Consider the following 280,004-nt stretch of genomic DNA (forward strand, 5'->3'; position numbering starts at 1 on the left):
GCTGAGGCATGGACAGTGAAGGAGAGCAGGAGAAGACTAAATGATCCAGTCTTTGCGTTGAGACATCTTACAGAGAGGCATCAAGAACAACAGAAAGGTTTGCATGTGATGGTACGTGATGTGGAGAAGAGTTATGGTAAGAATCTTATGTCACGAGGTTTGAGTGAGAAGTAAAGAATATTAAGATTGTTCGGGATATGTCTAAGGGATTGAGGACCTGGGTTAGAAGCGGTGGTGGAGTAAGAGACAAGACCTCCAGTTAGGGTATTGGTCTGCACCAGGCACCTTCTGGAAATTCTTACCTCTTTGATCTGGTTATGGGTGTGTTGATTTGGGGCGTACAAGACCGATCCCCCCGGTGCAGGCTGAGTGCTGCTGCCCTTGCGTGGTGTAGCACCAGAAAGAAGGAAGTGGAGAGGAAGTTGGATGAATGGAGAAGACTCTTGGAAGATGGAGGATTGAAGATATATCAGGAGAAGAAGATTGAATATATGAGGTTTAATTATGAGAGGATTCAGAAGTTAACCAACTTGGAGAGCCACTGAAAAGAGGGGAGAAGTTTAAATATAAAGGGTTAGTGGTAGCACAAGGTGGGCAATGAGATGCAGAGAAAAAACCCACAGAGTGCAGCTTAGATGGGAAAACTGGAAGAAGATATCAGTAGTCCCATGTGATCAAGAGTCAAGGTGAAGTCGTTAACACCATCAATGATGTACGGAGTGGAGACACGGGCAGTAACAGAAATGGGACTGTGGAGCTACAAAGGAGCACAAATTAAGAAATGAGATAATCAGAGCTACAAGGAGTGTGGGAGAAGTTGGAAGCATGCACTGATAGCACGTTGCTGTACCCACCTGGATTGGGACCCGAGTGAATGTGGGTGAGAAACCTAAGAAAGTGCTAAAAAGTAAGTCGGATTGGTATGGACACGCGATGAGCAGAGACAGTGAAGATGTGGGCCAAAGAGTGATGGACATGGAAGTCCAGGGGAGCAGAAAGCAGAGGTGGACGAATGAAGTAAAAGAAGACACCTGAATGAAGAGGAGGAGGAGGACGGAGTTGTATGGAGAAGGCTGATCAGCATCGACCTCACATTGAAGTAGGACAAGATGAAGAGGAGGAATTAAATGAGCGCAAAATGAAATAATCAACCAAACATGTCATTCGATTATTCGACTTGCATTTCCCGTCGTCTTTATTTATTTACTAGCGGGGATGCCGGGCTGTCACTCGGAATGGAAAAAGTGAAAGAGTTTTCATTTATTATTTGGCAATTAATTTATTATTCGAATATTGTTTAAAAGTCCAACTGCCACTATTAACGGATTAAGAGCGCCTTAGGATACCCGACGTTGTTCGTTTCGCCATTAGGACGATGCCACTCTGGACCTGCGACGTCTGGCTGGCCGGTGACTTGACTTTATTTATGGACAACGCAAATGCAGAACGTACTGGACATTGAGGTCGTTTGAATTCCGCAGAGAGTTCAATGGAAGTTTTGTCCGAAATATGCCTCTCTAATTTTCTCTTAAAACTATCCTGCTTCTCGGTGAAGCGCCATTTCATATAGCGCCTTTCGTCAAGCGCACCTCCACAAAGTGTCTCACATCCCAGACGCTTCAGTGGGCTGCCAGCTTTTTGATATTTTTTTTTCGGAGCGGGTCGCTGTCGCCCGATTGATTACACGCAGGACTGAACAGAGGGGTTCAAGAATGTCTTCCTTAGTTTTGTGCCGACTAATCCCGAGCCTAAATTCAGCCCGCGGCTGTTTCCAGAAAGGCGACTCGACCCGTCTGTTGTTTTAGGTGTCGCAGTCCTCACAACTCGATGGATGGCAGATCAGACGTCCAAGGTCACGACGCGCCCCGTTAATTTGCCGCAGCGTCATAACACTAAAGTTTTATGTAACGGAATGAGGCGCGCGAGGAATGCACATCCCGGCGCGCACGCGCACGGATAGGCGTCAACGCGCTCGAAGTTGAACTCACGCACGCGCACCGTGGTTCCCGTGAGAGCGCATCGGCGCCATAAAGAGCAAAGCCGCAGACTTTCAATGAAAACAAAACGCATCTTTTGAAATGAGAAAAGCTCGCGATGGGAGCCTCTGAGTAATGAAAAGATAAAGGTGACGCTCCCTTGACGCGCTCCGCCGGAGTCCCGCTGATCCTTAAATATCTCCGACCAACAACGGCGACACAAAGCAGTCGATGAAATTATTGGCCAGCGTGCCGGAGGATTTTGTCAGATCGATATATTTTTTATTTTTCTCAGGTCTTTATTATCCAGAATGGACAAATCCGCTGTATAAAGGATAAGAGAAAATCCCCTGACCCTGCACTGCAGTGCCCCGCATCACCAATAATAAAAGAGGTCGCCTGATGGTTCATAGCCGGTGTGCCACAAACATTTCAGGCCGGCTTTAGATTTCAAATGAGCTGAAAAAAAGATGGAACCTCTAAATCCAGACCTGATGTTTCTGAATGTGCACCTGGCTAAGAGATGGAGGAGAGGAAAAAGACACAGGTGGGCACTGCCTTGGCATCATCTCCATCCATCTGTTACCCTGAGCCTGCTTTATACATTGCAGGGTCACAGGGGGGCCGAGCCGCTCCTGTCAGTGTTGGATGGAAAGCAGGAGCCGACCCTGGATGGGAAGCCAGCTTAGCAGCGGGCACGTCGAGCCAGGCTGGGCCAAATGAGAGTCTTCAGATAACCTGTGCATGTGGGGCTGCGAGAAGAAACCAAAGGTACTGAGGGGGGAAAAACACAGAAAGAGGGGACATGCGACTCCCACACTTGGACGGGGCCGGGAGTCGAAAACAGGAGCTGGGAGGCAGTGGCCAGGAATATTTTTATTAAATAAAGACACAATATCACTAAGTGGGCAGCACGGTGGCACAGTGGTAGTGTTCTGGGTTTGCTTCCCAGGTCCTCCCTGCGTGGAGTTTGCATGTTCTCCCCGTGTCTGCGTGGGTTTCCTCCCACAGTACAAAGACATGCAGGTGTGGTGGATTGGCGATTCTAAATTGTCCCTGGTGTGTGCTTGGTGTGTGGGTGTGTGTGTGTGTACGCGCGCACTGCAGTGGGCTGGCACCCTGCCCGGGATTGGTTCCTGCCTTGTGCCCGGTGTTGGCTGGGATTGGCTCCAGCAGACCCCCATGACCCTGTGTTCGGATTCAGCGGGTTGGAAAATGGATGGATGGATACCTGAGGCTCCTGACCGCAGGCAGTGCGGCCCTCTAGTGGCTCAAGTGCCAAACTGCAAAGAATAAGGTGACTGTTTCAGACCTTACCTTGGGGTCTCTGTGTGGTCCTTGTCACCTTCCATCTGTTACGGTGGTAATATATGGAAACTACTAGACTAGGTGCTGTCTTTAGGAATAAAGACATATGATAGATAGATAGGAAGGAAACAATCTGTCTAAGACACTATACAATAGATTGATGGAAAGGCACTATCTATTATATAGTGCCTTTCACATATCTATCTATTATATAGTGCTTTAGAAAGATAGACAGATATAGCCTTTCAGATTTATCTATCTATCTATCTAAAGCACTATATAATAGATATGTGAAAGGCACTATATAATAGATAGATAGATGTATAGTGCCTTTCCTATCTAATAGGTAGATTTATCTCAAAGGCTCTATAAGGCAGGTAAACACAGATGTGACGGTGTAGTAGTGGTGGGCTCTGAAAGACTTTATACAGTAGACCGAGAGTGTCACTACATGCCAGATACAAAGACAGACAGGCTAAAGGCACTCTCTTGTATTATATACAGTACATGTGAAAGGCGCTACATTGCTGTCAGACCAGCAGATTAAAAGGCCCTCATGAAATTAGCAGTTTGCCTCCAAACTCTGCCCTCCGCTAAACGCTCTTGATTTGGGCTTCACAGTTACTGAGAAGTGAAAACGCTGAAAGTGCAGCTGGCAGCGCCCTCTGAAATGCCCGCCACTGTCACCACCTCTTCTATTCTTAGCTTCGCTTTGCACTTGAGGTGTTAATTCTGCCCGTCTGACTAAACGCGGCCCACTTCTTCTGTAAATGACTTTACTTTCACGCTGCAGGTGACAGGCAGTGCTCAGCGATGTGGCACACTCTGCAGTGCATGGCACTATATAAAGGTGACAACTCTTAATATGCACGCTTGGTGAAAACCAAAAGCAAGAAGGGCAGCAGTTGTGACTCTCAGTTATAAAATCTTTTGCTATGCGCCCCCTTTCTGCTCATCCAGAGAATTGCATTCCATGACACGCCGCCCGTCATTTTCGATTTCCAAGCTGGTCCTCACCGGGGTCTCCAGTCCGCTGACAGTTCCATTCACGCCACACTTGACAGCGTCGACCATTTTGCACTTTCAACAAGAATGATGAGGGGATTTGCTTAATGACCTGCCATCCTGACGGTGTTTAACATTAGGCTCGGGGTTCCTCACATTCAGGCCTGGGGACAATTAAGGCAGCAAACTGAGTAGAAAAAAGAAATGAAATGAATACAAAAACAAGCAAAGAGTCTTAAATACTTATAATAAATGTCTTACAAAAGCCCAAATCACTCGGCTTCGTTTTGTTGAATGCAGAATAAGAAACGAGAACAAGTGAGCTGCATGCTGACTAATTAATCCAAAGGACGCTGCTGACGCCCGCGCCGCACTCCTCCTGAGGGGGTCCTCGCTGTGCGGTGGGCATGTCACAGGCAGGTGGGTTGGTCACAAGATGACATGTAATGGGGTTGGGCAGATGTGGGCAGAGGTGAAGGGCCAAGTGTTACCACATCAGACTGGGGGCCTCTCGTATAACGCAGTGCGTCGAAGTCACACTAAAAATCCAAACCTGTGGGCATTCCAACTTCCATGCAGCTCAGCTCCGTGAATCCTAATGAATGTGAAAGTTAACAAACGTGCAGGCGCCTACAGCACCACCCCGACTCCCCCCAGAATTTTGCATATCTGAACATACAAATCAATAAGCGCGGCCCCTTCCATTCAGTGTCTGTGAAGACGATGGCGAAATCAAGAGGAAAAAAGTGGAGGCAAGAAAAAATGAATTATTTGTTGGCTTAAGCAGTGGGATAAACAACCAAAGGAAATTATGGAGTGACACAGCGGGGCAGAGACACTCGACGATAAGGTCACACGGTGCCTGAAATTAAAGAGAAGTGCTCAGATATAAAAGTCGATGTGAGAAAGCGAGTCACAGCCCGCCGTCTGTTTGTTCCATGTCGAGGACGCGGCTCCAGGTGCTGCTGTGCCCAGCATATCAGCAGGCATTGGCGGCACACACACCTCTGCCTCGGAAACCGCCGGGCAACCATCTGGCTGTGTGTGCCGACCAACGCCATTCTGGAGGCTGTAGGAGACGTGGGCAGTGAACTACAGAAGATACAAGCTGTGGTGTGTGACGCTGGGCACAAGTTCAATGAGAAATACTGCATCTGATGACCCATTGTTACAATCTGCTCATGACATTCAAATGAAGTTGTAATGCTGTCTGATTTGGCTGATCATTTGCTGGGTCAGGGTCATCATAGTGCATGTAAGCCAGGATTGTGTACCCGCTACAAGCTGGCACATTGGGCCACACTGTCTGTGGTCTGTAGAGCAGCACATTAATAGTGGAAACGCATTCTGATTACATAAGCAGATTCGTTCTCTGCAGGTGCCTTGCTAACGTAATAATAATAACAATTCTTTGCATTTATATAGCGCTTTTCTCACTACTCAAAGCGCTCAGCAATTGCAGGTTAAGGGCCTTGCTGAAGGGCCCAACAGAGCAGAGTCCCTATTGGCATTTACGGGATTCGAACCAGAAACTTTCTGATTACCAGTGCAGATCCCTATTCTCAGAGCCATCACTCCATCCAACGTAGTGTCGAGGCCGAGCGCCACAACGGATCAGTTCTGTGCTCGCTGTCCTATTGGCACACTACTTGTAAAAAGCCCCTGCGCCTGTACAGAGCTGCCGTTTTTATCGGCTCTCCAGCTATAGATGATGTAATGCCAGCTCATTCTTTTGGCGATTCACCCCTGGCTGATGTGACTTGTCCAGCGCCGTTGCAATAGCAATGTGTGTGCGGCTGACCGCTCCGATTACATTTGGAAAACCGCACATTGCTGCAAATTGCGCTTTGATACAGCTGGCATGGTGCGACTTGGTGATGTTTGTGAAATACCCAATCGGTCAGCAAGTTCACGTTGAGAAGCTCCTGTGGTTGAAAACCCGAGAGTGGACAGAACTTGTAAAGGAGCAGGTAGAGCACAACTCCTCAAAGTCTGCCATTGTAAAGCCGGTGCCAGGAGGAGACATCTAGGAAATTGAAATCGACTAAGAACCCAGACATCATCATCATCATCATCATCTCTAACTATGAACTCTCTTCTATTTCTTCCATTTGCGACGCCTTCAAATGACGCTGAAGTAGCTGTGGTAATCAGAATAGTTTGGCCATTCCGTGGCCCATTACATTGTTACACAATGACTACAATCAAGTGAAATCATTTTGTTAATGATATGCAATCCTTCCATCCATCATGCAACCTGCTATATCCAAACTACAGGGTCACGGGGTCTGCTGGAGCCAATCCCAGCCAATACAGGGCACAAGGCAGGAACAAATCCCTGGGCAGGGTGCCAGCCCACCGCAGGGCACCCACACACACAGGACAATTTAGGATCGCCAATCCACCTAACCTGCATGTCTTTGGATTGCGGGAGGAAACCCACGCAGACACGGGGAGAACATGCAAACTCCACACAGGGAGGACCTGGGAAGCGAACCCAGGTCTCCTTACTGTGAGGCGCTACCCACTGCGCCACCGTGCCGCCCACAATATGCAATTCATTTTGGTATTTCAGAGAAATCCCATGTCATTGATGCAAATATGAAAAAGAAGGGAAACGACACAGAAATGGCAGCACTGCTTTGACGCTGGGTCCCACCTGTTGGCAAATCCAAGCAAAAACGTGCGTATGTAAGGAAGGGGGCTACCGTAAAAACATGCGCGGCTTTACGCCAAGTTTAGTATTGATACATCTCAAAGTGTTCTTTAAGCCTTACCTGTCACCAGCTTCTCCTCGAACTTTGACATTTTGGATAAATTCAACATCCAGCGAAAATCCAGCCAGTGGCAGCTGCACAAGAAGGTGCGTCTCCACATCTGATGCCACTTCTGTCACTCTGCCCTCATGCCCAGTGTGGACACGTCCAGTATTTCTAACCAGGCTTCACACAGTGCTCAAGTGAATATAGAAAACAAATGATGACAATTTGGGTCGTGTACAAGGAAAAGCTGCTGAAATTGGTGCATGAAGGTGGCATTGTGGGCAGATGTCTCCCCACCCCCTGCCAGATGTTTCATGTAGAAAGTAAGATGGGGGCCGAGGCAGACGTTTACGCAGTTCATGGAGACTTTGCCAAAATTCTCTGCTCTACTTACCTGGCCGCTGTAACTCTGCTGTATCAGAGACTAAGAAAAGAAGCAAGAATCCACCAAGGGAGGCCTTGGCAACAGCTGGGACGACACGCACAGCGCCCGCCGCTAATGACGGCCGATTACAAAGACTCCAGTTTTGACAGTTAGAACATTGCTTTGTCAGGAAGCTGCCGTGTAACGTCGGACGATGAGATTTCCGATTAACCCTCCGTGGAGGAAGAGGAGGCTGGATATTCAGTTAGGAGGAGATCTCGGTGGTGTCCTCGGCTCATAATTAGAGGCAGCATTGAGCTTCACGAGGGTTCAAGAGTCAAAGGTGGTGTCAGTCATTCAACACCAGAGAGGACACGCATGGCAATCCGGCCTTTCACGAGGGTCCTTGTAGAGTTTAAGTATATATCAGCATGAAATGACTCTTGGGACCTTTGTGAATTATTTTGGCCTCGATACATTTTTGCTTAAAGCCGATGTCATCGTGCCACAGAGTGTGTCAGGCTTGCCGTCTGCAGTTGCTGATCTCGATGCCAGGCAATGTCAGTTTAAACGACTTTACATCGCTGGGTACGTGACGTTCAGCAGGACAGTCGTGCTCATTCCTTCTGGTGTAGCCAGTGCTGTGGTACATAAAACACGAGACATCTGCCAGACAAGCTTCTCCTCTTCTGTTTGTGAGGTCCCAAAGCCCTCCATGTTCCTTATTCCTCATTGCTTCATTCAATGCTTTGAACATCTGGACGGTCATTCATTGGTTGTCAGCTCTCAAGCACACAGAGCCATCACTACGACTAAAGACAAAGTCAAACGCGACTGAGAGTCGGGGTCACTGGAGATGTCACCACAGGCTTCACATGAGCTACCCGCTGTCCTGTCAGTGAACCAGCAGGTACAACTCTCTGCGCACGACTGGCAGATGGACGTCACACAACAGAAAAAAATAATAAACGAGAGACAAAATTCAACGTTGAGAGAACAAGCAAGAAGTCAAAAGCGAGTAGAGTTTGCACAAGGCATGCTTGAGAGCTCTGGTGTCAGGAGATCGGATAACGTCATGAATTCCCAGCCGTCCTTTTATCCCGTCGATTAAGCCCAGGTCATGACCTCAGAGGCCACACCCCTAGAAACACATGAAAGCAGACCTAATGACGTGATTGGGGGCATAAAAATCACATCCAGGATGTTGCAAAACAAAACATAAAATTTAAACCAATAGAAATTTCAAGCAATTAATTAAAGGTACAGAATCCTTGATGTCATAAAACACCAATACAAGAAAACTAACATAAAACTAAATCATGACACCTGCTGGCTTCAGGAGCTGGCAAAACAACTATGAAGAGCGCAGAAATATAATAATAATAAAACATTATGTTAACCCCTTAACCGCCCTCTGCCAGATATATCCGGCATCGTAGCTTTATTGCTGACGCCTTACTACCGGATCATGATTGTAGCAGTTCTGAAGAAGATTTTAGCGACAATGATGATCAGCAACGTGCGCTGCATGATACTGTGAATGACGACGCATCGGATGATGGCGATGAGGGGGTGTATCCCCAGCATCTCAACTGGACTGCTGCCCGTTATCTGAGCCAGATATGAAAGATCCAAACCGTGACCGCTTGTTCAAGCTACGTCCTTTGACTGACCATTTATTTGAAACATTTCAGCAGGTAAATACTGCTTGAATAAATGTAAAGTAAAAAAAAAGAAAATTGTTCAGATTTCTCCTGGCATGGGGAATATTTAGGGAGTTGGCGGTTAAAGGGTGAACCTTATAGAGCCCTACAAAAGGAGGGATAACTGTAAACCCCCAGCTTAAAGAAAAAGGGCAAGTGAAGAGTCTTTCTACATGAAAGATGTAGTAACAAAAATTAATAAAATACAAAGAAAGGCCCAAAAGAGCAAAAAGAGGCACAAAGGAGCTGCCCGATGGCAAACAAGTCCCAAAACGATATCCAAAGACAGCGAGATAAGAGGACAAAATGCAGAAATTTCACTGAAACTCCTACAAATAAATGATTCCCAACTCCTGAGCCTTCTCAGCGAACTTAAACAGCCAGAGGTGGGGCTTGGGGATGGTGACATCAGGGTGGCCCCTCCTCCTGGGACTGCACTTGGAAAGGAGGAGGAGCATTTAAAGACAGCGTGCACATTTAAAAAAAACAAATAAACAGATATGAGAAAAGGGAGGAGTCAAAAATAACAAAAACATAAAATGCACATAAATTTGAATAAAGACATATAAAAAAAAACCAGAAAAAGACCTGGGGGAGAACCATCAAGCCTGGGCGAAATCTGCCTCATGCCAGTAGCCCTCCCGAGGCCTCGTTTTTGGTCTGGACTTAGAAATTTTTCGAACGTCCTTCAGGCCAGATGTCCCAAGGGGTCGAGGCTGGGCCTGGGGGAGAACCGTCGAGCCTGAGCGAAATCTGCCTCGGGAGGGCTACGAAAAAGAGTAAGAATTAATGAAAATGACAAAATATATGACAATGAACACAAGCCAGGCAGCATTTAGGACTTCCAGCTTGGGATCCATTAATAGGCGGACCACCTTACACAAAGCTCTTAACGAATGACCCCCCAACGACAACATTAAACAGACCCCCACTGTAATTAACACAGCAGGCAGGCAGCGACTTGAGTCAGATGTTAATTATATCACACACGCCATCGCCAGATGAAGACGATAAGGACACAGGGTGCCAGCGAAAGACCCCAGAGCCAAGATTCCGTTAAAAGCACAAAGAAAAATTTGGATGCAAACAGAGTGAAGTAACATTCTCAGCCAACGAGATAACCAAAGGAAAAGAAAATGTGAAGTTAAACTGGGAATGCGACTGTTGTGTTGAAGAAGAGGGAGACCCTCATGTTTAAGGTGATTTGATAAGAACATTTTTACAGAATTCAACTTCGTCATTTCCAATGCATGAACACCGTAGAATTCCAAAGAACTGCATCTGACATGAAGCGGCCCTTCACACCTCATCGACAAAAGCAGTGGACTCCACTGGCCCTCCACTTTCTGCACACTTTATCGTGTTGTCGATTTCATTCAAAATGGATACATTAAATGTCACTCACCAACTCAGAATGACGAAGTGCTGGGCGCAGGTCTTCAGAAAGGCTTGAAAATGTACTCAAAATCCACAACTGAATTCTCTCCTTCCTCGGCCCCCCATATCGTGCCCCTGGTTTGCTTTGTTTCCAGTACTTGATTGGAGTCCACGAGTGTCAAACTGGGCCATTGGACGTCACCCCACCCACAAAGTTAGCCTTGAAATGGAAAACAGGCAACTGCTGAGCAAAACCTGACAGCAAAGGCACCCGGGTGACAGTGACAAGAATACGCCACCTAAACTAACATACCGTTTATGTTTCTTACTCACCGTTTTTTTGTAGCGATGGCAGAAAAAAAAACAAAAATCAATTGTAATTTCACGTTAGACATAATTACTGACGAGATGGGTGTCTATCATGGTGGCCAACAGAAAACAATATAAAGAAAGGCATCCAAATACATTTTTGATGTTACTCACATAATCCACATGTCAAGTCATCCAGTTGTATGCTGTCACATATGTGCCCTTACCCACAGGGCTCCTCTAGGGTATGCAGTGCCATCTCAGGGTGTGAGGGGGCGCTCTCGCTAACCGCGTCTTCTCCTTTTCCTCCAGCAACACCGAAGACGCCCCCTGAGGTCACCTGACTCTGCCCCCATCCGGTATGTCCGTGGTAAATTACGAAGTGGCAGACAGAGACGACTCGCTGTGACCACATCACGGCACCGTCCCAGTGAGCCAAACGTCACCTTGCGTTCTGCAGATTTGCGGTTATTTCGGTTGCCTTTGTGCTGGGAGTGTCTGTGTTTTGTTATCATTTAAAGAAGTGAAAGGGGGCAACCGATTTGGTGCACCAACGTTATTTTGCTGGGGCCTTGCAGTTCCCCACAATGCTCACGATGTCCCAGACACATTAAAGGTGGAATCGAAAAGTAAAGGCAATTTGAAAATGATGCGATAATCACAACATACAGAAGCTGCCACAGTACAAGACGTGCCTGACGGCTCAGGTGTTGTCTGAACTCACACAGCGCAGCGCTCTGCCGTCACTCTCGTGGAAGCCAAGGTCACACAAACACGGACGGGATTGGACCATCGCTGAACAACGTGCCATAAAAAGACTGAGGGATTGAAACCTGCTAAAACTAATCCCATACCCTAAACTCTCATGTCTGACACAATCCACAGTCCAAAATAAAAAGGGAGGAAAATAAAGAAAAATGAAAGAACAGTAAATCTAAAAGGACCTCTGCGATAAACGACACACAATTCCCAACTCCTGAGCCTGCTCAGCTCACCTGTATGTCGCCAGAGGGCGGGGCCAGGAGTGGTGATGTCAAGGCAGCCCCACCCACAAAGATCACTTAAAGAGACGGTACACGATCACGAAAATAAATAACCTTCAAAATGAACACAAAATAAAATACACAGGCAGACACGGCCCGTGACACACAAAGCAGGTCCTTATTGGCAGAAGCAAGCTGTGCATGGGACCAGCGCCCATCACAAGGGGCACATCATCCAGCCATCCATTATCCTACCTGCTATATCCTAACTACAGGGTCTGCTGGAGCCAATCCCAGCCAACACAGGGCGCCAGCCCACCACAGGGCACACACACAAACACACCAAGCACACACGAGGGACAATTTAGGATCATAAAACCAAAAAATAAAAAAGCAAGACCCGGAATTCTGCGTTTATTAGTCACACACACGACGCCTTTGCTTTCATCGCCTTTCCTAGCGTCGTCTCCGCGGTTTAAATGGATTTTCACAGGTTTGTTGGCTGCCAGCACTGTCACCCCGCACACCTCATTTTAATGTCACTTTACTGTGAGTGCTTGAAGGGGGTCTCTAACAATGACCACAAAAATCAGCCTTTTGTTTCATGCCATTTAACAATTACTATTGTATCATCAGGTGCACTTGACATTTGTCACATACTGAAGTCACTTTTGCTGTTTTAATCACATCTGAAGCACCCTGCAAGGTCACAGTGACTCACACCCTGTTGTCTATGGCTGTGCTGCCTTACGTGACTTCATAAAGACGAACGCAGACAAGTGGCTTTAAAGATGGAGCAGAACCCCAAGTGCTTTACCGAGTCGTGTTTACTCACAACAGCAGTGGGAGTGACGGGGATAAAGAAAATCTTAACTGCGGTTCAACCTACGCAGACGTTCTTCAGACTTTAGTAATACATAAGAAATGTATTTATTTAACAAAGACCCCTTTGGAGCACTCTGTGCTCTTTGAATTGTAGTCCACTAGTGCTGCGTGTCTTTTCTTAGTGGCTAACAAAATGACGATGAGCTTATCTCATCGTATTATATCTGCAAACCAAGCTCTCCACTCCTTAGTGCTTCCCAGGGTTTTGTTTCGTTTTACCCTGAAGCTCTTAAATCATTGTGACCCTTACCGGAGTTTTGTAGTTTCTTAAAGGTTGTCGACCACGTGCACTTGGGAGAGGGTCTTCACGGCTCTCACGCCACATGTGGTGCTCCTCCAGAGAGAGCGGCCGTCAATAACCTCACCTTCCCTTTTCCCTGCACGGCTCTGGACAGGAAGATCTATGGAGTTGCGTCCATATCTGGACCAGATGTTCTACGTCTTCTGTCATATTTAAACATTAAGACCACGTGTCTGGTGGGAGAAATTGCAAACTTTCCAGAATGCACCTCGAGTCCTTTTTGTTAGGACTCAATTCCTTTGGTGTTTTATATCTGACCGTTTGCTGTTTTCTATTCTATTGTCCCAAGAGCAACAACAGCAGTTTGGTGACCAACATGATGGAGCACCGGGCCAGAAGGCAAACGTGAGAACTGAGTGGCTACAGGGGGGAAAAGCTTCAAAAATTGGGGTCCTTGGCCTGGAAACTCCCCAGACGTTAATCACATTGAGAACGTGTGGTCAACAGGTGGGAGAACAAACAAAAACCCACCGATTCTGACAAATGCCAAGCATTGATTCTGCAAGAATGAAGTTGATTGTCTACATGCCAGGGTGAATTGCTAAGGTCTTGACAAAGAAAGACGGACCAACACTGCAAATATGGACTGTGCATAAACTTCATGTCATTGTCAATGAAAGCCTTTGAAACTTCTGAACTGCTTGTAACTCTACTTCAGTCTACCAGAGAAACATCTGACACAAAGATCTAAAAACACCGATACAGCAAACTGTGAAAACCAACACTGGGGTCATTGTCCAAACCTTTGGCCACAACTGTAAACTTGGGTTAAAGACGGTAAACATCACTATAACAGAATAGAAAAACAAAGTCAAGTCGAAGGTGGAGAAAGAAGGTTCCATCTTTAAATGCTTCTTTCCCCAAAAACTGTAAATTTGTGAAGTTCCTTGTGCTTTATTTTTGGATTTGGGCGTAAGATAACACACGATTTGAAGTAGTCTTGGGTCACACAGCATCGCTGTCAGGCCAAGTGGCCAACAACAGACGCTGTAGCTGTGAACTACAGTGGTGTGAAAAACTATTTGCCCCCTTCCTGATTTCTTATTCTTTTGCATGTTTGTCACACAAAATGTTTCTGATCATCAAACACATTTAACCATTAGTCAAATATAACACAAGTAAACACAAAATGCAGTTTTTAAATGGTGGTTTTTATTATTTAGGGAGAAAAAAAATCCAAACCTACATGGCCCTGTGTGAAAAAGTAATTGCCCCCTTGTTAAAAAATAACCTAACTGTGGTGTATCACACCTGAGTTCAATTTCCGTAGCCACCCCCAGGCCTGATTACTGCCACACCTGTTTCAATCAAGAAATCACTTAAATAGGAGCTGCCTGACACAGAGAAGTAGACCAAAAGCACCTCAAAAGCTAGACATCATGCCAAGATCCAAAGAAATTCAGGAACAAATGAGAACAGAAGTAATTGAGATCTATCAGTCTGGTAAAGGTTATAAAGCCATTTCTAAAGCTTTGGGACTCCAGCGAACCACAGTGAGAGCCATTATCCACAAATGGCAAAAACATGGAACAGTGGTGAACCTTCCCAGGAGTGGCCGGCCGACCAAAATTACCCCAAGAGCGCAGAGACGACTCATCCGAGAGGTCACAAAAGACCCCAGGACAACGTCTAAAGAACTGCAGGCCTCACTTGCCTCAATTAAGGTCAGTGTTCACGACTCCACCATAAGAAAGAGACTGGGCAAAAACAGCCTGCATGGCAGATTTCCAAGACGCAAACCACTGTTAAGCAAAAAGAACATTAGGGCTCGTCTCAATTTTGCTAAGAAGCATCTCAATGATTGCCAAGACTTTTGGGAAAATACCTTGTGGACTGATGAGTCAAAAGTTGAACTTTTTGGAAGGCAAATGTCCCGTTACATCTGGCGTAAAAGGAACACAGCATTTCAGAAAAAGAACATCATACCAACAGTAAAATATGGTGGTGGTAGTGTGATGGTCTGGGGTTGTTTTGCTGCTTCAGGACCTGGAAGGCTTGCTGTGATAGATGGAACCATGAATTCTACTGTCTACCAAAAAATCCTGAAGGAGAATGTCCGGCCATCTGTTCGTCAACTCAAGCTGAAGCGATCTTGGGTGCTGCAACAGGACAATGACCCAAAACACACCAGCAAATCCACCTCTGAATGGCTGAAGAAAAACAAAATGAAGACTTTGGAGTGGCCTAGTCAAAGTCCTGACCTGAATCCAATTGAGATGCTATGGCATGACCTTAAAAAGGCGGTTCATGCTAGAAAACCCTCAAATAAAGCTGAATTACAACAATTTTGCAAAGATGAGTGGGCCAAAATTCCTCCAGAGCGCTATAAAAGACTCATTGCAAGTTATCGCAAACGCTTGATTGCAGTTATTGCTGCTAAGGGTGGCCCAACCAGTTATTAGGTTCAGGGGCAATTACTTTTTCACACAGGGACATATAGGTTTGGATTTTTTTTTCTCCCTAAATAATAAAAACCACCATTTACAAACTGCATTTTGTGTTTACTTGTGTTATATTTGACTAATGGTTAAATGTGTTTGATGATCAGAAACATTTTGTGTGACAAACATGCAAAAGAATAAGAAATCAGGAAGGGGGCAAATAGTTTTTCACACCACTGTACATGGAAGAGTTTGTTGCCAAAGGTACAGGGTGGGGAAGAAATAACTCCCACATTTAAATCACTGTGGGGTCCCCAAAGCAGGTAGAGGGGTGCGGTCCGTTCCGTCAGGTAGGGTACATAATAAAGTTTTCAGTCGTCACCATGCCGTGGTCGGGTGAGCATCGAGGCTTTTTTCAAAAATGGCGAATCTGTAACAGCGACACAGAGGGCGTTTCACACGCGGTTCGGTTTACGTGCTAATGAAAGTGTTCCAGAGCGGAAAACGATTTTGCTGTGGGTTCAAAGAGTAAGGGCAACAGGATCTGCACTGAAGGGGGTACCTCAAGGCCGAGGTTTTCAAACATCGTCCTCCGTCCTTGGACCAACTAAAGGAGGCCATTCAAGAAGAAACTGAAGGAATTTTGCACGACATGCTAGTGAGAGTGATAGAAAACTTCCAAGAACGGCTCCAAATGTGTATCAGCTGTCAAGGCCACCATTTGGACGATATCATTTTTAAAACTTAAAGTAAAAAAATTTTTTTATATCTACATTTGGGAAATAAAAAGTTTTTGGTGATACCTCGTACCATTTGTTTTCAATCCCCCTTTGAAATGTGCGAGTTATTTCTACCCCACCCTGTATAACAACAGCTGAGACAATGGAATCAAAGAAAGAAAGTAAAACAATAGTAGATGATAAAAATAACTTAAATCATAACCACATAATGGAAAATGTAAAGCACACAAAAATACTCCTGAACTTAAATTCATCAGCGGCCAACGGTATTACAAGGATATACGACTCTGCGGCGTCTCTCTGCACCATCTACTGTATACAGGATCCATCCATCCATCCGTTCTCCAACCTGCTATGTCCTAACTACAGGGTCACGGGGGTCTGCTGGAGCCAATCTCAGCCAACACAGGGCACAAGGCAGGAGACAAACCCCGGGCAGGGCGCCAGCCCACCTCATATACAGGATCCCGTCCCCCATTGTTTCATCTTTTAAACACCTACATTAGATTTATCAGTTAAGGGGCACAAACTGTACTTTGCTTTCAATGTTTATCTCAGGAAACCAAGAGAGTTGGTAAACACAGAGGGTAGAAATCAAATCCCTCCGACTACTGAAGGCCAGATTTAGTATTCCCTGGCCACTCAGCTCAAAAATTGTTAAAAAAGTTAAACTTCTTCATCTATAAAACTGTAATAATTTAGCAGGCTGCGGATACTAAAATATTCTATTTTAATTAGTTTTCCTGGACCAACAATTATATTCCTCTATGGCCTAAATTTTAGTAGCGTTAAAAAAGTAAAAAAAAAAAAATAAAAAAATCTTGCTGCAAGTTACTCTGCGCAGAGAAGTCCATTAATGACCCTTGGATTAAAGCGATGTCTTAGTTTAGATATGGGAATAAGAAATGTGAATTCAAATGAAATACAGTATGTGCCTCTCCTGCCTTTAACAATTAACACCAAAACCCATTCTATGATGGAGTCCGGCGCCTTCTCTGGCGTGTGGAGTATTCGAATACGCACGCTGCTGTCCCGTGTGGCGGAAGCTGCCTTCAGTAAATAAGAGGGAATTATTCATTGCACCTTAATAACTGTGGAGAATTCCTAATCCAAGATATCACGTCGAGTTTGAATTCAGCTTTGTGGTATGCAAAACTCTTGACAGGGGAATGAAAGCAGAACAGGCCAACAGAACTGAGCTGTGATTAAAATCAATTAGGCGCTGAGGCCCAGTAGCTAAGGAAATGGAGTGCTAGCCAAAAGGCTCCGCGCTTCACTCCACACCACAGATACAATGTGCAGTCACGAGCAAATCATTTGAACTGCTAGCATCTACATGTTGTTACTATTATAAAAAATGATTGTTTTTATAGGAATACTGTACCATATGTGTGTGTGTGTGTGTGTGTGAATATCACAAATCTTATGATATTGAGGATACGTTACAGACTGGCTGCCCATGGAGGATTCCACCTGGAACAGCCTGCCTCGGACTTGCGAGAAGCCTCCTTCACCTCTCCTGGTCTCCAGGGATCACAGCACAAAGGTGAGGCGCACTGCTAAAGCCAAAGCCGTAAGCCGTTGAGTGAGTGTTGTTTTTTTTCACCTTCTGTGTTGGATCTCCCCCCCCCATCTCTATTTGGCTTCCATTTCTGTTTGACTACAAATGGTAACGCAGCATAACTTTGCACTTCTCCCAGGCTCTGCATATCCAGGCAGGATAAGATTCCCAGAAACACCAAGAGAAGACAACTGTGGTTTATTTACTTTTCTCAAAGCCAGAAAGTCAATACCAAAGCCCCCAGGAGACCTTCCTGATTCCACCTACCCACTAAATTATGAAGCGGATTAGTCCAGTGGACCTCCGCTGTTACTTTACAATAAACTGTTCAATGACAACATGGGAACAGTCAGAAACTTAAGGGCAGATTTTGTACAAATGCATGAACTTTATTTCTTCATGCAAAGAACCTCAGACTCCTAGAATAAATGACAAGTAGTGCAGTGGACAGTAGGACTTTAGGGACCTTCATGTCTCGACTTGATGTTCTTTTGGACAAGCTGGAAGGATATGATGGATGAATTTGTTAGGCCAAATGATCAGTTTGTATCACAATTGTTTGAATTACTCCTTAGGGCTGGGCAATATGGCAAAAAAAAAAAAAAAAAAAAATTAACCTTGCTTTTTAAAATCTACTGTCAGATTTACAATTTATAAAATACTTCATTTTAGACATCACTTTTAACTATTCCTTCAGGGAAAAAACACAAATGAGGTTGACACATTTTGCAAACTGAAAATACAACTACAAACTTCTTACATATACAAAGAACACACACACATATATGTACAGTATGTGTATATATATATATATATATATATAAATATGCAGTATATATCAGTATATTTATTATTTTTATTATATTAGTTTCCATATATATTATATTATATTATTATTTCTTTTTGTGAATTTCCCCCTGGGATTAATAAAGTATCTATCTATCTATCTATCTATCTATTTATGGTTAATGAGGAAAGGTGCTAAATAAGAAAAGTTATTTCTAATGATTTTTCTGTATTTTTTGCTTTTGTGTGTAATTTGTTTTTACGTTTGCAGCCCACGTTTCCCGTCCCTGTGACTCCCACTCTCCTTTCATAACACCTAAAGGCAGCTTTACTTGCTGGTAAGTTTTCTTCACGTTTTTCTTTTCTTGCACCCCTCACCTTAGACATGCCTCCCATCATTAACACATCAGTTTTCTTTTCTTTTTTCCACAAACAAGCATTTTACCTGGCAGAGCACACCCACCAACATCTTCTTTCTACTACCAGTACAGTTCTCAGAGTGACCCACCTGCCGAGGAGTCCCTTCCTTCAAGTGTGCTCCGCTAGCCTGCCAACCACCCATTACAGAGACACCACTTGTTATTCTCCACACCGTAGCGTAGTCACTGCTGCAGGCTAAGAAGGCATGATGGACAGCTTTGCCGAATTCTTCTGTTGGTCCCTGGACTCCCTAACATAACCATGCTGTCTAATGGGATATTATAATAGGGAGTGTTGACAAGCAATCTTTCATATCTAAGCCCATTGCAGACCACTGAATTACAGTTGCAGCCTCTCTTAGCAACAAGCTCATTCATTAGAGAAAGCCACTCGTCTTCATCTTTGTAATATTTTGTGTTCACTGTATGCACATGTCCAGCTAATCAAACCTGGTAGTCTGACGATTGTTTTCCTCCATTGGCATATTTATTGCTTGCTTGACTGTTTATCTGTACCAATCAGGACTTTAGAAAGAAAAAACACAAAAACATGATTTTCATTTTTGAATATCACTTTGAGAACATTAATTCAAATTAAATGATAAGCTTGCCCAGTCCTAATGAATCCCACATTCTTACTGATTGAGGACTGCAAACTAACACAACAGCTCTCAGTGTGCTTGTAGTCTTGAACGTTGGCCGACATCTCCCTAAAACTACTACTGCACTTCAGTTCAGGCCTCAAAATGCCACAGCCAAATTTCTTTTGATCACAAACGAGGTGGAGTCACCTTATCCTTATTTTAAGATTAAAGTAAAATGAAAATCAATTCAGTTTAAATATATAAGAACAAACTCTGGAATTCTTATTTTCAAGAGGCATAAAAATAACGCAAATTGAAAATCTTCTGGCAAAATGTACTTCCAAATCAAATCAATATTCCTCAACTTACAACAATCTTTAAACTTTTATTAGCACAAACCAAAATATTACAGCAGGAAAAAAACGAAAGGAAGCTGTGCAGACCTTCTTGTTTGTAATATTGAGTCTCGCCAACCAACCACACAGTAACATTTGTTGAAACGATGATTATTGAAGAACACTGACACACATAAATAGGCCATAAAAGTACAGGCCTCTGCCTCAGCCAAAAACTAAATTTCTCTGGAGCATCATACAAACAGAACTTCAAAGATGAAGAATTGTTAAAAAAAAATAAAATAAAAAAAATAATAATAAAATAAAATAAAAAAAACCAAACAATGCCAGAGATCACCGTTTTAAGATTTGCATATGCTGCTGGTGGTGTTTCACAAGTCAAGTCAAATCAGACAGTGACATCAAGTCCAGTGCTCTCACATTACCATTTCTTCTGCCTTGCTACATTTGGGGCACTACGACGTAAGGCTGATGAGGAATTAATTTTTGCCGATCATTGCAAGCATAGATCCAGCGAGGTTTTACAAATGAGAGATTTGCATTCTCAATCAGTGCCTGCAAACAAAACATTAAAATTAAGGTCATAATTAGATCATACTGTTGAAATGATCAAAACAAGAATACAACAATTAGGCAAATGTGTTTCATTTAAATAAATTTTAAATGGATCACTACAAGCAGAAAAGGAAATTAAAAGCAAGTATCAAGATGAAAGACTGTGACAGAGAGGGTTAGAAACATTTTTTGAGACACTCCTGCATTTTTAAACTTACCAAAAACTATCGGCAGTTCTGCTGCTTACAGTGTTTTATACCGCTTTAAACCGAAGCAGTAAAGAGGAAAACATAATAAACTGAGGGCAGCTCTGATCATCAGGAGCCAAGCTGGGTCTTTTATTTAGATGGGGCAGAACATTATTGGCATTAGTGCTGGACAGCTTTAAAGAAATGACAGAGCTACTGCGAAGTGTGCAGTTTATTAAATATTGTGAGAGTTTTCTGGCTTGGAGTGCCTTGTGTTTGTTCTTCTGTTTTTTGATCATTTTTTATTACGATAAACAAGCCAGTTACCAACAAAGACACATTTCATCATTTATTTGTATAAATAAATTCCTTTACAAAGATTATTTCGAGTCTTGCTTCTTAAGACAAAGGGATTTTATGGTTACCTTTCCCTTGGAGGGTTCTGTGATATATTTTAGGACATCTGAACTTTAAAACTGTGTTTCCCCATTTGCTGGTGTCTTGTCAGGCCCGAAAGCTGCCTATGGAGTTGGGAAGTCAGGCTGCCTACACCCTTTTTCAATTTTGTGTGCTGCCACATTTGCACCCTTCCCTCTTTCACACCCACTTTAGTAATCTGACCCCGGTGGTCTCTGCTTGTGCACACCATTTTCCCACCGGCTTAACCTTTTAGTTCTGCTGCATTCCACAATAACTTTAAACCTGCAAATAATGATGTTAGGGAATGCACGACAGACGTGCCTCCTGTTCGGAATTATGCAACTGCTCTTCCACGGACTTTAGATTTCATCACCATTAGAAGTTAGAGTTTTGCGTGTTGATTTATTAAAAATATCAAAACACATGTATTAATAGTTGTATGCATGTATAAAGATGGACTGCGGATTATGAGGCTGGGTGGGCCTGCTTAACTTTGTGAGACAGTTCTACACAGACAACAATGTATGGAGAACACAAAGAATAAAAATTATATTAAAAAAAAATCTTCAGAACTATTCTCACAATTTTTAGGACTTTTAATGTTTTAGGACTTCATCCCGATCAGCATTTCTGTTAATAATTCTGTTTTTGCTGATTTCTATTATTTTATGTTTAACTGGTTTTCATTAGTGATGAGCATTCCATTCACTTTACTGATCTGATTCTTTCAAACAAATTGATTAAATCAATAGATTAATTTGATTCATCCATAATAAAAACAAAAACCTTGTCCTTCTCAAGAGAATAACAAATTATTTAATTATAGTTTATTATTTATATGCATCAAATTATATATAAAATACATGATGTTAATTCATATTGTATGATATTAACATCTTCGATAGCACAAAGCATGGACAAGTACTGCCTAATTAAAATACGACATAAAGTTCAAGAATCCTAAGTGACTTGTTCTCTGCTAATTCACAAATCAAAGGAATGAGAACTGGGTGACTCGGACTTGAAAGAATTAGTAAATGGTACATGCTTGGTGCATTCAATGAGCCATAAAAAGCGTGGGCTAAAGTCACGTCATTTTCTAACCTGCTTAATCCAGAACAGGGTCATGGGGGTGAAGCGTATCCCAGCTAGCATTGGGTGTAAGGCAGGAACAAACTGGGAAAAGGCGCCAGTCCATTGGAAAGCAAATAATTGCTAGAAAAGTTTAAGTTTTGTATGACTAATTTGTTGAATGTACAAAGAGACATAAATATATCATGCCTTACACCAATTTTGATATTTAATTTTATATATACAGTTTAAAACAATTGCAATAATGAATTGTACAAAACAAACAATTAAAATATTCCACTATAGATGTTACTGTATTGTACTTGTAAGATGAAGAAGAGAATAAGCAGTGAGAGCTCATGTTCACCGATAACGATTTAGTTCTAAATAGAACGAATCACAAGTGAAGTGACCGACAATCACATGTCAGATGGCCGGTACTTTCTCATCCGCTTTAAACATCACAAGGCACCTTAGCACTCCTGTTGAGATCTGCTCAATCAATTCAGTCATGCTTGCATATCGATTCCCAAGACTCACTGAAGAGACTGCATCGTTCGTGAATCATCCATCACTAGTTTTCATCATCTTTTTTTATTTTGTTAAATATTTTGTGAGGATGTTGCTGTCTCTTAATGATGTTAATTTACTCTGTTCTCTTTTTCTTTGGTATGTTGAGCTTGAGAGGCATCCTGGCACTGTAGCTGCACAGCTAACAGGTTATCATTAGAGACAATGAGTATTTATCATGCTAGCTCACTTTTGTTCTTTTTTTTATTTCTTCAATTTGGTTTACTTTTGAGTTTTTTTTTTGCCGTGTGTGTGTCCTTGCTATGCAGAATTTTACCATTTTGTAAATTTGGTATTTAGTACACTGCATTAATGCCCAAGGGGAAACAGTCTTTTCACAGGACATTGGCCTTTAATTTAGTCTGTTTTCAATAAATTATGCATTTTGCTTTTGAGCCTTTGTAAAGCTGCATCTAGAATATTCTGTACTCTTCTTAAATAAATTAATAAAAATAAATCAAACCTGTGCCTCATTGTTCTCCCTTCTTCAGATTGTCTAAAATACTAACAACTACTGTCTTCACCCACACTATTTCATGGTAAAATCTGCCATCTGGATCTCATTCCTAGTTAAGGCCTGTGTTGCCCATTTTACTTGATCACAATTACCCAAAAGATACAGCTTAGGACACAAAACATAAAGAAGAAACATCATGAGCTGACCTCTTTAAAGTCCAAATCTATACAAAAAAATGGCATATTACAACTTTTTGATGGCAAGTTTCTAATCGAGGCGCAATGTGAGTGGGCCTTTGGATGTATGGACATTTTTGAAGCTGAGCTCTAATCACTAAATTGCTACAGACAGCACTGCAAGTGAAAGGTCCTTTAATAATAGATATTCCCCTCCAGGTTTCGGTGTTGGTGAGATGTGATTATCTCTGCATAACATATTGCTGCACACCAGCAGACTGATGTTCTCTGTATTTGTCTAATCACAGCACTGTGTCAACCAAATAGGACCATGCAGTTAAAATATGAAGCTGTGAATTGAAGATCTGAGTCCTGATTAGCTAATGTGAAAAGTATTTTCAAGGACACAGCTGAGTGACAGTCCTATACTGGGCTTTTTTTCTTTTTCTTTAGATGAGACACTTAGAGGGAATAATGTAGGTGAGAGGATGGAAAAAGAACCAAGGAAAGTTAGTTTGAGACAGCACAGAAAAAATAAAATTGGATTTCTTTGAAGAGATAATGCCCAAAAATCAGCTGAACAAATTCAATGCCCTGCTTTGAGGAAGACAGGGAATTGCTTTTATCCCCTTTCACAACTGTCTGCAAATTTACTGTATGCCACATTTCTGTAAAACAGGAGAATGGCTCTTGTCATGTTTCACCTTCCACACCAATTCCTACAAATTAAATTGGCAAATAAAAAAAAAAAACTGAAAAAAATGAAGATGGCAAATACAGTTTGTAAAAGAGATGCGACAATTATGATGTTAGAAAAGTTCCATTTCTGAGTATGTACAATATCAGAAGAGTGATTAAGTACCTGCTTATAAAGTACCTGACCCAAAAAAGCCTCCTTTAGTGTTGAATGGTGGAAAGCACAGGAATCCAGATGTGTAAACGTTAATCAGCTCCTGCTGTCCTGTAAAGGAGGCTGAAACTTTTTAAATGGCAGTGCATGAATATCATAGCCATGTCCATTTTTCCAATGTAAACTGTTACTGTATGTGTGAGAGCAGCACACAAAGTAAGGCCTTCAGAATAAGCTACTAGAGCAGGCAAGGTTCTCTACTGGCCTGTCAAAAAAGACCTCACCCCTCACCAGCTAGCCCCTAACTACTGCCTGCAGGCCCAAAGTGGAGAAATTGACTTTTAAAGTTCAGAATGTACTGAGATGTCCTGACACTCAATTTAGGTGATAAACCAAAGTTAGAATGCTATATAAATGATGAGAATATTTATTTGAAAATAAAAAAATACAACAAAAAAAATGTTTAAAAAGAATAAAAAAGGAGTTGTCTGAAATGTAATAGAAAGTGAGTAAGTCCCAAGTCATAATCTGTGAAGACAAATCCAAAAAATAAAAGTCTGAATTATCGTAAACCACCCAAACACGGGCTGTTCATAAGAAACGTAATTATGTACTTTCATACATAATAAGGAAGAAGAGCTGCATCAAATATTTGAAATATTAAAACATGTGCTTCAAATTAAATGTTTCAAGTCTAAATATTCTGAACTGTAATAAAAATTTGTCATTTTTCACCCTCTGATAGGGCTTTTTTGAAGTTTTGTGAAAAGGAGAAACTTTGACCCCCTTGGAGTCAATTGACGTGGCCTGCGCAACTTCAAGTCCTTCTGATCATTTTTTGAAGAAGACACCAATTGATGTACTCTTTATCGTAAGAGTGTAACTTCCTGCATAAAATATGGTTCAGAAAATGGGCTAAAAAGAAGTGTTTTTCAGGTCTAGAGAGCCAAAAAGAGGTTGACATCTTCTGACATAAACTAGATAAACAAGACGAGCCGAATGGTACATCATGTGGCGGTTCCCTCGTACTGGTGACTCAGCTGAAGTGATTTCAAAGTGTTCATATGTTACACGTCAACATAATTTTTATGTGGAGTATTCATTTAAGTGAGAGCTTCTTAAACTTTTTTTTTTCTCGCTGTCCTATCTTTGTGTCTTTGAGACCTACGTCGAAAAATGAAATGCGTTTGTGTTCCAAATAGCGATCTATTATTTCCAATCTAAAACTCCAGAAGTTCAGTCACTTCCAGATAATCAAACAATGCATGAGCTGGGAAAACTTAGTGAGCGTTCTGCGGCGGTGGGGGATGGAATAACCAGCTGCTCGCTGCTCGTCTTAATCAGCACATTTAGAAGACAAAAGACGCTGGCGGAGAGGTGAGAACAGTTTTAAGGTGGGCCGGATCTATGAGTTTTTTCGTAGACTCTGGTAATTCTAGTGTTAAGCATAGAAATATTTGAAGTTTAACAAGAAGAAACATTTTTCCTTTTTTTTTTTTTTTTTTTGCCTTCAACTCTACGTGTTTAACAACTCATCTCTATTCTTGTGTGGCCTGTTTGCTTGAATTTTCACTAAACCTTTTTGGACTGAGAGATTTCTTATGGCATGCGTCTGACCCATGCTTGATCCTGCCTTACTTACCAGCAGCTACACAACTCATAGTTTGTAGAAACTCTGCTTGAGGAATCACTAAAATAAAGACATTTTTCTATTAGATGTGGAGCAAAAAGCAAAATATCACTTTAGATTCTCCATCACAAGCCCCTTTAAACTTGTAGTTCGATGGTTATACTTTTAATTCATTTTAGTTTAGGAGCCAATGCTTTCCTTAACAAAACTATATCAAGAGGCATATAAAAAGACTGCAACAGTCAAAAGAACAAAGGAAGCCAGCTAGTCAAAAAGAAAAGAGACCTGTTTCTGTGGCTGCCACACACTTGCTAGGCTGTGTTACTGAACTCAGCCTGCTGGGTGGTGGAATCAAACAAGTAAATCCCATCTGCACCACTCTAAACGTCTATGGTCTCCTTTATAGTTTTATTTGATTTCACTGATGTCAAGAACAATTCAGATCCAAGTTCCTCTTGCCTGATGGCTGCAGCCACTTGTTAAAAATGGGGCAGAATAGAGTCCTACACTTCCATATGATACTGCCAGGATAGGCTTCAAAATCTATTTATCACATTCATTAGGATGGATACAGTAGCTTATTGATCAAGTTATTTTGGTGAACAAAAGAGATACTAAGAAATCATTTTTGGGGCAGATCAGAGGAGTCGCTGAAGTAGCACGAGAGGATTGACACAATTGTCTTTTGCTAGAATCACTAGGGCTAATCCAATCAAAACAAAACAAAAAAAAAGTCAAAACAATTTGTTTAGCTGCTCGAGTGCCAAGTCTCATGGCAGTGTGTTTCTTTTAATTAAAGGTTAGGCACTGAGAGGGTATGCACCACTGCCTTTAAACTACAGCCACTACGACGACATCATGTGTCACAGAACACGTGTTTCACCTGCCTAGCAACCAGCAGCTCTAAAATGGTGTAACCCATAAAAATGAAATACACAAAATGATGGCAGCCATAAGTAACTACACACTGAAATAACAATAAAAATGGAAATAAAAATTAGTAACACATAGAAATACAAATGAAATGTAACAAATAAATTAATGATGTGTCAAAATTGAGTTAATGACGTGTTCCGTCAGTTAAATACAACTCCTGCCCTTTTCCCAATATTGTGAGGACTGGCTTTGGCCCCATGACCTTGAACTGGACAATGTTTGTACACACTAAAATGTGAAAGAATCCAAATTACAGAACTTTGTGGATCATGTCAGAAAACTCTGGAATGCTTGTCTGCTTCCTCAAATGTTTGTTTTCCTTTATGTCAATATTTAACCAAATTAAGACTGGCATTCAGAGTTCTGGGTTTGAATCCCACATGTGGATTTTTCTCTGGGTACTCATTTTTTTTTCGTCTCCCAAATTTATGCAAAATTGGCAAAGACCTTCCACGCTAGCGGTGTATGAGCATCAGTATGAACATGAGTGGACACCGAGACAGACTGGCACCTTGTTCAGGACAGGTTCCTACCTTCTACTTGATGCTGCCAGTCCTCTGTGATCCTGAACTGGATTGTGTTATACTATTGGCCATTACTGAATATTCAACTTTTACTTTATTGCATGATTTACGATTGTGTACACTGTGAAACAAGTTGTTTTCAGTTGTGTTTGGCGGATTGATAGAATGAATACTTTATTTTAAAAGAAATTTTAGTCTATTGTAAAAAAAAAAAATCAGCCTGCAATGCTTAATAGAATGTACAGTATGCCCAGAAACAGCAAGTTGGTGTTGTAAGCTTTGGTGCAAAAGCACGTCTTGATACGCATTAGACATACTCACATCTTCAAATTTGTCATCCCAGTCCTGAGCTGTTATTACAAATTGGACTTTTTCATTCATGTATTCTTCAATGGTTCTGAGAGAGACAAGGAAAATTACAGTCAGTTGAATGGAATGCTAAATCTAACATCTAATTAACCACCTGTAGGTCATATTGTTGCTTTATAATGCTAACGTAATTTCTTGCCTAAGAGGGAGGTTTTAATACCATATGACTTAAAATCACCATCACAAGCACTAACTGCTTAACACACTAACACACACTACATGGAGCACAAAGTGAAAAACCCCTAATTGACTAAAGCTGTAAAAATTGCTTCAAAACAGGGCCTTTTAAAAAAATTTCAGTGCAACTGAGGAAGTCCAAGGGGAACCATGGTATAAGCAGGACTTTGGAAGAAACACGCATCTCATGTCTTATCTTTCTTAAGATATTCAGTGCAAAATGGCTGCCTATTAAATCTTTTAAGCATTACCTTTCCTTTGTTTAATGATCACACTACTTAGGTCGTGTGTTTAGGAAACTTTAAATGCAAATGTTAAGGACCTTTAGACTATAAAGAATGCAGGCCTGTATCTTGTGCTGGGGGGATAAAATTGTAATTTTGGAACTGTTGGGGTTAAACTAAAAACAACAAGCTGCAATCCACCTTTACTGCAGGTTTTTTGATTTTGGTCAGACAAACTATGATAAACTATAAAGGTTTGGGACTCTTGAAGGCCATTTATGATCTAATCACATCTGTAGATTCTTTCTTTACCCACAATTTATGACTTAATTATATCTATATATTATTTCTTTCTTATCTACAAACATTTGTGCATCCTTTGAAATTGGGGAAAACACTAACAGGAACAAAAGTAGGTTAGTCTGGTGCTTTGGACTGCAAGACTAAGTTATAGCTAATGAGGATGGGTCACCGAATCACGAGAGTCACACTGCCTGACGCCGCCCCACTGCTCCATAAAGTGGGACAGGAAAATAAAGGACGGGCATAAGTTTGGTCCGTCTGTCTGTCTGTCTGTCTGTCTCTCCTTTATCCCATAATTCAGTGAACGTGATAAAGATGACTGACTACCGAATCTAAAAGGCACCCAGGACAACATCCTCTTTTGTAAGCTTTCCAAGACTAAATATACACATCCAGACTTTAATATCTGGTTATATTTCACATTTTCTTCTGATGTTATTCTATTTTAATAAATACCAAGTTGCTTTTAAATTTCTTTATCTTTATGTCTAGAGAGAATGAAGCAATAAAGTAAATACGAAGCACTTGGTGTAATGGTGACGGACACATTTTTTCCTACTGGATAAGCAGGCCAGAAAAACGTTTCCAATAGAGAGCAGCAAAACAGGAGTAAAGCTTCACTGGCTGGTAAGAGAAATTAGTCAACATGTACCAGCCATCATGTGTTGAGGTTATTCTATGGGACCAAGGTACATCAGCCCTAAGGTCTGGGTTATACCACGAGACACCTGTTTGTTGTTTACACCAAAGCTAGTGATGGCCTATGTGTGAGTGCTGAAGAGTGACAGGTGGCACAGACATCATTTGTAACTGGTGCTTAAGAGGGTCTGGGTGTGTGTGTGTTAAACTTAGGGTGCAAGAACAGATTAATCCAATTTGATGAAATTGGCAAGTTTCACTCATCATACGATAATACATATCTAGGTTAGGTTAGGTAGGCTTTTAATATCCCAGAAGGAAATTTGTTTGAAGCTGTAAAATACAAAACATTAGGCGCTATTATACACATACAAGAAAAATATATCAAGATACAACAACTGACAACCAAAGTCATCATGAATACAGACACTCAAGGTTAGTACAAAGAATAATGAATTACTTTAAACATGATAAACCTGGCAGCTAACTTCTTTTCTACAGGGAGAGTCACAAGTCTGCAACCACCCCAATATTTTAAGATGAGTAATGTTGGAATAACCTAAGGAATGACATTTAGCATTAGAGTAATGAGAATATCTCTGAGGTATTTGAGAACAGCCTTCTGCCATCTCAGCCTTCTTAATAAATTCAACTACAAAAGGGGGTTACGTATTTGTGTTTTGTCGTACAGGGTGCTTGATGACCCTATGTTATTCTTTATACATACTCTTTACAAAGTAGACATTACCAAAATATGTCAAATCCCACACACTCAACACTCTCTACTGTATTTCAGTAGTTCCTCGCCCTTTCCATTCTACATCTGTAATCTCAGGCAATTAAACAGAGTAAAGGAACAAGCAGTGACAGAGCTACACTTTTAACTATGAATTTTAGGTAATAAATTTTATTATAACTAGTGCCACACAAGGAAAAAGAATGTGGCTTTGCAAACCAAGACCATATAATGCTAGATGTGTAGTTTCAGGTGGCCCAATAACTTAATACATGCATTTGATTCTACTTGGTCATCTCATCATATGTGCAGACCCAGGCAGCCTGCCTGTCTCAACATGGCTGCTTAAACAGAGTTGGCAAGAAAGAAGGAGAGGTGGTCATCTCTTCATAACAAGACGGTAAAGAAAGAGAGAGCAAGATGGGGAAGTCTGGTCTAACTTCTTTGGGTATAACTCTGGACAAATTCCTTGGTTCATCCAATCTTATTTTAGCTACAATCCCATTCCAATCAACAATAGAAAGAGTCTCCTTATCCCTTCCTGGGCCGTTTGTCAATGAAACTGTTCATGCACAAGCCTCTTCCCAGTTCAGATACTTTACAGTGTGGGTGCAATAAACAAGACAAAAGTGAAATAATGAAGCCATAAAACTGGCCCAGATGGTGCTTTACTTATCAAGGAAACTCTGAGGTAGAAAACTGGCTCGTCCACTTTCTTGACTCTTTAATATTTATTTTATTAATATTAGAAATAAAGACATACAATATATGCTAGATATCACTCATTTTACATTCTACTACAAGTGACTATGTATACATATTTGAAATTTCAGTAGCAATTCAACAGGAAAAGTTTTTTTAACTTAATTGCAAAATATAAAATGGTATTGGTTAGATCATCTTAGCATTAGGCATTTTAAAAAATATTGGGGAGGTTGCAGACTTTTGACCAAATTTTTCAACTTAAAAAAAAAAAGACTATCAACCTGTTTGCCTGCTCTTAACATATTATTGGAATTTTTTTTTTAAATACACGCTTTAATTAAATTTATACTTTAAATAGCCTTGTATGTTCAAGAAAAAAGTGACATTTATACATTCAGCACTCATTAAATAAGCTTTATTAATATTGCAAGGGAAACACCTTTGGTTGTTCTATAAGTACATCTTCATGTTTTCACAAATTCTGAAAAATTATGGACATGGAAAATCAATGCAAAAGGTTCCTGGAGCAGATAAGCAGATTCCTTATATTAGGGGTAAAAAAAAGGCTGACCACAATGCTCAAGGACCTGTTCTGTTTCATGATGCTTTTAAGATCTCTACACCTGGCCTTTTGTGTCCAACCTTGAAGTAATGTTTGAAAATAACACAATATCACACATTTCAGCTCCAGTAAAATTTTTAATCATATCCTTATTTTGTGCACAGATGTTCTTTGCTAATCTATTCTTTATGGCGATCTTGTTATAACTTGTACAAAATGTTACATTTAGATACTGGAAAGCAAATACCAACAGTACCTAATCTCTAAGCTGGAAAAGTGGAATTAATTTCACAACTTGAATTACCTTCAGCTTTCTTATCTATAAACCTCGGAAAATGCAAAGCCTGGAGCCGCTGTCTAAATTTCATAGCTCTAGCAGTACAGTGATAGAGCTGAAATCCTTTGTATCAGTGCTTGTTTGCGCCATTCACAGTGAAAAAAGCATTTACAGACACTGGCACCCTTGCAATTTATTCAACTAAAAATATTGATGTATTGAAATTAAAAGATCTTTTTAGCCAAACATACATGCATTTTTTTTGGTTTGCAATCGACTAAAACAAAAATGAAAAGAATTCTTTGGTGGGGGGTTTGGACTGGAAGACTGAGTTATAGCTAAATAGCAAAAGCTTTCAAAGAAAACATGGAGATGGTTAAGTGATGTTTTGAAGTTGCTTTGCTGGCTCTTTCAATCTGCACAATTAAATCAGAAGGCTATTAGGGCACTATGGGTTGAAACATACAGCTTAGTGTCAGAAAGCTTGTCAGAGTTGCAAGTAATAGGTTCTTGAACTGGAAAATGAGCCAAAACCTAAATCAAAAAGCATCAGGATGGAATAGAAGAAAACACTGGATTGTTCTGAAGTGGTTTGAGTCCTAATCTGATTCCCACTGAACAACAACAACAGTTTACTGCTTGTATAGCCCAAGATCACACAAGGAATGTTGAAATGGGCTTTAACATGTTGTCTTTTTTGACAGAAACCCCCACCCCAGTCTTGAATTTCTAAGAGGCAATTGAACAACTGTAGAAAGAGCTGAAAGTCGCAGTTGGAAGAAGGTGCCCGTCAAACCTGAGAGAATTGACGATGACTAGGCCAAACGACCATTTGAGAAGTGAGGAAATCTCATTTAGGGCCACAGAAAGTGCTGGATGACAGTTATTGTCTCCAAAGGCCACGCTATGAAATATTAGGTTAAGGGTAGCGATACTTTTGTCCATGCTATTTTCATTTGTATTTTAAAATAATTTGATCAGTTGTATATCAAAAGCAACGTTTCTGTTTAATCAAGTCTAATATAAAGAACTGCCAGTTTCAGCTCAGTTCAAACAAAATGGTTTTTAAGTGATGGGTTAACAATATTTTCATCTATATCTGTACCATTGTGGTGGCAACGCTCTTGATTATTTTCCATATGTCTGTCTGAAGGTTTAATAGAGTTTCAACCTGAAGGAGTGACTTGCTTTCATTTTAATTTTTAATAGAACTAGGGGGCTGCACACCCTGCTCACTTTGCTCGACCACCCCTGGGTTTGGTTTACTGGAAATACAATTTAAAGAGATTGTTTCATGAGAATTGTTATGCATCATTTTCACTGAACGCATTCTACGGAGGAGCCGTCAGATCATCTGCTGTCAGTCTTCCATGCTGTGCTCCGCCCTCCCTCAATCAGACCTAACAGTCACTTAAAACAAAAAAGGCTTCAACCTGGCTGGGACGCTACAATACTTTCGAATTTTACTGCTTTCATATTCTTTACCTTTCTCTGCATGTGTATCGCACCATCATTTGTTTAAGCCTTTCGAATTCCATTGCCTTCATAATCTCTTATCTGCCTTTTTTTCCTCTCCTACGCTTTTGAATCTCTTTTCTCCAAGCTGCTCTTTCTTCTTTGCTTACAGTATTGTCCTTCTACGCTTTGTATGTGCTGAGAGCACAGGATCTGTGTGTGCTACGTGCCTTTACATGACTGAGTGTTCCGTGCTCTTATTTGATATTGTTTGCGTCTCGCGGGTCTTTTAAGTGTCTTCCGAGAACTTCCAAGAAGATCACGTCTCGTCGACCTGCTTTTCCTTTCCAGGATTTTTTTTTTTTTATAATAGAGAGATGTACAATTTACTTCATTAGTTTATAAAAATCAGCTTATTAGCTGGTACGTTTTTCCTAGACTAGTAGGTTACTTGGACACTTGGTGGGAATGTACGTACTGTAACACTTAACATTCGATTAACAGATCTCATACCACTAAGAGTTGAGGAACTGAGATGCATTCCTAGACATGCTTAAAGAATAATTAATACAAAAAACAATTGAAAATCCAGATTAAATATGTAGCAAGTCTGGCAATTGATTCTTTCAATGTTGGAAGATTTTTACTTTGTTATTTTGTGACATAAAAGGATTAGATTCATATTACAAAACCATCAGCTCACCCGTTAAAAGCTGTGATGTATCGGTTCAACATACGCCTCTCGCCATTTGGGAATTCACCATATAAAAGAAAATGCTTTCCTGTGAGAAAGTCTGTAATAAATAAATACAACAAGAAGTAAAAAACAAAGAAAGCAAAACTCGGGAGTTTCATTTACCTATCAATGTTCATTTATTGATTGTAATAGCATTTGCACTTCATTTTAACACCTTAAAAAGTGTATACTGCTGCAAAGAAAAAAGATTTAGAGAATTGTATAGCAAAGTTACAAATCATATTTCAATTGAGATCTTCGATAAACTCCAATTTGAGTATCAGTAAATTCATATTTAACATTTTTCAGTTTTGTTTCATTCCACTTGTATTCCAGTGTTTATTTGTCAAACTTATTTTCTCAGTCATAAAAGTTTTTCCTTGACATTGTTCCTTATATTTTTCACTTCCCTTGCAGGATCCCTAGCACTACTAGGATCACATACAAAGCCCTTGTCCTGGCCTGATTCTCACTACCACAGGCACTTGGGTCTTTGTACAGCTTGTTCCTCCATAACACTTACAGTTTGCCTTTTTACTGAGCCTCCTCCAGCATACTTACTAGATCTTCCTGCGAACTCTCAAGATGTGGAATAAGATTTCCACAATATCAGATCGGCTCCAGCTTTAGCATCCTTCCACCAGTGCTCAAAGACCCACCTCTTCATGAGACACTTTTCTCTAAGCTCTGTTTTGGTTATCTGAGAGATTTTTTTTTTTTTTTAATTTTCAAACGTGATCTTTCCTTGACTAGCTGTGCTTGTTTATAGCTAGTGCCCCACTTCACTTTCATTACCTGCTTCTTCTATTACAAGGATGCATGAAGTCAGTGATTTACCTGGCTCTATTAGGCCAAAGACAGGAATCAACCCGAAAAAGGGTTTGGCAGACCATTGCAGGGCAAAAGTAATAACAATGTGACCTTTGACCTTCACCAATTTACACTATGTTCTAATTTTATTATGTGTGGGCCCTAGTGGGTGCCACTGAGCCCCAAACTCCACACACAAATGCACAGACAAGTCCCAACTTGGCAATCAATGTTTGTATTTAACAAAGTACTTTTTCAGAGGCCCATTTTCCAATTTCATGGCACAACAAATCCTTCCATTTGTCCTCCTTCTACTATTTACTACTCCCAGATGAGTGTTGATCTTCTCCACTACTGACACGGTGAGGTCTCCTTTATACCAGACCCGGGAGTACTTTCTTGTGTCACCACATTGCATCACAAAACATTTCTGAGTTAGGTGAAAACTCCCTAAACTGGGGAGATCTTCTCCTGCCAGTGCCCAAACAACCCAGAAGGGTTGCCCATTGGAACTATGAGTCCCATGCAGTTCTGCAGGTGTGCACACATAAGACCTGCCAGACGGTTTCTGCCACCTACTGTGCTGGGGGAACATATGGCCACAGTAGACAATCTCATTCCACACTTCCATTATCAAGGCCTCCAGCAGGGTAAAAAACCATTAATCTGGCCAGGATGCCAGCCAACCTGTGTCTTATATGACATATGATACTGAAAAATTGTGTATTTAAATTTGATTGGAATTACTTCCATTTAGAAAAATTATACTGGAATAATTTCCTGTTTAGATACAATTATTTTAAAAAATGTGTAACAATTTATAGTGCTCACCTGGTAACTCGGGGATTGGTAGGTTCACATCTGGTGTGTCTGAAGACTCCTCCAGGTCGCTGTTTTCATCTGTTGATGCACCATATGGATCCTCATCTTGCATTTTCTTTCGGTTTTGCTCTTCCACTCTAACAATAAATTTGTCTTTCATTAGCATTATTAGAGCTTCAATATTAAAATCCAAGATACTCAGTAATTCGATTTGACTAAAGCATTGAAATGTGAACCAAATGACTGCCAGTTCAATTCACACCAGTTGTATGTTGTGCAGCCCTCAGTAATTCATATAACATGTCAATTTTCTAAGTAAAAGGAATAGTAAAAGGAAAGTACTGTTAGTTTCTTAGGATAAGATTTCATTTTAAATAAATAAAAACTAAAAGTGATACATATTGGTGATAAGAAAACATTTCTATAGACTGATATAAAGACACCATAGAAACACTTTTGTGAAGCCTTGATATTAATTAAATTATTTCGCCTCTGGCTGATGAATTTCAACATTAACGCTATTTACATTTACTCACATCATTCATGAAAAAGGGCACTTCATTTCAGATTTTTAAATACACAAGTGTTTCAAAAATTAAGGTAAAAGGTCCACTCACTTTAAACATTCAGTTTTCTGTGAGTCATGACAGGCTTAGTTGATAATAATAATGCAAAGCTATGTATGTCTTAGGCTACCACAGTAGGTGATTAAAAGTCCATTGCTGATTACATTACCTTGAAAACGATGAATGGCGTGATACAGGTGTGCTGTTGCTGCTACTGGTCCTTTGGAAGTGACAACAGTTAATCCACTTGCTTCACAATAACTTTGGGCCACACTCTGAATGCTGCACTCAGGAGCTGTTATAGCGCTTGCATGGGAGGTGCTGGACTATTCAACCTAGAGGCCCAGATTTCACACCAAGTAACTTCCATCACATGGTTCCCTTGAAAAAGCCAATGGGTGGTACATACGCAATGATGAATGCTCTAACACCCTGGAAGCATTGTTCATAATGGCACTCAGGTCTGCTTTAATTCTTTCCTGTACTTCCACCTCCAGGGGGGTTCAGAGTGTGTCTCATAACTGAGCGTCCTCTTTTAATTATCTTTTAATTAGTTCATATGGTGGGCCTCTTCAAGTAATGTTACGTGCCCAGCACACCACAGCAGATAACTTCATGTATGAGTGGACCATATTGTGCTACCATACTTTCTCAATGTGCTCATATCTTCTTAGTGTACAGTAAGGATACATTTTGCTTGATGTTGTGTTTCTGTATTTTTACATTTATTTATTTGGCTGACACCTTTATCCAAGGCGACTGACAACATTTATTATATAGTATGTATTTTAGGCAGTGTGGCATAATGATTACAGCTTTCATCTTTAAACCCTGAAGGTTCAAATCCCACTACTGACACCATTGTTTGGCCATGAGGAAGTCACTTCACCTGACTCTGCTCCAACTGGACATTTACTGTACATTTATTTATTTGGCCAACACCTTTTTCCAAAGCAACTTACAACACTTATGATAAAACTGGCTACATTTCTTTTTTTTTTTTTCCCCAATTGGAGCACAGACAAGTCAAGTGACTTTCTCATGGTCATACAGTGTCAGTAGCGGGATTTGAACCCACAGCCTCACGGTTTGAAGTTCAAAGTCTTAAACCACTTTGAACAGCCAGTCATTTCCAAAAGAGACTACAACAAATGAATACAACCATTTATTATCTTCAAGCCTGTAAGGAAACAGCCCAAATGACAAAAGGATGTGAACATTTTGTATATCACAACTGAAGTGCACTTTTCCCATGAACAATGAGCATGAAAAGTTATGTTAATAGTATTTAAATGAACTGAATATTAGGAAGACAATACAATTCTAACCTTCTAAGTTCATCTTCTGTGTCCATTCCAGAGTCACTTTCACTGCCTGCATGATTTCCTGAAGAAAACAATAAAGAAATAGGTTAAAAAATCTACATAGGAATACATAGGAAATAACAGAAAAGCTGAAAATCGACAATGTTTTAAATATATTACCATCCTACTAACTATATAATTAAAACAGCAACATGTCTGGTGTACATGATAGAATTTCATTGAATTTTATGCATGTGGAAATATTACTACTTCTGCCTCTATTAACATGACACAGAACGTTTATGATAGATCAATTTATTGATTGATAGATAGAATAGAATACAGTTAATTCACTAAATGCATGCTCAACAACCACAAAGACGTCACATCTGCATTCTGTTGATGGTTTGTGCCATGACTAAGGAAACTTTACAAAAACAGTAATCAATCTTTCCCTGTATAGAAGGAAACAAACTTTGGATACAACTGTCTACACGATTAGTTACAATATTAATATTTGTTTAAAGTATGTAAATGTAGCATGTAAAAAGTATTGAAATCAAGATTCATTTCAACTTTAAATGTTGCCTGCTTGACTATTGTGACAAAACAGGTGTCCACCCGTCCATCTATCCTCTCTCATCCTGCCTGCAGGTTAGACGTCTTCAGAGAGGCCAGTGGCATGTGCAACATATCGTGTATACAAAGTGTAACCTTGTAGGTCCATTTTATGGTGACATGCTGTATTAACAGATTTGCATTTAAACCCACTGGACTGATGTAAAGTTGTCATCAAATCCTGATATGTGATAAAAACACCCATGTAGACAGAGGCAGAATGTGTGAACGTTATACAGACAAAATCTGGAGCTGATATTTGAACCCAGGCCTCCATAGCTGTGAGGCAGTGACACATAAGAATGCACCTATGTGTTTTCAGAAGTAGATGTATTACCTTAAAATATTACTGTTATATTGATGTTCAAAAAAAAAAAAAGTTCACTTACACCTCTTGATTCCTTTATCTCTTTTTAAGTTCTTAGAATTTTAAGAGAATTCAGATTTCACAATCCTGGAAGATCATGTTCACCTGTAGCCTTTCCCTGCTGCCTATTAATCCAGTGTGAAATGCAGTTTTGTAACCTCTGATGCCAATGACGTCTGAATTAACCCTTTGCAGTCGTATTTAATTTTCATCGTCACGCTACATTAGTCGTAATTAATTATTGAAAAAACACCAATAATTACAGCAGTTATTTTTTTCAAGCACGTAGGAATAACACAGGCCACTTTTCTCGACCAGGCGACTGTGCAAATCGGTCAGAAACTTGCAGGGCCACCAGCGGTGGCCTGACGACCTATAGCGCACTTTTTACTAAGGCCAGTTTTCTGGCCTAACGACCGCAAAGGGTTAAGAACTAAACTTTGGTTTGGAATCACATCAAATACTTCAGAATAACTAAATGATGTTGAATGCCTTGCTTTCCTCTACTACTTTAATCTACTCTTCAGGAAACTGTAACAAATCGATCAAGTCATACGGTATCTTCAATATTCTTTTCAAACAAGTCTTCCTCTTTATTTTTCACTATTGTTTCCATAATCTTGCATGTGACAGAAGGAAGCTTATTTGGTCACAAGAACCCAGAAAAAAAATCATTTATGGATTATACATATAAGAACTTGCTGCAATGTTTCTTTAGATTTTTGAAAAGAGCTTTATGCGTTTTATTTTGGAACAGTGGGACACAGGCATGCTTGGGAGTCAGTTGCATATTCAGTGTGCAAACCATCAGGGCTCCAACATACTTCAGCTACACCACAATGTAATGTGGACAGTTGTCCTTTCAACTTAACTGACTACTGTACACTTGGCAATGAGTGAATTAGCTGTGCATTATAACAAACACCTGAGATATATTTTTTCCCTGCATCTCACCCTATCTACAAAGCTACAGGTAACATCTTGTCAGCTTATTGTTTGGCTGGAAAATGATGTGTGTTTAGTAGCACTGTAAAGGCATGGCATGCTGTGAATGCAGTTGAAAAGTCATCTGAGACTGCAAGCGTATAGACTGTGGTCATCGGGATATTAATCTCTCGGGTCTTCTTGGTAAAATGTTTTTCTATACAGCTTACGAGTGCTCCAGGGTGGCATGTGGTACCCTGGCTCAAAACCGTATCAGAAATCTGCACTGGTAACAACGCTGACTGGCAATGTGTCTGGCTGTATCACTGTGAACACCCACTGGCTGCTGGTCATTAAAAGGTTTTTGTTACTAGTGCTTCTCATAGGTATGTTGATAAAGGTCATTTTGTATGTAGTGATGTGTCCTCGTGTGCCTATTTACATGAACCACAAGTTTCAGAATGTGTCTATCTGGCGGTATAATGCAAGGCAATTCAATTTTTCAAAATAAATTTAATTATGTAATAAGGAAGATTATTCAGAAAAACATAAAAATGTCACCTGCGGAAGGCATTCAGATTGATGCCAATTTAATGGAAGCATGCAATAATGTGCTTAGAGGAGGAAACTGACCATTGGCTTGCAAACTGAAGTTCTTACACAAATTAAGCCCTCCTTCTAATGTTGTAAAAACCGTACAATGGAACATGACTTCAAAATGTGAACAAGATGACAATCTTAATGGGTCACAGCTAAGGGGAAATCTTTTAATCATTCCTCTTATTTTGTTTAACGTAATCTAATTACCCTTTCCAGTTTCCTCACTGTCAGCATCTGCTTTGCATTGACTATTAATAATGAATGGGGCAGACTCTGAGAATGGCCAAGGTCGACTTGTACTGCACTTGAGAGAGGGCATCTTGGTGAACTAAACGTAACCTAACATACTGAATATGCTCCAGAATTTAATTTGTTCACCGACTTTTTGTTAGTACCAAAAATAAAACCAATTCAGTGATAACGTGAAAATGATGCATTAGAAGGCAAGTCTGACTTAAGAAGAGCTCTTCAGGAATTTAAGTAAGAAAACCGCCTTCTCACCGATTCTTACTTTTCAGGCAGAAAGATTTCAAGTATAATAAAATATATGCTGAAAATCAGTAACCCAAGTGAATAAACTATGACAGTTAGAAATTTAGGAATTGGTAAAAGCTTGACAATATGGGAGAATAGTTCTTTCAGGACACACAGTGCTTTAAAATTCTAAGCACACACTGCTGAAAGGGCTGATTTATGCTGAAACATGCCCAACTGCTACAATACGGTGGTCCACAGCCTTGTTTATACACAGCAGGATTAAAAAGATAAGCCTTCTGTGACCAGGTTCAGGATTCAGAAACATTCCATATCAAGAGTACTTAATCTTACCCAAATTATTGCTGCTTGTGGGACATAGGTGTTGCTAAGTGGCTTATGAAAAGTAACAAATCGCTTCCATTATATGTGTGTGGATGTGCAGTAATTGAGAAATCAAGGGAATGCATTGGTTTAACTGAATCCACAGGCTGAACTGTTCGGTTTTCAAAAACAGTTTATCAAGACTTTTTGAAAGTTTTATAAACAATTATTTTTTGTTTACAAATGTCTTAATTCTGTAACCTTCAGCTATAAAAATAAGTTCTATACAATTACGTTCATGTCTACATAACCTTTTAAAACTCCACTGGATCAGCCAAACACGATGCATCACAAAAGGCAAAGTATTATTTTCTTCTGCTAGAGGATTACTTAATTAAAATTACTCTTGAAGTGCATAAATATTAATATGGTATGTACCACAAAAGAATCACAGAAATGATGAAATGCATGCTAATTTATGAAAAGTAAAAATAAGGCAAATCGGACTCACTACCACAAAACACTGAGTGCAATGAGAAGGGCGGTAGTAACACAGAAGTGGGATTCCTCAAGTCAGTAACCGTGGCTTTAGCTGCCAGGACTGAACAAACTGTGCTGCTTGAGTTCAACTGTATTTTTAGTTTTCTTGTGCACCCTCATCTAAGCTGAACTGTAAGCAACAGAGTCGGATATAAATCTCAATGGCTAACCTCTGCAAGCATAAAGGTTGAACCTGATCTCAGTTACAGTATTATGCACTGTGATAAAGGTAAATGCAAAGTCAAATTTTGATTATTTCTCATTTTTCAACCAAAGACATTAAAAGACCACCACTGAAATGTTTTAATTAGCCCACTCAAACAGCAAACTACTGGACTAGGCAAAGGAGAAAAGAACATTTGCCTACCAGTTAGTCATAAAAAAAAAAACGCCACATATATACACTGTTGCTCACCACCAAGGCCTTTCCCATACACTTCATGAAAATTATGTCCATAAATCTGGATACACACATTGAATTATTTACAGAATAGATTAGCGAAGCTGAAATCGGGTGTGTTTGTGGTGTGCATTGGACATCCTGACCGATTATCATGCAAGTCACTGATCTTCACAATAATGTACAAGAATACCTGCTGTTATTCAATAGTTTAGAATTTAATCAGATGCACATATAACAACATACACTTCTTTTTGCCACATACATTTCTGTCCACTACTCTCCCAGATATAAAAAACATTCAATCATGTCCTAGTTTGAGGTTGTCTAAACTAATATAGCGTGTCATGCAACACAATGAGCCCCAGACTGGTACAAAAATGTCTGTGAAGACTGACACAGGAATGGCACTGGGCCTCAATACTTAGTGCTGTCACATCCCAATTCCTGATTTTTGAATACGAGTCCTGGTAGAGGTGCTATTTGCACGATTGATTTGGTCTCACATTCCACAGATGTGTCTGTTTAGTTATTGGTGCATATCTTACCATGAACTGGTGCCATCTCCACATTTGTTACCTACCTTGTGCCTGATCCAATATAAAAATGGATGGGTGACTTAGATATTTTAAGTAACAATTATATAAACTATATAATAAGACAACAATACATTTTTATTAAATACTACAATTGACTGGTGCCTAGTCCATGGCTGGTTCCTGCCTTATATCCAATATTGATTGACTATGCCTTTGCTCTTCAGTCACAATGGATAAACAAACAGATTTTCAAAGTAATATTACACTATTTAATATTTTGGACAGGTTCTTTGGTTTATGGTACTGTATAATTACAGTTTCTGAAAATAGTTTGGTAGATGGTGAAAACACCATAACCCATATTATTCCTGAATTATGTGACCAAAACAGCTGCAGGACGAATGTACAAATTCAGGAACAGAGCCTCACTCACGGTAAGATTCTAAGCAAGGTTTCAAAATTATAGACTAACATTCTGACGCATTTAATTATTATTATAATATTGAGGGATAATGTTAAATAAATATGTTCAACAACAAAGTAATAACTTAATTGTTTGATTAATGTAAACAAACCAAGTCAAAATAACATTAAATACTAATATTAAATAATAATGTCATACTTAGAGTATAGCTATCATATCTACCTGCTTGATCTTCATCTGATGATCCTGCCATCTCATGATTGTCTTCTGGATTTCTGGAAGCATTGGATTCCATAGGCTTGGAGGGACCTGGTTTTTCTGAAATTGCTGGCTGTGAGACTTTATTATGTTTGGACTTTGCAGACCCAACACTAGGAGAAATAACCTTCTGCAAAGGGTAAAAATCAAGAGTGCAAGTGTCATAATTTGAGAACAGTATACAAAAATAAACAGCATAAAGATGTAATGAGCCGACTTGAAATTACAGTCAGTTTAAGTCAAGTAGTATTCAATTTTTATCAACTAAACTGAGCCAGGTGTGGCTTTATCTGACTGAAGGCCAAGGATTTCAAGAATTCTGTAAAACTGGAATTTAGTTTAGTAAAGACTAGAGACAGAGACAGGCAGAACTTTAGTTGAATTCACTAAATGACAAAGTTGCACTCAATCAGACTCATTCGAGCATTACTGATGAAGGTCAGATTTAGGTATTGATATCCAACAACTGTAATTAATTACAACTGGGACAGACTGTAACTGAACTAGCAAACTGTTCAATTTCAAATTTTTGTTGTAAAGCAAAACATGATTTTTAAGAATGGTGAAGGCCAGAGAAGTATCCTGTTAATATTTATCAGTTAGTTCTGTGAATAGAATGTTTTCTCTAAAAATAAAGTTCTGTTAAAAATGATTTAATACACACTTAGGTGTACAACTTTGACCAACCATTTCACCTTCTTAAATTTCAAAACAAGCAATTGGCTGGCAGATTACTGTATGAAACATAAGCATACAGATTTCTAATGTGTAGTTCACAATCCTCCTTGGAGAACTTTTAGCCACAGGATTATTCCATCACAGTTTGCTAAGAAGTGACTTTTGGGGGTCTTTTTTGCTTATGGCTATCAGGCAATTCAACGTTTCCTCCTGACATACTCTCAGTTCATTTTGAAATGTATTTATTTTTATTTTCTTACTGATTAAAATGTTTTTAAATTACTTTGTAAAAACGTTAACTATTCCAAAATACTTGATCCTTGTAATGCTATTAAACTGGCTTCATTTTCATTATGGACCTTGGTCCTTGGGAATAGTATTGTTTGGAGCAATAGTGTATCCTTGTTTTTTATGTTTCTGCTGCTGTATGCGTCTGAATTTCCCCATGGGATTAATAAAGTTGATCTAAACTAATCTAATTCGAATGAATGAGAAATTTAGGAGTGTTTTTTTTATTAATAATAGTTGACGGAGATAAAAACAGACATTTGTGGGTAAAATGAAAATTGTCATCAATCTAAGTAAGGGCTATCATCATATCTAAGTGTTTGTTTGTACATCATAGTAAAGTGATTTCAAACTTTTTGTTCCAAACAAGGAGATTGTGAGATTGATTGGTACAGCAAACACAGTTTTTTGATTTACAGGTCACTCCGTACTCCTGTCCACATGTATGGTCACAGGCACTGGGTAGTGACCAACTGAATGAGATTGCAAGAACAGGCAGCTGAAATGAGGTTTGTGGGCTCACTCTCTTTATAGGTGTTAGAGGAACTTACTGTAGTACTGCTGCTTCCCTGGATTGAGAGACAGTTTGGGCTTGTAGTTTAGTGTGCATACCCAGCATGGCCCAATGGGGGAAGACTAGGGTGCAGACACAAGGACATGGTGGCTGAGACATCCCTAACAAATGCCCTGTGAGTGTCTATAGATTTCCTGGACTAGCTATAAAAACTTGCTAAGAACAAGGTGGCCTGGAATGTCCACTTCAGCATGCTGCCATCAAAACTCTCTCCAGGGTATGAAGAGTAAAAAAACAAAGATTTTACAGCAGACACTGTCAATAAATCATCTATTCATGAAAAATCTGAACTTGACTATACATGTACTTAATGAGATTGTCTTCTACATTACAATAAGCAGATGACTACAATAAACGCTACTTTTAAAGGCCGCAAAACACAAAAAATTGAAGATTTACAACCAAGTGACGGGAAATGCACTGTGATCATAAATCCACAAAGTTATCAACTGGCTAAAGAGCAAAAATTTGCAATGATTCACCTGTTTGATAGGAGTTTTGTGCTTAGGTGGGTCATCATCCTCATCTGTAATTCCATCCTCATTTTCGGATTCCTCTGAGCTTGATTCTGCTCCATCCATAAGGTAACTATATAGAGGGAAATAATAAATTGTGGAGAATGTTTAGGCAGGTACTGCAATGAATACACCTACAGACAGGTGGTCTGTTTGAAATTCAACAGTACTTCAAAATGACTCCGACATTTAAAATGACACAGCCCCATTTATCTGGAGAAAACAACAGCTTTGGTTGCATGCAAAATCCTAATCGCCAAGTGTATCATTCTTTATAAAGTAGTACAAATAATAAGATTGCCCATAAACCACAGGTTATGAATTTCAATTTCATTTGCGTGTCCCAATGATCCTAGGAGCTCTGTTGTCCGGGGCTTTATGCCCCTGGTAGGGTCACCCAAGGCAAACTGGTCCTAGGTGAGGGATGAGACAAAGTGCGGGTCAAAAGACCTTCTATGATGAATAAAAAATTTGGACGGCGTTTTCCCTCACCCGGACGCGGGTCACCGGGGCCCCCCTCTGGAGCCAGGCCTGGAGGTGGGGCTCAATGGCGAGCACCTGGTGGCCGGGCTTGCACCCATGGGGCTCGGCTGGGCAGAGCCCGAAGAGGCAACGTGGGTCCCCCTTCCCATGGGCTCACCACCTATGGGAGTGGCCAAGGAGGTCGGGTGCAGTGTGAGTTGGGTGGTGGCCGAAGGCGGGGACCTTGGCGGTCCGATCCTCAGCTACAGAAGCTGGCTCTTGGGATGTGGAATGTCACCTCTCTGAAGAGGAAGGAGCCTGAGCTTGTGCGCGAGGTTGAGAGGTTCCGGCTAGATATAGTCGGACTCACCTTGACGCACAGCTTGGACTCTGGAACCAATCTCCTTGAGAGGGGCTGGACTCTCTACCACTCTGGAGTTGCCCCCAGTGAGAGGCGCCGAGCGGGTGTGGGTATACTTATTGCACCCCTCGACTTGGAGCCTGTACATTGGGGTTTACCCCGGTGGACGAGAGGGTAGCCTCCCTTTGCCTTCGGGTGGGGGGACGGGTCCTAACTGTTGTTTGTGCGTATGCGCCGAACAGCAGTTCGGAGTACCCACCCTTTTTGGAGTCACTGGAGGGGGTGCTAGAGGGCATACCTTCTGGGGACTCCCTCGTACTGCTGGGAGACTTCAGTGCTCACGTGGGCAATGACAGTGAGACCTGGAAGGGCGTGATTGGGAGGAATGGCCCCCCTGATCTGAACCCGAGCGGTGTTTTGTTATTGGACTTCTGTGCTCGTCACGGATTGTCCATAACGAACACCATGTTCAAGCATAGGGGTGTTCATATGTGCACTTGGCACCAGGACACCCTAGGTCTCAGTTCGATGATCGACTTTGTGGTCGTGTCTTCGGACTTGCGGTCACATGTCTTGGACACTCGGGTATAGAGAGGGGTGGAGCTGTCAACTGATCACCTGATCACCACCTGGTGGTGAGTTGGCTCTGATGGTGGGGGAGGATGCCGGTCAGGCCTGGTAGGCCCAAACGTGTTGCGAGGGTCTGCTGGGAACGTCTGGCAGAGCCCCCTGTCAGAAGTAGCTTCAACTCCCACCTCCGGCAGAACTTCGACCACGTCCCGAGGGAGGTGGGGGACATCGAGTTCCGAATGGGCCATGTTCCGTGCCTCTATTGTTGAGGCGGCTGACCGGAGCTGTGGCCGTAAGGTGGTCGGTGCCTGTCGTGGCGGCAATCCCCGAACCCGATGGTGGACACCGGCGGTGTGGGATGCTGTCAAGCTGAAGAAGGAGTCCTACCGGTCCCTTTTGCCCTGTGGGACTCTGGAGGCAGCTGATAGGTACCGGCAGACCAAGCGGAATGCGGCTTCAGTGGTTGCTGAGGCAAAAACTCGGGTGTGGGAGGAGTTTGGGGAGGCCATGGAGAACAACTTTCGGACGGCTTTGAGGAGATTCTGGTCCACCGTCCGGCGTCTCAGGAGGGGGAAGCAGTGCAGTGTCAACACTGTATATGGTGGGGATGGTGCGCTGCTGACCTCGACTCGGGACGTTGTGGGTCGGTGGGGGGAGTACTTCGAAGACCTCCTCAATCCCATTAACATGCCTTCCAATGAAGAAGCAGAGCCTGGGGACTCAGAGGTGGGCTCCCCCATCTCTGGGACTGAGGTCACCGAGGTGGTCAAAAAACTCCTTGGTGGCAGGGCCCCGGGGGTGGATGAGATACGCCCGGAGTTCCTCAAGGCTCTGGATGTTGTAGGGCTGTCTTGGTTGACACGTCTCTGCAACATCGCATGGACATCAGGGACATTGCCTCTGGATTGGCAGACCGGGGTGGTGGTCCCCCTCTTTAAGAAGGGGGACCGGAGGGTGTGTTCCAACTACAGAGGGATCACACTCCTCAGCCTCCCTGGAAAGGTCTATTTGGTGGTTCTGGAGAGGAGGGCCGATCGGATAGTCGAACCTCGGATTCAGGAGGAACAGTGTGGTTTTCATCCTAGTCGCAGAACAGTGGACCAGCTCTACACCCTTAGCAGAGTCCTGTAGGATGCATGGGAGTTTGCCCAACCAGTCTGCATGTGTTTTGTGGACTTGGAAAAGGCATTCGACCGTGTCCCTTGGGGAATCCTGTGGGGGGTGCTCCAGGAGTATGGGGTACTGGACCCCCTGATAAGGGCTGTTCGGTCCCTGTATAATCGGTGTCAGAGCTTGGTCCGCATTGCCAGCAGTCGAACCCGTTTTCAGTGAGAGTTGGACTCCGCCAGGGCTGCCCTTTGTCACCGATTCTGTTCATAACTTTTATGGACAGAATTTCTAGGCGCAGTCAGGATGTTGAGGGGGTCTGGTTTGGTGGACTCAGGATTGGGTCACTGCTTTTTGCAGATGATGTTGTCCTGTTTGCTTCATCAGGCCGTGATCTTCAGCTCTCTCTGGATCGGTTCGCAGCTGAGTGTGAACCGGCTGGTATGGGAATCAGCACCTCCAAATCCGAGACCATGGTCCTCAGCCGGAAAAGGGTGGACTGCCCTCTCAGGGTTGGGAGGTGAGATCCTGCCTCAAGTGGAGGAGTTCAAGTATCTCGGGGTCTTGTTCACGAGTGAGGGAAGAATGGAGCGTGAGATTGACAGGCGGATCGGTGCAGCGTCCGCAGTGATGCGGGCTCTGCATCGGTCTGTCGTGGTGAAAAAGGAGCTGAGCCGCAAGGCAAAGCTCTCAATTTACCAGTCGATCTATGTTCCTACCCTCACCTATGGTCATGAGCTATGGGTAGTGACCGAAAGAACGAGATCGAGAATACAAGCGGCTGAAATGAGTTTCCTCTGCAGGGTGTCTGGGCTCTCCCTTAAAGATAGGGTGAGAAGCTCAGAGTAGAGTCGCTGCTCCTCCGCATCGAGAGGAGTCAGATGAGGTGGCTCAGGCATCTGATCAGGATGCCTCCTTGACGCCTCCCTGGTGAGGTGTTCCGGGCATGTCCAACCGGAAGGAGGCCCCGGGGAAGACCCAGGACACGCTGGAGGGACTATGTCTCCTGGCTGGCCTGGGAACGCCTTGGGATTCCCTAGGAAGAGCTAGAAGAAGTGGCCGGGGAGAGGGAAGTCTGGGCATCTCTGCTCAAGCTGCTGCCCCTGTGACCCGACCTCGGATAAGCGGAAAAGGATGAATGGATGGAAGGATGGATTTCAGTACCCCAGGATTGTAAATATTCGCTACCTGAACTTGGCGAGTTATCATCACAATTTAAATTAAACATTTAAGACAAGCTTTGTAAATTATGGAAGAACAGAATAATGAATTTTAACTACAGCTGGCAACAGTTTAATTGCAGGGTTTCTGCAGATCTCTTAATAAATGCCAGTGCCGAATGTGAATTTGAAGCTGGAGAAAATAATCATGCAAACCAATTAGTGCAAAGAGAATTGATTTGCAGTGCTTATTTTCAACACAGAATAGACCTTCCTATTTATACCAGACATTGTGTGGTCTTTAATTTCAGATAGTAGAACAGAATATTACTGCAAGGGTACATAACACGTAGTTAATGAAAAATCATCTACACATAAATACTAATTTGTTTAAAAAAAGACCTCTAGTTATTATGTCATTCAATAAGTACCAATTTTATAGTGACCTACAGAAGATATGTAATCTAGTAAAACATACTGCACTACAATACAAGCAGAATTAAACCACTAGATGCGATGAATGTTTACAAGTACTTACACTTGACTCAACTGTTGCAGATTTAAATGCTTTACAAAGGCTGCATTTGCTCTGTGTATCTTAATGCACATTTGCACTGAAGAAGATCAATGGGTTTTATGTACACACTGTTGTACATTTATTTAAATACTTTGCTCTTTAGGAGAACTGAATTGAAACACAACATGTAACAAACCATGTGTACTACCCATCAAGGACCAGTTGAAATCTAAGTAATCACAGAAGACCCTAGTGTTAACGTTTGAAAGTGCACCATGCAGTGCATATGTTTCTGTTACATGCCATTTGGTTTGGGATTCGTAAAAGCAGAGTTAATGCTTGTCATGCACCACCTATTGTAATGACATATGCAATGAATTGTATTACTAAAAATGTTTGTGATGCACCATAGAGACATAGCAACCAGACAGACACACAAACACTTATGTTTTTTATTAAGGTGGACTGATTACAATCTAGTAATGCCACATAACACCTTGCTTAATATTAGGTTTTCAGCCTACAATGTGATTATGTACAAGAATGAGATGAACTGAGATTAAGTATGCTGCCTCACAGTAAGAAGACCAGGGTTTGTGTCCTGGGTCCTCCCTGCATGTTCTCCCACAGTTTCCTCCCACAGTTCAAAGACATGCAGGTTAGGTGAATTGCTGATCCTAAATTGGTCCTAGTTTGTGGTTGGGGTGTGTGAGTGTGTGTGTGTGCGTCTTGCCTGTGTTTGCCCTGTGATGGACTGCCATCCTGTCCAGAGTTTGTTCCTGCCAAGTGCCCTGTGCTAGCTGGGACCGGCTCCAAGAGACCCCTGCAGCCCTGTTCAGGACTAAGCAGGATAGAAAATGACTGCCTGTTATGACCTGAAAACAGCCAACCACCAATGGTCTCCATCCAACCTGACAGAGCTAGAGAGAGGAATGTCAGAAAATCCACAAATCCTGATGTACAAAGCTTAGTGTGTCAAACCTAAAAAGACAAAACCACCTGAATATCTCGGTCAATGTGATATTTCACTTTTAAATTTTTAATAAATTTGGAAAAATTTCTAAAAGCCTGTTAGTCACTTTGTCATTCTAAGGTACTGAGTGCTGTTTGATGAGGGAAACGAATGAAATGAAATAATTTTAGCACAAAGCATGTGAAAAAGTGAAGGGAACTGATTTTACAGTCCTTAACCTGGGGAGGGTAGTGGGCGAGGGGGAGGATAAGTTAAAACAAATTAAAGAGCTACTGATACGGGGATCAGAGGGGGTCACCAACACGGACCAAGTCTGGAGGGAAAGAGGGCTACACACACATGCACCTCTGCATTCGGACATTCACAGATAATTATTCTATACTGCTCAACTCTGAAAAGTGGGAGAAAAGCCAATACAAACACAGGGAGAATGTACAGTACAAAGTTCATAAAAACAAATCCTCTCTGCACACACACACACACACACACACTAAAGAATCTTTGTTTATTCGGTCATCATTTGACTTACCGTGTTCATTAAAACAGTCTCACTGGAAACACAAGCTGCATAAAGCCTTGTTATACTTCCCACGTGAAGCCTGCATGCAGACCACAATGCAAAGCACTCAAGCTGTCAGTGACCAAAGTGTATTTATGCTTGGAGCGGTCTGTTCATTCGGCATGTGAATATTACTTTAGTCAGTAGGAGGTGGTGTTTAGTCACTGTCACATACTTTACAATTTTACAGTAGAGGAAGTGAACAGTTTACAGGATTACTCAGAGAAAGATGTCAGCTGTGGCAGCCATGCAGATCAGGTAGTTGACAGCATTTGTTATTATTGGCTTTATTAAATTAAAAAAATGAAAAGGAGACGGTGGAGTGTCAGACCAAAAAGTGGCTAAGGGAGGCCGAGTATGACATTCTTGGGAGTTTCTGTGTTGGACCTGTTGCATCCTGTTCTGCTGTTCACTTGTCATTTTGGAGTCCACTAAAGGCAGGTAGGATCACATCTGCCACCAACTTCTCATCCAAATTTGCCATTTTGGATATATATTTACATTATCTTCATTTATATTTGCATTAATTTATTTATTTTATCCAAAGTAATTTACAACATTTCAGATGCAACTGGTTACATTTCATTACTTTTTCCAATTGGAGCACAGGACGGTGAAATGACTTGCTCAGGGTCACACAGTGTCAGTGGTGGGATTTGAACCCACAACCTCAGGTTTTGAAGTCCAAAGCCTTAACCACTATGCCACACTGCCAATATCCGGCACCACATCCGCATCACTGTGTGGTCAGGAAAATTCCATGAGCAGTGCACGCAAGTTGACGTATCTCCATGTCGGATATCATTTTCATCATGCAGACGCATCAAGTATACACCAAGATTAATGTACACAATGTGGCCTGGTGATTAAGGCTTTGGACTTCAAACCCAACAACTGACACAAACGGGGTGACCATAGGTGTCACTTCACCTGCCTGTGTTCCTGTAATAAAAAAGGTTTTCTCTGTAACAGGAGAAGGGATGAAATAAAGGAGTAAGAGGGGGGGGGGTTGGTCGCTTCAGTGCAAAACCAGCTACAAAGATTGGAATGTTTGGGATGATAGCGAAAGAATGTGCAAAAACTTGCTTCTCATAAAGAGTTTCAGAATGTTATGGGAATACAGTCAAGGCCATGTACTTGTTTTTCACTTCAAGGGGCTTCATTGCAAGCAACGCTTGTTATTGTGTGTCTTCTGATACTAGGCACCATCTCAGTGAGGGCCAAGTAGAAGAAAAACAATACTGCGTCCCGTGGAAGGGTGTGTGCTGAAACTGATCACTTCTGTATACACTGCTTACACGTAAGCCATTTTGGGTAAGGACACTCAATTAGTATATAAGGGAAGGTTCCGCCCTCAGTTTCTTCGGAAGCTCAACCGTGGGGAACGTGCACACCGCCCGGTATTGGACAGGCTCACGAGTTGATCCTCTGACGAGACTGACACGCGGGCTCCCTCAGTCTACTGGTCTAGGATGATGGCTCTGGGTCTTTGATATTACTGTAAGTCAATAGTATAATTCATATATCTGTATTACTGTAAGTCAATAGTATAATTCATATATATATATATATATATATATATATATATGTATATATATATATATTACTGTAAGTCAATAGTACAATTCCTATATCTGCATGTATATTGCTATTATATTGTATGTAACTGATATTATATTTGAACAAGTAAACAATTGAAGTATTGGACCTTTCCTCTCTGATTCTTGCCTGCTTATTTTCTGTTAAAACCTTTGAACCATTTTCCCAAACTAAAACATTTTGGCGTAGTCGGCAGGATTTTGGGGAATCTGGTGAAATATTGAACTATTAAGTGAGGCAAAGGAAATCAGAGATGTTTAAGAAAAAGGATAAAAACCCTGGCGCAGCTCCTTTACCTCTCCCTGGCTGGGAAGAAACAGTATGGGAAGACTGCGCCAGAGAATTGAGATGTGGGGGGGGATTAGCACAATATTGGCAGAGCTTGGATCCCCCAACACCAGTGAATGTGCTAGCCGCGCTTAAGAAATGTCAGGTGTCTGCACAGGAACCCATAATGGGCTTGCAGACGCGAGGGTGGGTTTTGCTAACTGCGGTTAGAAGTCTGGACAGTCTGATAGACGAAAAAGAAAGGGAGATTAAGAAAAATGCAAATGGACTTGGCGGATGCGTTAGGGTGGGCCTCAATGGCCGAATCCCAGGTAGCTGTATTATTGCCGCGGGTACAGAGAGCCGAGGGGATGTCGGAAAAGGCAGCCTTTTGCATAGCCAAGGTGAATGCGAAAAAGAAGCGCAGACCGGATGTTGCGAAGATCAAAGCGTTTGTAGCCGCAGTTAACGTCCATGAGTGGGATCCTGAAAAATGGGACGGTAACATTTGGGATGATGATTATGAGGATGATGACGGACCCGATGCAGGGTCAGTAATTAACCCTCTGCCTCTACAGGCTAAACCCGTGATGCGTCGCAGACTTTTTACTGATGCACAGGGTAATGTTAAGATAAGGAGAAAAACCGGCGCAAGAGTAAACACAAGAAAGGAGGAAAGAAAGCCAAGGGCAAAGAAAAAGGGAAAAATAAAGGAAGGACTTTATATCCCGTTGAAGAATTAGAACATGCAGCACGAAATTGTTAAGGGTAAAGCTAAAGTGTAAGTTAAATTTTTTTTTTTTTTTTTTTTAGAATTAACACAATGTAAATAGGTAGTATCGTAATCATAAATTCTGTTTCAGGAGGAGGAGAGGAGTGGGTGCAACATGCTGTGTTCTTGTTTTACAGAATTGGGGGTGTTCTGAATGAAGTAGGAGCCACCACATTAGGAGGCGAGGCAACGGAGACGACTCAGGTCCGATGGTGGTGGAACACTTCCACTAAATCTAGACGGCAGGAGAACACGACGTGGTCCGGAGAATCAGTCTTGCAATGTCCTCACCATTACGACTGGTGACGGGTGCACCATCTACTCCTCGAACTTGAAGGTGTCGGGGGTAAAACCACAGAAGTATCTGATTGAGTGCTCTGAAAACTTAAATATTACCTGGACGTCGAAAGTAACTTGGTGTACGGGGCCCTGGAACGGCTTCAAGGTACAGTGCGAGGTCAATGCAACATCAGGCGAATACACCTCTAATAAGACTGGGCCCATTGGCTGGATTAATGCAACCGATATTATTAACAGGACTATACCAATGCTTGCTATAGCCGTGTGGGCCAGAACCCCCCATAACGAGACAGTCACATGTAGAACCAATAATTGACACATGTAAACTTGTTTCTATGACAGCAAAAAAGGACTAAGGTTACATGGCAAGTGACGTTTCCACTGTTGCCACAGTGTAAGCGTGCTAAACGGGCATGGTATGACACTTTCTTAGGAGGGGTTGGCACCACCCTAGGAACTTTAAACACCGTAGATAATGAAATAACTGCAAACAAGCTTGAGAATGTGGGACGACATACTCACAAAGTGGCAGACCAAATGGCTAGGTGGTTACCTCAGTCCATGGTCTCTCATCAGCAAACAGTAAACTGGGAACAACACGCTTCAGATTGGATAATCATGGCTAGCAATGACACTCGATGGCTAAATGTCTCAACTTTCATGAACTGGACTGTATGCACTTTTAACATATTACAAGCACAGATACAGAAAAATAACATGCAAATGGCTTTAAGGACTAATAATATGCAAACATGGCAAGATATATGGAACATTAGCAGTAGCTTATGGTTAATGATTAAACCTGAATATACTAGGTGTAATGATACAATATGTAATGGGTATTGGTTTCAATATAATGTTACCACTATGATAACCTTGTGTAGATATCACATTTTACCTGTTGTTGCACACGGACACCCTTTGGTGCTGCTTATTATTATTATTGCTTTAATGACTATATCAATTGCTATGTGTTTTGTGTTTTAAAACGAATTAATAACAGAGCACGACAGACAAGGTTGCTGATTTTGCGCTGAGTGAGGGACCGATTGTAATAAAAAAGGTTTTCTCTGTAACAGGAGAAGGGATGAAATAAAGGAGTAAGAGGGGGGGTTGGTCGCTTCAGTGCAAAACCAGCTACAAAGATTGGAATGTTTGGGATGATAGCGAAAGAATGTGCAAAAATTTGCTTCTCATAAAGAGTTTCAGAATGTTATATGGGAATACAGTCAAGGCCATGTACTTGTTTTTCACTTCAAGGGGCTTCATTGCAAGCAACGCTTGTTATTGTGTGTCTTCTGATACTAGGCACCATCTCAGTGAGGGCCAAGTAGAAGAAAAACAATACTGCGTCCCGTGGAAGGGTGTGTGCTGAAACTGATCACTTCTGTATACACTGCTTACACGTAAGCCATTTTGGGTAAGGACACTCAATTAGTATATAAGGGAAGGTTCCGCCCTCAGTTTCTTCGGAAGCTCAACCGTGGGGAACGTGCACACCGCCCGGTATTGGACCAGGCTCACGAGTTGATCCTCTGACGAGACTGACACGCGGGCTCCCTCAGTCTACTGGTCTAGGATGATGGCTCTGGGTCTTTTGATATTACTGTAAGTCAATAGTATAATTCATATATCTGTATTACTGTAAGTCAATAGTATAATTCATATATATATATATATATATATATATATATATATATATATAGATATATATATATATATTACTGTAAGTCAATAGTACAATTCCTATATCTGCATGTATATTGCTATTATATTGTATGTAACTGATATTATATTTGAACAAGTAAACAATTGAAGTATTGGACCTTTCCTCTCTGATTCTTGCCTGCTTATTTTCTGTTAAAACCTTTGAACCATTTTCCCAAACTAAAACATTTTGGCGTAGTCGGCAGGATTTTGGGGAATCTGGTGAAATATTGAACTATTAAGTGAGGCAAAGGAAATCAGAGATGTTAAGAAAAAGGATAAAAACCCTGGCGCAGCTCCTTTACCTCTCCCTGGCTGGGAAGAAACAGTATGGGAAGACTGCGCCAGAGAATTGAGATGTGGGGGGGGATTAGCACAATATTGGCAGAGCTTGGATCCCCCAACACCAGTGAATGTGCTAGCCGCGCTTAAGAAATGTCAGGTGTCTGCACAGGAACCCATAATGGGCTTGCAGACGCGAGGGTGGGTTTTGCTAACTGCGGTTAGAAGTCTGGACAGTCTGATAGACGAAAAAGAAAGGGAGATTAAGAAAATGCAAATGGACTTGGCGGATGCGTTAGGGTGGGCCTCAATGGCCGAATCCCAGGTAGCTGTATTATTGCCGCGGGTACAGAGAGCCGAGGGGATGTCGGAAAAGGCAGCCTTTTGCATAGCCAAGGTGAATGCGAAAAAGAAGCGCAGACCGGATGTTGCGAAGATCAAAGCGTTTGTAGCCGCAGTTAACGTCCATGAGTGGGATCCTGAAAAATGGGACGGTAACATTTGGGATGATGATTATGAGGATGATGACGGACCCGATGCAGGGTCAGTAATTAACCCTCTGCCTCTACAGGCTAAACCCGTGATGCGTCGCAGACTTTTTACTGATGCACAGGGTAATGTTAAGATAAGGAGAAAAAACCGGCGCAAGAGTAAACACAAGAAAGGAGGAAAGAAAGCCAAGGGCAAAGAAAAAGGGAAAAATAAAGGAAGGACTTTATATCCCGTTGAAGAATTAGAACATGCAGCACGAAATTGTTAAGGGTAAAGCTAAAGTGTAAGTTAAATTTTTTTTTTTTTTTTTTTTTAGAATTAACACAATGTAAATAGGTAGTATCGTAATCATAAATTCTGTTTCAGGAGGAGGAGAGGAGTGGGTGCAACATGCTGTGTTCTTGTTTTACAGAATTGGGGGTGTTCTGAATGAAGTAGGAGCCACCACATTAGGAGGCGAGGCAACGGAGACGACTCAGGTCCGATGGTGGTGGAACACTTCCACTAAATCTAGACGGCAGGAGAACACGACGTGTCCGGAGAATCAGTCTTGCAATGTCCTCACCATTACGACTGGTGACGGGTGCACCATCTACTCCTCGAACTTGAAGGTGTCGGGGGTAAAACCACAGAAGTATCTGATTGAGTGCTCTGAAAACTTAAATATTACCTGGACGTCGAAAGTAACTTGGTGTACGGGGCCCTGGAACGGCTTCAAGGTACAGTGCGAGGTCAATGCAACATCAGGCGAATACACCTCTAATAAGACTGGGCCCATTGGCTGGATTAATGCAACCGATATTATTAACAGGACTATACCAATGCTTGCTATAGCCGTGTGGGCCAGAACCCCCATAACGAGACAGTCACATGTAGAACCAATAATTGACACATGTAAACTTGTTTCTATGACAGCAAAAAGGACTAAGGTTACATGGCAAGTGACGTTTCCACTGTTGCCACAGTGTAAGCGTGCTAAACGGGCATGGTATGACACTTTCTTAGGAGGGGTTGGCACCACCCTAGGAACTTTAAACACCGTAGATAATGAAATAACTGCAAACAAGCTTGAGAATGTGGGACGACATACTCACAAAGTGGCAGACCAAATGGCTAGGTGGTTACCTCAGTCCATGGTCTCTCATCAGCAAACAGTAAACTGGGAACAACACGCTTCAGATTGGATAATCATGGCTAGCAATGACACTCGATGGCTAAATGTCTCAACTTTCATGAACTGGACTGTATGCACTTTTAACATATTACAAGCACAGATACAGAAAAATAACATGCAAATGGCTTTAAGGACTAATAATATGCAAACATGGCAAGATATATGGAACATTAGCAGTAGCTTATGGTTAATGATTAAACCTGAATATACTAGGTGTAATGATACAATATGTAATGGGTATTGGTTTCAATATAATGTTACCACTATGATAACCTTGTGTAGATATCACATTTTACCTGTTGTTGCACACGGACACCCTTTGGTGCTGCTTATTATTATTATTGCTTTAATGACTATATTCAATTGCTATGTGTTTTGTGTTTTAAAACGAATTAATAACAGAGCACGACAGACAAGGTTGCTGATTTTGCGCTGAGTGAGGGACCGATTGTAATAAAAAAGGTTTTCTCTGTAACAGGAGAAGGGATGAAATAAAGGAGTAAGAGGGGGGGTTGGTCGCTTCAGTGCAAAACCAGCTACAAAGATTGGAATGTTTGGGATGATAGCGAAAGAATGTGCAAAAATTTGCTTCTCATAAAGAGTTTCAGAATGTTATGGGAATACAGTCAAGGCCATGTACTTGTTTTTCACTTCAAGGGGCTTCATTGCAAGCAACGCTTGTTATTGTGTGTCTTCTGATACTAGGCACCATCTCAGTGAGGGCCAAGTAGAAGAAAAACAATACTGCGTCCCGTGGAAGGGTGTGTGCTGAAACTGATCACTTCTGTATACACTGCTTACACGTAAGCCATTTTGGGTAAGGACACTCAATTAGTATATAAGGGAAGGTTCCGCCCTCAGTTTCTTCGGAAGCTCAACCGTGGGGAACGTGCACACCGCCCGGTATTGGACCAGGCTCACGAGTTGATCCTCTGACGAGACTGACACGCGGGCTCCCTCAGTCTACTGGTCTAGGATGATGGCTCTGGGTCTTTTGATATTACTGTAAGTCAATAGTATAATTCATATATCTGTATTACTGTAAGTCAATAGTATAATTCATATATATATATATATATATATATATATATATAGATATATATATATATATTACTGTAAGTCAATAGTACAATTCCTATATCTGCATGTATATTGCTATTATATTGTATGTAACTGATATTATATTTGAACAAGTAAACAATTGAAGTATTGGACCTTTCCTCTCTGATTCTTGCCTGCTTATTTTCTGTTAAAACCTTTGAACCATTTTCCCAAACTAAAACAGTTCCAAATGGAAAAACAAAATAAATGTAACCAATTTTGTCTCAAATTTTATAAGTCACCTTGGATAAGATTGTTAGCCAAATAATCCGTAATGCTAATAACCAGTATATATTTGCACCAACAGCAGTAATAATCTGTCACAAGAGAGTGGGAAGAGTAAACATAACACAACCAAAATAAAATAAGCCACAACCAACCTATTCTTCAAAAGTGATGTCTCTTTACAAACTCATTACCAGCCGAACTGTAAGTAATATTTAGTCTACAGGACAAAAATGAAAATCAGTTCTACCCTTGGGGCTTTTGCTGCAAACTTTAGTATAATTAATCTGGCATCCTCATGGGACAATATGGTAGCCTTGAGTCCTACACCTTCACCAAAAGACTGGAAAAATGAAATATAGAATGGTTAGCAAGTCTTTAATGTACAATTAATGTGGCTGCTTTTGTTACACTATGTAGCAGATGTATCATTAATAGTAAAAGGTCGGTTTAATTGCTTAACCAAAGTGGGGAAAACTGCTAACATGCTGAATATTGTATTTTTAATAAGCCCGAGGGCTTTGTACATTCACAATCCAATTAAATGGCCTGCATAATGATAACCCCATTTCTGTTACAATTTAGCCTGCAATATGATCAGAAGTACACAGATCTAAAATGTTTTAAAGGAAACCTGCAAGACTACTGAGAGAATGAATACTCACCAAGACGAATACGCATAACTCGCATTCTGGTAATATTAAAAACTCTTTCGAAAAAGCAAACGCAATATGCCATTTTCATTGTTATTCTCATTATGTATCAAACTAGTAAATTTTCTGCTGATGAGTCAACAGTAAACTAATGAGGGGTGTAGAGGACAGAAATTAATAAATATGTTAACTGCACTATAAAATCACTGATGCTTTTAACAACAGCATTTTCAATTCCAGGCCTTTCTGCATCCGTACTTTTGGTTACGGGGTATCAGTTTTCTATTTCATACATAAGGTGGTTTTCACAATAATAAAGCTTCGGCCACTTTATACCCTTCATCCTGAAGTAGCTTGGAAAGTCCTGTCTATCTGCAGTGTTGGATTTCCAAAGAGCACTCGCCTTGATTTTATTACATGCTCATGAAACTTGTATTTTTATTTTTTTTTGTGGAATTTATCCTGAGACGCTTTCAAATACACTAAGAAATAGGAAGGTAAATCGGATGCTTTGTTGAGATGAAAAAGTAGTTTTGTAATATATAACAAAGTATGTCACAGAAAGCGATTCTTGGCAATACATTACTACAGCATAAAACAGATTACACAGAGACTTGCAAACTTTGAAAGTTGAATTCTTATACATACTAACAAAAAATGAAACAGTGGGCACAGCAGGGGTCCAAGGGCATAGTGGTGCTCTTTCAAGATTATCTTAGAAAAAGGAATCTTATTAGTGACAAGTTGAACAAGCTTCCAAGGGAACACAACTGAAGACTCTTCAACCAAAATGAAATGCACTTTCTAAATCTGTGATGGAAGATTTTTAATTTATGATAAACCACAACTGTGCCATTTAGCTTCCTGTGGAGATTAGCCATGACAAGCAACTGTCTTTTACCTGCAGATTCTAATTAGTTTTCCTGTCCAGAAGTACTTTACTTATGCCAGGCATTCTATAAAAACTGAAGGAGCAGTTGACATCTTTTATGCAATATCAGATGAAACATAAAAAGTGAACCTGAAAACATGTTCCCTCATCATTATATAAAAAATACATAAGTAAAAATCAAAAGCATATCAAATCACATAATAATTAGAGGTGAAATCCCATTCGCATGTGTTAAGCATCCTTCAAGGCTTTCATTCATCCTGTCATTCTTATATACTTTTTCCTCATTTTCTTGAAAAAACTGTTACATAAATTCACCCGACTGTTCTCTCTTTTTCTATTTAACTTTTACCTTCTCCTGTACTCTGGTCCTCCGGTCCTTCTTCTACAGCCACAAGACATCTATGTTAGGGTAAATGGAAAATCAGAAATGGCTCCGTATGATTAAGTGCAGGCGTTTGCCAGGTAGCGCCCTGATTGGCACCTCAAACTGACTGCATCAGTTCCCACTCCATCACCAAGAACTAGATAACGTGTATCTACAGGATGGAGGGATTGTAATAACCTCGGTTTACACATACTTCATATGAACGGAAAATGATAACATTTAATAATTTGGTTTTGTATGAGAATATCAACAATTGAGGAGAAGCCTGAAGTACAACTACTGCACAGTTGGACAAAGTGGAGCCAGGTAAGGGGGTATGGGCATGTTGTTTGGATGCCCCTTGGGCCCCTCTTTCTATTGGTAGGTGTTAAATGTACGGCTCACTGGAAGATGATCTAGCACACATGGGAGGTTTCATATCTCAACTACCTAGGAGGAGTTGTAAGAGGCTGTTAAGGGCGCACTGGTCTCTGTGTCTTACCATAGCTCGAGTGCTAGAGGGGAACGTGGACAGAGCTAACTCCCCAAACCTTTTTAATAGATTTTCCCTTCTTCCAACAGCCAGTCCCCCAAGACCACGCATACTGCATTAACAACTCCTAGTGCCTCTACAAGTAAGGCCAGTGATGAGTCAACCCCAGTTAACCCAACCATGTGTAGTGATTGAGGTCATTTATGTTAGGTAGAATTCCTAGAGGGGGCTGGGTGGTCTCGTGGCCTCTGCAGATTTAATTTTTTTCTCCAGCCGTCCGGAGTTTTGTTTTTTTTTTCTGTCCTCCCTGGTCATCGGACCTTGCTTTTATTCTATGTTGATTAGTGTTCCCTAATTTTAATTCTTATTTATTTTTTCTCTTTCTTCATCAATGTGCTACATAAGTAAATGTTGTTGTTGCTGTACAGACTGTACATAACTAACGATCAAGTGAGGAGACAACTGAGGAGGCTGCACATAGGAAAACCCATGGGACTGGATGGATGTCACTAAGGCTCCAGAAAGTGTGGCTGCTTAGAAAACATCCTGGATAGGCTCCAGTTCCAAAGAAGGTACAGTAGGTGAATCTTCACCTAATGACTACAGACTAGTGGCCGGTATGTTTCACATCATGAAGAGATGATGAGAGGCAGGTTCTGGACTATGAGACCTCTTGAGAAAGGCTAGTTGCACCCATAGTTGTCTTCCTATCAGACAAAGACTAGAGTGGGAGATGCAATTACCTATCTGCTCCTCACATGTACAAAGCTGGCAGCACTGTGATCTTTTTTTTTTTTTCAATGTCTTCAGTACCATCCAGCCATCCCTGTTAGAGGGTTAAGAGTTGTGCAGGCGGATAAGCCCATGGTGTCCTAGATAACGGACTACCTGTCGGGCACACCACGTCAACACTTGTGCACCTCAAGGAGCAGTCCTGTGCACTTTTCTCTTCACCCTGTACACCTTGGACTATGACCAGGTCATGTCACTTGCAGAAATTTTCTGATGATTCTACAACGTTGTACATTAATGGGGTGGGGATTTATCGATAAGGGGGGTGAGACTGAAGACAGGAGATAGGTGGAGAACTTTGCTTCTTGGTGCAAAGAGAATTCTCTGCTTCTTATCAACAAAACAAATGAACTGCTTACTCACTTTCGCCACATCAAACAGCCTCTATGCCCTGTCACAATTCAAGATGTGAATGTACAGGCAGTGTACTGCTACTGCTACAAGTACTTGGGGGTCTATATGAATGACAGGCTGGACTGGTCCTGTTAACAGTGGAACTACAGAAGAAAGGACAGAGCACACTTTTCTTTTTCTTTAGGAGAATGCACTACTTTATTGTGGGAGGTGACAATGTCATTATCACTGCAATACTGGTCCAAGTCGTACTTCAGAGGGTGTAGTAACACAGTCTGTTCCAATCTGCTTAAAGACAGGCAGAGGGTTTTTAAGTAATCAACGGAAGTCGGGACACCTGTGCAAATTATTTGCATCAACTTGCAAGTCTTAATTAACTTAATTACTGCAGAACAGTAATTATGCCATATAGCAAAAACAGTAATGTTCCCTGGAGGTGGCCCATTCGCAATATTCTGATATTTCCTTTTTTTAGATTTTTGCTAACCTAAACTTTAAATTGAAACCTCTAACCTCAGACGAGATTAGACAGGAGTCCCCGTGGACTATGATGTTTGCTGATGACATTGTAATCTGTAGCGATAGTAGGGAGCAGGTTGAGGAAACCCTGGAGAGGTGGAGATATGCTCTAGAGAGGAGAGGGATGAAGGTCAGTAGGAACAAGACAGAATACATGTGTGTGAATGAGAGGGAGGTCAGTGGAATGGTGAGGATGAGGGGAGTAGAACTGGCAAAAGTGGATGAGTTTAAATACTTGGGATCAACAGTACAGAGTAATGGGGATTGTGGAAAAGAAGTGAAAAAGAGTGCAGGCAGGGTGGAATGGGTGGAGAAGAGTGACGGGAGTAATCTGTGACAGACAGGTATCAGCAAGAGTGAAAGGGAAGGTCTACAGGACGGTAGTGAGACCAGCTATGTAATATGGGTTGGAGACGGTGGCACAGTAGACAGAGGTAGCAGAGTTAAAGATGTTAAGATTTGCATTGGGTGTGATGAGGATGGACAGGATTAGAAATGAGATAGATAGATAGATAGATAGATAGATAGATAGATAGATAGATAGATAGATAGATAGATAGATAGATAGATAGATAGATAGATAGATAGATAGATAGATAGATAGATAGATAGATAGATAGATAGATAGATAGATAGATAGATAGATAGATAGATAGATAGATAGATAGATAGATAGATAGATAGATACTTTATTAATCCCGATGGGAAATTCACATTCTTCAGCAGCAGCATACTGATACACGGAGCTGCTGAAAAGGCTGCCACTCACGGCGGCGCCGGATGAGGGTAAGCTCAAGTTCAGAGAGGCGAGATTTCGTTGGTTTGGACATGTGCAGAGGAGAGATGCTGAGTATAATGAGAGAAGGGTGCTAAGGATAGAGCTGCCAGGGAAGAGAAAAAGAGGAAGACCTAAGCGAAGGTTTATGAATGTGGTGAGAGAGGACATGCAAGTGATGGGTGTAACAGAACAAGATGCTGAGGACAGAAAGATATGGAAAAAGATGATCCGCTGTGGAAAGCCCTAACGGGAGCAGCTGAAAGAAGAAGCTGAAACACTTTTTTTGCCCATACTTCTCCTTTTTGGGTTCCATACACTAATGGACAGATAAAAAAAATTGTAATACAAAATTTATTGTGATAGGTGTTAGGACGAAAAGCCGTAGAGGACACATAGGCTCACTTTTTATTCTGATGTAACAAAATGCTGGCATTATGTTAAAATGTCTCCCAGTACATTGTATTCATGTATCTATTTCATTCTATAACTTGCATCTTTAGAATATTTAAGAAAAGTAGCAAAGAACCCTTGCTACCACAATAATTTAATATTTAAAAGAGGATGGAGTGGAAATAAAACTACAAAGGTACTTCCTATATGGTTTTAAGCTGATTTAAAATAAGGCCAAAGATTATGAATCATCATTTAGGAGATACAGAGTACATCACTATAGACTTCATATATGCCATGTTGGTCGTTTCCTTCTCTTTCATATTTATGAATTGTGCTCAACTCACATTACACAGCCTGCCTACCTCCCTCTACTTCAAACAGCTCTTGTTCTTTAATTACCCATACGAAATGGAGATTTTAAATAAGGAATGAGTAATTACATCCATTTATGGCAAAAACCAAGGAGCACTTACTCTCTCTTGCAGATCCAATTCATGTTTCAGAAAAGAATATAATGTCAACAAGCGTTCATCATTTAAATAAGACAGGCCTGCAAATGAATGTGCAAGCAACACATAGAAAAAGAGAAAATGCACTTGAAAAAAAGAAAAACAGAAAAATGGTTTTTGAAAACAAAGTCCTTGCTTTGAAATAATGAATAACGAGAAAGATGAAAAAGGAGAAAAATAATAAAAAGGTTTGTGAAACAGAATCTCATTTGTAATCAATTTTACTAAGCAAACAAAAGCTAAATGGTTCAGTATGCAATTTTCAATATCAGCTGCTCACTGAAAGACTCGAGTAATTGTGTACATCATCAACCTAATGTATGAAACCTCCCAAAGTCCTTGGGTTTAACTAAACTGATTCCACTTCTCTGAAGCAGCCCTAGGTGATTACTGACCTACGAGCACCAGGTACTGGGCAGACTTATCACATGATGTAAAAGACAAGTTAGACATACCGTATATACTCACGTACAAGCTCGGGTTAGAAACCTGAAAAATCAATCATAAAATCAGACCCCGAATTATACGCCTATTCAAAAAAGCAACATTTACATTTTATTCATTTTTTCTTACATCTTCTTGTTTCCTCCAGTCTCACATCAGTTTCTCAGACATGTCAAATTTTGTTACACCAGCGCAGTTAATGATTTCTTTCACCACTTCAACGACTTTTAACTTAAAACCAACTTCATATTTTCTTCTGATCGAACGTTCCATCGTAGATAAGGGATGCTCTTACGATAAAGGTATATGAGGGTGAGAGATACAAAAAACAAAGAACAGTGTAATTGTCGCTTCGGAATAGTTTGGGTATTACCATGTGGTAACTTAGGCACAATACATAGGAAGAAAAGGCAATGTGCTCTGTGGTTACTCTCTCGGGTGGGTGTTAGCGGATCATAATCTCTTGGATCAATAGCGCGAGTTTTCCGCATTCGACTATTATGATCGACATTACAAAATACCGGAAATTACACGGTAAAATCAAGCCCCGACTTATTCGCGGTAGATGTGTGGAAAACAAAACAAACACACATGAAGCTGAAAGGGGTATTCTGTCAAAAAATGAGTAATGAAGAAAATCCATTGAATGTATTGCAGTGTAGAAATTCCAAAAGATTTTTTTGGTTACAAAAATTCGCTTTATTACGGCATTGTGTGAAAATGCTGTGAGAAACATCTGGGATGCCTGAAAAATCATACATGGTGTTCAAACTCCCTGAACCAAGTGCAAGTTCATCCTACAGTTCAAAGATGGAAATGCAGAGGAAAAGAAGGATTAGAGGGTGATGTGATGCCGTCACTAGTTCCTCCTGCACTTCTTACTTCATTGGAGGGACATTACACAGGCATTCTCTTGTAACAGTGTCAGGAATGCTTCACTCTGTAACATGAAAAGGCCTACCAGGGAGACACATGCAGTGGCAAGAGTGAAAGTGAATGGGATGGGAATTTTAAACAGTAACAGGATTGTCAGGATAAGCTCCAGCTGCCAAACAATCCTGTCCTGAATGAGCGGGCTAAGAAATGGACGGTGAAGCTGTGCTATGTTGCTCTTATTCATTTTGGATATTCAGGATAAAAAGGGTGACATAGCAATGCTGAAAAAAATATGGAAAATGAAAACATTCTTACTGAGCAGCAAGTGTGTGTTTACAATCAGATTTCAAAACTGGCCATATATAGAGCTTCCCTTTTTCATTTAACTATACAGCTAAATTAATTAGAATCTCATTCTTGTTCATTAGTTGCAGCTGGGACTCTGTTTGCACATTTAAACATTGACACTTCCAAAATGAATACTGCTTATGGGAGGTAAGCTGTACATAACAAGATACCTGTTGAGAAATATTTTTTTTTGTGTCTTGAATCATTTTTTAGTTTATGAGAATTTTATATTTTTTGAGTTTCATTTAGGACTTTTTTTCCCCCATATACGTGTATGACTTTTATTTTAGAATTCTTTTTCCGCCCATTTAAAATTATCTTCTATGGGATTATTGCCAGTTGCTAGGTTTGGCACTCAAGGTAAACTGAAGTGCAGTGGCATGAGCTGCTTTGTCAGAGACTCAATCAGTAAGCAAGTGCTCTTAGAAAGTCTTGTTTTTGGTTTTCTGGTATCGACTCTGGGCTCTTTTGTCTTAATGCCGATTCTGTTAATTCCTTTGCTCTGGTGTTTTAGATCAGGTTATACAGTAAAATCTTAGTGAATGACTCCTCCAAGTTCTTTTCTAATAATGATTATAGTCAAGTCCTCTAGCTTAGAAAGATAAATCCCACTTCTCTCAAAACTTTACATTTTTGATTAAATTATTTCTGATTAAGGGCGGCACGGTGGCGCAGTGGTAGCGCTGCTGCCTCGCAGCATGTTCTCCCTGTGTCTGCATGGGTTTCCTCCCACAGTCCAAAGACATGCAGGTTAGGTGGATTGGCGATTCTAAATTGGCCCTAGTGTGTGCTTGGTGTGTGGGTGTGTCCTGCGGTGGGTTGGCACCCTGCCCGGGATTGTTTCCTGCCTTGTGCCCTGTGTTGGCTGGGATTGGCTCCAGCAGACCCCCGTGACCCTGTGTTCGGATTCAGCGAGTTAGAAAATGGATGGATGGATTTCTGATTAATTAATTTTTAAGAAAGAAATGCATATTTACTAGTTGACAAATCTCAGTGCTTTCAGAAACCTTTTAACATCAGAGCAGTGCTCTCTAGCACATAACGCCAGCAGTCAATCCGAGGCAGTTAGTTTGGGGATCAGGCTTTTCGCAACTAAGTTGTGGACGGATGGGTGGATATTGAGATGTTTTGCATTTACGCTACTGGCATAACAACATCAAAATAAGTCCATTCTTTGCCATGTCTGGTTAAAAATACAAGACACATGGACTACCTCCATCAAAGGAGTGTGCCATCTGTTTAAAGAAGCAATAGAAGCTGCGTACCCTGCATGCTATAAGCTGCAATCTGCTTTCTCACTTACAAGGACAAACCAATGGCTATTTATCTCATTCAATCCTGTCCAAAGCATAATTATGCCTGAAATCCTATCAATATGATTTTTTTTTCCAACATTAAATTTAGTCTCCGGTTGAATCTGTAATATAACATCTACGATTTTTGGTGCTCAGTTAAAATCAGAGGCTTAAATGTGAAAGACATCTAAATATTTGTGCCTATTTTTCTCCCCAAAACTTAAACCAAATTTGATCAGTTCAAATCATGGCATTATTCCACAGTAGGAATGAAAAGACAGTTCAAATACAAAAATGTTTTTATAAAAGTAAAATAATATTAAGATAGTTGTTCAAAGTTAAATTAAATTAAAATTATGTAATCTAATAATAATGAACAATGCATCCATCTTCTGATAACAAAACAGATCAATAAAGCATCAAAGTGAGAAGTTTTGTAAAAATATAAATATATATAACTTGTTAAAAATATATTCTGTATTAGATAAAATTGCAACAGATGAAAACCTTAACATGCCATGTTTCATTTTTTACAGATAAATCCAGTTTATTCATAAAGTACTACATACAGAGACATACAGAGGCTGACAGACAGAGAGAACTTTATTTGACCCCAAGGAGAAATGAGGACTTTACAAAAGCTCAAGACATTATATAACAAGCAACTAACATCAACACTCAAACATACCCAAGAAGTGATAAGAGGGTAGTTGCTGTCTGATCACTGGCTTGTAGGTGAAAGTACAATGGCAGTTGCCACAAGTTTACATTTAAAGGCAGACCCAGCTTGTTGTGTAGAATAGGACGTGCAGTAATGGGTCAGAATAATTCATCACTGGAGTGTTTGTAACAGAGTGAATCATTTCAGTTGTCGAGTCCCTATTTGCAGGGCCATGACTGGGTATGAGAGCTAATAGTTCGTTCACATTATCAGAAAGTGATTGAGCATTCCCCAGTATAGCAGAGGCAGGCCAGCTCTGAATCATTATTTTGCTCCCAGCCTTTGTCCTCTCTGACAAAGTGAAACAAAGCTGCTTATGATCACAGTGCTAGCAACAGAATACGGAAATAGTATTTAAGTTTTACAATGCACCTTTCTTTTCAGGTGATGCAAACATTAGGTAGCCTTCAGATTCTTTTGCTTTACCTGTGACTCCAAATTTACTGCCTGTCTAAAAGGCAGATGAGACAAAACTGGCACTCTGATTTGCCAAATCACTTACAAATTTAAAATCCATTTATAAAATTTCTATAGGCTGCTTTCAGCAACAAACCAGATACCCAGAAACTAGTCACTAAAATGAAAAACTATAGGGAGATAGAGCGAAAAAACCCATATATTCATCTAGAATTTGAATAAAATGTTATTCTATTCAATGGAAGTTAGTCAAATGAATGCACTTTTTGTTTGTAACTTAAAATCTATTTGTATTTCATTTTGAAAGCCTTGCCATTTTGGCTGGGTAAAATGGTCATCTTTCATTTATCAATTGGGTTATGCACTTGGAATTGTGAAGTTTTAGGGTAGGGATATATCTGACACTGTCCGACTCATAAGCTTGCAAGCAGTGTATCGACTATACTTGCACATGTACTTTATGTAAATCTGGAGGATTCCACAAGGTGGCAGTGCGAGAAATCATCGTGGTGATTTGTGTTCATCCGGTGTGTTGTGTGTTGAGGGAAGATGTTGAAGATAAAAATAGTTTACATTCTGATACTATTGTGAAGGTGCAAACAAAGATGGCAACAGTGACACAGAGGATGGAATGCTAGACCTTGAAATGTATCACGTAATTATAATTGAGAATATGTGATGCTTGCATTGCTTATGCAAGAAATGGATAAAGAAATCCACAATGAATACTTTTATATGTCAGCATGTAGCAGTACTACCACTGGAAGGAATCCATTTCCCAGCAGCCCTGAAGATTGCCCTCAATGGATGTCTGAAACGGGGCTGCCGGGGACAAGAAGGGCCAGCGGGAAACTTGAAAAGGGGCTGGCGATGCAGAAGGAGGAGGTCTGTGTTTCTGTGTATCCCGTATAACGTGACCTCTGTGAAGTCATTTATATCCTGGATCTTTTCTTGCATGAATGAATGGACTGTCTCGTGCCTGCCTGTCGTGTGAATAGTGGTGGATTAGTCGTCATGTGTCTTCAGAGGGCTACCGGTAGGACTGGTTAATTCATTTAATACGGAAGCTGATCCTGGAATCGTTATCGTCCTCTTTACTCCATACCATTTCATCTGTTTCTGCAACACTGAAACTGTGATAAGGAGATTGTTGTGAGTGTTTATTGTTGGGGTTGACTGTTGTGTGTTATACTAGTATTTGTATTGCCGAAGGGGATGGGGAGGGTTGTCTGATTTTTGTTGTTTATATTCGATTTTACACTTAATATATTTCACTCACCTATTCGATTCGTGTCTCTGTCTGTGAGTGTGTTCGGGTCGGGCCAAGGCTGGGTGTATTCCCCGAATCCCCACCGAAAAAATAAATAAATCACCGTTCTATCGACGGTGTGACTCTGAGTGGCAACAGACCTCTACAAGCATTTAAGTTTGACGATTTGCTTCACCACATCGAACCACTGATCCTGTTGGAGCTGCAATGATCACACTGCATTATCTTGCAATGGCTGCATCCACACTGCTTTTCTCAGGCATTTTTCACTTTGCAAAAACAGGCATGTTTGTCACCTCGTAAAGATTATAATTTCCAACCTGCTCTATCAGCTCGTCACATCCCAAAACTTGACCACACAGAGCACCTAAATTTTTGCTGGTACTGCACGCACTCGTTGCATTCATTTCTGAGGACGCACTTGGGACATGCGTTAAATGAGCACTGGGAATGAGTAGCAGCCATGATGTATGTTCGTTAGTGTTCGGAAACCTAATGAGCTTTGCTCAAGGTATTTATGAACTGAATCTCTCTGATACTGCCAAGTCTTCTTGCTTCTGCTCTTTAGATTAGATAATATTTATTAATCCTATGGAGAAATTCAAATTCAGATTTATAAAAATCCACTATATTGCTCCTGTTCATTTGTTGTAAATAAGGGAAGACGCATCAAAAAATAATGCTGGCTGATTGTTAAACATTTTGCATTTTCTCATACTTTTTCTGTACAGTCCTTAAGGATGATGCTCATATCACCAATACTGTTAAATAAACACTTTGGAAAACCAGAGTAGTGCATAAACACTAAGCACGTCCAACCCATTATATCAGGAATTTCCCTTGAAATGTTTGTGAAGCCCCACTTTAAACAACAGCAAATACTATCATGTCCATTAACAACTTGTGTCACAAAGTCCAAATGTATATTCACAACACCCCAAACACATTATTTTAGCTAAAATCTTGTTAGATAAACCACTTCCCGGAAAATGTTCTCTGCATGACAAAAAGGAAAAAGTTGAAGTAGTACTTACTGTTTGTAAGAAATTCTCTGTTTCCTCTTGTGACAGTCCATTATCCATTCTTTCCTTACAATTTTGCCACCTTGGGATTTCACTTGGCCGTACTTGGGGGTGTTTGAAAATGCACAACTGCAAAAAAAAAAAAAAAAAAAAAAAAAAAAAAAAAAACAAGTATTAAGCATAAAAGCAAGTGACTCCAAAGAGGGCAATGGTCACAGGAGAATGGCTATCAAATATAACTTAAATTCTTTCATCAATACCAGCAGGAATTAAACATTTACCAACAAACACTGATATGTTCGTCATGTACGGTACATATGTTGCCATTTGCACATTAGTTGTACAGATAGATCTGAATTCACTGTCATAATCTTTATTTATTCATCTGGTTTGTACAATACTATATACTGTATTCCCTGACGTTCTCTCTTATATTCTGTAAGTGCCTTGAGCATGGGAAAGGTGCTATATAAATAAAATGTATTATTATAGATAGATAGATAGATAGATAGATAGATAGATAGATAGATAGATAGATAGATAGATAGATAGATAGATAGATAGATAGATAGATAGATAGATAGATAGATAGATAGATAGATAGATAGATAGATAGATAGATAGATAGATAGATAGATAGATAGATAGATAGATAGATTGAAAGGCACTATATATAATAGATAGATAGATAGATAGATAGATAGATAGATAGATAGATAGATAGATAGATAGATAGATAGATAGATAGATAGATAGATAGATAGATAGATAGATAGATAGATAGATAGATAGATAGATACTTTATTAATCACAAGGGGAACTTCACATACTCCAGCAGTTACATAATTTAGTTACATAAGTTGTACATTTGTACACCGGGTGAGCACACTCACATGAGATGAGTGCTGTCTGGAGTCCAGTCCGGCCTGTATTTGGCTCCCATGGCCAAAGCCTTGTCCCGCAGGTCAGCTCTAAAAGGATTCTGGAAGCCACTGAGTACAAACACAGTGCCTTCCAAGATTCGGTGGAACTCTACTACGTCAGACTTTGGAGGCTTGCTTGCCATTTTCTTTTCCTTTGGTGATTTATTTTGTGAGGGGGAAGGAGTCTCGCCTAAAGAAAAGAAGAAAACAAAACAGATAAATGTTATGTGTTTAAAAATGATTATAACTCACAAAGAAAAGCTTAATTTTAATCCTTAAAAATGAGTTTTACAATTTCCTCTATAATTGTTTAAATCTCAAAATTAATCGGTAGGCTTTGTCTTTATATTTATACAAATACACAAACATTCAGTAATTTTTGGTAACTGCACTCTTTTATTCTGTTTGCTCATAATACCGAAGTTATCCTCAACGTTAATGATTAAAAAAGATAAATTACAAATTAAAGGAACCTGGATTTCATTAGAATATCAACTTGGCAAAACTCAGTTTCTAAAAAACATCTTGAAAAGACAATAATAAAACGGTAAATAAAGTGTTAGTTGGCAACATTGATGCGCAACAAGTGGCAGCTGCTTACTCACCTTATAAAATAAATACTGAAGCAAAATTCTCAAAACTGCAATGATATTACTAAAAGGATGAAAGAAGAAGTACCCAAGGTTTCAGTCATTTACCATTTGGAGACAGGAGAAAGACTCGCACAAGATTTGATGACAAGAAGTATGAAAATGTTATAATAGTATTAATACTGTGAAAAACGTTTTACAGACAGCATGTATAAATCTGCTTAATCATTTTGATTTGCAAAGCCCCCACATCTTGGTCTCTCACCATTTCTCCATCACTACTATGAGAATCTGTAAAGATGTGGAATTGCTTATTTCATAGAACCTCTCCTTTAGTTCCAAGATCCCGCGATATCTGACATCTTTGCCTTCTTGAAATGTTCCTCACAAGACTCCATGGTAACTCAACAGATAGAACCAACTCAATTAATTGAAATATCTGTGTGTAAATAAATGTGTGAATATGGTTCTTTTCTTTTTGGTTTAAAAAACACACTACAAGTTAATGCTGGAACCTCTGTGTGTCACTATTGTCTAATAAAGTAACTCTTGACAGAGAGCACACATCAAAGTTAGTGTTTGGCACCTGAAGCAGCAGACGTCTGCTGCTTAAGAGGTTGTTAGGTTTAAATTTCATCTTTGCCTTTACTGATTGAATGTTAAATTGAAAATGTCTACACTGCACCAGTAAAGAAGTGTATTTGAAGAATGCTGCATTGTACACATGTCGGACACAGAAAAACCATATGAATAAAAGGCCTTATAATTGAATCAAAGAAAATACTTTTCACTAAAACTAAGAATTTTAATTTCAAAAATAATACTGCTTATTGAAATATTTGGTCACAATGGGCTGGAGACTATCCCAGCAGCATCAGGGGCTAGGAAGGAACTGATCCTAGACCCTGGCCACCGTAGGGCAAAATATACTGCTCAGCCAAATAAGATTAAAGAAATAAATAATGACATGTACATTAAAAAAACAAATATGACATGTGTTCATCTAAAGCAAACAGTACCTCTGTCCCGCTGTTTGTCCAATCAGTTACATACTAACACCCAAACCACAGTCTCAGCAACTGCATTACTTTTAATTTGGTATACTGTGTTACTACAAAAATCATTATCTTCTAATAACAGAAAAATGCGTCTTCAGGTCTAAGAAAAGAATAAAAAAAAATACACTGAATTTGAGAACCGTTGCTTATTGTTAACTCAACATTCCACAGACGTGCAGGTTAGGTAGATGGGCAATGCTAAATTGGCCGCAGGTGTGTGTGCGTGTGTTAACCTGTGATGGGCTGCGATTGTTCCTGCCAGATCCATTGTGCCTGATGCCTGCTGGGAGAGCCTCCAGCTTCGTTGTGACCCCAGTCCAGACAAGTGGGTTTACAACATGGACAGATAATGGCAGTTAAATTACTACTTGAAATACAATGAATGCTACTCTGACACATCATGAATTTCACAAGATATTAAATAAATAAATAAATAAAAACTCATTATAAAGACGCTGGCAACCATCTGCACAATTTGTCACTCTGCCAATCAAGAGTTGGCTATTATAAAATTATTATTTTTTCAATTCCACTTATCTCCATCCCTAATTAACAGTGCTGGTGGAGTTATGTTAAGGGCCATCCATGTGGAGTAGCTCTTTGCAAAGCTTTTGAAACAAACCGCAATCATGTTCCTTAGTATTTATTTCCCCAAGTACAAGAAATTATTGACTGAAGACCCACAATTGCAGACATAGTTTTCTTAATTCAAGTTAATGTCCAATTTTTAATGAATAAAACCAATTTTCTAAACCATTTAATCATTTTCAGCATTTAGGTTTAGATCACCATATGCCACACAAAGGGAGGTTAATGAAGGTCAACAAAGAATTTTATTCAAACTGAGATAATCACAGGGACTCTGCCAATTTCCTTAATAGTAACTTGCAGGCATTACTGGCCTTTTTGTTTTAAAATACAGATTGAAGATGCTGTCTAAATCAATACCATGACATCAGTGGCTACAAGCATCTCAAATCCTTTATCACTACAGACAGCAAAATCTACAAAAACAAATCTCCTAGGATAAAAATCAGTTACGTCATAAAGGCATCAATGGAGAAAGTGAATTATGGATAAAACCACACAGGGATAGAAGGAGATTTAACATGGCAGAGAACTGGTTTCTGTAAAACAGCCACATGAAATAACTAGTTAAAAACTAGCGGTGAATATGTCATCTGAAACTATGAGTCAGTAATTGAAAAATATTCAATGAACCCCGTCAAACAACTATGAGGTTTTACTCATTTATTTGTTGATGTGTTGAAAGGCTGCCTACAATAGTGGAACACTTAAAAAAAAAAGTAATTATTTTATTAAATATACAGTATTATCAGATTACTGTGATGCATGTCACAAAATTCTTTGTAATGAATTTTGGTAGCAAAACAATTTGGGCTTTACACCTTATTTGAGGAGGATGTGTACAAATATATATGTGCTTGTGCACGGTGTAATGTTAAAGGATTTAAACAGAATATAACATTCTAACTCATCTCACTACCATCTTCTACAAGCAGAAGGCAACATTTCAATGAAGATAGGAGGACTGCACTATAACTAACACTCCAAAACTCCGAGAGTAGACAAATTTACACATAAATCAATTCTCCTTGCTGCATCCCAGATGACTGCAAATCCCAAAGGCTGCTTTGTAATTGAAGTGGAGAGGCAGCGTGAGGCTCAGATCATTCCAGTTAACAGAGGTTTCCAAATGGAATGACAGTCACTTAGTCTTCCTTTTTTTCTTTTCCAGCACCTTCACTTATAAACCGGTATGCGTATGTATCCTGTGAATAAATCCACTTTTTTGTGTTTGTGTGACCATCATCAGAGAAGCAAATTTCTACAGTGATTTTTCAAAGAGTAATCGTGGGGCCAAATGATAAGCCACACTTGTGTATGAGATAAAGTAACAAAAGAAGGTTAAAGTGAGTCATTGCTGATGAAGAACAGCTAAGATTGTCGTCCTCTGGCCTCTACAAGGAACAACTGCAGAATGAATCTGAGTTTGGTTTTTTTACTTCTACAAAGTAACAACTGCAACTTAAATATGAATATGAAAAGAAGGCTTGTAAAATATGAGCACATTTAATGATGTACAGTATAAGAAACTTTCAAATCTTACAACAGCAGCAAAATTCTCAAGATACAAAAGATGGACCAAGAACTATTCAATAAATAAGGTAATCAAGAATTACTAAGAAGCCCAGTATCCTTATCAACGCTGACATTAGCATCTTAAGCCCATGTTATACCTACACTGAATCAGGCATTATTAATATTAATTGATAAATGTACTGTCTGCTATTATTTCACAATATATGTTACTAAAGTCACGCACTTTCATTTTAAATAGATAGCTAGACAGACAGACTTCCTTACCTTTAGTCTTTTTGGGAACAGAGTTTGTTAATGTGGCTTTTGGCAAACTACTTTCTTCCACATCTTGTGAATGCTGCTTCTTCGTAGGAGGCGGAGGGGCTGCCTGTCGTTCTTTAGTGAATTCAAACTTTCTCTTTCCTGGTGTTGAATCCTATATTTGAAAAAAGCAAAAAATAACAGTGAACTTTTATCAAAACCAAATAAAAAATAAACAGTATATAATTAATAATAAAAAGATTCAACCACTCCCATTAGGGGTTGCCACAGCGGATCATCTTCTTCCATATCTTCCTGTCCCTATCATCTTGCTCTGTCACTCCCATCACCTGCATGTCCTCTCTCACCACATCCATAAATCTTCTCTTAGGCCTTCCTCTCCTCTGCACATGTCCATACCAACACAATCTCGCCTCTCTGACTTTGTCTCCCACCCGTCCAACGTGAGCCGACCCTCTAATGTCCTCATTTCTAATCCTGTCCATCCTCGTCACAACCAATGCAAATCTTAGCATCTTTAACTCTGCCACCTCCAGCTCTGTCTCCTGTGCCACCATCTCCAGCCCATATAACATAGCTGGTTATCCTGTAGACCTTCCCTTTCATTTTTGTTGATACACATCCGTCACAAATTACTCCTGACACTCTTCTCCACTCATTCCACTCTGTCTACACTCTCTTTTTCACAATCCCCATTACTCTGTACTGTTGGTCCCAAGTATTTAAACTCATCCACCTTTACCAACTCTACTCCCCTCATCCTCACCACTCCACTGACCTCCCTCTCATTCACACACATGTATGTATCCTGTCTTGTTGGTCCTACTGACCTTCATTCCTCTCCTCTCTAGAGCATATCTCCACCTCTCCAGGGTCTCCTCCACCTGCAGATCACAATGTCATCAGCAAACATCATAGTCCACGGGGACTCCGGTCTAATCTTGTCTGTCAACCTGTCCATCACCATTGTAAATAAGAAAGGGCTCAGAGCCGATCCCTGATGTAATCCCACCTGCGTCACTCCTACCGCAGACTTCATCACGGTCACACTGCCTTCGTACATATCCTGTACCACTCTTAAGTACTTCTCTGCCACTCCCAACTTCCTCATACAATACCACAACTCCTCTCAGTCACCCTGTCATATGCTTTCTTCAGGTCCACAAAGACACAATTCAACTCCTACTGGCCTTCTCTATACTTCATCAACATTCTCAGAGCAAACATCGCATCTGTGGTGCTCTTTCTTGGCGTGAAACCATCCTGCTGCTCACTAATCATCACCTCACTTCTTAACTGAGCTTCCACTACTCTTTCCCATAACTTCATGCTGTGGCTCATCAATTTTATCCCCCTGTAGTTACTACAGTCCTGCACATCCCCCTTATTCTTAAATATCGGCACCAGTACACTTCTTCTCCACTCCTCAGGCATCTTCTCACTTTCCAAGATTCCATTAAGCAATCTGGTTAAAAACTCCACTGCTGTCTCTCCTAAACACCTCCATGCTTCCACAGGTATGTCATCTGGACAGCCTTTCCATTCTTCATCCTCTTCATAGCTGTCCTTACTTCCTCCTTGCTAATCCGTTGCACTTCCTGATTCACTATCTCCACATCATCCAACTTTCTCTCTCTCATTCTCTTCATTTATCAGCCTCTCAAAGTACTCTTCCCATCTGCTCAACACACTCTCCTCACTTGCGAGTACTTTCCATCTTTATCCTTCATCACCCTAACCTGCTGCACATCTCTCCCAACTCGGTCCCTCTGTGTAGCCCACCGGTCCTTTTCTCCCTCCTTAGTGTCTAACCTCTCATACAACTCATCATCGCCTTTTTTTTTTTTTTTTTTAAATTCAACTAGGCTGCATTAATGTTTACTATGAAGAATATCAGTGGGGTACCCAATCCTGCCTGGGGTGGAATAAAATGCAGGTGCTGTCACTAAAAGAACTCCACAGAAGGAAAATTTTTGGTCCCAAATCAACATATTAGTAACTAAGCCCACAGTGGGAAGAAACTTTGGACACCTGTGCCAAGTCCCAAAAATGTCTCCTAAGGGCACCACCCTAATAAAGCGCAGATGTGGTCATTAAATAAAAATTCTGGAATGAAACATGGCCTATAGTGTCCTGTACAATTGGGGGACTATGTGCAAACTGGGAAAGGGATAGGTTCAATGGTGTGGATTTGCATGCCAGACAAACACACAAAGGCACGTTTAGCTTTGCATTACTTTACACACATATTATTTATGAGACTTGCCATGTTATCTCACCCAAGCAAAAGATGTAAGCTTCTGCTATAAAAACTGAAAAACCTCAGCATGTTGCCCGAACAATGGCACAATGAAAATGGCTTTTTAAATTTTTTATTTTATGACTGTACAATGGACATGAATGAAGACAAAAAAAGACAATTCTAACTTGCGAAATATGAAGCCCTGTCCAACTGCCTGTCATTTTCTTTCTGAATTGTTATTTAAAGAGCTTTAAAGAATCCATCACTGAAAAATGAAACAGTTCACCCAGAAGAGAAATATTTATAGCAGTGCTGCACTTTTAGACTGTTAACTTCCTTGCTCCAAATGTTACAAATGATGGAGCATTGTAATGATCTATTGGGGAATGGCCGTGCGGGGGTAACTGACATTTTAGAAAATAATGCTAGACAAGCTATGAAAATATACTCAATTATTTTAGGATTAACTTTTGTCAATTGCTTAAGCTGGTTTGTAAGGAAGGGCATCTCATTTCAATGTGGGTGTCCCTCCTCCACTGATGTACTTCTCAAAGCCAGTAGAAGAGCTCCTGGGTGTTTGAGTTGTGGGTACAGAATGTCCTTTTTGTGATAAGGACAATATAAGAACGAGCTTGAGTGTCCATTCAGCAGCAAGGCTTTAAGTGTGATAGGTGGTATTCTATTCCAAATACTGCTAAGAAGAAAATTTAAATCTGGGCACTGTGTATAATGTAGAAAAAAAATGGGACAAAATGATATGATATGACAGTTATCAATATGAAAAAAAAAACAATCATGGGTTCACTCTACTAAAACAAAAGGCTGTAAAGGCTCCAAATGATCAGCACCACACCATTAATTTTTTAGACTAATTTTTAACCAGCTGAAACAGAAACAATGGATGCAAGGCAGATTAAAAACTGTGGATAAGGAGCAGCTCATCACAACAGACTCTCAATCAAACAGGACCAATATAAAATTCTGAATTCAGAAAATTCCTAGCCATGGTTACAAGACAGCAAAATTCAGCTCACAATTCTTCATGTCTAATAATTCATTTCAACCAGGAGAGCTTCCTTAAGAGGGATACCTGAGGAGCTAAGGAATTGTAAAGATTAGGATGAAAGATTAGGTTGAGATTACATTGGAAAAAAAATAATCCATCTATCTTCCTAACCTTCTAAGTCAGGACAGGGTCAGTGAGAAGCTGCAGCCTATCCCAGCAATAACTGAGTGTAAGGCAGAAGCAACATCTGAACAGGGCACCAGTCCTGATCTCAAATAAACACACACACACACACACACACACACACACACACACACACACACACACACACACACACACAAAGAGGCCAGTTTATAGCAACAGCATTCACCTAACCTGCATATGTTTGGACTGTGGGAGGAAACCAATGAGGACATGGTGAGAACATGCAAATTACCACATGGGGGATACCCAAGATGTGGACCCCAGTCTCCTTACTGCGAGGCAGCAGTACTACCACTGCACCTCCATGCCACCCGTTGAAAATAATAATCAGAAAAGAATAAAATCATGTTTATAAGCTATCAACATTATTAGAGATTTATAGGTATCAAAAATTGATTTGTCCAAGTTTCAGTAAAACACAAATGGCTAAACGGGATGACACTAAATCAGTAAAATTTAATAATCTGACCTTTGGTGCTGTAGCTGCAAGGCTTGCTGGCTTCTCAGCAGCTACTGGTGAAGAGCTGTTTGACCGCAAGCCTATTGACTGAAGAGAAGCAGCTGCATAGCTTGGAGTGGGTTTATCATTCTGATTTATAGCTAGAAGCAAACCAAGACATTTTGAAGAATTAGTCTTTCATTAAATAAACATAGAAGTATTGTAAATGTTTAAAATAACTTAAAGACAAACACGGGTCTGAAAATCTTATCCACCTAACATGTCCATAACATGTTGCGATCTGAAGGTCCTTAACATGCGGCTTGCAGCTTCACTGCTAGATTCACAACCCTTACAAGGCATGAACAGTTCTTAACTGAAGTCTTCTCCTCATCTCTCTTTTCACTTAGGTTATCAGTATCTCACAATAACAATGTTTTAGAACATACGTTCTTAAACTATGGATCGTAACCCATTTTGTGGTTGCATGATGTCTGAATCTGGGTCACACAGAGTCGAGATTCACAATCATACTCGATGGGAAAGGTCACGTACGGTTTTATGTTAAGACTTGCGATGGGTTGCCACAAATATACTACAAAATTAATTTAAGCAAACGACATTGCTCTGCTGTGACCATTATGACCGGCTCTAATTATTCTCCAAGGCAAGACACAAAGAAGGCAAAATATGTCAGGTCAGGTTGGTGAGCATGCACTGGTAGGGCACGTTGTCGCAGCCACCACACAATGAAATAGCTCGGGATCCCAGTTGACAACCTCCAAGCTAGGGATGCACCGATACCGAAACAGGTATCTGGTATCGGCCTCGATACCACATTTTCTAAAGTACTCGTAGTCGTTAAAAGTCCCCCGATACCGGGGACCAATACCACGGTCTGAGAAATGTCTATGTTTGAGCGGCGTGTAAGGGGTTAATCACAGGCGCCGAGTGCCCGCCCCCAGGCCCCGGCTACAGCTCAAAGCGGGGAGAAGGCAAGGTGAGGCGAGACATGTCAGCTGTGTGGAACTATTTCAAAGTGAATGAAGACGACAAAACAAAGGCGGACTGCAAATTGTGCTCAGCGAAATTGTCCAGAGGAGGCTCAAAAGGTAGCGCATTTAACACAAGTAATTTAATCAAGCACCTAAAATCCCAACACGACAACGAGTACAAAGAGTTTACCCACGCTTCTAAACCAACACAACCCACGCTGCAGCAAACTCTTGCAAGACGAGAGAAAATGTCCAGAGACAATCCACGTGCTGTGAAAATAACACAGGCAATTATCGAGTACATTGCATTGAGTGACCAGCCACTCTCGGAGGTAGAAAATGTGGGATTCCTGCGTCTCCTCCATGTTCTGGAGCCCAGATATGATATCCCAAGCCGCCGCTACATGACAGACACGGAGCTGCCTAAACTACACGACTCCGTGAAAAAACATATCCACAGCCTACTGCAAGCCTCCTCTGCGTTTAGTTTCACCACGGATATTTGGACAAGCAGTGTTAGCCCCGTGTCGCTAATTAGCCTAACCTCCCAGTGGACAGACGAGAGTTTCTTGTTTTTTTTTTTGTTAAATTATATGACTAAAGCTGTTACCTGTAAATTTAAATCATGTTTTTATTAAGTACTCGGATCGGCGAGTACTGAAATGCAAGTACTCGTACTCGTTTTCCAAAAAAGTGGTATCGGTGCATCCCTACTCCAAGCCATACAAGTAGTCCAGTTCCACCCTCCGGAAATAACCGTCTATCTGCCTCAGCCAGGTGTCACATGGAAGTCCCCTTGGCCTGATCCAGCCACTCAGGTCCTCAACAGTGAGGATCCTGCAAGCCAGATCACCCTCGGGTAATCGTGCCACATGGCCCGTAGTGTCGTAACTGACGCTCCCTCACAATGCAGGTAATATGCCTCATTAAGGACTCCATGAACAACACAAAGTAAAACCAGCAGTACCCAAGGATTCTCCAACAAGAATTGCAGCCATATAGCAAAACAAGAAGCACCAGGACTCTAAAGACTTAGACCTTCGTTCTTTTGTAGAGACAATCAGGAGAAACAAACACCCTTTTCCAGCGACCTCATGAATCCCCATGCTCTCCCAATCAGTCTACTGACTTCAAAGGAAGAGTCACCAGAGCCATGAATGTCACTGCCAAGGTAAGTAAACCTCTCGACGAGGTCAACACTCTCTCTGCAGACAGTAACACTGCTCATGGCTGTGCCTAAGAGGTCACTGAAGGCCTGGAAAATATGGCTGTGAGAAAATAAGTTTAAGAAGCATGGTTTTAGAACGTGCTTTATAATCACTTCACTTTTAAATAAATAATTTGTATTAAGAGTTACTGCTGATATGGAAATATTTTCTTTGTTCTACCAAAAGGTATATTAATTCTTTCACATTAACTTACAATGGTTTTGCTGATTAGAAGAAGTCCAAATGTCATTAAGATTTATTTCACAAATTTCAAATAATAAATCGTTTAGCTCCTCATCTGTTTTGTTGTTAAGAGTCAAAATAAATTTCTAAAAACTACCAGGTTTAAAAAAGATAGAATGGTATCAATGAAGTAATCAGGTTTTCAGCTGCAGGGGTCTTAAAGAAACAGTCCAGCCAAATAAAGCTTTTTTTGATGTTAATTAACCCATGTAGTTTGTAGTGATGACAGAGAAAACGTTCAATCTAATGTTTACATGCAGAGCAAAGACAACAAATGTTCTAATATTTTAGGGGTGTACAGGGACTGATACTAGACAACAACAAATAATACCAAAAAAAAATCCACAGAAAAACAAAGTCTTGCGTTACTTGTGTCACATAATCCACTTGTCAAGTCATCTAGTCATATGCTCATAGAGTCCAAAACACATGCATTTCTTACTAAATATCGTTAAATAAAGCACTTCTGGAAAACATGTTTGTGAATGAAAATAGAATTCACTTAGATGTACCCAAGCATCCACCCAGCCCCATTCATTGGTCAGGGTCTCCGGGCCCAGTAACAGCTTATTCATTGGCTAACACAGCTCTTTATATGATATCAACTAAAAAACATACACTGACAGTTACGAAAAATTGATGTACTTGTGCATATCTCAGATACTTCAATATGCAGAAGGCCAATTCAGTTGTGCAGTTTAACGGCCTGACACTAAATAATCCCGAGGCACTCCCATTGTTGCTCTCCGCTGCAAATATAAATGTAACAATGGGAGATGGATTTACAATTCCAATGGTGGTTTGTGCCCGGGCAGGTTCCATTTTTGTTCACTAGAGCATTTTCCAAAGGACGTTTCTTTAACAATATTTTGGTCAAAATACATGTGTTTGGGATGTTGTGAGTAGAAAACTAGATGACTGTACAAGTGGATTAAGCAAAGCAAGTAATGAGAGTTTTTTATGGATGTTATTCTACTGTATGCTATTGTTGGCAACACTAGACATCGACCTTGGGTATATCAGAAACCTTGTTATCTCCCTTCTGCATGAAAACATGAGATTCTAATTTTTCTCAGCCATCACTTCAAACTACATGGAGTAATTAAGATGTAAAAAACAGGATTGTTTTGATGGAGTACTCCTTTACCAAAGCAGTTAGAAAAATGTAACCAACATCAAATGTAAAGCAAGGCTACAAAATGAACACTGAGACTTAAAAATCAGTGTGACAACGATGTGAACAATCAATGGCATTTGACAAAACACAATTTCCAATTTTCTTTGATGAGTTCTAGGCTTTAATTTTAAAAGAATAAAAAGCTAAAAATTATGACTCAAAGCAATGTACTTTAGTAAGACCTTACAATAAAATGTGGCCTTTGAAAAGTAGTGCAATGTAACTAATAACCAGAGAAATACTTCTTTATCTAGAAATAATAATTTTGCTTGAATTATCTAGAAGCATAAACTTACATGTTGGAGAGGATTGGGGCTTCTTGTTGAAAAAAATACTTCCAGGCTTTAAAGGGGGGGTACCCTGCTCTTCCTCTTTCACTATAAACTGCCCCAACTTTGTAAGCTTCTGCGAAATGAATACGAACAATTTAAGTTATGAAAATTCTTAAAATAAAAGAGAAAATTGAAAGAACACATACACACACACACACACACAATATTACACTTGTATAGTCGTGTCACACTAACAAATCAAGAGGTTTTGGCCTCCATTTCACATTATAAGGTGCTTTTTGCTGCAAATGAAGGTAGCACAAATAGCTAATGTTATTAAAAACCACTGACAATTACACAAACACCACAGACAACTATAAAATTTGACAAATAACTATCACAAAGGGAATTTTACATCTATACTCGCCAAATGTATGAAATAAAAGCAAAATGATTAATGTGTGTTCATCACTAGAATTGCTGTTGTGCTCAGATTTAGCAGTACTAGTTTTGTTCAACCCTGTTATCTAACTCATCCCATAAAGCCAATGTCATATTACACGTCATAGAGTACCTCAGATTTGCTGACTGCAGTTGCTCATCTCGTTGCTGGACTCTGTCAGTTTACATGACTGAAAATGGCTGGGCACATCAAATTTAAAGACCATGTGATGACTTTTCAGCACAACCATGGTTGTCCTTTTTTTCTGTTAGCCAATAGCATGCTGCCTGATGGAACAGGTGTTGTATGAAGGGTTAACAAGAATGGGTGAGTTCAGCCACTGTCTCTGTCTCTTGTGTCTGTGAGGTCCAAAACACCTGCAATTCCTTAGTCCACATCACTGCATTATACATTCATTGATTTTCACCTCTCACACAAACATGGTCACTCCTATGACTAACCAGTTTGATTTTTGTCAGAGTGAGTTAATTTTTGTCAGAGTGAGTTACAGACTAACACCGGTTTAGTGACTGGAAGAGGTGCACTGCTCCAATGTGACAGACTAAGGCAGGATGGGCTAAGAGAGGCTAATCCATACATAGCACTGGTCAGTAGAGCCTGCAGATTCCTCACTGAATGTACTAAGCTGGTGCTGATCACACATAGTCTTGGTCAATAGAAAGTGTGGGTGTAAAAGACTGTCAGTTAACACAGATGTGATGTCAACTATGTATCATGAGAAACACCTCCAAAAATGGAAATGAAATCATTAAAGACCTCACTGAAAAACCTTAACACAACTTAATTGTTCCTTAGGTTCTCTTCAGCAGTATGCAAGTATATATTATATTATATGCTCTTATATTATCTTATAAGTTATATAACACTTTATATTATATACATATATAAACATTTTTGTAGGATATTTCTCTTTTCTTAATATCTTGGCTGCAGTTACTGGGTACGGATATGTACAGGTTCAAAATATGAGCTGCAGTTCCAAAAAGAACCCATTCCCAGGGAGCATGCACAGCTTACGTCCAAAACTGACGCACTTGCCTGGACAACTGGACAGAGCCTGTTTACACACAACGTTAAAGGTGTATACTGACTTGCTAAATGACATAGTAGAAACTGTCTCAACTTCAATGCAGGTCATCAGCCTCCTCATGTTCAGTGACGCTTACCGAGGGGATCTCGATTTGCTTTGGCTTTTACCCAAGTACTGTGTAAAAATCACCCTCATGAAACAAACAGTATTTGCACTCTGCCAACTACCTCAGATGGAGAGGTATAAGCATCTCAAGGTCTTCTTCGGGAATGGGGGTTTTATGCAGAGTTGCTAAACTTGCTCTTTCTCATATGAAAATGAGCCTAGCAATCTGGAAAGATCTTAGAATAGAGCTGCTAGTGCGCTGAATGAAAGAACCAGCTGAGGTATCTGGGATACCTGGGGAATGCTCTCAGATGCCATTCAATGGGTGCTGAATTTTGCACAGTCCAGTGGGTAAAAACTAGGGATAGGACCTCAAGGTGCCATTAGGATTGTATTTCTGTGATATCATGCGGTCACCTATAGGTTTACCTTTCGGTAGTAGAAACTGTCCCTGGAGTTTGGGGTATCTAGGTTGCCAGTACAACTCTCATAACGAAAAGCAGTTGAAAGTCAAGTGAATGAGCCATTTTTGACAGTGATTTTAATGTTTCCAAATTCTACATTTTAATATCTGTAATAATAACCATTCCTATTAAAATAATTTTTTTTATTCCTGAAACCATAAAAGACAGCAATAAAACTATACTTCCATTTCTTTTATTATTTTTTTTTTTTTACTTACATACATAACTTTTAATCGAAATCATATGGCCTACTAAAAACATAAACTTCTTCTGTAAATCATTATGGCTAAGGGATATGCCAAACATAAACATACTGCAAGTAAAATAAGACGAAACAGTAACCATTTTACTTGAAAAATTGCATTAGTACACCACCTACTGGTCAACACTTTACCAGCTAGTATAGACTTCTTTATACTGCAGCTCACAAGCCTATTTGGTTAACTTGAACAACTGTGTTTTTATTTCAAGTTTGAATTAATCTGAAACCAGTTTTGGGATAATAGGATGACAGATCTCTACAGTCCTTGGTTTAAACCCCAACAAATGGTACTTTCTCTCGTTCTTATGTTGTTCCTCTTTTAATCAGCTTTAAATTGTTTCTGTATGTGAGAGTATGCCCAATGATGGACTGGCATTCTGTCCACTTCAGCCTCCTGAAATGTGCTTGATGTAACTGGTACAGGCCCTATCTTCTTTGTACCCCTGTACTGTAGTAATAAATGAATGACAATGAGTTATGATTACTTATTGTTTGGCTGATGCTTTTATCCATTTTGTTTTAGCAATTTTTCCAGGAAGGTAGTGTGGCACAGTGGTTAAAGTTTTGGACTTCAAACCCTGAGGTTGTGGGTTCAAATCCTGCCACTGACACCATGTGACCCTGAGCAAATCACTTTACCTGCCTGTGCTCTAATTGGACAAACAAAAGAAATTTAAGCAATTGTATCATAAATGTTGCAAGTTGCTTTGGATAAAGGAGTCGGCCAAATAAATAAATGTAAAAAATTTGGCCTGAACTGGAACCATACAGGACATGGGGGAAAAGCTTAACAACTTACCCAATGTTTCCATTTTTCAAATCAAAGACAGTCTGAGTATTGATACGCGTCTTGTGATTACACACACATTGTAAGATAGTTTTATGACATTCAGCCTTTTTAAAAGAAGCCACCTGAGAGGGACAGCTCAGCACTTAGTCTTCCTGCACAACAACTTTTCACCTCCCTGAATGACCAAATCACAGTTAACTGTTTGTTCCATGTGGCTGGATTTATTTTGATTTACTTCCGTAATTATGTGGGAAATCGCACAAGCAATTTTTTACCACAAAAAAAAAAAAAAAAAACAGTACAAGAAATATGCAATAAAACAATTGTTTCCAGATCCTTTTTATTGTTACAAACATGGTCTGGAAACACAGAAGGCATGTTTACATATATCGAAACTATTGCGTTTCATCTGTAAGCTTTTGTTTTCTGATGGTGTCCTGTGCCCCAGAGCCTCCACTGAAAAGCACCAGAGTGAACTAAAGATATTTTTAAATTTATAGAAAATGCTTAACTTCATTACCGAATTTTGTATGACAAATGCATATATACCATGTTTGTGAAGAAATAACTTCAGCTTGAAAAATACAGAAGATGCACAGACAGAATAAGGAGCCAGGGGTTGTGGCTATTAAACCTCAGTGCAACTTGTCAGTGGTAAGAAAATTATGACCTAAGAGGATCCTCATGGAAGCCCTGACAGAACGCACAACTGCATGCACCAGGTCCTGTGAGATTAACACCATATAATTTCACTACTGTATACTTTGGAACTCAGGAGTGAGAAGGCCGTTTTACAGGCATGAAGAAAGCACTGATTAAGAGAAAACAAATTAAATATACCTGCTATAGTTACTGGGACTATGCAGGATCAGTTATGCCTGATCCTGTACAGAATTTTTGACATTTGTAATTTTACTTTGTCTTTAACAGATCGGTATTTTACACTTTCATTGTATTTTCATTGTATACCTTGGGTATGATTGTACTTACTGGTGGAGAGGATTTCAAAACTTCGTTTGGATCAGGAGGTGAATGAAATTTTATAAAAGAAATTCCATATGTGGTACTCTACAAAACAAATAAAACATCATTTAAAAAAACCAACAACAACAACCAGCAACATAATCTAAGGAATTTTGAAGCAGTACTACATAGCCAGTGCTGCATTCAGTAGAGTACCTTGTTATAAGGCTGTGTGCAGACAATCTTGACACGGTCCCACTTCTTGTCCACATTTGTCTTCACTAACTTGTCTGGTCCAAACATTCGCACACGATTCAAGTTGGTTCCATTTCGACTCTCATTTGGGGACATGAAAGAAGAGGTCACCAGTATAACCTAGGGGAAGGAACAAGAGCACCTCTCTAATCAAAACCGACTATGAAAAAATATTAATATATACAACATTCCACACTTAAATCGATAAGAATACAGTTTACATAGTTGGGAAGATTAAAGAATGTCATTGTTTATCATTTTATTGCAGAAGCAAAACCATTTGGCCTAAGTCAATTATTTGTTAGAGTATAATAAACAATATTTGTTATTCAAACAACAATTACCTTCATCAGCCTTACAAGATGTTAAAGGTATATAATCTACCCAAAAATTGTATTTCCTTTTATCTGTTACTTTCTCCATTCTGTTTCAAGTGATCACATTTTTTATCTCACATTTTCAAAGAGATCATTATGATACAATGGAGTTCAATGGAGGCTGGTGGGTAGCTAATACTGAGCAATAGCAAACAATATTAAAGCATCCTTGAAAAAAAATTAAATAATCTGCAACGTCAGTTATACAGTCAGACGTGCACAATGTCCAAAGTGCATGTGCTTTTTGCTAAAATATTGTTAAATAAAAAAAAAATCTGAGAAGTGCATAAACACAGAGGGTATTCAAACGGAATTGAGCTTTTAAATTGAAGATCTGCCTCCACCTGTCACTCACTTGTCAAAGGCCTCGTCTACACTTCAAAAGCTCGATCCCATTTGAACAGACAGAGAGGTTTACTTTCCCACACAAGCAACACAAAACACAATCACACACAAATGGCTGAACAAATTCTCAGAAAATTTTGCATGTGTGTTTCTGGAAAAGCTTTCTTACACAACTATATAAATAAAATCATAAGCTGTTGTCTGTTTGCCAAGCACACAAAAATTGCTGAACAGATACTCACAAAAATCTGCATGTATGTTACCATCAGTCCAAATCAAAATAAAGGATATATGGTTTATAGGGGAGAGGGGCTGTAATGGGAGGAGGACAACCCAAAAAACAGTGCTGAACGCTCTCTGTTTAGAATTACTTGCTGCTTTATACTTTTTATTATTACCAATGTTTTCAGTTAGTTTGCTTGCTAAGATTCTGAAATCTTAATTATTTCAAATTCTTTGCTTTAAGCCAGCAGCTAAATAGGTTATAGGGTCATTATTGTCCTGTGTAAGGATCACAGTGAAATTCTTACTTCTGCCCACTCTCTGACAAGTTATTCAGTTTATAACAGTTATTGTATAATTATTTTTTAAATTCTACTGAAACTCTCCTTATGGTAAATAATGTTATAAACTGTGTTCTGAGATGTTTCTTATGAGGAAAACAGAAGCTTTGAGATCAGTTAATTCTACTCTCTAGTCATGACACTGGACAGTGGTGATGTGTTGCATGTTGATTAACAAATGCACAGAAGAATTTCACTGGACTCTGTGCATGTGATAACAATGACAATATAAATCTGTTAGCAAGGGTCAGTATGTTGTTTTGGGGTGTTTGCTCATTTATTTTGATAGGTTAAGCTATCCCTTCAGCTGCATTGATTATGTATGATATAAGATGTCTTTTCCACAACCACTTTGGTCAATCTGGGAGACTAGACATCTTTAGAGTATCCCATATAGGCAAGAAAACCTAATCAACTATTATTTATTATTTATAAATATCTTTCAGAAAACATGTCCATTTCTAGTCTGTAATATTAACAGCCTAACACACAATATCCATGTATCAAATACAAATACCTTGTAGGCACAAGTACTAAAATTGGATTCCACTACCAAATTCTACTCACAAATCTGAACTTCAAAATTATGAAGATGAATTCTAAATAAAGAGTTATTCATTGCATCACTCACATACCTCATAGTCCTGATCTTTCACACATGTTGAATTCCCTACAAGCACCTCCACAAAGGCAGAACCCTCATTCCCAATGTCAATACTGTGGATTTGTTCAGACTTCTCAAACTGTAGAAGAAGAAGTACAAGACATAAAAAGCAATTGATACAACAGTCAGCACAACAAAAGTAACCACACAAGCAAATGTAAAATTTTCAATAAATTAAAGCTAGACAGATCTAAATAAGCTAATTCACAACCAAACCCCCATAGCATCCTTAGCATTATGTTTACCCCTGGAAAAAAAACAGAATTATTACATTTATATATAATATGTATATATACATATATTACATGTAACAGAAGCATATAAATACCAAATCAGGAACATAAATACAGTGGGAAAGGATATGTCTGGTGTCCACTACTGTACTGATGCAGACTTAGTACACGTGACTTGTCATATGCTTTAAAACAGTCGCCAACACACAGCCACATGTCACAATCAGGACAGCAAAAGAGAGTTTCTTTTTGCACTTTTCTTATATTTTTTCTGCTGCTTGAGCATGAGAGGGTAGAATGTCAGTGCAAGATCCGCACAATCAAAGCTGCCCATTGTGTTATCATAGGCTACCACAACGCAGGGCTTATTGGCTGACACATTTCAATGAACATTGACAGTTTCTGCATTATGGACAGTGCTGAGATTGGCAAGGATTGGTTTCTAGTGAAGCAATTGGATTGGAACGAAAACCTGCAGCTACTGCGGCCCTCCAGGACCAACATTGCCCAACCCTGGGCTAGACTATTAAAACAATAATATTCCTTATCTTTTAGGAAGCATACAAAATACAGTAGTATATATAAATTATAGGATGTACAAACCAATTCAGAAGAGTTTGCTGCTGCTTAAAAGGCAACGTGCACTAACAGTTAGGGAGCTACAGACTGAATGTCATTCAGCAGAGGTTAACGTCACTCTATGATTTATACTGTTTGATGCAAACCTCCCTACACAAATCTACAATGACTCCATCTTTACACAGAAAATGCTCCATATACACACTGCAGTGTACAGGTTACAGGTTTTTCAGCAAGGTGTCTGGAATTACAAAAACACACCATCAGCAGTCACATATGTGTGGACTGTGTGAGGCTAGTTTGGAGCTGTTCACAAACATCTAATACAAACACAGGAGTCAAAAAAGATAAATAATAAAAATAAAACAGAAAAAAATCTTTAATAATAAAACCTAAATAAGTAATACAGGGGAACAGCAAAGTATAACAAAAGACACAAAATAATAAACAACTCTCCTCCCAGAGCATAATTAAAGAGCAGTAACCCCCCCCCCAAGACTCTGTCACATGTTTCCTCTGATCACTTTTAATTCTTCTTCCTCCCTCTGCACAGCTAAGCTCTTGATGCCAGTGGCCTTCTAACTCTAAGTTTTACAGGGCAAAGGAAGCAAGGCCCTTGTATACTGTATCCTAACCACATTCTGGGCACCATGCCGTAAGCATTTAAAGAACCCGACTGACATCATCAGTCTCTACATTGAAGGCCAGAGTTCCACATGACTATCATTGTCTTATTCTTCTACATGAAGCTTGAAAACCATGAGGACTGATTGAGATCATTGATGTTAGGTAGAATGCCTAGCGGGGGCTGGATGGTCTTGTGGCCTCAGAACTCCTGCCGATTTTGTTTTTTCCTCCAGCCCTTTGGAGTTGTTGTTTTTTCTGTCCTCCCAGGCCATCAGACCTTACTTTCTTCTTTGTTAATTAGTACTGCCTAATTTTATTTTTTTCTTTCTTCATCTTGTAAAGCACTTTGAGCTACATCTTTTGTATGAAAACGTACTCTAGAAATAAATGTTGTTGTTGTCATACGCATAGAATTGCCCCCTAGCAGCATCAGAGATTCTTTCAACACAACCTAAAGGTAGATGTGTACTGGAATGTGCCAGACTGGTTGTTTTCTGCAACACTCTTGTGAGGCTACAACACACGGCCCCCCTAGTGGTCTTGGGTACCTTGAACTCTGCAATAGGGCAGATATTATGAACAACAGGGTTTTGAATAATCTGCTAGACTAAAATGTCTTGCCTCATTTTTATTTAGGGACCCAAATTCAGCAATGCACTGGGTAGAGTGTGAGACAAGCCCAGGACATGCCTGACGTCAATCCTATCATCACGACTGAAGATGCCCGAAAATGCTATTTAAGTTCGCTGTCATTGTGGTTCTCATCAGCAGAGGCGATACTGGCCCAGTATAAATAAGAATGTGTGTTTTTAAGTGTTCCAGGATTGGAACTGCCTTATGCCAAAGACAGGGGGCCACACTGATGGTGCTGCTGCCTTACAGTAAAGAGACTGCAGTTCATGTGCAGATGTTTGCCACGTGAAGTTTGTATATTCTCCTTGTGTTTATGTATATTTCTCCTGGGTCCTCCAGTTTCCTTCCACAGTGCAACAATGTGCAGGTTGGGTGAACTGGTGTTGATAAATTGGCCTTTGGGTGGGTAGGTAGGTGTGTATTTTTACCTGCCCTGCACCCCATGATTGCTGAGATAAGCTCCAGCTGCCTATGGACCCTGCCCTGGAGAAGTGGGACAGAAAGATGAATGGAATGAATTTATATTTACTTCATTATTTTTAAGCTCCACAAGTTTGTAGTTACTTCTGAATGCCTGCAGATTATGCATACTATGACTAAAGCTGACTGAGCTGAACGACTTCCGGCCTGTCGCTCTGACGTCACATGTAATGAAGATCATGGAGTGGCTGCTGCTTCACCACCTGAGGCCACAGGTACGCCACACCCTCGACCCTCTGCAGTTCGCATACCAGGAGAAGGTGGGAGCGGAGGATGCCATCATCTATATGCTACACTGATCCCTCTCCCACTTGGACAGAGGCAGTGGTGCTGTAAGAATTCTGTTTCTGGACTTCTCTAGCGCCTTCAACACCATCCAACCTCTGCTCCTTAGGGACAAGCTGACAGAGATGGGAGTATAGATTCATACCTGGTGGCATGGATCGTGGACTATCTTACAAACAGACCTCAGTATGTGCGTCCCGGGAACTGCAGGTCTGACATTGTGGTCAGCAACACAGGAGCGCTGCAGGGGACTGTACTTTCTCTGTTCCTGTTCAGCCTATATACATCGGACTTCCAATACAACTCGGAGCCCTGCCATGTGCAAAAGTTTGCCAACAACACTGCTATCGTGGGCTGCATCAGGAGTGGGCAGGAGGAGGAGTATAGGAACCTCATCAAGGACTTTGTTAAATGGTGTGACTCAAACCACCTACACCTGAACACCAGCAAAACCAAGGAGCTGGTGGTGGATTTTAGGAGGCCCAGGCCCCTCATGGACCCTGCGATCATCAGAGGTGACTGTATGCAGAGGGTACAGACCTATAAATACCTGGGAGTGCAGCTGGATGATAAATTACACTGGACTGCCAATACTGATGCTCTGTGTAAGAGAGGACAGAGCCGACTATACTTCCTTAGAAGGCTGGCATCCTTCAACATCTGCAATAAGATGCTGCAGATGTTCTATCAGACGGTTGTGGCGAGCGCCCTCTTCTACGCGGTGGTGTGCTGGGGAGGCAGCATAAAGAAGAGGGACGCCTCACGCCTGGACAAACTGGTGAGGAAGGCAGGCTCTATTGTAGGCACGGAGCTGGACAATCTGACATCCGTGGCAGAGCGACGGGCGCTCAGCAGGCTCCTATCAATTACGGAGAATCCACTGCATCCACTAAACAGGATCATCTCCAGACAGAGGAGCAGCTTCAGCGACAGACTGCTGTCACTGTCCTGCTCCACTGACAGACTGAGGAGATCGTTCCTACCCCAAACTATGCGACTCTTCAATTCCACTCGGGGGGGAGTAAAACGTTAACATTATTCAAAGTTATTGTCTGTTTTTACCTATATTTTTACTACTCTTTAATATTTTTTTTTGTATCAGTATGCTGCTGCTGGAGTATGTGAATTTCTCCTTGGGATTAATAAAGTATCTATCTATCTATCTAAATGGATAAAGATGATACTCATGGAATCTGTGTATACAAGTGTTATCCAACACAGCAAACAGAACATGAAAAGTTAACCAAACCTGCAAAATGACCGATATCTGCTTTTCTCCAGGTTTTGCAGCCTTCCATTTTCTATAGGTGTCAGCCTTTAACAGGTTGTCTGCTTTGTAAGTCTAAAAATAGAGAAAAATTGCACATCAGTATAAAATGGTGACGATTACAGGCAGATTGTAAAAACCATTTTTTAAATTCAAAAAACTGAAAAGAAAAGCTTGCAAGCTCTTCTTTTGCAATGAGACTGAACAGATGTTTTAATGTAGCATTCACAAATAGTGTAAGTAATACAATCTGTTCATTCCGAGTGATAATTAGGGAATGTCTGCTTTACAGAACAATCATCAATTCCTATGCAAACATTCATATTCATACACGCATTAATATACATTTCTGGGTTAATGTCAAATAGGATGAATAAAACTAAAATCAGCCTCCGCCTTTTCTAAACAAACTTTTTCATAAACGGACTGTGAAATATCGGCTTTACCTTCTGCATAAATAATTCACACCAATACAATTACAACATAAAACTTCACTTTTAAAAGATCTTTCTGTCACGTTGCTTAATGACTAATACTTACCAAATCTTCGCTACTGCAAGAAACGACGTGCTGGATTTTTATTTCAGGCATTCTTCATTAATAAAATTTTAAAACGTAAAACCAGTATTGCAAAAAGTCTAAATAACACAATGAAAACTTGTTTAAAATATTAAGAAAAGAAATCTGGCAGCGAAGGATCTTTGAAAACAATCATATCTCCTTCTAGTTTTTTGTTTACTTTTTTTTAAATTAAACAAATACAAATCTAATTAACCGAAACACCGCAAAGTTTTCCAACCAGAAATCCGACGAAGCCGAATGTTTACTTAAAGTGCCAGCAAACAACACCGACGACTTGTACCAATGCCTGCAATAAAGTGAGATATTCAAATTAAAATCTTCTGTTTTCTTAACAGTTATTTATCTTCGAAATGCAAAAGCTGTATACACGATCAATTAACTTTGTAAAATCGCCTTTTTTTTTAAACAGAGATAAAGAAATACACGCGCACTTTCCTCGGACACCGGACAGATAACGTTGTCTGGCGCTCAAGTCTGTTGTCAGAGAAGCGAGCCAATCAGTTTTCACATCCGGGTCTGCTTCAATACTCTTCTCATGCACGTTGCCCGCCCAATCCGCGCGCGCATGCGTGTTGAAAGCCTACTTTATCGCTCTCACTTTACCGTGCTGCCTGATCTGTTTTACGCATGCTTAGAAATGTGTGTGTGTGCGTGTTTTTGTGTGTGTGTGTGATATCATAACCAAGCCAATTTAACCCACCCTCTCACAACGCGACATCGACGTTGGTATAACGGCGAGTATCTTGTACTCATCGGCCACCGTACTTAAGCGGTTTGACAGCCATCTAGTTGGCATGCTTGTACCGCATTGAGGAACGAGTTAGCTGGAGGCGTAGCGGAATATTCCGAGTCGGTTATTTTTTTTTTGTTTAATTATGCTGTAGCGAAACGAAGCAAAACGTGTCTGTAAGTAGTTTATGGGCGAGTCTTTTTCTTTTTCTTCTTTCGGCTGCCCCCGTTAGGGGTTGCCACAACAGATCATCTTTTTCCATCTCTTCCTGTCCTCGTCATCTTGCGCTGTCGCGCCCATCACCTGCATGTTCTCTCTCACCACATCCATATGCCTCCTCTTTTAAGCTTTCCTCTTACCTGGCACCTTTACCACCCATCTCCCAATATACCCCTCATCTCTCCTCTGCACATGTCCATACCAACGCAATCTTACTTCTCTGACTTTGTCTCTAAACTTGAGCTGACCCTCTAATGTCCTCATTTCTAATCCTGTCCATCCTTGTCACACCCAGTGCAAATCTTCACATCTTTAACTTTGCCACCTCCAGCGCTGCCTTCTGTGCCACCGTCTCCAGCCCATAGAACATATCTGGTCTCACTACCATCCTGTAGACCTTCCCTTTCACTCTTGCTGAATAAACTAAAGTTAGATTGTGAATAAAATCAGCCAAGAAGCCAACAATTCTTGTCTACCCCAGACACGGTTTAAACACTCCTATACTGTGAAACACAATGTGTTATAAACAGTGAACTGCTAGTTTTCCGTTTAATACTAACATTGCCAAACTTTGTTTTCGCTCGGGTTATTTAACAATTTGTTAAACTTTTGAAAAACTGCTTAAATGTTGCTTATATTTTGCATGGGTCAATTGAAGGGTCACATCCATTTAAAAATCTTGGAGGTGTGATCAGATGACTTCCCTTGTTTCAGATTCCTGTGCATGCGTATGTAGTTATGTGAAAAAGTAAGTACACCCCATGAAATGTTTACTGCTTTAAACAAATGCCGGACGTATCACGCCACAGGGCCGTAGCCAGTCTCTCAGATGGGGTGGGTCTTTTTTTCCAAAAAAATAAATAAATAATGTTTTGTTAATTTTTAGTACGTCTTATGTGGTTCCCTGACCTTAGGGTTTCTTGTGGGAAGGTTAAAATAAATAGAGAGAGAACACAGATCTATATAAACAGGATGAAACAGGGGACGTTTATTTTGTATTGCATTCAGTGTATAGCATTGTCTCTCATTCCAGTTCTTAAAACCATCAAATTAGTGTTAATTTCAAAACAAAATGAGCCCGTTTTTGTACAGGCTGAGACAAAATCCCTTGTAGTTTTCAGTCGGCCACAGGTCGCTACCTTAGCGGAGGTAAGATACGCGTGAGTGAGGAATGCCCTGCTCCCTTCCCCTCAGTCCGCTGCGTGTCTCTCGGATTCACGCAAATAAATCGGTGCTGCAAGCGAACTCTGATACTTAGCGCAATGACAGAAGTCGCAAAATCAACCGGAACGTTCAAGTAAATTATAGAAAATAACCTGAACTAAATCCGTTAAGTAGTTCTCTTGTGAAAAGCGGACAGACAGACAGACAGACAGATGAACATTGGATTTTATATACATAGAGAGATTTGATTTGATTTGTTGTTGATGGCTCTTTAATGTACATAATATAAAAATATAATCCTTGTCTTGCGGTTTACTCCTCAAATATCCATCTCCATATCTGAGTATATGAGAAAGTCGAGGGGAGACCTCTCCTGATTTTTTTCTCTTTGCCATTCTTACATAAAGCTGCAACTGGTGAAGCACCCGGGCACAGTTGTTGTCTGCCCCTTCTCTTTAATGTTGCCTACTGAAGCTTGTGACTCAGAGGTCTCTTGTTGCCTCTCTTCTTCCATTTCTGTGGAGAGTCTGCTCTAGCTGTGTAACAACTGTGCCATACCTGCTCCGTTTCTTCACAATTAACCTAACTGGATATTCAGTGACTTGGGGCCTTTCTTGTGTTCATCCCCTGACTTGTGCTTTAAATGCAGCTGCTTGCGTGAGTTTGTCTTCATTATGTATGTTAGGCCTTCCACATACAGTCAAATAAAACCCCAATGTTTACAATTAAAATATTCTCGATTGTAAATGAAATTAGTAATTTTTCACCCTCTGGTAGAAGTTCATAGGGAGGTAGGACCATCAGTAAAGAAACAAATATCACACGTGTGATCATATCTGTGATCAGCAACATTGAAATAACGTAAAACGTTACCCCAAAAATTACCGATCCCCATTGTTTCAAGATTCTGTGGAATGGAGTGGCTTTGGCTGCTCTTATTCCATTAGGGGTCAACCCCTGAAGTCAGTTCATGTGACAGGCACAACTTCAGGTCCTTGTGATCACATTATCACTTTACTCTTCATCATAAGGGTGTTATTTCCTGCACAAAATATTGTTCCAAAATGGGTCTAGTGGGCCAAAAGTAGAGGGAAACCCCAGAAAACTTGAGGTATTGCATAACTAGACATGAAGATGAGTGAAATGGGGTATCATATGTGGGGGTTTACTTGTACTGGTGAGTCAGGAGGGGCCAGGCAAAAAAAAATAAAAAACCTGAAGTGATTTTAAAATGTTCAGAAGGATTTCTTATGAAAACAATCTGGTAATAAATCCAGGACCGTTCACGCATGTTCTATGGTGCACAAAAGACATCAGACAGGACACGTCATGTATGCATGTAGTCTCACATTTTATTTCAAATTCAAAACCTGTAGGGGGAAACTACAATTCATGGGAGCACATCAGACTTGACAGCAGAGAGAACTCCCTCAGTTCACCAAGGTTCAGCAGAATTCAATGACGTCGTCCACAGAATCTCAGTCATGGACCTCCGGCAGCTGGTCTGACACTCAGCCTGCATAGTTCTGAAAGGGAGAAGACTGGTAAGACGAGACCACCTTGTGAAAACAAGCTAAATTATGAGGGAGGGTCTTTAAAAGATCTATCTATCTATCTATCTATCTATCTATCTATCTATCTATCTATCTATCTATCTATCTATCTATCTATCTATCTATCTATCGGTTTTACTTATTGTGAGATTATGGAGGCCCAGAAACGTTTGTCTCTCTCTCATTTCTTTTTCCAGGCATAAGTTTTAAATGAGTTTAACATTCTGGTTGCATCAGCCGTGTGTGGAGAACAGAGCTGCAGAACCAAGTTTGTAAAAGCTGCCTCTGCTGTCACAGCCTTTATTTTATCTGGACAGTTTGGATGACTGGTGATGGGTTGAAATCTAAATAATCAATGTAGACCTCATTGTTATTGCACTATGCAATGCATTTGTGTCTGCTATATGCTGTTTGGTAAAGGATTCGTAAAAAACAGTGTTAATGTTTATGATGCCCCAATGGTTGAAATTACAAATGCAATTCATTTTATTACTGAAAATGTTTGTGACATACCATTGGCTGCCATGGTAAACGCAATGCATTTTATTATTACAAAAGTTTGTGATGTGCCATCTGTTGGAATGTAAGAGTCAGAGCAACCAGATAGACACACAGACAATTTTCCTTTTATGAAGAGTTTATACAGGGTCATTATTACAATATGTACAGAGACATTTTTATAGGTAGTATAAAAAATAATATAATGTACACTCTCTGACCAAACGTATGTAAATGTCGCTCCAAATGACTGATTTCAGATGTTTCATTGTTAACAGGTGCGTCAAGTCATCACACAGCCATGCAATATCCATTGACAAATATTGGGTCATACTGAAGAGCTCAGTGACTTTAAACGCAGCACTTTCAGAGGATTCCACTCATAATTGATTTTAAATCTATTACAGTATGTAGCCCACTGCATATTTATCATATATTGCCTTTTATATCTATTAATATTTACCATTTCTTATGATAGATAGATAGATAGATAGATAGATAGATAGATAGATAGATAGATAGATAGATAGATAGATAGATAGATAGATAGATAGATAGATAGATAGATAGATAGATAGATACTTTATTAATCCCAAGGGGAAATTCACAATTCCAAATTATGTATTATATAGTGCCTTTTATATACATTATGTATGTGTAGATAGATAGATAGATAGATAGATAGATAGATAGATAGATAGATAGATAGATAGATAGATAGATAGATAGATAGATAGATAGATAGATAGATAGATATCATATCTACCGTATCACGTTGAGTGTATTATTGCGGTGGTGTTGCCCGCTTGCTGATACTCCAGTTGGCCAGCATTTAATGTTTGTGTTCTGCTTTATAAAAAGTCGCGGCTTGACAAAAAGGAAAGACCACCGTCTGTGACGGCCAGAGCCCAGATGATGTTCTGGTGATGTGATCTTATGATCTTACCTCTTTTTCACTAAAGTCAACTTTAAGAAGGTTTTTATTTCCTGTGGCATCCTTAACAATGAGAGTCACATATGGAGTGCAGCAGTCAGACCTGTGTAAATGAAGAGATGTTCCATTGTTAAGGATACTCAAAATCAAAGATCAAGTACGATGCACATAAGAACATTCAGTTCAATATCTAACCGTTGTTTGAACTCTGAACAGTTTTGACAAGGACCGTCCATTCAGCCCAATAAAGCTCACTAATCGTATCTACCTAATTTCTCCAAAACAACATAAAGTCCAGTTCTGTGGTCCCTAAAGCCCCTCTATCCACCACATCACACGGTCACTTATTCCTGCTGTCTGTGGTCCTCTGTGTGAAGAAATACCTTCTAAGGTTTGTGTGAAATCTGGCGTTGTTCTTGTCGATGAACTCACTTTAAAATCGCCTGTTTTAACGAATTGTTTTCGTAACTTTAAACACTTCAGTCATGTCCCCTCTTAATCTCCACTTCTTTAAACTGTGAAGGTTCAGCTCCTTCAGTCTTTCCTCGTTGTTCGCTCTCCATTATGCTGAGTCAGTCACCAGCCAAGTTGGTTCAAGCATTGCAGTCAAAGTTATGTGGATAGTCTACAGAAAGAGTGGGCTCAGAAAATGTGTGAACGGGCCAACAGCATGCTGCTCCTCTCCCAGTCTCCCTGCATTTTGGTCCTGTTACTTTATGGCTGATGACCCCACTGTACCTGTACTTGCAGCTGCTCCGGTGGACGCCCGACTCAACGCTGTCATCGCAGTTCAGTGAGGACGTTTTTGGGGTTTTATCAGCAGGCAGACCGATTTCAACAGTGACGGCGCTTTTTGTGTCCCATGCCAGGAATGTGGTTTCCCAGAAGAAGCTCTTGCACCTCAGTAAACTCTGCCTTATTCCTCGGCAGCTGTCTCCTTCTTTTGTAATCTTATACTGAGGTGGGTCCTCATCTGGAATCTGGGAATGAGGAACATAATAAGAGGGGTGGTAGTTTGCAGAAGAACCTTTCTTAATCCTGCTACCCTCAAACTATTTAATCACACATTCAGTTCCACCTGCCAATTATCCTGATCATTAAGGGAATTCTCCACCCAAAATTATTTTTCCTTTTCTATAGTACAGTTGTGGCCAAATGTTTTGAGAATGACACAAATATTAATTTCCACAAAGTTTGCTGCCTCAGTTTTTATGATGGCAATTTGCATCTACTCCAGAATGTTCTGAAGAATCATCAGATGAATTGCAATCAATTGCAAAGTCCCTCTTTGCCATTTTAATGAACTTCATCCCAAAAAACCACGGCATGTCAGCCCCACCACAAAAGGACCACCATTGCTTTGAACAAAAAGGGCTTCACAGGCCAGGATATAACTGCTAGTAAGATTGCACCTAAACCAACCATTTATCAGATCATCGAGAACTTCTACGTTGGTAAAGAAGGTTTCAGGGTGCGAAAGAAAGTCCAGCAAGCGCCAGGAGCGTCTCCTAAAGTGGATTCAGCTGCAGGCACCGCCATTACAGAGCTTGTTCAGGAATGGCAGCAGGCAGGTGGGAGTGAGGCGAAGACTTTTGGAGGATGGCCTGGTGTGTCAAGAAGGGCAGCAGAGAAGACAAGAAAAACATCAGGGACAGACTGATCCATATTACTAACCGAGAATGCTAAACCGGATGATGGACGCAGGCACATCCGGCCATGGGCCGTAGCTGCAAAAAGACGTACTGCGCAGGCGCAAAAAGAGTCCGCGAGAGTCGGGTGAGGAGCCGAGAAAGGCGGATGAGGGTCCGCGAGAGGCGCAGGCGCAAAAAGAGTCCGCGAGAGTCGGAGAAAGGCGGACAAAAGAGGGCAACAAAGGCGGATGAGGGGCCGCGAGAGGCGGACAAGACCACAGAAAAAAGGAGTGAGCACATACAAACAGGAGTCACAGAAATGAGGCGCAACAAGCACCGAAAAAAGGAAAAGGCACATAAAAAAAGTAGTCAAACGTGGGGAAAGCACGAAACACATTGCACACGAAACTAAACACACCAAAAAAAAGAACAGACGAGCGCACAACAGCAAGGCACGACCACACATGACCCTACAGGCACGGGACGGGACGGGACAGGACACACACCAAGAGGGGGATTCAAACAAGACACAGGAACACAAAAAGAAAGAAGACGCTCGCGCAACAACAATCCCCCCCACACATCCATAAGAAGTGACACCCAAAGCCACATCTTCTAAAGTGAACGTCGACACCTTCACACCAGGCAGCATAGGTGTCAGCATAGGTGTCAGCATAGGTGGATGTCCTTTCAATAAGGCACTATTAACCGTTCAACTGCAGAAAAGGATACATATTAACAGTGAGTGTGATCCTCCTTATTACTTATCCATATTTCGCATGCTGAGAAAGAAACAAGTCATGAATACACGGTCACGGGTACAAAACGATTCGGAAAGGATAACGGGAACAAACACACGAACACGAAAGAAACAAGAAAAAAGACGGCGGCGCATAAAACGCGCATTTGAAACACCAGGAGAAAAAATGTCTCGGATCAAAAAACGCAAAGCACAAGTGACACCGTTACAGAGACGTGCCCAAATGGACCGACAGAATGAACGTAGACGCATTCAGCGCGCGTGTCAAAGTGCTGCATCGAAAGAAGCACGATTTCAAACTGAAAGAGCTCGCGTATCAGACATACAAAAAAGGGAGCGAAGAGACAGAATAAATGAACGGAGACGTGAACAACGCGCAAATGAACTGACAGAAAAATAAATCGCAAGACGCGAAAAGCACCAAGCACAAATGACCGACATACAAAAACGGACAAGGCTCGATACAAACAATGCACGGCGTAGACTGAAACGGACTTTGCACAAAGCGGAGGGGAATAAAAAATAAAAAAAAGATTGCGCGTCACAAATAATGGACATGCAACAAAAAGGCAATCAAACGCAAAAAGCAAAACATGCCCGTCGCGGACATCAACGCCACACACCTGTTAAACGCTTACGCCAAATGGCTGAAAACCCTTCACTATTGAGGAAAATTCATTGGGATTAATGAATGTCATTTGCAATCATTGTCATTCACATAACTTCACAGAAGAAACAACTGGCAGTACAAATAATGAATTTACACGTTGTTGTCAAAAAGGTCAGAGTAGACTGCCTCCTTTATATTCATATCCTGAATATCTAAAGAAGCTTCTAACTAACGATGTGCCTGAAAGTAAAAACTTTATGAACTGCATTAGATCCTACAATAGTTCATTTGCTTTTGCATCTACCGGAGTACATATCAGGCCACCAAAAGGCAATGGCCCATACTGCTTTCGCATATGTGGACAAATATTGCATCGCATTGGAACAGTGCACCCTGAAACAAATCAACAACGCAAATATGCACAAATCTACATCCTAGATCCAGATGAGGCAATCTATCAACGCATGAACCTTCCTGAAAACAAACAATGCACAGAGCTTATAATGAGAAACGTCACTCATGTCATAAACAATCACCCATTAGCTAAGTCTATAAAAATGCTACATGAAGTTGAAAAGGAGGCAAATACAAAAGCAGATGCAGAAGGTATAGCGGCAACTACAATTGCTTTGGTCTTGATAAAGGACAAAGAACAAGATCCAAGACGATACAATCTGCCCGTCGTTAATGTAGTGGCAATTGTCTTTCAAAGTAAAGATGGTGAGCCTCCATTTCACAGAGATATTGTTCTACATTTACGTTGTGATAAAAACAACACACCTACATTCTAACGCAATGTTGCCTTCTCACGTGTTCGACGTTCATCTGACGTTAGAGTTAAAATTATAAATGATCCATGCCAAGGAAGACTCATTCAAGGACAAGACACCATCTTTACTACTAATGTTGTATACAAAGAAATATTCCAATAAAACATTAATATATGCCAAACACTCTATTTGTTATTTCTATGCGCATCATCCAAAGCTGCACACTATTCTATATCTAATTCATACATCTCACTCTTTGTCATGTCCCAACGCCAGGGGTTGGCGAGCGAAGCGAGCAGGGGGCGGAGCCCCCTAGTATTCTGAGATTGGACTGTTGGTGGTAAAGTCATTTTCATTGATGGATCCCCTTTCTGATTGTTTTGGGCATCTGGAAAAAAGAAAAGGTGAGCGGCGCTACCATCAGTCCTGTGTCACGCCAACAGTAAAGCATCCTGAGACCATTCATGTCACGTGGGGTTGCTTCTCAGCCAATGGAGTGCACGGTTCACTCACAATTTTGCCTACAAACACAACCATGAATAAAGAATGGGACTAAAACATCCTGTGAGAGCAACTTCTCCCAACCATCCAAGAACAGTTTGGTGACCAACTAGATGGAGCACCAGGCCAGCAGGTCAAAGTGACAACTAAGTGGCTTGGGGAACAAAACATCGACATTTTGGGGTCCATGGCCTGGAAACGCAGGCCTTCTTCATCCCATTGACAACTCAAGAGGCGGGTGGACAAACAAAAACCCGCCAATTCTGACACACTCCAAGCATTGATTCTGTAAGAATGGGCTGCCATCAGTCAGGATTGGGCCCACAAGTTGATCGCCAGCCTGCCAGGGTGAATTGCAGAGGTCTTGACAAAGAAGAAAGGGCCAACACTGCAAATATGGACTCTGTGCATAAACTTCATGTCATTGTCAATCAAAGCCTTTGAAACTTCTGAACTGCTTGTAATTCTACTTCAGTGTACCAGAGAAACATCTGACAGAAAGATCTAAAAACACTGAAGCAGCAAACTTTGTGAAAACCAACACTTGGGTCACTCTCCAACATTTTGGCCACGACTGTACCTTCACAATATCCTCAGACCCCTTCACTTTCGGCACATTTTGTTGTGTTGCTGGCTGGTGATCAATTCATCCATCCATCCATTTTCCAACCCGCTATATTCCTAACTACAGGGTCACGGGGGTCTGCTGGAGCCAATCCCAGCCAACACAGGGCACAAGGCAGGAACCAATCCCGGGCAGGGTGCCAACCCACCGCAGGACACACACAAACACACCCACACACCAAGCACACACTAGGGCCAATTTAGAATCGCCAATCCACCTAACCTGCATGTCTTTGGACTGTGGGAGGAAACCGGAGCACCCGGAGGAAACCCACGCAGACACGGGGAGAACATGCAAACTCCACGCAGGGAGGACCCGGGAAGCGAACCCAGGTCCTCAGATCTCCCAACTGCGAGGCAGCAGCGCTACCCACTGCGCCACCATGCCACCCTGATCAATTCATTTCAATTCATTTTCTTCCCCTCATCCAGCCACATTCAGCACCCCAGAATGACAAAGCAGAAGCAGAATTTTAATAATTTTGGCTCAAGTGTTCTCTGTTTTGTTACTAAGAACTTTGATTTTCAGTTATCAATTCACATTTACAACAGTTAGAGGTTTCGTTTTTGGCTTTCAACCTGATTTTGACCGTTATTTCTATCTCTGTCTCTTAAAAAAAATCAGTTTATATCTCGTTGAGAAGAGCAGTGTGAATGAGGTGCCTTAGGGAGCACAATTTCTTGCTTTCCTTTCCAAAAAAGCCTTTAGAAATGCCCAAACACTATTTTTTACTTTCTCAAATACGAAGTATAAGGAATGAATTGTAATCATCCAAAGATTCGATGTTGAGATTTTGATGAATCTCGATGTTTTAGACCTCCCTAATTCCGAAAATACAATTTTTGGAATTATGTCTGTGTGTGTGTCTATCTGTGTCTGTGTGTGAGTAAACACGATAACCTGAGTACGCTTTCACTTCGGTCAACCAAATTTTGCATACAAGTATGAGGTACAAAACGTAGATTTCTATCACCTTCTGAGCTCTTTCCGCTAAACAGAAGTGGTACTTTACCTTTTATTCGTGCAGCTGCAGAGTCTGATTTATTCAGCTTTACTTTTATAATAATTGTTTAATACAGGGGTCCTCAATCACAGTCCTGGAGGGCCGCAGTGACTGAAGGTTTTTGTTCTAACCCAGTTGCTTAATTAGAAAGCAGTTCTTGCCAATAATTTAATTTCATTGCTTATTAGTGCTTTAACTCTGCTATGTCAGGTAATTCTCATATCCTGGATTTTCTTCCCCTTTCTAAGGATATCATCCAAATAATTTGAAGAATAAATGGATAAGTAATTCTCAGTCCTTCACTTTTTTCTCTTCACTTTCCTTCCAAGTATTTAATTAAACCCAATAGTGCACGATAAATACACACAGGCGTAAATGGTAACAAGCTAAATGGAGAAATGCTGGTCTGTTTTGTCATTTGTATGTTATTGCTAATTAGGAGCCATTAAAAACCAAGATTATAGCTGTATAAGACTAAAATAAGCAATAAGGGTTCAAAATCTTAACGAGCGAGACAACTAAAGTGAAGCAGAAGTGTTACTGGAGCACTAAGTTATTAAGCATTTGGGTTGGATCAAAAACCTGCAGCCACTGCGGCCCTCCAGGACTGTGATTGAGGACCCCTGGTTTAATATATTATTAATTGGATTTGATTTGTTGTCGATGGTTCTTTGATGTACATAATATAAAAATATAATCCTTGTCTTGCAATTTTCTCCTCAAATATTCATCCCCTTATCTGAGTATATGAGAAAGTCGAGGGGAACCACTCCCGATTTTTTCACATTTGCAAAATTCCACGAAACAAAATGTAGCGTACATTTCAAGAAAGCGTACGCAAAATGAAACTCACCAGTTTGACTCGTCACTGCCGTCTGGTGCTCAGGTGCCATAAACAAAGCAAATAAAGACTCACCTCCTCGGGTTTTGGCACCACAGTCATGACGCTCTTCAGGTAGTTCATTGACGCGCCACCTTTAGCTGTAAATGTCACAAGGCTGAAAGAAAATGTGGAATGACAAGGGGTGACAAACTGAAATGCCATTACAGTCAATCAGTCCTGGGGAGAGAGGATGAGAGCTTTTCTTTTCAGCTCATTTTGTTACGGAGCACCTCCATGAACAAGCCCAGAGCAGCACATGCAGTGACTTCAGAAAGTCTAGAGACCCCCTTCGCTTATCACACTGTTGTAGCCCTGTGCTGAAATCATTTCAGTTCATTTTATCACTCATCAAGCATCTCTCAACACCCCAGAATGACACGGCGAGAGCAGGATTATAGGAATTTGTGGAAATTTCTTAAAAATAGAAAATCTGAGATAACACATTGACATTGAGGAGCACAGACATTCAGGAGGAGCTCAAAGTCGAGCTGCTGCTGCTTCTCCACATCAAAAGGTGGCAGTTGAGGTGGTCCGGGCATCTCTTTGGGATTCCTTTCTGGTCGACTCCCTGAGGAGGCGTATTGTGCTTGTCCAGGAATGTAGTAGAAATGAGACTTTTATTTGGGTGTGTAAACCAAATGAACCAATCAGAGTGAATGTGAGCGAGTGAAGCAGTCAGAGTAAGCCATAATTCAGCACTGTTATGCAAATTCAGTTATCTATAAGAATGGCTCCCTGCCTTTATTCTCTGCTCTCTGCCATTTGCTGACCACCTCTGCCCAGGGCACTGTCCCTTAGTTGATTGCACTAACAGGATACTCCCACTTCATGAAGAGAAATTAAAAGACGAATGAACAAGTTTCCTCCTGCCTGGTTTCTGTCTCAGAGACGTCCCAGTTGGAGACAAGATTTCTTTCGTTAATACTAGGGGACTTCACCCCCTGCTCACTTCGCTCACCAACCCCCATGCCTGCGCTACACGCCAGCAACTTCGCGTCTCTGCCGCTCGCAAACAACCAATTTTTTAATTCTCGTGGATACGCCTTTTCATTGGGAAGAAACACTACTTTTTCCTGATGGCAACACGAATTAGACGATCTACAAGTTTAAATCTGAACAATATATTTGATCTCTTTTCGCTCTTCCGAGTAATAATTTCTGTTTGTTTGTGCTAATGTGATTTTTACTATCATTTTTGGAGACTTTCGAATTTTCGTACTTTCATTACCTCTAACCTGCTCTGCATGTGTATCGGGCCAACGTTCTTGAATTCTTTATGACGTTCTACTTTGTCATCTACTCTTCGTCTGTTATTTCTGTGGTTAAATCTCTTGGCACAAAGTCTCGTCTCGCGGGACGTGAAAGTGTCTCTCTTCAAAAGATCACGTCTCATTGCAGAATAAAAAGTCTCGTCTCCCAAGACTTTTTTATTATAATAGAGAGCTATACAATGCTGCTCATAAGTTTACATACCCTGCAGAATTTGTGAAATATTGGCCATTGTTTGGAAAATATAAGTAATCATGCAGAAAGCTTTCCTTTTAATTATGGAGTGTGCTCAGAAAAAGCAATTTATTATCACAGAGTCGTGTGTTCCCTTTTTAAATCATAATGATAACTGAAATCATCCCAATGGGCCTGATCAAAAGTTTACATACTTTTGAAAGTTGGGGCTGATCATATACACACAAGTTTGAATTAAAGGTAATTAAGGGACCGTGTCCACGCCTGTAACGTTTTTGATTGTAATCAGTGTCTGTGTTTAAATTGTCAATTTAAATTTACGCAGAGCTGCGCTGACTTTGCTGGATACTGAGCCACGGGGAAAGCAAGAGAACTGTCATAGGACCAGTGAGGAAACGTTGTTGAATTGTATGAATCAGGAAAGGGATATAAAAAGACATCTGAGAGATCTGAAAATGTCTGTCAGTAGTAATCAAACTCTGAGAAAAAAAGTGGAAAGTTAGGGTTCTGTTGTTACCAAGCCGCAGTCAAGTAGGCCAGCCAACTGCCAGGATCGTTTGTCAAGATGCCAAAAAGACAAAACGTGTGCCAGGTAGGTCAGGACTTGAAGTAGACGTCATTTATTTAAGCATAGGGCTGTGTGCGTGTCATAAATAAAATACAATCTGTATTACAGTGATAGATAATAGTGTGACACGGCAATATGACACAACATGAGGTGGTGTTTAAAGTACACAAGTAGTGACTTTGAAGGATGGATTGGTTTGGTTTGATTCCTAAGAGGTGTTGTTTGTATGGGAAGTGTGAACGTGTTTGTATTCATCATTATACAAGTGCCATACACCCAGTCCTCACTCCCCATAACCCCCTGCTTCCCCAGAACAACCATCTCGTATTCTTTCACTAAGAATCTGCTCACCCGCCATCTTTTAGCTCTCATCAGAGACTGAGCTCTCATTTCACAAGGCATGTCAACAAGTGCAGTAACAAATAAGAAAGTTCTAGAGATCAGATGTGATTATGTAACCTTGGGCCATACCTTGAGGTCTGCTTCGCCACAGTTTTGGGGGCAATTAAAGTCGCCGTCAATGTCGCTTTCTCTCCTTTTCTAATTAATGCACTGCTTGGAGTAAAAGACTTCATCAATGAGAGCTCATCCTTGACATTAAACGTGAACGTCTGATCAGGTCCTTCATTTGTGATGACCACGACGACGTCCAGTGATGTTCCCTCAATCAAGGTACCTAAAGGAAAAGCAATATTGAGTGTGAGGAGGGCCATTTTACAACAACAGACCTGCCGTCTGACTTTTTGCTACTGTGTAATATACAAGAGGGTGAAGCTGAGAAGACATAAAGGAGATGTTTCCAACTATCACCTCATTACTTTCTTGAAGAGTGGGATTCATTTTTAACATTTTCTGTCATTTTGAATATATGAAGTGATCAAAAGGTTTTGTATCAGAAACCTGAAAGGGGTAAGCAGCCCAAGATCAGTTCCTGTGTTCTAAAATATACAAATTACTATTAAAATATACAAATTACTACAATGTCCTACCTTTTAAGGTTTACAATGCCTGTTTCTCGTTTCAGAACTAAGTCAGCATACATAGTGGATTTGGAGAATTTTTCAGACCCCATCACTTTCTGAACAGTTCATTGTCTTGCAGATTTATGGGTGAAGATTCAGACCCTTAATTCAGTACTTTCTAGAAGCCCCTTTGGCAGCAATTCCAGCTTTGAGTCTTCTTTGCTAAACTCGAAGAACTTTGCACTCCTCCATTCTTTCTTGGCAGATATTCACAAGTTGGATTCGATGGCAGGTATCTAAAATGTCACCTTCAGGTCTGTCCACACATGTTCTATGTGGTTTAAGTCTGGGCATTGGTGGGCCACTCAGGACACTTGACCTGTAGCCACTCCAGTGTTGTCTTTGCTGTACACTTTGGATCACTTAAGTCCAGTTTGAGGTGACATGCACTCTGGAGAAGTTTTTCTTCAAGGACCTCCCTGTATTTGTCTGCCTTCATCCTTCTCTCAATTCTGAAAAGTCTCCCTGTCCCCATAGTACAATGCTGCCACCTTCATGGTTCATTGTATTGATGCTATTAGACAGGTGTGGAGTAGTTCCTGGTGTTTGTCAGCCACAGTGCTTGGAGTTCTGCTCAAAGAGTTCAATTTTTGTCTCAACAGACCAGAGGATCTCATTCTTCACACCATCTGTCCTTTAGACTGTCATCTGCCTTTTACTTCTGTCTTGCCACTCCACCATAAACACCTCATTGATGGAGCGCTTCTGAGATGGTTGTCCTTCAAACAGGTTCCCCAATCTGAAACTCTTTTAGATTGACTATTGGGTTCTTGGTCACCTTCCTGACCAAGTATCTTCTTTTCCAGTTACTCAGGTTAGTTGGACAGCCAACTCTAGAAAGAGTCCTGGTGGTTCCAAACATCTTCCATTTTGCAATTCTTGAGGCCACTGTGCTCCATAAAAAACTGAAAGATTTACAAATGGTTGTATCACCCTGTCCTGATCACCATAATTTGATTGCAGTGGTCTACAGAGAGCTCCTTGGACTTTATGGCTCTGTTTTTGTGCTAACAGTCTATGAGAACTGTGGGGGCTTCTACACACCGGTCCATGTGTGCCTTTCTAGACAATGTACAGCCAATTCAATTTGCCACAGCTGGAAGCCAATCAAGTTCTAGAAACATCTCAAGGAGAATGAAAGCAAAACAGGAGGCACCAGAGCACAATCAGGGGAGCCACAGCAAAGGGTCTGAACACTTCTAGGAATGAGAGGTTGCACTTTTTAATCTTTAATATAATTTTAAACCTTTCTGACAATGTGCTTTCACTTTGTCATTATGGGTTATTGAGTGCAGATTGAGAGGCAAAAATGGCAGATGTGTCCATTTAACATAAAGTGTGGAGAGATTGATGGAGTCTGAATCCACTGTGTATTTGTAAAAGATTTATAATCTTCCACCATGTCCTCATTCTGGAATGCTTTTCGACAAAATAAGATAAGATGAACACCTCGTGTTCCACATGGCACATCATAAAATGGCTTACCGGTACTTAAGGTGAGCTGGTCCCCCTAATGGAAGGCCTACTCATAGCTAATAATTGTTAGCACTTTGTAAATACTAACATTTCTATATTCTATTCATTCCAAGAAAACTAAAAACAAGTTATAAATAAAGCATTTAACAATAAATTTCTTTTCTGTGCCTCCCAACTGGGATGCGTCTTCATCACTTCTGAGAAAGGATCTTTGAATTGAATACTTTGGTCACAAACGTGCACATGGGAGGCAGCTAAAGGGCTTGAGTGACTGCAATTCCGAATCTGACCGGGATGGGACAGAGTGCACTGACTCTTTTTCTCGCTTTCCTGCAGACCATCCACGGGAAGTTCCACCTGGCCCTGTTACCTACAGTATAGAGGAAGGCCTTGCCGGCTCCGGCCCCTTTGACGTCACTTCCTGCCCTGACCTTTAAAAGCCTCCACCCTTTCCCTATTCCCTCAGTTCTGTTTTGGACTCCAGTTTGTGCACATCAGTGCTGTCATTTTTTTGCAATTTGCAGCCAGGAAAATAATATACAGGGAGCTGCCCCAAATCTTGCTATGGCTCTTTGTGGAGTTTGTGACAACTTACTCTTCTGTCCTTCTGATAATTTCAGGGAGAGAGTCTCGGTGTGAATGAGGAGTGGTTTACTTCTCACAAAATTGTTTCCTTTTTCTGTTTTGCCAGCAATTCCCAGTGAGAAACTCTACAAATAAAAGACATAAGCCACACAATTTAGTGATCATTTTTAAAACTGACTGTAAGCAGTCATCCATTTCCAACATATGAGTCGTAGGGAGCCCGTGTCTGTTACGAGAGCCCCGGGTAAACGATGGCAGCAGAGGAAGAGAACTGGAGCGTCTAGAGAATAGAATCCAAGTGTTCACAGGGAGAACTCCACACAGACAGACCAGACGGAAATCTGAACGCAGGAATGCAATAATTTACTGGTTGATTCACACTTCATTAATGATAGATAGATAGATAGATAGATAGATAGATAGATAGATAGATAGATAGATAGATAGATAGATAGATAGATAGATAGATAGATAGATAGATAGATAGATAGATAGATAGATAGATAGATACTTTATTAATCCCAAGGGGAAATTCACATACTCCAGCAGCAGCATATTGATACAAAAAAAATATTAAATTAAAGAGTGATAACAATGCAGGTATACAGACAGACAATAACTTTGAATAATGTTAATGTTTACCCCCCGGGTGGAATTAAAGAGTCACATAGTTTGGGGGAGGAACGATCTCCTCAGTCTGTCAGTGGAGCAGGACATCGCTGAAGCTGCTCCTCTGTCTGGAGATGATCCTGTTCAGTGGATGCAGTGGATTCTCCATGATTGACAGGAGTCTGCTCAGCACCCGTCGCTCTGTCACGGATGTCAAACTGTCCAGCTCCATGCCTACAATAGAGCCTGCCTTCCTCACCAGTTTGTCCAGGCGTGAGGCGTCCCTCTTCTTTATGCTGCCTCCCCAGCACACCACTGTGTAGAAGAGGGCGCTCGCCACAACCGTTTGATAGAACATCTGCAGCATCTTATTACAGATGTTGAAGGACGCCAGCCTTCTAAGGAAGTATAGTCGGCTCTGTCCTCTCTTACACAGAGCATCAGTATTGGCAGTCCAGTCTAATTTATCATCCAGCTGCACTCCCAGGTATTTATAGGTCTGCACCCTCTGCACACAGTCACCTCTGATGATCACGGGGTCCATGAGGGGCCTGGTCCTCCTAAAATCCACCACCAGCTCCTTGGTTTTGCTGGTGTTCAGGTGTAGGTGGTTTGAGTCGCACCATTTATGGAATGGAAAATGAAAATGGAGTGCAGAAGTAGCCGAGTTTCATACGTCCATGTTTCTACAAAACAGAACGCTGGCTAACGATTGACTGATTGAGTCGCGCTTATTCTTTTTCTATGAAGTGTTACCCCAAATTTAAGAGTACTGAGCGATAGGACTACTCGTGTCATTTTAAATGTACATAAAGGCAAAGCCAAGGCCTGCCCTACGATTGCCACTCACCGGTAGATCAAACCTCACAGGCACTGAAACTCGGAGTTCTCCGCGGCTGTCTGTACTTTTATTGACGTCATACGTCGCGTGTTTCTTTCCTGCTTCATCAAATACTATGACCTGCGTTAAGGTCAACTTATCACTGTCTCCTTGCACGGCCACTGAGAGGATGTACTCAGCACCTGAAAGTAAGAATACGAGTGTCAGTACGAGAACTTCATAAGGATCACAGTATGAAATACATAACGTCCAGAGACTTGCTTAACATGTTGACTGTTCCTGATGCCAATTTAAAACCAGACTGTTATTTTAATATATGAATTAAATGCATTTTGTTTTGAGCAAAGGTCACATTAAAATTTCTTTTTCAATAAAAAAATAAATGTGAGTTACCTTATAGTTGGGGAATGGAATAAAAGATTCTATGTGCACAACTGCTTTGTGATAATTCGACCTTCCACAATTTGTTGTAATCGAATGTCGCAGTTTGTTGTGGTGAGATGCCAGTTGTTCAGAGATAGACAGACGGTTGTGGTCCCAAATTTGTAAATCATTTTTGTGAAAAAGAAATGTTATCCAAAATATGGTTAATAAGAAAATATTAGCTGAAGGTGAAAGATTCTGCTCTGTGATGCCACCCTGGTTCTTTCATTCTTATTTCAGACACCAACTATCCTCAACTTACATCCGTTACCCACAAATAGGCTTGTGTTTGGTGCGACAGCCCTGATGGCGATTTACGAGATATCTGGTAGGCAGCATTCATAGATTGATGGCCTACTACAAGTTAACTCGTATTTAGCAGTCAGAGTGTTGATCCACTTCTCAATCCGACAGTACTGAATGCAAAGTAACAACCAGCCCTGAAGGTGGCACTAGACTGTCACAGATGAGACCCCGCCGCTCTGTTAGGCGCTACACACTCACCCTCAGATGTATCGGCGGTGGGACTCGAACACCAGTCACTGGATCAGACATCACCCGCTTTAACAAGCTCAACTGAAGAGGGGGATGCTATTAACAATACCTTCAGAGATTTTTCAGGTAAGGAAGATGATTTCAAGGTCATGGAGTTCTATTCGCTAATGATGGCGGCGGAGAGTGGTGACGTGTTGCATGTTAATTGGCACATACATGGAAGAATTTCACTGAAACAATAATGATCTCTACAAACGTATTGTAAAGAAATATCCATGGTTTCATCCCTAGCTCAGATGTGTTTTATTTGTATTTAATAATAATTAATAAGACAATAATAATAAACAATTAATAATAATTAAACATAACATAATTAAATGTTAAAGCTTATGTTCATTCTTTATTGATTATATCTTTATTTTCTTTTATATACTTTTGTTTAACTGTGCATTGCATTATGTTAGTAGTTCATCTACTTGGGCCCTTGAAGTTGAGCCTAAGGGGGCAGGACCCCCTGACTCTATAGCTCTGGGACCACCCGCAAGGCTAAACTGGCCTCATTCCTGGTGCTGCGACCTCAGGTTAAACTTTTGGCCTTTGGGTTTCGTTTGTTTTGTGTTTTATTTTTATTTTTTTCAATTCTTGTCGGATTCCCTGGTTTATAGACTTATTGTGATCATTATTGAATTCCGGACTGGCTTTATTTGTCTTGCTTTGCCTTTTTAGAAATTTTTCTTTAAATTCATTTTTGCATTTGATCTCATCTCTTTTTGAATATATTGTTGTTAATAAATCTTTAATCATAAAAAAGGAACTGTTATAGTTTTGCTGGCGTGAACTAGCAAGGAAAATATCGAAAGGGACAAGAAGATAAGATGTGGTCAAAAGATAGAAAAGGCCGAGAGATCAAATAATCAACGGCCAAAACCAAAACGAGAGGCAAAAATCAAAGGTCAAAAATATCAAAGCAGGAGGACGACAGCAAAACGAGAGAGTAGTCTGAGAATGAATACGTTCAACGAGAAAGGGTTTTATAGCGGCAAAGTCTCGTGAAGAAGTGCTTTGAAAGGCAGCATTTTAACCTACCGTATCATTCCAGGGAGGTCACAAGAGAGACAAATTGTTGGCACCCATAAACCGTGCAAAAATACTTCACAATAACAAAAGTACATTTTATTTCAAGAAACTACCACCAGAAACAGATCCCTTGGCTTGAACCACCAAAAAGGAGTTTGGGTGAGGGTCCTGATTTGTGATTTTTCTGAGAGGTTTTTGAGGTTCCTGATTATGATTATGACAAACGTATCTAATTGTTTGGCCCATTTCGTTCACCATTTTGTATTTCCTATTATTTGTTTTGTTCTTGTTCCATCGTCAGGACCGATCTGTGCGTTGCTAGGGGTTGTGGGTGACCCAGGGGTACAAACCCCTTTATCGTAGTCCTCTTTCCAAACGTTTTCCGTGTTTTTTCTGGTTCTGACCTTTCTGCCCTGTACTTTTGACCACAATGTTTGTCTCTCATTTTGGCTTTGACGCTCGTGTCTTTGACGTCCCAATTTTAAGGGACACTTTGCTCATTTTTTCTCCCACTCTTTTCTCAGATCTAGTCAGTTCACTAGATACACTCGATACAGAAACACCTAAGGAAAATAAATTAAATAATTGTGTTCATACCAGCCATATTAATAAGTTGTGGTTGTTGTATGTGTAATTTGGCAGATTTTATGGTTGTTAAAAGTAAGAATTTACACGTCTTGTTTCTTTGTTTAGGTAACACTCTTTGGAGGTGTCACATGACTGTGATAGTCTTCATATGTAAGCGCAGTGTTTACAGTACAGCCGGCATTATTAACCCTCAGTGGATACAACAATCAGCACGTCTCCCTAGCGTAGCTAGTCTCTAATTCAAGTAGACATTTGTGCCTTTGTGTTTTTGGTTTTCCCATTTGATTAACACCTCGACCCCGTTTATGATTTTGGTTGCTGGTTTCAAGCGCTGTCTCCTCACTTTGTCTGACCGCGTCTGTTTGGCACTAACCATCTCCTGGTTTATTTATTCTCACAATAATCGGCAGACACATTTAGTGATGCAACAGAAAGATTGTGTAGGTTTTTGTGGGCCTGAGGTGTTACAGTTTCCTCTCCCCCTTTATACCTTTTGTGATGATTGAAGCCTTAAATCCTTTATCTTCTTTGGTTGGGCCTATTTTTTGAGCTCAGGGCTTGGCTAATTTTCTTACTAGAACTCACCTGGGGCCTTGAGGTGCAGCAGGTGAAGTGAAGCCTGTTCTTGAGTTTTTTTGTGTGAGCCAGCAAATCAAAGCACCTATTAACCTATAAGAAGTGGACGTAATCTAAGATTTTATGTGCATGGTATCGATAACACATCTGTTTTCCATGAACACTATTTTTCAAGTTTGTAAGCAAATGTACAGATTTTAAGAATAGGACTAAATAATACAAAATTAATTAGACCTGCTGCTGCATTCACCAGCGGACTTTACTTGAAACTTCACGTAAATTATTTTAATTTATGCTGCCATCTCTGTGTTGAGGGGGAGTTCCTAGCTGGCAGCTTTCTCCAGTTTCCAATCTTTTGTATGGAATGACAAATCATAAAAAATGAATGACCGGAGTAAAGACTTATTTCTCATTTCTTACCTTTTTCAGGTCGCCCCTGTATGGGAAGCACGTATCCATTTTTCTTCTCCATTATTTTGTAGGAAAAGTCCAACAGACTTTTGCCCATGATCTTGATTGTGTACGTGTCCAAGCTGCTCATCTCAACTGCCCACTGGCCTGGTTTTGTCACTGGGACTTTTACCACCTGGAAGTTGGTGGTGTTGACTAATGAAGAAACTGTAGAGAAGGATGTAAAGAAACTGCAGTTTAGTTAGGGGTATCAAGAAGTGTGAATATTAATGAACACAACTTCAAGATTCAGTGTATCCACATTTGTCCATTCATGCATTTTGTGAGCCCAATGAATCCAGTTAGGTGGTTACAGGAGGCCACAGCCTATCCTAACAACATTAGGTGCTGCAGTAGCAGTGCTGTACAAAAGGTGGGAGCTGAGAACACCAGAAAGTGCTCCTCTCGCAGGTCTTAGAGGCCGTCCCAGCATGCATGAGTGTAAGAGTCCTCCTATTGCTCACTGGCCTTTATAATCCAAATGTTTGCAGAATTCCAGCTGCCCACTGCCAATCACCACAGTGCAGTTGTCTATATTGAGATAGATTATGGTGTGATTAAATGACAAAACACTTGGTGTAGTCGGCGGGATTTGCACTGTAGATGGGTGGAGTGTAGTGGCAGTCCTTCGTTAAAAGTTCAGAGCAAGGACTCTGCTGATGTCACCAGCGCTGCACTCCGCACATCCACATTAAGACATAAAGAATAACAGGAAGGGGACAAATTAAGGAAGGAAGTTTTGACCTCTCAAAAAGTAAGGTAATGGCAGATGGCCATTGTCGTAATATCATCCTAAAAATGGTATGCTTTAATGTATGTGTTCCTATATTTATATTCTTTTTCCTTGTAATTTTTTTTTGCTCATTTTTAAGTTAAAATTATTTATTATGATTTCTTCTGTTTATGCTGTTCATTTATCATTTATTTGTTATGTTTAGTGTATTATTCATTTTGTTATGTTTAAGAATAGTAATCTACTGTCTCCTGCGGTGGGTTGGCACCCTGCCCGGGATTGGTTCCTGCCTTGTGCCCTGTGTTGGCTGGGATTGGCTCCAGCAGACCCCCGTGACCCTGTGTTTGGATTCAGCGGGTTGGAAAATGGATGGATGGATGGCTGGGATCTACTGTCTCTTCCAGTTCCTTGTGTTTTAGGGGTGGAACCCCGAGAAGTGGGACTACCCCTTGCATCACTGCTAGAGACTGCAGCTATTTGCTGCTGCTCTGCCCAATTCATCCATCACTGAACCTGCTTAGATTTTAGGAGGCCAAAGCCCATCCCAGTAGTATCAGCTGCAAGGTAGAAAACTTCCAAAGATCGGATGCCAGTCCATGAAAAGGCACACTCATTCATTCATTCATTCATTCATTCATTCATTCACAAGACCAGTTTTGAACCGCCAGTTAATCACGTCTTTGAGTTCACAAACACAGGGAAACAGAAAATACACACAAGGAATTTAACCCAGAACCCTGAAGCTTTTGAGATGGCAGCACTAATCTCTGTACTGCTCCAGCATTTGATATGTTATCGCTATAAAGGTTTATCGTTATTTATTGTTATTTACCTCTTCCATCAAGTGAAATGTCCCGCTTCTTTCTCGTAGTACCTTAAAAAAAAAATGCAAAGTATTTGTATGAATTTAACATAAAATTCTTCCTTCAATCAAACCAATTTTAAAATAAAATTCTCCAATCCCTGTGGTGGGCTGGCGCCCTGCCTGGGGGTTTGGTTCCTGCCTTGTGCCCTGTGTTGGCTGGGATTGGCTCCAGCAGACCCCCGTGACCTTGTAGTTAGGATATAGCGGGTTGGATAATGGATGGATGAATTCTCTGATCCGCTTCATTCACTGGGATCAGAAAACCCCAGAAAAGATGTACAACTTTATTTTAAATCTTAAGGAGACCTCAAGAAAAATGAATTAAGAATGTCAATCCTAACAGTAAGTAGGTGAAAAGGCCAAAACGGATATCCTGCTCAAGCTCATTCTTCCATTTTCTGAACCCATTTAATCCACTAAAAGATTAATGGGGAAGGGATGAGCACTCAGCGCCAACCACTGCACCTCCGTGTCACTCTCTCAGATCTGTGCCATTAATTTGTGTTTGTCTGTAATACTGAAAACTGTAAAGCAAAACTCTCAACTTCATACTAAAGAACGACAAGCTGGTCATACACAGGAAGCCACCGTAATACCCGACTCACCCCACGGTGTAAGCAGAGAGAAGTAAAAGGGCACGTCGTTCTTCTTCTTCACGGAGACGCTGAGCTCCTCCAGAGTTTCGTCGACGTAGAAGAGGAGCTTCTTGGTTCTCTCAGTGACCTGCACAAGCACAGCAGGAGCCGAATTCAGGGCCAGTTCTGTGATTCCCAGGACTGTACCGAGCTTCCCTTTTTCGACGAGGGTGTAGTGTTGACCCGTCTCTTCTGCCAGCTTCTCGTACTCGTTGCCTTCAACTCCTAAAAAACAAAAGGGACTTGTAAGTTTGTGAGACTGAAGACGTAGGCGTGCTGAAGACGTCTGGTGTAGTACAAGTAGTGGTAGTTATTTTATCACACGGAAAGTGTGGTGAAATTCTTACTTGCTGGCCAACCTAACATGTACCACGTTGTCACTGTCCAGCTGCCAGGATAACCAGGAATGTATTTAAGTATGCAACTTCATTTTAATTAACAGAAAGCATAAATCAGCTTAATAATAATAATAATAATTAATAATTTTTTGCATTTATATATCACTTTTCTCACTACCTTACCTGATGTACTGCTTAATCTCTCCCCTTGGGATTAATAAAGTATCTATCTATCTATAATATAGTGTCTTTCATATCTATCTGTCTGTCTATCTACAATATAGTGCCTTTCATATCTATCTATCTATCTATCTACAATATAGTGCCTTTCATATCTATCTATCTATCTATCTATCTATCTATCTATCTATCTATCTATAATATAGTGTCTTTCGTATCTATCTATCATACTTTTCATATCTATCTATCTACAATATAGTGCCTTTCATATCTGTCTGTCTATCTATAATATAGTGCCTTTCATATCTATCTATCTGTCTATCTATCATATAGTGTCTTTCACTCTATCTATCTATCTATCTATCTATCTATCTATCTATCTATCTATCTATCTATCTATCTATCTATCTATCTATCTATCTATCTATCTATCTATCTATAATATAGTGTCTTTCATATCTATCTATCTATCTATCTATCTATCTATCTATCTATCTATCTATCTATCTATCTATCTATCTATCTATCTATCTATCTATCTATCTATCTACAATATAGTGCCTTTCATATCTATCTATCTATCTATCTATCTATCTATCTATCTATCTATCTATCTATCTATCTATCTATCTATCTATCTATCTATCTATCTATCTATCTATCTATCTATCTAGGTTCCATAGCCTTCACTGGTGATTTATAAAACTAGTAAATTTCACGTTAGTACGTATCTCTTTATTATTGCAATCTGCTTCGTCTAACTTAGGTTTATAGGGGGCTTAAGCCAGTGCTGGTAGCATCAGGCAGGAGACAGGAGTCAAGCCATCCATCGCAGAGGGCACTCGCACCCACGGCCGGTCAATTTAGAGTCATCCACTCAACCTTACAGAGGAGAATGTGGTGCAGTGATCAGGGGTCAGAAAATGAAAACGAGCCGAAGATGCAAACCAAAATACGGGCCTAGAAATCAGAAAGAACCTTTCATCAAAGTCAAGAAACGAGGGGAGTCTCAAGACCAGGAAAGCAGGAGAAACGTCTTAGTACGTCACTAAGGAAACAGTTGGGGTCTGTTCAAACTCGGATACCCTGGAAGTACTGGGATTTGCTCATTTCATGTTGCTAATGACCAGTCCTGGGGAATTCTGAGATGGCTTCCCACGGCAGCGGACTGCGCACTCTTCTTGAAATAGCAGCGCCTGTGGCGAACACAAAATGGCGTTGTGGTAGAATGTAACAAAAAAATAAAAAAAATTTGAACTTAATCGGCGGCAAAAACAAACCTCAGAATCAGATTCTCTGTACTTCAAAACCCCATAATAGATGTAAAAATTATGAATAAGCATTAGAACGAGCACAGTATGAATATTAGAAATTATAATGGCTAGGAGCAAGAACTTTTAATGAGTAATCGAGAGAAAATGGCAAAATCAAAAACCTAACAAATAATCAAAATCAGGAAGGACACAGCACTCTTAGCAAAGCCAAAATGTGAGACAAAACTCAAAGTCAAAAATTAGAACACAAGTCGAGATTCAGTAGAAGAAGAGCACAGAAGTTTAAGGCACAAAAAGAGTGAATTTTGAATCCGTGAGCTCGGATGGGAAGTGACTCTTGTGATGATCTTTTAAACCAGTCACCAACTCTGAGGTCACAACCCTAATAACACAAGACTTTTAATAGTAATAGGAACACAAAATGGCAGTGAGCATAAACAAACAAAATGGTGGCAAAAACGGCCCAAATGCATTTACAGGATGCAAACACAGCTACCGACCACCAAACTAACATTACAATCAGATCCTATGGTATAGAAAAAGGAGTCTAAAACCCTCACAAAAGAGCTGAAGAATTTCACCCAAAAATAAAAATAAATGACCTGTCTGTACCGGAGAGCGACTAGGCCGACTCCAGCACTAAGAGCTCGGAGACCGACGGAGATGAAACTTTTCAATTTAAGCAAACGGAGAATAAGAGGTGACAAGACAGAAGTGTGTAAAATTCTTAAAGGAGTTAGTCCAGCAGATCAAGGCTGTCAATTTAAACGTTAAAAACCGGAAATCGCAGCAGGCGAATGACCAGCCCTGAGATACGGCGTGAAGAAGAGCCATCTGGAGACGATTTGCATGCTAACAGCTGTTATGGATATTCTCTTTTTGGTTATTTCTGTTGTTTTTGAATTGTTATTTTTCAAATGCTTTTCATTTTTAGATGTGTTTTTTTTAATATCATTAACTATTTGGGTTTCTTTGTATTTCTGCCTTTGTGTAGGATGTGATTCTGATGTTTGATTTATGCTTGAATTTGAACCCCAAAAGTTGTTTTTCATTGCTGTCTTTATTTTCTCTAATTATATGTGACGGCTTAGCAGCTGTCAAGTCGGTGATGTCACAGGAAGCTTTGCTGCAAATTTTTATGATCTCTGATTTCAGAAAATTATTGTGTAAATTCTAGCAGAGTTTCTGGCTAACTTTAAATTGACTGTAGCGTTTCAACAGTCGGAGACTTGTTTTGTGTTTTTTACTTTCTCATATACAAAGTACATGGAACAACATACTGTCATCCTCCAAAAATTCAATGTCGAGATTTTAATGAATCTTGATGTTTTAGACCTCCCCGAGTCCGAAAATATCATTTTTGGAATTACGTCTGTCTGTCTGTGGGTGCGTATGTGTGTGTGTGTGTGTGTGTGTGTGTAAACACAATAACTCGAGTACGCTTTCTATTTGGTCAAACAAATTTTGCATACAAGTATTCGGTACAAAACGTAAATTTCTGTCAACTGTTGGGCTCTTTCCACCAACCAGAAGTGGTATTTTGCCTTTTATTCATGCATCTGCAGAGTCCGATTTAGTCAACTTTACTTTTATAATTAATTGTTCAATATATTATTATTTTGATTTGATTTGTTGTTGATGGTCCTTTAATGTACATAATATAAAGATATAATCCTTGTCTTGCGGTTTACTCCTCAAATATCCATCCCCATATGCGAGTATACAAGGAAGTCGAGGGGAGATCACTCCTGATTTTTGAAACTTAACAAAGTTTAAAATTTATTCACATTTTACTGTGGTACCATTTTGTCTTTTTTTTAATTTTGGGTGCTGCCATTTTGTGGATCCCATCTTTCGGTTGCCAGGGCGTATTCAAAGACCTCATTAGGTCAAGTGTTTAAAAGTCGACTCAAGGGACCTTTTTGAAAACCTGCACCAGAGTGCTGTGGACCTCAGATTGGGCCAAAGGTTCACAAAGCAGGGACAATGCAGAAGTGTCTGAGGATCACCTCTGGGGACGTCCTTGAATGGCCCTGCCAGAGCCCTGACTTGAACTCAGTCAAACTTTTCTGGAGAGACTTAGCAATCCATTGATGGTCTCCATCACACGTGACAGAACTTGAGGGGAGCTGTAGTGAAGGATGGCAGAAAATCCCCAAATCCAGGTTTGTGAAGGCTTGTTGCCACAAACTAATGGAGATATCAGGTTTTAATCGCTGCCAAAGGGGCTGAATTAAGGATCTTAATGCTTGTGTCAATATGATTTTGTCAGTTTTAATAACTGTAATGTACTGTTCACAGTTTGTCTTTATGGGGTATTGAGTGTGGCATGATGAGGGAAAACTGAATTTAGACGACTTTAGCACAAGGCTGCAGCAGAACAAAATGTGAAAACAGTGAAGGGGTCCGAACACATTCTGAATCCTCCGTAAGCTCTGAATGTTGGAGACATGTAGAAGTTATGAACTTTCACAAGGGGGCCAGGATTTAGACACAGATTTTAGATTTATGAGCCTAAACCAAATGGACAGAGACACTAAGAACATTTTATAAATTCAGATGATGAGCTGGTTAGAACGACATCAGAAAAGCAGGAGCTGAGCAAAGAGATCATCGTAATTACAAGATTAAGTTCTGCCTGAAGGACCAAAGATCTAAAAATATGGTCTGCATAGCCACATTTCTATCTTGATTTTGTTTATGGCACTAGCTGTTTGAGGTTAATGTTGAAAGTTTTAAACCTCAGTCAGCCAGATTTCCTGTTTATAGATTTTGTTCTATTGTAGCGCCGGGTGTTGAGAACACAAGTTCTTCCTCAGCTACGTCAGTCAAGGGTGAGGGCGCAAACCCTTGTAAGAAGTAAACCACAGTGACAGTCAGAACTGAGTGAAGTCTGAAGTTAGTGTTGTGCTGGTTTATGAGACAGATTGGGAAAGCAGATGTAAATAAAACATAGTAAAGCTTTAAAAATCAGTATTTCAGTAAAAATACCAAGACGTGCATTAAAAATCACAGTCAAAAATCTTAGAGCAAGAGCCAAATCCTGAAAAGCCAATAAAAAGAAATTAAAGATGCAAAAGTCAGAATGACAAAGGTAGTTTTCCGTCTGTAAAGTTGGATGAGCGAGTACTCTGATAGCTGACCTTTGAACTCATGGCATGATTAATGTCAGGGTTGTGACCTCTGTGACCCCGCCCCCCTAACAGCTACCATAGCAAAGGGTGAACATAAAATGGCGACTCTCATTATTAACAAAATGGCATCAACGATGTTTCAAAATAAATATTCATATGTGGATTAACACAATCAGTCAAATTTCTAACGCAAGAAAAACGCCAGTACAGAGCTTTATATCCAGCAAGTGAAAAGCCCACAAGACAACATACTGTATACGAGATTTGAAAAACAGACTCCAATTCCCAACATTTAGTCCTGCATACAAGTGCATTGTAAATGTGAACTGAGGTTGGTAAGTGTAAGAATACAGAAAGGGGAGTAATGTCAGAGGTGTAACATGTGACTGTAGTCGACAGGAAAAAGAATCTGTGCATTTATGTTTTAAGGAACTGTGTCCCCAAAAGCCTGTAGCATTGCCACATCAAAATGTATGTGTGTTTTTATTTCTCTTCTCTCTATGTAAAATCCCGTTGTCATTTAAAAATACGGAAGATAAGATAAGCGGGTTAGATAGAGAGGACCTTTTGGGAGGTACAGGGCTGTCATTGCGATTTTCTGGGAATGCCATGGAACAGACGCACTATTTAAATAGGGGCGCGAAAAGGCGGGAAGAGTAGGAAGAGTTTTATGGCGAAGGAGGAAAGGACATGAGCCATCTGAGTCCAGGAGAACGATTGTTATCGGGGAGCACCACAAGTCCATCGCAGTCTGGGGTGGCCACCTTGAAGATTCCAGATACGCTGAGGTTACCGTGAAAGAGATCAAAAGCAAAAGTGAGCCGTAAACCTTTTATTCCGGGATTGGCATGTCAAAGGAACTGAACTGTGGGGAAATAGGACTAAATCGAAAGGACAGAGAGGATAATTCTTGGATATATCATTTTATGCTTTGTATTCATTGTATATATTGGAAGTGGGGGTGTTGTAAAAATGTATTAATTATAGTTATTTTTGTTGTTGCATTTTTCTCTGTGTGGTTTCATTAATATCGCTTTTATTATTATGAATCATCTTTCGGCACAGTGGGAAGGGTTGAAGGCAGCTTGAGGTTGACCTGCAATCATCAGGATCATTTTTCAGTGTAAACTTAGTGAAGTGTAGCCGGAAAAAATCGTTACAAAGTCTCCCCCACAATAAATCAGCTACTGCTGTCTGAGCAGAGTCATGTGATTTTACAGTGCAGTAAAACATTTGGCGTAGCGAGCAGGATCAATTTACTTTTCTACTGCAATAAGACATCACTGTAAGAAGAGCTGGAAATCTCAAGAATCAATAATCATTATTTTTTTTTTTTTAAAACCTTCTACATGAAAAAGTGATGGAAAAATCCTGACTGTCCTTACTTGATTTCGTCAAAAAATCAAAAGAGTACAAAGTGTGTAATAAATGAAAACAAAAGGCTTACCACCTCCTGTCGCACTACAATATCCAGTCAACATGGGATAAATCTGGGTCTGAACGGAACTGGCCTGGATCATCACTTCATCCAGCAGGTGGACATCTTTTGCTCCAGCGTCCGTGAAGAGACAGATATTTGACCTGGAAATAGGAAGGACAATGGTGGCAGACCATCATGTGGACAACGTCTTCCAGTACTGTGCAGTACACACTATACACCAGTAGAGGGCCCGGGTTAGGCCTGTGCCCACCCACTCTTCTTATTGGCATGTCTTGTAGCTTAGCTTTATAATATACGCACATTTAATAGACATCCCCTTTTGATGAAAATACAACAACAACATTTATTTCTAGAGCACATTTTCATACAAAAAGTAGCTCAAAGTGCTTTACATAATGAAGACAAGAAAAATAACAGACAAAATAAGAAATTAAAATAAGACAACATTAGTTAACATGGAAAAGGAGTAAGGTCCGATGGCCAGGGTGGACAGAAAATCATAAATATGAAAATATGTATATGAAAATATGAAAAAATATCAACTAATTATAATTTTTTCACAGCAACATCTCACTATATGAGTTGATTTAACTGTAAAAGAGGATTTGGGAAGCATACACATGGATGACAATTTTACAGCACACGTCTATATAACAAGGTTTAGAAAATACAATTGATTTTAAATTTTATCAACCATAAACACTCAAACCCTGAGGACACACCAATGTCACTCAGACAACATCTAGGTGTGGATTTCAAATCTAGGATGCTGGGCCTGTCAGCCACCACCGTTAACCAGTGTGTCACCAAACAAGAAAGAAATACAGAAATAGATAAAGACATCTGAGAATGAATGAAAATATAAATAAAGAGAAATACAGTACATTACCATGGAAATAAAACAAATAAATCTCTCTATTATAATAAAACTAGGGAGCTCCGCCCCCTGCTCACCCACCCCCCGGGTTTGGTTTACCGGATATACAATTTAAAGAGATTGTTATTTTAATGGGAATTGTTACATATGCATTATTTACACTTTTACTTTAAAACTTTTGTAAAAAACAATACTTGTCCTTTATTTCCGGCCCCGGGCGTGGTTACATCTCTTCCTCGCTGCTTGTGTTGTGAACTCACGCTAAGGAGATGCCGTCAGATCATCTGCTGTCTTTCTGCTGCTTGTCTCGCTGCCCAATCATTTCAAAGCCTGTACAGCAGCTGTCCTTTCGCCACTTCGTTTCTCTGCCGCTCGCGTTGTGAATTTAGGGTGGCTGAGCGCACGCTAAGGAGAAGCGGTCGGATCATCTGCTGGCTTTCTGCTGCTGGCGAGCTGTGTGTTTTGCTTGTCACTTGTCGTTGTTTTAAGAGCTGGGAGCAAGTAAATGTGTCTCTCGTGGGATTTCAAATTGTCTTCCGAGAAGATCACGTCTCGTCTTCCTAGTCTCCCTCCCAAAGATTTTCTTTTATAATAGAGAAAAAATCCAGGGATGAGACGAGACTTTTTAGCCTGGGATGAGATGTGACTTTTCTCAGAGACACACTTTCACGTCCCATGAGACGAGACTTTGTGGCCAAGAGATTTAACCCAGGCCCGGGACCGGAAATAAAAAGACAAAGAGTAGATGACAAAGTAGAATGTCATAAAGAATTCAAAAACGTTGGTGCGATACACATGCAGAGCAGGTTTAGAGATAATGGAAGTACAAAAATTCCAAAGTTTCAAAAAAATGATAGTAAAGATCGCATTAACGCAAACAAATGGAAATTATTACTCGGTGAAATAACAGAACAGCGAAAAGAGATCGAATATATTGTTCGGATTTAAACTTTAAGTCGGAGACGTGTAGATCATCTAATTCATGTTGCCATCAATAAAAAGTAGAGTTTCTTCCCAATCAAGAGGCGTATCCGCGAGAATTAAGATTTCTTGTTTGGTGAAAGTGAAATCCACATATGTGAGCGGCAGAGACATAAAGTGGCTGGAGTGGTTGGAGAGCGCAGCGACCAGGGGGCAGAGCCCCCTAGTAAGTACATAAATAAATAGATAAACAGACGTGTACCCACCTGGGCTCGCTGTTTGCCAAAGCCAACTTTAGGCCATTCATGGACATCTCTGGGCAGTCGTCACCTCCAGTGGCGCTGAGAGCTCCGATCTGAGCTTGTAAATACGCCACATCGTGGGTCACAATGGCAGGACCAAAAGCTGTTAAAAATAAAATAACTCCGCAGTGAGCGGGCCCTGTTTTTAGTAAATACACGCTTGCTTTTGTTCCTTTACATCACTGAGTAAAGTTGTCCCTCATCCACTCCTGTGTTGTCTTTGCTTTGTGTCACGTGTCCTGTTGGAGGTCCAAATCACTCTCAGCAGGGTCTCATTAAGGTCATCTCTGCACTTTGCCCCCTTTAGGTTTCCCTCCACCCCGACTAGTCTTCGAGTCCCTGATGCTGCCACCACCAAACGTCACTGTTTGACTTGTGCCTGGCCTCCTGCAGACGTGGCACTGATCCTGGTTCATTTCATCAGACCACAAAATCTTGTTGCTCACAGTCTGAGAGTCCCTTAGGTGGACCTTTGAAGACTACAGGTGGCCTTTCATGTGTCCTCTAGCCATTCTGTCATAAGCACAGATTACAGGAATGTTGCAGTGCTGGTTGTCCTTCTGGAAGTTTCCTTCATCTCTACACAGGTTCCTCTGGTGCTGAGCCACTGTGACCATTTGGGTTCTTGGTCACCTCTCTTACCAAGGCCCCTTGCTCCATGATTGTCCCATCAAACGTGTACCCCCACAGTCAGACAGCTGGTTGTCTGACGTAGCAGAAGGAGGTCTCTTTTAGGCCATCTGGCTAAGCGGCTATTCTTCAATCCCAAGGCCTTGTGTTTGAGTTCAGAGACGAAGAGCAGCAGAAAGTGAATTCCCGAGCAGAATTGTGCAATATGGGCGCCCTGCCAGATGCTCACAGAAGTGACCCATGGAGACCAATAAGGTGGTGTGGGTGTCTGTTTGTGCTAAACATGGAGTCCTCCCTCATCTGACGCTCCTGTTGGCCTCTTGAATCAAACACACACCCCACTGAATTCTTCTCACACTCCTCGGCATTCACTGGGAGTTGAAACAGCACCAGGATTGTGTTTCTCATTTACAAAACAGTCATTGAAGAAGGTGTCCAGGTTTTCAGACTGTGATAGTAAAGTAATGCAGTAGTAATACTGAAGCAGACGTGGTTGTCTTTAAATATCAAGTGCTTCACCAGCTACTTGGTCTAGTGATGTAAAGCTAATACTAACATTTTACTTCTTTTTACTAATTATTGACGCAATTAAAGAGATGTTACTTACTCAAACAGATACTCACCGGGATCATTGAACGGCACCAACACATAATTGTAAGGCGCGTCCGGGGAGTTCATAAACTTTTTGATGATGCTGATGCAGATGGTCTTGACCAGCTCGATCTCACTACTCATGCTGCCCGTTGTGTCGATGACAAACGCCAAGGTGAAACCCTGCAGGTTAAAAAAACTCCTAAAAATGGAAGACCCAACACTGTCCAGGAGTCCAAAACCTAAAATGGTTCAAAATAAATTGGCAAGGTTCAGAAATGCAGTTAAACCAGGCCGACTTCACGTCAGGTTTACATTTAATCTGAGGATGGAATCACAAAGACAAACCTCCTGAGTCCAATGCAGAGTTGCCAGCAGAGGCCTCACCCTGGGCGACCTTCTGTGCTTACCTGGGCCTATGAAGAACTCCACCGTCGCATCCTCCGCTAACTGAGCAGCCTCTTTGTGTAAATTGGAGTGAGGAGAAAGTTCTGAGTTTGCGGTTTCTTTGTTGATGCCACCTGTAGGGGACTCAAGTTGGGTCTCATCATTTAGACCGCCATGCCCACATTTTCCTGAAAAATAAAAGGCAGAACAAAGAGTGTGAAGAGTCTGACAAACAAGAAGAAGAAATGACCGTTCTTTGTAGTTAACAGCCAAGTTGTCCCAACATCTCGTTCAGACGCTTCTTCAAAGTTGCCAAGGTTCCTAACTTCAGCTGCACAACTTGTTTTCAGATTCCCACATCTGTTCCTGCAAAGAAGATCTTCCAGGCTTCAATCCGTGGAAATTTCCACTGCTGGTTGCAAGTTTGCAGTTCGCTATTGAAATCGAAAGGATTCTGCTAGATGTAACTTTATGGAAGGCTTGGAGGATTTTGAAGGCCTCAGTTAGGTCCCCACGGAGCTTTAGAAAGGTTGGACTGCCTTATTCAACATTTATACTCCGAAACTGAACAGACGCAGATAGTCGTGGGCAGAGGATGCGCACCCCTGACCTGTTAATAGTGCAATCGTGTGAGTGTGGCACCGCGCCAATGCCTTCACTCTTGGAGTGGAGGAGAACACACCGGAAGATGGCTGACATCACTTCCGTTTTAGCATTGGAAGCCCCGCCCCTTCTGGTCTCAGTGGTAATTAACCCTTTCGGCCCTGACATCCTATTTCTAGTACATAAATATGCAGCCGATTTTGTAATGCACAAGTACGTTTGCAGCCGCTGGAAGCGTGCATGCTATTAGCGCAGACTGGAGAGACCGGCATACAGTCCACGAAACACGGAAGTGAAACAAATAGTATTGGAAGTTTTTGGCAGCTATTGTATAATAATAGTGATATTTTGTTTTGTTTTTTCATTTTTGAGCTTCCTAGACACCCCAAAAAGGTAGAACATCCCATAAAAACAGAAAATCCAGGGCCAAAACGATTAAACAAAATCCCAGCCTGAAAGCTGCCACTTATTTGTGGACCACCTTGAGAGCAGAACAGACATCCCTGCAGAAGCTCCTACTTTGTAACCAGAAGCTGCTGGCGTGGATTTGCTCCTGTCGTCCAAGTCGTACTTCACGGTCTGCTCCAACTTCGCCGTCAGACAGACAGAGGGATTCTAAGTAATCGACAGAAGTTGGGACACCTGTGCAAATTGTTTGCTTCAGCTTGCAGGGCCCCATTTACTTGTGTTGCTGCAGAACATCTGAAGGTTGTAACCTAATCATTGTTTCGATATTCTTTTATTTGTCCACCCGTGCGGTTATACAAGTACAACATGTAGGGAAATGTGTTGTTCTCTGTCTCGAGAATATCTTCTCTGACTTTAGCGCTTTTAATAATGCCGATCGCAGTGCAAATAGATCATTTAAATAAAATTAAATTACATGAGAAAAAGAAATGTAAATAAAAAAGGGTAAACTAAGGTGACACAATATCTGGGGAAAATGTATATAAACTGAAGAAGATGAACAATTTAAAACACGTTCTGAGCGTGTGTTCCCTGACAAAGGCCCATTTGTATTATTCTCCACATTTCCTTTTTCCAAGTTTTCTGCTGACCCTAAACTTTACATTTAAACTTCTGGCAGTTTACTGTTCAGCTTTTCACCATTTTAGGTCATTCATTACATTTAAAGAAAAACTGGAGAGGCTGAGGTGTTCCAGAACTTGTGCTATAAATGGCAGGTATAGGATATCCAGTGATTACTGTAATATTTACTGTATTAGTTTACCGCATGTAGTATTTGTGATTTCTTGTTTGAGTGTGCTGACATCTGTCCTCATCTTTCATACCTTTAGGTTTGGCCGGACAGGCTGCTGACGTTTTGTATCCACTGGTCAGCAGGTCGTCCACCAGGAGACTCCTACTGCAGTCAAAAGTACCTCTGCAAAGAGAAAAGAACAAAAGAAACGTCGACTAACTTCAGAAAATGAGCGTCAGAACAGCTGTTAGCATTACTGAAATACGGTGGGGGTCACAATGCACCTCAATGTACGGGATCAGTGAATAGAATGAAAATGGTGTGACCTTTCACGTTACTCTGACATCGAACTGCTTATTTATTTTACATATACTTGTGTTAATCTTCAAGGGGTGGCCTTTGGGGGTCAGAGCACAGGGTCAGCCATTGTATGTTATGTTGAACTCTAATCTTTAATGGCAATGAGTTCAGTTCAACTGAAGGTGTCTGAAATTCTTAAAGCCAGTCACACTTCAGCATTACAAATTTCCAGCATTAGTTTGCCATTTTTCAACGTTTTAATTAAGTTTTACAAACGTATCCAGGTGTTTTAAGGGGTTTCTCAGACATTTCTGAGAGTTTTCAGAGAAGCGTTTTGCAGAGAAAATATGATTGACATCCTGAACTGTCACCATTCTGAGGGTCGTGAGGTGTTTGCTTGTGACTGCAGAACGTCCTGCTCTGACTTCAGTGCTTTCAATCCACTGATCCCAGGACTGACCAGGAGCGGACATCAGCGACGTGGGTACAGACTGGGGGACTCACCAGTGAGACTGGAGTAGCTCTTCTCACCCTAACTGGGGTCACAGGGGGCTGCTGGTGGGTCACAAGTAGGCAATTTGTTATTGTGGTAGTGGGTCATGATGGGTCACCAAGTTGGTCAAGGTGGGTTACCTCTAAGACAGTTGAACTTAACTCACCAGGGGGGACCCTTCACTTGATGGGGCTGTGAAGACACTGACATCGGGAAAAAAGTGGATTGTGACACCAGAATGGCTGAGGAACACCTAATCTACTGGACCAATCCTGATAGATAGATAGATAGATAGATAGATAGATAGATAGATAGATAGATAGATAGATAGATAGATAGATAGATAGATAGATAGATAGATAGATAGATAGATAGATAGATAGATAGATAGATACGATAGGAAAGGCACTATATAATAGATAGATAGATAGATAGATAGATAGATAGATAGATAGATAGATAGATAGATGATGATAGATAGATAGATAGATAGATAGATAGATAGATAGATAGATATGAAAGGCAACTATATAATAGATAGATAGATAGATAGATAGATAGATAGATAGATAGATAGATAGATAGATAGATAGATAGATAGATAGATAGATAGATATGAAAGGCAACTATATAATAGATAGATAGATAGATAGATAGATAGATAGTTAGATAGATAGATAGATAGATAGATAGATAGATAGATAGATAGATAGATAGATAGATAGATAGATATGAAAGGCAATATAGAATAGATAGATAGATAGATAGATAGATAGATAGATAGATAGATAGATAGATAGATAGATAGATAGATAGATAGATAGATAGATAGATAGATAGGAAAGGCACTATATAATAGATAGATAGATAGATAGATAGATAGTAGATAGATAGATAGATAGTAGATAGATAGATAGATAGATAGATAGATAGATAGATAGATAGATATGAAAGGCACTATATAATAGATAGATAGATAGATAGATAGATAGATAGATAGATAGATAGATAGATATGATAGATAGATAGGAAAGGCACTATATAATAGATAGATAGATAGATAGATAGATAGATAGATAGATAGATAGATAGATAGATAGATAGATAGATAGATAGATAGATAGATAGATAGATAGATAGATAGATAGATAGATAGAATATGAAAGGCACTATATGATAGATAGATAGATAGATAGATAGATAGATAGATAGATAGATAGATAGATAGATAGATAGATAGATAGATAGATAGATAGATAGATAGATAGATAGATAGATAGATAGATGAGAAAGGCCCTACATACATTAAAAAGATACATGGGTACACTACAAATGTTAACACAGAGGTCTACTTTGATTATTTCCACCCATTTCAAATGAGGAACACAATTTGTTATTAAATATTTGGCCTACCTTACAATACCAGGGTTTGTTACAAGTTGTTAAGGTTAACATTTACTCGTTGATCACATTTAGTGACTCACTAAGGGCGACAGAGTAAACTGAACCAGCAGCCCTGGGAGTTCAAGGTTCAGTGCCTTAGTCACCATCCTGTACTGTCACTCCTATGACTGCAAAGAAGCCACGAAGGAAAAAAATATAAATAAATAAATTCATCAACTACAAAGATCTCAGTTTGGCTATGAAGGATACAGTATGTGGTATCTTACACTGACAGATTTAAAAGGCAGTATAAAAGACAGATTGTGTCACAACATGCATGTCAGAGGATCATCTTCTAGTCACACCAGATGGTATGTACTTCCACTCCGGGACAAGGAGGAGGCGCTGTTGCTAACAGTTATCACCTCTTTTCTTATCTACAATGCTGAGAAGGATGGCCGCTATTAGGGCAACTGACTTCTCCCCTTCCTGTTTGGACTCCAATAAAGTAGACCACCCCGGTAAGGAGGTGTCTCACTTGGACCACAGCTGATCATACAGGATGGAGTTCCACCCACACCAGAACCTGCTCTACTGAGCGGCATTCCTTATTCTGAGGTGTCCATTGTCTGTTGTTTTAGTTATTTTTGTGCCTTCGTGTTCTCTTGTACTTTGGGTTTTGCATTAAACCAGCTGGCACCCCAGGCAATTTTTGGAGTACCTGATGTCTCCCTTCAACTACGATAGATAGATAGATAGATAGATAGATAGATAGATAGATAGATAGATAGATAGATAGATAGATAGATAGATAGATAGATAGATAGATAGATATGAAATGCACTATATAATTGATAGACGTGTAAGGTGCTCTGAGTCGCCGTACCTCAGCGTACGAAGGCAGTCCCTGCAAGTGTTTATCGTAGACCTGGCGGTCGGAAATGTGGCTTCTGCGGTATTCACTGTTGATACAAACAGAAGACACCATCAGTTTAAAGACTGTAAGTTGCTGTAATAACGAACATCATGCGGTAGATTAAGTAATTTTGAGATCGTCCCACAGTTCCATGGGGTGTGCCCTTTTTTGTGACATCCCCGTCGTCTCCAGGTTTTCACAGATGGGACTTGTGCTCAGATCTTCAAACACCATTTGTTCCTTTTGACTGCCAGGTGGCTCTCGATTCAGACAACGATAAACTGAGGAAATCCTCGACACAAACGCCGCCCTCCCCTTCCACGCAGGAGTCGTTTCCTCTTCAAGTTCAAACTGCATGAAGTTGAGTTTCCCAAATATCTACAGTGTTTACTGCAGCTAATAAAACTATCATGGACTTAATAATCACTTGTATAAAGTCCTGCAATGCAGTGGCACCCTATGAAGTTCTCTTTGTGCCAAGGTGGGCTCAGGCCACATTCCAATCGGTTTGTTTTTTTTTATTTCGTGAACAAATATTTATTTTAGAAAACAAATAAAATCCATAAAAGAGACCATTCTATGAAAGCAGTTGTGCTTTATGCCACTCACCCAGGTGCCTGTAAGGGGTCGCTTTCCCATTTCCACCCAGTTGGTGTTGCTGTAGAATTTCTGCAGGATGTGCAGCGCCGTGCCAGTCGAAATTTGGGCCATTTCGTATGTCGAAAAGTCCATTTTACCACCCGAGTCTTTAAACTGATTGATAATCCCTTCACGATAATCCTGGATAACGCTGATGCCTGGAAAGAGAGGCAGGAATATTAAAACGGCGGATGTCACGGTCACACATGTGGGAAACACAACAACGGCAAGGGGGAAAGCCACTGGTGAGTTTTGTGAACTCCCTTCTCATGGCTGACGAAAAACCAGACACAAGAGAAGTCAGAAGGCCATGGCGTTAGCTCTAAGTGGCGTCATGTCACTGTCACACTGACCAAAGGGGAGGTTTAGTGGACAGTCAGCCTGAGTTCTCCTGCCAGGACGACATGTTAGTGAGCTAACAAGAATATTTGATAACGCAACTGGGAGAAATGAGAGAACTGAACAAGGACTGAACATGACACGCATTCTCAGCACGGCCATTCCCAGGTGTTTGTAACGTGTGCTAATACATCGCATTGCATTTTTCATTCCAACAGAAGGTGCATACAACTAACACTATGCCCTAATAGAAAATATCTCTCTATTATATAAAAAAATCCCGCGACACTTTTTGGAAGATTTTTTCTCAAGTCCTGCCTTCCTCTCAATCATTTCTGGTTAACGGCCCTCTCACCGCTCATTGGTGTGAATGCTTTTGTCAGACGCAGTTCCTGCGCTCTCAGCTCTTACAAATTTTTACGTTTTCCTCACTTTAAGTTCCCAATTAAAGAAGACTTATTAGGTCCAAATCTTAATGAAGAATTTCATCCCGAAGGGTTATCAACAGAAGACATGAATACACGGGCAATCCTAGCAGTGAGAAATGATGAAGTCAAATGAATTAATGCCAAAAATGTCGATCGGTTACACGGCAGATTGGTTAAATACGTATCAATAGACTCTGCTGGAACAGATGGTGGTGAGGGTGCGGAAGATGAAAACATCAACTTACAATCTCACTAAGAATATCTACAACCGTTAACACCGTCTGGTCTTCCACCGGCCGAATTACTGTTGACAGAAGGACGTGTCGTAATGTAATCGCGTACTTCATGTCTGAGTGATGGGCTATGCAATGGGACAAGGTTAGTTGTATTCAAAATTGGTCGAACAATTCTGACATGTAAAACTGTGACAGGCGACAAGTAAGGTAATGGAGTCCATCTAACATGAGACACCAACGGAGATCTGGATATGCAGTGCAGGATTTACGTATAAGCTACACAAGCTATAGCTTAGGGCCCCCAAGAACAAAACAAATTGTCCGAGTGAGCAATTGTCATATATACTTAAATATACTACAACATTATTTGTCTCAATCAGGCCCGGCCTTAGGCATAGGCGAAGTAGGCGACCGCCTAGGGCCCCGGCGTCCAGGGGACCCCGGATCGACTCCTTGGTCTAATTTTCACGCATTTCACAGAGCTTCCAGGGGGGCTCTGCCCCCCTCAGGGGGCCCCTGGACCCCCCTTTCGCCTAGAGCCCCATAATACCTAAGACCGGGCCTGTGGATATGCCATTCGTATTAAGACGTTTACAGTTTCCTTTTACAAAGACAATTAACAAATCACAGGGACAAACAACAGAAAAAGTCGTTTTATTTATTAGAGAGAAAGAAACGAAATTCATTCACGGGCAGTTATACGTGGCGTTGTCACGATGAAAATCCAAACACGGAATCAAAATTCAATGCAATTTTGAAGAAAAGTTCATTCCAAATTTTGTTTTTACTGAAGTTTTACAGTAAAAGTGTAACTTTAAAAAGTAACTGCATGTTAATTTCAAAGCCAAACGGAACAAAAACGTATAACGCAACGAATACCTCTATGCAACATGAAACATAATTTTCTTTCATTTATTACATTGTACTATTCTTTATTATGGTTAATTACTCGCTGTAATATAAAATAGTTCTATTACACATATGTAACAATTCCCATGAAAATAATCTGTTTGAACTTCCCCATATGCGTAGTGCCCGCCTGGGGGTTGGCAAGTGAAGCGAGCAGGGGCAGAGCTCAATGACAGCCTTCACGTATAATCATTTATATCACCTTCCTCTTCTTTCGGCTGCTCCCGTTAGGGTCGCCACAGCGGATCATCTTCTTCCATATCTTCCTGCCCTGTCACACCCATCACCTGCATGTCTCTGCTCTCATGGTGGCTCTGAGGCTGGAGATCTGGTTTGAATCCCGTAAATGCCAATAGGGACTCTGCTCTGTTGGGCCCTTAACCTGTAATTGCTGAGCCGATTTGAGTAGTGAGGAAAGCGCTATATAAATGCAAAGAATTATTATTATTATGTCCTCTCTCAGCACATCCATAAACCTTCTCTTAGGCCTTCCTCTTCTCCTCTTCCCTGGCAGCTCTATCCTTAGCACCCTTCTCCCAATATACCCAGCATCTCTCCTCTGCACATGTCCAAAGCAAACTGGTATTATAATGTGTATTGAGGTGAGGAACACATGAGACCTCAGATGTGATGAAGGTGATGGACTGATTCTGGTTTAGTTGCCTTTTTAGGAGGACCGATGCTGTATATCTGCATTGAAGAACTACGCCGTCCATCAATTTAAATTGCCTACTTGTTGTCATGTAGGACTAGACGTCAGTGCTGTCTCTCATTGCTGCAGCACTTCAAACAGAAATTAGAAAGCACCAAACGTGGATGGTGAATGAACTGTGTTATGTAAATGGTTGTTCTCATGACGTCACATGATGTGACAATCATGACCCGTCACCTCTGTCACACACATGCACATGGGAGGCTCTCTATGGGCTTACCTAACGGTAAATCACCGGGTCAGGGGTTCACAAAGTGCGCTGATGTCTTCTCTCCCCCCCTTAGCAGAACCCCAGAAGGGACAGACCAGCTAAAGTCTAACCAACTTCCACGCTCCTCTCCAGACCACGCCCTCTTGCTGACCTCACTTCCTCCGGAGCCCTGCTGGACCCTCCTCTTCCTTTCCACTGACTATAAAGCCAGTCAGGTCCATTCTGGACTCAGTCTTTAGAAATTACTCTACAGAGCTATCGACTAACGACAAGATGCGGGGTGGACCCCCAAGCCTAGTAACCGAGGACCACAATCATTAGCTTGTGTTGTGCCAAAAGAGTAATCTGTAATTAAATAGACATAAATTTATGAATCCTCATATTCAGACCTGAAAAGCAGCCCACAATGCCAATGAGCCAACTCTGCGAGGCCAACATGTTCTCCTTATAGCTGCGAATGGACGTTTCTTTCTTTCTTTCTTTATTTATGCCTTCTGTATTCCTGCTCTCCTTTTGCTACAATAGTGAATGCCAGTCACCAGAATGAGTGGGATTAGTACTTCCTCTGTCTTTCTTTTTTTCTTATTTCTTTTCACTTTCATTATTTTCTTTTTTCACTTATAGTGTCCGTTTGTCTGTTGTCTCAATTGCATAGAATTTTCTATTATGATTCTCCGCAACAGTGCTAAAGTTTGCGATGCGCCGTCTGTTGGAATGAACAATGCAATGCATTTTATGACTACCTGCACTACAAAACATACTACAGTTGATGAGTCGAGTAAGTGCCGGACAGCCTGAGATCGATTTATGATGAATGTTTGATGCAGAACAGCACAAGTTTTCCTTTATTAAGTTACAGCACCGTTTCTCAACCTTTAAGTATTTGTGACCCGAGTTTTCATAACAGTTTTAATCACGCCCCCCTAACGTTTTTTTGAAACCCTAATAACATTTATTCCTATTTTTTTAAATAATGATATATCATAGATGCATATTTTATTATACCTACTTAACTTTTATCGACATCTATCTAACTCTATATTTATTTTTCTAGTATCAGAATGTAGTTTAAGTTAATTTGTTTTGGTTTCGATAGATATCTTTTTCATATTTTCGATTCTTGTTTTCTTTTTTTCACATCTTCACGCCCCCTTTTTTGTTACTTCAGGGGGGCGCACCTCACAGGTTGAGAACCGCCGAGTTACAGGGTCAGCTTGTCTGTTGTCTCATTTGCTATTGGATTCTTGGATGTTTGTGATGCACCATCTGTAGGAATGAAAAGTGCAATGCATTTTACTACTACATGCATTACAAACGACATTCCAACAGTTGGTGAACCACAAACTTTAAAGCTGAATACGTCCCTCAGAAGGTAGCTGACAAACAGAAAGAAATCGAGTGACAGTGATGGACATTTGACACGTCACAGCACAGCCTTTGCAATTCTTTCACGCTTACCTTCCCTGATCTTTTCACAGTGAAAATGGAACTTGCTGTCTTCTGCATAGTTAAGTTCTCCTTCGTCATTTCCTTTCATGATGTTGTCAATGGCCTGGATGAACTGGCCAGGGGACACGTTTGCTGGAGATAATAAAAGAAATGGAGCATTTCATTAATTCAGGGTTCAAAATGTGATTTGTACTGTAAGAAAATGCTTTTGTGCAGTAAAAACAGTTACATAAAAAAGAGGAGGCAGAAGGATTTGGATTTGAAAGAAGGGGCTGTCAGATACTGCAGGAAAGAAGAAGGCGCACAGGTGTGAACCTCAGCGTTTTACTTCTCCTGCCAGGACTCATCAGGCTGAAATGTCCAAATATGAGCGAGTCACCTATAAGATGCCTTCAGATTGGTGAAGTCAGACGAGCCGGAGGAGCCTCACTGTGAACTGACGGATGACACACAGCCGCTGCGCTGAACATCCTCTCCAACAGAGCGCGACTGGGAATTCAAGAAGACACCAGCAGGGGTCACCAAAGCACAGGAATTGAAAAACACAGGCAGGGCCAGAATAGCAGCTGCAAAGCATCTTGGGATAGCGCCTGCCAGAAAAGGAACCTTCTAAAATATTTATGAGCATGAGTGTGGGCATCGCATAAAAGCAGAAAGACGTATAACACTGTAATCTGATTTATAAAGCACCTTTATATAGCGTCCTTTTTGTAAAAATTATATATAAGGATATAATAATAACAATATTACATTTTAATTACATAGCACATTTATATGCTTTTGACTGTGTTGGTCATGAATGGTTCCATATAAAATTATAAGAATATAATAATAATAATAATAATAAAACATTTTATTTTATAGAGCATCTTTATATTACACAATTTGATTGTGTTGGTCATGAATGAATAATAATTATTATTCTTATTATAAAATAATAATAATACATTTTAATCAAATGGCACATTTATCCATATAAAATGATAAGAATGCATTATTATTATTATTACTACTATTATTACTATTATTATTATTATAACTCTTACTTATGTAGCACCTTTATATTACATGATATGATTGTGTTGGTCATGAATGGTTTTATAAAAATAAGGATTTCATAATAATAATATTACATTTTCATTATATAACACATTTATATAGCATGCTTTATGACTGTGTAGGTCATGAATGGGTCCATATTAAATTCTAAGGCTATAATTAAAAAACCGTGGGACACTTAAAAAAACTCCTAAACCCCCCACCATGTTTTTAATCGTCTTTTTCGTGGCTTCTGTTTTCTTGCCCTCCTTTACATGCACAGGACTGTCTTGTTTTGCAGGGAAACAATGAGGCGTAACATAAGGACATTTATGTTATGTGTAAGTGAAGACGTATAAACCTGTCTGTTACGTTTCCGTATCTGTTCTTATGAATGGCTGTTCATTACCTTGTAGATAGAAAGTCAGACAAGCAGGATGGCAGCGTGTGTTGTGTGTGTCCTGAGCAGAAAGTGGCGGAGTGCCAGTCACAGACAGCAAGCTGGCAGGAGATCTCCTGAAGCTGTGAGACCGTAGCACTAACCAATGTGCCGCCTTACCACCCCCTCCAATGTTAAAAAAACATGAAATGACCAACCTCGGAAGTATGCCTTGAACAGACTGGTCGGAGTCAGGGGGCGCAGGCCCACCAGCTCTCCTGGCTTGAAGGCTGGCTTTCCTGGCAGCGGGTTTCTTTCCATGAAAGTGGCCACAGCCCTCAGGATGGCTTTGGTAGTGATGTCTTCATCGGTGAAGTCATTTGGACCCACGTCTGGGGAGTCTCGGTTGGGGAGGAAGGCAAACGCCCACCCGATCCACAGAATCAGCAGCCCAGAATGGAGATGCATGTTCTTCTGCCCGTGGCTCTTGTTCTGCTCCACAGCTGAAGCCTGTCTGCCTTAATAAATATGTGTGTGTTGGCACAAGGAAATGTTATGTCATACATCTGGGCTTGGTTTGGTTTTATTACCAAAAGGTGCCACCCACAGCCAACCAAAAATGAAAGAAAGAAAGAAAGAAAGAAAGAAAGAAAGAAAGAAAGAAAGAAAGAAAATGTACCTTTTAATTGTGTAATTTGTCTCTAAAGCTCCAGTTACGAGCATCTCCAGCTTCTCACTCCTCCACATGCAGTTTTGTGTGTCGCTCGTCCTTCTACAGTAAATGGGCTTTCAATGTCTTCTTCTATTTGGGTCCACAGTATATAAAGTCTTAACATTTGAAGGAGCATTTATATGTATTATATAGTGCCTTTCACATCTATCTATCTATCTATCTATCTATCTATCTATCTATCTATCTATCTATCTATCTATCTATCTATCTATCTATCTATCTATCTATCTATCTATCTATTATATAGTGCCTTTCACATCTGTTTGTCTATGCAATTTGTCATTTGATTTTGAATTAAAGCACTTCAGACAAAACAGTGAGTAAACAAGCAGTAAAATATAATGAAATTAACTCTCTTTATAAATAGAATCTGCTCTGCTCTCTCAAAGCCCAAAAATGTGAGACGCTACATCACTGGTGACCACAGCTCGGTCCTTCATTTCCACACGGTGGGCTGACCCCTGAGGTGATGACTGGAGTGCTCAGCTATTCACGCCACACAGATATGCTAACTTTACAGAAGGCAGACCTCATTTGCCCAAATGTGGCACAATTCTTGTTCTTCTTACTTTGTGCCAGGGGAGTTGGCTTTTTTTTTATTTTTAATTAAAATGTTATTTGTGTCACAACAAATGTTGAATAGGAATGAGGGGCACATTCTTTTAGGTTCCTCTTTGCACCAGTGATCCCACCCTTAGGTGTTGGTCACCTCTTATCAGTGGTTTCAAAACTAACCGTTAGAAAATGTTGAAATGTGGCCATGAATTGAAGGGGTTAGTTAAACATCTAAAGGGCGTACTGCTGAGTCCACCATGAGTTGGCACAGCTCCGTTTGCGGCCCTCATCATCAATGTTTTCTGATATGTCTGAGAGCTTCTCTGCATTCCACTTTGCCTTTCTTGGAGTGAGGGTCTCTGTGGTGCTCTGAGTTTACCTGTAGGAACATCGTGGAGAAATGTTAAATATAAAAAGGATCAACGCCCCAAACACTTCTCCCCCAAAAAGGACTGCAGGAATGTTCATTTCTTTACTTGTTGTTTTACCAATGGCAGGGCAAGAGGACCACGAGGCTGCAGAACTGCACTCTGGGAAGAAGTGCTGTGACAGACAGACAGACAGACAGACAGATAGATAGATAGATAGATAGATAGATAGATAGATAGATAGATAGATAGATAGATAGATAGATAGATAGATAGATAGATAGATAGATAGATAATGTGAAAGGCACTATATGATAGATAGATAGATAGATAGATAGATAGATAGATAGATAGATAGATAGATAGATAGATAATGTGAAAGGCACTATATGATAGATAGATAGATAGATAGATAGATAGATAGATAGATAGATAGATAGATAGATAGATAGATAGATAGATAGATAGATAAAAATGAAAGGCACTATTTAACAGATAGATAATAATAATAATACATTTTATTTATATAGCGCCTTTCCCATGCTCAAGGCACTTACAGGATATAATAAAGAATGGCAGTGTATACAGTATATAGCATTGTACAAACCAGATAAATAAATAGATTAAGGCAGTAAATTCTGAAAAAAAAACAGATAACATAATTGATGGTCTCGCACACACACACACACACACACACACACACACACAGGTTACATTAGCATCTTGACAGAGAAGTAAACTGAGAGATGGGTAATAAAGTCAAGTAGAGCTAAAAGCCAAACTGAACAGATGAATTTGGAGTTGTTTTTTAAAAGAATTCATGGAGTCAGCTGACCTGATTAATTTCGGTAGGTCATTCCAGAGTCTGGGCGCTATACAGCTGAAGGCCCTGCTGTCACCCATGGAGTGTAGATTATATATACTATACTATACTGTACTATATGATAGATAGATAGATAGATAGATAGATAGATAGATAGATAGATAGATAGATAGATAGATAGATAGATAGATAGATAGATGGATAGATAGATAGATAGATAGATAGAGTGAAAGGCACTATATAATTGACATTTCCTTATTTTTAAAGCATCTTCACTTCCCAGAATGTTTCACGTCTATAATTTTTCTTTAGTTTTTGTCGCCAGTTATGAATTATCCGCTGTGTGATATGGCCAGCCTGTCATCTCGGACAACACCTCCAGGCTGCCAGATGGAGCTGTCCCTGCGGCATGGAAGTGCCCCGAACACCAGCAGGGAATCCTGGACGATGGAGTTTTCCTTTACAGCCCTGCTGGATACCACAGGGGCCAACAGATGACACTGCAGGGAGGCCCAGAGAGTTGTTTGTGCCCTTTAACCTGGAAGTACATCGTAGGCAAGGTGACAAAGGAAATGATGTGCTTCCGGGCTGAAGAAAAGGACTTTTTATCTGACCCAGAAGTGATAAGGAATCACATGGACTGTAGGGTTGGAGCCACTTCCGGGTCAGGGAATATAAAAGGACGATGGGAAATCCCAGACGCTGAGCTGAGCTGGGTGGAAGAGTGGCAACGTGTCTGGGAGTGAGGAGGATTATTGATTTATTGATTGTTTATTGTGTTTATTTGAATATTGTGGAGAAGAGGGTGCTTTGTGAACGTTTTGTCCTAATAAATATAATATTTGGACTTTTGCCTGGTGTCTGACGTGTGGTCTGAGGGTTCAAGGGGTCACGGGGACCCTTAATCTGTTACACCACATATCTCTGCACACCCTGATCATTTAAATATGTGCTCATATATTCTTATATATTATTTAATTTTTAAGCTCAACTAATACTAGTACTAATTAAACTTTATATTGCACATTACAAACAGGATGCTGAAAGTGCAGCTCAGTAAAAGAACAGTCCCAGTAACAGACAAATGACTTTTTAAAATGACAGTAGGACATGTAAAATCATAAGATTAAAGTATAGTTTGTTGTAATCTCATGTAAACATTTGTTTAAGATTAAACATTAGTGTAATGTGCTCCTTCTCCGTATGTAATGCACTCCCTGTGATAAGCGTTTCCCTGGAAGCCCTGCCAGTCCCGATGCCACTTCCCAGGGTGGCAGACTCGCTGCCCTCTATTTTTATGTTTCTGACGCCCCTAAACTAAACAGTCAGGTGGCACCACCCTGGAGCTTTGGCTAAAATAACTCAAGTACGGTGCGCCTTCAGAAGGTCTTCAGACCCCTTTACTTTTTCACATTTTTTCTTTTCTTTTTTCTTGACGAAGCTCCACTCGATACCCGCAGAATGACAAAAAGCGAAATATGGAATACTTGAAAATGCATTAAACATGAAAACCTGAAATCTCACATTGGCTCAGGTGTTCAGCCATTGTGATGTTTCTCCATCTTCTCCATCTTCATCTCAGAGTCCACCTGTCACCAATTCAATGAATTGGACTGAGTAGGAAATGCACAAGAAGGTCTGGCAGGTGAGCATAAGACCCAGGCCATGATGGTCAATAGAAGTGCATGCAGGGCAGTGAAGGGGTCCGGATATGTCCTGAAGGCACGGTATGTCACAAAATGGCCTCACATCCGGGGTCTGTGCACAAGCTCCCCTCTGCCCCCACTGCTCCAGCTCCCCGATTTTGCTTTTTTGTTGTTGGTTTTTCCTGCATTGACAACGTGGGGCTAAAGTGGATGACATCGCCAGTGGGTTTCAATAAACGGTGTCAGTCATGCGTGTCGGAGGCCCTCCTCATGGGCTCGGTCGAGGTATGTAGTAACCCGCCGAGATGACATGGGGCACTGCTGCTAACTTTGTCTTCTCCTTCTTCCCCCTGTAAGGGATGACTGGCAGCTCAACCCAGCCGGGACGCCCAGAGAACAGAAGGATGGGGGAAGGAAGCTTTTTTAGGACACTGCCTCCCCCAGGACACTAGATGGGTGACAGCAGTGCTCCAGATTCCCACAGGACACCATGGGAGTTGGAGTTCCACATCTCAGTCTTATTGGGAGCCATGGGTGCCGCCAGGGGTGCTGTGAATATACAAGAGCCATACGGCACGAGGTTTTCGCTTAATCCCTGTGAGGTCGGTCCAGTCCTTTTATATTGGCCAACCCGGAAGTGCTTCTGCTCCTCAGCCCACATGGTGTGCCAGCACTTCCGGGTTGGCCAATATAAAAGGACTGGACCGACCTCACAGGGATGAGCCAGAGTCGTGTGGAAGACAGATGAAGCTTGTGAGAGGAGCAGAGGAAACAAAAATAGAGAAATAAAAAAGAATTGTGTGTGCTGTATTGTCTACTTGTGGATGTAGTGGTGGGAAACGCTTTGGGGAAGCGTTTCCTTAATAATGAAAAGCTCTTCTTGTGCTTTTAACTTGTGCCTTGTGGGTGTCTGTCATGTTGGGTTTGAGGAGCAATGGTGGCCCCAAGTGTCCACACCCCACAGCACTGAGAAACCGCCCACTAGGGTCATTTGACTCCGCCCCTTCCAGTCCAGCCTCTATAACACCTCAAGTGTCCCAGAAGAAGGCGTCATTTCCTGGCTAAAGTGAACCGCTGGATGGAGCGCCACTAAAAGCGACTGCCTTACGATTCTTTGTTTATCGAAGTCCCCCTTACGGGACACACGCCATAGAGTGTCATTTCTTTTTTTAATCTTTTATGTCATTGAATGTGGACGATAAAAGGGACGAGCCAGATGTTGCCTCAGACTTTCTGTTGCTGTCTGAAGAAGCTGCCATTGACAGCAATAACATTTTCCTAATATTCCTTTATTTTTTTTTTCCTCCCACAAACATTCAGAGAGGGTGGCATGGTGGCACTGCTGCCTCCCAGTAAGGAGACCAGGGTTCACGTTGTGTGGAGTTTGCATGTTCTCCCCGTGTCTGCGTGGGTTTCCTCCTACAGCCCATAGACATGCAGGTTAGATGGACTGGTGACGCTCAACTGGGCCCAGTGTGTGTTTGGTGGGCATGTTCACCCTGTGATGGACTGGCGCCCTGTCCAGGGTTTGTTCCTGTCTTTCTGGGATAAGCTGCAGACCCCCAGACCATGACCCTGGTCTGGATTAAGTGACCTCACATAATATGGCAGATGGTGGGAGAGGAGACGTTTGACCGAGTCCAGTCTGGTGGCTTTGTTTGCTCTTTTTCAGTCTCCACAAAACCCATCTGAGATCCCAGAATAAGCTGAAAGTAAACTGCGCTCAGCAAGATAAAGTCAGGTTTACAAGGCAGGCCTGGTGGGCGCGGTGCCGCTGGACTTTGTTCAGAACCCAGAAAACAAACACACGCATGGCGCCTTTACACCTTCTTTCAATTAGGCAAACACAGGGCTCCACCAGCTAGCTGCCACCCGGATGCCAACCTCCTGTTTACAGGTAAGCCTGCCTTCCAAGTGTCTGCCATTAAATGCCACCGGGTCTGCTCCTGGCTTGTCCACTTCATTCGACAGGGTGTCACTCACTCGTCCTTGGCGTCTCTACAAAGCCCGCAAAGGAGTCTTCAGTCGGCTCGCGTTCCCCTTCTTCTTCAGTTTTGTTTCTCATCATCTCGTCTCCACGATGGCAGCCTGTCTCACCTGGAGATGAGGAAGTGCACACCGAGCTCATACAGGCGTGTGAAAAAGTAAGTGCACCCCGTGAAATGATTTTTCTTCTTTAACATAGCTGGACTTGTCTAACTGTTTAAATGAAGATCCAATCTTGACACCTTAGAAAATGGCGGCATGGTGGTGCATGGTTGGCACTTCTGCCTCACAGTAAGGAGTCCAGGATTTGCATCTCGGGTCCTCCCTACGTGGAGTTTGCATGTTCTCCCCGTGTCTTTGTGGGTTTCCTCCCACAGTCCAAGGACATGCAGGTTTGGTGGACTGGCGATACCAAACGTGTGTGGTTGTGGTGCGTGTGTGGCACCCACTCCAGGGTTTGTTCCTGCCTTGCACTCTATGCCAGCAGGGATAGACTCCAGCAGACCCCTGTAACCCTGTTCAGGACTAAGTGGGTTAGATGGACTGACACCTTCCATAAAGGAGATGCACCCGAAAACAAAACAATGAAAATTTCCATCCATCCATCCATCCATTTTCCAACCCGCTGAATCCGAACACAGGGTCACGGGGGTCTGCTGGAGCCAATCCCAGCCAACACAGGGCACAAGGCAGGGAACCAATCCCGGGCAGGGTGCCAACCCACCGCAGGACACACACAAACACACCCACACACTAGGGCCAATTTAGAATCACCAATCCACCTAACCTGCATGTCTTTGGACTGTGGGAGGAAACCCACGCAGACACGGGGAGAACATGCAAACTCCACGCAGGGCAGACCCGGGAAGTGAACCCAGACAGGTCTCCTAACTGCGAGGCAGCAGCGCTACCACTGCGCCACCGTGCCGCCCACAATGAAAATTTGAATTTGCAATACTTTATTCAACAAACAATGAACAGATACAGCATCTCGGCGTGGCGGGAACACACACGTTAAAAACAATGAGCAAATCAAACGTCTAAAGAAGTTTAAATAAGAAGACACACTTAGACGAGACCCTCTCTATTGATGTTCTGATCTGGTGACAAGTCTGCTCTGTTCATTTCGATTAAGAGAATGAATACACCGTGTCACACTGATGCGCCATTTGTTGAAGCAGATCACCTTTATCTGTCGGCGCCATTTGCATGAAGATCTGACGTTTGCCCGTTCAAATACGTTGAACAAGCACACACTTTCCATGGAGGTGCACATGACTGTATCTCAAAAAATGCTTGTCAATGCTCTGCTCCCACCAAACAATAAAAATGGAGGTCTTCTCACTCGCACTTGCTGACTGACTGATTGGCTGAAGGAGTGTCCATTACTGCTGAAAGGCCGTTCAACCAAATGTGATTTAAAAACATAAATGAATGACAAAATGACCATTTACTGGATGTGTCAAAATGTTATTATAACGTGTAAGTACAAACAGTATATCTTTCTGTCATAATAAAAAATCTTGGGAGATGAATCTTTTTAGCCTGTGACTAGATGTGACCTTTTCAGAGAGACACTTTCACGTCCCGCGAGACGAGACTCTGTGCCAAAAGATTTAACCACAGCTGGGGCCGGAAATAAAAGACAAAGAGTAGATGACAAAGTAGAACGTCGTAAAGAATTCAAAAACGTTGGCGCGATACACACGCAGAGCATAATGGAAGTACGAAAAGTCTCAAAAAAAGGATAGTAAAGATCGCATTAGTGCAAACAAGCGGAAATTATTACACGGTGAAATAATGGAACAGCGAAAAGAGATCGAATATATTGTCCAGATTTAAACTTTAAGTCGGAAACTTGTAGATCGTCTAATGTGTGTTGCCATCAGGGAAAAGTAGCGTATTATCGTAGTATTTCCCTCTACTTACCCTTTGCCTGTTTTCTCAAGAATAAATGTTCTCGTCAAGTTCGTTATCGGGTTGGTCTACTGTTGCACTTTAAAATGAACACACACACACACACACACACACACAGACCCTCACCACAACAGGGCCCCATAAATGACACACACACACGCTGATTAACCCTTAACACTTTAAACCACACATCAGCCTGTCACTCACTCAGCACTTCAAGAGACTTACTTATTATCGGCACGAACAACATACGATGTTTTAGTGATATCTCAGACCTAAATATTACTTTTGGTCTACAAGAATACATTTAAACATACAAAGACTCTGCACTCTTGACTATCGGCCATTTATCAGCCCAGAATACCTTCTTTTTATCGTACTGTCCCTTCTATTGAGTGGCACCCTCACCCTCAGCCTTATAAACCTCGCAGCACAGATATAATGGCAAAAAATCTGGCTGTTACCAGGTGCTCAAAGAAATCTAACTTATTAATTCAATCACTCTAGACAGTAAGACAAAGCATAGAAAGTTAAAAGCAGCAGGGTATTCATTACAAGAAAAATAATAATACTACTGGAACAAAGAATAATAGAAAATAGGTACTGATAGGAAAGTCTGAATATATATATATATAGTCTTTAGGAAAAGCTTACGAAAAAGTTACAGATGACAAGGATGAATGTCCCAGGGAGGTGTTTGATTTAGCAATTAAAGTTCATGATGCCTTTCTGACGACCAGTGCCGTCTTCGTCCGTTCCTCTTCTTCTCCTTCTGTACTTTCTTCTTCTCCTCCTTCTGCTCTTCTTCTTCTTTCAAACCAAGGCATATTTATTATGAAATGTCACGCCTTGGTTTCACAACACATGCACCTGATTGGCTGGCTGTCAATGTGATTGATGAATTTTGCTCAAACTCTCCCCCAGATAATAAAGTTCTTTGATATTGCCTCAGTCTCCCTTTCCCAGGCCATAATCCCAATTGTTGTCCCAGATGTCCATCCATAAAGTAATCAATAGCCTGAGGTATCAGCTCAGGCTTCCTTTCCCAGGTTATAAAGTAATTGAGCCACCAGAAATGTCTTCCTTTCAATGTTGGAAACAGCTATTTCAAAAGTGAGGTGTAAGAAAATGTAGTTCATCTGTTGTTTTATCTTGACCAAAATATAATGGAAAATTAAACCAAAATGTAGATTTTATACACCATAACAAGTAGCGTTTCTTCCCAATGAAGAGGCCTATCCGCGAGAATTAAAAGATTTATTGTTTGTTGAAAGTGAAATCCCGGAGAGAAAATTTCAAGCCCCACGAGACAAGACTTGATGCAAAGACATTTGGTAAAGTCCTGTTCACATCTAAAACATTTACAGCCACGCACACGGCTCAATCATTTGTCATTCGTGTGAATGCTATCGTCAGACACAGTTCGTGAAGAGAGAAAGAAACGATATTCACTCTCAGGCAGTCATACGTTGTGTCACGATTCCAAACACGGAATCAAAATTCAATGAGATATTGATGAAAAGGTAAAAGCGAAAAGAGATTAAATATATGGAAAGAGTTGATATGGCAGAAGTATGGAGATATTGTTTGGCTTTAAACTTTAAGTCAGAGATGTGTAGATCGTCTAATTCAGAGTTTCTAAACCTTTACGTTTTTGCAACCCGAGTTTTCATAACAGTTTTAATGCCCCTCCCCAACGTTTTTTTGAAATGAGCCCACTAATACCAATTTGTTCTTTTTTAATTAATGATATATCATTGATACATATTTTATTATACCTACTTAACTTTTATCGACATTTATCTAACTCTATATTCATTTTTCTAGTATCAGAATGTAGTTTAAGTTCATTTGTTTTGGTTTCAATAGATGGATTTTTCATGTTTCCGATTCTTGTTTTCTTTTTTTCACATCTTCACACCCCCTTTTTTGTTACTTCGCCCCACAGATTGAGACCCGCTGGTCTAATTCGTGTTGTCATCAGGGAAGAGTAGACGTTTCTTCCCAATGAAGAGGCGTATCCGCGAGAATTAAAAGATTCCAAAAACATTGGCGCGGTACACATGCAGAGCAGGTTAGTGATAATGGAAGTATGAAAATTTGAAAGTCTCAAAAAAATGATAGCAAAGATTTAAAAGAAAAACCTGAGACGAGAGATCATTTCAAGTCCCGCTAGATAAGACTTTATGCAGAGATTTGGTAAAGTCCTGTTCACATCTAAAACATTTACAGCGACGCACACGGTCCAATCATTTGTCATTCGTGTGAATGCTATTGTCAGACACAGGCAGTCAGACATTGTCACGATTCTAAACACGGCATTAAAAATTCAATGCGATATTGATGAAAAGGTAATTTCAAACATTGGTTTTACTGAAGTGTTACAGTAAAAGTGTAAGTTTAAAAAGTATCTGAGTGTGAATTTCAAAGCCAAAAAGAATGAAAACGTATAACACAACCAATACCTCTAACGCAACATGAAACATAAATGCAGAGCAGGTTAGAGATTATGAAAGTACTAAAATTCAAAAGTCTAAAAAAACTGATAGTAGAGATCACATTAGTGCAAACAAATGGAAATTATTACTCGGTGAAATAACAGAACAGCGTAAAGAGATCGAATATATGGACATACAGTAGGTGATATGACAGAAGTATGTAGATATTATTCAGCTTTTAACTTTAAGTCGGAGACTTGCAGATCATCTAATTCGTGTTGCCATCAGGATAAAGTACTGCTGCTTCCCAATGAAGAGGCGTATCTGCGAGAATTAAAAGATTGGTTGTTTAGTGAAAGTGATTTCCACATACACTGTAAAAAATAAATCTTACATGTGTGAAAAATAATAATAAAAAATAGTTAACTATACACAAAATAATCATTACTTTAATTAATAAAAATGGGTTTATCCTTTTTATTGATTATTTAATTCTAATTCAATAAAAAAAATTAAGAATAATGTTAACTTATTATTTTTCTTAAAATGTAAACATTTACTGATTCTAAGTAAAACAAACTACAGTGTGAACTGAACACATTTAAGTTAAGTTCAATTTAATGACGCCGCACTTCCTCTCACATCAATTTCTTGGTCTTTACAACAACGCATTCCGCTGTAAAGCTTATCCATAATAAGAGCTCTTTTACTATGAATATGTAAGAATAAAGCATATTAATTCCGTAATGAATAATAACTAGGATTTCATTTCGTAGTTACAGACGTAAGCATTTGTTGTTTTCACGAAACCTTTCCCTTCATGTGGGAAACATGGCAGGCAAGGTAGCGTCTTTCTAACAACCTACCTCGTTGGTTTGCTTTAAAAAGCAAGCACATTTCTCGGATAGTTACGTATGTTCATATATTTTTTTTTATTGTTTAAAACTTTTATTTTACACAGAAAAAGAAAAATGACACTTTGAAATAAGTTTGGGGACGCTATGGCGTTTGTCCTAAACCACGACCTGGAAACAACATAAAAAGACGTTTGCCTAACCGTCACGGTATTATTTGACCTCTTATTTAATTAGTGTTCTACATAGGTCCTGTATTTTCTGGTTATTTTTTAATACTATGATTTATTTAGCGATGTTTGATTTCCTACATCCTATTTTATTTCTGGATGTTCACTATCGCACACTGAAAAGTAGTGGAAAAGGCGGCCATTCATTTAAGCGGATATGTTGGCGTCAATGCAGGACGTGTTTGAAGAGCGCCATCTGCCGGGGGATTTCACTCTTTCACTCTCTACCTTTCCTTCCCGTTTAGCACTCATTCCTGGGACATTATTTGACTGAGATATACTTTTTGAAGAAAGTTTAAAAAAAGAAAAGAAAATTTTCATTGAATTTGAATGTCAGTAATTCAGTAAAAATGATCCTCCGACATTTGATTTAATTTTCCTTTGTAAATATAACTCCGTTGTTTTGACTGTCTGTGTATGTTCAAATAAATAGATATATGGAATTTTAGCATGTATTTGTTATACAGTCATTACTGTCCAGCGTTGCATTATTAATCATTTTGTTCGAGTACTGTAATTCTAATGAAAATCGGAGTAAAATAAACCATTGATTATATTTAATCAAACTCATTTATTTTAAGTAAATTTGAGTAAATTAATAAATTAAGTTTACTCAATAGTCCAGTACAGTATATTAAATCTACTCAAAAATATTGCTTGTAATTTGTTGCCTTATCTTTTTTAAGTACTTTTAACGCGTTATTTTTTTACAGTGTACGCGAGCAGCAGAGACGTGAATTTGCTGGGGTGTAGCGCGAGCAGGGGGCAAAGCCCCCTAATTATTTTAAAGTACAATGAGTTGTGTATACCCGTCATCGGGTACGCCGTTCCACGGGACCCTAACGGGAGCGCGTGTACAGAACGCTGATCTCATTCACAATTTTCTCTATTAAATTAGCGGCTCATTAAATTGAAGGCCTACTGTGTAGACTTGAAAGTTTGTTCAGAACAGTTCTCCTCATTTTTAGGAAACTGGGTCTGTAGCATGTATCACTGAACTATTTTTCTGCCTGGTGTCTTCCTCTTCCTTAATAATAAAGCTTAACTTAATATAGTGCCTTTTGCTATTGTGAACACCATACCAAAGTGATTTACGCCTACTACATTTCAGTATTTCTACCTACGTAAATGAACATACGCAGGTTAAGTAAGTTGTGGGTATTGAACCAACAATTTTGTGGTTTACATTGCAGTGTCTGCAACTGGACTACGTCATCTACTACATGTATCTGTGTAAGCTGCATAAAACAGCAAGGAGTGTGCTTACACCAAATAGCTACAGATTGCTTGTTGGATTTCTGCTTACAGCTTCTACCACCATAGAAAGTGAGTAAACACCTTCAGAAGTCTTGTTCCAGAGCCAATACTCCTTGTAGGGATGACTTATTGTTGGATCAATACTAAACTTTTTAGTACTTAGGTACTAATACACAGCAACTTTGATCCCCTGGCCTGTACACATGCATGTCTCCTTGCTGTGTCGGCACACATGCATGCCACTCTGCTCTGCCACACTCAGTCATACTGATATTGCTCCATAGACCCAGGTTCTCCTTGGAGCATTGTACTTAGGTTTTTAAAGTAAATTTGTTTATTTTGCCTTTAATTTTATTTCTGTAGTGGATTCAACTTCTCATTCAATTGGATGAACACTGCATGTAGAATAATTCAGTACTGAATCTCCTGAGTAGCAATCTTTCAGTTATATTTATTGTAGGCAGCACTTCGTAAAATTCAATTTCCCATAAATATTAACCAGCATTGTAACAATAAAATTGTTCAGCAAACCTAATTCCACGGGACACTAACAGGAGCGTAAGTGAAAATTTCTCACCTTATTTATAATTTTTTGCCCGTTAACTTAGGGTTCGTTAAATCAGACGTTCTACCATATAGATTTGTACGTTTCTTCAGAAACGTTCTCCTTAATTTTAGCATACTGGCAAAACTATTTTTTTCGAAAGCCACACTAGAGGAAGAAGAAGCCTGAATGACCATGATTTTCTTGTACTGGTGAGTCAGGAGGCGCTGAGCAAAAATAACAGAAATGATTTCAATCCATTCGGTAGAAATTCTTACGAAGATGACTTCATCGGGTGTATCAGATAAACCAGCGTGTCGCCAACTCCTAACGTAAGCCTTGTGGAACAAAACCCCTTGAGTTCCTATCTGGTAACATACACATAAACCGGCCGCGAGTTCCCCTCATCGACAGTAGATACACTGAGCTGCCTTCAAAGTCTGATTGCTCCATGTATTGTTCTGGACATTTTGAAATCCTTATCACCAAACATTCAGAAAGACGTAAGATTGTTTTATTCACATACTTTGTACATTCCATTCTTTTAATAATCTCTTGAAGGTGGTCATCAGTAGAAGATGGCAGACAGCAGGGACACAGCGAGGACGACGCTGCTTTGAATTCGGGGTGCACTGCTCCAACTTTCCTTCTGCAAACGAAAAGCCAAAGGTTTTTATTAAAAATGGTGCAGATCCTCGAACTGATAGGTTTACAATTGTACGTGGAAATGATAAATTCTGCAAATAAACGGGAAATGGTGTGGGCTCCCCAGACAAAAGAAGATCTCAAAGTAACACAAGCACGTGGGTGTATAACAGCCAAAGAGACTATAGGAGGATTTTCTGGTATAGAGAGACAAAAACAGAAGGTAACCTCAAAAGGCTCAACATCTCACGTAAGTAGACATCAAGACATGTCGAATGGTGTATCATACGTGGGGATTTTCTCGTACAGGTGTCATTGTAGAGAACTTTAAAAAATGTGAGACCACCACCTCTTTACACTTCACAAGACTCAACCCCAAAATGAAGGTGGTGCTCAACAGAAGCCCTAAATGAACCAGACGTTCCAGTGAAGGGTAACCCAGGGAGAAGTACAGGGAGTGTCACACAGCCGGTGACCTCTTTTCTGTTTCTGCCCTTAGAGTGGAGGACGTGTGACGCCATTTCCGTCTCTGATGGCATTTAAACTTACAGCGCCAGCAGAAGTCGGCATTCCTTCTTGGACCGGCGTCACTGGAGGATGGACCTGCCTGAAGAAGCCTTCTGAAGATGACATCTGTTTTCTTATTTCACTCAGGACCCCAAATGTGCATCTGTCTGTCAATGATTGTGTGTAGAAGCAGGCTGACACGGGACCCCCTCAGCCCCAGTGAAGGCACTCAGAGAGACTCAGGACAGACAGTAGAATTACACTTCATCGTATGTAAGAGCGGCGTTTAGGGGTGGCAAGTGGAGCGACCGTCCCAGGCCCCACGTCTAAGGGGGCCCCGCTTTTGAGGTCTGTGTGACCCGTTCAAGCAGATTTGTCAAGTTATATTCTCCAGTATACATCAACCACGTCTCAAGACAGGCTTTGCGGTCTGGCGATCCTATCTATAGAAAAAGACATTACAAATCCCGATTTGACTACGAAGACATCATCAACGACTTTCCCAATCGTGGATTTTCGTCTCTGAACCTGGAAACCGGTAAGAGATTTCATGATGACACCTCTACGTGAATTTCACACTTCCTGTCGAAACACTGAAACTCATCTTTTATTTGTAGGCCATAAACATCTCTGAATATTAATGCACAAAAACATGATAACCGGCTGACATGACGTCAACGTGAGCTGCAGTAGGACTACGACGTCCTGCATATCGAGACTCAGAGTGCAGTTTGGGTCCTTTTTCTAGAAGAGGCCCTGCTAATTTCCGCATGACACCGCATTGCATTTTGCACAGCCGTGGTATTGTCATGAATTATGAATTGCACTTTTTTTAATCGGTTATATCGTTATATTTTGATAAAGTCCGCGTGTTATCTTGCAAAAATTTAGCTGAATACTGCAATGAGAAAATCCGGTGTATGTTAACATTATTTTTATTAAATTCGCACGTAAGTTCATACAGTCCATACATACCGGTGACAGCATTTGACGTAACAGACCCCACGAAGGGTTGGTCAGCCCTAAGGCCCCCCCACAGACCCCTAAGGCCACCTCTGATTGCATGGCACGCATGCAGACTCAGGTCAGATGGCACAATGGGCACCTTTTACTTTTATTCCAATTCTTATCATTGCAGCCATTATTCTTACTCATCTGACTTCCATTGCTCTCATCCTGTCTCAAATTAATTCCTCCAGTCATTCTTAGCTGGGGGGTGTCAAACCCCACTCTGTCCATCTTCTCTCCCCCTACTATCTCAGCGCTTGCTACCATGACTTATAACCAAAGAGTTGACATTCCCTTCTCTAATGTCAAGGGGTCCACTCCTCGGCTCTCTAGCACGTCTGCCCTTTAGCTTATGAAACGCTGATGTCTTCAGGCTCATACAAAATAATAATAATCTACGTCACATAAGCCTACCTCGGACATCTTAATGCGTAGTGAAATATTATATCTACTTGTCTCAAGTGTGTATAATACTTCTACATGTAAATTACCAATTTTAAGGATAGAATTTTCTATATGTGCCATCACAGGAGGCTGGGGATCAGACCAGGAGGTGGTCTATATGTCCCCCGAGCCACGAGGGGGCAACCGCCCTGGATGAGGAGGGGACCACAGGGATGGAGCAAGGAGGTTCAAACCCACTGGGGCCCGTGGCCACCGCCAGGGGGCACCTGGGAGATTGACACTTCCGCCACACCTGGGAAGGTGGGAGAAGGACCTTCCAGGAACGCCCGGAGTGCTTCTGAGTGCAAGGGAAGCACTTCCGCCACACCAGGAAGTGTTGCCAGAAGAGCGTCATCAGGCACCTGGAGCACATCCGGTGGAAATAAAAGGGGCGGCCTCACTCCAATCAGCGAGCTAGAGTTGGGAGCAGCGGGAGCAGGATGAAGCTCCCGTGAGGAGAGGAAAGGCGGCCCACGGACACTGAGAGGAAGGCCCATGTTAAGGGTGTTTGGTGCGGGAGCACTGGGTGCTGTGTGGGACTTTTGGTTCAATAAACGTGTGTTTTTGTAAAGTGCTGGTGTTAGTCTGATGGTGTTCGGACCCATGCTTACTAGTGTTATCAAATGTATGAACACGGTTGTTGGGGACGCCATTTCAGTATCGATCAGTGTGGTGGACAGAAGATCAAAGTTATGGAGGACCACTCGTTACTGTAAGATCTGTGCGTCACAATGACCCCAATTCTTTTTACTTCAAGGGCTCACGTGAAGATGACGACGACGAGTTGAGACGCAGACTCAAACAATGAGTTAGTAGGCCTGAACGGGGTTGTCGGTTTAGAAGCACCTCCATCACTGAAGTTCCTGAATGCCTCATGTTGTTACACCTTTTGCTTGACTTCTCATTGGTTACTAAGAAAACAGTTTTTTTTATTTTAAAAAGTAGTAGCTTGACAAAAGTTCGATTCAGTAACAGAATGATATGGGAATGGACCTCACGTTAAGATGACATGTGGCTGAGCAATTCAGATCATACCTGTGAGTCGCGAAAATCGACATCAAGGAGGTTTGCGTTTCCTGTAGCGTCGGTCAGAATGAGAGACACATGAGGATAGCAGCAGTCAGAACTGTGGAAGTGAAGAGAAGAATCGTTAATAATAATATAAAAAAAACAAAAATCAAAGATCGGGAAAAATACGGCAAACAAATGAGCGCTCGATAAAAGAGCGAATCGCAGCTAATAAGCGTCTAGAACAGATTTCACAAGGGGACACATTTCCACCAAATGAATTACCTTTGGGTCAGGCCATACTATAATGTCAGATGTGGACGTGCCCACCCAAGCACTGACTTGATTGTAGCGACACATTAAGTCGATTCAAACTCATCGGATTTACAGGAATCACGACGCGTGTGTTACACTGAATTCATTCCGCTGTTGTGAATTTCCCCTTGGGATTAATAAAGTATCTATCTATCTATCTATCTATCTATCTATCTATCTATCTATCTATCTATCTATCTATCTATCTATCTATCTATCTATCTATCTATCTATCTATCTATCTATCTATCTATCTATCTATCTATCTATCTATCTATCTATCTATCTATCTATCTATCTATCTATCTATCTATCTATCTGTTATCATCAGTCCAAACACACAAGCTCAAGCATTTCACTTCAGAGTTCTTTCTCACGACAATCCACGGTGGTTGTAACCAAACACGTAACTTCCACTAATTATCCAGTGTGATATATGGCCGGCAGCTTATCCTGGCCAATACCCCCAAGCCACCAGATGGAGCCCTCCCGGCAACATGGAGGTGCCCCGAATTCCAGCAGGACATCATGGGCCTTGGAGTCTTTCATCACAGCCCTGCTGGATAACATGGGGGCCACCAGGGGACGCTGCAGGGAGGCCCAGGGACTTGTAATTTCCTTATAGCCCAGTCGAGGGGACGGAAAGAATGACGTACTTCCGGGCTGAAGAAAAGAAGAAGTTTTCACCTGACCCAGAAGTGTTATAAAGTCGCATGGACTGAGGGACAGAAACACTTCTGGGTGAAAGACTTTAAAAGGACTGTGGGAGATCCCAGCAGTGAGCCGAGTTGGGAGGAAGGGTGACTGAGCTGCTGGGAGTGGAGGATTATTGTGTATTGTGATTGATTATTGATTGTTTATTGAGTGCTTTATGCACTTATTATAATAATAAATTTAATTATTTGGACTTTTATCTGGTGTCTGACAAGTAGTCTGAGGGTTCAAGGGGTCGACAGGTGCCCCCTATCTGTCACACCAGAAAGTAACAATTGAAATACTCATTACAGGCTGGCAAGAAACACATGCGTTGTCGATCTTGTGAGCATACAGCGTGGAATCGGAAATATGGATAATGCGACACAAGTAAACTGAAATGTTTTTATTGATGCTTTGATGTTGTTTGCTGCTATTCAGCTTTGGCCATCCAATGAAGTGAGTTCTGTCATAAACTTTGTCTCTCTATTATAATAAAACAAATCTTGGGAGACGAGACTTTTTACGTGATCTTTCTCAGAGAGACACTTTCACATCCCTATGAGACAAGACTTTGTGCCAAGAGATTTTAACCACAGAAATAAAAGACAAAGAGTAGATGACAAAGTAAAACGTCGTAAAGAATTCAAAAACGTTGGTGCGATACACATGCAGAGCCGGCTCGAGATAACGGAAGTACGACAATTTGAAAGTCTCAAACAATGATAGTAAAGATCGCATTAGTGCAAACAAATGGAAATTATTACACGGTGAAATAACGGAACAGCGTAAAGAGATCGAATATATTGATAGGATTTAAACTTTAAGTCAGAGACTTGTAGATCGTCTAATTTGTGTTTCCTCTCAGTGAAGAGACATATCCACGAGAATTAAAAGATTCGTTGTTTGGTGAAAGTGAAATCCCATGAGAGAAAATTTCAAGCCCCACGACACAAGACTTGATGGAAAGAGATTTGGAAAAGTCCTGCCAACCTCTAAAACATTTACAACCACGCACACGGCTCAATCATCTCTCATTCGTGTGAATGCTATCGTCAGACACAGTTCGTGTAGAGAGAAAGAAACGATATTCAGTCACGGGCAGTTGTACGTTGTGTTGTCACGATGTAATTCCAATCATGGAATCAAAATTCAATGTGATATTGACGAAAAGGTAAAAGTGAAAAGAGATTGAATATATGGACAGAGGTGATATGGCAGAAGTATGTAGGTATACTGCGGTGGGTTGGCACACTGCCCGGAATTGGTTCCTGCCTTGTGCCCTGTGTTGGCTGGGATTGGCTCCAGCAGACCTCCGTGACCCTGTGTTCGGATTCAGCGGGTTGGAAAATGGATGGATGGATGGATGTAGGTATAGTATATACAGTATATAATATATATTGTCACACACGTGCGAATAGGAGGCAGCTGAAGGGCTTAAAGACTAATGGTAACACATCTGCCCAGTGGGCGGCGGGGGGCACTAACTCTCTTTTCTAAGTCGCCTGCACACCTTTCCCAGGAAATCCCTCCAGGAACCGCTGCCTCACTTCCAGCCCCGGCCCTGTGGATGACATCACTTCCGGCCCCCAGGATGACATCACTTCCTCCGGACTTCCTATTAAAGCCTCACTCCCTTCCTCTGGAATTCAGTTCTGTTTTGGACTCAGTCTTGTAAACTACTTTTGCTTACATTTGTCTAACTTTGCAGCCAGGAACAGATTATACGGGTGGCTGCCCCAAACCTTTCCCATGTTTGACGTCTCGTGCTTTCACGATATACACACAGAACTGTAACTGAAAACTCGGATCATATGGATGGCTGCTGTAGTGGTGATGCTGTGCCGAGATGTTGGGTTTCTGACACAGACAGAGTCAGCTGACGTCCCCGTGGTCAGAAGTGGGCTCTGACAAATTTCCGCGGCGCTTGATCCCAATTACTCTATGGCTGTACCTGTACTGGCAGCTGGCCCAGGAGACTCCCGATATGATGGTGTCATTGCAGTTCAGGGAGTACACAGGTGGGATTTCAGCAGCAGGAAGGCCGAGTTCCACAAAGACGCCACTTATGTTGTCCCAAGCCTGGAACTCAAGGTCCCAGTTGTGGCTTTTGCACACTTGAACAGACTTCTTTTTTCCTTTGCAGATGTCACCCAGTTGTGTAATGTTATATTGAGGGGGGTCCTGATCTGGAATCTGGGAATGACAAAGATGACAAGAGGGACATCAGTTTACAGAACAGCCACTTGTTATTATCCACCCACCCATTTCCTGCCACTTCTCCATGTCTGGTTCACAGGGTCTTTGACTTTTAGTCTCGTGATTTGATTTTGTTAGCTGTGCAGCCTTCTTTTACGGTTTCAGCTTCTCTTTTGATTTTTGACTGAGCCTTTCCTCCAAGTTACTTTTCCGATATCTCGCTGGTGTTCCCAGGACAATAAAACGGCTGGTGATTCAGCACTGGGGTCATCCTCAGCTCCTCATACAAGTGTTGGTGGCCCCTTTCTCCCTTTCAATTTCACCCCAAGACTCCACTTGTGCCCCTCGACCAACCTACTCGTGGGTACTCAAGTTGAACAACAGGGTGGGGGCGGTGCCCCCTTTGGTCATTTCAACTCACAAATATGTGATCATTTCGTCACCTTGCACATTTTAAACAAGCTGGGGGAGAAGGCCTTGATGGTCGGTCTGCACCAATGAACAGATTTTTTTTTTTCCAAAAATCTAATTTTTAAGTGTATTTTTTATAAAAATAATCCTAAGCACATTTTTGATTTCTTTTTGTGTAAAAAAAAAAAAAAAAAAAAAAACAATTCTAGCATCAAGCATCATGTGATCTGGCATCATCTCAAAACACACGGAATCCTGCCGTTAGTCTGATTCACTAACACCTGTGTCACCGGGGTAGCTTTTGGAAGAAAGAAAAGAAAAAAATGAAGAATGTTAATTGTCAATAAAGTTAAGTGTGGTTGATGAGTAGCTAACCTAAACAGTAAAGGGGCATAAAGCCTAAGCTAAATAGTCGACGGCGCTCCCTCATTGGTCCAGCCACAGGCCGTGTCAGGTAGATACAGGGATGGGATTGGAGGGGACTGGAGCAGCGAGGTATGACACGTGGAGAGAGTCGAGTATGAGAGAAGTGACAAGTACGACTTTAGCAAAACGCTGAAGCAAGGCAGACATGAAGAGAAAAAGAAGTAAAAACGCTAAACCAGGGGTCTTAAACTCCAGTCCTGAAGGGCCGCAGTAGCTGCAAGTTTTCATTCTCACCCTTTCTTAATTGGTGACCAGTTTTTGCTGCTAATTAACTCCTTTTCCTTTCATTTTAATGGACTGAGTTGCTTCACTTCTTTCCTTAAACAGAAATGAAATGTGAAGTGAGTGAGCCAACAGAGGACCACCTAAGTCAGGGCCTCAAACTCCAACCAGCTTCACTCCAACCAACTCCTTCTTTAATTCTGTGGCTTGTTGCTGCTCTCATTGTGCAATAGCAGACATTTCCGAAATCGAAGAGCTCCGTGAAAATGTTTTGGAGACCTGAGCAGATTGACATTCCTGAGACCTTTCAGATTTTCATTATTCTCAGATTTTATATGATGGACACAGTTTGGTGGTCACGTTTCAGCTCATTTAGTATCTCGTTATTGTTTGGTTTCTAAAACCTGAGCAGACCACCACTCCTGAGACCTTCGTCTTTCTTTATTTTCAGATATTCTATGATGGACACCAGTTGTTTTGGCGCATTTAGTATCTCATTATTGTTTGGCTGCTAATTAAGGAAAAAGAAACAATTAAGGGGTCTGAGTCTTCAAGAACAAGTCAACTAAAATGAATTCAAAAGAAGTTAATTAGCAGGAAAAACAGATCACTAATTAAGAAAAGGGTGAGAATGAAAATATGTTCAGTGAGCCTCTACAGCAGGGACCTCAAACTCCAGTCCTCCAGTGGCTGCAGGTTTTCATTCTCACCCTTTTCTTACTTGGTAACCAGCTTTAGCTGCTAATTAACCTCTTTTGAATTCATTTTAATGGACTTATTTTTTTTAAGATTTGTTCCTCTGAATTGATTCAATTCTTTCCTTAAATGGCACCCAAACAGAAATGAAATGTGAAGTGAGTGAGCCAACAGAAGACCACCTAAGTCAGGGCCTCAAACTCCAACCAGTTTCATTCTAACCGGCTGCTTAATCAGGTGCCGAGTATTGTCATTAATTAATCTCGTTCTTTAATTCCGTGGCTTGCTGCTGCTCTCATTGTGCCATAGCAGACATGTCCGACATTGTGGATTTTCTCTTTTCTAAGATCACTGGGGACCTGAGCAGATCAACACTCCTGACACCTTCATCTTTCTTTATTTTCAGATATTGTGTGATGGACACCAGTTGTTTTGGCTCATTTTGTATCTCATTATTGTTTGGCTGCTAATTAAGGAATAAAGAAACAATTAAGGGGTCTGAGTCTTCAAGAACTAGTCAAGTAATGAATTCAAAAGAAATTAATTAGCAGCAAAAACAGATCACTAATTAAGAAAAGGGTGAGAGCGATGATATGTTCAGTGAGCCTCTACAGCAGGGACCTCCAACTCTGGTCCTGGAGGGCCACAGTGGCTGCAGGTTTTCATTCTCACCCTTTTCTTAATTGGTGACCCGTTTTTGTTGCTAATTAACTTTCTTTTGAATTCATTGAATTGACTTGTTTTATAAGATTTGTTCCCCTGAATTGCTTCATTTATTTCCTTAATTGACACCCAAATAGAAATGAAACGTGAAGTGAGGGAGCCAACAGAAGACCAACTGAGTGTGGGCCTCAAACTCCAACCAATTTCACTCCAACCAGCTGTTTAATCAGGCACCGAGTCTTGTCGTTAATTAAACTCATTCTTTAATTCCATGGCTTGTGGCTGCCCTCGTTGTGTAATTTCAGACATGTCCGAGGTTGCTAATTCTCTCTTTTCAAAGAGCACTCTTCAAATGTGTTGGTGATCTGAGCAGATTGACGTTCCTCAGACCTTCATCTTTTATTATTCTCAGATATTATATGACGGTCACAGTTTGCTGCTCATGTTTTAACTCATCTTATTGGCTGCTAATTAAGAAAAAAAGAAACAATTAAGGGGTCTGAGTCTTCAAGAGCAGGTCAACTAAAATGAATTCAAAATAAGTTTATTGGCAGCAAAAACAGGTCACTAAGTAAGTTCAGGGTCAGAATGAAAACCTGCAGCCACTGCGGCCCTCCAGGATTGGAGTTTGAGACCCCTGCGCTAAACCAATTGGAAAGAAAGAAGTGGCAGTATAACGCTAACGAGAACGTTATATTGAAACGGCAAGAAGAAAAAAAATAAGTGAAAATGAAACGTACAGCAAAATTCTGGGGTGCATGAAAGACGGAGAGCAACGGAAGTGGGGACGAAAATACGCGCAAAACTCAGTAGAAAGGCACCATCAGAGAGAAGGTGTCCAGGTAGGGTGAAAGCGAGAGGATCAGCCGACTGAGCGTGTGCAGGACGGAGTGCGCAGGGACCAGAAGGAGGACGTGAGGGCAACTCTAACAAACTGCTGGTGAGTTTTTGGTTGAGACGAGAGGCCAAACGGAGGCACACGAGGAGGCAGAGGAGCACATCAAGCAAAGGTCTGTTTATTGTTTTGTTATTTGGCTTGAGGTGACACTCGAGTGAAGGGGCCGGTGTCTGGTTTTGTTGATGTGGCCGCAACACACTCAAGCTACGTTTGGGGTCCCCAACGGAGTGGTATTGTTACTAACGGTGGCATTGGGAGGACGATATTTGGTTCTGCAAATAACTTTTCATTCTTGAGTTTTTCTTTCATACTGTACATAGTTGTCTTCTGAAATGTTTGGTTGTCCGTTGTTGATATTAAACCTTCAAGTAAAGTTTTCTTTGCCTCAAACTAGGAGTAAGTCGTGATTTATTATGTGCTAAATGGTTGGAGATGACCAACATTGATGGGTGGAGACACCATAGTAAAGAGTGCAGAGCCTGGCACCCTGTGACCGAGGGGGTCACACCTGTGCCATATTTTTAGTTGAGTTAATTTCAAAGCAAGCAAAGACTCACCTCCTTGACTTCTGGCACCACAGTTATGACGCTCTTCAGGTAGTTGGTTGATGTGCCACCTTTAGCTGTAAATGTCACAAGGCTGGAAAAAATAATGGGGAATGACAAGGGATGTAATTAGAAAAACTGTGACAAGAGCGGGCCGTTCAGGCCAACAAAGCTCACCCATCCTATCTTCCTAATTTCTAGAACTATCCGATATCTAGCAGTCGGCGCAGAGGTGGAGTGAATAAAACCAGGAGGGATGGGATAACAAACCTTCTTTTCTATTCCGTATGCCCTTCCAGAGCCCATTTACAATTAAATCCCATATCTAATTAAAACATATGAGAGGGTCGGAGGGATTTACACAGCGTGATGAGCCACCTCACCATCTTATATTACGTGCTGTCATATAAAGATACCAGCACATATAATGTGTCAGTGCCAAGATGGATGAACAGGTATTCCAAACAGGTTGGTTGATGGTATTGACAGGTGGAGATTGCATATCTAGAAAAATATTTCTCCCTCAGTATAAAAGATGGCAGTGCTCCATTGGCATGGACCAAGTTTGGACACCTGCAGGGATCCATGGGATTTATAGGAGGGACAACCCAGTTGTCAGGATCCTTGGGTGCCATCAGAGGGCACTGTGAGAGAAGAGCTCCCTGTTTCAACGGGGCTTCTGCGTGACGAGGAAGTGCTTCCATCGGGCTATGCACTGGCACCACAAGTGCTCATGGGTCCATCATAAAAGAAAGCCGACCAGACCCCTCCAGAGAAGGCAACACTCACCTGGAGGACTAGAAGGAGGGCAAGGAACATGTGTATAATCGGTGGATCTTCTTCATTTGAATAAGTAATGTTTTATAAACCCAGGACTGTGTTGGGTGTGTTGGTATCTGGGGTTTGGGGCTCAGTGGCACCCTCTACTGGCTACAAATGATGCGCATGTTTAAGTTAAATGCATTTTAATTGATGGCCATGCTAATCTTATCTACCTGTGGTCACTTCAACTCATGGAAAATCAATCATTTTATTGAGCAGTGGTGGGATTGGCGGAAAGTCCCCCTTGCCATCACAGGCCCCTGGGCGCACATCCAGAAGGCCCTGATGGCAAAATACACTCAGCTTTTAAGAGTACAATGTCGAGTCTCATTTCAGAATAGAAATGGCTTCTTTAACTTGTCTGCCCAGACTGAGCAATGATGACACTGGATGTAGTGACAAGTGCAGTAAAGATGGTATAATCCTGGCCAACAGGACTGCAGATGTAGTGACCTGACCTTCTACCTCACCTTGACAACTGCTGACTGAGGGGTTTTGGGGCTTCAAAGGTCGCCGTCAGTGTCACGTTCTGTCCTTGAGCAATAAGGATGCTTTGTGGATTAAAAGACCGCATCAAAGAGAGCTCATCTTTGACGTTAAACGTGAAGGTCTGGTCTGGTCCTACATTTGAGGCGATCACTAAGACGTTCAGTGAAGTTCCCTCAGTCAAGGTACCTAAAGAAGAAGAAACATTCAATATGTGACAAGAGAAGACAGCAGCAAGAAGAATGAGGATGATCATAAGATTGAGGTTATTGAAAACAAAACCAAAGGACAAGTCCAGGAGATTGAGAAAAATCAAGGAGCAAAAATCAAAGTATCTAATAGCAGTAGATGAAAAATAACAAATATTTAAAATAACGAATCACGCTCGCCTGTGCTATGGATCTATATGGAGAGACCCTTAAGGATCTCAAGAGGCACATGACGCCGACGTCACTGATGTATTAAGTTCTCCATCGCCATCTACCAACCATGAAGGACAAAGCATCTGTCACAAATCACTCCTGACACTCTTCACCACCCACTCCACCCTGCCTGCACTCTCTTCTTCACCTCTCTTCCACAATCCCCATTACTCTGCACTGTTGATCCCAAGTATTTAAACTCATCCACCTTCACCAACACCACTCCCCTCATCCTGACCATTCCACTGACTTCCTTCTAATTCACTCACATGTATTCTGTCTTGGTGGTCCTACTGACCTTCATTCCTCTCCTCTCATATCTCCACCTCTCCAGGGTCTCCTCTACCTGCAGATCACAATGTCATCAGCAAACATCACAGTCCATGAGGACTCCTGTCTAATCTCATTTGTCAGCCTGTCCATCACCATCGCAAATAAGAAAGGGCTCAGAGCCGATCCCTGATGTAATCCCACCTCCGTCACTCCTACCGCAGACCTCACCATGGTCACACTTCCCTCGTACTTATCCTGTACAACTCTTATGTACTTCTCTGCCACTCCCGACTTCCTCATACAACACCACAGCTCCTCTTGATGCACCCTGACATGCCAGAGAGAAACAGAAGAGCAAAGTGCAGACGCCTGTAACATTATAGGAAGAAGAAGGAGAGGAAGAATGACAACTCTGGCATTCGCTGCATGTGGCCTTCTGGTATTCGCAAACTACTGGGGTTGAAACTTTGATCTTTGGGGGACCAAACGTCCACATTTCCTATTAATTTATTAAATCAGGAAAAGTAAATCAAGACAAATAACAATGAGTTAACAAATGTCTTGAAATTCCTCCAAATTGGAAGCTCTGCTCATTGGTTTTGAGGTAAATTTGGAAGTTCATCAGAAAGGAATACTTACTCTTCTGTCCTTCTGATAATTTCAGTGAAATGCTCTCAGTACGAATAAGATGTGGCTTACATCTATGAAACTCGCTTCCACTTTCTGTTTTGCCAGCAATTCCCAGCGTGAAACTCTAAAAATGAAAGACACAATGTGTGTGATTTAGTGACAATTTTAAAATGGCTGTAAGAATATCCATCCATGAACTTCTCAGCTTGTTTATGCCTGCTCCGGAGGAGATAGTCACATACGACTGCACTTGTACACATAATATGGCAGAAAGGTGACAAATAGTCAGGGAGCTGAAAAAATCATAAATGAACTTTCACTTATTACTGAGTACAAGTGAGTGTGTGTGTGTGTGTGTGTTTATATCAGACGCTTAATGTGATGACATTGCATGAAAAACGATCAAAGACTTTGATTTACAAAAGCAGTGAGCATTGCAGAAAATGACTAAAGTTAAGAAACAACCTCAAGTGCTCAATTCAATTTTTTCCACTTATAAACACTGAATGCTATAAGCTATTTTGGAAAAGTCGTGTAATATGCTAATAAAAAAAGACGATGAATAATAAAAACAAAATGACCTCCCCGTTCAGACCCCTATGACACAGTGGATTCAGAAGGACCCTTCACTTTTTCACATGTTGTTTTGTGGCCGCTTTGTACTAAAATCACTTCAATTCATTTTCTCCTTCATCAAACATCACTCCATACCCCCGAATAACAACACAAAATGGGAGTTTAGACATTTATGCAAATTTATTAAATATGAAAAAGTGATGACACAAGTATGCAAGACCCCTTGTTTATGCACAAGTGCGTTCTGTTTCTATTGATCATCATTGAGGCGTTTCTACTCCTTGTTTGGAGTCCACCGGTGGTTAATTCAAATGATTGGACCGATTAGGAAAGACCTACACAGCTGTCTGTAGAAAGTTCAACAGGCGAGCACAAACCAGGAGTTCTAAAGAGCTTTGAGTTTAGAGACGGCATTGTGTGGAGGAAGGCTACAAAAACACTTCCACTGCTTTGAAGGGTCCCTGAGGGCACAGTGCCCACCATAATTCTCAAATGGAAGAAGTCTGGAAGAGCCATGACTCACTCTAGATATGGCCACCTGGTCAAACTGAGCAATCGGAGCAGAAACGCCGTGGCAAGAGAGGTGACTGCGAGCTCCCAAAAAACCTGAGTGGAGATGGGACAAACATCCAGTAGGACACCCATCATTGTAACTCTCCATTATTTTTACTTTCTTGTATACGAAGTATAAGGAACGTATTGAAATCATCCGAAGATTCAATGTCGAGATTTTGATGAATTTCGATGTTTTAGACCTCCCTGACTTTCTCGTATACGAAGTATAAGGAACGTATTGTAATCATCCGAAGATTCATTGTCGAGATTTTGATGAATTTCGATGTTTTAGACCTCCCTGAGTCCGCAAATACCATTTTTGGAATGATGTCTGAGTGTGTGTGTGTAAAAACGATGACTTCGCTTTCACTTTGGTCAACCAAATTTTGCATACAAGTATTAGGTACAAAACATGGATTTCTATCATCTTTTGGGCTGTTACCTTTAATTCATTCATCTGCAGAGTCCGATTTATTCAACTTTACTTTTATAACTTTTATTTGTTCAATATATTCATTTAATGTGATTTGTTGTTGATGGTTCTTTAATGTAGATAAAGTAAAAATAGAATCCTTGTCTTGCGGTTTACTCTTCAAATATCCATCCCCATATCTGAGTATACGAGAAGGTCGAGGGGAGACCACTCCTAATTTTTTCTGAAGGACATCACTAAGACTTAACAGAGTATCTCATTTCATTTTAAACAGACGAAAGGCCAAGCCAAGGGCAGCACCAGGACTGGCACTCACCGTTAGATTAAACCTCACAGGCACTGAAACTCGCAGTTGTCCACGGCTGTCCGTACTTTTGTTAACGTCATACGCCTTATTTATCTTTCCTGTTTCATCAAATATTATAACCCGTGTCAAGGTCAGTTTACCGCTGTCTCCTTCCACTGCCACTGACAGAATGTACTCAGCACCTGGAAATAAGAACATGAGAAGTTGAGGAAGGTCAGAGTAGAACATTCCTAACACGCTCATATCTGCTTAACTCAGATTCTTAAAAGTAGGAGCCGACTCTAGATGGGGTGCTGGCCCATCACACAACCCACTTAAACTCTTAGAACCCTAAAGAGCTAATTCAGAAATGCCCCTCGGCTGAGTTCCACTGCCAGATGTGGATGAGACCCCCCCTGAAACGCTGAAGTGAATTAAGTAGGGTGGAGGGTGTTATACGAGGCTATTTCTACACTGTAAAGTCTGCATTATTACACTTTCGCATTGTTCCACCTCACCTCATCTCATTTTCATACTCCACTTTTCCTGGTGAGGGTCGCCGAGTCAGCAGGCCAAGCTGGTCAGCTCAGATATCCCTGTCTCCAGGTACACATTCCAGCTCTTCCTGGGGCATTCTCAGGCATTCCCAAGCCAGCCAAGCAAAGTAATTCTTCCAGCATGTCCCGTGTCTGCCATAGTCTATCTGACCAGTAAGATATGCCCAGAGCAGCTCCGGGGGGCTGGGGAAGAGCCTTTTGGGGAACATCCTTAGAACATGCCCAAAACACCTCAATTTGCTCCTCTTCACCTGGAACTGCTGACTTTCTTCCCCTATCACAGGTTTTTCAGCCCAGTAGCCCTGTAAAGTAACCTCATTCCTGCCTCTTGTACTCACAATCTCATTCTTTCGGTCAGAACCCACAGCTCATGACCATAGGTGATGACATGTAGATCCACCAGTAAATAGAGAGCATTGTCTTTAGACTCGGCTTCACCTTTACCACCATAGACTGGTGCAGTGCCCGCAGAACAGCTGGCACCACTCCAATCCACTTCTTCGATCTCACATTCCAGTTTTTCATCACTCGTGAACAAAGATCTCGAGATACTTGAAATCCTCCACTAATTGCTCCCAGCTCGTCTGGAGAGAGAGAACCATGACCTCCGATTTGGAGGTGCTGATCCTCATCTGGGCATCACATTGTTTGAGTGTGTACTGAAGGTCACGGTCACCTGAAGGGAAGGGGGCAAAATCATCTGCTTGAAGCAACAATGCTACCCCCCTGGCCTCCACAACTGGACATCCTTGGCTACACCTTGATATCTTGTCCATGAAAATCACAAAGAGGAGTGGAGACGAGACAAGGCCTCGATGGACCTCGATACCCATGGTATCAAGAATTCAGATACTTTGCTCTCCATTGGCTATTGTGAACAGTTGAACCATTTCAAGACTGTTAATTGTGCACTTTGCAGTGTTTACACAGCGTTTCACTGGAGTTGAGTTTTCGCACTTAGTCTTTCAATTTGAGTAAACAACACTCCTAGAGAAAGGCCAGATACTCCATCCACCATTTTCCTTTGCTTACCTCTCCAAGTAAGTGATTTAATTTTCAAAGAAAACCTTTCAATACAATTGAATTTATCACATCTTTACCATTTCATGAAGAGGGTGACCAGCTGGTGGTCTTCTGGTTGCCCACTTTCCAATGTTCTCTAGAGACAAATGATGAGCAAATCAATGAATGGAGTAATGATTTCTCTTTCCCACGTCTTACCTTTTTCAGGTCGCCCTTGTATGGGAAGCACGTATCCGTTTTTCTCCTCCATTATTTTATACGAGAAATCCAGCAGGCTTTTCCCAGCAATCTCAAACGTGTACGTGTCCAAGCTGCTCATCTCCACTGCCCACTGGCCCGGTTGTGTCACCTGCACTTTTACCACCTGGTAGTTGGTGGTGTTGACTAAGGATGAAACTGTAGAGAAGGATGGAAAGAGGGGGACATCAAGAAATGTGAACATTGATGAGCAGTCGTTCAGGGTGTCCGCGCTTGCCCAGTCACGTGTTGTCACAACCTCATTTATTCAGTTTGCAGTTCACCGGAGGCCAAAGCCTGCACTGGGGTAGGCAGCCGTGAAGATTCAGGAATTTCAGTGCGTCACGGTGGTCTGCGGTATTAAGTAAGCTTCACACTCATATAATGCAGTCTGCTCATACAGTATAGACGTCGTGTGAAAAAGTAAGTGCACCCCATGATATTTTTTTTTTCTTTTTTAACCTACGTGGTGTCACATGTGCGCATGGGAGGCAGCTAAAGGGCTCGAAAGAAGGTAATTCCCGGTTGGACCAGGGGGGTGGCAGAGGGCACTGACCCTTTCTCTTTTTTCCCCCTGCAGACCAAATGCAGGAACTTCAGTGTGGGCCCTCGAACGTCACTTCTGGTTCCACCCCTGAAGACGTCACTTCTGTCCTCCATCTTTAAAACCCACCACGGGTGTACCAAACCACAGTTCTGTTGTGGACTCTTGTCTGTAAAGACCATTTTCTCTGCAACCTTTTCGATTTAGCAGCCATTTCTGAAGTATACGGGAGGCGGCCCCAAAACTCTTTTTTGTGCCAAGGCTCAATTATTTATTTATCACAGTGGATATATTAAGATTTGATCTTCAGTTAGGCAATAGCTGAAGATAAAGGTGATAGAATAGAGCAAACATCAGAACACATTTACACTTTGTGCTCCATTGTGTAATTTTATTAAACATTAGCCGCGTAAGCCCGTACTGTAAAAAGCCCGGGGTCCTAGAAACTATTGAAATCATCAGGAAAGAAAATTGAAATGTAGAGATGTCAGGTAATTGAAAGGAACGACTCTCAGCATCTCTCTCCTAGGAGGATTCATTTTTGCCGATGTACTCACCTCACTACTGTATTAGCCGCTAAGCGAGTGACTCTTTTTTCAGAAGTTTTGTTTTGTCGACATGCTTGCCTCGCTTGGGAGATGAGACTTTTTAAACCTGCGACGAGATGTGATCTTTCTCAGAGAGACACTTTCACGTCCTGCGAGACGAGACTTTGTGCCAAGAGATTTAACCAGGCCCGGGCCCGGAAATAAAAGACAAAGAGTAGATGACAAAATAGAACATTGTTGTAAGAGCCATTTTCCTTGTTCTATAAGATTCATGAATATTTCTTAGATGACAATGCATAAATAATGGGAGGTTCCTATAACCCGCGTAAATAAAATCGTATTGGTATATTCTTACCATTTCTAACAGCTTGGAGTAAACATTATTCTTCAGTTAGTTAGTGACAGCCTTGCCTTGTATAAGGTGTAGAGGCATACGGTTTTTAACCGTGACCGCACGTCAACGTGCCTGGGCACTTGCCTATGTGCCAACCGGCTTACGAGCCTTTTGAGTGTGTGAAGTAAATATGCACTTAACAGCACTTAATTTATGTGTTGTGCCGTACGTAAAGCGTACAGAAGAAGAAGCTAAGAACCTTTAAGTAGAGAAGAAGAAACGTGACCGCACGTAACAGTGCTCGATGGCCTACGGGCTCTTTGAATGTGAGAAATAACAAGTAAAGAAAACTTGTTTACTTAAGTACCGCACCGTACGCTAAGGCGTACAGAAGAAGAAATTAAGAACCTCTAAGTATAGAAATAACTAAAGCCTTTCAAGAAAAGCTAAGTTTAAAGAAGATACATTTTTCTACGTGTTCTACGTGTGTAACTATTTTTTCTTTTATTCTTGTGTGGATTATTTGCTTTAACTTTCACTAAATACCTTTAAAACGAACTCTTGGACTCTGAGAATTCTTTTGACACGCGTCTTACCCATGCCTGATGACACCTTATATTTCTGCGGCTACAATCGTAAAGAATTCAAAAGCGATACACGTGCAGAGCAGGTTATTGATAAAGGAAGTACGAAAATTCAAAAGTCTCAAAAAAAATGATAGTAAAGATCGCATTAGCGCAAACAAACGAAATTATTACTCAGTGAATAACAGAACAGCGAAAAGTGATCGAATATTTTGATTGGATTTAAACTTTAAGTCAGAGACTTGTAGATCATCTAATTCGTGTTGCCATCAGGTGTTTCTTTCCCAATGAAGAGGCGCATCCACGAGAATTAAAAGTTTTGTTGTTTGATGAAAGTGAAATCCACATACGCTACAGGCAAAATATCCAAATCTACGATAATCTGTTTGCATTCCCATCATTCAATGCTCAAAACGTAGATTTACACCATTTAGGACCATACGCTATGAGAATCTGTTTCCATCAGGGAAAAGTAGTGTTTCTTCCCAATGAAGAGGCGTATCCGTGAGAATTAAAAGATTTGTTGTTTGGTGAAAGTGAAATCCCACGAGAGAAAATTTCAAGCCCCGCAAGACAAGACTTGATGCAAAGAAATTTGGAAAAGTCCTGCTCACATCTAAAACATTTGCAACCACACACACGGCTCAATCGTTTGTCATTTGTGTGAATGCTATCATCAGACACAGTTCATGTAGAGAGAAAGAAACGATATTCACTCTCGGGCAGTAGGACGTTGCATTGTCACGATTCCAAACACGGAATCAAAATTCAATGCAATATCGGTGAAAAGGTAAAAGCGAAAAGAGATCGAATATATGGACAGAGGTGATATGACAGACGTATGGAGATATTGTTTGGCTTTAAACGTTAAGTCGGAGACGTGTAGATCGTCTAATTCGTGTTGCCATCAGGTGTTTCTTCCCAATGAAGAGGTGTATCTGCGAGAATTAAAAGTTTTGTTGTTTGGTGAAAGTGAAATCCACATATGCTACAGGCAAAATATCCAAATCTACAATAATCTGTTTGCGTTCCCATCTTTCAATGCTCAAAACGTAGATTTACACGATTTAGGACCATACGCTATGCGAATCTGTGGTCTCGCAACAATTAAAGCTACAACAAGTTTAATTTCAAAGAAACCACAATTTGGTCAGGTGTGTATTTATGATGATGGAGAGGTGATGGCCACGGGGCAGACCCAGGACACGCTGGACAGATTATATCTCCCGGCTGGCCCTGGAACGCCTCGGTGTCCTCCCAGAGGAGCTGGAAGAGGTGGCCAGGGAGAGGGAGGTCTGGGCTTCCCTGCTTAGGCTGCTGCCACCGCGACCCGACCTCGGATAAGTGATGGATAATGGATGGATGGATGGATGGATGGATGGAGAGGTGATGCAACATCGAATCGAAACAGTTAAACGAATGGACATATTAAAAATTCAGCTCCCATGATAATAACAGTCTGTTTTGCACACCCGCTTACCCATAACGTGAGCGGCAAAAACCGTGAAGTGACTGGCGCCAAGTGCCCTCCCGGGGGTTGGAGAGCAACGCATGTTAAAAAAAAACACACATTTCATGGGGTGCATTTACTTTTTCACATGACTGGGAAATTGAGAATAAGATTATCAGAAATAAATCCCACACAAACATGAGAGAACACACAGGACTCTGAAGCACAAACCATAAAAACGTTTACATTTACCTTTTGCATCCATCGTAACGGCCCGCTTCCTTCTGCTCCGAGTTTTATCAGTATCTTAAGAAAAACACAGAATACAAATCAGAATAAAAAGAAAACTCTTGTTACACTTTAAGAAAGTTTAAAATGTGCCGATTGGAATAGCATAAGGCCAGCTCTAGAGAAAGCCCTCATCACATTTCTGTAAGTTGCGTCATGAGAACGTAAGAAAGCTGACAAACCAGAGGAGACCATTCAGGCCATCAGGCTAATAAGCTCAGCTGTCCCAATGTGGCCCTCCAGGTCATTCCAAAATGTTTTTAAGGTTTCGGCCTCAACTCCACAACTCGCTAGTTTGTCTCAGATTTCCAAATCGTTTTCCATAAAGAAGTGCTTCCCTGCTTGAGTCCTAAATTTCCACCAGTGATTCCATGTTAACCTGAAAGAATTCTGCTGGACCTACTTGACCGATGCCTTTGAGGACTTTGAGCCCCTGGCTTAGGTCCCCACACTGTCTCCTCTGCTCGAGGTTCAACTATTTGGGTCTGTGACGGTACGACGTGTCCGTAAGTCCTGGGATGCACCTGGTTGCTCTCCAAGTGCTGCTGTCCCTACTAAATCACATCAACGACTCCCACCTGGTCGACTGGAATGGCCAGTGATGAGTCCACCTCTGACCATCACTGTGGGCCGTCCAGAGCTGAAGACCAAGTTAGGAGACAACTGAGAAAGCTACACTCAGGAAAAGACGCTGGGCCAGATGGAGTCGGTGCTCGAATTCTTAAGGGCTGTACTGACCAGCTTTGTGGTCCTATGTCATCTGCTCAATTTGTCCCTAAAGCTTCAGAAAGTGTCACTGCTGTGGAAGACATCCTGCAATGTTCCTGTACCAAAGGAGATAGGTGCCTCTTCACCTAATGACTACAGACCAGTGGAAGACCATTGAGAAGCACCAACTCACCCCCCGGTGTAAGCAGAAAGAAGTAAAAGGGCACGTCGTTGTTCTTCTTCACGGAGATGCTGAGCTCCCGTAGGGTTTCGTCCACGTAGAAGAGGAGCTTCTTGGTTCTCTCAGTGACCTGCACAAGCACAGCAGGAGCCGAATTCAGGGCCAGTTCTGTGATTCCCAGGACGGAGTTCAGCTTCCCCTTTTGGACGCGGGTGTAGTGTTGACCCGTCACCTTGGCCAGCTTCATGTACTCGTTGTCTTCAACTACTAAAAAACAAAAGGGACCCATAGGTTTGTGTGAATGAAAGCAGCTGCGATAGAGCAGTCCAGTTCTCATGATCCGCATTTGGAGCCCTAATTTTAATTTTTTATTTGATTTGCTGAAAATTTTATTTTTAATCATTTAAAAAAAAAAAAAAAAAAAGGGACACCCTTTTGGATTATCGCTGTCAGGTTGTGTCACCGCTACGGCTTTGTTTATAGTAACGACACCCTTGCCTGTCACATTGGGTGTAAAAGGTGGCGGTCACCACAATGGGGAGACCCCTTTAAGTGTAAAGAAAACCACGTAACACTTGGAGGTTAAGTGTGGCAGCGCATCTCCGGTAGCCTTAAGGAAAAGAGCTGAAGACTGAAGACCCCCGGACCCTCAAATGTAAGGGAGAGGCAGATCTTCAACTCGAAGGCAGAGGATTGTGGGAATGCGTCCTTTCTTATGTATCACCTGTGCTGAGTTTTCCAAAAGTAATCACTGTCAGGCACAAGCACTTGGGTGCCATTTTTAAGGTTGTAAAAAGGTAAGCAATACCAGCCCAGACCAGGAGGGGGTGCCATCATTAATACGCTCCTCTTCCTCATCCACTGTTATATCTCACAGTTTACGTCATCTTTGTCAATTTTAGATTCTTTTCTTTGTATGTATTTTATTTATGCTCATTTGCTATTGACTGGGTGTGTTGTTGATAGCCCATGTATGTTGTGGGTGGTCCCCCTCGCCCAAATCCCTGCCAGGAACTGCGCTCCTCTTACAGATCTGGAGGGTCTCCCACAATTCCTGGCAGGTCAATTTGAAAGTGTTTGGCAAGCGTATAGTTCATATTGCCCCCTTTACGACCATTCTTTGAATATCCTTGTCACCCATGCACATCAGTGGGTCTCCTTCTGGGCTTAGCTGAGGGGTGTAATACCACCCTGAAGTGAGAGGAGGGCTGCTGTCACTAACCTTGTTACCTAAGGCGACGCCCAGTGAGTGCAGCTGACTCCACCCCTTCTGGGCCGGGTCTTATAAACCTGGGAGGGGAGAGACGCCTCACTTTGAGTCGAGCAAAGCCAGAGGACGGAGCTCCGTAAGAAGTCGCGAGCCACTCAATCGACACTTCAAAGTGAGACGGCTGCCGCCTCTGTTTTCACTTCTGTAGTGCCGTCGTGCACTCGTTTGGCTTTCCTTTGTTAAAAATAAAATTAAACGGGACAACCTGGTTAGTGGCTCAGCATTTCATCCTGAGCCCGGGGGGTCACTACCATTCGGCCACACTTGTTCCCTTTGGATTGACTTTTCTGTTCCTTTGTGCCTTTTGTGCTCCCATGGTGCTCGACTATTATGGAAGAGAACATTGTTTGGTGAAGAAACCTTCTTTTCATTTATAAAGACTCTGGGATTTGCCCTCATTACTAGCTGAGGTTTGATGGTGATATCCCCGTCTAGTGGGCACTTTTGGGACTTCAAGTTCCAGATGCGTTTTAGAACATCACTTCTGCTTCAGCCTCTTATCCTGCCAAAAGAAGCCGAGCCAACAGAAGTCCCCCATCATTCTGGATCTAAAGACCGCCCTGAGTACTAGGACCCTTCATCTTTGTTTTCTACAGCCATTGCTGTAGTTTTTGCACCCTTGTGTGCTCCTTATTTTGCCCATTTTATCATCTCAAGCCTCATTAAAATTGTTGCCCAGCTCTTTGTGCTCTTGAACCTGTCCCCTTATCACACAGTACTAATATCTCTCTATTATAAAAAAAAAAATCTTGGAAGGGAAACCAGGGAGACGAGACGTGAACTTCTCGGAAGACACTTAAAAGACCTGCAAGACCAAAGAGATTGGCCATGGAGTGTCTCGTGGGGACGTGGAACATGAGATTCTTGCAAGTCACTCACTACTTACAACCATAAGACCACGGGCATCAAAACTCTCAGTCGTGTAAAGGCTTTTAGCAGACACAGATCCTGCGCTCTCAGCTCATATCAAGCATATAAGGACAATACTTTCTAGATGAAACGTCAACGACTAAGCGAAGAAGAAAGAGCAGAGTGGAGAAAAGAGACCCAAAAGCGTTGGAGAGAAAAAATGCAAAAAAGAACAAAAATAATCTACTAGCCAACCTGCGGCGTATATAATTATATATCGATGGGTGAACACTTCCTGAAAGACACAGTTGTCCAAATGGGGTGGGTTTGAGGATACGACTGTAGGTGAATGAAAAGATGGAACTCTGGAGAGGGCAACTGTCCGTGACTGACAATTGGAGGACCGCCGTCGCACGCTCATTCAGTGATTCACATCCACGACAAACATGCCTCTTCTTAGATAGTCCTGTCACGTCCACCCTCGTTCTCGAAGCATACACACCGCCTGGTCATGTGTCCGCTTGCAAGAGCAATGCATGAGACCTGCCACCAACTCTAAGACCATGGGATACCCCTCGCAAACTGTTTTACACGCTGCATACAGCGATTCACATCTGCGACAAACATGCCTCTTCTTAGATGGTCCTGTCACGTCCACCCTCGTTCTCGAAGCATACACACCGCCTGGTCATGTGCCCGCTTGCAAGAGCAACGCATGAGACCTGCCACCAACTCTAAGACCATGGGATACCCCTCGCAAACTGTTTTACACACTGCATACAGCGATTCACATCCACGACAAACATGCCTCTTCTTAGATGGTCCTGTCGTGTCCACCCTCTTACTCGAAGCATACACACCGCCTGGTCATGTGCCCGCTCGCAAGAGCAACTCATGAGACCTGCCCACCAACTCTAAGACCATGGCGTGTAAAACAGTTTGTGATGATGGATGCGGTCATGCGTCGTAACCGAAAAGAATAATGAAAAGTCAACGTGGCTCAGAGGTGCATGTGGACTGTAGCAGAGACGAACACAAATGACGCCGTGTGTTGTGAGTCACTACATCCGAGTTGGTGGGCGTGGCTCTGCAAGTTGTCGTCGTATCCAATGGTCTTAGAGTTGGTGGGCGTGGCTCTGCGAGTTGTCGTCGTATCCAATGGTCTTAGAGTTGGTGGGCGTGGCTCCGCAAGTTGTCGTCGTATCCAATGGTCTTAGAGTTGGTGGGCGTGGCTCCATCCTGCATGCTCCATGGGTGTCTTGCTCGCTGGTGGCTTAGTGAATTATATATATAGATGTGCAAATTCAGAAAATAAGGAAAGTAATAATGAGCCCGGACCAAGTGGAACCGAAAACCTCGCAGGTCCAATCGGGGTCAGAAATAAAAGACAAAGAGTAGAAGACAAAGTAGAACTTCATAAAGATGTTCAAAAACATTGGCGCGAGACCCATGTAGAGCAGATAAGAGATTATGAAAGCAGTGGAACTCGAAAGGCTCAAAAAAAAGATAGTAAAGATCACATTAGCGCAAACAAACGGAAATTATTACTCACATAAAGGGAAAATAATCGTCACGGACCAGGTGTCATTAAAAAAATACATGGACAAACATTTGAGAAAGTCGTTTAATTTATTAGAGAGAAAGAAACGATATTCACTCATGGGCAGTTATACATGGCGTTGTCACGATGTAAGTCCAAAACACGGAATCAAAATTCAATGCGATGTTAAAGAAAAGTTCAATCCAAATATTGTTTTTACAAAAGTTTAAAAGTAAATGTGAGAATAATGCATATGTAGCAATACCCACGAAAATAACAATTTCTTTAAATTGTATATCTGGTAAACCAAACCCGGGGGTGGGCAGAGCCCCCTAGTTCTTTTAACAAAACTGGCACATATTTTGCGTGTTCTAAGCATAAGAATGCATAACAGATGTGTGGATTATGCCACACGAGGTACGTAGGAGTTTTCTTCTTATTTCCACTGAAGTTTGTCACCACTGGGTCCTGCTCAAGTTGGATCTCACAACAAACTACATGGGGTCGAGTACCGTATTAAAATCAGGTGGAGTATTTTTAGGTAGAATATTCCTTGAACACGTCAAAAACACAGAATGAAGGTTATTTTGTTTTAACACATGCAGTTAAGAATTACTTTTTAAAAAAGCCTGACCAAAGTGTTGTTTAAATTTTGAGAAACAAAAGAACCAAAAGTGTGCAATAAATAAAAGAAAAAAAAGTCTTACTGTCTCCTGACGCGCTACAATACCCAGTCAACATGGGATAAATTTGGGTTTCAACAGAACTGGCCTGGATCATCACTTCATCCAGCAAGGCGACGTCTTTTGCGCCGGCGTCCGTGAAGAGAAAGATATTCGACCTGTAAATAATGAGATTAACGGTTGTGACTTTGGGACCACAAAAATATCCAAAACAGGCCGAAAACCACAAAACAGGCCTGACAGGGACACACCGAAAGCCGCAGGTGTCACGAATCGTTGCTTATTTACAATGCTTTTGTTTTGCTTTGCAACGCCTTAGACTCCATTTTGGATCCTCAGATGCGGCCATTTTGATTCCCGTTGGTAAGTCTACTTCCCCTGTCACTAGGGGCGTGGTCTCAGAGGTCATGACTCAGGATACAAGAACGGCCTTGAGGTCATTAATTTATATGGTCTGTGGATACCAAAACTGTTTAAGAAAAAAGAATAAACAACCTTGTTAGCTCTCGTCTCGCAGGTTACAGTTGGCTTTGGTCCTTTTTGTTCTTTCCTGGTTCTTGCTTTAGGCTTTGGTTTCATTTACTTATCAACCTCGAATTTGTGTTGTTCTGTTGTCTTCCATTCATCTTCCAGTCAGACTTGAAAGGTTATCTGTCAGTGTGCTGGCACATCTATAGGCCCCAAAAATGGGAGAGAGGAACTGTTTAAACCCCTGGCCTGATGAAGAAGCCATTTTTGTTTATCCATCCTAATAGAAGTTTTAGTGTCTGTGTGTTTGTGTATCTGAGTGTCTGTCTGCCTGCTATGTCTATGTCATTCCAACAGATGGCACATCACATATATTTGTAGTAATAAAATGCACTGCATTTGTAATTTCAACAGATGGCGCATCACATATATTTGTAGTAATAAAATGCACTGCTTTTGTAATTTCAACAGATGGCGCATCACATATATTTGTAGTAATAAAATGCACTGCATTTGTAATTCCAACAGATATATTTGCATTTGTGCCATCAATTGGAATGACAACTGCAATACATTTTATCATCATATGCATTGCAAAATGCATTCCAGTAGATGTTGCAATACAAACGCTAACGCTGAGGTCTACATTGATTATTTATATTTCAACCCATCTTAGATGAGTATCACAGTTAGCAATATTTTATTCAAAAAAAATATTAAAATCTAAAAAATGGTCAAGAAAGGTGGTTTATAAAAAGGCGATCAAAAAAGGGGGTAAAAGCAAAAGCCAAAAGACAGAAAATCGAAAACCAAGGTCAAGAGCAAATCCATCCATCCATCCAGTTTCCAACCCACTGAATCCGAACACAGGCTCACGGGGGTCTGCTGGAGCCAATCCCAGCCAACACAGGGCACAAGGCAGGGAACCAATCCAGGGCAGGGTGCCAACCCACCGCAGGACACACACACACACACACCCACACACCAAGCACACACTAGGGCCAATTTAGAATCGCCAATCCACGTAACCTGCATGTCTTTGGAATGTGGGAGGAAACCCACGCAGACATGGGGAGAACATGCAAACTCCACGCAGGGAGGACCCGGGAAGCGAACCCAGGTCCCCAGATCTCCCAACTGCGAGGCTGCAGCGCTACCCACTGCGCCACCGTGCCGCCCCAAGAGCAAAATACTGTATTTAAAAAAAACCCAACTACGGATTGCGAGTGTGATGATTGGTTTGTGTTGAAATGTTTTCCTGATGTTCGCCTTTGGATTACGTCACATCTGTGGAGAGGCTGAGTGTGACAGCTCATTCCTATCATTTCATTTTAGCTTCAGTTCCATTTTGTTACGGTCAGAATTATTTCACATTTCCTCACAATGCCATTTTATTTGGTGCGGGTGCCCCCCCCCCATCTCCCCCGTTTTCACTTGGGTGCATTTTTTTGGTTTCAATCACACTGCCAGGCACAGACAACCGGAGGTGCGCGGTGGGTGACATCACTGTTGCGGTGGCATAAAGGTGGGCGCTGTGCATTTTCTGATTGTCCAAGATTACAGACTCAGTCGAGCCTTTGGGTGCTCCCATCGTCATTTGGTGCTCCTTACTCCTGGTCTTTTGCTTTTCAAAATCCGACTACGGTTTAGTTTTGGGGTTTAGTTCATAAAAATCTAGTTAATGAACTTTGGCCTGTTTTCCCAACTTTGTTTGACTTCTTGGCCCCCTTATGCTTTAAAATCACCACGGTCCTAGAAACGAGAACTTACAACACTTCACAAAGGGAAGCCAAACAACACAAGCAGCCCCGAATGTTATTTTAACCCACTTAATCCAGACAAGGGTCACGTGGAGGCTGGCACAGGGCAGAAAACAAACAGTGGACAGGGTGCCAGTCCATCAGCGGGCGAACTCACAAACACAGGGAGATTGTTGCGTCACCAACTCACCTAACCAGCATGTCCTTGGACAGAGGAGGAAATCCACAAAGACACAGGGAGACGCGTAAACTCAGACCCGGGACACAAACCCCGTTCTAGTTATTGTGAGGCAGCAGCGCTACCACTGTGCCACCGTGCTGCCCACAGCCACCTGTGTGCTTCACTGAACAAACAAGAACACTTGTCAAAAACGTTAAATACAAGACAATGGACATGTGGCAAGGCTGCAGGACACAGGGTGAAGGATTCAAACTCCTCCAATGTGGGCACTGCCAGGTGTGCCTCATCTCAGTTTCCTCCTTTTGATTTTCATGTAGAGGAGCACTTGGGGTCTGGAGAGCATTTTCTGAGGGTGTCATCCTGCCATTTTCACACGAGGCGTCATCACGGACAGGCACTGGGATGGCTCACGATGAGGATGAGGATGAGCACCCCTGGATTGGACATCACCGTCCTGCTCTTCTTGTTAACTTCAGGTAGCTGGCCTAAGTGGAAGAGTTGAAGTACAGTGGGGTCTTGTTCACAATTGTAAAACTGACCCCGAATCAGTGACACAGAGGGGCCTTTGCAGACATTGTGCTACCTGTAGGCTGTGTTAGTGAAAGTGGAGCAGAGTCCTCAGGTGACACTTTTCATTCATGTTTCTGTCACATCTACGGTGAGGAGTCATCAATTTGGACCATTGGGGATGGAAAATCCACTCAGCCAGCGGGTCTTTTGAAATGTGGGAGGAAAAACCAGCCTACCCATTGAAAAAGCAGGATAGAAATGAGAAGAAGAAGGTGCAAACCCAACAGAAAATGGCACAGAGTCAAGCCCAGGGTGCTGGATTGGCTCACCACTGTGTCTCCATTACAATAATCAAGCGTAATAATCTGGACATGCATTGAAAATGACTAAATAAATAAAGAGAATTCCACCCACCTGGGCTCACTGTTTGCCAAGGCCAGCTTTAGGCCATTCATGGACATCTCTGGACAGTCGTCACCTCCAGTGGCTGTGAGAGCGCCAATCTGACTCTGAAAATACGCCACATCGTGGGTTACAATTGCTGGGCCAAAACCTGTTGAATTGAAATAATTGTTTAATTTAGACACAACATTTCTTAATTAATACATTCAATCACAGCACTAAGTGTTATGTGCTTGGGAATCCTAAAGCACGTAGAGGGGGAAACCCCATCAAAAAAGCCTGGCTAGTAAAATACAGGGACACAGAATTTTTATAAAGAAAAGATTTGTTAATACAAAAACACACTGAAGCACAAAAAAAGCTCTGTGGAGCACAAACTGCAAAAGGGGAGTTGCCTGAGCCGAGGTTTCTAAAACTTTTCTCGCCCTTCTTAGTCTCTTTGAGATCCAGTCCATGATCACCAACAAGATGTTATTTTATGAGACAGAATATGAAAATATCAGAACATCAACATAAAACACAGTAGGGAAGGTCTGATGAGAGTCCACTGCTGCCCTTAGTGCACGTCCTTTGTGTGACACGTGTTGAGACAGTCACCAACGCACAGCCCAGCGTCACAACTGGGACAGTAGACGCACATTTATTTTTGCTCTCGACGCTGTAGGCTACCACGGCACAAGACTTGGCGACTTCCACGTTTCCCCCCGAAACAAAAATCGACAGTTGCTGCAGCGCAAGTACAGAGCATCCGGAAAGTATTCACAGCTTCATCACTTTTTCCACATTTTGTTATGTTACAGCCTTATTCCAAAATGGATTAAATTCATTTTTTTCCTCAGAATTCTACACACAACATCCCATAATGACAACGTGAAAAAAGTTTACTTGAGGTTTTTGCAAATTTATTAAAAATAAAATAATTGAGAAATCCCATGTACATAAGTATTCACAGCCTTTGCCATGAAGCTCCAAATTGAGCTCAGATGCCTCCTGTTTCCCCTGATCATCCTTGAGGTGTTTCTGCAGCTTCATTGGAGTCCACCTGTGGTAAATTCAGTTGACTGGACCTGATTTGGAAAGGCACACACCTGTCTATAGAAGGTCCCACAGTTGACAGTTCATGTCAGAGCACAAACCAAGCATGAAGTCAAAGGAATTGTCTGTAGACCTCTGAGACAGGATTGTCTCGAGGCACAAATCTGGGGAAGGTTACAGAAACATTTCTGCTGCTTTGAAGGTCCCAATGAGCACAGTGGCCTCCATCATCTGTAAGTGGAAGAAGTTCGAAACCACCAGGACTCTTCCTAGAGCTGGCCGGCCATCTAAACTGAGCGATTGGGTGAGAAGGGCCTTAGTCAGGGAGGTGACCAAGAACCCGATGGTCACTCTGTCAGAGCTCCAGAGGTCCTCTATGGAGAGAGGAGAACCTGCCAGAAGGACAACCATCTCTGCAGCAATCCACCAATTAGGCCTGTATGGTAGAGTGGCCAGATGGAAACCAAAACATCGCCCATTTTGCGGATTTTGCTTTGCACATTCGCTTTGTCGATGTCATTTGAGGGGTTGTTTGCTCTCCGCTACTCATGCACGCGCAGAAAATCTTGGTCAAATCAACTAAGCTAACTTTAAAGACAGTCGAACTAAAACGTAACTGAGAGATTTGTCACAGTTTACAGCTGATTATCGTCCTCTACCCCTGAATTTCGACAAAAGTCGACATCCGCCCTGAAAGAGTTAGTTAACCACTTCCATCATCTTCAACGTTGCGTCCCCACCCATAATAAAGCTTCCTCCACTTCTCTCTACCCCGTGCCACTTCCTCCATGTTACTTCCTCTTGCTTTGTCTATCACCATGTCCTTCCACCTTTTTCTTGGCCTTCCTGCTCTTCTTCTTTCTACCGGGAACCCATCTCTCCACTCTTCTTGCCTTCTTTTGAGTCGTCCATGCGCCACACAGGTCCTTCCCATCTTATCATTTTCAATGGGCCTGTTTCACTTGCCTCCATCTGACCAGACCTTTCTATTGAATCTGTGTTGCTAATCATTCTTGGTCGTCTTATTCCCATAATCCATCTGAAGCACCTCCGGTTAAAGACTTCTCTTAATCGCTTCGCTAAATGTCCAAATGCATGGCTTCTGGCACTACTAGTGCACTATAGACTCAGTTTGATGTCTCTGAGCCTCCAAAGTCCCCTTTGTCACTTACCACATGCTGGTCCTGCCCAACCTGACCTTTTCATCACGTCCATCTCATGTCAATCTCACTTCTCAAATACATGGATCTCTCTACTCTTTCCAGCCCTTGACCTTCAAATTCCATTCTGTTCATTTCTTCTTGTTCACCAATCTTCATCCATTTTGTTTTGGCTATATTTAGATTTGTCCCCAGCTTCTCTGATTCTGATCCCAGTACTCCCAACAGCCCTACTAATGCGGTTATACACACAGCCAGAAGCACTGGGAGTCTAACTCGGTATTAACCGTAATAACACAGAACTCATGCTTGGGACTAACGCCAAGGAGGTTAATAAAACAAAAATACTCACTGGGATCATTGAACGGCACCAGCACGTAATTGTAAGGCGCGTCCGAGGAGTTCATAACCTTTTTGATGATGTTGATGCAGATGGTCTTGACCAGGTTGATTTCGTCGCTCATGCTGCTCGTCGTGTCGATGACAAATGACAAAGAGTAACCTTGCAGGTTGAAAAATTTTCTGAAAACAGAAGGCCCGAGGCTGTCCAGGAATCCAAAACCTAAAATGGTATTTTGAAAAGAAAAAGGCAAAGTTTAGGACCAACAATTTTATATCAAGTCCGACAATGTTGAGCCCATGATGTGCTCATGGAGATGAGGTGCCCACGTAATGGGACAAGCACCATGAGATCATCATACCTGCTTAGTCCAGTCATGTTATGGTATTTAAAAAGGAGAAAAGACGTGGGCCAAGTACAAAAATGGGTCGTATGCCGGGAGATGACAAATACGAAAAATTGACTACTCTGATATGGGGATGGATATTTATGGAGTAAACCGCAAGACAAGGATTCTATTTTTATATTATGTACATCAAAGAACCATCAACAAAAAATGGACTCAAATTAATAATATATTGAACAATTATTATAAAAGTAAAGTTAAATAAATCAGACTCTGAAGCTGCACGAATAAAAAAGAAAAAATCGAGTATGTATTCAGGTAAAGTCGCACTTCCGGTTGATGGATTTGGCCCAAAACTTAATGCAGATCTACCTGCTAAATTTCACCCATCTGTCTATCGTTGCGTTTTTGAGTTATCGTGTTTACACACACAAACGGTATTTTTGGATTGGTCTAAAACTTTGAAATTCATCAAAATCTCGAGGTCGAATTTTTGCATGATTACTCTTCTTTTCTCCATACTTCGTAGACGACAAAGTAAAAACAAAATCACGTGACGAGAGTCAATCATTCAACGGAGGATACAGCAAGGACTGAATCCCAGAACTCGCATGCGGATTTGACCTCGTGGTGCACATTTCATCACACTGCTTCCTGATTGACAGTTCAGAACCTCAGAGGACACGCCCCCAAATAGCAGGAGCAAAAAAATGGCGTCGGAAACGTTCAGAAATACTGTGCAGCAAGAAAACCAAATACAAAAGCGAAAAAAAAAAAAATGTTATCACTAAAATCCCTGGAGGTAGAAGCCCCCCAAATCACCAGCAAATTCATGACAACAGGGCCTTGGAAAGTTGGGAAAAATGAACAAAGAGAAAATTTGGACACGTTAGACGTAACGTAATATCCAATGTTAGAACATTCATTTTCACCCTGGTTTTGTCTTATGGTCAGAGCTTTTTTTAATTAGATTTTTGCTCTGATTTTAACGACTTTAATTTGCTTTCTCTCCTAATCCCAAAATTAAACTCCACCGCCGCTGCCATCTGTGCAGATGACCGCCAATAACGTACATTTTTCGTTTTTCTTGTTTTCATTTTTTGGCTTACCTGGCCCTATGAAGAACTCAACGGTTGCATTCTCCGCTAATCGTGCTGCCTTGTCGTGCAAATTGGAGTGAGGAGAGAGCTCTGGATTGGCAGTTTCTTTGTTGATGCCACCTGTAGGGGACTGAAGTCGCGTCTCGTCGTATTTACCTCCATGCCCACATTTTCCTGAAAATGAAAAGTAAAGCGTAAAACTGAATTAAAACACAAAAACTCTGCAGCACAGCACGATTAGCTTTCCTGTCACGATGCTACAGAATAATTCATTACATACTTTATATGTAAGTAGCCGAAGTCTATGTGTGGATGTGCTTAAGGAAAGAAAGCAAAGGTTTAGGTTGTGTTTTAAATGAGGACCCTGCTCTTACTGCTAGCTGTCCTACCTGTCACTGCTTCAATGTCTCTGACCTCACGAGTCAAGAATTTCAGAAGTATATCAAGATCTCCTTTGGTGTCTAATGTTCTCCCCTCAAGATAGACTACATTACCTTTCTTAGAAACATCCTTCTTTCCACAGTAATTCGTGTGGTGGAAGACCTGATGGTGTTAATGGTGATAGATAGATAGATAGATAGATAGATAGATAGATAGATAGATAGATAGATAGATAGATAGATAGATAGATAGATAGATAGATAGATAGATAGATAGATAGATAGATAGATAGATAGATAGATACGTTATTAATCCCAAGGGGAAATTCACATACTCCTCCAGCAGCATACTGATAATAACAATATTAAATTAAAGATTGATAACAATGCAGGTATAACAGACAATAACTTTGAATAATGTTAACGTTTACCCCCCCCAGGTGGAATTGAACAGTCGCATTGTGTGATGGAGGAACGATCTCCTCAGTCTGTCAGTGAGCAGGACGGTGACAGCAGTCTGTCACTGAAGCTGCTCCTCTGTCTGGAGATGATCCTGTTCAGTGGATGCAGTGGATTCTCCATGACTGACAGGAGCCTGCTGAGCGCCCTTCGCTCTGCCACAGATGTTAGACTGTCCAGCTCCATGCCTACAATAGAGCCTGCCTTCCTCACCAGTTTGTCCAGGCGTGAGGCATCCTTCTTCTTAATGCTGCCTCCCCAGCACACCTCTGCATAGAAGAGGGCGCTCGCCACAACCGTCTGATAGAACATCTGCAGCATCTTATTGCAGATGTTGAAAGACACCAGCCTTCTAGTGAAGTATAGTCGGCTCTGTCCTTTCTTACACAGATCATCAGTGTTGGCAGTCCAGTCCAGTTTATCGTCCAGCTGCACTCCCAGGTATTTATAGTTCTGCACCCTCTGCACACAGTCACCTCTGATGATCACGGGGTCCATGAGGGGTCTGGGCCTCCTAAAATCCACCACCAGCTCTTTGGTTTTGCTGGTGTTCAGGTGTAGGTGGTTTGAGTCGCACCATTTAACAAAGTCCTTGATTAGGTTCCTGTACTCCTCCTCCTGCCCACTCCTGATGCAGCCCACCATAGCAGTGTCGTCAGCTAACTTTTGCATGTGGCAGGACTCTGAGTTGTATTGGAAGTCTGATGTATATAGGCTGAACAGGACCGGAGAAAGTACAGTCCCCTGTGGTGTTCCTGACCACAATGTCAGACCTGCAGTTCCTGAGACGCACATACTGAGGTCTGTCTTTAAGATAGTCCACGATCCATGCCACCAGGTATGAATCTACTCCCATCTCTGTCAGCTTGTCCCTAAGAAGCAGAGGTTGGATGGTGTTGAAGGCACTAGATAAGTCCAGAAACAGAATTCTTACAGCACCACTGCCTCTGTCCAAGTGGGAGAGGGATCGGTGTAGTATGTAGATGATGGCATCCTCCGCTTCCACCTTCTCCTGGTATGCGAACTGCAGAGGGTCGAGGCCATGACGGACCTGTGGCCTCAGGTGGTGAAGCAGCAGCCGCTCCATTGTCTTCATCATATGTGACGTCAGGGCGACAGGCTGGAAGTCATTCAGCTCACTAGGATGTGATTTTGTAGATATTCTTTGTGATATTGTAAGCTGATGTTTTCATTTTCTGCACCATCACCACCAACTGTTTCAGCAGAGTCTATTGATACGCATTTAACCAATTTGCTGTGTAACCGATAAACAATTTTCACGGTAATTTGTTTGACTTCATCGTTTCTCGGTGCTAGGATTGCCCGTGTTCTCATTTCTTTGGTTGATTACCCTTTGGTATGAAATGTACAAAATGATTGGGACATAATCGGTCTTCTTTATTTGGGATCTTAAAGTGAGGAAAACGTAAAAATTTATAAGAGCTGAGAGAGCAGGAACTGATTCTGTCAAAGTCATTCACACCAATGAGAGGTGAGAGGGCCGTGGGCGTGGCTAAATGTGGTTGAGAGGAGGGCGGGACTTGAAAATAAATCTCTTAAAAATTGTCTCGTCTCGTCTCTTCCCAGGATTTTCTTTTATAATAAAGAGATGTGGGTGCATTTACTTATGAAAACTTGAAAAGGTGGTTATGGCAGCTCGACTGGCCCACTCCCGGTGTTCCCAGCGCTTACCTTTCGGTTTGGCCGCACAGGTTTCTAACTTTTTGTAACCGCTGGTCAGCAGGTTGTCCACCAGGAGATTCCCGCTACAGTTTAAACTGCCACTGCAAAAAGAAAATGACAAAAAAGGAACATCGGTCAGGTTGTCACTTTAGAAAGCACTTGTGAAGAAACCCACCCAAGTGAGCCAAAAAAGATGTATTAGCAATGGCATTGTGTAGAATAACTTATCAAAGTTGAGGAGCACGTGGGACACTTCCAAACCTCAGAAACAAATGAGTTTCAACAAATTCTCTACAAGATTCAATGACAGGAAACTGAAGTGACATCAACTAGAGGAGTTTAAAATGACCAAATCCCAAAACGTCCTAATCCAGACGTAACTCCATCATATGTAGAGCAGATGTGACTGTTCGGTAGAGATCTGAACGGGCCAAACTGGAGTAATAAATCCTCACAGAACGATTTCATTCTAGTTGGCTGTACCTCTCTGTAGGAAGGCAGTCCTTGCAAGTCTTTATTGCTGATGAGGCAATTGGGAATACGGGGTCAGAAGCGTTCACTACAAATCAAAAAAAGAAAGAGAGAGGGTCAGTGTTAGTTGTGGACGTCGCGGCTTGATATGCGACAATCTGGAACTGCAGATCTTGTTGAGGCTTCAGATCAAGAATCATCTGATGGCGTTGATGGCAGGGTGTCGCCTTATTGTCGCAAGTCCAGAGTAGAGTGAAATTCTTACTTGCATGTGCTGATAAACATGCAACACGTCACCTTTCTCTGGCACCGGGACAGGGTGAGAACATACAAAGTCGACCGGAGTAGAATTAGAATGCAGGCCTCTGATACAGTAAGACCACAGCATTAAGTATGGCCCCCACTATACTGCAGTATATTGTAGCTAGCAGACACCAGGATTAGCGAGTATCACTGTCTAACCTAAACTCCTCGGTCCTCCGCATCTGAAATAACTGCTTGACCTCAAAGTCAGCATTCTAACAGAATATGAAGTTAAGATTGAAAGTATTCGCCACATTAGATTTTTTCCCTCATTCTACTGTTACCAGCGTGGAAACCAAGACAGTAAAGACAGCATACATGAAGCCAGAGCAGAGCAGCAAGAACCTCGGAGGACGTGGTTACGGCAAACCATTAAACAGCAAAGACTTCTAATAAACAGACGTGTTACGTGGGGTATCGCATGTGAGAAAGAATATTTAGAATTAAGATGCTTCAGCCTTTCCAAAATAACAAAAGTATGGTACTAGTAGAACTATAAGAAGAATGTCACTTATGTATTAAATAAAGATGTGTTAAGCTAACCAAACAAATGTAACTTAATACAGATGCTAAGCTGTAAGAGTGTATTCTTGTAAGACAAATGTACTAAACTAACTTTTAAGGTAGCTTTTGATATTGTGTAATCAATTATTACGTGCTGTGCATTAACCGACAGTATAACATTAATCCTTTGATAAGCTGAGAAAAGATTCTTAAATTGTGACTGCCACATAGCCGTTGAAGTGTTGTAACCCTGATGGTGCAGAAGAATAGGGAAGCACATGTTAGCAAAGTGCTGTCGCTGTACAACTAGCCATAGCTGAATTGCATAGCCTAACTTGAATGGGGAACCTGGGGTTTTGGGCATGCTGACTAGCGTGTACTTCTGCACGTTTTTGACATTTATTGTGTCATCTTAAGCTACTTGCAATCTCTGCGTGACCTCAAATTGAACAGACATACTTCCTCTTTTTGTTTAGAAACAAACTGGTATAAAACTGAGCTAACTTCCTTTTATGAGCAGGCTGCCTGTAACAAACTGAGCTGTGAGGGTCTGCAGCCTCCCTTCTCTCACCAAGAATAAAGAAATTGCTTTTTTTTTATTATTAAATTGGTGCTTTTATCTCCTGTTGTTTTTCCGACTTCAGCAACCACACATGCAAAGCGAGATCTTCATTGGGCTGACCTCATAACACTGAGGGGCTCCAGTGTCTAAGAACGGGCAAAGCTGACCCCTTTATCTTAGGAGACTGAGCTCCTTTAATGTGAGTAGTGACATCCATTACAGTGGACCCCCCACGAAGTTGCGGTTCAGGGTTCGCGGACTCAGTCGTTCACAGATTTTTCCTTAGAACCTAACTATTAATTGTTAGCGGAAAGCGCAAATGGCTTTTTTCATGGAATTACTGTGCTATAGAGAGAACAGGAAGCAACCGTTGAAGGAAACGCAGTTTGGGATGGTGAAAGTAGCCAATCCAAGAGCATTATTCATTTCTCCTTGCTGCTGATTGGCTGCTGCCCTGTGACGTGTCTCCAGCTGAGTGTCCTCGTGTTTTCCATTTTGTTATTGTTTTGTTATTCTTAAACGCACACAATGTCGCCGAAATGCCCTGCACCTTCTAAGCATTCTGGCACTGAGCCTAAGCACCAGAAGAAGTTTAAAACACTCCAGGAGGAGGTTGAACTACTGGATTTGCTCCGGGAACTAAAACATTATGCTGCAGTAGCACGCCACTATGGCATTAATGAAAGCACCGCACATATATAAAGAAGAACGAAGCAGCGATCTGGAGTACTGTATCTGTAAGTTTCTGTGATAGCACCAAAAAGGAAATGACCGTAAGGAATAAAAATATCATCAGGATGGAATCTGCCTTGGCATTGTGAATCACCGACTGCAGGAAGAACAACATCCCCTTGGACGGGAACATCATCCGTGAGAAAGCAATTGTACCAGCAGTTCGCTACAGGAGACAATGTAGAAGGTACCGAAGAACCGCAACCAGGACCATCAACAGCACCGGAGCCTGAAGATTTTCAAGCCGGTAAGGGGATGGTTTGATCATTTTCAGAAACGATTTAATATTAAAAGCATCTCTCTACACGGATAGGCAGCGTCTGCTGACAAAGAAGCCACGGAAAAGTACTCCGAGACATTTAGGCACATCATAGACGAGAAGGGATGTACGCCCAAACAAGTTTTTAACATGGATGAGACTGGAAGAAAATGCCGTCCAGAACTTATATCATGAAGGACAAAGCCAAAGCTCCAGATACGACTCCTTCTGAAGCACCTGAAGAAGAGGCATCACCCAAGGAGTTTTAAATCCTCTGCATCATACTGCACAGCTACTTCATCATCATCATTAATATCATTCATCATTGGTGAATACCCATACATTTTACTGTATTTTTAATTAAATTATTATGTATTTACGGGCGGCACGGTGGCGCAGTGGGTAGCGCTGCTGCCTTGCAGTTGGGAGACCTGGGGACCCGGGTTCGCTTCCCGGGTCCTCCCTGCGTGGAGTTTGCATGTTCTCCCCGTGTCTGCGTGGGTTTCCTCCGGGCACTCCGGTTTCCTCCCACAGTCCAAAGACATGCAGGTTAGGTGGATTGGCCCTAGTGTGTGATTGGTGTGTTTGTGTGTGTCCTGAAGTGGGTTGGCACCCTGCCCGGGATTGGTTCCTGCCTTGTGCCCTGTGTTGGCTGGGATTGGCTCCAGCAGACCCCCGTGACCCTGTGTTCGGATTCAGCAGGTTGGAAAATGGATGGATGGATGTATTTACTATACTTATAACAAAGAAAACAACAGTACATAGCAAAGAAAACACACTTGCATGAATTACAGTACATATAGCGGTAATATCGGTATCAGTAACATTCTAACACTGCAGGGGACATAGCAGTGCAGTACTGTACAGTAGACGAGTTTACCTTTACATTCTGTTTTTAGGTAATGTATTAAGTTGAGTTTGCAACGAAATTAAAGTGCTTTGGGGGCATACTGTATTTAGGGTTTAAACTATAAAAATAGGCATTTAAAAGGCCTTTTTTAACCACATCCAAAAGTCGCGGTTTTTCACAATTTGCAGGTGCTCTAGGAACGTAACCCCCGTGAATTTTGGGGGTGTACTGTACATATTTTATAACTCTATGATGGCCAGTGTGGTGTGCTGGGCTGGTCACATCACTTCAAGAGAGGACCACCAAATCAAGACGCTAATTAGAAGGACAGGGGTCAGTCGCGGGATGCCCTCTGGTCCTGCTGGAGGTAGTAGGGAATCAAGTCAAAACTGAGTGCCTTTATGAACAAAGCTAAAACTCCTCTCCACGACACACTAGCATTGAGGATTTTTAACCAACGAATTATTTAATAGAAGTGTGTGAAGAAACACAATTGGGGTCAACATCACTTCGAAGAGAGAAGTTCACTGAGTCAGTGAGCTGATTAACAAGGCAGACTCGATTATGGGATGCTGGAGACAGTGCTGGGACTGAGAATGAAAACAAAACGGAGTGCCATTATGAACAAAGCTGCACATCACCACTCTGACACACCAGCAATGAGGACTTGCGGTCAACAAATCATAAGCAGAAGACTCTCAAAAAGTTTGTGAAAATGGACCTAAAAAAACAATGTTCAAGACATTAAAAATATCAAATGAATTCACATGCACCCCAAGAACCGACAGGTAGTCGGCGTATCACTCCATTGGTCAACTTGAACTACTCAATGAGACTGTGGGATGCAGACATTTATGTCATACACGACCATCCATCCAACCATCCTGTTCCGCTTATCTGAGATCGGGTCACGGGGGCAGCAGCTTGAGCAGAGATGCCAAACTTCCCTCTCCCCGGCCACTTCTTCTAGCTTTTCTGGGAGAATCCCGAGGCGTTCCCAGACCAGCTGAGAGACATAGTCCCTCCAACGTGTCCTGGGTCTTCCCTGGGGGCCTCCTCCCGGCTAGAAGTTCCCGGAACACGGAACATAATAGTAATTGTTGTCATTGGTCATGCATTTTTCAGCTGGAAAAGGGTGGAGTGCCCTCTTAGGGTTGGGAGCGAGAATCTGCCCCAAGTGGAGGAGTTCAGGTATCTCGGGGTCTTGTTCATGAGTGAGAAAAGAATGGATGGGAGGTCGACAGATGGATCGGTGCGGCGTCCACAGTGATGCGGGCTCTGCATCATGGCGAAAAAGGAGCTGAGCCATAAGGCAAAGCTCTCAATTTACCGGTCGATCGAAGTTCCTACCCTCACTTATGGTCATGAGCTATGGGTAGTGACCGAAAGAATGAAATTGCGAATACAAATAGCTGAAATGAGTTTCCTCCGAAGGGTGTCTGGGCTTTCCCTTAAAGATAGGGTGAGAATCTCAGAGTAGAGCCGCTGCTCCTCCGCATCGAGAGGAGTCAGATGAGGTGGCTCGGCATCTGATCAGGATATCTCCTGGACGACAAGAATTACTATTATCTTCCCAGATCGACCCAGATTTCTGCAATCCATGGGATAAAAGTTCATTACTTAGGTCCCCGTCTTCATCCGAGATTGCGGATAACACCACACCTTCTTGCAATTCTGAATAATAGTTTCACAATTTTCTGTTTAACAGATTTTTGGCCCACCCTTTGACTTTGACTGTTGAGTTTGATGTGCACGGTTGGAGTTTCCCGGTTTTCATCCTCTCGCCTGCATCTCTTCTCCTGTTCCATTATCTTTTTCTTTTTATATACATACGCTGTTAGTTTCCACGTATAGCGGAAATTAATGCATTTGCACATTTGGTAGTGAATTTGTTGCTGCTGAGGTTATGAAAAATGTGTTCTGAGATTTACTTTTAGGTGAAACGACAGTTTGTTCCGCTCACTGATCATGGTGATGTGTTGCATGTTAATTAGCACACTTACTGTATGTTCAAAATTTCCCAGAAATCTGCACTCCCTAATTCACCCCATGAGAATTTGGCCCCCACAGTGAATCTTTTTTTTTTGGACCCCTTTTACATAAAGTCACAGTTCAGTTCAAGCTCTTTTGTTGCATTTACCAAGATGTCTGTAGGTGGTCCGCTTTCCCATTTCCACCCAGTTGGTGTTGCTGTAGAATTTCTGCAGGATGTGCAGCGCCATACCCATTTTCAGTTGGGCCTTTTCATACGCATTGACATCCATTTTATCCTTTGATACTTTAATTTGGGTGAAAATCTCATCGCGATACTGCTGGAACAGCGTAATGCCTGAAAGAGAAGCAAAGATGGAGATGAGCAGATCTCACATTCACATCAGCACACGTGCTGAATGGAAACACGACCACCATATTATGAAAGCCCCTGTGAATCATTCAATCCGGCCTGTGGGAAGAGAGACGAGGGCAGTCGGGAGCGCACAGGATCGATGATGACAGCCACAGAGTCGCCATCATGCACACAGGAGGGAGGGGACCGCCAGGTAGTCAGCTTATCACTCTGGTGGTCAACCTGAACAACTCTGTGGAACCGTGGGATGCAGACATTTATGTCACGCACAACCGATGACAAAAATGACTATTATCTTCCTGGCCACATTTATTGCAGGCAGGTCTCAGGTTATGGCAATTCCGCCAATATGATCGAGCACATAAAACCCACAAATGTTTCTTTTCAACTGAATTTCAATTATCAATGGTTTAAGCTGAGGGACCCCCACCCATCTCCTAAGTCCTCCCCTGCACCCACTGCCCTCATGGACTACCACTGTTTTTATGTTGTTTTGTAGCCGATTGGAATTTCACCCTAAAAATGTCAAACCAACTCATTAGAAAAACCCCAAATACCACAAGACAGACTTTTAAGTTGCTATTCTTTGAACCTTTGGAATTTGAGATTGTTTTCAAATTTGTTTCTATTATACCAGCCGTGCAACCCTTCTAAGACACGTTGAAATCTAAGTAATCCACAAAGACCTCAGTGTTAATGTCTGCAGCGCACCAGGTGATGCATATCTGCCTGTTACATGTGGTATCAGCACTGTTAATGTTTGTGATGCGCCACTTGTTGGAATGACAAATGTGATACATATGCCATGTGGTATTGGATTTGTAAAAACAGTGTTAATGTTTGTGATCCAAGTGGCTGGACCCTCATTTGTGAGGACTCGAGTGGCTGGACCAGGCCAAGGGGACACACACGTAACACAGAGGCTCATTTCTGGAGGGTGAGACTGGACAGTTTGTCTGCATTGGGCGTTGGGGTTGCCAGTCAGGATCCCGAGCTGTTTTGTCATGTGGTGGTGTGGCAGTGCGCTGTACCAGTGCCTGCTCCCCAAACTGACCTGAGCTGATGCCTGATTTAAGTGTTTCTTCATTTTTTTTTTCAGCAGTGTATATTTTAATGCTACAGCATTACTTTAAAATTAAAGATTCATTAATAGAGTGACTTGGTTTGTCATTTGCTGTTTATCACAATAAGCAATAATAGAAAAAGCAAACACGTATATTTTTATAAACTTTCTCTTTTTGAAGCGGTCCGTCATCACACGACAGGGGTGTCCTCGGGCAGACCCTTCTTCGTTTGTTAGGACAGCGAGCTTCACGTCTTATCTGCTGGCTCTGCGCTCCGCTGCCACGCCATTTTCGCTAAAGTCATTCAGTCCAAGTTATCTTTAAATAGATGATTATTAGATGATTATTTGATTAGTCGGCACTTACTCTTAGTGATCTGCTCACAGTGGAAGTGGTAGTCGCTCTGCTGTGCGTAGAGCCGCTCCACCTCGTCGTTTCCAGTCACGATGTTCTGAATCGCCTGAATGAACTGATTCGGAGACACGTCGGCTGCAGAAAAAAACAAAAAAAGAAGAGGAACAGCTCTCGGTAGTCCACGTGTGATTTGTTAAGAAAAAAATAAAAATGTGCTGCAAATGAAGAACGACAAACAAGTCCGTAAGAAAAGGAAAGGCAGCAGAACTCCGATTTTAAAACGGGCGGCGTCAAGGGGCCATTTCACAGTCTCACCAGCACTGACCGACCCCAGTGAACCTGAGTGAGTCTTTAAAATCTACGGGCCACCGTATGTTGTAGAACTTTGAAAATAAGTGTACCAGACCCGAGAAGCGCCTTGGGATCATACTTATCAAGACAGCTTTTCTATGCAGTAGAATAAGAGGAACAGCCTTCATCTTTAACTCATTATTTGGCTCCGACTCTCTCGCCATTCATATTTATTAATTAGAATCAAGTGCACTCACGATGAATAAGAACCTCATTTAACACACCAACACTAAAAAAATAAAATAAAAATGTAATAAAATAAATAAATAAGAAAAGCACATTGAATTTCGTCGAACGCACCAGCTGAGAGCTCAACTGAACTTCCGACGGTGGAGGCGGTCGCGCTTCCAGCAAAATACAGGAGTGAAAAAATACCTGCATTCATCAAAATGGCCAGCAGATGTCACCAAACCACTGAACTATTAAAACTGTGGAACAGCCCGAATAGGAGCTGCAAAGCACTTTGGGATGGAGTTCAGCAGGAAAGGCAGACGAACACTTCACAATAATTGAATAAACTAATAATTTTCACAATGGATGAAGAGCTTCAGCTTTGATGTGAAACTGCAAAAAAAGACCTAAAACAAGTGAATGAATAACTTGTAAAGAAGCGCATTGTAGAAACAAAAACATCTACAGCAGCACCTGGGGCTGAACCTGAGAGGGACAACGTCCTCGGGTGGTCAACACCAGCCTTGGGAGGACAGGTCTACCTGGAGAAGCTGACATAAAAGCAGCTCCGCGATCACTGTGGTGCAGACAAAGCACAGAATACTTCACACGCGTCTCCAGACTCAGTCCATCTGCCCTGGGTGTGTGGTCGTCAGCGAGCCTCACAGCGTCGGTGGACATCTGAGGCAGACAGGGGCGGGCGACGGGACGAAGCGGCTGGGAGACGCCAGCAAAGAGCTCACTAAGTGCCACGTCTGCGAACGCTCATCTCGGAGCTGCTTTTTTAACCGACTACACCGGTAGTCCCTGCCCTTCAGATAGCTGAGGGCAAGTAGGGGACATGATGGGTGTTTGAGCTTAATAAGATAGTCGTGTGCCGTGGGATGTTTTAGGTTACAGAAAGTGTGCCACCGGAGAAAGAGGCTGGGAAAAACTGAAATATACAGATAGATGTGAAAGACACTATATAATAAATCGAGTGAAATGTACTATATAATAGATAGATAGATGTGAAAGGCACTATATAATAGATAGACAGATAGATAGATGTGAAAGGCGCTATATAATAAGTAGAGTGAAAGGTACTATATAATAGATATATAGATAGATGTGAAAGGCGCTATATAATAAATAGATAGACTGAAAGGTACTATATAAAAGATAGATGTGAAAGGCACTATATAATAGATAGACAGATAAATAGATGTGAAAGGCCATGTATAATAGACAGATAGATAGAAGTGAAAGGCGCTATATAATAAATAGAGTGAAAGGTACTATATAATAGATAGATAGGTGTGAAAGGCACTATATAATAGACAGATAGATGTGAAAGGTGCTATATAATAAATAGAGTGAAAGGTACTATAAAATAGATAGACAGATGTGAAAGCTGCTATATAATAAATAGATAATAATAATTCATTACATTTATATAGTGCTTTTCTCAGTACTCAAAGCACTATCCACACAGGGAGGAAGCGAACTCACAATCTTCCACAGTCTCCTTACTGCAAAGCAGCAGCACTACCACTGCGCCACCGGTGAGGACAGAGTGAAAGGTACTATATAATAGATAGATAGGTAGATAGATGTGAAAGGCGCTATATAATAAATAGATATGAAAGGTGCTATATAATAGATAGATAGATAGATAGATAGATAGATAGATAGATAGATAGATAGATAGATAGATGTGAAAGGCGCTGTATAATAGATAGATAGATAGATAGATAGATAGATAGATAGATAGATGTGAAATGCACTATATAATAGATAGACAGATAGATAGATATGAAAGATGCTATAGATAGATAGATAGATAGATAGATAGATAGATAGATAGATAGATAGATAGATAGATAGATAGATAGATAGAGTGAGTGAAAGGCACTATATAATAGAGTGAAAGGTGCTATATAATAGATAGATAGGTAGATAGATGTGAAAGGCACTATATAATAGACAGATAGATAGATGTGAAAGGCGCTATATAATAGATAGATAGATGTGAAAGGCGCTATATAATAAATAGAGTGAAAGGTGCTATATAATAGATAGATAGGTAGATAGATGTGAAAGGCACTATATAATAGACAGATAGATAGATGTGAAAGGCGCTATATAATAAATAGATGTGAAAGGTGCTATATAATAGATAGATAGATAGATAGATAGATAGATAGATAGATAGATGTGAAAGGTGCTATATAACAGATAGATAGATAGATAGATAGATAGATAGATAGATAGATAGATAGATAGATAGATGTGAAAGGCGCTATATAATAAATAGATGTGAAAGGCGCTATATTATAGATAGATAGATGTGAAAGGCACTATATAATAGATAGACAGATAGATAGATGTGAAAGGTGCTATATAATAGATAGATAGATGTGAAAGGCACTATATAATTGCTGCAAATGCACCATATAAAGCTGAAAATATATGTGAACATACATATATTATACATGTATAAATCACATGGCATTAAGCTTAAATTAATAACATTTTAACATGCAAGGTGGACCCCCTGCTTATATTCCTACTCTTCTCTACAGTGACTATCTGAGGAAGACAGACCCCCCCCAACCAAGTCCAAGTGGGTGCCACCACCCAGCCCTTCTAAGTGCCATGTTGTATAAAATGCCTGGCACACCCACAGCAACTTTATAAGAGGAAGACCCAAGGTATTGGTTTATACTTTTTGTTTTCAGTTGGGTCCCAGGTGGGCTACAAGACTCACTCATTGTCACACAGTGATTTAGTGGTGGGCTTTGTAGTTTGAAGGCCAAAGCCTCAGCCGCAGCATCACATTGCCTGTCATTTTACGTTACGATGTGTTTAACTTGAACACACCGGATGGTGACTTCAGCGGTGACTTGGCACTCCGCTTACCCTCATCCAGTTGCCCAAAACTCAGCAGCCTCTTAGCTCCAGCAGGTTTCCCCCCAGATGGTTTTCTTGTTCTCATGGTAAAGAGTATCACCCTGCTGAAGAAGCTCAGCTTTTGGCATGAAGAGCTGCACCAGAGCGACAGCAGATTCAGACCCCTCTATGCCACTTGAATATTCCCATCAACTGCTGGGGAAAATACAAATGTACAGCTGGCACCCAGCAGTGTCCACTTCGGGCTTTATCATTTCAAATCCTGCCATTGCCAGAAGTGCTTAATCCACTGCTGGATCACTGAAGGGTTCAGGGGTATTGGGTGGGGTGCAGAGCCAATCCCATTTGTGTCAGGTGCAAGACAGGAGCCATCTATAGATGAAGTGCCAGTTTACTGCATGTCTTCTCCCACAGTACCCACTTATAATAATAATAATCACAATAATCAATTATCAAATCCACTTATCCAAACCAGGGTGGTAGGGAGCTGGGGCTTGGGTCAGTCCCTGGGCAGGACACCAGCCCATCACATAGTAATAAAAATAACAAGAAGAAGAAGTTTAGTTTATGTAGCATCTTATCTCAAACCCAATGTCACTTTAAAAAATGTACTGGCATATCGGTATGCAGAACATCAAAGTGCCAGCGCCCCTCAGAATTGCCTATCAAATGAACATGCATGTGTTTGACATGTGGCAAAACCATCAGACAAACAAGCCACATATAATCGCTGGGCACACACTTAGCCAGTTCAGACGTACCAAGCTCATCTTTTAGATGCACACGGAGAACATGCAGACTTCACACAGATAGCAAGTAGATGTTGGGTTCTGAACGCCGGTCCCCTGGAGCTTTGACACAGCAGCACTAACCACTGTGCCACCTTACCACCTTTCAAATATTAAAGTAACAAATGACCAACCTCGGAAGTACGCCTTGAACAGACTGGTCGGAGTCAGGGGGACCAAGTCCACCAGCTCCCCTGGCTTGAAGCCTGGCTTTCCTGGCAGTGGGTTTCCTTCCATAAAAGTGGCCACAGCCGTCAGGATGGCGTTTCTAGTGATGTCTTCATCGGTGAGGTCACTTAGTCCTACGTCTGGGCATTCTCGGTTGGGGTAGAAGGCAAATGCCCACCCGAAGCACAGAGTCAGCAGCCCTGTATGGAGATGCATGTTCCTCCTCTGCCTGTGGCTCTCGTTCTGCTCCACGACTGAAGCCTGACTGTCTCAATGAATATGTGTGTGTGGCACAAGGAAATGTTAGCTCACACACCGGGGTTTGGTTAGAGGTTTCATGTTCAGTCAGGGCCACCTACTGCTAACAACAGGAAAGACAAAACTTCACAAGGTGGTTTCAAATTTCAGAATTTGTCCTTTAAAGGGAAACTCAGACGTGTCGGTCATGCGTATGGTGCTGAGGAATTGGGCCACCGGCTTTCAGCTCCATTTTTTCCCCTATTGCCAGACTCCACAATGCGTGACGTTTAGAAGTCAGAGGGATAGCAGCAGTCAGGGAGACCCCATCAATGCTCATGTTAGAACATTTAAACACATGTGATGAGAGTGGGCCACTCAGCCCAAGAAGCTCTCCCATCATCTTCATCACGCCGAGGTCTGAAGGTCCCAAGAGTCCAACGGTCTACCCCGCTACTCGGCCACTTACATCAGGTTTCTGCCATTCCTTATGTGAAGAAACACTTTCTAACATTTGTGTGAAATCTTCAACTGTGCCTGCCACGTTTTCTTGTTGCAGAATTTGTTTCGAAGTAACAACTGGGGGTCTACTGGGCATGTCAGACCCTTCACCCTTGTCCCCTCTTAGTCCCTTTTTTTGTTTGTTACTTTTCAAGTTTTATTGTATGAGGAAGTCGGGAGTGGCAGAGAAGTACGTAAGAGTTGTATAGGATATGTATGAGGGAAGTGTGACCGTGGTGAGGTCTGCGGTAGGAGTGACGGAGGTGGGATCACATCAGGGATCGGCTCTGAGCCCTTTCTTACTTGCAGTGGTGATGGACAGGCTGACAGATGAGATTAGACAGGAGTCCTTGTGGACTGTGATGTTTGCTGATGACATTGTGATCTGTAAAGTGTAGCAGTAGAGGTCTCGATTCACCTCTTGAACCCTCAGGTACCACTCCAAACACCAGGTAAAAGTATAAGACTTCTTTATTTTCTTATAGTACAGTGGACCAAAGCACCTTCCACTCCACACTACTCATATAACTCAATCACTAATCACAATACTCTCTCCTCCTTCTCCCAGACACTTAGCCACCCTACCTCCCAGCTCAGCTCAATGTCTGGGCTTTCCCCTTTTATACTCCCTGACCCGGAGGTGTTCCTGTTCCATTACCCATAAGTCCTTATTCCTTCCGGGTCAGGGTAGAAGTCCTTTTCTTCAACCTGGAAGTACGTCATCTCTCCTGTTCACGTGACCAGGACGTACTTCCAGGTTATAGGGTACATTTGAGTCCACAGGCCTCCCGACAGCGACTCCCAGTGGTCCCCAAGGTATCCAGCAGGGCTGTGTATAAAAACTACATAGTCCATGAGGCCCTGCTGGAATTCGGGGAACGTCCATGCTGTCGGGAGAGGTCCTCCTGGTGGCCTGGGGGTGAGGGCCGGAATATGAAGCCGGCAATCCATCACAACAGATAGTAGGGAGCAGGTTGAGGAGACCCTGGAGATGTGGAGATATGAGAGGAGAGGAATGAAGGTCAGTAGGACCACCAAGACAGAATACATGTGTATGATGAATGAGAGGGAGGTCAGTGGAATGGTGAGGATGAGGGGAGTAGAGTTGGCGAAGGTGGATGAGTTTAAACACTTGGGATAAACAGTACAGAGTAATGGGGAGTGTGGAAGAGAAGTGAAGAAGAGAGCACAGGCATGGTGGAGTGGGTGGAGAAGAGTGTCAGGAGTGATTTGTGACAGACGGGTATCAGCAAGAGTGAAAGAGAAGGTCTACAGGACTATGTTATATGGGTTGGCACAGGAGACAGAGCTGGAGGTGGCAGAGTTAAAGATGGTAAGATTTGCACTGGGTGTGATGAGGATGGACAGGATTAGAAATGAGGACATTAGAGGGTCAGCTCAGGTTGGGAGACAAAGTCAGAGAGGTGAGATTGCGTTGGTTTGGACATGTGCAGAGGAGAGATGAGGGGTATAACGAGAGAAGGGTGCTAAGGATAGAGCTGCCAGGGAAGAGGAGAAGAGGAAGACCTAAGAGAAGGTTTATGGATGTGGTGAAAGAGGACATGCAGGTGATGGTGTGACAGAGCAAGATGATGAGGACAGAAAGATATGGAAGAAGATGATCTGCTGTGGCAACCCCTAATGGGAGCAGCCAAATGGAGAAAAAGAAGACTTTTCAAGTCAACGTTATTCATTCACAAACATGGCATTTCCTAAAAATATTGAAAATATCCTGACGCCCTGGTGGTTGACAATGGAGTCTAATGTGGGCCTCACCAGAGTGCAAAAGCTTAAAAACGTACTGAATACGTCCATAACAGAAAACACGCCTTCCGTGGTTCTGACGCACGTCTGTGACATCGAAAAGGATCTGAGAATAATGACTTTGAAATACCTCGGGGTAAACATCACAAGCAAGCATAAAGCCCTTTATCAAGAAAACGGAAAAACGTAAAGAAGGCGTACATAATGGGTCTACCCTTCATCTCATTTTAGCTGGAAGAATTAACACTGTTCAAGATGAATATCCTCCATAAGCTTCTGTTTCTATTTCAAAACATCCCCATAGACGTTAACAAATCATTTTTTATGAAGTCAGATTCTATCATAACCTCATTTATTTGGAATTCAAAACATCCACACATTCAAAGGGCGACCCTACAAAGACCTAAGGCAGAAGGTGGCACGGCAATACCTAACTTTCAGTTTTATTACTGGGTGGCGAATACACAATCTATGAAAACCTGGACACTGTCACAAATAGATGAGCACACACAGGCTTGGTCCATAATAGAAATGAAATCCTGCAGGACGTCTTTATATTTCTTTCTTTGTACCCCCGTAAATACAAGTTATTGCCAATATACTAAAAACCCAATTGTGCTTCACTTACTCAGAATATGGAACCAATGCAGAGGGTCGAGGGCGTGACGGACCTGTGGCCTCAGGTGGTGAAGAAGCAGCCGCTCCATGGTTTTCATGACCATGGAGGACTAATCGAGACTATTTATGTTAGGTAGAGGGGGCCTAGAGGGGGCTGGCTGGGTGGTCTCGTGGCCTCGGGACCCCTGCAGATTTTGTTTTATTTCTCCAGCCTTCTTGGGTTTTTTTTTTCTGTCCTCCCTGGCCATTGGACCTTACTTTTATTCTATGTTAACTACTATTGCCTAATTGTATTCTTATATTTGCTCTTTTCCTCTTTCTTCATCCTGTAAAGCACTTTGAGCGATATCATTTGTATGAAAATGTGCTTTAGAAATAAATGAATATTGTTATTGTTGTTGTTGTTGTGGCCTTCTCCAGATCTTTGGCTCAACACAATCCTGTTTCTGAGTTCTGCCTGCAGTTCCTTGGACTTCATGGCTTGGGTTTTGCTCAGCTGTCCTAATTGGGACCAAGCAATTAAACTGACCACTGATGGACACCAGACATCTGAACGATGAGCCAGACTTCAAGTGACAGAGCAAAAGATCTGAATGCTCGTGTCAACAGAAGGTGTCCATTATTTTCTCAATACGTTTGTAAACATTTCTAAAATCCTCTTTTTGATTTGTCATTCTGGGCTATTGAGGGTTTATTAATGAGGAAAAAATTAAATGAAATGATTTTAGCACAAGGCTGCAACATAACAAAATGTGAAAAAGTGAAACCCCGAGTGCATGACAAGCATCAGGCTGGCAGAAAACAGCGAGCCACATCTGGGCAGCTTAACCTTTGGCCACCCTGACATTTTCTAAATTGTTTAATCTGGTGCCAGGAGCGGAGCTGGGGTTGTCACTCAAACAAAGTGACCTCCTCAGGTTGGAGCAGAGTGAACGTCCCAGTTCTGATGCCTTTACTTCTGCGTTCGACACCAAGCCCGTCCAAATATACACAAATGGGAAAGTCCAAGGATGGCACCCTAATGTCACTTCTGTATTCGAATAAAGAAGAAACGACAAGTGAACCGAGCAGCTGGGCACACTCATCACATGACAACAGCAGACCCACCTCCCTCCCCTTGAGATGACCTCAGTGGCCACCGAAGACCCACCAGCATCTGATGAGATGTGGAGGAGGGGAGGCAGACATTCTTCTTCTTTTGTTCTTTATTCAATTTTTTTTCTTTTTGTTCAACATTTTTGAGGCCTCACCGAGAAACACTCAACACCCCGGAATGACAAAGCGACAACAGAAATTTAGACATTTTTGAATTTGATCTGAAATCTCCCATCAACACAAGACCCTTTACTCAGGACTTAGTTAAAGACCCTTTAATGGCCATTCTAGCCTGTGACAAGCTTTATAAATGTCTGTCTATCATATAGCGCCTTTCATCCAGGTGGACAATGTAGATTGGTTGTGATGTAATAAATTATTATTATTATTATTATTATTATTATTATATAGTGCCTTTCATATCTATCTATCTATCTATCTATCTATCTATCTATCTATCTATCTATCTATCTATCTATCTATCTATCTATCTATTTTCAAATCGCTGCATTACCACAATGAGTTGGGGCACCTGCATGCAAACTTCATGTAATAAAAACAAAGCATGAGTTATAAATTCATTGAAAAAGAAAAGACACATCTTCACAGATGCGAGCCTCAAGATGGCAAATTTTCCAGTAATAGACCCTTCTGTCAGGTAGAGGCTGGTCCAGGTGGATGGACTCCGGAAGTGACATCAAGGTTGGTCTTCGAGTCTGCAGGGGGCAGAAGAGACAAGGTGTTACTAAATAGCGCCATCCAGTGTTCAAACAGGAAATTACTAAAACTCAGGCATTTAAGCTGTCCCTAATATTCATGCGTGGGACTATATATACTGTATAGGTTGCATGCTAAGCATTATATACTTTTTTATTTATAGTATTTATTATGCACTGCATTTTTGCCAGTTCTGAAGAGCCATGCAGGTAAAAATTTCATTGTACTGAGTACTCATAACAATAAAAGACCAGACTTGACTTAACAAGATTTGAAAGGCACTAGATAGATAGATAGATAGATAGATAGATAGATAGATAGATAGATAGATAGATAGATAGATAGATAGATAGATAGATAGATAGATAGATAGATAGAGTGAAAGGCACTATATAATAGATAGATAGATAGATAGATAGATAGATAGATAGATAGATAGATAGATAGATAGATAGATAGATAGATAGATAGATAGATAGAGTGAAAGGCACTATATAAAAGATAGATAGATAGATAGATAGATAGATAGATAGATAGATAGATAGATAGATAGATAGATAGATAGATAGATAGATAGAGTGAAAGGCACTATATAATAGATAGATAGATAGATAGATAGATAGATAGATAGATAGATAGATAGATAGATAGATAGATAGATAGATAGATAGATAGAGTGAAAGGCACTATATAATAGATAGATAGATAGATAGATAGATAGATAGATAGATAGATAGATAGATAGATAGATAGATAGATAGATAGAGTGAAAGGCACTATATAATAGATAGATAGATAGATAGATAGATAGATAGATAGATAGATAGATAGATAGATAGATAGATAGATAGATAGATAGATAGATAGATAGATAGATAGATAGATAGAGAGTGAAAGGCACTATATAATAGATAGATAGATAGATAGATAGATAGATAGATAGATAGATAGATTGATAGATAGATAGATAGATAGATAGATAGATAGATAGATAGATAGATAGATAGATAGATAGATAGAGTGAAAGGCACTATATAATAGATAGATAGATAGATAGATAGATAGATAGATAGATAGATAGATAGATAGATAGATAGATAGATAGATAGATAGATAGATAGATAGAGTGAAAGGCACTATATAATAGATAGATAGATAGATAGATAGATAGATAGATAGATAGATAGATAGATAGATAGATAGATAGATAGATAGATAGATAGATAGATAGATAGATAGATAGATAGAAGGGCAGTATATAATGACAGATAGATAGATAGATAGATAGATAGATAGATAGATAGATAGATAGATAGATAGATAGATAGATAGATAGATAGATAGATAGATAGATAGAATTACATGCCATATGTGATATGTACTAGTATTATATATATTGTCACACACGTGCACTACAGCAGTATGTGGAAGGCTCGGCTCACGAGGTGGACCGGAGGACAGAGGGACAGATGAGGTGACACACACCTACTAACCTGTCTTCCTCTCCCAGCTCCTAAGTGAGGAGCCCTCCACAAATTAGTGGCGTCCCTTCTGGCTCACCACGGAAGTTCCTCTCCTTCTGGTCGTACTGCTGTAAAAGAAATAACACAACAGGAAATGGACGCTCATTCAACAGATTGTGACCTCAGAAGCTTCTGATTTTGGACCGTTAGCAATCAGTGAATGTTTGGTTTTCATCTTTTTGATTTTGCTGTTCTCGTTTGTGTTCAACTGGGACCCCAAGTGCCTCTTTTCTCCTGACAATCTACACATTTACTGTATCCGTATATTTTCAGTACATGCTGTATATACACACTGTGTGTTTGTCATGTGACAGCGTTTGTTCTTATGATTGACCTTTCAGCAGCCTTACGACTTGTTGGTATGAACTTGTCCCCTGATCTGCTGGAGTGAGTGCTATCCTGTATCTAACAATCTTTCATTTTTCAGGTCACACATTTTATACACAGTATAGGGTGACCAGATCTGTAAAGTCCCAAAGAAGAACACAACTTTACTAAACAAGCAATCAGACTGAGCCCGGAGTTTCGTGCGTGTTGTTAGACGTTTGTTAAACTGAAGAGTGGGGTGGTTATCCCCCTTGGACTTTGATGAGCGTTGATGTACCTCAACAGAGCTGTGTTTGCAGGCTTAATACATCTTGTCAAAGATGAGACAAAGGAGTCACAAAAAGATTTGGGGCAGCCACCCGTATAATTACTCCTGGCTGCAAAAAAGGTGAAGTGTCAGTATGTTTGTATACAGCTTCGAGTTGAAAACAGAACTATCTTGATGAGGCAAAGATGGCGGTTTTAAGGGAGAGTAGAGGATGCGACGTTATGAGGGCCGGAACCAGAAGTGGCGTCGTTGGACCCAGAATCTGAAGTGACATCATCGGGACCAGGCGGATGTCACACATGTGCGAGTTGGAGGCAGCCAAAGAGCCTAAAGGTGAGTGAATTATCACGAGACAGAGGGTCATCACGTGGTACTTACCTGAATCTCTTTCCCTCTACAGAAAATCAGAAGAAAAATAAAGATCTCCATTTCCAGGTTCAAAATGGCCACAATGACGTCACTTCCTGTCCATCACGATGATGTCACTTTCGGTTCCCACAATCCTTCACTTCCGTCGACTTCTGATGACGTTGGTTCCGCTTCCTGTCTCCACTCATCACATCCCGCCAACCATTTCCTGTCCCATCATTCCTTGTACTATATAAACGCCATTTTGTGTTTAGTAAAATGTTATATGTCCTGAAAAAGTCTATAGAATCAGTTTCTTTATTATTATCTGACGACAATATACGGGGACGGTCCCCAAATCTTTATGCGCTTCGTTTGAAGTTATTTTCCTCAAGACTGTTTTCTCACACGGTATTTCCCGTAATCGGTCTGCAGTGGAAAGAGAGACAGGATCGGTACACTCCGCCACCCCCTGGTCTGGTGTGGAATTGCCCTCATTCAGGCCCTTTTAGCTGACTCTCATGCACACGTATGTGACAGCCTTCATTAAATTGACAAGCTGGATATTTTTATTAAATTTCAATTATTAATGGGGACTCATTGCCCGAAAAGAGGATGGTCCTGGTGAAAAACAGGACATCTGATCACCCTAATTATTGAGTGATTTTCCTATCTAACCCATCCATTCCAATTATTTAAGGTGCTGCAGGGTTGTTTGGACACACAAGTGACAGTCCCCCTGGGCTTCTGTACATGTGACACGGTGACTTCTCCTCCTTCTTGGGCTCCGTTCTGCTTCAGCCTTGGAACAGCAGGACACTGAAGGAGACCCTGTGGCCACAAACATGAGGACCTTTTGGATGTCATCAGGCAGATTGGGGTAACAGGGACACACAGTGCTGAGGACCTCATACTGCCAATGCCAGGAGCTGCCACTGAACGAATGAGTGGAAACAATCCAAGATGGAGATGAACTTTATTACCCCTGCTGTGGAAAAGTTTTCTTCTGTTACTTTCTGTTAGGATGGTGAGATGACGTCCCCTGCAGGTCTGATTCCTGTCTGGCAGCACAAGCTGTTGGCATTGGCTTATCGTCCTTGCATCCCTTCTTTGGAATAAGGAAGTCTTCAATGCAATCATTGTGAATGGAGGAAGGGAGAGGCGAAAGGACAATATACGGGGACGGTCCCCAAATCTTTATGCGCTTCGTTTGAAGTTATTTTCCTCAAGACTGTTTTCTCACACGGTATTTCCCGTAATCGGTCTGCAGTGGAAAGAGAGACAGGATCGGTACACTCCGCCACCCCTTGGTCTGGTGTGGAATTGCCCTCATTCAGGCCCTTTTAGCTGACTCTCATGCACACGTATGTGACAGCCTTCATTAAATTGACAAGCTGGATATTTTTATTAAATTTCAATTATTAATGGGGACACATTGCCCGAAAAGAGGACGGTCCTGGTGAAAAACGGGACATCTGATCACCCTAATTATTGAGCGATTTTCCTATCTAACCCATCCATTCCAATTATTTAAGGTGCTGCAGGGTTGTTTGGACACACAAGTGACAGTCCCCCTGGGCTTCTGTACATGTGACACGGTGACTTCTCCTCCTTCTTGGGCTCCGTTCTGCTTCAGCCTTGGAACAGCAGGACACTGAAGGAGACGCTGTGGCCACAAACATGAGGACCTTTTGGATGTCATCAGGCAGATTGGGGTAACAGGGACACACAGTGCTGAGGACCTCATACTGCCAATGCCAGGAGCTGCCACTGAACGAATGAGTGGAAACAATCCAAGATGGAGATGAACTTTATTACCCCTGCTGTGGAAAAGTTTTCTTCTGTTACTTTCTGTTAGGAAGGTGAGATGACGTCCCCTGCAGATCTGATTCCTATCTGGCAGCACAAGCTGTTGGCATTGGCTTATCGTCCTTGCATCCCTTCTTTGGAATAAGGAAGTCTTCAATGCAATCATTGTGAATGGAGGAAGGGAGAGGTGAAAGGACCCCTCTAGGGCCTGGCGGTAATCCAAAGTCAAAGTACCGAGGAATGAGGGACTTTTCAGAGGGGTTTGTCACGTGATTTACAGGAATGGACACAGAAGAAGGAGAAACAGTCAGAACAGAGCAAAATGTGCCTCTGAATCCAAAAGAGCCACAATAATTGGCGTTATGCCAGCGCATCGCCGTCACCTCTGTGGTGGGAAGTCAAATTCTTTGTCATTCACCTTGTCCAAGTATCTGAAATTTAGAGAAGTTTGGAGCCAAAATGTTGTGTAATCAGAGCTCTTCTTGCTTTGCAGGGTTTATTTTGTGCTTTTTAATGGAGTAATATTGTGTCACTACAAGCGCAGAATGTGACTGGGGACGCAAAAGTGAACCAGAGCTGGCATAGCGCTGGCATCCCCACCTTTGGGAGGCGGTCGCTCCTTATCAGTGATTGTGCAAATACTGTTAGAAAATGGCGCAATGTGACCATACATTGGAGGTGCCAGTTTAACGTTGGAAACGGAGGACCACTGAGTCCACCATGACGCGTTTATCATGTGGCCTGACTGGTCTTACAGCTCCTCCGCCTTTGTGTCGTGTCGGACTCAAGCGGGGTCCTCTCAGTGAGGCAGCCACCGGACTGAAGCTCTGAAGGGTGTCCATTTCTATGGTTGCTCCTTTCTAAGCCTCAGGGGAGTTTTAGGCTGAGCCTCAAGTGGAAACACGTCAGTGCGGCTGCCGCGCTCTTGTTTTTTGTCCCATAGTGGGCAGAGTGGTGGATCTGAGGCTAAGCGTCTGTGCCAGCAGGTTGCCAGTTCAAATCCTGTAAGTGCCACAAGTGACTCTACTCTGTTGGGCCCTTCACATTTCATTTCTGTTTGGGTGCCATTTAAGGAAAGAAATGAAGCAATCCAGGGGAAGAAACCTTAAAAAGACAAGTCCATTCAAATGAAAGGAAAAGGCGTTCATTACATCAAAAACTGGTCACCAATTAAGATACGGGTTAGAATGGAAACCTGCAGCCACTGCGGCCCTCCAGGACTGGAGTTTGAGACCACTGGGCTTATGACGGTGATGTGGTCTTAGGTTGCAAACATTTTAAAGAAGGAAGAGAATGAAATCTGCTGTTGTTGTGGAAGCTGTGGGTGAACACGATTGCCTAACGAGGACACCATTGCTTCATAAAAGAGCTGCACTGATTAAACAAAGACTGGAGGTCTGCTCAAAAGTACTTAGAGATAAGATAATGAAAATTAATAAATTAAGGAAAGAATACAAGAACAACTCAAGGGTATGGATGTCCCAGTGAGTGCTGCTGGTCCAAAGAGCAGAAAGCGGAAGCCCCGTCCAAGTGCACAGACCCCTGCCTAGAAAACCTCAAACAAGATGGAGACATGTGAGAGAAGAGGGCAGCAGTCACCTAGAAAGAGCGACCAAGGCCATCATCTGAGACTGGAGTGGTGGTGGTGCAGAAGTCGGCCATCTCAAGACCTCCACAGAGCACTGGGCTGAACGGAAGTCAATACTCTAAAACAGCCACATTAAGTTGTGTCTCCAGTTGGGCAAAATGCTCTGGAGTGACTACTGTGGGTACACCTTCATTTTTGGTCGGACCAGACCAAGGTAGAACGTCAAAGAGATTTGTGTGCTACAGATGTACAAGTCCAGAAACTTCACACCTGTGGTAAAGTCTTGGACTGGCCTGTCACATTTAGTGTGTTGTGTTTCTCTATTGTCATATCTGTCACTAGTTATGGATTTCATCCCTACGGAATTGCTTATTTGGTATTACAACACCTTGTGGTCTAATCGCGCCTATTGAGGGCCATGCGGAGTATAGAAAAATTCTGAGAGTCCTATGGCACAGCAGCAAAGTGTGAGATTGAGCAACAAACAAGAGGTTTGAGATGCCCTTAGATGTCTGGGGCTGCACATGCAGTGCACTGAGTGGATCAACATGTGCCCAACTGGCACCGTGAGGTGTGGGTAAGCCTCTAAACTCCATTCATGATGGGCACCAGGGCTTGGAATTGTTCCGGATAAGCAAGGAATTTCCAGAAAGTGCACTGATTAAGTGCAGACCACCCGTTGCTACTAACAGTTGGGTGGTCTATTGAGGTTCTCAGATGGGCCCTGCCATGGTCACTCATGGCTGATGGAGGAACACCAAGAAGACGATCGAGACATGAGTATCTAGAGGAAGTCAAACTTGTAGCAGCATCACATTTGGGCTTCTCCTACAAACCGCAGGGTCTTAAGATGGTGGCGTCCCCTGATGATCAATAAGGGTATCACAACCCAGATAACTTATAGTCCTAATGAGAGCTTATCATTTTGTTGCTTCCATATTCTTGACAGCTCCATGTGTCCTTTGCAAATGAAGATGTAGATGGGTGGGCATCCCTGATAGGTTGGTCAGTGGTACCGTTCCCAGCAGGGAATCCGTTATAGTGGAAGGACAATGGGGGACTGCCTTCTGGAACCATGTGTTCCTCCATTTTGCTGGGTGGCAGCATCCCTCTAGTGTGGATCCCGTTTGGACCGTCATAGGGCTGAAAGGGAGTTGTAGTTGTGGTGGGCAGCACTGTTGGGGTCCTTTTGTGTCACTAGAGGGAGCTGCTGGGTGCAGGAACCCCTGTCAGTAGGAAGTCTCACTTCATTACAGTGCTGATGTGCCAGGATTACTCTGGCATCAAGGGTAAAAAAAGTGGGCCTCACCTTCTCCAGGTGGGTCAGAGTCAGGAGTGGACTTGTACAAAGGGAGTGGAGTGGAGGAGAAGATAAAGAGTAAGAGTTAATAAAGAAGGAGAATTGGAAATGGAGAGCCTGAGGAAAAGTATTGTCTGAAATATAATTTTTTTTGTTCTTTATTTCGTCTTATACGATTTCTCGTATTAGAAATTTGTTAGTTTTCGCATACCCCTTGGGGTCAGAGTGCAGGGTCAGCCATTGTACAGCGCCCCTGGAGCAATTACAGGTTAAGGGTCTTACTCAAGGGCCCAGCAGAGTAGGATCTCTTTTGGCAGTGACGGGGATTCGAACCGGCAACCTTCAGGATACCAGCGCAGATTGTTAGCCTCAGAGCCACCACTCCACCCCACAATGACTTCATTTGAACCTGAGACTGTGTTGGTGGAGTTGCGTCTGGGGTTTGGAGCTCACTGACGCCCCCTATAGTCCACACTCTGCACTGGAATGTGTGATGTAGCTTGATAATGGAATAGAAGGCCATCATTTCGATCTCTTCTTTAATCTCACATTACACATAGTTAAGGTGTCTCCTGTTGGGGTCCCCTAAAACGCTGCATTTGGCCCCTCAATGTGGCGGTGAAGCAGACGGAGGCTGAGTTATTGATTGATTGATTTATTTATTTAATTTATTTATTTACTGATTTTTTGCTCCTGCAGAAGGGAAGCTTACAACAAAGGAGGAAATTTCAGCGAGTGAGATGAGGAAATGATGCCTACACCATCCCTGAGCTTCTGCTGACTGATGAAAAGTGCAATCCAGCGGGGAGCGACAGCCACACAGAGAAGCCAAGAAAAAGGGTCAGGAAATGTCTGCCCGCCTACTTAATTGTTTGAGAAAAATATAATTCAAAAAAGTACAACTTGACAGATTAATTTTTGTTTTGTGGTGTAGTAATAAGTTCATACATGCAGAATTTTTGAAAAAAAAGTCAATTAAAATATGATTATTATTAGGCTGATTTAATTGTATTACCACTACAACATTGTTACAATAAAAATAATGCAAGATGAAAATATAGTTAACAAAAACAAACATTATCCATCCATTTTCCAACCCGCTGAATCCGAACACAGGGTCACGGGGGTCCGCTGGAGCCAATCCCAGCCATCAAGGGGCACGAGGCAGGAACCAATCCTGGGCAGGGTGCCAACCCACCGCAGGACACACACAAGCGGGCCAATTTAGAATTGTCAGTTCATCTAACCTGCATGACTTTGGACTGGGGGAGGAAACCGGACCGCCCAGAGGAAACCCACGCAGACACGGGGAGAACATGCAAACTCCACGCAGGGAGGACCTGGGAAGTGAACCCGGGTCTCCTCATTGCAAGGCAGCAGCGCTACCACTGCACCACCGTGCCATCCTAAAACAAACATTATACGACAAAAAAAAATAACACTACGGATTTTTCATGATAAAACTGTCAGTTGCCTTTATGGAGCACATCAGAAATGCTCCGAGCGTCACCTGGATGATAACAGACATACGAGACCGCAGGATTGTCACCGTCTGCTTTATATACACTGCTGAAACAAATGAGAGGAACACTTTTAAATGAGAGTATGGCATCAAGTCATTGAAACCCGTGGGCTGTTGATCTGCTCAGTGAAGTAGCAGAGGGGCGTCTTCATCAGTTTCAGCTGCTTTGGTGCACTAAAGGGGTGGACAACAATGAGACGACCCCCCAAACAGGAGTGAATGGGTTAACAGGTGGAGGCCACTGACATTTTTCCCTCCTCATCTGTTTTGTCACTCGTTTTGCATGTGGCTACGGTCAGCGTCACTACTGGTAGCATGAGGCCATACCTGGACCCTACAGAGCTGGCACAGGCAGTCTAACTTCTCCAGGATGGCACATCAATACCACGTGGCATTGCCAGAAGGTTTGCTGTGTATCCCAGCACAGTCTCAAGGGCATGGAGGAGATTCCAGGAGACAGACAGGCAGTTCCTCTAGGAGAGCTGGACAGGGCCCCTCGTAGAAGGTCCTTAACCCATCAGCAGGACCCACCAGTATCTGCTCCTTTGGGCAAGGAGGACCAGGATGAGCACTGGCAGAGCCTACAAAATGTCCTCCAGCAGGCAGATCACTGGTTTGAATGTCTCTGAACAAACAATCAGAAACAGACTTCATGAGGGTGGTCTGAGGGTCCGACGTCCTCTAGTGGGCACCGTGGAGCTCGATTGGCATTTGCCATAGAATACCAGAATTGGCAGGTCCACCACTGATGTTTTCACAGATGAGAGCAGGTTCACCCTGACAGACGTGAAAGGGACTGGAGAAGCCGTGGAGAACGTTCTGCTGCCTGTGACATTGTTCAGCATGACCGGTTTGGTGGTGGGTCAGTGATGGTCTGGGGAGGCATATCCATGGAGGGATGCACAGACCTCTACAGGCTAGACAACGGTGGGCACCTTGACTGCCATTAGGGATCGGGATGAAATCCTTGGACCCATTGTCAGACCCTATGCTGGTTCCTCCTGGTGCACAACAAAGTCCGGCCTCATTTTGTGGCGAGAGGATGAAGGCATTGATCCCATTGACAAAAATGCTCACTCACCTGACCCCTCTTGGTGGGACATTATTTCAACTGGTATATTTATATTTTTATATCTATAATTCTGTATACATACATATTCAAGCCAGAGAGAAGCAGAGGGACATCCCAGCCAAGTGGGAGAACGCTGACACACAGAATGGGAATGTCAATGGCACAGTGAGACGCTTCTGACGTTGTGCTGGATCCTCGTCATTATAAAGATTCACATATTCATTGAATTCAGGTCAAATATGGGTAACTACCAGAGAATTGGCTGGTTAAAAATACTGTACCTGTTCTCATCGTTTATCACAGATTTTCAACCATATTGGTCAAACAGACATCAGCTTTTTAAAATAAACTGCTTGTGTGCCCCCCACACACCAGTCTAACCTGACTTACAGCTGTCATTTGTCCATCTCTCTGACCTTCTCTCTCTCGGCTGAATTGCATGGCTTTGTGAAATAAATTTCACAAATGAAATTGGCACAGGGCGGCACGGTGGCACAGTGGGTAGCGGAGAACCATCTGGGTTTGCTTCCCTGGTCCTCCCTGCGTGGAGTTTGCATGTTCTCCCCGTGTCTGCGTGGGTTTCCTCCCACAGTCCAAAGACATGCAGGATAGGTGCATTGGTGACCCTAAATTGTCCCGTGTGTTTGCCCTGCAGTGGGCTGGCACCCTGCCCGGGGTTTGTTTCCTGCCTTGCGCCCTGTGTTGGCTGGGATTGGCTCCAGCAGACCCCTGTGACCCTGTAGTTAGGATGTAGCGGGTTGGATAATGGATGGATGGATATTGGCACAAATAACCTTCTTGTGACAATGAGGTACCACAACAGTGAGAGCGATATTTAAGTACAGTACAGCCACGCAGCGAGGTCATTTACACTTAGGGCCAACGTTCCCTCTAGTATTTTTAATGACGAGCTGCTACTTTCCTTATACGACCAAAGTCTTCAATCGATCAATCGGTCGTCACGAAGCACCAACAAATGAATGATGAGTTTTCCCCGTGGTGTAACGAACACTGCAGAGCACCATTACGTGATCCATGAGTGGTCCTGGGGGGGGCGACGATATCCACCGTGGAGTTTCAGGAGCGCAGCTGCACAACACTGTGAGCGACTCATTATTTTAACCCCTAAATTGCCACATACTTGGGGGGTTAATGCACCCCTTCCAATTCAAACACTCCTGGACCCCCAAATACTTTTTTGCCGCACTTTTTAAGGAAATGTCACAATTCACCAAGAAAAAGTGAAATTTGAATGGATCACATATTTTTTTTCATGCAAAGAGCACTACAATTACTGCAACACTGATCCTTTTACACACTGCCAATGAACTGTAAAAACTATAAAAAACAACTGCAACAATCTATTATGATGTGTACAGTACAAGGTGCAACTGACGCCATTGATGAAATTCAGTCACTCACCGAGCTAACTGCGCTTGAACTGGCTGCACACAAACACACAGAGACCAACACTTGATGCTAGCAGGCTGGGATTCACTAGGGGGCGCCACTGGTCATGAGCTGGATGCACGGACTGATCAGCTCCGGTGGGCTGGCAAATTGCACTGGGAACCAACTAGAGGCAGTTTAAGGGTTAACGTGGCTTTCTCAGAGCTTGATTTTATGTCACCCTGATATTCTGGATTTGCATTGAATTATCACTTTGTTTTCATGGCTCCACAATCCCTACTAACCCCTACTTTCTCTGTTGTTGTGTTGCCAGTTTTCTGTGGTGGTGATCTGCACCAACACCACCACCTGATCAGGGCACCGTGCAGTCCCTCCATTGATGGATTGAAGGCCAGATGTCTACATGATCATCATCATCATCATCATCATCTAATTCTTCCACGTGAAGCCTGAAAACCATGAGGACTGATTGAGATCATTGATGTTAGGGGGGCTGGGTGGTCTCGTGGCCTTGGAACCCCTGCAGATTTTTTTTGTTTTTTCTGTCCTCCCTGGCCATCGGACCTTACTTTTATTCTTTGTTAATTAGTTATTTTTATTTTTTTCCTTTCTTCATCCTGTAAAGCACTTTGAGCTCCATCACTTGTATGAAAATGTGCTCTAGAAATAAATGTTGCTGTTGTTGACATGATAACAACCGAGTGGCAGTTCAAAGTTCTGTGTGGTACCCTGAAAAGAGGCTGCAAAGGCTCGAATATCAGTTTGTGTTCCTCCATAGCAGCAGTAGAAGTGTGTGTGTGCTGGTGACCTACACTGCATTGACCTCATTGACCTGCACGCTTTGTGACCGACATACGGCCAATTGGCTGGCACCAAGTGAAGCTGTAAGTCAACGCCTCAGGGTACAGGAAAGCAGGTTGGTAAGGACATGAGATTAGAAGAGACAAGAAATATGTGGGCAGAAGAGTGATGGGATGTGGTGAAGGGAAAGTGAGGGAGGCCAAAGTGGAGGTGGATGGATAAAGTGAAAGAAGATCTGAAGGAAAAGTCAGACTAGGGAGGAAGAGTTGCAGGACCAGACTGTATGGAAAAGGCTGATCAGACTCATTGACCTAACATAAATGTGTGAAAAGATGATGATGATGATGAAGAAAAAGAAGAAGAAGAGGCCAGGATGCCCCCTCACGTTCACTCACCCTCCATCAGAATGGACAAGCAATGTTAGCCATTGACAACTCTCCACTGGAGAAGGTCCCATCAGGCCGTGCGATTCCCTCGTCTTGTTACTTTTGTTTTACTGATGGACGTGATGAGTTTTTTTTTGATTAATAAAGTTGATTTCAAAACCCAAACTCTCTCTTTCTAATACGAGGACCCACATGTGAATGGAAACAGAGCGTCGCATTTTAAATTTCAATCTTTGTGAATAGGAATATCCAATATGAAACTCCTGCCACATCCGTGGTGAAGCTCTTGAACGTTAGCCTTTTTTTTCCGTTTTATGTTCATCTCATTCTCCAGCCTCTTTTCTACACCCCGTGGTCAAGTCGAGTTTATCCTGCCAGTCCCAGGCACCTTATTATGTCTTATTATAAAGTCAAAATCCTGCAGCGTCTCTCACACAGATCACGTCTCTCAAAGTTTCATGCCAACACTTCCATTATTCTGCAGCCCTCTGATGTGCAGCCATTTCCCTGAACTTTGTGGTTTGTCTGATTTTGTTGGAACCGCAGGGCATTTTCAACAGACGTTCCCAGCTTCTGCACCACTGCCAGCTGCTCTGATTTACTTTCGATTTCAGATCAACTCAAGTTTGGAATTGTGTCTAGCGGCTCTTCTTGGCATGAAGATTGTGGTGGAGCCACACCCGTGTGCAGATGTCTCCAATGTTAGCGTGAATTGACCTCATTAAAGATGTCTGTCCCTCTTTTTCCAAGTCCAGGTTCACGTGCCTTCACATTGTCACACTGTCACAAAGTGTCATGGTCTCTGAGCACCTTGGTGTCTTAATGTCTGTCGTCTCAGTGCTAGTTTATGGGATGTTTGTTGTCTGTGGGGAAAGAACGCAGGCAATGGAGGCATCAGCTAAAGGATTAAGGATCCTTACCACGTAATGTACTCGGGTTGTCCTGAGGAAATCAATGGAATTTGAGAGGAACAGAAAAGGACAACCAAAAACACGAGAGGCTGCAGAGGAATATCAGCAAGACTCATGTCTATTTGGCCAACGTTCAGAACCCAGCATGGAGAGTGGCAACCTCGAAGATGGATGGCGTGATTTCCAGGAGAATGAGGAGATCTCAGATCTGACGGAATTGGATTTTGCCAGACGGATGAGACTGAACTCGTCTTTTGTTTTTTAGGCGTTGGAATAGTACGGATGTAGGAGTTTGCAGCCGTTATTATGTTTCCACATTAGCCGTTGTGAAAAGGCGACTGGGACACTTTGTGTTGAATCGTTTGTTTGGGGTCGGTGTCTGTGTGTAGTGTTATTATACATTTTAAGGTCATTCGCGTTGTGTGTTTTACATATTACTATGTTTATGTCACCACAGACGTCATTTACTTGACATTTGCACTTGACGTTCAAATACACAGCAGAAGAATTTCCAAGTCTGCATGCTGAATTATTTCTGAATCTAAATACAGGTGAGTAGGGTCTTGGTGACAAATGTTATTCTAAGAACTGTTGTTATTATTATTATATTGCTGTCAATTTGCTCCAATGTTAGGGTGAGTGTTACAATATGATCCAAAAAACAAATCAGTCAAATAATGGGATGCTGGATCCCGGTCTGTCTCAACTGGTATTAGAATTTTAGAGAAAACGCTGTGTCACGTATGCGTGTCAGAGGATCACCTTCTGAGCTCATCCGAAGTAAGCGATACCACCCCAGAACGAGAGGGGACGCTGTCACTTACAGTTGTCACACATGGGTGTCGGAGGAGCTCCTCACAGGCTCAGTTGAGGTATGTAATAACCGCCGAAATGAGAAGGGGCGCTGTTGCTTTTTCACTTACAGTGTCGAAAAGGGCAACTGACTCTGCCCCTTCCAGTTCTTCATCCATAAAAGCCCAAGATTTCTGGAAGGAAGCATCGTTTTAAAGCAAGATTTACACGCTGGACAAAACTGGTCCTCTACTTAAAATCGGCTCTCCTTTGTCGAGACAGCACACTTAGTGAGGTCATTCATGGGAACATCTCCACACATCTTCTTACACTCAGGATACAAGAGAGAAATAGGCCTTCACTGCTCTCGTGCAGAGAGAAGGCTGAGCTGCCAGACTACCAGCCTGGCCGACTTGTCTCACAACATAATACAATTGTGAAGTTTGTGTAGAAAAACAATTGCACTGCCATTCCAGTTGCATTCCCACCTTTTCTTGAGATTATAGACTATTAAAGAAGCATGTCATAGCGAAACGTGTGGGGGCAGAAGAGAGTAGGTGGGCTCCAGCAGCGGGACGCATGTTCATACATAGGCACATTTGTGCGGTGTGACATTCCAGCTTTTTCCAGATGCAAGTCGGGTGAAATGAGCAAAATAGCGGTCCCAATACCGAATTTGAGGGAAAAAAATACGAGAGCCATTATGGCAAAAAATCGGATTAGAAGGTCAAATGATGACGGATGACAGTACGCTTACATTAAATGAATAACAAACAGACCAACCCTTGATAGATTTTGTTATATTAAATAAAACAAAAGCTTTATATTTCTAAGATAATAATAATAATAATAAAAATAATAATACAAGTAATTCAAGAGATGTCAAAGTAGAATTTACAATACCTGTCCTGACCCATGTGCTTTGAAAGAGAGTTACAGTGACACCAGTCTACCTTTAGAGTTTTTATATTCCGTACAATGAACTATTGTTGAGTAACAAGCTTTACTACAGCCATGTCATGTGACATCATTGGCCAATCATAAACCATCACAGAGTTGACGTGACTGTGGCCGTCATCAGTGTTACTCAGATGCTTCATCGTTCGAATCAGTTGCACATTTTGAGCTTCTTGCCGAAAGCTCGATGTTCTCGTAAAGGTTGCCCTGCTGCATGCTCTCATATTCCTCTTCCTTATTCTGTTCCTCATACTTCAAATCCTAAAGTTGACATAAAAAAAGCAAAAATAAAAAAATACTTTATTCTTATGTAATAGCAGAGCTTTGTGTGTTAAACCAACTGCACATATTATGGCGACGGTGAAAGTGGCACACCACCGCGGCGGTAGGGATGAGCTGCTGAGGTTCTCATGTGTTTTTTTGAAGTGGTCCTTTATTTATTATTAATTCAGGGACCTCAGGAAGGGTGGGTAGCGCTGCTGCCTCACAGTTAGGAGACCCGGGTTCGCCTCCCTGTGTGGAGTTTGCATGTTCTCCCCGTGTCTGCGTGGGTTTCCTCCCACAGTCCAAAGACATGCAGGTTAGGTGCATTGGTGATCCTAAATTGTCCCTAGTGTGTGCTTGGTGTGTGTGTGCCCTGCGGTGGGCTGGCGCCTTTCCTGGGGTTTCTTTCCTGCCTTGCGCCCAGTGTTGGCTCCAGCAGACCCCCGTGACCTTGTAGTTAGGATATAGCGGGTTGGATAATGGATGGCTGGATGGACCTCAGGAATCTCCCCAGCCTTGACACGGCCCACACTGTCACAAATGGAGACAAGTAATAAAGTGGACCAAAATTAATTAATTATGAATATTAACTAAATGCAAAGAACAATCAATGAACAAATAACACGTGCAAAATCCCACCCAAATCCCAAAGCGATGATAACCCTTTAAGAAACGCTGCCCAAATGAAACCGAAGGAATCACTAAGCACTATGCGACAAACAGTGAACACTTACGGCCCACTCAGTCCAACAGCAGGTGTGATCCGAGGGGTGGGGGGCTGCAGTGAGTGCCAAAAGGAAACGACACACAGTCATGGATGTTGTGGGGGGGGGTGGAGAGTGGGGGGGGGGGTACCCCGTGAAACTTAGAGCATCACAAAGCAACAGATCACAGTCAACATGTTTTGCCCCCGGTGAAGTGACACAATGACACCTGCAGATGACTTGTGTGTTAATGGAATGTCGCTCTTATGGTTGACTTCATTCTTCTTATTGCGATATGATGATCACGTTAGGAGAACCAGACACCGTTGCACATTGCCTTTCTATGTTGACAAAAGTGAGTTACGTTTTATTTATGACACCTACGCCTTACGAAAATTGGTCGATCAATGTCTTTCAGCATAGGAGGCAGGACAGAGTGAAGGTTGGCTGGGATATTCCTGACTTCTTGGAAGGGACAGATCAACCATCAGGGCATTCTGGGAGCGTGACAGCTAGGGACTTTTTTTGTTTCACCAAACTCCATGAAACAATGGAGTACTTACACAATGACATGACCAAAGGAGAGACACCCCCCACCCCGCTGGATGAAACAAGGGAGTATCCCACAAACCAAAAATGCAGGTAGGGGACCACCCAGGGGGCGTTGTTAAAAGTACAATCAGCTCTCTGTTAAGGAGCTTAATCACCCAGTGACCTGTGAGGGTCTTAATCTGGTTTGCCAGTTCCTTGAGAGGTGACAACAGGTAGTGGATATAAACTGACGAAAAGCAGAAAAAGATCGTCAGGGTAAATACGCAGCATTGGCTCTCTGAAAACAGGAACTAAGATCCAGTCAGTACTCCACCTTCAACACTGTTGAGGTGTCAGATGTTTGTCATGCTGCGTCAACAGCTTGGTGATATACATTATTATACGCAGGAGTCGTCATTTAGCTGGTCCAGCTGGTGTTTCCCTACTTGATCGAGGGTGACCCCAAATGATCTCATTATGCATGGGCCAATACTCCAAAATCCAGAAAACTGCTGGGCCCAGGCTTTTCAGATTAGGGATACTCAACTTGTATAATAAACAGAAGAATTCACAACAGGGCATCAGGAGGCACTGCCATCATTTGGGATGCCGATTCCCTTCAGTCTCACTGAGCTGGTCTTCGGGCAGCCATAGTGCAAGGAAGTGGCCGTCAAGGGGATGTTGACAGTTACAACTCTACAAACCCTAAAGACTTTATGGGGCTCTGAGCCTCCTGCTAGGGCTCCACCTGAGGGGTGATGAATGAATGAATGAAGTGCAGTGAGACCCTAGAGACGGCTGCCCCATCTAGTGGTGAGGTGGCTATTCAGAAAGTAGTCACTGCTTTGAATTTGAATAAATTTGCATATTGTCCCTTTGTCATTATGGGTAACGGTTAATGTTCAGAAATGGCAAATCTATACACATAAGTTTAAATCTCCAACATCTCGGAATTCTGTCCAAGTCTGCTGTGATTGGACTTCACCCGACTTTTCAGTAGCATAAGAACCTCCATGAGGGCAACATCAAGGGTTACATTTGATAAAGATGAGGTTCTTCGCCATGATATTTCACAACATCCATTCATCCCAGTCATGTCCCAGCAGTTCGTTAGCTGGCGAGGTGGAGGTTAATGAAGTTCAGTGGACTGTTAATGTGGGAAAATACGACGTGTGACTCACTTGTCCCGTTGCCATTTATCTCATGTGAAGTTCAAAACGATTATCTTATGAAGCTTTAAATGTGACAAACGGAAGGAATAAAAATCGCACATCAAGCACAGAGTTGGATGAGCAGGTCTGGACTGGACAAAGCAAAAGGTAGCAACTGACACGGGATTAATACAAAGTGTCTAACGTGTCTAAAAATGCTCAGGGCAAAATCCAAGCAAACGTGTCACCACACCGAGAGCATTTACATGCAAGAATTACGGCAAACAAGCATACGGGACAAATGAGCATCATTCAGTCGTGAGACAAAGTAAGTGCACCCCGTGAAGTGTTTGATCTCTTCTAACAAATGCGGACTTGACAAAGATTTGATCTTCAATTCCACAGCCTCTACAGATAAAGGTGAGATGGCATCTCAAACATCAGGCCACGTTCACATGTTAGAGTCTATTGTATAATTTCAATAGACATCAGTGCATCTGTGAGAAAGTCAGCGCCCCCCTCCACTTACCACTTACTTCAGGTCCCTCAAATTAGAATGAGGTGCAGATGATCAGAACATCATGAGAGAGGATCTCGTCTGAACCTGCCCTCATAGTTAAAGCTCCGACATTTGTGTTGCGCTTGTGTTAGCGTGACTGGCTAAGGTGGCTGCTTTGCGCACTCCATGTGTGTTTGTGTCCCGTCACAAAGAAGGGATTGATGCCTTTCAAGAAAGGTTGATTATTTCCTACAGTACGAGTGCGTGCAGACCCTAAAATCTATCTAAGGTGTGAATCTTTGGAATGCTTGGATTTCTCTGTTAATCCTCCCCTAATGTTGGGACTAGGAGTCCCAAAGCATGAAAATCCCAAAGGTACTTCCACTGGAGGGGGAAATCTCATTTAAACCCCCGGTTAGCTGCAAAAACAACCTCATAGAATCTTTATAAAAGTTTAATATAATAAAAGTGCTCTTCCATAACAATGAAGCTCCATGGAGCACAAAGGGCAAAAGGATTTTCCCAAAACAATAAGCCAACCAGAGTGTCAGTCAATACAGTCAGCCAAAAAGCCGAGCATGAAGACATAAAAAATCCAGAGAACTGAAAAACTCAGAAGAACACAAAAGCTTATGGGCTCCCCACTCTCTAGTTCATTCAAAATGAACCTCCAGGAACTGTGGGAGACCCTCTGGATTTATAGGGAGGAGAGGGTACTTCCTGGCGGTGATTGGCTTTTGGGCGACCACCCACAAAACAACGTGGAACTTAAGACAGGCAAAGAAAATACAGCAGATAATTAACAAAAGTAACAACAGCACGCATGAATGGGTCAACAAGGAACAAGAAGGACCTAAAAGAAGACTTGGAAGCCCACCCTGAGTGAGATATAACACCTGACGGCTGTAATCATAGGACATGTTCAAAAAGCCCAACACAAAATCCTAATTTGGAAAAGGAGGAAATGCACCATGTGACCTTAAGGCCGTCACGTAACTGATGTCATGACTTACGCTTGACGTGTTAGGACGGCAGCTTTTCTTAGTCCATGAGTTTGTGTCCCAGCACTTATAAATGAGCCCCTCCGTGAGGGACATATTGATTTTTTTTTTCACAATATAGGCATGTGGTGACCCTAAAATCTCTCGACGTAGTTCCAAGAAACATGTGAGAAGCTTTGGAGTCTCTGGATTTCTGTATTAATTCCTCCCAACTGTTGTGATCAGACAACCCGTTCATCCAGTAGTCCTAACTGCCGTAACCCTAAGTCGGATGTGTGACGCGGCCATTACGCCGTCAAGCAACTGATGTTACGTATCACATGACTATAAACAAAAGGAGTCACCAAATTGCAATGTACATAGAAAAACAAAAATGGAGATGCATGAAAGCGTTAATGATTTGGAACTTCGTGAAGAACACTACGAAGCTGCAAAGAAACGCTAGATTGGTGTTCACCAAGGTGCAAATCCACAAACGGAGCACAAAGTAACAGTTCCAGTTTAAAATTGAAACAAATTCCTGATGCCATCGAGGGTTGGTCTTAACCTTTAAATCCTGGGGGTCTCCTGCTCCTCAGCTCCCCTCACTTCGACTTGCCTACTGAGGCTGCTGCTTACTGACTTGCAGGCCTCGTCCATGTGAGGGTGTGAACTGGGGCGCGGAGTGTCCGGGTGTTGGAAATCTTCCATTTTCGAACTGGAGACTGTTAGATATTAAGTTTGAATTATTTTGTTCAAATTAACTGAATTTACGGGACTTTAATTACTGGCATTGCAAGCCTTCATCTCGATTGCATGCATCTGTTCCAGTGGTTTGTCTGACTAGGATTTCTATTTGCATGTGTGTGAAATGAATCCTACATGGAATATCGTGGGGTACCAGAGATAGTGTCTGAATAGGACCTCTATGTGTGTGTGCTACTCTTACCATTACAGTGCAAGAGCAGAACAATCCAAATAACAAAGCTGGTAAGTCTCATACATCACATAATAATCCACTGAGTGATGCCCCGCTGGTGAGAGCTCCATGCCAGGCTGACCCCCTGTACGTTCAAACTACGTTTATATTTAAAATTTGTGATAAAGTGATGGCATACCTCAGGTTTTTCATAGATAGTCGTTGAAACGTCGCTGTTGGGTTCTGTTGATCTTGTAGCATATGATGTTCCCCTAAATTGTGAAGAAGATAGAAATAAAATATTCAAAGAATGCAATAAATAAGTAAAAGATAACTGCGGCTGCAAAATCCACATCACGCTCTAAATGGCCAATGCCCTGCTTACCTAAAAAAATCTCATAATTACTGAGAAACTGGGGAACACATGAAGATCTCAAGATGTTGGCCTGCTGAAGATTCCAAGGGTGAACAAAATAACTAATTTGAGTTACAGGACCCCGAAGCTGTGGGCCAGACTGCCAGTTTATATAGGAGATGCCCCTTCGATCTCAGGCTGGAGACTTCAGTTGTCACACCCTGACTAGAGCTGCTGATTAGCCATTCATATCACATCTCTGTTTGTATGTGAAATATCTATCTATCTATCTATCTATCTATCTATCTATCTATCTATCTATCTATCTATCTATCTATCTATCTATCTATCTATCTATCTATCTATCTATCTATCTATCTATCTATCTATCTATCTATCTAATCCTGCCAACTACGCTATCTATCTATCTAATCCTGCCAACTACGCTATCTATCTATCTATCTATCTATCTATCTATCTATCTATCTATCTATCTATCTATCTATCTATCTATCTATCTATCTATCTATCTATCTATCTATCTATCTATCTAATCCTGCCAACTACGCTATCTATCTATCAAATCAATGTGCCACCACACCTGCCAGCTTTAAGTGTCAATGTAATCATAGAATTAATTCTTACTAATGACCATAAGTGCTTTTCAATAAAAAAAATATGTTAATTTTCATGAGTAAAAGTAAATTACGTCAAAACTGATCAGACTACAATACAACCTAACAATATTATTAAATTACATTAAACAACATCAACAGCAACATTTATTTATACAGTACATTTCCATACAACCACTCAAAGTGCTACGTCAGATTATTCTCCTGTGAAGTGTTGTATATTTCCATCAAAGACAAAATTAAAACTCTTACTTGATCTTCCTCCATCTCCTGAAGTACAGAAGTCCCAATGTCAGGGCAGCAAGTAAGCCGATGGCCGCAGTGATCGCCACATACATGTATTTATCTGAAATACACACAAAACACGACTCTGTGACTGAGCTTGCTTTCTTTTATAAATGCGAGGGACATTCAAAAAGTTTCCGCACTTTTATTTAACTCTACAGTCATGGACAGCAGTTTGGAGAGTGACCCCAGTGTTGGTTTTCACCAAGTTTGCTGCTTCAGTGTTTTTAGATCTTCTTGTCAGATGTTTCTCTGGTCGACTGAAGTAGAATTACAAGCAGTTCAGAAGTTTCAAAGGCTTTTATTGAGAATGACATGAAGTTTATATGCAGAGTCAAATATTCGCAGTGTTGGCCCTTCTTTCTTTTTCAAGACCTCTGCAGTTCACCCTGGCAGGGTGGCAATCAACTTCTGGGCAAAATCCTGACTGACAGCAGCTGCCCATTCCTGCAGAATCAATGCTTGGAGTTTGTCAGAGTTGGTGGGTTTTTGTTTGTCCACCAGCCTCCTGACCACAAGTTCTCAATGGGATTAAAGGTCTGGGGAGTTTCCAGCCATGGACCCCAAATTTTGATGTTTTGTTCCCCTGAGCCACTCAGTTCTCACTTTTGTCTTCTGTCCTGGTGCTCCATCATGTTGGTCACCAAACTGTTCTTGGATAGTTGGGAGAAGTTGCTCTCGTAGGAAGTTTTTGGTCCCATTCTTTAATCATGGCTGTGTTCTTAGGCCAAATTGTGAGTGAGAAGCAACCCCACGTGACATGAATGGTCATGAATGGATATTTTACTGTTGGCGTGACACAGGACTGATGGTAGTGCCGCTTACCTTTTAATTTTCCTGGATGCCCCAAACACTCAGAAATGGGATTCATCAGAGACAATGACTTTCCCCCCAGCAGTCCAATCCCAGAATATCAGTCTGTCCCTGATGTTTTTCTTGGCTTCTTTGCTGCCCTTCTTGACACCCACCAGGCCATCCTCCAAAAGTCTTTGCCTCCCTCATACCTGCCTGTTGCCATTTCTGAGCAAGCTCTGCACTGGTGGTGCCACCCGATCCCGAGCCATGAATAAAGAATGAGACCACAACATCCTCTAAGACAGCGGTTCTCAAACTGTGGGGCGCGCCATATGTGGCGTAATTTCGCTATTCGTAGGGAAATTTTAAACTTGTAGCAGTGTATCGGCAGTAAAGAATATAGGAATAAATTTTATTAGGGTTTCCAAAAAACATTAGGGGGCACAATTAAACTGTTATGAAAACTTGGGTTGCAAATACTTAAAGGTTGAGAAACGCAGCTCTAAGAGGAACTTCTCCCAACCATCCAGGAACAGTTTGGTGACCGACATGATGGAGCACCGGGCAAGAAGGTAAAAGTGAGAACTGAGGGGCTTGGGAAACAAAACATCGACATTTGGGGCCCATGAGCAGGAAAATCCCCAGACATTAATGCCATTGAGAACTTGTGGTCAGGAGGCGGGAGGACAAACAAAAACCCACCAATACTGATTCTGCAAGAAAGGGCAGCTGCCATCAGTCAGGATTGGGCCCAGAAGTTGATTGCCAGCCTGCCAGGGTGAATTGCAGAGGTCTTGACAAAGAAAGAAGGGCCAACACTGCAAATATGGACTCTGTGCATAAACTTTATGTCATTGTCAATAAAAGTCTTTGAAACTTCTGAACTGCTTGTCATTCTACTTCAGTCTACCAGAGAAACATCTGACAAGAAGATCTAAAAATTTGGTGAACACCAACACTGGGGTCATGTGAATTTCCCCTTGGGAATAATAAACTATCTATCTATCTATCTATCTAGAGAATATATTCTTTCTATCTATAAGATGTTGCAGATGTTCTATCAGACAGTTGTGGTGAGCGCCCTCTTCTACGTGGTGGTGTGCTGGGGAGGCAGAATTAAGAAGAAGGACACCTCACGCCTGGACAAACTGGTGAGGAAGGCAAGCTCTATTGTTAGCATGGAGCTGGACAGTTTAACATCTGTGGCAGAGCGAAGGGCGCTCAGCAGGCTCCTATCAATTATGGAGAATCCACTGCATCCACTAAACAGTGTCATCTCCAGACAGAGGAGCAGCTTCAGCGACAGACTGCTGTCACCGTCCTGCTCCACTGACAGACTGAGGAGATCGTTCCTCCACCACACTATGCGACTCTTCAATTCCACCCCAGGAGGGGTAAACGTTAACATTTAACATTATACAAAGTTATTGTCTGTTTTTACCTGCATTATTATCAATCTTTAATTTAATATTATTTATTGTATCAGTATGCTACTGCTGGAGAATGTGAATTTCCCCTTGGGATTAATAAAGTATCTATCTATCTATCTATCTATCTATCTATCTATCTATCTATCTATCTATCTATCTATCTATCTATCTATCTATCTATCTATCTATCTATCTATTCGCAAACCTTTTGGTCACAACTCCATTTATTAAGAATTTCAAAATCAAATGACATCATGGGCAGCATGGTGGCACAGTGGGTAGCACTGCTGCCTCGCAGTTAGGAGACCTGGATTTGCTTCCCTGGTCTTTCCTGCATGGAGTTTGCATGTTCTCCCCATGTCTGCGTGGGTTTCCTTCCACAGTCCAAAGACATGCAGGTTAGGTGCATTGGTGACCCTAAATTGTCCCTTGTGTGTGCCCTGTGGTGGGCTGGCACCCTGCCCGGGGTTTGTTTCCTGCCTTGAGCCGTGTGTTGGCTTTGATTGGCTCCAGCAGACCACTGTGACCCTGTAGTTAGGATATAGCGGGTTGGATAATGGATGGATGGAAATGACATCACTTTTCTACACAGTCACCTTCGTTTGTGATGCTTTTTTCTTAGCGTCGTACCAACTTTTTAATTCCAAATTACTATCCCCCCCCCCCCCCCACCACCACCTTCACGTTTCCAAAAAAATATAAAAGTGCAGAAACTTTCTGAATGTTCCTCGCATATTAAAGACAGAGACCCAACTGATGCCCCAACAATCACTTTTTGTTACCCTCAGTCTGTTCCTCATCTCAAGATCTTACTAACTGCTGGATTCATTGATCCGATTCCATCGGGCAGATAACAATAAAGCATACTGCACCCTTTCTGGCCGGTGAGAACGACATCAGGGCTTCTCCCAGCGGGTTGGACGCAGAGCAGGTGATGCTTTCTTCCCACGGAAGGGCTTTTTGTAAAATCTCCCTTTTCAGTCTGCCCTGCCACAAACTGGTTGCGTTTGGAAGATCCAAGATGGGAGAAAACCACTTTATGTCTGCTGGAGGGAAGGAATCCACAAGACAATGGCAGGTGACCGATGTGTTGGCGATGAGACAGCCAGACTCGGGAAGAATCTCAGGTTTATCTGTAAGACATTCGAGGAATATTTCAAGCTTGACAATAGATTGGGACAAGTTGTTATGGTCTGACTTTGGAGTCTGCTAAGCAGTTGCTTGACTCATGGATTGCTAGATTTTAGACTGGCCAACCACAAACCCTTAACTTAAGGTTCATGGGGTTAAGGCCAAGTTACCCAAGAGTCCCTGATGTTAAAATTAAATCAGGTGTCTAACCTTAAAAATGTATTAATAGGTCCCTAATCTTAAAATTGTTTTCCTCTTTAGTGTTTTTTAGAGACTGTGAGATGCTCTGCGCTGTTTCTATCTATTAAATCAGCATTAAATAAGCACCATTGCCATGTTTGGAATTGTGTGTTCGCCTAAGGGGGAGAAAACAGTAATAGAGCCTTGCAACATTGCCCAGCACACCTCTGAAGCCAACGAACGGATGGGAGACAACGCCATCTGTTCCTGAAAATGCCTTCTGCTGCACCGACGACACCGACAGACTCTACGCCTCGGACCTCCACTCCAGTTTTGTCACTGGCTTCATTCGTCTGATATGCAGTGTAAGCCGACGTTAAACAAAATTATTTCTCCTACGTGATTTCTTACCGCTAGGGAGGGCTCTCGCCTTTTATGTCATATCTCTATAGAGATTTGGGTTATGTAACATGCCGTAATTACGAAAAAACTCACTCCCAGGGAGCCAGCGCCCCCCTGTGTTATGGATGTCTAGTCATACCGCGCACACCTACAGGACGTTATCGATTTTGGAATCAAGAGCACTAAGTGCCCAACCTGGAGAGTCACCGCTGAAGACAGGCAGCTCTGGGTGGATTTCCCAACTACAGGGAGGCCATCATGGAGTCCCACCTTTGAGTCCGTCCTGCCAGAACCATATAAAAAAAAAACAAACAAAGAACGGCGGCCTACAGACAATCCGGGCAGGTAATGCCAAACTTACATTTTATCTGCAGGAATGCCGAGGCTCGGGCCCGAGCTCCTCCCGGATACTCCACCGTACACGTCACCAGACTGCCAAGCGTCTTCTTCACAGCTACGAAATAGAGCAGTGAAAACAGCTGCCACATGCCGTCTTTGACGTGTGTGTGCTTAACGGGCGAATTCACACTCGTGTAGTTCCACGTCATCGTGGGCGGGCGGCTCGGGCACCAGTGAAAGGTGACACACGACAGCAGGACGACGTCGCCCACCTTTTGCCCCTTGAGGTGAGAAATGGTTGGTGTTTCTGGAGTATCTGAAAGAAAAATGACGTTTGTCACCAAATCAAAAATGAAACAAACACACGCGAGTAAAGAATTCAATGTAAGTGACGGGGGGCTCGACAAGTAGGCATGCGAAATGTGACGTTTGGGCCCATTAGTAATGTGGCGCAGTCAGAGATACACCGTTGTGCGTGACGTCCATCTTCTATTTAAACACAATGGTCTGACCAGGAGCTGCAGGGACTACATTTTCACAAGGATCTTTATGGGCCCCTTTTGCTACAGACCCCCATGCAATGCATCCTCTGTACCCCCCTAGTTGAGTCCCTGATAAGAAAGGCAGTAAGGACCTTATAAACCTATTCATTCGGTTGGACTGAAACGGTCAGGACGTGACCTAAATCACAAATGTGTGCAGTCTGGTGACACAACTGTCTTATGGCACAAAGTTGTGCTGAATCTCCATTTCAGTTTCTTCTGGAATCTTCAGACTTCAGGATCGTTCATACATTTGATTTGATTTCTGCTGAAGTGTTACTAGATGTTTGGACTTATCCACTCTTTTCAATAGCTGTCCCTGCACAACATCAAACCTCCAGTATTCAGTCTTCTTCCTGTTCCTTCCAAAGCTCTTCTCCATTCTTCCAACTTCCTCTCCACTTTCTCCATTCTGGTGCCACACAACTTATTGTCCCTCTGATCGCCTCATTTCTTATTCGGTCCTTCTTTGTCACTCCACATATCCACCCCCACCTTGTCATTTCTGCCACGTCCAACTTCTTCTCCTGCACTCACTTTTACTGCCCTGTGACGGTGACGGTCCTGCACCATCCTCGCTCTTCCAGACTCAGGAGCCCTCGAACCCAACGCCGTTGGTAATGTAACTGCCAGATGGGGACAAATCAAACTGACCAAGAGGATGGTGCAAAAGGTGCACAAGTGCTTTTATTAAACAAAAAACAAACCCAAACAGTGTCCAAAGTGTGGCGCTGCAAAATGGTCAAGAAATAAATAATCCATAAAAAGAGGGTGGCAAAAGTGGAGGTCAAACATCTCAAATAAATAAATAAATCCATTAAAATGACGTTAAAATCAACAGGTTGGAAACTGTCCCCTTTAAAAATCCCGGTACCTTCTTCCTTTAGCTGGTGTGTCCCCTGGTTCTCCCATATGGGTCCTGGGACAGGGGAGTCACCCTAACCTGCGGGCGTAGCTGATCTTCTCTAGCTGGTCCGGTAGCATTCCGTCCCCTGGCTACGTGGAGCTCCTGCTGGACTAAGACTCGGGTTCCCCAGTGACCGGGGGCTCACTCTCCCAAGCCTCCCTGACTCCACCTTCTTGGTCAGCGCCACACTACCACACCCGCCTCCTTAAGCCCTTAGGCCGCTAGTGCAGTGATTATTTATTTTAAACAAAACTGGCCCTTTGTTTAGAGCCGCGGACCCGCTATACCACAGTGCCATACATCATGGCTGGTCTTACCGCTGCCATTCCATAGCCTCATGCGGCAAGCTAATCACCTTCTTGGTCACTCCGGCTCCTGGAGATGGCTCAGCTGGAGTGACCACTTCCTACCACCCCCATATACTCCTGCTGGGAGGCTCTCCTCCCAGCTGCCTTCATCCACCAGTGAATCGGCTCTCCGCTTCTCCAGCCTTCTTCTTCCTTAACCTCCGTCCATCTGTCTCTCTCTCTTTTCTTTCCTTCTCCCCTATACACTTGCTCACTTCTCCTATTTATAATGGGGACATGGCACAGGTGTGGCGATTTGCAGCTCCTGGCATCAGTTATGGGCACGGACGATTCCACACCTGTGCACTTAAGTGAGAAGACGCCCGTGCCACATCGCACCCGGTAACCGCTCCCGCCACATTACTACGCCCCCTGCTTATTAAAACTGGTCATTCGTTTAGAGCCGTGGACCCGCTATACCACAGCACCGTACATCATGGCTGGTCTTACATTTAACTTTCGTCTTAATTCTTCGGTCACACAAGACTCCTGATACCTTCTTCCAGTTGCTCCATCCACACTGCACTCTGTGGGTTATCTCTGCATCTAATTCTCCATCTTGGTCTACCGCTAATCCTCGATATTTAAAGTCCTCCATACTTCCAGCTTCCTGTCCACTTCCTGCTGTTGTAGTGCTACACCATACAATGCCATCTTCACAAAACCTGCACTGGGGGGTTTGATCTTTTATCCCACCAGTCAAGACATCCACAACCAGATCAAAGAGGTGAGGACTTCAAGAAGATCCCTCCTCTAACTGGGATCTTGTCTGGTACCTCAGTCCCTCCTGGATCTTTGGTCCTTCTTTATCCCTCATGCACCTCTGGACCTCTTGACGTGGCGCTCAATCATAAGCCTTCTCCAAGTCACTAAACCTTTCTGTTGTTCTTGATGCTTCCCTATGAGACGTCTCAATGCAAAGACGGCATCGGTTGTTCCTCTCCCGGACCTAAAACCACACTGCTCCTCCTTAGCTCTTCCTCTGCACATTTTGTAGAGACACAGCCTAATTGAACCCTGATCCACAGAGTCAGTACTACTAACCACGTCATGCCCCCATGTTCTTCATTTCTGCTTTAACGATTCCTTACCTGTCACTTGCAATGTCACCATGTTGTTAATAAAGCTGTAATTGTTCAGTCCCTTCACTTCAATTCTGAAGTAGTAGGAGCCGTTGTCCTCATGGCGAAGGTTTTGGATCTGCAGAGAGCAGTTCTGGTCTGCAACATTCCCAAGCAGGGTGGTCCGTCCCTTAAAGCCACTCAGCACCTTGGCGCCTCTGGAGTTGAAAACATCGCCGTGGTCCGCCATCCTCCAAATCGCCGTTATCCTGCTCGCTGCAACTCCTTTGGCCGGAAGGTAAACCATACAGGGAATCACCACACAAGATCCACGAACCGCCGACAGCTTCTCTGGGACTTGTGTGACTCTCCAGTCTTTTCTGCAGTGAGTGCTGAAAAAGCAAACTGGAAAGATGTTAAGCGGGTCAGGGATACTCGCCGAAATGGGCTTTGGCATTAGTTCGAGAATTCACAATATTTCGATTTAATCTCCCTTCCTGTTGTGGTTTTGTGTAGAAGATTGAAAAACACCACCTTGGCCCACACTCAGGAGTTCAGGTGAGACAAGAGTAGTGCTGTGTGCCAATGAGACGCAGGGTGTGGTGATGGCAGGGCCGGCTCGAGCATTTCTGCTGCCCTCGGTGAAGTTGTCAATGGTGCTTCACCGCCCTCTTTGCTTTGAGTAGAATCCCATGATCCTAATCACTTAAGCATTTATTGTAACAATTCTCTAAATGGGGGGGGGCTTCTTTAACTATTTTTTGCTTGCCCACGAAACCCAGAGAAGGCTCCGCCCCTTCCAATACTAGCCCCATAAAGCCGGCCCACTTCCGGAAGGTGGCGTCAGATGTCAAAGTGACACCCGAGAAGGACACGCCTCTTGATACTCTGACACCTAGCGTTTTGATTGGAGCCGTTTGACGGTGGTCTTCTCTGTTCTGGTTATTAAAAGAGGTTGCCAGGGTGGTCTTTCTTGGCTATCTCCCACACTCTGCTTTAACAGCCAAACAAGGATGAGTGTTAGTCACAGAACCTGAAGGAGTTTTTCATTTTTCCTAAATATTTACGGCATGTGAGACAGCAGCATTCCAATCGTGTGGCTGCTCGGGGTCTCGTCAGATCATTAAAGTAGTTGTACGTACTGTGATTGTTTTTGTTGGCGGCTTTCTATAATGGGTTATGTGATTTTTTTTTTTTTTGCTTGATAATTTTCCAAAATTTCTGAAATCCGTTTGTTGCTTTGTTACTCTGGGGTATTGAGTGTTGTTTGTTGAGAGAAAAATATGAATTGAAATTGTTTTATCGCAATGCTGTAACATCAGAAAACGTGACAACAATGAAGGGGTCTGAGGACTTTCTGAAGGTGCTAAACGACTCCAGATTTGGCACTCATTATGGGATGCATAGGCCTAATTAGTTTCATCTAGTAATACGGAGAAAATCAGCAAAACTATCGACTAATGTCATGGTGCACATTGCTAGAAGTTCTTCACACCGGTGAAGGGACCGCTGTTTTAATAGATAGATAGATAGATAGATAGATAGATAGATAGATAGATAGATAGATAGATAGATAGATAGATAGATAGATAGATAGATAGATAGATAGATAGATAGATAGATAGATAGATACTATCTCGGGCAGGGAATGGAGCGCAATCATTCAAAATATCCATGTCTCATCACTTTGTACAAAACATGTTGAAATTCATTATACAGGCCTAGGCACTCCATTCATTAGTCAGGCCCCCCTGCATTCAAAAACAAGCCCTCTCCAAAACATTTTTATAAGATTTATGTTGAATCATCAGTAAAGAGGGGACAAACCCCCCCCCCAACCTTAGTTAGAACCTTAGCAAACATTTACTCAAGCAGGTTAAAATGTAAAAATATCAGTTTTGGTAAATTCAAGTCTTTTGAGTATCTCGCCATTATTATTCAGGGAGATTCTCACGTTCTAGTATTATCCGTGTATAGACCTCCAAAATTCAACGCGTCTTTCTTTGAGGAATTCTCTGATTTGATGTCAATCTTAATTACGAACTATGACACACTCTTAATTGTCGGCGACTTTAATTTTCATGTAGATAATCAATGTGACCAGAAAGTAAAAGAATTTATGAACCTCCTGGACTCTCTTGATTTGAGACAGCTCGTTAATCAGCCTACACATAAAGCAGGTCATACGTTAGACTTAGTAATTACTAAAGGACTAAAAGTTGATATAAAGCAGGTCATTGATACGGGTCTTTCAGACCATTTTCTTCTACTCTTTAATATAGAAATAATGATAGAAAACACTCATGAGAAGCATATTGTTAAAAAAACGCTTCTTTGACTCATCAGCAGCTTTAAAACTTTCAAACATTCTAACCAATCAGTCCGTTTATAGTGCCAACTATAATAGCAAGGAGAATGTAAATAGTAAGGTGGAAAGATTTAATACTAAAGTGAGGGCTGCTGTTGACATAGTTGCACCTGAAAAGACAGTTAAAAAATCTTCTAGCATTGTTATACCATGGAAGACCCAAAGAGTGTCTGATTTAAAGAGAACATGCCGTAGAGCTGAGCGTAAATGGAGGAAAACTAAACTAACTATTGACTATGAAATATTAAAAGTTAAAATAACAGAATACAATAACACAGTCCGTCTTGAGAGGCGCTGCTATTTCTCTAAGATTATAAATAACAATGCTAGTAATCCCAGAGTCTTATTTTTGACGATTGATCATCTGTTAAACCAGGTAACTCAAAGGAATGCCTCCTAAGTACTTCCAGTAAAACCTGTGAGGCTATCGCTGTATTTTTCAATCAAAAAATTAATGATATTAGAAATAACATAGTATATCTCCGCAACACTGAGGATCCTCCTAAACCCCAGTACCCCATAATAAACAAATTAAAGTCTTTCACTAGAATAGATTTACCTGATTTACATAAAAAAATTTCTCAAATGAAACCCTCCACCTGTGCCCTTGACCCAATACCAACAAATTTTTTCAAAGAAGTATCGGGCGTGCTTAGTGATAATGTTCTTGACATAGTAAATTCGTCATTAGATACGGGGGTCTTCCCAGACTGTCTTAAGACTGCGGTAGTTAAACCCCTACTTAAGAAAAATAATCTCGATCCCTCTGCTCTTGAAAATTATAGACCCATCTCTAACCTGCCTTTCTTAAGTAAAATTCTAGAGAAGGCAGTCATTATACAGTTAAATGAGCACCTCAATAAACCTGCTATTCTTGATAAATTTCAGTCAGGTTTTAGAACAAATCACAGCACAGAAACTGCACTCGTTAAAGTAGTAAATGACTTGCGGGTAAATGCAGACAGAGGCCATTTATCTGTTCTCATCCTCTTAGATCTGAGTGCAGCATTTGACACCATTGATCATAATATTCTTAAGAATCGCCTTAGTCAATGGGTAGGCCTCTCTGGCAGTGTCTTAAATTGGTTTGAATCCTACCTGGCAGGGAGAAAATTCTTTGTTAGTTGTGGTAATTATAACTCAAAGACACATATTCTATATGGTATTCCACAAGGCTCTATCCTGGGTCCACTGCTCTTCTCAATCTACATGCTTCCATTAGGTCAGATTATCTCAGGGCACAACGTGAGCTACCACAGCTATGCTGATGACACACAGCTGTATTTATCAATAGCACCTGATGACCCCAAATCTTTTGCTTCGCTAACACAATGTCTAACTTGTATCTCAGAATGGATGAATAGTAACTTTCTCAAATTAAATAAAGAAAAAAACGAAATCTTAGTGATTGGCAATAATGGATACAATGAGGCTATTAGAAATAAACTGGATGCATTAGGATTAATAGTCAAATCGGAGGTAAAAAGCTTAGGGGTAACCATTGATTGTAATCTGAATTTTAAATCGCATATTAATCAGATCACTAGGACAGCATTTTTTCACCTAAGAAACATAGCAAAAGTTAGACCTCTTATATCATTGAAAGATGCAGAGAAATTAGTTCATGCGTTTGTTTTCAGTCGGCTAGATTACTGTAACGCACTCCTCTCAGGACTACCCAAAAAAGACATCAATCGTTTGCAACTAGTGCAGAATGCAGCTGCTAGAATCCTTACCAGGAAAAGAAAATCCGAGCACATCTCTCCAGTTTTGATGTCACTACACTGGTTACCTGTGTCATTCAGAATTGACTTTAAAATTCTGCTTATGGTTTATAAAGCTTTAAATAATCTCGCCCCGGCTTATATATTGGAATGTCTGACACCTTATATTCCAAATCGTAACCTCAGATCCTCAACTGAGTGTCTCCTTAGAATTCCAAGAGCAAAACTTAAAAGAAGTGGTGAGGCGGAAGGCCTTCTGCTGTTATGCACCTAAAATCTGGAATAGCCTGCCAGTAGGAATTCGCCAGGCTAATACAGTGGAGCACTTTAAAAAACTACTGAAAACACATTACTGTAACACGGCCTTCTCATAACTTCACTGTAATTTAATCCTGATACTCTGTATATCCAATTCATTATAATAACTATTCATTCAAAATCTGTACTAACCCCTACTTGCTCTTCTGTTTCCTTTTCCGGTGTCCTGTTGGTGGTGGTGTGCGCCAAAGCACCATGATGTTCCAACAATGATGGATGGATTAAAAGCCAGAAGTCTGTATGACCATCAGCATCAAGTGACTCCGTGAAAAACCCGAACTACAAAGAGGACTATTTCATTTATGTTAGGTAGAATGCCCACAGGGGACTGGGCGGTCTCGTGGCCTGGAACCCCTACAGATTTTATTTTTTTCTCCTGCCTTCTGGAGTTTTTTTTGTTTTTTTCTGTCCACCCTGGCCATCGGACTTTACTCCTTTCTATGTTAATTAATGTTGTCTTATTTTAATTTCTTATTTTGTCTTTTATTTTTCTTCTCTTCATTATGTAAAGCACTTTGAGCTACTTTTTGTATGAAAATGTGCTATAGAAATAAATGTTGTTGTTGTTGTTGTTAGTTTGAGTGTCAATAAACAAGATGATCTAACCTTCAAGGGGAACCCCCCTGTCCCACAGAATGGCTTATTGCTTGCCCCCACCCCAAGTACTTTCCTGGCCCACCCACTTTGCGATTCCTTGCTTTTCCACTGGTTTTGTACCTGTCGCCCTACATTATATTTTGGGAACAGACACTAAATGTCTGGAGTGGTCTGCCTGCTACTATAAGAGATGCCCCTTTGGTCTCAGCTTTTAAATCCCGGCTGAAGACTCACTACTTCAGTTTAGCACACCCTGACTAGAGCTGCTGATTAACTGTACAGACTGCATCTCTGTTGTTAGTCATTAGCACTAAAACAGAAGTAACATGATAGTTAGAATTGGTTACTAACCCTCACCTATTCTGTTTCTCTTCTTGGTACTCAAATGTGGCACTTGGTGCCACGGCCCATCTGCCAGGTTATTTTGTCTGCCTGAGGTAAAGTCATTCCTGATGGAAGATCACAGGAATCGTGGGAAAGAGGGGTCCTGTCATCGGATTGGCTGGCCCAGCACTGACTCAGCTGTGGAATGGCCAATAGGGGGAGGCAGCTTGATGGCTGAGGTCTCCAGGACTCTAAACATATCCAAATCCTATTATGGGATATCATCTACTGTTGAATTCTGCTCTGTACTTGTAACATTTCTATTGCACTATTGTATTACATAGAGGATGACTTGTGTTCTGTTCTGCGTATTGTATTGTATTTATCCCCCTTTTTTTTGACACCCCCTGTACGCCCAACCTACCTGGTCAGGGGTCTCGCTTTGAACTGCCTTTCCCAGGGTTTTTTTTCCTTTTTTTTTTCCCTAGAAGGGTTTTTTTGGGAGTTTTTCCTCATCTACTTAGAGAGTCACGTCAAGAGGCAGGGCCTGTTAAAGCCCATTGTGGCCCTCCTTGTTTGATTTTGGGCTACACAAAAAGAAATTGCATTGTATTGTATTGTACTAAATGTGAAGGATGTCATCTAGTGCTATGACTGTGGTGGTGCATCCATAATTGGAAAGAAAACATGGGCTGGAAAAATGAACTGGAGAGGAGGGGAGAACACAATTTTTGCCCTTTGAAGGAAGTAGGAGCTCTTGGACATGGAATGGTGGGCACTCATACAGCTTCATAGCCTCCAGTTATTTCTCAGAAAAAAGATTAGTATCTTGTTGAATTACCTTTCAAACAAAAAATCAGAAGCAGCCTTCCAGGTAGCATTGCACTTCTTCAGGGAAATCCACTTATGGAAAGAGACCTGCAGACAGAAGAAGACAAACGTTAAAAAAAAAAGGCCGCATAGGGAAAAAAAGACGTCTATGAATCTCATCGTAGCTGTGAGGATAAATATCGTTGTTTCTGTTTTGAACCGATGCTAAAGCTAACAGATGGAGATTCGCCTGATGACCCCATTAGGGTCTTTGGTGTCCGTCGTGTGGCTCCTCTCTCGCATGTTGGAGCAGTTGGCACGTCACTCATTGTGCTGCACATCTGTGGAGTAAAATCTCTGTCAAAAATAACTCGTAATAATCACATTTACATTTCACACATGTCAATTACGCTTGAAAGTTATGCTCGCTTCTTCTGATGGCTAACCGGCTGAGTCAGAGCATCTCCAAAACGTCAAGTCTTGTGGGTGTTCTCAGTGTGCAGTGGTCAGTACCTACCAAAAGTGGTCCAAGGAAGGACAACCAGTGAAGCAAGGCTCATGCCATGGGGTCATGTCCCACAGAAAAGCACAAATGTCTGTGTGTGTGTGTGTGTGTTTGGTTAAGTAAAGCTACACTCACTGAAAGAACATATTCTCTGGGTGATGCCCAGGGTGCATACAGCCGCCCTAACCCCAACACAGACAGGCAGCACACAAGTTTCTCCACACAGCACACGGTTTATTTACAGACAGCAGCCCAGTATAACTCCTTGCCCCCTCTCTTTGCCAGTCCTTCCATCTCCAGTCCTCCTCACGAGCTTCGCCCGCTTCCTCCCGACTCAGGCCATTAAGTGCTGGTGACTAGCTCCTTTTATAGGGCACCTGGAGGAACTCAAGGTGTCCAACAACCTTCTTCTGCCATCATTTCCGGGTGTGTGCTGCCAAGCTGGGCCCTGCAAGTGTTCAGGTGCCCCCTGGAGGTGGCCACGGGCTGAAGCAGGATTGAGCTTCCATGCTTATGACCCATTGCCCCGCTGGAAGCCAAGGGAGCTGCCCTCTGTCAGCCCGGGGGGGAAAACTGTCCTATAAATCCTCTCTCCCCCGGTCCGTCCTTCCATGGTTAGGGTGTCCCAGCCGGGGTCCGCCACAACCCTCTATTGGATACAACACATGACAATGAGGACTCTGTAACCCTGTAACGTTTTCTGTGGTTTGTAACAGACGTATCTCAGTGTTTGTACAGTAACTCATAGCTCCTACTTATAAATCAGTCGGAATGGACTTCTGAAATAAACTGTCATTGTTCCTATTCTCTGCACAAGGTATCCATTCTTATCATTTGAAACAAAGAAATAGCAGAACTCTCATGAAACATCTCGTCTGACAGCACTCACCAGTTCTCTAAATCTGACCCCTCTGAAGTCTTCCCTTTGTTATTACCGTCAGTTTTTTATTCACCTCGACGCTCAGGCTGTTCCTGCTCCTCTTATTATTCAGCGCCACTCCAACGTGTCCCAAGTGAAAGTGTCCTTGACAGCTGAACGCGTCTGATAGACTGCAGTAAGAAAGCCAGATACTCGAAAAGGAAGGAAATGTGGTGGTGGTGCTGGTGGTGGTGCATAACAGAAAAGAAAAAGAGCTCCTTACTTCATGGACTGCTTCTCCTCAGTGGTGTCTTTAATATTTCACTGAGAGAATCTGTGGGCTCTGCCTGCTACAACACAAAAACGTTTACTGCCTGAATGACCACAGGACAGTCCCGCCACTCACGCCAGTCATGAAGAAGTGTTTGGAGAGAACAGAACGTTCAAGGCCGTCACACCCATCATCATAGTGGGTGCCACACCCCTTGTACTTCACACTGTCCTGGCACATCTGGATAATAAAAACTGCCCTGCCAGTGTCCTGTTTGTAGATTACAGCTCTGCATTTGACCCTGTTGGGCCATCAAAGATGACCACAAACTCCTAAATTTAGGCCACTTTATACAAATTCATTTGAGACTTCTAACCAACACACCTCAGCATGTGCCAACAAACTGCATGTTGACCCTCAGCACTGGCACCCCAGAGGGTAATGTCCTGAACTCCCTGCTTATGACTGTGTGGGCAGACACTGTGCCACTACCATCACTAAATTAGTTGATCAACTCCATAGTCAAGAAAGTGCAGCAGCATCTACACTTCCTTCGGTGGCTGCAGAAACCAAACCTGCCTCCCTCCATTCTCAGCACCTTCTAGAGGGGCACCACTGAGAGCGTTCTGAAGAGCTGCATCACCGTCTGGTTTGGAAACTGTAATGTCTCTGACCGTATGGTCCTACAGCAGGTAGAGCACATGGCAGAGAAGATCATTAGGACCTCTCTGCCCTCCATTAAAGAGTGATGCTTCTGCAAAGCCTGTGGCATCAGGATGGGCCATGCCCACCCTTCCCACCATCTCTTGGTCACATTTCCATCTGGCAGAAGGTGCTGTTGGCATCTGAACCAGTTCTGGAAGGTTCTACAACATCTTCTACCCCTGGACACTGAACCCTGTGCTGCCCTCCTGCCCTCAGATCTGCTCCCAGTAGCTTATTTATCTGCTGAACATCTGGCATACTTGTCACTACGGTTGTTTTTCATTACCATGTAACAATGGAACTTGCTGTAGAGCTCAAATTGCAGTAAGACACAGATCAAGGCTGCTGGATCAAACCATTTCTAAAGCTTCAGTTGTCTCCAGGAGCACAGTGACATCAAGAATTGTGAAATGGAAGAAGTGCAGAACCACCAGGACTCTTTCTAGAGTTGTCCATCCTGTCAAACTGAGTAGGCGGGTAAGAAGGACCACGACTATGTTGCTGCAGTAACGGAGCTGGTGTGGATTTAGCTGGTGCCCTCACTTTTAGGATTTCTAACCTTTGTAGTACGTGACACCCTGCCATGTCCCACCAGATATCCAGCCTGCATAATCAACCTAAACTCGCATTTTAATGCCCACCAGTCTGTGTTATTATTAAGTGCTATTTATACATAAAACATGCTTGGCCTTTCATTCTTTTTATTTTGCTTTGCTGGTCCTGGTCGTGTTTATCTGGCTCTGCTACATAAGAAGGATGAGATACACCAAGTCTAGGAAGTGGTAAGTGGGGAGATTAGGGAGACATCAAGCTGACGGAATGTTCCGGAAGATAACTGGATTCTTTGTCCGTTAATGGCATAAGGCTGAAGCGAGATATTTCATTCCATATTGCATTGACTATAAAATATTTAGATTTCACTCTGTAGTCTTAATGGTTCTTTGTGATGACTTGTTAATTACAGGGGATTGAGAAAGTCTTCAGACCCCTTCACTCTGTGCGCACTTCATTGTGTTGTAGATTTCACTTTAGATGGATATATTTGCCATTTTTATAATCGATTGCCACTCAATAACCCATAATAACAAAGTGAAGACATGCTTTCAGAAAGGTCAGCACACTTATTAAATATTGTGAATGTCATTGTGGGAAATGTCTTCTCCGTTTCCCACAAGCTCAACACAGTCCCAAAGCAAATACGACACACAATTCTTTTTCTTCTATTTCTTTTTCTCTTCCTTCTCTTTTCTCCTCCAGGCAAGCTTCATCTCCCTCTTCGCGACTCTGGCTGACCAAGTAGTGTCTGCTGGCCTCTTATATAAGGCACCCAGAAGTTCTCCAGGTGCTCGTTGATGGATTTACTGCAGGGATTCTGGGAGTAGCTAATGAGCTGCACTCCAGGGCTCAGTGTCTGCTGCAGTACCCCCTGGTAGCGCCCATGGACCCCAATGGGGCTGTATCAAACTCCAATTCCCATGGAGCCCTGCAGGACTCCGAGGCACTGCTGTCAGCCAGGGCTTTTGCCACCTAGCGCTCCGAGGGGAGGTAATGCTCTGGCCACGTTTCCTCCCCTGGTCCATCTGGTGTGGAGGCGTCCTGGCCATCCAAAGGCCCCTGGCCGTCCACGACAATATCAAAAAGTGAAGTCTCTCCTTCTTAGACACATTCAGACCCCTCGCTGTGGCTCCCCACATTGTGCTCAGGTCCATCCTGTCTGCTTTAATTCTCCTTGAGATGTTTCTACAACTTCCTGTGGCAAACTTCATTTAGAGGGGCCCACGTGGACATGTGTATAGAAGGTCCCACAATTCACACTTCATGTCAGGATTAAAAAACAAGGAAGTCCAAGGAACTCTCTGTAGACCACATTATGGTGAGGTGCAGATCAGGCCAAAGGGATCAGGCTAAAGCTCTGAGTGGCCTCAAGGACTGTGAAATGGAAGACCCATCCTAGAATTGGCTGTCCAACCACACTGGGTAACCTGGCAAGAAGGGTCTTGATCAGGTGGGGTAGCTAAGAATCCAAAAGTCACTTTAACCGAGTGCTGAGACGAGAGATCCTGTTGGATCTCCAGCAGCCTCCTACATCAATCAGGGTGTTTATGGTAGAGCAGCCAGAGAGAAGACAGTTAAAGGTCTCTGAAAGCAGGTCTAATGAGACAAAACAGAACTCTTTGGGCACTGTGAGTGTTGAAGACCAGGGACCACTCATCACCTACCCTAATACCATCCCTGTGGTGGAGCCTGGTGGTGGCAGCATCATCCTGTGGACACAGGGGAAAGGATAAATGCCACCAAAAATGAGGGGTGTTGCACAAGCCCTTTGTCTTCAGGTCTTAGTGAGCTGCCACCGTGTCATGGCGAGTGGTACGAGGGGAAGAGCGAGGGGTCGCCCCAAACGTCCGATTCTGAACAAGTCCATTTTTGACCACAACAATGCAGAGGTGCACAATGCAAAGCTGACCGTTGAAACTTTGGAGACGTCTGGCTTCCATCTGGTTGACCCCTCTCCTTATTCTCTTGGGTTTAGCACCTTGGGATTTCTGGTTTTTCCCAAAAATGAAAGAACCTTTGCATGGAAAACTTTTGGAAACGTGCGATGAACCGATTGATGCCAAGGATGAGCAACTGGACGGCTTAACTCTTAAGGTGGTTTTGCTGCTTGTGGAGACCTGAAAAAGTGCCCTGGCCATGTGGGAAAAGCCAGAATGCTGTGTCAAAGTCACCAATGAATGAGCTTTCATCGGGGAACTGTGGTAAAGTGAGGTCCGCGACCGATTGGCATCTTTTTAAATAAATAATCGCCGCACTCGGGTCTTAGTAGGAGAGGGCCATGGTAGCATGGCACGATGCAGGAGCGGACGGCCCTACACTAAGTGAAGAAGAGTGGAATCATCTGTGACCCTAAATGGTGCTGCTAATCAACACAGCTGTGCCACGCATGCAGTATGTGTTGGGAAAGGAGGTGTGTGGTTATGGAATCGGAACATCATTGTGGAGTTTGTGTGATTTGTATACTTCTTCTTCTTCTTTCGGCTGCTCCTGTTAGGGGTTGCCACAGCAGATCATCTTCTTCCATATCTTTCTGTCCTCGTTATCTTGTTCTGTCACACCCATCACCTGCATGTCCTCTCTCACCACATCCATAAACCTCCTCTTAGGCCTTCCTCTTCTCCTCTTCCCTGGCAGCTCTATCCTTAGCACCCTTCTCCCAATATCCCCAGCATCTCTCCTCTGCACAGGTCCAAACCAACGCAATCTCGCCTCTCTGACTTTGTCTCCCAACCGTCCAACTTGAGCTGACCCTTTAATGTTCTCATTTCTAATCCTGTCCATCCTCGTCACACCCAATGCAAATCTTAACATCTTTAACTCGGCCACCTCCAGCTCTGTCTCCTGTGCCACTGTCTCCAGCCCATATAACATAGCTGGTCTCACTACCGTCCTGTAGACCTTCCCTTTCACTCTTGCTGATACCCGTCTGTAACAAATCACTCCTGACACTCTTCTCCACCCACTCCACCCTGCCTGCACTCTCTTCTTCACCTCTCTTCCACAATCCCCATTACTCTGTACTGTTGATTCCAAGTATTTAAACTCATCCACCTTCGCCAACTCTACTCCCCTCATCCTCACCATTCCACTAACCTCCCTCTTATTCATACACATGTATTCTGTCTTGGTGGTCCTACTGACCTTCATTCCTCTCTTCTCATATCTCCACCTCTCCAGGGTCTTCTTGACCTGCTCCCTCCTCTCACTACAGATCACAATGTCATCAGCAAACATCACAGTCCACGGGGACTCCTGTCTGATCTCCTCTGTCAACCTGTCCATCACCATTGCCAATACGAAAAGGGCTCAGAGCCGATCCCTGATGTAATCCCACCTGCGTCACTCCCACCACAGACCTCACCACGGTCACACTTCCCTCGTTCATATCCTGTACCACTCTTACGTACTTCTCTGCCACTCCCGACTTCCTCATACAACACCACAGCTCCTCTCAGATACCCTGTCATTTGCTTTCTTCTGCTCCACAAAGACACAATGCAACTCTTTCTGGCCTTCTCTAAACTTCTCCATCAACTATAAGTAGTTGATTTATTACATTTGATTCCCCGCACCATTTCTCTGGGTTATTTTTTGTATAAGTTAATTTTAGGCAGTTTGGGGTTGACCTGCAATGGTCACTAAAAACGTAATGAATCATAGCAGTTACGATCGCCTATACAGCATAACATGGAGCTGAAGCACACAGCCAAGACGATGTTTGTCTAAACCGGGGAAAAAATGCAAAGTCATCGGCAAACTCGGCAAGAAACACTTTGGCAAATTTTGCCAACCAAAACACCCATCAACAACAACAACAACATTTATTTATATAGCACATTTTCATACAAATAATGTAGTTCAAAGTGCTTCCATGATCCATGATCCGTAACTTTTGGTAGACGTTTGTTTGAGTCCATAATATGATGAGGCAACTCTGCTTTGAGTCTCTGATGCCAATGCAGAAGTGCGATTCAGCTGTAAAATGTTTATAACATTTCCAAATCCAGACCACAAGCTTCTTCAGGGTTAGGGTCAGGGTGGTAGGGAGGAGAGTGGAAAAGACACAGATGGTGTGTCCAGCAGGGGGCGCTAGCTCTCCAGGAATGAGTTCTTGCATAATTACTTGACCCCAATCTATAGAGATATAACATGAAAGGTGTTACCCCTCCCTAGTGATATGGCGGTAAGAAATCACGTAGGAGAAATAACTGAGCTGTGTTTAATGTCGGCTTACACTGCAAACCAGAGGAATGAAGCCAATGACAAGACGCAGTCCGGGAGGCGTAGAGTCTGTCGGGGTTGTCGGTGCAGTGGAAGGCATTTTCAGGAATAGATGGCGTTGTCTCCCATTCGTTCATTGGCTTCAGAGGTGTGCTGGGCAATGTTGCAAGGCTCTATACTGTTTCTTCATGTGCAGGCCCCCCTTAGGCGAACATGCAATTCCAAACAAGGCAACGGCGCTTAAACGAGGATACAATTCCATGCTGACTTAACTGATAGAAACAGCACACAGCATCTCACAGTCCGACTGCACGCTGCCCCGTTGTGCCAGTCTGTCTCATGTCACTCTGCTTGCCTGGCAGTTCTGTGTGCTGAGCCCCCTGTGCTTCATCTGGCTCTGTGTCAGCTGTGCATGTGAGCAGAATAAAGCAGACTTTGATTTGCACAGAGCACAGCGACATACTATACTGCTTACAGATGGACAAGTGGAGGACGTACGAGTCCCACAGAGACCAGGCTCAGACGGACCTCGGATTTAGAAGCACAACTCAATGAACCACCACACCGCCCATTGACACATTGGCACCACATCACCCATTGGCACATGGATTACATGTCAATGTCACAGCTTTAGCCGTTTTTGTCTTTTTGTCTATAGTTCTAGTAGAGCACGAGGCAAAGCTTTAAACATGGCAGTGCCATTCACACCCTCCGTTTCATTTTTAAACCAATTTTCTCCTGTACAGAGTTTCAAAAACCCCCCTGGACATCAAAAGGATAAAACGCAGGAGGAGGACTGGAATGTCTCAGACTTCTCTTTAGCAAAGATCCTTCCGGAGTGGGCTGTCACTGAGCAGAGTTGGGCAGACGTCCATCCAACTACCCTCTTGTGGTCTCACAGGTGCTGACCATCAGGCCTGGCCCTGCTCTGCCCTGCCCAGCCTTGCCCACCCCTGCTTTCTCTATAAAGAATGCTGGCATCGCTCTGGCTATTAGAGGCGAGTCCTAATTCACATAGCTTCATAACTGTCACTGGAGTCGTTGTCCTCTTCTAAGAGAATATTGCCACGCATTTCAACATATTCATCTTCATCTTCATCACTTTCATTGTTGATTTCCTAAAATGCAACAGAAGAAAAAATAATAATTATTAATTCTTTGCATTTATATAGCGCTTTTCTCACTACTTAAAGTGCTTAGCAATTTCAGGTTAATGGCCTTGCTCAAGGGCCCAACAGAGCAGAGTCCCTTTTGGCAACTTACGGGATTTGAACCGGCAACCTTCCGATTGCCATTGCAGATCCATAGCCTCAGAGCCACCATCAGGCTGATATAAACAGGGGATTCTGGGCACATTTATAGTGCCCACCGCACTGGTAATGAGGACCGCTGGGTGCCCACTGCCATTGCTTATTTCCTGCTGGTTAGAAATTAGCTTCATCTTTAATTCAGAAACCAGCTGTGCTACCCGTCTAAGACGAGTTAACGTGAAGTAATCGACATAGCGACACAGACCTCAGCGTACGCAGCGGTAACATTTGGAAATCATTAAGGGAAGTCCTGCCTTTAACATACCAATAATCTACAGACAAAACAATATTCAAAAAATGAATAAATAAAAAAGAAAACACAAATTAGGAAGAGATGATTTTTGTGCTGTGCTGTTTGTTTCTAATTTTATATTTGGATTTTGTTTGCACTCTTTGACGTTAAGATTTGATCATCTTCTGGACCATTTTTGAATTCCTTCTTATTCTGCATTTGATTTTTTTTATATAAACTTTATCAAAATAAGAAATTCTGGCTTTATTTTAGCGGGCCAGAGGTTTCCAAAGTTCCCCTCTCCCTTTTTTAATTCTGCTGGCTTGACCTTCTGTTTGAGTGTCTGGAGACCACAAGCCTCCTTCCTGAGTTTCAGAGCCGGGCCTACTTAGCGAATTCTGGAGTGAAAGCCTTTTTTGCATTTCTGGGAACCTTGCATGCCATACAAGTAAGAATCAGTGTAGTAGATGGGCATGGGACATTTAGAAATACTAGGGGGCATCACCCCCTGCTCCTTCACTCGCCAATCCCACCCCGGCCTGCGCTATGCACCAGACTCTTCACATCTCTGCTGCTCGCGTATGAGGATTTTGCTTTCACCAAACAACAAAACTTTTAATTCTTGCGGATACACCTCTTTATTGAGAAGAAAACGACTTTTCCCTGATGGCAACACAAATTAGACGATCTACACGTCTCCGACTTAAAGTTTAAAGCTAAACAATATCTCCATACTTCGGACATATCACCTCTGTCCATATATTCGATCTCTTTTCGCTTTTACCTTTTCATCGATATCGCATTGGATTTTGATTCCGTGTTTGGAATCGTGACAATGCAACGTCTAACAGCCCGAGAGTGAATATCATTTCTTTCTTTCTACACGAACTGTGTCTGACAATAGCATTCACACAAATGAGAAATGATTGAGCCGTGTGCGTGGCTGTAAATGTTTTAGATGTGAACAGGACTTTACCAAATCTCTTTGCATCAAGTCTTGTCTCGCGGGGCTTGAAATTTTCTCTCGTGGGATTTCACTTTCATCAAATAACAAATCTTTTAATTCATGTGGATACGCCTCTTCATTGGGAAGAAACGCTACATTTCCCTGATGGCAACATGAATTAGACAATATACACGTCTCCGACTTAAAGTTTAAATCCGGACAATATATTCAATCTCTTTTCGCTGTTCCGTTATTTCACGAGTAATAATTTCCGTTTGTTTGTGCTAATGCGATCTTTACTATCAGATTTTTTGAGACTTTTGAATTTTTGTACTTTCATTATCTCAAACCTGCTCTGCGTGTGTATCGCGCCAACATTTTTGAATTCTTCACGATGTTCTACTTTGTCATCTACTCTTTGTCTTTTATTTCCGGCCCCAGGCCTGGTGAAATCTCTTGGCACAAAGTCTCGTCTCGCGGGACGTGAAAGTGTCTCTCTGAAAAAATCACGTCTCGTCGCAGGATTTTTTTTTATTATAATAGATAGATGTACTATAGAAGGAAACTTCTGACAAAACAAAATATTGAGAAATATCCTGCTTAATTCAACAAACCGATATTATTTCCTTCTTAACCTAAGCATGAAGTTTTTTTTTTTTGATGATTTCATAAAAGATTTAAATTTCCTGAAGTATTTTTGATAATAATCTTATTTAAAATGTTAAACACCACATGAAAACTACATCACTTACCTCTATGACAGGATGACATGTGGCATCGTGGGGGTCTATGGAAACTTCACTTTGCTCTTCCATCACCTGGTGGACATGTTCACTGTTGGAAAGACTCTTGAGAAGGCAAAAGATAGAAATTTCTGCTAATATATCTATTTATTTTCAAACTCGAAAGATAAATGAAAGTCTGAATGGGGTTATTAGTTTAGATTAAACATATTAAGGGTAATCTTCACCGTACTGCACCCGAGTCTACAAGACTAAAGATATTAGAGTTAGGGATGGGAATACGAACACGTCTTCTTGTCAGTCTTGTAACTGTGCTCTTATATAAATGATTTGAACCATCTAGATAGATAGATAGATAGATAGATAGATAGATAGATAGATAGATAGATAGATAGATAGATAGATAGATAGATAGATAGATAGATAGATAGATAGATAGATAGATAGATAGATAGATAGATAGATGCTGAAGACTACATTCAAATCTCCACTTGGTCACAGTCTTTATGGAGCTTGCAGATTATCCTGTCCTCACCACCAAAACGTAATGATTTTCCATGTCTGATATGGATGTGTGTGAGTGTGTCTTGTGTGTGTTTTTTGTGTCCTGAATGTCTTGTTATTTGTTTCACCCCTAACTCTATGGATACAGACGTTAGAACCATAAAGTTGAATGATACGAGTTCAGAAAATGACAAAGCAATGTGATGAAGAGCTGTTTGTTATGAATGGAAGTTCCAAATGTGCCCGATGATATGAGGCCTCTGAAAAGCTCCACAAAAGGCGGACCAGAACCTTCAGCTGCCAACCGAGAAATGATTCACTTCACACCAGCTTCCCCCAGAAATCTACCTGCAGGCCGCACAAAGAAGTTCTGCATCCTGAGTTTCCGAGCCAGGGTTACTTAATGTTTTGAGGCGTATTCTGGAGTGAAAGTTGCCTTTGAGTTTTGTGGATCCTTCCACGCCATATAATGAAACATCAGTGTAGTAGATGAGCATTGGACATTTAGAAGTATGTACTGTATAAGGAAATGGAAGGCTACTTATCAAGCCAAGGGGTGGGGCCAGCAGCAGTGATGTCAGGGTGGCCCCACCTCCTGGGTGCTCCACCCACACAGAACAAAGAACAGTACAGTATACAATAATCACATCACATACAGTGCATCCAGAAAGTGTTCACAGCGCTTCATCATGTGGACAAAGTGATGCGCTGTGAATACTTTCCGGATGCACTGTATAAATGAAACAGAAATAATATATAGACATAACAAATAACTCCAAATAAACAAAAAAGAATAAAATACACACGGTACATAACGCTGGTGTAATTTCTTACATTACATTTACTTATTTCTCTTACATTTGCAGTCACATTTAAACTTTTGACAGATTTTACTTGTGGGGTCTAATCCTGTGGGACTTGTGGCTTACAATCCAGTGCCACAGACACTAAGCCCCCCATCATCTGCCATGCCAAGCGGATGTTACACGTCTCATTTTTAATCACTTGAACTTTTCAGAATTCATTTCATCTCATTATAATCATCAGCATACAGAACACTGCAGTAACTTACATCTGTTAGGGCCGGCGACGAGCCGCGCTGAAGCAAAGGAAGGTGGATGAAGTCCTCATTCTCATCCTCTTCCTCCTCTTCATCTTCCTCGTTCGCCTCTTCTTTTTTGAAAGAATTATACTGTTTGTAAAAAAAATAAATAAAAGTTGTGTAGGTCGCTATGTGTCCACTGGCTGGGGCTGCTCAGAAGCAGCAGAGGACCAACCAAATACCGGATAAGAATCAGAGCCCCTGAGACCCCCAGTTGCAGTGTTACTTCTTTATGGCCCCTCGCTTTCTCTCTGTATCCCAGCCATTAGCTCTTTGGGTTTATTTTCACTGCAGATTGCGTTTTTGTGGTACAACGTTGTAGGAGTACAGTGGTGTCATCTCTATGCTTGTCACTCCTCTCTGCTCCTTAGCTCCACCATTAAAGTGCCATCGTCCTGATGGGCCCCCACTTTTCACAATACACCCCAGCCTGCTGCGTCTTTACAATTTGAGGTGCTGTCTGGTTTGCATGAGTCCCTCTTAGCTTTATTTTATTTGTATATAGCGCCCCTCAGGGAATGCAGGTCAGGACGCAGTGAATGGAGTAACTGCTGCAGCACTGAAGGTTCCCAAGAGCACACTGGCCTTCTGAAATGGAAGAAGTTCAAAACATCTGTGACCACCCAGCCAAACTGGGTAAGTATGACAGAAGGGCCCTGGTGCTGCTGATTCACTTGTTTTGCCTTCATTTTAATTGTCGTGACCCGGAACCCCTTAGTTGTTTCGTTTTCCTTAAACAATAATGAGACCCAAAACAAGCGGCCACATGCCCAGCTCACCTGAAAATAAAGAAAGGTGAAGGTCTCAGTCAGGTTGGTGTGCTCAGGTCACCCAAACATCTTGACGGTGGTCTTAGAAAAAACAGAAAATCACCAGCCTGCTGTGGCAGAACGAGAGCAGCAACAAGTCCTGATATTCGATAACGGCTTTAATGAACAGCAAGAATTGGCTTCTTATTAAGGAACTGGTTGGTGTGAAATTGTCCGGAGTTTGACGTTCATCTGTCGGCTCGTTTCACGTCTCATTTCTGTTAGGCTGTCATTTAATAAAGAAATTAATCGATTCAGAGGACTGAATCCTTAAAAACAGGGCTATGAAAATGAAGGGAAAAAGGAGTTGATTAGCAGCGAAAACTGATTAGGAAAAGGGTGAGAATGAAAACCTGCAGCCACTACGGCCCACCAGGACCCCCTGCATTAGAAGGAGTGTTTCTGCAGTTTAGTCACTATTGTGCCTTCACATGCTATTCTTTGTGGAACTTGAGCAGTAAACGGGGACAGCCTGGGTTGGCGCCCCACCGTTAATCTTGTCTTTTGATCCGTCGTTTTCTTGGATGACCCCAATATATATATATCCTTTTGTACCGGATTTCTCATGTCTTGATATTTCCACTATGGTTACTGAAGGGCTATAGTTTCAGGTTCAAGTATGTCCTGTAGTTTTAGACAAGAACACATTCCCAGGAGCAAGTGCCCCCTGCTGGAGACAAACCTGCACAATGCCATTCCAGTGGTGAGGCGTGGTGGTGGTGGCAGCAGCAGGGACTATGAGACTAGGGGTTGAGGGAAAGATCTCCTTAATGGCATTCACTTTTCAAAGGGACAAAGCAAAGACAACACCGGAGTGGCTTAGGGACAACTCTGGGACTGTCCTTGAGGAGCCGAGCCAGAGCAATATGTCTGGAGTGACCTGAACCACTGACCGGCCTCCATCCAACCTGCCAGAGCTTGAGGGCTCCTGCAGAGAAGAAAGCCAGAAAATCCCCAAATCCCTGTGTGTGCAGCTCATCCCGTCAAACCCAAGAAGATACCAGGCTTGAATCAACTAAGTACTTATTGAAGTGTTGGGTTGTGCCAGCATGGTAAATACTGGGGCGCCAACTGGGTTACCCCGTTTAATTAACAAAAATGGAACGTGATGGCACCTATTACACATTTTATAGTCTTTCAGGTCGGGTTCGGAGCTGTGTCTCTTGTCGGGCATCAGGCCAGAATGAGGCGCCACCTTCAGTGATCTCCTCGAATATAAAGTCCTCGTAACCAGGAAGGGGCAGAGTCAGTCTCTCTAAGTGGGCATCTTCTCCATGCTGTGGGAACAGAAACTGACAACACTGTGTGTGACAGCGCCCCCTCTCGGCCTGGGGGTGGAATTGCTTGCCAAGGATGAGCCTGGACGGTGGTCCTCAGATGCGCATGTGTGATTGAGGGTCTGAATGCATTTGTAGACAGTGTTTTGTCCTTGTGGGTTATTGAGTGGAGACTGATGAGTGGGAATGTCAAATTTATTCACTACAAATGAAATAAACGTCACCATAACGTGCAGACAGTGATGGAGTCCGAAGACTTTCTGAACCCACCGTAAGTTAATAAGGGACCAGAAGAATAAGCATGAACTAGAAAATGTCCAGGATTCACACTCGGACAGTCAGAAACACAAAACTCTGCATTCTAAATCGTAGTCAAAAATAAATTGGCAGTGACTCATATGGCAGGAAAATCAGATATAAGGCCTACGGCTTGTTTTCATTCTGTAAGCTCCGTCTTTCCTGGAGAAACGTCTGAAATATTTTGGAGCCTTGGAATCAACAGATGGAAAAAGACTCTGCTATCTGATTAGACAGATGGCCAGCGCTGACCTGCAGTGTGGAGTAGGCAGGAGGATGAAGGCCGGGGATCTCCAGGACTGGAACTACGAGTTCAACTCTTTGTCAATAACAGCTGTGTGTCTGTCCAACTCTGTTTCTTAGAAGTGGGGTGTTATCGGGAAAAAAACTGCAAACACTGGAAAATCCATCCTAAAAAAATGTATTTTTGCAAATAGTTATCCACCCATCCATTATCCAACTCGCTATATCCTAACTGCAGGGTCACTGGGGTCTGCTGGAGCCAATCCCAGCCAACACAGGGCGCAAGGCAGGAAATGAACCCCGGGCAGGGCGCCAGCCCACCGCAGTCAAATAGATATGGGATATCTAAAAACACTTTTTAAAAAAATCTGGTCTGCACTTCCAGGGTCCACCAGGAGATGGCGCTGAAAACACAGATAATAGTGGATCCTTCACCAAAATTAAACCCCCCAACCCCACTGAAGCCTCTCCAGCTCTGCTCTGCTCTGCTCAGCTTTTCTATTCTTGGAACATTTTAGGCTTAGGGGGTCACGCAAAGCTGTTTGAACAAATCCAAACAACAAAACAAAAAGTGTAGTAGAAGTTTCTTAGAAATTAAATGTCAACGTGACGTAAGGTGTGATGGCTCAGTGGCTATAAAGACACTGGCCTGGGCAGTGACGTGCGGTGAGGTTCATGGCTGGTGAAGCACCGAGTCCGATTTACAAATATTCACTATTCCTCTTATTCACTATTCAATTGGCACATTGACTGCTGGTTATGTTTCATATCTCATCAGCATTCTTTACGCACACTTACAGCAGGTAAGGCGCATATTTGACTAAGAAAGAACGTTACGTTTATAGCGGAGAGGGCGCATTTGCTCTTCACCCTTCAGATGTTCTAAATTTGCCGCTGCGATTCCACAATTCATACTCATGCAAAACAAATGAAAGTACAGAGTGGTGGACAAAAAAAACGGATTTCAATTTTGACCTTAATTGAAATATTTACTTATTTTTTTAAAGCTTTTAATTCTGACGCTTTAATCAATAAGCGCCTTGAGCACGGGAAAGGCGCTATATAAATAAAATGTATTATTATTATTATTATTTCATTAAAATTTAAATACAGACTGTTCAACAAAAGGATAACAAGAAAAACAAAAAGATTATTTTATTTACGCTCAAAATTTAGTTTTAAAATATTGGATTGTCTGCAGTGGGCTGGCGCCCTGCCCCTTGCGCCCAAATTGTCCGAGTGAGCAATTGTCATATATACTTAAATATACTACAGCATTATTTGTCCCAATCAGGCCCGGCCTTAGGCATATGCGAAGTAGGCGACCGCCTAGGGCCCCGGATCGACTCCTTGGTCTAATTTTCACGCATTTCACAGAGCTTCCAGGGGGGCTCTGCCCCCCTCAGGGGGCCCCTGGACCCCCCTTTCGCCTAGGGCCCCATAATACCTAAGACCGGGCCTGGGTTGGATAATGGATGGATGGATTCTTTTCTTAGTCTGATCCCATTTTTTTTATAAAATTGAAAACCGTTTATGGTTATTACCTTTCTTTGTAAATGAACTCTTTGCGCCTGTCCCTCTCCACGAAAATCTCCGTCACTTTCTTGTAAAAGTCTGCCTTATTTTCCTTTAGTTTTAAAAGTCTTAATCTTCCATTTTGGCAAAATAAAAATAAACGGATGGCTGCAGTGCACGTGACTTTCTGATGTCGCTAACTTATTGGCGCGTCTGCGTAGAAGAATAGCAGACACGAGTACCTATTGGGCTCACATGCGCCCCCTTCAGGATGGCACAGTACTGTCGGCCTCACCTTCTGCCTTTTCACTGCGTTTTTATGTCCGATCAGCAAGACTAAATATGTCGCACACATTCATTGAAGATATTAGCCAGACTGTGGAAAGTCGGGGTGTGTAATAAACGTGTCTGCAAACCTTCTATTGGTGACATACAGAGAGACAGCGACAGGCACGTGCCAATCGCAGGCATCCACCCCGTCAGTGTGTGAGGAGAGCGCAGTCCGAGGTGTGGTGAGACTCGTCATGCCGCACATTGAGTTTCTCCGCTGTATTTGAACAGGAAGTGCGCCAATTCAGCGATTTTGACGATAAAATGATCAAAAATTATTGGAATTATACAGCAAACAAATTTATAGCTCAGATCAGTGGACACGTTTATTTTATGTTATCATTATAATTTTTTTTTTACTTTTCATGATCTCCTGAGCACAAGTCCCTGGGCCTGGGCAGTGAGGCCGCGGGCTGCATTGTTGGTTAATTTTTCCTGTTGCTCCAGCGAATGGACCTCTGGTAGCCGCACCGGTTCTGCTCATCAGCAGCGGCCAGAAACTCTGAAATTGTCTAATGGAGCAGAATCCCTGAGAGGAACGTTCACAGCGGTTTGTTGAACCCGTGAAGAACAAAATGAACCCACTGTGTTCAGGGTAGGTGGCCTTAGCAAGGTGTGCAACTTTGTGTGCTTTCAGACGCACTGAATGACAAACTCACCCTGGTCCACGACACGCCAGCGGTCACTCCGTTGTGCGCGCCGTTCTCCTTCACTTCACAATCCCAGCCAGCGGGCGTATCGTCCTCCGGGCTCTCCAAACTCATCTGCAGCTCCTGACTTCTTCCCGTTGTGTTTGCCCGAAACACATTAGGAGATGAAATTTCAAGCTGTGGCTCTTTGGTTTGCTTCCTGTTGGAGGAGAAAGAAGTTGATTTGTGTCGTGGTGACATTCAGACACGTGAAAGACATCAACATGGAGGCACAACGGAGTTAAAGGGCCGCAGTCGGGATTTAATAGCAACGAAGAATGGTGGGAACTTTGATGAAACTCTGGCGTAAAGTCATGAGGGTGCTTCTGGAAAAATCACCAGAAAAAATGAGGACCGGTGACAGCGGTGGTCCAGCATCTGATCAAAGAGCTCAGCATCCAAAATGAATGTGGGCGGCTCACAGAAGGGTGAACGGGCGGGCCAGACGTGCATGAAACACATGGCCGGGGATCTGAGCTTCTCCACGTGCCTTTCACGTCTGTCTGTCTCTCTGTCTGTCTGTCTATGAATTATTGGTCTGTGATATAGTGCCTTTCATGTCTATCTATTGTGCCATTTCTAACTGTCTAGGAGTTTTATAGTGTCTTTCATATTTATCTAACATGCCTTGAGCATGGGAAAGGCGCTATATAAATAAAATGTATTATTATAGAGTACCGTTTCTATTCGTCAATGAGTTGTATAGTGCCTATCACACTGATCTGTTATATAGTGCCTTTCATGTTTATCTATCTGTAAATCTGTAGTGCATTAAAGTCTTTCTATCAATCTGTTATTTTGTGTCTTTCATCTCTTTATGACACGTAGTGTCTTTCATATCTCTCTTTTCCTATCAGTTAATATAGTACCTTTTATATCTACAGTATGTTATATAAAACATTTCATGTCTTATAGCAGACACATAGATAGACAGATTGATGTGAAAAGCACTATCTGTCTATCCATCCATCCATCCATTTTCCAACCCGCTGAATCCGAACACAAGGTCACGGGGTTCTGCTGGACCCAATCCCTGCCAGCACAGGGCACAAGGCAGGAACCAATCCCAGGCAGGGTGCCAACCCACCGCAGGACACACACAAACACACACTAGGGCCAATTTAGAATCGCCAATCCACCTAACCAGCATGTCTTTGGACTGTGGGAGGAAACCCACGCAGACACGGAGAGAACATGCAAACACCACGCAGGGAGGGCTCGGGAAGCTAACCCGGGTCCCCAGGTCTCCCAACTACGAGGCAGCAGCGCTACCCACTGTGCCACTGTGTCGACCCTGTCTGTCTATCTATCTATTATATAGTGCCTTTCACTTATCTGTCTATCTATCTGTCTATCTAAAATATTATGTAGTGCCTTTCACATCTATCTATCTATCATGTAGTGCCTTTCACCTATCTATCTATCTATCTATCTATCTATCTATCTATCTATCTATCTATCTATCTATCTATCTATCTATCTATCTATCTAATACAAATCATTTATACAGTTTAAGAGGACAGTTACACGGTACAGTATCAGTACTGTCTATCATTTTATCTGTCAGTCTACTTTTTTTTTTGTTCTTTATTTCGCCTTATACAATTTCTCGTATTAGGAATTTGTTAGTTTTTTTCGCATACCCCTTGGGGTCAGAGCGCAGGGTCAGCCATTGTACAGCGCCTCTGGAGCAATTACAGATTAAGGGTCTTGCTCAAGGGCCCAGCAGAGTAGGATCTCTTTTGGCAGTGACGGGGATTCAAACCAGCAACGTTCTGGATACCAGCGCAGATTCTTAGCCTCAGAGCCACCACTCTGCCCCATTTTAAATTCCCGCTCACTCCAGTTTTTCCATCCCACCACCCCCACTGTCTTTTCGGGTGACCTACATTGTCCTCCTGCTCCTGCAGACCCTCCTCACTACCAGGCCCAGCACCAGAATGAGGGCAGCAGGGATGAGCAGCAGCGTCAGCCACAGTCCATTCATGTACGGAGACTCTGTGAAGAAAGAAGACCAAAGAAAACAAAATGTCATTGACAACACAACACACGCGTCCTGACTGATTTTGTTCAAATGACTTCACTGCCTCGTCCTCTGTTGGGATGTCTGGGGATGTGTGGCAGTGACACATCCGATGCATTGAATGGCTTCAGTGAGTGATTGATAAGACAATAAATGAATGTAAGATGGGGGGACATGATGACATGAGGCTATACTGGTACAGACTGACACAGTTCTGATCATCAACAGCAATGCCAGCTCACCAGCTAAACCACATCTGCTGTGAATGTGCCCACTTATATATAAACAGCAGATTGTGGCTGATTTCTTGTTAGATTTAAGTTTGTTGTTTTTTTTTTTTGACCTAGTTTGGCATTACCCTTTATTAAGAAGCAGGCCCACCATGTCTGAATACCCCCACCCATGTCTTGCCCATTTCTACATCCACTTATTTCTGTGGTCACCATCCATGTTGCATGTCGTAGAATGTTTGTGGAATTCGACAAGCATTGACTGTCACTTTCTTTGTCACTGTCACTGTTTCTATCCCAGTTTCTCTGTCACCCCCTCTGTCTCTGTCACAATGTCTCAGACTCTGTCATTGTCTTTGTCACTTTCTCTGTCTTTGTCACTGTCACTGTCTGTGATCCCAACTCTTTTCCGGTGTAGTTCCGAGTTGGTGGAACCCTCAATGTAACAATCAGAGACCCAGCTGTTCTGTGAAGTTCTGTCAGATTGACAGAAGAAGAAAAAAACTGCGCTCTGTGATCTTTATATTGTTGTATTGTATTGTTATATAAGTTTAACCACTTTATTGATTATAATCTATGACTGTGAATTATCAGTTCATTTTGTTAGCAATCAATGTTTCTTATAACACTTGGTGAACAAACAGGCCTGAGCCTGATGTTACTTGATTATGGTTACCTGTTTTGTAAGTTGCTTTGGATAAAAGTGTCTGTCAAGCAAATAAATGTAAATGTCTGTGTCCCAATGTCCCTGTCACTCTCTTTATCCCAGTGTCACCATCCCTGTTTCTGTTTGTATACCAATGTCTTTGTCACTTTTTGTTTTTGCATTACTTGCTTACAAATTCGGTTGACTTTAATCCCGACTCCATATAAATTACTTAATTTCTTAAATGCTCTGTTTTTGTCATTTTCCCAAGTCGTCTCATATGTGTAGTGCCAGCTTTATCAGTTTTCATGTAAATTCTGAGATGGCAGAAGAAAAAACAAACAAACAAGCACATCACAAGATGTCCGGCGGAAGAAAGAAACAGCCGCAGTGACCCTCTACAGAAATAGCCGACGGAGGGCCCTTAGGCTTCAAAGCAACATCACACTCTTCAAAATTAGCCATAAGAGGAGCCGAATAGCGTGCGGAGGAGGACGGGGAGGTCACAGAGCGGGCCGCTGAGCTGCTGATTCAGAAGCACGTGTGCCGCTTTACTTCTGCCGAAGAAGGAAAAAATAAAAAAGTAAAAGAAGAATATAAACGCGTCAGAAGGCCTTCGCTTTTGTTGATTTGACAATCGATATTTATAGCCTTGAAGTTCACTTCCTAAACTCAGTTTCATGAAATACTCAGATCTGAGAGAGTGCTGAGCTCAAGTGGGACTTGAATGGCGATATTTGAAAATATGAACATTTAAATATCTATCTATCTATCTATCTATCTATCTATCTATCTATCTATCTATCTATCTATCTATCTATCTATCTATCTATCTATCTATCTATCTATCTATCTATCTATTATATCATGCCTTTCCTATCTATCTATCTATCTATCTATCTATTATATAGTCCCTTTCTATTTATATAATCCTGCCGACTATACTAAACTTAGTCTATCTATCTATCTTGTAGGGAACCAACTGTAAATGACAAGACAAGACAAGGTAAGATAAGATAAGATGAAAAGGTTTTTTCCAGTAGCTAGTACAGGAGAACTGTTTCTTGTCCCAGCACCACACAAGTATGAAACTAACTGTGTTTATCATATCATATCATTTCATGTCATAGCTTATCACATTATATCATATCACATCATATCCTTTATTCATTTAACTCATACATTTCAGAATGCAGGGGATCTACTGCCTATCCCAGCGTTTCTCAACCTTTAAGTATTTGCAACCCGAGTTTTCATAACAATTTTAATTGCGCCCCCCCTAACGTTTTTTTGGAAGGAGCCCACTAATACCAATTTGTTCTTTTTTAATTAATGATATATCACAGATGCATATTTTATTATACCACTTAACTTTTATCTACATTTATCTAACTCTATATTTATTTTTCTAGTATCAGAATGTAGTTTAAGTTCATTTGTTTTGGTTTCAATTGATGTATTTTTCATATTTTCGATTCTTGTTTTCCTTTTTTCACATCTTCGCGCCCCCCTACAGGGGCCCGCCCCAGAGGTTGAGAACCACTGGCCTATTCCACTGTAAATAATGGCTTTTTGCCCTCTGTTTTTCAATTCTTGTAGGGAACCAATAATCTATATATACAAAATTCTTTTCGTGTTTGAAACGGAAATTACGTATGACCACAGAGGAACAGGAAAAACATTCTTAATAAACCTGATTCTTGCCGAAAAAGCGAGTGGTGACATATCTCTGGCTGTAGCGTCATGGGGAATCGCTTCTACATTATTAGATGGAGGCCGTACAGCACATTCGGCATTGCAATTACCATTACACCTCGCTCAAGATGAAAATCCAATTTGCAACATACGCAAGGACTCTGGAAAGGCAAAGGTCTTGCAACATTCAAAGATAATAGTTTGAGATGAGTGCACCACGGCACATAAAAGAGCTTATGAAGCCTTGAACTGAACAACAACAGCAACAACATTTATTTATATAGCACATTTTCATACAAGGGCAGCATGGTGGCGCAGTGAGTAGCACTGCTGCCTTGCAGTTGGGAGACCTGGGGACCCGGGTTCGATTCCCGGGCCCTCCCTGCGTGGAGTTTGCATGTTCTCCCCGTGTCTGCGTGGGTTACCTCCGGGCGCTCCGGTTTCCTCCCACAGTCCAAAGACATGCAGGTTAGGTGGATTGGCGATTCTAAATTAGCCCTAGTGTGTGCTTGGTGTGTGGGTGTGTTTGTGTGTGTCCTGCGGTGGGTTGGCACCCTGCCCAGGATTGGTTCCTGTCTTGTGCCCTGTGTTGGCTGGGATTGGCTCCAGCAGACCCCCGTGACCCTATGTTTGGATTCAGCGGGTTGGACAATGGATGGATTTTCATACAAAAAGTAGCTCAAAGTGCTTTACATAATGAAGAAAAGAAAAATAAAACACAAAATACAAAATTAAAATAAGACAACAGTAGTTAACATAGAAAAGGAGTAAGGTCCGATGGCCAGGGTGGACAGAAAAAACAAAAAAAAACTCCAGAAGGCTGGAGAAAAAAATAAAATCTGTAGGGGTTCCAGGCCACGAGACCGCCCAGTCCCCTCTGGGCATTCTACTTAACATAACCCTACCATACCCTAACCCTAACCCTAACCCTAACCCTAACCCTAACAATACAAGATCTCAGAGACCTTAGCAAAATAATGGGAGGTACTGTCATTTTACTCGCAGGAGATTTTCATCAAACATTACCAGTTATTCCACGAGGGACACCAGTGGATGAACTCAACGCGTGTTTAAAATCCATGCTTCTCCCACGGTCAGTTATATGTCGCATGTTCTCGGGTAGGTACGCCAAAAAATGTATACATTTATGCACGTAATGGGCAAACAAAAAATGTAGTACAGTATACCCGAAAGCACTGCAGTAGTGCTCAATGTATCTTTACTTCTTAAATGTTAATGTTTTACTGCTTAATAATTTATACGCTTCTTATATGTATTCTTTTATCAAAATACCAGTAACGGCGTACTGCACGATAACGTGCAGTGAATCCACTTGACTTGACATTCCTAGTTTCCATCCTCTTTCTCTGTACATTTGCCATTCGTTTGCTCAGAGGTTGATGCGCTTGCTGTTTCCTGAACTGCTCTTCTTTACTCCACCCTAGCGGCCCGCTGCTTCTCTTCTTTCGTCGGCATCTTTTCGCGTTAAAACTGATTGTTAGTTTTTGTGTTGCAATTACTTAGTACATTTTCTTTAACCTTTCACTTAATCTGGCCTCAAGAATGATTAGCGAAGGTGGTAGGGAATGAGAACAGCGCCCGTACGCATGCGTGCATGGCCGCCCTGCTGCATGCTGCCGAGAGTTGATTCTAAAATAAAATAAAATAAAGATAAAAAGAGTAATAAAATCATCACCCCAAAAGCGGATAGTATACGTCACATAGTATATGTGTACCGAATTTCAAGTCAATAGGTGAAACGGTTTGAAAGCGACAGGTGATTTAAAATCCTGGACAGACAAACGAATAGCCACGGTAGCGTATTATAGAAGAAGATTTTACTGTTTAATAATTCATATTTATATGCAATGTGCTTCTTATATATTACTTCATACTCTTATATGATAATGATGTTAATAATGTTGTGTATATTGATTTCTATGTTATTGTAGGTGCTCTTTATTTGTTGAAAAATAACAAACTTATTTTATAAATACTACATTTTATTTTTTTCCCTTGCACTCAGTGAGTGAATTAATTTTTTAATTAAATTAATTAATTAATTAATTACTTAATTAATTAATTAATTTAATGTGAAGCCACTGGGTAATCAGCTAGTATAATATACTGTAATACAACTAGTCATTTAGCTCGTTACAATAACGGGCGCTAGAACAGTAGTGCATAAACATTAGTAGGCACAGTCTATTAAATGGCTGGGACTTTGACCTCATTCTGTTTGTTAGTCGTATTTTTCTTTCTTTCAGCCTTTCTTTTGTTGATGTTTAGTTGCTGAGCTGACCGTTCTTTGTGGTCTGCCGCCGTGTATTGTGTGTCTTTAATTTTCTGTGACACTAACACCGTCTTGTACGTCTGCTGGCTTGTACGTCCGTAATATACCTTTAATTTTCTCTAGCGGTAATACAGGTGTGCGCTTCGGTAATATGCCTTTAATTTTTTCTGTGACAGTAATACTGGCTTGTATGTGGCTGTAATATGCATCACTGTATTGTGTACCTTTAATTTCCTCTCGCAGTAATACTGGTTTGTATTTTCATAAAACGCCTGTAACTTTCTCTGACAGTAATATCGCGCATCGCACCGTGCCCCGCGCATGCGCACTTCACCAGAAGACACACACACACGGACACCTGGACGCACACAGGGATTTTATTAAAGAGGATAATATGGTCTGATTGGTCAATTTGGCTTTAGCGATGCAATGGAAAGAGGAATTACAAGTGTGAGACACTTGAGGAAGAAAGTCACATTCAAAGACGGGCACTAAATAACTGGGCAGGAGGCAAGTAAGGTGGCTCAAAATGACAGAGTCTGAGAAGCCATATATCATATCATATACATATATTCATTTAACTGATACAATTCAGGATCAAGGGGCCTGCTGCCTCTACTAAATAATAATTTTGTCCATTCCTGTTTGTCCGTACTTGTAAGATAAGATGAGATGAGATGAGATTAGATTTTATTTTACTATACCAGTTCAAGGTCATGAGAATTGCTTCTTATCTCAGCAGTGCACAAGCAGGAAACCAAGTGTATCATATCATATCACATATTCATTTAACTCATACAGTTCAAAATCAAGGGGATCTGCTGCCTGTCTTAAATAATTCTTTGTCCTCCCTTTTTGTTCCTACTTTAAGGGAACCATTCATATAAAATGCTAAGGGTGGGCTGTCTGTCTGTCTTCCTGTCACACGATTACTCATAAACTAATTGTCCAGGTCTTTGGTCTTAATCGAAAGCTTATGACCTGACATGTTCTAGATATTCAAATATATTTTTTGAATTATATGAGTAGGTAAAGTGACCGTAAAACTAAGTGATGACCACCATAATGGCAGAAAGAGAAAGAAGAGCAGCAACATTTGCTGATCATCAAGCCAATCACAATAGACAATAAGAAAAGAAGATCGATAAAGATTAACCAGACAAGGCGCTGCAGCTGAGCGGCAGGCAAACACAAAGGTTCACAGGCTTTCTTGACAAAGTCCAGGATAGAGAAAACAAGAACAAGAACAACTGCACATCGACCATTGAGGACATCGTCAAAGACTCAAAACATCCAAAATCGTTGCTTTTCCATCCATCCATCGATGTTTCTTTGAAGACCACTACTTAGCAAAGTTGCATCAGTGATGTGGCCGATGTCAAACTGTATTTTTTTAATGTGGAAAAACAAAGAAAATATTGTCCAAACAGAAAAGTTCCGCTCCAGATAATACGGTGGCCATGAAGGGCAATGCAGAAAAAAAACAACAACAAAAAAAAAAACAAAAGTGCCATCAAAAAATGAACATCACAAGATGAGCCACCAACAGTGTGAAAGAACATCTAGAAGAAGTGAAAGAACTGACTAATATAATATAATATAATATAATATAATATAATATAATATAATATAATATAATATAATATAATATAATATAATATAATATAATATAATGTAGGGCAATGGCATTATTAGAGCTGCTGACTCCCACTTCCATGGGTCCCGGCTCAAGCCCTGGCACGTTCACTTGCCCTCCTTGGGGTCTTCTGTCTTTCCCGTTTCCTCATGAAGGCCACCCAGACCCCAGCTGAGCAGCACACGAGTGACCTGATGACACATTCCATTAAAAGCCTTCTCATTCTGTTTCGTCTCCCCAGGCCCCCCGTGCAGCGTTGGTGACAGCGGACGGAGAGCAGAGTCTTACCTGGTGGCTTGAGGCACTCACACCACCCGGTGCTGCCATTGCCTGTCAGGCTAAGGTTCAGTTTGGTCCCTGCAGGACACCTCCATTGTCCCCTGATGTCACACTGACTGCTCTCATTCATCTTCCTGCAGGTTTGGGTGTGGCCGGGGTCACACGAAGTGCAGTTCACGAGTCTCACTTGTGTCACATGGCCATTGCAGGACACTGAGCAGGAGGTCACATCTGATGGAGGTTCACATGTTCTGCAGAGGTTTCTAAGCAGAAAGCCTAGAAAAAAAGAAATTCATATTCTTTCATTTTCCTTCTTCCTGAGCACAAGATGGCAGCAGCTTGGCCTTATGGCACTTGGTGACAGGCTGCAGTGCGGTCACCAGGAAATAACAGCTAAAATAACCAGAACACCTGGATAATAAAGATCTTAAATCTTAAATACCAACAGGTGAGGGGCACTTGGGCTAACGTCCATGTCACAAAGCTGCCGAGCTCTCCTGCTGTCCTTCTGCCCTCCAATGTGGAACACGCGAGACCCCTGGTTATTTCTGGTGTAAACAGCAGGGGGAGCTCACAAGTAAGTCTGGAGCTCAAGTAGGACCAAGCAGGCCAAAAATATAACTGGGCTTTGATTGCGAGAAGGAAGGTGAGGTACAGGGGGGGACACAAAGTACCACCCAAAGGGAAAACGTCCGAGCCCAGTTACCTTCCAGGTCCTGCCTTAACCATTTCATGGTCCCTGACTACCAGGTGGGTCCTGTTTGTACAATTTGCAGGGCTCCCCCAACACTGATTTGGGCTGAAGGCTTCAGCGAGGGTAAGAAAGCACAAAATAAGGCAGGCCCCCAAATTTGAACAGCAGGCCAAAAGGAGCCAACGTTGCTATTTGACGGGTTTAGTAGTCAGAGTTGTGTCAAATGGAAAAGAGACGTCTTGCTGGGAGGTCACGTGAACACGAATGGCCTTGTCGGGGAGTGAACACCATTCAGCCAAATTCATCTGAAATTCCGTCAAACCAACAAACCAAGAAAGCAGATCAAGGTGTTCAAAGAAAGCCAAAGTACAGGAAATGAGTGGCAGCAAAGACGTGAGGCCCTCGTGGTGACGAACACAAATAATTCAAAAGAAAAAGGTCTGCACGTGGTCTGTCCTGGCAAGTCGGTGGCCTCTGCTGGTCCAGCGTCCCAGTGAAAAGTCTGGAAATTCAGACACTTGATACCGAAGGTTTACTCACCGGCACTAAAGCATGGCACAAAGCGGATTGTATCGTATACTGGGATATTCTGTTAAAAAGATCAAATTAAAAGTGTCATACCGTACTCTGTGACACAATAAGCATACAATACTACAGTATAGCATATCACATGGTACCATGCTGTGCTACGTGATGTCACAATGTACTGTACCACATCGTAATATATTGTACCATACCAATACCATAAATCACCATACCATACCATACTATACTATACTACACCGTAGCATAATGAGTCGTGTAACAGCAGACCATACCGTACTGTTCTGTACCATACCATACCATCAGTACTGTATACCACAATACACTATGACATATCATGTTTTCTACCATGAAATACCATACTGTACTGAACCTTACTATACTATACCATATCTTAATGTCTTTTACAATACCATACCACACTGTACTGTATCACAACATACTGTACTTTACCATATGGTACCATATCACAATAATTTGTATCATATCATACCATACTGTATCATACTTTACTATACTGTGTCATAATACATTGTATCGTGCTATACTACACTGTACTACAATATACTATGCATTTCATAAAGTCTTGTACCATAAAAATCAAGGCTTTGCTCTACCATACTATACTGCACTATACTAAACTATACCATACCATACAATGTCATAATGTATTGTACCATACCACACCATCCTGTACAGTACCATACTATACCATTATCATAATGTATTGTACCTTATCATAGCATACCATACCATGCCATGTTGTACTGTACTCTACCATACTACACTATACCGTACCATACCATACTGTACCATAACATACTATTCATCACCATACTGTACTGTACCATATCATAATATATCATCCTCTTCTGTATTATTCCATACCTTACCATGCCATACTATTCCATACAATCATCACATCATACTATACTATACTATACTATACTATACTATACTATACTATACTATACTATACTATACTATACTATACTATGTCGTACCATACAATACCATGCCACACTGCACCATAGCATACCTTACATTGCTATACTATACTATACTATACTATACTATACAATGCCATACTATATAGCACCATACCAAACCTTACCATACTATGGCATGCTGTATCACATTATGCCATATGCTACTCTACTATACTATAGTATACTATGTTGTACTATACTATATACTATATTGTACCATACAATACCATGCCACACAGCGGCATAGCATACCTTGCATTGCTATGCTATACTATATAGCACCACACCATACCTTACTATACTATAGCATGCTGTATCACATCATACCATACTATACTATACTATACTATACTATACTATACTATACTATACTATACTATACTATACTATACCATGCCACACTGCACCATAGCATACTTTGCATTGTTATACTATACTATACTATTACTATATAGCACCATACCTATCCATATTATAGCATGCTGTATTACGTTATGCTATACTATACAATACTATACTTAATAGCACCATACCATACCTTTCCATACTATAGCATGCTGTATCAAATTTTGTCATACTATACTATACTATACCATGCCACACTGCGCTATAGCATACCTTGCATTGCTATACTATACTATACTATATAGCACCACACCATACCTTACCATACTATAGCTTGCTGTATCTCGTTATGCCACACTATACTATACTATACTATACTATACTATACTATACTATACTATACTATACTATACTATACTATATCGTACCATTCAATTCCATGCCACACTGCACCATAGCATGCCTTTCATTGCTATCCTATTCTATACTATACTGTACTGTACTGTACTATAATACACTATACTATACTATGCTATGCTGTACTATACAGAAACCACACTGTATCATACCATTCCATACTTACCATAATATCATAATATTGTACCATGGCACTCTTTACTGTATGATAGATAGATAGATAGATAGATAGATAGATAGATAGATAGATAGATAGATAGATAGATAGATAGATAGATAGATAGATAGATACTTTATTAATCCCAAGGAGAAATTCACATTTCCCCACACCATGGCATTCAGATAACCCTTTAGATGCCATTTATGGTTATTGGTGGCCAAAGCCTGTCTGAGCAGCAGCAGCAGTAAGACAGAAGTCCATCACAGGGCCCAGACACACACACACACACACACACACACACACAGGGTGACACAGGAATGACCAACTGTTTAATGCTAACCCATGGCATGTGTGCCATCAGGACACCCTTTCCAGTGCCCAGGTTGGTCACCCCCTTAATGTTTATTCATCCCAGCACTGCACTACTGAGTGGGCCGCATCGGTGCAATGATAAGGAGCAGTGGGCTGTTGGCCATCCTGCATTTCTTTTGAAGAGAACGTGACGTGCAGATGACATTACACCAAACCACACTGCAAACTTCCCCTTAAATGCCAGCCTGTTAATGCACTCTACCCAGCAGCTCCCACCAAACCCTCATTGCCATCTATGGTGGTGCGGTAGAGCCCTCAGCACTCCCTTCTCATGGCACTGAAAACACAGGGAGAGGCGCAGAGCAGATTATAAACCTGACAGAAGTAGAAAGCTGTAACAAGCCCAGGGAGGAGTTCATGATTTTCCCTTCACTTGATTGAGACCCGGATACATCTGCTTTATAGGGCCTTTCATCTGTCTATCATTTCTACTCCCTCTTTGTCACAGTACATGTCGCTGCTCCTATGGTGCTCTGCAGTAGTGGACATGGCCATATTGTGCTCACAGCTTCACAGAATCTTAAAAATAGAAAACGTGTCATGTCACTTTCCTGTGTATGACGGTGTCGTTTTAATCAGAAGTCTCAGTTACAAATTCGACTGCCACAGTCGGACAAACTAAATGAGCCAACTTTAGAGAGCTAGCAATGCAATGGTGGCCCAGTGGTTTGCACCTCTACCTTGTGGCTCCAAGGACCCGAATTCATTTGAGTGTCAGAGGTCTACTCCAGGGGGAGTGAGCAGTGAGAGGAGACATCAGGCCAGGGACGGGCGATGTCATGAGCTGATCTAATGATGGCGTTGGTTTGGTGTCCGGTCACACAGTCATACATAGCAGGGGGCTCAGCATACTGAGAGTCAGATTATGGAGGGTGTGATGCTGCCAGTCTGCACATGCTGAGGTCTGCTTGAAAGAATGCCCACCATCCAGTGGCAGAGGGTGGTGCTCAGTCCTAAATGAAGGAGTGTGCTGGGCTGATAGTGCTGAATGCCAAGCTGTAGTCTGTAAGTAGGACTTTGGCAGAGATGTTTGTATTTTTCAGGTGTACCAGGGTGACATAAAGTGCCAGGGATATGGCATCCCGTGTAGAATGCTGGTGACTGGGACTGTCTGGAATATTTATTGAATGTGTCCCAGGACCTATCTGTCAAAACTCTTCATCACCAGCAAAGCGACAGCTGGTGGCATGTGAGTGTTGCCCCCTTGAAGCTGGTGGGAACCACAGAGTCTCTTGGAGAAATATTACAAATGTAAAACACACTCTGACATTACACGCACACTGGACACGAACACATTTAAAATTCCTGCTCATAATCTGCGAGTAGACAAACAGAGAGGGATGGATCACATGTGCCGCAGGTGATCGAATGGCGGGCTACTTGTGACTGGCAGAGAAAGTGTGAAGATGATCAGGAGGGGAGCATCCAGATGAGCTGGGATTTGGGGTTTACTTTGTACTCCATCGGCCTCCCCAATGCCTGGTAATTGTGGCACTTATCACAGCTGCTGCACTCCATGGTCTACAGCGGCCACAGCAGCCACTGCGTTCGAGGCACTGCACGCCATGAGCCACCCTGGTTTACTCCGGTCCGGGCATTCATTACATTTCTGAGTCCGTTTCAAGATTCACGTGCAACGTGTGCAATAGAATGCTGACTTGTTCAGCAACACTCATTTAAAATGCTTCATAAATGACAGCTTGGCTGACTGACTTTACAGAGAGAGGCACACAAACAAAGTGGAGACAACAATGGAACACGGGCAATGCAAAGCAAGCAAATGCCACGCGTTTCTCTATATGTGATAAACAGATAAGACCGATAGATGAAAGGCACTATATACAGTAACTGACAGTTATTAGATAGATAGATAGATAGATAGATAGATAGATAGATAGATAGATAGATAGATAGATAGATAGATAGATAGATAGAAAGGCACTATATAATAGATAGATAGCGTAGTTGGCAGGATTAGATAGATAGATAGATAGATAGATAGATAGATAGATAGATAGATAGATAGATAGATAGATAGATAGATAGATAGATAGATAGATAGATAGCGTAGTTGGCAGGATTAGATAGATAGATAGATAGATAGATAGATAGATAGATAGATAGATAGATAGATAGATAGATAGATAGATAGATAGATAGTGTAGTTGGCAGGATTAGATAGATAGATAGATAGATAGATAGATAGATAGATAGATAGATAGATAGATAGATAGATAGATAGATAGATAGATAGATAGATAGATAGTGTAGTTGGCAGGATTAGATAGATAGATAGATAGATAGATAGATAGATAGATAGATAGATAGATAGATAGATAGATAGATAGATAGATAGATAGATAGATAGATAGATAGCGTAGTTGGCAGGATTAGATAGATAGATAGATAGATAGATAGATAGATAGATAGATAGATAGATAGATAGATAGATAGATAGATAGCGTAGTTGGCAGGATTAGATAGATAGATAGATAGATAGATAGATAGATAGATAGATAGATAGATAGATAGATAGATAGATAGATAGCGTAGTTGGCAGGATTAGATAGATAGATAGATAGATAGATAGATAGATAGATAGATAGATAGATAGATAGATAGATAGATAGATAGATAGATAGCGTAGTTGGCAGGATTAGATAGATAGATAGATAGATAGATAGATAGATAGATAGATAGATAGATAGATAGATAGATAGATAGATAGATAGATAGATAGATAGATAGATAGATAGATAGCGTAGTTGGCAGGATTAGATAGATAGATAGATAGATAGATAGATAGATAGATAGATAGATAGATAGATAGATAGATAGATAGATAGATAGATAGAAAGGCACTATATAATAGATAGATAGCGTAGTTGGCAGGATTAGATAGATAGATAGATAGATAGATAGATAGATAGATAGATAGATAGATAGATAGATAGATAGATAGATAGATAGATAGATAGATAGATAGAAAGGCACTATATAATAGATAGATAGCGTAGTTGGCAGGATTAGATAGATATATTAGATATTAGATATCTTTTTGTCATCACACTTCCATACACGAGATTTGCTATCTTTCATGAAAGCCACAATATAGTGAAGGATCGCGTCTCACATTCTCACACACACACACACACACACACACACACACACACACACACACACGCACACTCGTGTCTACTCTTCTCTCTCTTTGAAATGTAATTGTTAGCTCAGCACATCACTTCATTTTTCATTTGTTTCTCTCTTTTGCAGCCCCCAGACCACAAGAACCACACTGTGAGCTCCTAGGTGACTCAACACAAGCCTGACGATGAATGAAACGACACGTTCTGCTTCAGCTCTTAGTAGCCAAACCACAGGGCCTGTTTATCAGGACCATATGATCAACTCCCCTGTCTGCCCAGTGGTCTCCCCCCCATCCTCAGTTCTTTGTTCTAGATGTTTCTGTGGCACACACCATAAGGAAGCTTCACTGAGACAATGGGCCCACCTGATTCAATAATGTGCAGCATGGGGGCAGAGTGAACACACAGTAAGAGCTCCCAAAGTCGGGCAGACAGGAGGAGACCACTCGCTATGTCAGACTAAGCAGTCGCCACTTCATATCCTGATTCTTCCTAAGGGTTGTCAGGGTTTCGGCTTCCACTGCATGGCTTGGTAGTTTCTTCCTGATTCTGTTTCTGTTAAGGGGGTCTTACTGGCTTCCGTCTTCAGTGCACTTCCTTTCGTCTTCCTTGGGTATTTCATTGAAGGAATTCTGCTGGGTCCACTTTAAGAACGCTGAAGACCCCCTTTCAGATTAAAGAGCTTTAACACCCTGGGCCTGCCACCTTTGGTTGCTCTTCTCTGCTTCTCTCAACAGTTTTTATGACACAACCTAACATTTTATTTGTTGTTTAAGTCACTTCTGCACTTTGCTTAGATGACAAGAATTTTGTGTCACCATAAGCCCCTCAATCCTGTACAGAGGCCTCATCCTGACCTTTAACACGGCGCCTCCCATCTTGTATTAATAGTTCATGTTCTTTTAGCCCGCATGAACTTCTCTACATTAAACTTCACTCTTTATCTATCTATCTATCTATCTATCTATCTATAGGCCATCAGTTAAGAAGTGCAGATGCAGTTGCAGTTGAAATTAATTTTACTGAATATGGAAAACTGAGTAACACCTTTAACACACACACACAATGAGATACTCAGTGATGCTAAATAAAAGATTCATTTAAAAAAATCATGGCCACTCCGTTATGCCCCGCCCACAGCCCCACCCCTTTAGACTTTTTTGGTATCCCTCCCCCCCATGTAGGGAGTACTCTTAACAGGAGGGTTTGTTCCCCATTGCAGGATTTGCAGGTTTGGCTTTGTAGGTCACTTTGGATGGAGATGTGTCTGCCTGCTCTCCCCTCATGATCAGGGTTGGCCGCTGCATTGCCATAACTTCAGCGTTGAGGTTTACGGAATAACAGACATATGCAATGCAATTGTCATTCCAACAGATGGCGCATCACAAACACTTGTAGTCAAGCACTGTATTACTGGAAATGTTTGGGATGCGCCATCTGTTGGAATGAAAAATGCAGTTCATTTCCTTACGAGAGGCGTTACAAAATGCATTCCAACAGAGGGTGCACTGCAAATGTTAACACTGAAGTCCACGTTGATTACTTCAATTTGAGCCCATCGCCGATGGGAGCACAGCTAGTGCAATATAAAAAATTATAATAAATTCAGGTCCACAGTTTGCATGTTGTAATTAAAAGCAAAGTAAATGCATTGCATTTTGTTTAGCAGCTGTGCTGTGTGTATTACGTCCACAGTTGGGGTATCTAACTCATGATTTATTTTATTATTAGTGAAACATGGGGAGCAATGGTCCTAAAATGAAAGGCAAATTAAAATCAAGTTAAAGATGAGGAGCCATTGACACTTCGGATGTTTTCTAAATTGTCACTCCTTTCAGTTCCTCTTCAAGTCATGACATTTTTGTCACTTCTGGGGGTTCATCTTGAGCAAGTGACACTTTTCTATTTTGGCAACACATTCTTTGGTTTTCAGTTTTTAAAAGTTCAGCTTGCCATTGAGCTCATCACTGATGTAGCTTTGCCATGCAGTGGTCTTGAAAGAGACATCTCTGTCAGGATGTAAATGTAACGCTTCAAATGGGCGTAAGTTTTGATTATTTCACTATCTTCTTGATTTTCTGTTTGTGGGGTGTTGTTTTCACCCACACACAACCTCAGGTTCCTTTGCTGTCCTTTATTTACATTTAATAAAGTTTAATCTTTACAGCAAATTGACCACAAAACTGTGACGAGCACACATAAAGTCCTGAAAAGCACTTCCAAAAATGTCCACTAGAGGGAGAAATACCAACAAACCCTGGCTGGATAAAACAGCAAACAGAAACCTGAAACAAATTAAAAGGTTTTATTTCCAAACAAGGAAGCGCCGAAATATTGGGACCCTCCAAAGAGAACAATGACAAAATGGAGCAGAAGACAATCCAAGCAAACAAAGTCCCAAGGCAAAGTCGACAAAACAAAGCAGAGTTTAAGAGCAAAGAGAGCAAAAATCCACTAAGTCACAAAAAGTACAAAATACAGCAAAAGCACAGAAATTCACCCAAACTCCGCACCACATTCAAAATGAACCACCAGGATCTGTGGGAGACCCTCTGGATTTATAGGGCGGAGGGCAGGTCCTGGCAGTGATTGACAAGTGGCCCTGCCTCTTGGGGAACCACCCACAAAACACACAGGTGAAGAAAACAAAGCAGAAAATAAGCAGGAGTAATAGATAAATGACTCAAATATGCAGAAAAAGCGCATAAAACAAAGATTTGAACCCTAACAAGGGGGTGGGGGGGCTTAGCTGAAATATTAAAAAAGCAAAGTGGTAACCACCATAATGGCATAAAGAAGAAGAAAGAAGAGGAAAGAAGAGGAGTGACATTTGCTGAATGTCCAGCAAATTGCAGAAGGCACTTGAGTGATGAAGGATGAGAAACAATAAAAGGGCAAAACACTGAAAGACTCAGAGAAACGAGAAGTAATCCTGAATACGGAGCAGCTGAGCAGCAGACATACACGAGGGCTGTGAGAAAGTCCGGTATACAGAGTGCAAAAACGACAACAGGAGAAAATTGAGAAGATCATCAGATGCTCAAAAGTTCTCACCATATGAAAGCTTTGCTTTTAAATCTTTAGATTGATGTTTCTTGGAAGACCGCTACTTAGCAAAGAGTCATCGTCGATGTTGTCAGCGTCACACTGTATATATATATTTTTTTTAAGCATGAGCTGCCAAAATAGAAAAGTTTGATCATCAAATACTCAAACCACCGGAGCACATGCAGGCATTGCTTTCACCTCAGGGTTTGTGTGAAAAGCCCCTGCTTAGGAGAGTTGGGTCACCAGTGTGCCCACCCCACTGTGAAGCTCTGTTTTTTAAAGGTGAAACTTTCAGGTCACTCCGGATGAAGCACCTTTACTTCAGGACTGACAGTCCACGGATTTCATTAGTCATAATTCACACTTACGTTTACTGACTGAGCTGACGCTTTTAAAAAGATGTACAGAGGAGGTCAATGTGATCGAGTAACACCAGTCTAGGGATGGTCACAAAAGTTAATCACTTCTAGCATAACCGAAAAATAATAATCAAAGAACAATATGACAGACGTGCACAGAGCAAAAACATTCATGAACAATAGTCCTTTGTTTGGAGCAAATGGAGGTTATGGGCTTTGCTGAAGGGCCCAACGGAGTAGCATTCCTTCTGTCACTGCTGGGACTCGAACTGTCACCTTTCATGTCACCAGCCCAGATCCTTCAGACAGAGAGCCACCCTGATATGCTGGATATTCACACAAGAGATACACATGAAAAAAGTCTGGACTGAGATTTGATACCACACTGAAGTGGCACCACCAGACGCCAGTCATCATTAAGAAGGAGCTCAGCACCTCACCGGGGTCCCCATGTACATGCAGACTGACCCACTGACTATCAAGGATTTGAACTTAATGCCTGCTGCTACAGCGACTCACAGAGAGGGGGGCTGGCTGAATACAAGGTGGGCCGCTGCATTCGGGACCTCCTGCAGGGGCTTGATGGCACATGGGGGTCCTCCTGCCCGTAGCAAGTTACACTAGTCCAGACGTGACAAGAGCAAAGCCTAGACCACCAGGTGGGCTGCATACTCAGTCACATAAGGTCTGACTGATAAGGGCTAATAAGAATAAGAATAGGAATAACAATAATAATAAGATATGAATGATATGGTCTAATAATACTAATATTACTAATACTACTACTACTAATAATAAGGTCTGACTGATAAGGGCTATTAATAATAATAATATTAATAATAAGATCTGAATGATATGGTCTAATAATAATAATATTACTAATAATAAGGTCTGACTGATAAGGTCTAATAATACTAATCCATCCATCCATCCATTTTCCAACCCGCTGAATCCGAACACAGGGTCACGGGGGTCTGCTGGAGCCAATCCCTGTCAACACAGGGCACAAGGCAGGAACCAATCCCGGGCAGGGTGCCAACCCACCGCAGGACACACACAAACACACCCACACACCAAGCACAATGTAGAATCGCCAATCCACCTAACCTGCATGTCTTTGGACTGTGGGAGGAAACCCACGCAGACACGGGGAGAACATGCAAACTCCACACAGGGAGGACCCAGGAAGCGAACCCGGGTCCCCAGGTCTCCCAACTGCGAGGCAGCAGTGCTACCCACTGCGCCACCGTGCCGCCCACAATAATACTAATAATAATCATAATAATAATAAAAATAACAATAATAATAAGTTCTGACTAATAAAGTATAATAATAATAATTATAATAATAAGGTCTAACTGATAAGGACTAATAATAATAATAATAATGATAATGTCTGAATGATATGGTCTAATAATAACAATAATAATAATGTCTGACTTGTAAGGTCTAATAACAATAAGGCAGCTTCATATAATAATGCCAGCTGTGTCCATTACATGATCTTCTTGAGAAAGGCGCTATATAACTCAAAGGCAACACCATAGTGTAACCATTTTCTATGCCTGCGTAATCCTAAGTGGGGTTTTGGGGGGCATGCATTGGGCGCGAGGCAGGAAGAGTCTGCCAGTCCATCGCAGGTGTATACAATGCATTCTTCATTTTATTATTATTATTATTAGTAGTATTCATAGCCAGCCTGCCAGTGCTGCACACAGTGATTTGTTGCGCTTTCTTCGCTTTCTCTTGCTTTATTAAACGTGATACGTGTTTTGTTTTTTTTTTGTTCTCCAGGTGGTCTAATTTTGCCCGTTTATGGCGCCCGCTCCCCTGTGCTAGAACGCCCAGACTGGTTCTTGCTGCTGACTGCAATGCTCATCTCCTGCTCTGCCCAGTGACATTTTTGGACATGTGCTGCAGCAGCTCAGTGTGACGGCTGGTGGTCTCTGTAAGCCTTTCCACAGGACAGCACGTTTGTTTGTTCCCCTCACTATCCCCCAACCCCAACCCTTTTGGCCATCACATCTTTCTGTGTCGAAAGTACCGAAGGCGGCCGTTACGTTACCTTGAAGTAGACAGCAGGCCAGCAGGACGTTCCTTCTCCAGTTCATGGCTGAATGGTCCATCCTAGAGGGTGGCAGCGGCGGTGGAGGTGGTGCAGGGTGGTCTATCTCTGCCTCATCTTTGACACGACATCCCGCCTCGCCCTGCGAAGCCGCAGTGAATAAATAGCCTCCTCTCGGTGGTTAGAAGCTTCTTTTTTTTTTTTCTTTTCTCACAGTAAACTCGCCTCTGATGTCTCAGCCTGATTAGCTGGTTGCTCGTTTGCCATCGCCTTCTTTTTCTTGTTTGTTACCTGAGGCCCCCCGGCTACCCGCTTTATAGTCAGTGTTATGATATCATCACTGTGGTCGCCCCCTGCACCCAGGAAACCTCTAAAGGAACAAAGGCAAAGGAGGGATGAGCACAGGGAGGGCCTGACTCTGCATGCCCTGCCCCTTCAGTGGAGTGGTCTGCTCACTTTTGCCCGCCTCAGTATTATTAGATGCCACTTCCTTTTTCACTTTCCATCTCATTTTCTCTTTTTGACTCACTCCTGCTCTTTCTGAGCCTTTGCCTCTGCTCACCTTTAATCTTATAGCGCTTTTGATTTTGCGTTCCCACGATCGTGGGCCATATCTGGGTGGCTCCCTCTAGTGGCGTCTCATGTCTCTGCACCCCTGAGCCTTAGGCCGGCTCTCTCAGGCACAAAAAACCGGACCAGGAGATGAGGGAGAGTGAAAGGCGCGTTGGTTGGCGACGGGAAAAACCAAAAACGATGAATACAAATGAAGTTTTGTTTAACTTTGCTTTGGATTGTCTTCTTGCTTAAGGCAACTCCTTTAACACTTCACGCTATGTCTGGGCATCTTCATTACATTTCTAACGATTTGACAACAGCCTTTTGGGTCTAGCCGCCCCCCCAGTGGACAATTTTGGAAGTGCTTTTGGGACTCCTCCGCTGCAACATTTAGTAGCTGATCCACAAACGTGGGTGCTGCCTGTACTGTGGTGTTACCGCCATCTTTTATAGTGGTGTCCCAGAGGCACGACACGTCTCCATTTCTAATGTCACAAGGTGGCAATGGGATGCCACTACTAGCCACAAGATGGAAGCACCTATGCAGGAGAAAAACGACAGAATGGCTGTGAGGAAATCCAAAAACATGCTGATAAAACTGAAGAGACAAATTAAAAATAACTCTACAGGATAAGGCCTAGTTCATGACAGGCAGGCGCTCGGCTTTCCATTCCCACCGCAGGGCAGCTGTTGCTGTGTAGCCAGGGTGAAGCGTCTTTTCCTTTTATATTTAAATATTATTTAGTGTTCTTCCATCGTGTCTGTTCTTTATTATTTCTTGACCTCCTTGGTGTTAACTCTCTCGGGCTCGTAATTCAATGTAAGAATGGTTACGCCCGAGCGTCTCTCAGGTACAGTGTTGGGATGGTACACTGCTGCCATCAGGTCAGGTCAGGTTGGGCAGCATGCACTGGTACAACGCGTCGTCGCACCCACCACACGACAAAACAGCTCAGGATCCTGGTTGGCAAGGGCAGTGCCACCCAGGTAGTGCCATCCATCTATCTGCCACAGCCAGGTTTTACGTGGGTCTCACCCTTGGCCTGGTCCAGCCCTCAACAATGCTGCCATCTAGTGGATAGAATAACAAAATGCTGCTGCAAACATCGTGAACATTTCCATGCATTTTGCCAGGCTGTGGTAACTCATCGATATACACAAGTGGGGCGGAGCCTTCAAATAAAGCGAGAAGATGTGATGACGCCGGTGACGACGCATCAGACGGTGACACTGACAGTGAAACAGAGGCACACAGCACTGTGAGACTGAACTGTCACAATGTGCCTGCTGACTTCAGGCACTTCACCGAGACGGGTGGCAAAAAGGCAAAATTAACTGTCAGCAAGTTGAGGGACGAGAACGACGTTATCAACCACCCAATGCACCACTCACAATGTGGCAGCTGTTTGTGTCAGGGACAAATTTGGAAATCATTAGG

The 280,004-nt window shown here is 41.9% G+C and overlaps 5 protein-coding genes across 12 annotated transcripts; 1 reads left to right on the forward strand and 4 right to left on the reverse strand.

Moving 5' to 3' along the window:
- Positions 1-19,800: 19,800 nt before the first annotated feature.
- On the reverse strand, positions 19,801-94,360 carry xrcc1 (X-ray repair complementing defective repair in Chinese hamster cells 1). The gene is made up of 17 exons (XM_028822842.2): positions 93,824-94,360; positions 93,266-93,358; positions 89,151-89,258; positions 87,192-87,350; positions 87,003-87,080; positions 82,923-83,031; positions 79,034-79,164; positions 75,116-75,266; positions 71,050-71,269; positions 70,169-70,285; positions 44,353-44,458; positions 42,295-42,460; positions 36,887-36,944; positions 35,002-35,129; positions 33,328-33,418; positions 27,499-27,574; positions 19,801-20,355 (listed from the first exon to the last, which is right to left on the reverse strand). Exons 1-17 carry the CDS (start codon positions 93,872-93,874, stop codon positions 20,242-20,244), a joined length of 1,956 nt encoding a protein of 651 aa, XP_028678675.1. The 5' UTR covers positions 93,875-94,360; the 3' UTR covers positions 19,801-20,241.
- On the forward strand, positions 54,267-57,670 carry LOC127526132 (uncharacterized). Its single transcript, XM_051920519.1, has 2 exons — positions 54,267-54,640; positions 55,926-57,670. The coding sequence occupies exons 1-2, from the start codon at positions 54,612-54,614 to the stop codon at positions 57,121-57,123; spliced, it is 1,227 nt and encodes a 408-aa protein (XP_051776479.1). The 5' UTR covers positions 54,267-54,611; the 3' UTR covers positions 57,124-57,670.
- Positions 94,361-97,310: 2,950 nt separating the features above from the next.
- LOC114667519 (von Willebrand factor A domain-containing protein 7-like) lies at positions 97,311-200,699 on the reverse strand. 7 transcript variants are annotated; one of them, XM_051920513.1, is made up of 20 exons: positions 200,381-200,699; positions 196,057-196,179; positions 194,420-194,608; positions 189,082-189,157; positions 188,608-188,699; positions 186,086-186,250; positions 184,643-184,852; positions 182,108-182,246; positions 178,799-178,932; positions 174,445-174,699; positions 173,508-173,561; positions 169,757-169,954; positions 168,022-168,181; positions 112,321-112,333; positions 110,872-110,986; positions 108,250-108,454; positions 105,780-105,861; positions 99,702-99,943; positions 98,976-99,066; positions 97,311-97,504 (listed from the first exon to the last, which is right to left on the reverse strand). In XM_051920513.1, the coding sequence occupies exons 1-20, from the start codon at positions 200,628-200,630 to the stop codon at positions 97,490-97,492; spliced, it is 2,808 nt and encodes a 935-aa protein (XP_051776473.1). In that variant the 5' UTR covers positions 200,631-200,699; the 3' UTR covers positions 97,311-97,489. The 7 variants fall into 7 exon arrangements, with proteins under 7 accessions (XP_051776473.1, XP_051776474.1, XP_051776470.1 ...); XM_051920509.1 differs by lacking the exons at positions 97,311-97,504; positions 98,976-99,066; positions 99,702-99,943; ... (2 more) ...; positions 110,872-110,986; positions 112,321-112,333 and adding exons at positions 148,754-150,254; positions 153,342-153,464; positions 156,455-156,545; ... (2 more) ...; positions 164,788-164,992; positions 166,138-166,252 and having other exon boundaries at positions 168,009-168,181; positions 200,381-200,697; XM_051920514.1 differs by lacking the exons at positions 110,872-110,986; positions 112,321-112,333 and adding an exon at positions 166,138-166,252 and having other exon boundaries at positions 168,009-168,181.
- A 19,511-nt stretch (positions 200,700-220,210) lies between these two features.
- Positions 220,211-241,487, reverse strand: LOC114667530 (sialic acid-binding Ig-like lectin 13). Of its 2 annotated transcripts, XM_028822854.2 has the most exons (8): positions 241,353-241,487; positions 239,990-240,066; positions 233,848-234,222; positions 230,983-231,276; positions 229,781-230,041; positions 226,651-226,744; positions 225,608-225,680; positions 220,211-220,621 (listed from the first exon to the last, which is right to left on the reverse strand). In XM_028822854.2, the coding sequence occupies exons 2-8, from the start codon at positions 240,027-240,029 to the stop codon at positions 220,487-220,489; spliced, it is 1,272 nt and encodes a 423-aa protein (XP_028678687.2). In that variant the 5' UTR covers positions 240,030-240,066; positions 241,353-241,487; the 3' UTR covers positions 220,211-220,486. The 2 variants fall into 2 exon arrangements, with proteins under 2 accessions (XP_028678687.2, XP_028678686.2); XM_028822853.2 differs by lacking the exons at positions 239,990-240,066; positions 241,353-241,487 and having other exon boundaries at positions 233,848-234,489.
- A 5,625-nt stretch (positions 241,488-247,112) lies between these two features.
- Positions 247,113-278,750, reverse strand: LOC114667532 (uncharacterized). The gene is made up of 7 exons (XM_028822857.2): positions 278,012-278,750; positions 265,883-266,149; positions 258,961-259,069; positions 257,042-257,231; positions 251,882-252,001; positions 250,315-250,410; positions 247,113-248,192 (listed from the first exon to the last, which is right to left on the reverse strand). The coding sequence occupies exons 1-7, from the start codon at positions 278,070-278,072 to the stop codon at positions 248,085-248,087; spliced, it is 951 nt and encodes a 316-aa protein (XP_028678690.1). The 5' UTR covers positions 278,073-278,750; the 3' UTR covers positions 247,113-248,084.
- Between the last annotated feature and the right edge of the window lie 1,254 nt (positions 278,751-280,004).

The sequence above is a fragment of the Erpetoichthys calabaricus genome, chromosome 17 (genome assembly GCF_900747795.2).
Source record: "Erpetoichthys calabaricus chromosome 17, fErpCal1.3, whole genome shotgun sequence".
NCBI classification, from domain to species: Eukaryota; Metazoa; Chordata; class Cladistia; order Polypteriformes; family Polypteridae; genus Erpetoichthys; species Erpetoichthys calabaricus.

What these genes read in the sequence shown, in the direction of transcription:
- LOC127526132 (XM_051920519.1), top strand. Translation starts at nt 54,612, where the DNA reads ATGATGGCTCTGGGTCTTTTGATATTACT. An exon ending in CTGGGTCTTTTGATATTACT is followed by an intron (nt 54,641 to 55,925) that starts GTAAGTCAATAG and finishes CTTGTTTTACAG; the next exon opens with AATTGGGGGTGTTCTGAATG.
- LOC114667532 (XM_028822857.2), bottom strand. Translation starts at nt 278,072, where the DNA reads ATGGACCATTCAGCCATGAACTGGAGAAGGAACGTCCTGCTGGCCTGC. An exon ending in TGCAGGAGCAGGAGGACAAT is followed by an intron (nt 257,232 to 258,960) that starts GTAGGTCACCCG and finishes CTCCTCCAACAG; the next exon opens with GAAGCAAACCAAAGAGCCAC. An exon ending in CGTCGCCGGCCCTAACAGAT is followed by an intron (nt 250,411 to 251,881) that starts GTAAGTTACTGC and finishes TGCCTTCTCAAG; the next exon opens with AGTCTTTCCAACAGTGAACA.
- xrcc1 (XM_028822842.2), bottom strand. Translation starts at nt 93,874, where the DNA reads ATGCCTGAAATAAAAATCCAGCACGTCGTTTCTTGCAGTAGCGAAGAT. An exon ending in AGATATCGGTCATTTTGCAG is followed by an intron (nt 89,259 to 93,265) that starts GTTTGGTTAACT and finishes CTTCTTCTACAG; the next exon opens with TTTGAGAAGTCTGAACAAAT. An exon ending in GCCCCAATCCTCTCCAACAT is followed by an intron (nt 79,165 to 82,922) that starts GTAAGTTTATGC and finishes GTTTGCTTCTAG; the next exon opens with CTATAAATCAGAATGATAAA.
- LOC114667519 (XM_051920509.1), bottom strand. Translation starts at nt 200,630, where the DNA reads ATGCATCTCCATACAGGGCTGCTGACTCTGTGCTTCGGGTGGGCATTT. An exon ending in CTGTGCGGCCAAACCGAAAG is followed by an intron (nt 186,251 to 188,607) that starts GTAAGCGCTGGG and finishes TTTCATTTTCAG; the next exon opens with GAAAATGTGGGCATGGAGGT. An exon ending in TTGTAGCGCGTCAGGAGACA is followed by an intron (nt 174,700 to 178,798) that starts GTAAGACTTTTT and finishes TTTGTTTTTTAG; the next exon opens with TAGTTGAAGACAACGAGTAC.
- LOC114667530 (XM_028822853.2), bottom strand. Translation starts at nt 234,274, where the DNA reads ATGCCAAAGCCCATTTCGGCGAGTATCCCTGACCCGCTTAACATCTTT. An exon ending in GGCATTCCTGCAGATAAAAT is followed by an intron (nt 230,042 to 230,982) that starts GTAAGTTTGGCA and finishes AATGTCTTACAG; the next exon opens with ATAAACCTGAGATTCTTCCC. An exon ending in CTATCTATGAAAAACCTGAG is followed by an intron (nt 220,622 to 225,607) that starts GTATGCCATCAC and finishes TGTCAACTTTAG; the next exon opens with GATTTGAAGTATGAGGAACA.